The sequence below is a fragment of the Pseudophryne corroboree genome, chromosome 3 (genome assembly GCF_028390025.1).
Source record: "Pseudophryne corroboree isolate aPseCor3 chromosome 3, aPseCor3.hap2, whole genome shotgun sequence".
NCBI classification, from domain to species: Eukaryota; Metazoa; Chordata; class Amphibia; order Anura; family Myobatrachidae; genus Pseudophryne; species Pseudophryne corroboree.
In genome coordinates, this window is record NC_086446.1 from 706,198,428 (window position 1) to 706,486,785 (window position 288,358).

Here is a 288,358-nt window from a genome sequence, read left to right on the forward strand (position 1 = left end):
GAGAGACATTTGACAGGAGAATTTCCTTCCTAACAAATCCATACAACTGCACAGAGGAGTGACAAGTCACAGTTTCTTAGCCGCAAAGCAGGTAATTACACAACCCTGCTTGTTTGACAGGGAGACCCCTGTGCTGGAAGAACAAAAAAGGGCCGTGAGCAAGGCCATCACCGCAATCTTTGTTGACATTTACCAAGGAAGGAGGGGTTTGATCAGGGAGTTGTAGAGCCATAATAATGTTCTTTGATGACGCTAAAAGCCTGAGAGGCCCAAGCTACATTTCTATGTGAAATTAAGTATGAAACATAAATAACTGTATATGTAGAAACGCAGGGCTACTTGGTGCCAGGCCGCTGGAGGAACTCTTGCACTTGGCAGTTAATTTGTGTTATTAACCGTGAGTGCTGACATAACCAAAATCACGGGCAGTTGTCCTAGAATGAAGTTTCTGGGGGCAGGCTAGTTTGTGACACCTTATAATGCAGTAACTAATATATGCATTTACTTTATCACACAAAAAATCCACACACAAGATTACACTGTGTATTGTTTATTGAATGTTGCATTACAGGAAACAGAATCCTTTATCCTGGGTCCATGATGGAGTTATTTTCCTGTCTGCTACTTGTGGGTAGACTGTAAGTATTCGTTGTCACAGAGGACACAGTGTGTGATGTCTTCAGATAGATTCTTTATTAGTGAGATTCTTCTTTTTCAAATCCTGATACAGAAAGAGATAAATCAGAGTATTATGTTATAACTGCACAATGCTTTCACAACATTTAGACATGTAAGACCAGAAGTACAGTATAGTATAGAGTCTGTGGCTTTCCACATGGCCGCAACTAGTGGGTGGCTAAGGGAGCCATGTGCCCCGGGCACCAGATTTCAGGGGGGGGGGGGCAATTCTGCCCAGCAATCCTCTGCACAAGCTGAGTGCAAGATCTGGGCAGAGGGCGAGAGCAGTCATCGAGCTCCAGTGACATGAAAGGGAAGATTGCTCCATGCATGCCATCAGCTATTTCTCTCTTTAGAAGCAAAGCTCTCTCTGGAACAAACTGTCTACACACTTGGTAAGTGGAGAGTGATCTCTAGTGGGATGCTGCCACTTACATTGTCCACGCTCAGACTTTTCATTGAATTCCACACAGCTTATCTGCTCTCACTTTAATGGGACATAGGCCCTGGGATTAGGGGGTCTATGGAATAAGGGGGGCTCTAAAAGATATCCTGACACCTGCCTCAGTGTAGGTCCCTACTGTATAGAGTGACACTGTGCTGACCTTTTGGACATTAAAGACTTTAGAACAATCTGGATGGCACTGTGTCTGATACGCAGCTGTATTCCATAATAAAGAACAGCGTTTATTTTATTTAATTTTCACATTCTCTCATCTCTCTCTTCCCATCTCCTCTATCTCTCTCCCCTTTTCCTCTAGCCCTCTCCTCTCTCCCATCTCTCTCCCCCTCTCTCCCCTGTAGGTCGGAGTAATGTCAATGAGGGGTACTGTGCAGTGTAGTGAGAATAATGGCCCATACACACGGTGAGATTCGGGCTATCCCCCATTCTCACTATGCGACAGGGGCTAGGTCGGCACATAGTATCGCAAGCACACTCATTATGTGCTTGCGATACTGACTATGTGCGATTTTGTCTAAGTGTCAATTTTGACTATCTCTTCTATAGAGATAGTCAAAATTGACTTGCCTGCATAGTCTATCTATTCTTGCGATGCCAACCGAGTGGGACCGCGCATCGGCATCGAATCGGGATCACAAGGTGACTTTCACCTTGCAATCTGTACTTACTTTTCTTACAATTTTGACTATATAGTCAAAATTGTAAGAAAATATCTCACCGTGTGTACACACCATAAGGTTGCACTACTGTGGCATAGTTTTGATTATTTTTTTTTATTTGTTTGTTTAATTTAATTTATTTATTTATTTATTTGTTTTTGTTTTTTTTTGTGCTAAATTACTGCCTTACCCCAGGTGCCCAAAATCTTAGTTTTGGCCCTGCTTTCCAGTTCTCCAGTTAGTAATGCAACTCAAATTCAAGCATACTATTTATTCTTCTTGATAATAATAATAATAATAATAATAACAATAATAATACTATTATTAATAATAATAACTAGCTGATGTGCCCGGTTTTCACCTTAGTCGAATTTCATAAAACCTCTACTTAGTGAGTGGCTGCATATAACTGTCACGGTTACCAGACCACCCAGCAAGTCACATGTTTTAGGTCACCCAGCAGGTGCACAGGGAGAGTTCACCAACTGTCACATTTTCTAGAGCACAATGTTTATGCATTGCAAATGGCAAACAGACATTTTGCAACATAACTCTGAAATGCAGCAACCAATTACAATGCCGATATAAATTTATTTCTGCAAATCTATGGACCAAGATCTTTAATTTGGTATAAGATGTGCCATGCTCAGACAACAGCATCATAGAAATAATTTGATCATGAAAGTTGTCCTTCCATTATTAATATATTATTATTATTAATAATAATAATAATAATAATAATAATAATTATTATTATAATAATAATAATAATAATAATAATAATAATAATAATAATACCAGAGAGAGAGCCCACAGAACTGTATAAGGAATATAGATACTAACAGTGAAACTTGAATACAGTAAATGTAAGGGAACATGTGGGGTCCCGCTATGCACTAGCAGTCACCCCGCTCTCCGTCCGTGCCGTACATGACAGTCCTCTGACTCCACCCACTTATCAGCAAACAGGTACACCGGTTCACAATGGGTAGACAGCGCTGGAGTACAGCAGTGACAAGTCCCTGCAATGCTCCGGTATCAGGGGACATGCTGATTGCCTGATGCTGCCTCCTGCTGTCTTTTCTTTCTTAGCAGAGTCCAGCTTTGAATACCAGCGTGCTCACCGGTGTTCACTGTAGCATCATCACATACACCTGGCAGCAGCAGAGGGTTTCAAAATCTGTGTCTGCACTGATCACTTATATTATTCTGAATCACTTATGTTTCAAGTTCTCTCATTGGATCCATCTCCTCTTTTTATTCCTGCGCTGTCAGCATTACTGGTGTCAGTTAGGAATTTGCTCATTGCTGTGCAAATATTTTTCTATATTGCTGTAACCATATGGGAATGGATCACGGATGTCACTGTTTTCTATTGAGCATATTACTATTAGATATACTCCACCATAATTGTTATTATTTTTATTCTTGTGAAACAAATTGGAACCTACTGACAGCCTTTTTCCTGGAGTCACATGACCCCATTGGTATCATTGTTGCGAATTAACTTTTCTGATTATACAGAATGAATATTTATTGTTCATAGATATTGTTGATACATACTAGAAACTTGCTACTATTTGAATGTATCCTTATCTATCTTACATGGTTTCAGAATTAAGGCAATTTTCTTTACAGGATAAATTTCAGTGAATACGCTTGATTAATTTAATATTACACACAGCATTCAGAGCACAGAGACTGTCAAGGGACGACATTCTGTTTTAATACATGATTATTACACATTGTCATTTCAGCCATATATTGGTGAATGAGATATTTTTCTTCATATCTTCACTGTGAGCGTTTATATCATACCCACATGTTTTCCTTATTGTGGGTTTTCATATGTGAAAAACCTATAAAAAAGTTTTCCTCTACAATTAATTTTTTAAATGAATCTATTAAAAGTTATATTTTAAAACAGGTAGTGTGCCCCAAACAGAGTCTCCCCCCCCCCCCCCTTGTCTACTTCAGTAAATGTAACTCGACAATAAATTGCTCCAAACAGAGGCTTAGCAATGAAATAACAGATTATAAATTATAGACAGATATATGCACAGACACCTGTGGTTTTTTTTCTTAATCATCATGTTTTGGTTTTGCAAACCATTACTTAGTGGTTTGGATCTGGTTTTCTCTAAAAATTTATAAAAGTCAGTAGGAATAAGTACCCAGATACCCAAGGCACAAAAACACTTATGCAACTACCTGAAAAACAAGGGCCACCTTACCATTATAAACAGACCAATAAAACAATGATTCAACAGGTATAAGCGCTCAGTGTGGTTCACACATATATAGGGTTAAGTGTCATTATAGTCCAATAATACTTATATGTCCGATTGGTGGTATTTGGTTGTCGATTCTGATGTCTTCAGTTAGATGGTCAAATGGATCTCGCAAAGTCAATGCAGATAAAAACAAGAACAATAAACCATCATTCTATAGTATAACTATAATCACCAGAAATAGACACCACCAAGAAGAGCTCAGATATTGTCTCTATTTGTGAGAATAAAACACTGCGTACCCCACTCACAGTATTATGCAGGAAGGTCTACACATAAAGGTACCTTTAAACTATTCTCTCTCTCCAGACAGATGAGGTTCAGAAAATCAGCAATTCACCCACATTGATTATTCCAGGAGAAAGAAGTGTATCATACTCATTCTGCACACAGCTTTAATCCTCATATCTGGGTTTCTTTGGGAAGTGAGTCCTCTTTGGGAAGTTCAGTCTCACAGGATCATCTATTTTTACATTATGAAATACACAATATGCAATTGGTCGATGGCTATTTTACAAGGACCCTTTGGTTAGTTTCTATGTGTGACCACATGAGAGGGGTACGCAGTGTTCTATTCTTACAAATATAGACAATGGGGAATATTTACTAAGGTGTGAGTTTTTAGAAGTGGAGATGTTGCCCATAGCACCCAATCAGATTCAACTTAACATTTATCTAGCTGCTTCTAGAAGATAATAGAATCTAGTTGCGATGGGCAACATCTCCACTTCTAAAAAAAACCTCACACCTTAGTAAATATACCCCAATATCTGAGGACTTCTTGGTAGTGTCCATTTCTGGTGATGCACTATACCATGATGATTTTTTTGTTCTTGTTTTTATCTGCATTGACTTTGCGAGATCCATATGACCATCCAACTGACGTCAGAATTGACAATCAGTTGCCACCAACCAGACATATAAGTATTATTGGACTATAATAACACTTGTCCCTATATATGTGTGAACTACACTCAGCACTTATACCTGTTGAATCATTGTTTTATTGGATGTGTTTTTGTTCTTCTAGTATTAATAAAATTAAAACATTAATTCCCAGTCATTTCAGTGAAGTATTACCACCTCACCATACACTCTCCTGTGTGAAAGATCACCTATAATAGTGACAGACTTACATGCGATTCATACCTCATGATTCAGTTTTTAAATCCAAGTTCCAAACTCCAGGGAAGACCTAATTCAGGACTCAGTTCACTTGGCTATCCAAAAGTGATCCGAGCCAGGACTTGGTTCTGCCCAGATCCCCTAAGTTTTATTTGTAAAAACCAAACTGCCCATTCCTGATAGTAATGAAATATGTCAACCAGAGGAGCAGAAGATTAGGATTTTGGGACAGGGATGATAACAATGTCTTATATAACTTATAGACAAACCTTGGAAGAAACACCACTTGGACTGAGTAATACTGGAATCGTAGCAGCAGCCTTTCTGCTCACACTCCTCCTTGGTAATACCTGGATGCCCACAATCTGTCCTCTGGGAGACACCAACTTCGCAGTGACCTTTCACTGGGAGAGATACATGGGTGTCATTGCTAATACTGTATAAAAGCCTTGGAACTTCACAGATACTATTCACAAGTTATAGATTCAGTTTAAATAATGTACACAAAGGGGCCGATTTATCATTCAATAGTTGCAGCATATACCTGGAAAAAAATATTTTTGGGTGAATACCAGCTAATATCAAATATTACCTCATATGTATGAAGGAGGAATTGCAGCAGAAATATATGTACAGTCCCTCCATTTCCGAGAGCAGGGGACTGCAAAGCTGTTACCAGTTTGGCACGGCAGCTAACACCATCTGAAGATGGCATTATCCTCTGTAGCCTATGGTCTACATTCTACAAATATTGCTGGGTGAGGGCTCCTCCAAATCCCCCTCTCCATGGCCTCTGCACATGTATGGTCAGTAGATCATGCATACACAGTAGTGCTGTGGGGGGGGGGGGGGGGCAGGGTAGAGTCATCACTTAGCAAGGCATAGATGTCGGAGATTAAGCCCTTAGTGTTGGAATGTTTCTAGCTTATATATTCAAAATAGGATAGAGTTCTATTAAGGAGAGTTGAGGTGATTGTGGAGTGGAAGTGTCTAATTTGCAGGTAGCAAAAGAAATCAGTGGTTGGAATTACCATTCCATCATGAAAATCTGCGAACTGCGGAAAGGAAGCATCAGGAGTAATATTGTTAATAAAGGATATTTTGCCCAAGCGCCAGTTAGTAAAAGAGGACCTACACATACCAGGGGGGGAAGGCCGGGTTATGAAATAATGTAATCAGGAGAGACGGATGTGGGGCCAAATCAAACTGTCTATTTGCCAAGTCCCATATAGCTAGCGGGCAGGACACCACGGGATGAGAGAGGATTGCACGAGGGCGCTGACTCCTATATATATAAAGAGGACCCCAATGCTACGTGTTTCATGGAACCTCAGGATCGAATGAAGTGGACCCAATTCCATGAAACTTTGATTGGGAATCACAGTATTTTATGTAAGATACTTTTACACTACTGTATTTTGTTGTTATGCTTAAAAAATAAAAAATAAAACACTTGTCAAACTTACCGGATACACATCTATTTTATTCTCATTGCTACCGAAGCTTTAAGGTGCATACACATGGTGCGATTCTGCCTAAAGGACGATTTTGACTTTGCGTTTTCCCTTGACTCCCCAGAGCCCAGATCAACCAATATTGCATGTACACACGGTACAATTTTGGCTATGTACAATTTTGACTATGCTAGAAGCTACTGTAGATTGTACACTTTCTAGTCAAAATTGCAATGTCTGCACATTCTATTTTTTCTTGTGATACTAACCCAGTGGGAGTGTGCATCGGTATTGCAAACTGTATACACACTGTGCTTATGATTTTGACTATATATATATATATATATATATATATATATACAGTGCAAACTGCAAGCAAATTTAAACAGCAAATTAGCATGTGTGTTTATTATGTAGCTGGGTTCAAACCCAACACATTGGTAATCTTCAGCGGCCAAACATCGACAGTGACACACTATTACACCCCATAATCACAGTATAATAAATCAAGCATTCTGGGAATCAAAATCACTGACAAATTTTGTTTCAAATTGCACCCAATTATATTCCCCCAAATCTTCTTCAGTACAGGTAATATCACTAAATTGACACATTCAAAGAGTTTCCTTACTTGCATTACAAGGAGAGTTATATTCTTCTACATCATGTACATCTATAACAGAAAAAAGGCATTATAAGTTTGATAAATGGAGAAATTTGTTATAGGTAGAATTCACCTTGGTATAAATTCATAATATTGACATTCACAAACTCGACATAGACAGAATGCTGACATCCACAAGCCATCAGGACGATATCGTGAATGTCGACAATAGAATTTCAACAGCCATCTATTAAAATTATTTTAGAGTTAGGTTTAGAGATGGGGATAGGATTAGAGTTAGGTTTAGGGTAGGATAGAATTAGGATTAGGGTTAGGGATAGGATTAGAGATAGGTTTAGAGTTAGGATAGAATTAGAGTTCGGTTTAGAGTTAGGGTTAGAGATAGGATTAGAATTAGGTTTAGGATAGGAGTTTGAGTTAGCGTTAGGGTAAGGTTTAGGTATAGGTTTAGGGTTAGGTTTAGGATAGGAGTTAGGGTTAGCATTAGGGTAAGGTTTAGGGTTAGGTTTAGGATAGGAGTTAGGGTTAGCATTAGGGTAAGGTTTAGGGATAAGATTAGAGTGAGGTTTAGGGATAGGGTTAATGTTAAGAATAGAATTAGGGGTAGGTTTACAGTTAGGATTAGGGTTAGGGAGAGGTTTAAGACTAGGATTAGAGTTAGGTTTATGGTTAAGAATATGATTAGGCACAGTTGCCTCTTGAATGGACAGCCACATGCCGTACATGCGGTCTGTTGAAATTCATAATGTCGACATTATTTTAATGTCAACATTTTGTCAATGTCGACATTGGAAGGTCAACATGTAACATGTCATCCTCACATCCATGTCAACATTCTGAATGTCAACGAATTCTATCACACACCTTCACTTTTGTATGATATAGATTACTGCTTGTGAATTTTAGAGAAAAACAAAGTAATTAAATATAAATAGGTTTTGAGAACTAACTTCATCAAGATAAACATGCAACAAGCCATCTTATTACTAGAGCACACACTTCTGGTAAGTGACAAGTCAGACTTCGGAAACTAGACTTTGTCCATGATTTAAGCAATAAATACATGTACGATAATGTGCGTATTTCTACCCACCTGGAACATAATAATCATAAACTGCGACATTTGCAGGGTGCAGATTTGTCACATGCGTTTCTTGATTCAGCACAAAAACAAAGTGTTCATCTTTGTGAGTGAGCTGTGGATGAACAGAGCATGTCATTAAGGGCAATCTGGAAACCAGAAAAAGTGCAAATGTCGTTTCATAATGTCAAGCCATGTTCCTGGTTATAAGTAGGCAGATATCAGCAATGGGCAGAGAAGGTAATTAAATGTGTGCCTCATGTTGGTGTGGCATATGTAGACACAGCAAGTTGAAGGTCGTTACTGGTGGTGTAACTAAACAGTGGAATGCAACAATGCCTGGGTGGAACTACATGGCTATAACGTGTAGAGTCATACCTTTCTATGGACTAGAGTTTCCAGTGTTTTGGCAGGGCCGTAACTACCTACGGGCCAGCGGTGCCTGGCACACAGCGCAAAAGATGCCGCTAGCTGCAGCTCCCCGCCCCCTCCCAGCTCTCCCTCTTCAGCCGTATCACTGTCAGGTGGTTTCCATAGTCCCGCCCTCTCACAGCAGCAGGCAGAAAGGATATGTGTGCTTCTCATGCGCTCTTCCCCCTCCTTCCCGGCGCTTCCAGTCTTACAGTGTCTGGAGAGGGACTTTGTAAGTATAATACTTTTTCTGTCTCTTTGTCTCTCTTTCAGACTCTGCCTGTCTGATGTGTAAAATGGGAGACTGTGCCTGCCTCATGTGTAAAAAGGAGGACTGTGCCCACAGGCGTGCGCAGAGACTGACTGGCGGGTGCCGCTCCGGACTTCCCCCCCTCCACGGCATTATAGTGTTCTCTCACCTCCCCTGTCCTGGATATAGACTGCTCACCTGGTCCGCTCACCTGGGCCGCCCAGGTGAGCAGTTTATATCCAGGACAGGGGAGGTGAGAGAACATTATAATGCCGTGGAGGGGGGGAAGTCCGGAGCGGCACCCGCCAGTCAGTCTCTGCGCACGCCTGTGACTGTGCCTAATGTGTAAAACGGGGGACTGTGCCTGCCTCATGTGTAAAAAGGGGGGCTGTGCCTAATGGGGAAAAAGGGGGACTGTGCCTGCCTCATATGTAAAAAGGGAGACTGTGCCTGCCTAATATGTAAAAAGGGAGACTGTGCCTGCCTAATGTGTAAAAAGGGGGACTGTGCCTGCCTCATGTGTAAAAAGGGGGACTGTGCCTAATGTGTAAAAAGGGGACTCTGTCTGCCTAATGTGTAAAAAGGGAGACTGTGCCTGCTTAATGGGGAAAAAGGGAGACTGTGCCTGCCTAATGGGGAAAAAGGGGGCTGTGCCTAATGTGTAAACAGGGGGACTCTCTCTTTCTAATGTGTAAAAAAGGCGACTGTCTTAATGTGTAAACAAGGAATCTCTGTCTGCCTAATGTGTAAAAAGGGGGGCTGTTCCTGCCTAATGTGTGAAAAGGGAGACTGTGCCTGCCTAATGTGTGAAAAGGGGGACTGCGCCATCTTCTAATGTGTAAAAAGGGGGACTGTGTGCCTGCCTAATATGTAAAAAGGGGGACTCTGTCTGTCTAATGTGTAAAAAGGGGGACTTTATCTAATGTGTAAAAAGGGGGACTCTGTCTGCCTAATGTGTAAAAAGGGGGACTCTGTCTGCCTAATGTGTAAAAAGGGGGACTCTGCCTAATGTGTAAAAAGGGGGACTCTGCCTGCCTAATGTGTAAAAAGGGGGACTTTGCCTGCTGTAATGTGTAAAAAGGGGAATCTACTTGCTGTAATGTGTAAAAGGGATCTCTGCCTGCTGTAATGTGTACAAGGGAGCTCTGAGGCCACACCCCTACCCCATGAAGCAATGCCACTATATGTTTGGCACGCACTGGCCCTATTTTATATATGGGGGGGGGACGACACACCGATGCTGTTTCTTGCACACAGCGCTAAAATATCTAGTTACAGCACTGTGTTTAGGTTCTTGAGTCACAAGGGTGCCATTAGCTCAGAGTACCCAGAGGGGTTCCATGGAACATGACCATATATTGGGTATATATAAGAGACACTACCACAAAGAGATAGATTGTATAGAGAATATGGAACCATGTGTAGATTGGTTTCTTGTTGGGAACAGCTTCAGTTTGCTTGCTGATAAGGGATGGGGAACTCCAAAGCTCAGTCATCAAGAACATCTGTATTTATTTGGCAAATATGCTACAGTACTCTTCTCCTTGATGTTAATTCCACACAACATACTGTATCTATGAAACTGGTTGGATGGCAGAATGGTTGGCAAATGTATGCACGCGTATGGATCAGATCCAGTGGTAGACTTCATACATTATTATTGTCTATCACCTAACCCACCATATCACAATTTAGTATATTTCATGGATAAGACATGTTTATGTTTTTGCGACAAATGGACACATTCTTTCCTCCATAGGATGGAATTATGCTACATAATGAAAGAAAGTGATTTGACCAGAAAATGATTAAGAGGCTACAGGTTACTCTTACAGTATATTTTATGGATTTGCAGTTGATTTGTTTCCATGGAAACCGATTGCTTGATGTGTAAATACAGCCATGTTTTTGAATAGATTGATACATTCCTTACCTTGTCCAAGTAAATGGTGACATTACTTGCCGAGATCTCTGTTCTTTTCACTATAGGATTTTCCTCTAACTGTAGGAAATAAAAGTATTACAGCAATGAGTTTCTCATGATGGAAGTAAAACAACGACGGGGATATTCAAACGGTTTGCAACTTGAGTAGGCCATATATATATATATATATATATATACACACACACACACACACACACACACACACACACTATATATATATATATATATATATATATATATATATATATAAAACCCAAAGGTGAAGTCTACACTCACCTATCCATTTGGGCTGGTGCTGGGGTGTCACCACCAAAAAAAGAATTAAATCCTTCCCAATGCAGGAAAACAGAACCAGGGGTGCACTTACCAGTCTTCATAAAGCAGCTTTTATTCAATCTATCAGGACAGGGCAATAAAAAGCATCAACATTTCGGTCCTACATCTGGACATCTGACAAAGGTCCATATGTAGTACCAAAAAAACATTGATTTATTACCCTGATGGATTGAATAAAAGCTGCATTCTGAATACTGGTGAGTGCACCCCTGGTTCTGTTTTCCTGCATTGGGAAGGATTTAATTCTTTTTTTGGTGGTGACATATATACACACGTGTGTTTTTACCCGCACTCGGCGTCTTTCAAACAGCAAGGTAATGTGTATTACATGTGAATCATCAAAGTTTCGGGGACCCCCATCCTGAAGAAGGGGACGGGGTCCCCGAAACATTGATGAACCACTTGTAATACACGTTACGTTGTTGTTTGAAAGACGCTGAGTGCAGCCTCTTATTTTACCCACTATATATATATATATATATATATATATATATATATGAAAACACAAATTCCCAAGTGCGCTAAAGTGAAATGTAACTACAAAATTTTTCCAGCATTAATTTCATAGGAATGTAGACTGGAGGATGTTTAAGTCCTCCAGTTTTCATTCCTGCGAAATTAACGCTGGAAGTATTTTGTAGTTACGTTTCACTTTAGCGCACTTGGGAATTTGTGTTTTTCTTGTATGCTTTTGAGGTCTCCCAATAAAGATCTCTCCCATTGTGCAGCTTCCAGGTTGGCGCGAGATAAAGAAACTACTGTGTTTCTCTCTCTCTCTCTCTATATATATATATATATATATTCAGTATGATATCCCGGTGGATGGGATGCAGGCGGTCAGAATACCGACAGCGGCATCCCGACCATCAGAATCCCGACCATCAGAATCCCAACAGCCACTTGTACAGTACCCTAACCCTCCCCTGCCCCCCACCCTAACCCTTCCCGGTGGTGCCTAACCCTAACCCTCCCGGGTGGTGCCTAGCCCTAACCCTCCCTTCCCTGCTGCCTAAACCTAACCCCCCCCCCCGCTTGGTGCCTAACCTAACCTCCCCTTCTAAGTACCTAACCATACCTTTTTTTTTCTTTTTACATTGTCTATTCTTTATTGAAAATTTTCAATATGGAAAAAGAAAAAAACAGACTTTAAACAGTAACAATTACATTATGTCATCCACCACTTGGTTATACGACCATACTAGCCCCATACATTAGTGACTAGAACAACCTTTCATTAGCATTCGTATAATAAGAAATATACATACAGCACTTGTCCATTTGACACTGAATAATCGGTGCATGTTACCATATACCAGTAGACCTATGTGCATATATATACAGACATTCCACTGCGAAGGAATATAGTAAACCAAAAGAGGAGAAAAGAAAAAAGGAAAGATGCTTGAAATAAAAAAAGGGATATCAGAATCAATATTGATATGTCACAACGTGCCCCATGTGATACAAGTATACACATAATTACGCTGTTGCTGCAGCTCCTGTCCCTCTTCCCAACCCCGAGTCACACCATCTATCCCATTTAACATGGAATTTATGCATAGCATTCCGTTTTTTAAACATATGTTTTTCATGCCTGACTACGTTATCCACCAAAGCCCTCGATTTATATATCACCGGGGAATATTTGAACACCATACTCGTGCTATTATGACCTTGGCTAATGTAGTGAGACAAAGGACATACTGGTAGAGCACTAAGGAATGTGTCTCCTCAAGATCTAAACCAAACATTCTTGTATTAAAACTAGGCAAAGAGGGAGCCGTCTGCAAGACATCTCTCCATACTTCCTCCCAAAAGGAGAGTACTATGGGGCATTCCCACAATAAATGCCAAAATCCAGCATTTTCCAATCGGCATCTAGGCCAGAAGGAATTATCTCGAAGACTGGCCCTTGACATAGACACAGGTGTATGATATACTCTATGTAAAATATAGAAATATACTTGCTGATAACGGACACAAGGAGTAGTATACCTAAGGGATCCTAAAATCTGAATCCATGGCTCGTTTGATAACGGGCCTATATCAGTTTTCCATTTCAATTTCAGAGGATCATTCCGGTTCGGAAACAAATTATCGTTAATCTGGGCATAGATACTAGAAACATGACCTCTCGAACCCAAACTCACTAATATTGATTTAACGGGTGAGGGTATCAGCACAGGGTCAGTGCGTATAAACTAAGATTGGATCGCACGTCTTAAGGCCCGTACACACTGGCCGATATATGAGCCATTCTCTTGAACGGCCGATATATCGCAGGACCGTCGGCCAGTGTGTACAGCCGATACGTCTATGAAGTCCGTCGTTCACAGACGTATCGCGTCGTCCCCACAGCACAGCCGACGGCCAATATATCAAATGATATATTGGTGCGTCGCTGTGTGTGTACGGCGGTCGGCCGACCGCCCGTACACATGCTGCGGCGGCCGGCGGTGATTGACAGCTGAACTGGGTGGGTGTGTGTACACGCCCTCCCAGTTCATGACGTCAGTCCCCGACGGATCGGGCAGTGTGTATGCTCAACACACTGCCCGATCCGTCCATAGATATATCTGCAGATCAATTGATCTGCAGATATATCTATTAGTGTGTACCCACCTTTAGTTGTACATAACGAAAAAATGCATTATTAGGAAAACTAAACTCACTGTAGCTGATGAAATGATTTAAACGTTCCTTCACTTTATAATTGACCTAAAGTATTAACGCCCTTCAACAACCATACATTGTCTGTAGAAATTTTAAGCAGTTTGGAATATGAAGTATTGTGCCACAGGGGGGAATCCGCATCATAACCAAACTACTCAAAAAAGTATGAGCATATCGCCAAATTAATAGAGCTTGCTGAAGCAAAGGAGGCAGACCAGAGACAGACATTCCAGAAAGTAGAAAAAGTAAAGGAGAGAAGAAGGGCCCCACCTGCTCACCCAGAGAGCCCACCAAAGTCAAATCAGCAGTGTCCTTTACCCAATTAACTAAATGCGCCAGTTGAGCCGCAATATAATAGACCCTAAGATTGGGAAGACCAAGTCCTCCAGATGTTTTGGATTTGTATTAAGTTTTAATAGAGATTCTTGCCAGCCTATTTCCCCATACGAATGATGATAAATATACAGTACTCTCAATAGTAGAGAATACTGTTTTGGGAATATATACTGGAGAGTGCTGCAGAACGTATAAAAATTGATACGGCCTAAGACAGATAGTGGCAGTTTTTTTCACACATGACATTTCATCTTAAAACCCGCTGTTATGGGAGCAATATTTGGAGACACAAAGGGGGTCATTAACGAGCTAGCAGTTTTTAGCAGCCGTGCAAACGCTATGCCGCCACCCACTGGGAGTGTATTTTAGCTTAGCAGAAGTGCAAACATTTTTATCGCAGAGCGGCTGCAAAATTTTTTTGTGTCATTTCAGAGTAGCTCAAAACCTACTCAGCGCTTGCGATCACTTCAGACTATTCAGTTCCGGATTTGACATCACACATCCGCCCAGCGTTCGCCCAGCCATGCCTGTGTTTTCCCTGGCACGCCTGTGTTTCTCCAAACACTCCCTGAAAACGGTCAGTTGCCACCCAGAAACGGCCACTTCATGTCAGAATCAGAATCAGAATTGAAGTAAATGACTAAATTTAATCTGAGTGCTATAATTTTAGCCAATACTTTGATATCCGTGGTCAAAAGTGAAATAGGCCGATATGACTCCGGCAGAGTGGGGTCCTTTCCCGTCTTAACTAACACAACAATAATTGCTTCACACATAGAAGGAGAATTTGGTCCTTGCTCATATAAGGAGTTAAACATATCTAACAAATAAGGAACAAAAAAGTCCTTATATTTTCTGTACACTTCCACGGGAATTCCATTGCATCCAGGACCTTTAGAGGCTGGAAACAAGGAAATTGCTGCCGCAACCTCCTCCAATGTAAATGGAGCATCGACAATATATACAGCTTCTTGAGGCAAATGTGGCAATGCAATTTGGTCCAAATAATTCTGAAGTTGCTCGTTCATATATGCAACCTGGGAAGTGTACAGACAAGAGTAGTAACTATGAAACACCTCTGAAATCTCCTCCCAGAATAACACAACCGTCCTTGGGAATTTTGCATGCTCTGGACTATATTAGCAGTAGACTATTCCCTTGCCAGATAAGCTAAGTAACTGCCTCCTACTTCAGCCTGGAAATATTGCTCATGTTTAGAAAATAGCAACCTATGTCTGGATTTTTCAAAAAGTTTTTCTGTCCACTCACTCTGCACATCCAGCTACAGTCCCCTATCAATACATGAATGAGAGAGGAGATACTGAGCCTCCAATTGCTGACATAATCTTTCAAGACGAGATTCCTCCTTCCTATTAAACAATTTAATATCAGAAATACGTTTAATGAAGGCACCCCTAATATAGGCCTTAAAAGCGTCATGTCTAATTAAAAGGTCTGGATGCGAAGAGTTATCAGACTGAAACCTCTTCCAATCAGCAATTAAGTCTGAGCGAGTAGGCATTAAGGTCAACCAGAAAGAATTAAGTTTCCAAAATCTTGTTCCCTTGGCCTGGAGCGTTTGTAACGTAAGAAGCATAGGAGAGTGATCTGAAATTCCTCTAGACAAATAGGCAACCTCCACTATATCCGAAAACAATTCTGGCAAAATTAAAACCAAATCTATCCATGACATAGTATGTAAAGAAGTGGAATAACATGAATATTGAGCAACAGAGGGATTATGATATCTCTATTTAATGGAGTTGGAGAGGGAGTATGAGAAACAGACATAACAGTACCCACATAACCATACATTTCCCATCCCTACACCCTATCCCCCCTTCTAATGCCTAAACTTAACCCCCTCCCCCCTTCCCGCAGCAGGACACAAGGGATTCCGGCTGTTGGTACTTTGACGCCGGGATCCTGAGCTCCATCTGTATTTTGATGCTGGTACAATATCCCCGGTCAGGATTCTGTCATTGGTATTTCGACCGCCGGGACCCCGTCCGACGGCATTGTAACTACATTCCATAAACTATATATATATATATATATATATATATATATATCTATCTTCATAATAACCTTCTTGTACAATTAAAATTGGATCATAACTCTATCAGAAATACTAATAGCTTGGTATTAAATTTATGTTGAGTGATGTTAGTTATAATAAGGATAAGTCTACAATTTAGCAGTACAATTGATAGGGTATAGATTTAGTACTTTTTAAAGCACTATATATATTTAAAACCAATTTAATGACAGCACTGGGTTAAAGTTAAATACAAATGTATGGAAGCTCTGTATGGAGGGCAAACAATTGTCCACATACCTATAGTGGTTGGTGCTAACTTTTGCACTGGTATCAATGAATTATAAAATTCAAAAACCTGTAGTATACTCGATATACTGTATAAATCAATGTTGATTAGATATTTGGATAATGTAGGGTACTCATTCCGATAAAAGGTTCAAGTAATAAAAAAATAAACAGAGATCAACAGGTTTTCCTATTGCATGGAGTGCTTCCTTTTTTGCTGGGGCACTAACAGAACAGAAATTGTAGGTGGTTGTCATTATGACAGTGGGACCAATGGCGTCACTATGGTTGGTGTCATCCAGTGCAAATCAGGACTCTTAGCATGTACACGTGAAAAGGGGGCATGGCTTCACGGAGAAGAGGGCATGACTTCGTGAAATGCCCCATCTTCAACACTCAGAGATGCTACACTGACCCCAGAAAATCTCCCCGCGCTGAGACCTTGGCAGGGGTGTTTTAACAGAGGATGGAGCTCGTGTGCATCCTCTGGGTGGACCCCCTCCTCTGTACATCACAGTAGTCACTGGCATTGTGCCGGAGTCTACTGGGCATGCGCAGGTCACTGGAAACATGGTGCCCACCATGTTCCGGAGACCAAATTGGCTACTGCGCATGCGTGGTGGCCATTTTGGCTGTGATTTTTGCCGTGACTGCAGCACCCAATGATGTACTCTGGAAAGGTAATTATTAAAATGGGTGCAGTGTGCACGGCGTGGGCCCCTCCTGGACCAAGGGGCCCGTGTACACTGCACCCATTAAAGAAATGCCTATGGACTTTGGATGGTGTCACCCAGTGCAGACTGCACTCCCCTAGTTACACCAACGAGTACATATTTCTCTGTTACAGAGTCTCCAGTCCAGACTGTCATAGCCTAGTGCTATAAGTTTCTTTTTGGGGAGAGTGCACTGCATTTTTGCCCCTACCCGCTTGTATTTTGCAGTTACCAGCCTAGGCTAGTGGTGGTAGTACTTTGGAGAGGGGTTTTTTTTGCAATAAAATGCCAGTCATAATCAAGCTATATAAATAGTTGATTGAATTATGTTTCCTACCTTTTTAATACTCTTTTTATCAGGAACAAATCCTGACAGAAACTCCACCACAACCATTGCCATGTTAGTCTCAGGTCGCTTTCCAGTGTATCTACAACAGAATGGAAGATAAAAATGAGTGAGCACTAGGTTCAGGAGCATAATGTACCAAACATGGTCAATCATCAATAGTGGACATTAAGAAAGGAACACAGATTAGACGTAATTTCCTGCTTGGACTATTGTAACCGCCTTCTCTCTGGTTTTCCTCAGTTGCACCTCTCCCCACTTAAATAATCCTGCTGCTCATCTCATTTTACTAACCTGGGGCATGGTGTCTCAAAGCCGTGTCCCGGCTATCTCAGCTATCCAGCTATAGCCGGGACACGGCTATCTCAGCTATCCAGCTATAGCCGGGACACTGCTCTACTGTGCACCTGTGGTCAACCATCAAGCTGTGCCCCAGCTGTCTCAGCTATCCAGCTCTGCTGTACACCTGTGGTCAAGCATCAAGCCATGTCCCGGCTGCCTCATCTATCTAGCTGTCCTGCTTTGCTGTGCACCAGTGCTCAAGTATCAAGCCTGTCCCGGCTATCTCAGCTATTCAGCTACCCAGCTATACTGCAAATCTGTGTTCAAGCATTAAGCCGTGTTCCGGCTATCTAGCTTTTCAGCCACATACCTGTGGTCAAGAAATCTTTTAAGACTATTATTTGTGATTCTTCTATCATATCCTGTAAGTTACAGTAAACCTCCTTGCTTTACTCCAAGGCTTCTGCATCCATTTCCTGGTACAAACCCTAGTTCGGGTTCAACAGATTCTCAAAGTCTGACACTCAGACTCCAGTTAAATGTAACCCTTACATACAAAGCCTTAAACCACTCCTCCCCTACCTTCATCTCTCACCACATCTATGTCCATACTCCTTCCTGCCCATGAAGCTCTTCCATCATCTTTTCTCCAACCTGGCTCTTCTCTTCATGCTTACCTCCAAGATTTTGCTCAAAATACCCCCATACTAAGAAACACACTACTTCAGCCAGTCAAACTAGTTATTATTAAAGCATACCAGCCCTCTTGATAACTCGTCATTGTTCTCCTCTACCACTCCATCATGTATCCTTCCCAGTTTACTTTGCAACTGTTTACCCTTCCCTTTAGTACATAAGCCTTTTACAGGCAAGGCCCTCTACCCTCATGTTCCCTCTTTGCACTATCCATGACACCAATTTTTCCAGTTCCTTTTGTGTTTATCTGCTGTACTGAAAAGACTGAAAATGCACGTTGTTTAGGTAATACTATAAGAAAACACACAGAAGAAAGAGGTGGTTGTGAGCACGCAGTTTGAGCTACAGTATCTGGCCATTCAACGTAAGGGAAGGAAACATATTATACACTTAATAATTATGAGGCTAATTTTTTATCTAATGGAAGGATGAATAAGTCTGATGGCACATAAGCGGTCAGGTTGTCGGGTATGGCATAGATTGGGTATCTATTGGTTTGGGTTATGGACTTGCTGTTTGATGGACATATAGAGTTCTAGAGAAGGGTTTCCTTATTATATGTGAGAGGTTAAAGTTTTTTACTTAGTCTATTAGTTTACATAAACTAGCTGCGGGATCTTCCTTTTTGCAGATTAAAGTTCCTGCTCTCTGCCAGGCTAAGTAGATAATTTACTTGTTTCTTATTTGCCCATTTTTTCTTTTTGTTTTCCTCCTGTAGCTCACTTCTTCTTCCTTTGATTGTAACGTTGTTTTCCATCTTTCCCTGCTCTGTCTTCTGTTCCCACTTTTCTCTTTTTTCTATCCCCCTTTTAAAAATTTCCTGCACCTCCCTTTTTAGTTTACGCTCCCTGTCCTAGTATGACTCTGCCAAAAGGGTTTGTGCCTCTTCCCTGGCACCTGTCACGATCCGGGTATCTGGACGCCATTTCTTACCCATCAGATGCCTCCTAAGGCTGGCTCAGCGCTCCAGGACCGGATCCCATCTGTTATCCTGATGTGTACATTCCTGTATCCTCTCCTGTCACTCTGGGACGCTGTCACAGTAAACGCCATATTACACCTGGCATTGTGTCTCCCGCGGCCTCCGCCGCCGTCCCTGAACTTCTGCATGCAGAGTGTCTGAGTGGCGATTACGTCAGCCGCGGCCTCCGCTGTGTCCGCGTGGTTGGATGTGCATCTGTCAGCCTGGCGCCTCCTGTCTCCGGTGGCCGGCGCCGCCATTACTGTTTTCATTACCACATGGATTACAAACCAAACTTCCTTCCAAGTGTCTGCATGGGCGCAGCCATCTTGGATTCTGTCAGCTGATCATTTCCACCAATCTGTTCTCAGTATTGATAATCTGCATAATTGCCTAGCCAATCCCTTCCTTGCTGCAGGTATAAATACACTGTGCCTGAGCAAGGAAGGCGTCAGTGCTTTGGTTGTCAAACCTAGTTCCTGTTTGTCTCTCTCCTGTGACTGTCTTCCAGGTTCCAGCTCCTGTCTCAAGACTTCCACCATAGAGACCCGCACCAGCATTCCACCTGCGGTGTAGCCTGACTCTCCAATCCATTGTGGATTCATCTGTTTCCAGCTACAACATTACCTGCTTCCAGCTCAGCTTCCAGCAGAGTACAGCTTCTCTTAAAGGGCCGGTGTCCTTTCTACACTTTACCACTCTCCACCGGTATTATTATTTCTCCGCTCTCAAGTTCTACATTTCAGTTCATATTTCATCGCTCCCAAGTTCATTTATTATTTAACTGGTTCCAGCCAGTATCCACTCCGTGCTAACAACAGTCTGGTTCCAGCCAGTATCCACAGCAGCCGTTTTATCTTCAGCAACCCAGCTTTTCCTGGAACACCAGCTGTCACAATCCTGGGTTATCTCCATTGCTACAGTCGGGCCTGGTAAGGACTTTCCATCTAGAAGATTATAAGAACTATCTCACACTACCAGTGCCCTGTGGCTCCTGCCATCCTGTAGTTCCCAGGAACTGTATTTATTCTTTGCTGACTTTTACGTTTTCTTTTACTGCTGCTGTGTTGCGGAGTTGTCATAATAAACATCATTGACTTTTATCCAAGTTGTCGTGGTCACGCCTTCGGGCAGTTATTATTCATGTTACTTACATGTCCAGGGGTCTGATACAACCTCCCAGGTTCCGGTACATCTCAGCCCCTACAACTGAGGCTGCCTCCCGTCAGCTCAGGCCCTCAGTTGTGACAGCACCTCACTAACCACTCATGCCCCCCACTCTTCTTTGGGCATCTCTCATTTAAAGCTGAGTCAGGGGTTGCAGCCTGCTCCAACTAAAGATCCCATAGCCAGAGATTTGTCAGAGGTCCCTGCTCCCTGCAATCAGTTTTGGGCCTTCAGAAATGCTCTCCATTTCTCTATTTCATAATAGTTGGTGCATGAACCCACAGCACTGAACATACTTCCAGTTGGATTCAATGGAGCAATACTAGTCCCCAACCAAAAAGGCTCTCTGAGCATTCTTTTGGCAACCCTGTCCTGCACTTCTGACTTCCAGCACTGGCTCCTATTGCTCAATAATGGCCATTAAACTCATTATGCAGAGGTGGGCTGTGGCCAACAAACTAGCCACATCTGTGGAGCAGGTTTCTGACAGCACCCTCCTGCCACTGCCCCCTCTCCTGGACCTTTACAGTTTTTGATCCTTCCAATGCATTTTGTAGCCAGAGCTTTTTCCCACTGGACCCCTCTGCTAGCCACCATTGAGGATTGCTGAGGTTTCTAGCACATATGATACTAGTGAGCATCAGCTTTTTTTAGGGCATGAGTTTGGGCTCACTTTCTGGTGCAAGCAACAAAGGAACCAAACCACCAAATTAGCCAAACAGACTTATGCAGGTAAATATGGGGAGTCCCCAGAGTAAACTTGGTGATGTTGACTGGGATCACTTCTAACAGATATGGTTCACTGTGCCAAAACTGTGACTACTGTTGCGTGAGGGACATGATTAATATGCTACATGGACATAATTACATTCATGGAGAATACCTAAAAATGCTTTGAAGCAGCTAAGAGGTGCGGGCGAATCGGAAAAGATTAATTTCTCTGAGCACCACAGTGTCATCAAGTACATGCATTTAACTCATGGCATGTATAACAAGTCCAGGTGGAACAGATGTGCCCACATACAGTACATATAGCCTTAATATACTGTACCATGTGGCATGACATCACGATTGCAATCTATTAAATACTTTAGTAAGATCAACCACTTCAGAAAAAAATGTTCAGTGCTGTAATACACTGTACAGTACATTACTGGGTTGGGAAATACTAAAGAAAATATAATTTCTGGCACTGTACTTTAGTTTGAAGACAATAGCTCACATTCAATCACATATTGTTATAATGTCAATAAATTGTCTCTGAGATTTATTTCTCAGGGGATTGCCCAATACAGTATATTGAAGTAAAAGTAGATGTGACAATGGATTGGGCTTTACAATGTTATTCTTACCTCACATCCACATGGAGTTCAAAGTTTGTCTGTGCTTCATGGGTGCAGACGGCTGGTTGGGTGCTGACATTGACGGAAAAGTGGTCATCCGAATGGTCAGGAAGACTGTTATAATGCAGATGTGACTGCAAGCAAATAAATATTGTATCAACAACAATCTAGCCATTAATTCATTTCACATTCAGTTATTGATCAGCATTTTTTAGTTTATTTTGAAAATGAGCTAATTTTTATTTTAATTTTTACAACAAAGTTTGTTATTTTTATAAATGAAGTTCATTTTATTCTTGTTACTAAAAAAAAAAAGATATGTCCAATACTTATAGTCTTTCACAATTAACATCTATCTATCTATCTATCTATCTATCTATCTATCTATCTATCTATCTATCTATCTATCTATCTATCTATCTATCTATATTAAATAAAACATTTTTAAAATGATAATACATATTTCACATAATGTTATGAAAAGTAGTGATATATACAATAATATCTTTAAAAATGCAATTTTATAATTATTCTGTATTAATGATAAAACTATTCTACAGTATATAAAGATACCATAAAAAATGAAAATAAATAATTAAATTATATTATTAATAATGATATACTCAATATTTTAACAACGCAAACTACAATATATGTATATCAATTATTATTCTAAAATTGTGAGAGACTGAATGAAGGAGTATATTAAAAACGTTTAGCCACAGATATGGATTCCTGGTCAATTAGATAAATAAGAATCTTTTACAGAGTAGGGTGCAAAACATTAAATTCTATTTGTTTTACAGGGAACTTAAAGATTTTAAGCTATGTAACCAGTACTGTACAGTATGTATTATTGTTATTTGTAATATGGCTATTTTTATTATTATAATTTATTTACATGGCGACACAAGAGTTTAAGATAATATTCTAAATTGTTTTCTTACAACAAAAAACAATTTAGGTTATTATCTTAAACAAAAGTCCCGGCTCGGACCTCCATGCCATTTTCGAAATCCAAAACAAGTCTGAACGTCAGATTCTCCCAGGACTTGGTTTCCATAAATGGTGCAGCTGCTTGGACTCAGTGCCATTTCCGTCTAGTGCACGCTAACGTTAGCTGCGCTGTACTCTGCTGTAGGGGTCGTCTGGCTGTGTGTGTTTGAGAGTATCACGGTGCTCCATTTCTCAAGTGCTATCTGTGCATAAATTACTGCTGCTACCGTGAATCACTATTGTCTGCTGCACACTGTGTTGTGTCTAGGCTGGGCTGTGTATAGTCACTGTATATAGGGGAACATGGCTGTATGTTGCACTGGACTCTGATATATACTGTGATGTGCCCAGGTTCACAAAGAGCTGTGTATAGTCATTGTTTGAACTGGGCTGCAAGTTCAAAAGCAAAAAAATAAAATATATATATTTCTATTGTTTTGTTTGCAATGTTTTGTGCGCTTTACCCTATTACGCTCTGTTCAAGTACATCTATAAGCCCTGTGATTCCATGCAGTTTAAATCAGGCTACAAGTTCAAAAGCAGAAAAAAAAAATATAGTTCTATTGTATTGTTTGCACTGTTTGTTGCGCTTTACCCTATTACATTGTGTTCACATGCATCTATAAGCCCTGCGATTCCACACAGTTTTAACCAGGCTGCAAGTAATATATATATATTTATTTTTTCAATTGTTTTGTTTGCACTGTTTGGTGCACTTTACCCTAGTGCACTTTGTTCAAAGCCCTGTGACTCCACACAGTGATCTGCAAATTGAAAAAATGGATAACGACCAGTTTACAGAAGAGGAACCAAGTACTGTCACAGCAGCTGCTGCTACCAGTCATGATGATGACACTAGTCATTAAATGTCATCTACTAAATTCGATGCTCATGGGAAGACAACAATATACAGTTGTAAAGAAAAAAACACATGTAATAAAGGGTAATGACCAATGACCAATACAGTCTTGTTTGCTCAGAAAAGACAATATTTTACTTACTTGTAAATAGACACAACCTTTTCCAGTGGCAGTTACTGTATATTCACCAGGGAATTCTGGCAGGACTACTGTCTGCAGAAGAACACTATTTTCTTTGTCCACATGAATTTCTTTGTGGAACCCAGACTTTGACTCAACTGTCACCGTTGCGGCTCCCTTCTTGTGGTGAGTGGCCTTGGCATATTTAGCAAGAGCTTGAATACCTACTGTAGAGTCCTACAAAATCAAATTGATATGTTTTTAATGATAAAGAGGCCTATCTGAAATTAACTATGCTTTTGTGAATTTAATATTTGATAATTACTTTGACAATAACAGGAGATGCATTGGCCTTAGGCTTATTAGACTAATACTCTAAATACATTGTCACCATATGCTTTAAATTTGAATTTTGATCTTGGTTAATTTTACAATTTTAAGTATGTTACCTTCTGAAAGCATTTGCCTTTAACAATGTTTTCCTTTTATTACCTTTTATTAGATAGTTTATATAGATATTTTAATGTTGCTGTACTTATTTTTACTTGGCATATAAATTACAATAGTATAATCTAAGAACCATAAATAAGTATATTAGGACTGTTTTAACATGAATTAATGTTATTTTTTAATGTTACATTTTATCACAATTCATCTGAAATGTTAAGCACAGTCTTAAGGCCCCCAAACATCTGCAGTGTATTGTTGCAATACCCCAATATCACCTGCCCCTGGGTCGGGAGATTGGGAATTTTAAACAAGTAGCATTTTCCTGATTGCCAAATGCAACCAAAAATGACTGGGATTGTCAATCGAGAATCAATATGTAGAATGTCCTCGATTTCCAATGGATCATCGATTGATGGCCACTGATAGGCTTTTTTGATCAGTGAATCGGGTCAGTTTGGAGAACAGGGAAGTGACCATCTGATGTATGAAGCCCTTTATTTTAAAGTGAAAGCTATTGTACAGTAAGTCAAATTCTCATCATGATTGAGAGAGTGCATGCAAAACACAGGCTGAAATGCATGTTACCCTACAAATTAAGTCTCCTCATTAGAATGTATGTTGTATAGCACAATGATACAGGAGCCTACAGTTACTAAGATTGCCTGGGAAAGGCTGCTTCTCAACTCTACTGCATATGTCACACTCTAGAAATCAGCCAATCATAGCGTGAGTAACTAAAACTGTATGCTGTGCACTTAAATGTCTACCATAGGCGTCAGAATGGGGGGGCAAGGGGGCAGCTCCCCCCTAAACAAGATGGAGGCGAGGATGAGTGCTTACCCCCGGATCCCCGCAGGGGACTCCTCCTGTAAAATCAATTTGCTGCCGCTGCCTGTTATGCCCCATGTCCTCCTAGCCGGCTCTTCATTGATGAATTACTGGGAGGGAGGCATGGCCATGCTGAGTCTGCTGGGACAACCCCGCCTCCTCCCAGTAATACATATGTGATGAGCCGGGCGAGCTAGGAGGACATGGGGCATAGCAGGCAGCTGCAGCACACTGATTTTACAGCATGAGTCGCAAGTAGGTAAGCGCCGCTCACCCGCACTGGGGGAGTGGGGAGGTTTGGCGGGGAGCGCCAAAATGTAATTTTTACTATGTCCCCCCAACCTCAAAACATTCCAGCGCCCCTGATGTCTACTAATTTCTCATTTTGCTTTTTTATTGTGTTGTTTTGATTTGCAATAGTTTTGTTTAATAAACTGCATTAGAATACATAAGGAATTTATTTTAGAAAATATTGACCAGCACTGTAAAGGTGGATACACACTGATAGATACATCTGCAGATCAATTGATCAGCAGATATATCTATGGACGGATCGGGCAGTGTGCTGTGCATACACACTACCCGATCCGTCGGGGACTGACGTCATGAACTGGACGGGCGTGTACACACGCCCGCCCATTTTAGAAGTCAATCAGTGGCGGCCACCGCAGCATGTGTACGAGCGGCTGGCTGGTCACTCGTACACACACAGCGATGCACCAATATATCGGTAGATATACTGGCCGTCAGCTGTGCTGCGGGGCCAACGCAATATGTCTGTGAACGACTGAGTTCACAGACATATCGCCCGTACACACTGGCCGACGGACCCGCGATATATCGGCCGTTTAATAGAACAGCAAATATATCGGCCAGTGTGTACCCACCTTTAGTTATTCTATTTCTTTACCGTAATATTGTGTATAAGATACACCCTTCTTTATAGTAGTATAAGTTCTCTCCTTTTTCACTATTTAACAACATTTATAGAGGCAGCACAGAAAATTCAGTGTAAAACATGGAGACTGATGTGTGCCACCACCAGTATAAGATATTTTGGCATTTATTGTATCTAAGATGTGTAACCTGAGATGAGTAGAATCCTCCCCATGGATTTTGCAGTGTTAGAATATAACGGACGATGTCTGCGCTCTCTTCAACATCTTTCTGTGCAGTTGTTTTTTCAGAAAGCAAAGCCAGAATTACATAGGCAGATGTCTCAACGTCTACTTGCTTGTATACCGTTGTTTCCCAATGCTTAAATGCTTCTATGGAGATTCACAATGAAAATAAGAATAATGGGAGAAATCAATGCTCATTTGATTTATGGATAATAATGGAAAATAATTATTTAACATTAAGGGGGGTATTCAATTAGCCTCATGGTTTATCCCGCGACTCAATGTCATCAAACATCCCCAATGCTTTTAAACTACTTAGCCTTTTTTCCCAGCACCTAAAAATCAGGATTCATGTGCGGAAACCCACTGATTCTACGGAATCAATGTTTTTTCCCTGCATGTAAAACCCGGTTTTGTCTTTTTTCCGCTGAATTTACCTCACAGTTCATGGAGCTGCAAGGTTCAGTATGACTGCGGGAACTTGCGCATGGGGTAACCCTCGGTAATTGAATTTACCTTGGCACGGCAGCCGCCGGTGATTGATTGAGCAGGGTTTAATTGAATACCCCCTTAAGATTGTCAAGTTCTAGAACTACTGAATTGAAAGATGTTCACGGATAACATAAATGCACTGAATGCACTTGTTATTTATACAAGTAATGTGAGTTTGGGATACACTGTTCTTCAATAACTACTTTCTCATGGTTGTATAGTAATTTTATGCCCATATATTATTATTCTGAAGCTGCCCATAAAAGATAACAGATTACCTATGCTCATTTTTGCTGCAACATGGCTTGCTGCATGGCATGCCAGGCTAAACCTATTCGCAGCTGGTGATCGCTCCATTCACTCCTAATACAATAAATGGAGCAATCACCGCCTTCGATTAGTCATGGACTGGCCCGCCATATAGCATGGTTACATCTGTACACTGGCATTGTCATTATCAGTCCCATTTGTGGCCACCATTCACAACTTTTAATTTCTCAGGGGGACATTTACTAAGCAGTGATAAGAGCGGAGAAGTGAGCCAGTGGAGAAGTTGCCCATGGAACCCAATCACCACTGAAATAACATCTATAATTTGCATACTATAAAATTATACAGAGCTGCTGATTGGTTGATGGGGCAACTTCTCCACTGGCTCACTTCTCCGCTCTTATCACTGCTTAGTAAATGTCCTCCTCAGTCTCTCTGCAACTTCCTTCTCCATCAACAACACACGCAAACACATGCACGCATGCACACACAGACACACACAGACACACACACACACACACACACACACACACACACACACACACACACACACACACACACAACATTCCTTTGCCAAAACTGAGCCACAGCTAATAACAAATGATTTATTGGCTTGTTCATCTTAAATACTCTGTTACTCCTCGCACCTTTCTTTATGGCAGTCTTGTCTAAATGCTTCAGCGCCTCCTGTCTTAGTTCACTGTCTCCTGCCAGAGTGAAGGCATAGGCCAGAAGAGCCTGGGTATAGGGAGACGTAATGCTGTGTGCTTCTTTCCTTAAACATTTCAATGCATTCTCCACAATGCTTCCCTAAACAGAGAACATTGTCATTAGGGGCAAAGTGGGGAAAGGAAGAGATCACTGGTTAAAAAGCTTTCCCCAGAAACAGACAGCAGAAAGGTTAATTATTTACTGCAGTGGTTTCTAATACTAACAGAATGGGGGGAATTCAAATGTTTGAAAAGTCGGTTGGGTGTCTGTTTTTTCCTGTCTATTAGATAGGAAAAAAACAGACACCCAACTGACTTTTCAAACAACTGAATATCCCCCAATGTCTCATGTTTTTATATCGTAGAGTGAGAATCATATTTTACAAAGAATTGCATTCCTATTGTTCACCATGCAGCTGGACATATAATTGTCAGCCATTTCAGCCATTTATCGTGTAAAGCAGGACATTGTGATCTGCACTCACTCACTGTACAGAGTCATCCATCACCGACAATGCTCACAGCAAATTTTATATGTGTGTCATACTGTAGTTCTTTTCTCCAGTCTTCCACTCCATAACTCAGCCCATATTGCCCTGCGCTCAGCCCATAACCTAACTCCTGATACCCTATTCATGCCAGCAGTCACTTTCAACATCCGGTTCCCTCCCCAGTGGAAAGTAACTTTGGGGTCTATTCATGAAGCAGTGAAAAGAGTAGAGAAGTGTGCCAATGGAGAAGTTGCCCATGGCAACCAAATCAGTGTTGAGGTAACATTTATCAAGAGCACTCTATAAAATTATACAGAGCAGCTGATTGTTTGACATGGGCAACTTCTCCACTGGCTCACTTCTCCATACTTTTCATTGCTTTGTGAATAGACCCCTCTGTTAATAGCCTACACCTGATCAGTTGATGCATCTCGCCTGTGTTCATAGTACCTCGATTGTTACTCTTGCTTCATGTTCTCCACCTACACAACATACAGTACTCACACAAAGGCTGGGATGTAATGAAGTCCGAGTTCAGCGGCCGAGCTCAGACGTTTTTTTAAAGGGGCAATCATGTACAAGGCATGCTTTAGACATAAAAAAAGGGTCTATTCATGATGCAATGGAAAGAGTGGAGAAGTGAGCCTGTGGAGAAGTTGCCCATGGCAACCAATCAGCTGCTCCATACAATGGGATAGTATGCAAATGATAAATGTTACTTCAATGCTGCTTGGGGTTCTGTCTGCGCTGTTCTGTGCTCCCGTGTCTGCAAGCTCATTTGCACAAGTCTAAGGGAGGGAAGGGGGGGTGCACAGTGGCGACTGTACATGGAGGACACAGTGCCTGCTGTATGGAATAGGGCTCACTTGAACAAGCCAAAGGGGGAGGAGAGAAGGTGCACAGTGCCTGCTGTTCGGTACAGGGTTTGGGTTGGGAAGGAGGGGGTTGCATGGTACTGTCTGCAGCCAGCACACAAATATCTGCATCAGGATCAGCATCACCTCGGCATCTTGTCCTCCCAGCACCGCTGCTCTTGACTGGTGGTGCCTGGGCCAGGATGCAGTGAGGCCACAGCAGTGTTAGAACTGGCTCTCCGAGGGGCCTTCCTGTGTTGGGGATCAGGTATGCTGGAAGGAGGTGACTGTCACAAAACTAGATGGAATCTAGAAAACTAGACTTATCGATCACGGGGGGAAATTGCGTGATTTTTTCAAACTAGTCGGACAGACCGGTTTTGGCAGTTTTTCGGCATGTGGGAGCAAATGGTTGATTATCGTTTGCTCCCACACACTAGCCGATTATCTTTCCAACCAGCCAACTAGTTGACTGGTTAGAACAAACTGGTTCTGGTGCATGGCCAGCAAAACTGTCAAGTTACAGGCTGTGCAAGAGGCTGATTGGTTACTATAAGCAACTTCTCTACTTTCTCCAACATTCTATATAAAAAGGGGTTGTTATTCATGTAGGTGCAAATTGGAGGATTATTCCCTATCGTTATACAAACAGAAACATGGAAGGGCGAGATGTGATGAAATCCATGCGGGATGCCGGCTGAACTCAGACTTTTTTTAAAGGGGCAATCCTGTACAAGGCACGGTTTAGCCTTGTACATAGGGGGTAATTCAGAGTTGATTGCAGCAGCAAGTTTGTTAGCAATTGGGCAAAACCATGTGCACTGCAGGGGGGGGGGGGCAGATGTAACATTTGCAGAGAGAGTTAGATCTGGGTGGGTTATTTTGTTTCTGTGCAGGGTAAATACAGGCTGCTTTATTTTTACACTGCAATTTAGATTTCAGTTTGAACACACCCCACCCAAATCTAACTCTCTCTGCACATGTTACATCTGCCCCCCCTGCAGTGCACATGGTTTTGCCCAACTGCTAACATTACATCCCGGCCAAAGAATTTGATTGCAGATTAGAACCACTTGACCCATCTGGGTACAGTCATCACAACGTGGTCTTACAAACGCATTAGTAATATCTAATTTCTTAGATATATCCTAAATATATTAAATATTAACAAATGGCAACCTTTTACATAGGCACAAGTCTCAGCATGTTCAGGGATATTCTTTTGCTATATCTAAACAAGGGGAACAGACACATATTTCACATTTCGCTACCAGTCATGGGAAGTTAGTGTAATATCAATCACTTGGTTGATATATTTCCATTTTCTGTTCAGCTGTCTTTTGCTTTTCTAATACAAGGAGCTGCATCAATAAAATGCTATGAAATAAGATCACTTACATTACAGACCACGTGATGCTCCAGCAGTGAGATAACGACATAAGCAGTATTTGCAACTATATTTTCTGCCTATAAAGAAATGGAAAAAGCAGACTGATCTCTGACTGATATTCAAATAATAACTTTGTATCAAATAATAACTGTATGTTATAATGGTATGTGGCCTAATCTCAACTGGAGGGCACTGTAATGTGGAATACTCTGACCTGTTCATTTTAATGCAATATAATATGAACCATCGAAAAGGCACTACTGTTTAATGCTACATAATCTAAACTGGAGGGCACTATAATGTGACATATTTTAACCAGCTATTTGTAATGTGATGTAATATAAACTGGAAGGCACTATAAAGTTACATAATATGAACTGGGAGAACTGAAGGCATGACAGTGTGGCATAATATGATCAGGGAACACTGAAATGTGGCATAATATGAACTGGGGACACTGTATACCATAATGTAAATGGGGCGCATGTTATATAATCTGTACTAGCAGCGTAACAATGTGACATAAGGTAAACTAGGGAACTATTATGGTTCATAAAATAAACTAGGTCACAACTATGAGGCAAAACATTAATTAGGGCACTACTGTGGTTCTGAAAGAACTAGGGCACTATTATGGGGCAAAACAATTAGCAACTCATAATGGAGTCTCTCTAGAAGCACTGGGACAGGGCCATCTACAAAATGTTGCTACACCCAGGGATGTGCGGTGAGGTAAATGGCTGAGGAAGCTTCCAGAGCCGGATTTACAAACAATATATGAGCCCAAGGATCCATGTGGACATTATACACAGGAGCAGCAGTATATACTGCTGGAAATGTGGTGAGTTTTGATCAGATATGTGCGGACAAGGTAGGCAGGAGAGGCACTGCCTAACCTGCCATAGACATTTTACTCCAGGGTATGACCCTATTACAATAATACAAAGAAGATATTTTAATATATTCTCTGTATTTTTCTTCTTCTTTATATAGTCAAAACTCTGGCATATAAATTAGTATGACAGTAAAGGATCCGCCTCACCAGCCTCATTTCACCGCACATCACTGGCTACGCCCCTGACTATAATAGCATAAAATCTAAATATGGCTATAGGTCACTCTAGTTTCTTTTGTTACACTGTTTGTAAATAAGAACATACCATGTATATATATTTTAAGTCTTTCTAACGCATTTGAAATAGTGTGCTTATGATTTAATATTCTTTTTTTCTTATTACAATGGGCATCATTATACATTACCTAGTTCTTTAATAGAGCCAACTGCCAGTAATAAAATTGACATCAGAACATTGTGAATTGTGCTCATGTTTTCATGCAATCAGAATCCCAGTGAAACATGTAATAGATCTGTACATACCTCTAGATCATTATTAAAGTAATGAACCGATTCGTTAAAACAACCATTTGGTAACTGTTTATTCTGTAGCCATGTCACAGCTTGCTGGATGATGGTCTGATCTATGGGGATGAAGTCCTGAGCATTGCTAAGAGTCTTTAATACTAATGCTGTGATCCTGCAACAGGGTTAAAAATACTGGTTAGTAGCAGTCAAATAAATCCATCATGAATCATAATATCATAAACAGGTGATAGATCAAGAGTAAACTTGTAATATATTTTGAAATTAAAAAATCTCTGTAATATATGTAATATGTATAGCTGCTATGTAGAAGGAAGAGTAAAAGTAGATAATAGTTTTGATGCACATGAAAAGGTTTTAATTGTTTTCTATGGGCGGGATGTATCAAGCATCCCATTTTGAATATGATATATCCCGCCTCTTACTGCATGCATAGAAGTGCATGCGCACAGCGTCTATTCACCGCTGCTCTGCAAGGTGAATTAATCAGATAAGAACCCACAAATGAAGATGAAGTACATCACTCTTCTCATCCTGCTTCTCTACTACCTCTCCTCTTGATCCTTTACCTTCACAAATAAGTAAAGCTCTGTCTCCGGTGGTCATCCCTACCTTAACTAACATCTGTAATCTCTCTCTCTCTCTACTGGTATTTTCCTTCACTCTTCAAGCATGCAGTGATTACTCCCATTTAAAAAAAAACAAAATTCTGACCCTAATGCTCTCTCAAACTACCGCCCTATCTCTCAGCTCCCTTGTCTCTCTAAGCTACTTGAGAGACTTGCCTACACTCTACTCACACACTTTCTTAACTCATACACTTTGTTGGACCCACTTCAGTCAGGCTTCCGTTCCCAACATTCCACAGAGACAGCACTGACTAAAGTGGTTAATGATTTGGTCACTACGAAGTCTAAAGGCCACTACTCACTACTTATTCTTCTAGATCTATCTGCTGCATTTGACACTGTAGACCACTCTCTTCTCATACAGACATTACAATCCCTAGGTCTTAAAGACACAGCCCTTTCTTGGTTTCTATCGTACCTATCTAATTGCTCCTTCAGTGTTCGCTTCTCTGAATCTACTTCCTCTTCGCTACCTCTTTCAGTTGGAGTACCACAAGGCTCAGTCTTGGGTCTTGGGTCCTCTGCTTTTCTCTATCTATACCTCATCTCTTGGTAAACTAATCAGCTCTTTTGGTTTTCAGTATCATCTGTATGCAGATGATACTCAAATCTACCTATCCTCCCCTGATTTGTCCCTATCTGTACTGGACCGTGTCACTGAATGCCTTTCTGCCATTTCATCCTGGATGACATCTCACCACCTCAAACTGAATATTTCAAAGACAGAGTTAATTATATTTCCACCGGCCAATAGTAGGTACCAACCTGATATCTCTATCACTGTTGAAAACTCGACTATCTACCCTACCCCACAAGCTCGCTGCCTAGGTGTCATCCTTGATTCTGATCTGTCCTTTGTTCCCCACATTCAATCTGTCTTAAGATCATGTTACATGCATCTAAAAAACATATCCAAAATACGACCATACCTTACACAAGACACTGCTAAAACTCTAATCCACGCTCTCATTATCTCCCGCATTGATTACTGCAATAGTCTCCTAACTGGTCTTCCCAAAACGAGACTCTCACCACTACAATCCATTCTGAATGCAGCAGCGAGGCTTATCTTCCTCGCTAGACGTTCATCGTCTGCAGATCCACTCTGTCAGTCCCTCTATGACTGTTTGTTATCACCCAGTTTGTTATTGTTATTTCAAATTGTAAAGCGCAACGGAATTTGCTGCGCTATATAAGAAACTGTTAATAAGTAAATAAATAATAAATAAATAAGAAGTTAGTGATGGTTGTGTGCTAGTTGAGTGGTGGAAGCTGATTACAATTCATCACTTTTCCCTCTTATTCATCTGCAATTTGTTTAAAGCCCAGGTGTTCCTGAAATTTTATTTAAAGTTTACAAACTTAGAGATTTGTTAAAGTCCAAGCCACACATCAAATCTCATTATATTAACATGCCATATTTGAAACTGTACTCTCAATATTAAAAATTTACAGCTGGAGACCACTTTCACTATTTGAGATAGTGGTATGTCAGTTCAGCCCATTTCTTTTTATTACATAGGGCCTAATTCAGACCTGATCACAGCATCAAATTTGTTAATGGATGGGGGGCGTGGCTTAACTGCTGAGCTGAGCAGACGTGCAGCACTGGAGTTCCTGCACACTAACTCCTTCAAAACCACTTATATGTCCCCTATTGTCATCCCTTCCCACCCTATATACACCCCCAATACCCTCCAGCTTGATTAGGGTACATTGGGAAGGAGCTGCGGAATCGGGTAGTGACTTTATGCACTCCTGCGGGTTGCGGCCCTATCCCTAGACTGAAGCCGGGGACTAAGGTAGGCGCTGGGCTCCTGGAGCCGCGCCGGACTGACCACGACATCTTGGACCACCCTATAGTGCACCCGGGCCCTGCGGAGATGCTCCTGGACTCCTACCTCCGCCTGACCTATAACGCTGGCGTCCGGAGCTCCGTGTACCAGAGACCCGTGAGAGTGCGGCCGCCATCTTGAAGGTACGTGGCTTGCCGCGGCTTCCCCTGGGGCCTGAGCCGAGCGGAACAGCGCGTCTGTTCGTGGCTCCCTGCATCTAGAGCCGGCTCTCTCCCCGTAGCTGCAACACCCGGCTGACGGGGTGTACACAGCGCTTCTTCAAGTGAGGGGACGCGGGAGCTGGCCTTTGGTCCTGGACCTGTGAGGGTGACCCTGTCTTACAACACATCATCACGGCCCACTGACTGCCCTGCAGCTCCCATTTATATCAGAGTACTCTCCTCACAGCCTCTGTGGCCCTTACTGACCCCAGTGATAGCGGTACTGATACCCTAGGGCATACTCTGTGACCCCCCCTCCAGGGGATAAAGGTGAATACTCCGGCCCCCAGCCTGATACCTCACGGAAGGGGCGCAGGAGAAAAGGAGGACTCTCCTCTCCCCCCCTGCTTGCTCTATTACTGCCGCACGGGCACCCGGGTGGGACGCGGACTGTTAGTGCTTGGGGCCTGCCGACGCTGCTGCGAGCCGCTAGCTGGCCCATGGTGGCCCCTGCTGAAGGCCCCCAGCGGCCATTTTGTACCTATCTTATGCTCTTGGACCGCCCGTGCCCCGAACTACCAAGACACCCCACTACGTTTCACTGTGATTCTCTACTAATGATTGCCCGTGTTCTAGGTGGCGCTTCATGGCGCTCCCGATGTCTGTTTTAGACTAGCCTATCCTGCGGTCACCTGGCGCTAGGGGCTCAGCTGCCGCCCTGGCCGAGGCCTCGCTTGAGATTTCCTATGCGAAGCCGATACTCTTGATCCTTACGTCTTTGCTTTTCCTGCTCTATTATGTCGCAAAAAAAATGCAAATCGAACGCTGCTAATAAACTCAGCATCCTCCGTGCGTGGGAGAAAGCAGGATCTACGTCTCGTAACTCATCAATGGCTGAGCGGATGTCTGATTCGGAGGATGCTCCATCGCCAAGAGCTCACCTTACCACCCAAGACGTTGTCTCTATTGTCACCAAAACTATCCAGACCGAGATGAGATCAGCGCTAGCGGAATTCAGAAAAGATCTGACCGACTTGGGCACACGTACTGATTCGTTGGAACGTAAGGTGGATGAGGTATGCCAATACCAGGCTGTGCTTGAACAGGAATTACTTGACCTTCACACTGATGTCAACGTGCATGAGGACCACCTGGAGGATTTGGACAACCGGAATAGGAGAAATAATGTCAGGATCCGCAATATCCCTGAGAGTGTTACCTTAGAAGCCCTCCCAGGTTTCCTAGAAGGCCTGTTTCTTAACTTACTCCCCGATACTCCGAAAGACCTGTTCTTGCTCGATAGAGCACATAGAGCACTCCGTCCTCGACCTCCTCCGACTCAACCGCCCCGAGATGTCATTCTCCGATGTCGTTCTTCGGAGACTGCTCGGGTTGCTCTACGAACTGTGTGATTTGTGGGATTTTTTGAGGTAATGGTTCTATCTAGACCCATGTGGATGATGTTTACTGTGCCTTGAACTGGTAAGGCTAATATTGTACTTATTAACATGGGGATGCCTCAGACTTTCTATTCACTATTGCTGCTCCTCCTAACATACTACAGTCATTTTTTGAATGTTATTATGAGACATTGCTTGTTCTCCCACAGATATATATATATATATATATATATATAAATATATATACATATGTTTTTTTTTTTTTCTTCCCTCTCTCCTCTCCATATCTCGTAGTTATCACTAAAGTCATTTAGTTATATATTTGCCAAGTTCTGTCAGTATGTCAAAGTTCTCTTGTTATGCCTTGACCTGTCTTTCTATTTTCTGTTTTCTTATATTATCGCTACCCCCCACACCGAAGGGGCTGCCTGATTGGTACCACCCCATCCTCTGTTAGGCCCTACCCGCTTTTAGGAATGGGCCTGTTCTTTGAGTTCCCTCTTGCTCATGTTCTTTTCTATTTCTCTTTGTCCTTTCGCTCTTTTTATGTTTGGCCACGTCAATGGTTGTTCACAGTACTGCGCTCGGGTGATTACTACCCTCCATGACCTTGAAATTGCTATCCATAAATGTCAATGGTCTTAATTCTCCGACTAAGCGATCCATGGCGTTCCATTTTTTTGCTCGGCACAAGCCAGATATAGTATTTCTTCAAGAAACCCATTTTAAAGACTCCCACCCTTCCTTACACAGTAAAAAATACCCTCATACCTTTCACTCTACTATGGCAGCCAAGCGCAGAGGTACTGCTATAATGATCCACCGGGATCTCCCCATAGTCATTCATGATTCTATTCATGACGACAATGGTAGATTTGTAATCCTCTCAGGTACCCTCAATCAACACCCTATCACCTTGGCGTCCATATATGCCCCAAACATGCAGCAGGGTTCTTTCTTTCGGACCTTCTCTGACCAGATCTCTAAGTTTACGAATTCCAAAATTATAATTGCGGGAGATTGTAATATTACCCTAGACCCTCATTTTGATAGATCACACCCGAGCACGGGGACGTCCTCTCACACAAAGCTGTCTAAGCTTTTGCGAAACTGTATCTCCTCTCACAACTTGTATGATATGATAGCTGGAGGACTTTGTATCCTTCCGCTCGAGGCTACACGCATTTTTCTCCCCCACACGACCTTTACACCCGCATCGACTACGTCTTTGTTGACCGCGACTCCACTCAGAGCCTCAGAGGGGCGCAAATAATCCCCACTACTTGGTCGGACCATTATGCCCTTATGTTGGATATTGCTATCCCTCATTCACATTCGGCCCCTCAGACATGGCGTTTAAATGAGTCTCTTCTCCTTAAACCCGCTAACATTATTGAAATTAACGCCATGATTCGCACATACTTTACTGATAATAACACTTCTGATGTTTCTCCTGCGGTGTTATGGGAGGCTCACAAAGCCACGTTGCGTGGCCTCCTCATTAATCTTGCTTCAACCCACAAAAAGATTGAGACCAAACGTATTATTGATTTGGAAACAGAATTAGCTTCTCTAACCCTTCTCCATCAGCGCTTTCCGAAAAAACGACTTTACACGAAGATCCTTTCACTTAAGGGACAGTTGTCGCAAATCCTCACAAAAAAAACAGTTAACTCACTTTTATGGATCCGCCAGAAATTTTATGAAAAATCAGATAAGGCTGACACTATGTTAGCTCGCCGCATCCGGGCAAAAAGGACGCAAAACCGCATACTTGCCCTGAAATGCTCTGACGGATCCGTGACTTGTGACCCCAAGGTTATGGCCTCACAATTTCACAATTATTATGACTCACTCTACAACTTACCCCCACCTGCTAAAGCAGATCCCCTCCACGTCACCAACACCCAATACTACCTCGCCTCTTGTCGCCTACCAAAACTCTCATCCTCGGATCTAGAAATACTTAATGCCCCCATCTCCAACGAGGAAATTCTGGTCACGATAGCTCAGTTGCGCCGCTCAGCGGCCCGACGGCTATACTGCTATCTATTACAAAAAATTTGCGCAATCTCTTCTTCCCATGCTTCACTCACTGTTCAACTCTCTACTGGAGCTGGGCTCGCTAGACGCGGCCACCACCAGGGCTAACATTATCGTTATACCCAAGCCTGAACGCGACCCGCTTGAAATGAAAAATTATAGACCCATCTCCTTGTTAAATACAGACCTCAAGTTGTTCGCTAAAATTCTGGTGAACAGGTTGGCCCCATTCCTGCCGATTTTGGTCCATCCGGATCAAGTCGGTTTTATTCCTAACCGACAAGCAGCAGACAACACTCGCCGACTTATTAATCTTATCCATCTCTCCCTTCCGACCCTGGTGGTGGCTTTGGATGCGGAGAAGGCCTTTTATAGAGTAGCATGGCCCTTTATTCAACAACCCTTGAGAAATATAGGCCTACACGGTGCTTTTTATAATGCCGTTACTTCACTTTATCACAACCCATCTGCCTCCATCCTCGTCAATGGTCTCTCCTCTCCGTCTCTTTCTATTAGAAACGGCACCCGACAGGGCTGCCCACTCTCCCCATTGCTTTTCGCTCTGGTGATGGAGCCTCTGGCGGCCAAAATCAGACTAAACACTAAAATCTCGGGCATTGCAGTTGGAAACCATGAATTCAAGATAGCGCTGTACGCTGACGACGTCATTTTAACTTTAACTGACCCATTTATATCTCTACGATATCTGTTTGAGGAGATTCAAACTTATAGTCTTCTGTCTAACTACAAACTTAACGCTGATAAAACGGAGATCTTAGATATACACGTGTCTCCCCAGGATTTACGCCTTCTACAGTCTTCCTACCCGTTTAAATGGCAACACTCTAAACTCAAGTACCTCGGTATATACTTAACTAAATCTCACGCGTCATTATATGCAGCCAATTTTCCACGTCTCTTTGCATCTATACGTACTGATCTGGTTGGATGGAACAAACTCTTTATCTCTTGGTTTGGGTGTATTGCTGCTACCAAAATGAACATACTTCCGCTTTTACTATATCTTTGGCAGACCCTCCCAATCCGCATACCGACTAAAATATTGAAGAATCTTCAAAGGGATTTGTCTATCTTCATCTGGGCTGGAAAGAAACCCAGAGTCAAGATACGATTACTCCAACAACATCGTACCTCAGGGGGCCTTGGTATGCCGGATCTGATTAATTATTACCGAGCTACACACTTAGCCTCCTGTGTCCTCTGGCACTCGCCTCCTGAACAGAGATTGTGGACGCTTTTGGAAGCTAATGCAATGAATATGTATTCACCCTCAACCCTGTTATGGTGCGCGCCTCGCTCCCGCCCTGCCTCGTCTCTCTTATTGCCGACGATGCATTTCACATTATCGATCTGGTATCAGTGCACCCGCTATTATCATCTTCGTTCCTATACTCCGTTACTGACTCCTCTTTGGGACAATGTTGAGTTCCCTCCAGGTACTAACCATCTTGCGTTTAAATATTGGACTTCACATAACGTCCTCTTCTTGTTTGATCTGGCCCCTCTTTCTTCATTTCCCTTGTTTACGGACCTAAAATCCCGCTTCTCCCTTCCCCATTCGACTTTCTATCAATTTCTGCAAATCCGCCACTTCTATACTACTCTTTGTAAAACTGCTCGTCCCCCAATCAAAACTGCATTTGAATCATTATGTTGTGGTCAACGCTCTACCAAGGGTTTATTATCCACTATTTACCAAATCTTGCTCTCACACAATACCCCTGAGAAAGAGGCCCATGAATTGGCGTGGGAACGAGATATAGGGGAAACGTTAACTGTCGAGGAGTGGGCTGACATCAGACAGGAAATTGTTAAGAGCTCCTTGTCAGTTCGTATCAAGGAAAACTCTTGTAAAATCTATTACCGATGGTACCTAGTACCGTCTAGACTTCAGGCTATCTACCCTTCCTGCTCTGATAGATGTTGGAGACTTTGTGGGCAGAGGGGAACCATGCTGCATGTTTGGTGGTCCTGTGGGATCGTCCGCCGCTATTGGCGTCAGATCCATAAACTAATTCTGGAAATCACCAGTGTGGTTGTTCCGAGTTCACCATTTTACTCTCTACTTTTGCGCCCTATACCAGATACTTCGAACCATCTACTAAGACTAATTAAGCACATTTTGAATACGGCCAAATGCCAAATAGCGGCGAATTGGAAATCCTCCTCTCCCCCTACTCTTCCCGCTACTATTAATGCTATATGGACCACATACAAACTGGAACGCATCACCGCTGCCCTTCATGATACATCAGTCACCTTTATACGTACTTGGACGCCATGGACAATGCACTATAATGCTGAACCGCCATTGGCAACCATCTGATCCGCTATTTATGGAGATGATAGTACTCATGGTTGTGACCAGCCTTGACTGGCTGACGTTCTCGCTCCCCCTCCCCCCACTCTTTCTTGTTCTTGCTTCTTCTCTCTTTCCTTGATTCGTTCTCTCTATATCTGTATTGCTGTCTCAATACTTTCTCTTTGATGTTTGATGTATAGGATCAATATGGGCCATGCTGTGGCTATATCTTACTGATACCTCAGTTTTATGCACCTTCTGTATTGACCCATATGTATTGTTTACTGTTTATGCATCTGTTTTTCTTATTACAAAACCCAATAAAACTTATTTTAAAAAAAATAAAAAAAAATTGTTAATAGACAAAAAACCATGTGCACTGCAAGGGGGGCAGATATAACATGTGCAGAGAGAGTTAGATTTGGGTGGGTTTTGTTCAAACTGAAATCTAATTTGCAGTGTAAAAATAAATAGGAAGTTTGGGAAAATGGGGAAAGGGGAAAAAATATTCTGCACTAGTACAAATGCTTTATAATTGGTTATGGAGTCCCATTTGGTAGTATGGACAAATAGTCATTCAGTACAGGTGGGGATGCTGCCCTAGACACCTTATATTGTAAGATACTATAGGATAAGAAAGAAAAAAGAGTTGACTTTTTTGTTGGCGCACTCGAAGATAAAAAAATACAAAAATAACTTTTATTGTTTACTATTAAAAGTCAACTGGTAAGTGATATAACAGACATACAGATAATGACATATAACAGATAACAGATGTGAAAAAATAATAACATTAACGTGAAATGCTAAATGCAATTATAGAATTATACATTTCTTCTACATATTATATTACACATGGAATATTAAGGATTTCAATCAATGGATGAGATGACTGAGTGATTAATAGAAACCTATAACGGTATAATCAGAGAACAACACCGGCCCATGGATACTGCGATATATAATCTGCACATCAGATGTGATTTATAACAGCTGAGTGACGGTGAAGTCTCTATAGCTGATGATGAGATAGTTTCATATTAAATAGCCATCCATCCATTCCAACCGTGTGTATGCTATGTCATATTGAAATTGTAAAATACCTGAGAGGAGTATCATTCTCACTTAGTACAAAACATCGAAATTTATTGTTACTCAATTTGTGTGGTGTGTTTTATATGCACTATAGCAGCCCGGATTGCATGTGTAAAGAAGGATTAAAACACAATTGAGACACAGGAACTGGATACTGAAATCCATTACACTGTTAGCAGTCTGGATTGTATTCGCAAAGAAGGATCAATACAAAATTGAGACACAGGAACTGGATATTGTAATTTATTGTGTTACATTGGAACATACAACAATATAATATCTGTAGAACGGGTGGTCTTCTGTTTGCCGGCGGTCGGGCTCCCGGCGCTCAGTATACCGGCGCCGGGAGCCCGACAGCCGGAATACCGACAATTATTTTCCCTCGTGGGGGTCCACGACCCCCATAGAGGGAGAATAAAATAGCGTGGCGCGCGTAGCGCGCCACCGTGCCCGTAGCGTGGCGAGCGCAGCGAGCCCGCAAGGGGCTCATTTGCGCTCGCCAAGCTGTCGGTAAGCCGGCGGTCGGGCTCCCGGCGCCGGGATGCTGGTCGCCGGGAGCCCGATCGCCGGCCAGCCGTAGTGAACCCCTGTAGAACCTCTGAAGATACAGAAACAGGACAACATAGCACGTTTTTAAATTTCGCTTTAATGTTATTATTTTTTCACATTATCACTTGTATGTCTGTTATATCACTTACCAGTTGACTTTTAATAGTAAACAATAAAAGTTATTTTTTCAATTTTTTAACTTCTAGTGTGCCAACAAAAAAGACAAATCTTTTCTTTCTTATCCTTTAGTGTAAAAATAAATAAGCCAGTATTTACCCTGCACAGAAACGAAATATCCCACCCAAATCTAACTCTCTCTGCAAATGTTATATCTGCCCCCCCCCCTGCAGTGCACATGGTTTTGCCCATTAACTAACAAATTTGCTGCTGCGATCAGATCTGAATTAGGCCCTTAGTGCATTTGCCATAAGCCCAGTGACCTGACTATACTACACCATTCTTTCTGGGATATGCAATTTGCCCTGAAGAGACATTGAGAGTAAAAAACCCCGATGTTTCTTCGGGTGTTGCAGTTGGGCTATTTGATTAGCTCAGCCATTAAAATGGTGAAACCTGTGTGTTAATGGGTGAAATAGCCCCATTTTCTGATGAAAACGGGGCTGTTATTGGGGATATGTCTTCGCCTGCCGGAGGCAGGTGAAACAAAATCCCTGATAAGCCTCGGCATGCGCCGGCTTATCGGGGCCAATTAGATAGCCCCCCCCCCCCCGGCGAGGCTTATCACTCGACAGTGATGGGGCCAATTGAATATCCCAGTTTGTGTCTATTCATTTGTGGTGTTTATTTTTAGAGATGTTCCCTCTATACTTCTCTGGGAACATGGGATTGGAGAAAATTGTGTAAAAGCAACAATAAAGAGTTTTTTATTTGACCTGGACAATTTTCAATTTTGACAGGTAAATTTATTTCAACTAATCAGAAATTGGATCCAAACCACCAAGATACTTTCATATATTGTATAGATGTATTGTGTGCAGAGTGTGCATCCAAATTGCTCACTGTCAGACTATATAGATGAACTCATATACTGTAAATGTTTTCTACATACCAGAAATTTCCAGGACCATCTGGAAACCCTCCATATGAGCCATTTTCATTTTTAAATGTCAGTTGTCTCTGGTAGTCTGCAAGATAAAGACATGTCAGTAATAAATCTCTTTAGGTTCCTCTTTTACCAGCTATTTCTTTCTGTTAGAATTTGAAAAATATTATAATTGACCTCATTGCACTTTTTAAAAGTGAGAGATTATCGAATGACTGCACATGCGTACGGATCATAATGCGCACACTCTAGGCCAAACTGTGAAAGATCAGCGTTTTTTTATTGCTAGACGTACGCAGGGTGATTGTCAGGAAGTGGACATTTGGGGGTGGTAACTGTCCATTTTCTGGGAGTGTCAGGAAAAACGCAGGCGTTCCCAAGTGTTTTCAGGGAGGGTGTGTGACGTTAGCTCCGGCCCGATCAGCCTGTTCTTTCGCTCTGTAGGAGTAAGTCCTGGGCTAAGCACAGACTGCACAGACTGGAATAAACATATGATGCTGAGTGAGTTGCGAACGTATTTGCCACTGATCAGCATTTGCAAAGCTTTTTGCACGGCGTACGCAGACTTGCACGGGGCGGATGTTCACTCTGTCTGGGCGGCGACTATCTGATCGCAAACCTCTGCAAATTTGCAGAGGAGCGATCAGGTCTGAATTAGGGCCTAAAGACATAAGCAATGAAAGGTTAAATAAACAGTCCATTCAGATTGCATGGAAATAGAAAAATATTTGTTCTGTATAACTAAATTCCTGTATAAACAAAACCACCTATGAACAAGGTGATGGAGAAAACAATAGTAACCCTGTTTTGTAAATGCATACTAATAATATTATCTCCAGTGTCTGCATTTCGTATAATTTTGCCCCTGTATATTTCTTGGACAAAATGGGAATCACTTCTTCATATCACACTTAGGGCTTAGGGCAGGCTTTTTCAACCAGTGTGCCGTGGCACACTAGTGTGCCGCGACCAGTTGCAAGGTGTGCCGCGGAGCCAGAGCAGCTTCCTGCACCTTCAGAGTGAACTGTTGGCCTGGGCTCTTCTTATAGGATCAGTCGTGCTCTGCCTGTGACCTATGCCTTGAAGACGCGGCGGTGTTATATCGTAGGTCACGGCCGCCGCTTCTCACCACCCAGCCAGCCCACCCGCCTGCATACACATCTTCCAGTTCCTGTTTGCATCCACAGCTTTCCTTGCCCACCCACTTCCACACCTGCCCACCCACCCGCTGCTCAGTATTTGCAGCACTCCACTATGAACCACCCCCGCCACTGAGGGATCGGGAGGAGGACAGCTGACTGGTATGGGCTAATATTTGTTATTTTATTTCTCCTGTGGGGAGCAATAGGATTTATGTAGGGGAGAATAAGGATTTATGGGGGGGGGGGGAAACAATGTGAATAATTCATGTGGGGAGCAACAGGATTTATGTAGGGAGCAATGGGATTGTTTTTTCTGTGTAGGCCAATGTATGTGTGGATTTTTTTTTTACTGTGAGGGCCAATGTGTGTGTTTTGTGTATTTCTGTGGGGAACTGATGGTGTGCCTTGGCAATTTTAAAATATTGTTTGGTGTGCCGCGAGTAAAAAAAGGTTGAAAATCACTGGCTTAGGGGGTAAATCAGACCTGATCGCAGCAGCCGGGAGGCTGAGGAGGATTCTGACATGCTTCAGAGCGGTAAGAGGGCTTCAGAGCGGTAAGATGGTTATTAGCGCAGCGTAACATCTTAGTACATCCCACCCTTAGTGCTCCTTGAGGACTGAGTTTGGGAACCACTGTTATATATGGATTGAATATGGTAGGACTGTTTTAGGCATAGCACACACAGGGTAAACAATGCCAACTTTCTAAAGAGGAGCCCTTTTCTTGATTTCTATTCTTCTAGGTTGTAATCCCTGCAGTAGCATGATTCAGTCCTTTACTGCTCTCATATACTTCACCATCAATACATATTGGCAATATTGTTCAGTTTGTATGTATTATGTATGTATTCATTAAGATATTTTGCAATTTTCTCTCCGTGTTCCATAACATCTTCTCCAATTAGCCTTAACATGTGACTACCACAGTGATGATACATTGCTATGAGGAGGTAATACTGAGACCATTCATTTATACTCTACTGGAATATTACAGTCAAAGACAGAGCATCTAAATACTTCTGATCTTATTTGTATCAAACACCTTCCACATGAACTAATCATAACTCATCAATGCCATATTTATGGATTGGAAATATCAGTAACATCTATGACATCTGTGACACTATGCAATTTACTACAGTACGTGGTCTTATTTATAAAATGTAGTATTTATTTGTATTATAAAAGGTAAGTGTTTTAGTAGGCCACTCTAATTACACTTCCTAAAACTTAGAAACACGCATCTAGACTTTTCTATATCTACAAACAGCTCTTTAATCAGTTTCTTGTGGACATGTACATGAAAATAGAGACAGAAAGGCTTTTATTCACCCATACTAATCAGACCAAATTCAGAGCAGAAGACTATGGGGGGTATTCAATTATGTCCAGACATAGCTATTCAATCCAGGCCATTTTCGACCACTTTTCCGACAAATGCAGATTTGACTTAAGAAATATTTGACTTGTTAACAAGTCAAATCTACATCCACGGAAAATAGTTGAAAACAGCCGCGGTTTTGTCAAAAACACGTGGAACGTCAGTCGAAAAACACGTGGATCATCAGTCGAAAAATCGTCAGTTTGATTGAATAGATCGAATGTAAATTAGACCTAAAAATGGGCAAAAAGTGCAGATTTTCCGACTGTTGGAAAATTCGGCACTAATTGTATGCACCCCTATGAACATTTAACATTATACATTATACATTTAGCCCATAATGAGGGCATTTAAAATTTGTACTTGTTAGTTATTCTGCCATCTAGCTTTACAGGCAGCCCTCGCTACATGCATGATACCTTTTGCTATGTCTGCAAGTATTCATGCTCTGACTTATTCATCACTTTTACAACCAATGCAAAATGGGAAGAAATTAAAAAAGAGAACTTCTACCAGGTCAATTGTCTCATGTTCTTCATGATTTAGTGGCCAGGATATTTCACTTGGAACTAAAAAAACAACTCATGGACCTTTTGATAAAGGGTAAGATATTTGGATCCTCAGTGTGCTATAAGTATAGTGTACAATGTCAGAATTACATAATTGCTTGTTTTCTAAAATTTCTCCACTTTATCTCTTTCCAGGGCTTGATACATCTTCCCATTTTGATACAAATATATCAGAATAGACCTTAGCTCAGTATAGGTACAAAATAAAATAAAAAAAATATCTGTATCAATGGAATGAGTGAAATACATGTAGGAACAAGGAAATCAGAATATTAAAGCAACAGAATATGTTTTTAGCACAGACTATAATTTAAACCCAAATAAGGCACAATATTGGGTTGTAACAGGTATATTCAGACTGAAAGGAAGAGCTAAGTCTTGTTTTTTTTTTTAACTTTCTTTGCTCCTGCTCCTCTTCAACAATAACACTCCTCTGTATTTTTTTAGATATGTGCGCGGACCCTCATGGTTTGGTTTTGGTTTTGCCAAAACCACCCTCAGTGTTTTTGTTTTGTTTTTAGGTTTTGGCAAGTGTTTTGTTTCGGACTTCAGATTTAAAATCCGAAGTTCAAGTTTTGTATTTAAAAAATAGGTCTAAATTACATAATATTAGCTGTATTTATCAATTTTCAAGAAATCTAAAACCCAAAATTCGGATTTAAAATCTGAATTCTGTTATGGGAATAGATCTGGAATGGGACTGGATTCAGATCCTTCCAGGGGATACAAACTGTAACTCTGTTCAGTTCTGAACCACAAAATTCAGGTGGGTTTGTATTGCTGAAGAACCGAACAGCACATCTTTAATATTTATTAAGATACACATCTCACATAACGTACTTTCAGTCATGGTTTTCACTCCCTTTTCCTTGAGTTCTGGAGTTAGTTCTTTGGTACTCTGTAGATACTGCATTGTGTACACATATCTAGATAGCTTTGCTATGTTCTGCTCCCCACATCCATCAGCCATATATACAACGTTGTCCAAGTTAATGACAATATTGCCCATGAGATCACCTGCAAAGCAAGTTATAATAGTTAGTTAGTTATAATGCAATAGCGCTAACATTAATGTACTTGTAGATCAAAATAATATTATCCAATCTCAATGAGGTTCTTCCTCAGCAGACTCCTCACCCAAAACAATCATGTGTGTACGGGCGGAGCCTGGCACAAATCTCTCTGGTACATGGAAGGAAACGTGGATTTTCTCACTGGTATCTGGCAAGAAAACATAAAATTCAATTGGGAGAGCAAATTTGTTAACTTTAAAAAATACCAACTGGAAGAAATGTTCCACAACAGGTTCAGCAGAGGGGATATTAATTCAAAGGAGATTAAATCAAAATTAAATAATATTTTAACACCCTTGGCTTGATAACTCATGCCTTTTTAATCAATATGTCCAAATAGTTAATCTCTCTATTTAGGTAAAGTAACTAATCTGTACAAAATCAATATAGTTATAACTTTGCATAACCTGACATTTCCTAAATATATCCGCAAGAGCCACAATATTGCATCTATTTTGTTAAGAACTACTTTTCTGTATAATGTTAATAATATAATATCTATAGTAACTCTAAAACTTTAATGAATGAATGAATGAATGAATTATTTATTTATATAATAAAAAGTAGAACTGGATGCTGAGCCCAAACTTTCATAGCAATAAGTAGAGATGAGCAGTCCGGATAACAGCTCCTAACTTCGGTGATCCAAGTCCACCCAAGCTGTGTCTTGGGTATTCTCGCAAGACTCGGATCCCGCATTGAGATCATATGTCATCCTCCCGGCGTAGGATTCTTGCGGGACTTGGATTCTATACAAGGCACCATGGCTGGGACTCGGTGCCATTTCACAATAACGCTTGCTGCTGTATGCTGCTCCATACTCTGCTTTATTGTCTGTGCCGTATCCAGACTCCCAAGTGGTTGTGTTCTATAGTGACTGTGTATGGGGGCACACTGCACACTGCTGTGCTATACTCTGCTGTTTTGGCTGTGCTGTGTCCAGATTCACAAGTGACTGTGCTCTGTATAATGACTGTTTAGGGGTATGCTGTACGGTGCTGTCTGCTGCAGCTGTACTCTGCTGTATTTGCTGTGCTGTATTGGTGTGGCTGTGCTGCATTGTATTGTTGTGCTGTATTATCATGAGACTTCAGACTCAAAAGTGGCTGTGCTCTGTATAGTGACTGTGTATAGGGGCACGCTGCTGTATGCTGCGCTGTACTCTGCTGTAAATTGTACTGTTTGGTGTGGTTTACCCTAGGGCGCATTGTTCACTTGCATCTATAAGCCCTGTGACTCCATGCAGTTTCAACTGCTCTGAGTGTTCAAAAAATAAAAATATATACATAGATCTATGGTTTGTACTGTTCTGTGCACTGTACCTCAGTACGCTGTGGCAAAATTGTATACTGTAGATGTGCTATAAACTGCCGCTGCTCTACTGCTTAGTAACCAGCCAGCTCTCTGCAGCCTTTGACCAATATTGAAGAAAACAATATTATGAGATGTGCAGTGCTCAAAACTGACTGGAATTGACTGGAAATTAATGTTATTGAGGTTAATAATACTCTAGGAACAAAAAAAGCTCAAATTATGTGATTTTAGCTTTCTTTGATAATGTTTGAAAAAAATGCAAATGTGGTTTGGCAAATCCAAATCCAAAACCGGACAACGACGAATCATGGCCAAATCCAAATCCAGCAAAAATGATCCGGTGCACATCTCTAGCAATAAGTAACATTTCCCCAAGGTAGTAAGATAATTGTGATTTGCAGCAAAACGTAACTTTTTATTGATGAGATCCTAGCACTTTTAATCATAATAATGATAATCAGAGTCCAAAGTGATCGGGTTATCTGATCTAAAGATGAGTCTCAACTAACATATTGTAGAATGTATTGTGCTAGACTTTAATTATTATGTCCAACTGTAATAATTAAACTGTATCCTTTGAACTATGGCCCTCATTCCGAGTTGTTCGCTCGGTATTTTTCATCGCATCGCAGTGAAAATCCGCTTCGTACGCATGCGCAATGTTCGCACTGCGACTGCGCCAAGTAACTTTACTATGAAGAAAGTAATTTTACTCACGGCTTTTTCTTCGCTCCGGCGATCGTAATGTGATTGACAGGAAATGGGTGTTACTGGGCGGAAACACGGCGTTTCAGGGGCGTGTGGCTGAAAACGCTACCGTTTCCGGAAAAAACGCAGGAGTGGCCGGGGAAACGGTGGGAGTGCCTGGGCGAACGCTGGGTGTGTTTGTGACGTCAACCAGGAACGACAAGCACTGAAATGATCGCACAGGCAGAGTAAGTCTGGAGCTACTCAGAAACTGCTAAGTAGTTAGTAATCGCAATATTGCGAATACATCGGTCGCAATTTTAAGAAGCTAAGATTCACTCCCAGTAGGCGGCGGCTTAGCGTGTGTAACTCTGCTAAATTCGCCTTGCGACCGATCAACTCGGAATGAGGGCCCATATCCATTGTAAGGTTCAAAAAGGGTTGAGATTACCTAAAGGATAAAAAAAGGGGCAGACTAGATGGGCCAAGTGGTTCTTATCTGCCGACAAATTCTATGTTTCTATGCATCCTTCACTCACCTGCTGGGTACAGAAGGAAGGTCTCTGTCTTCTGCTCTTCATGGCCTCTAGCCTAAAATAAGCATAAAAGTTATGATGTCATTAATGGTGTAGTAGAAGATACCAGAGGAGAATACAATAAGTTTAATAATTTTGACCATGAAACATAGGTTGTGTACATTGAACCATCAGAATGCAAAGGTGATCTCAGTTCTGCTCAAAAAATGTTGGATTTTGGAAAATTTTGGATTTCAGAATTTTGAATATGGGAGACTCCTGCAGCAGCGATAAGTATGTGAGTGTGTGTGACTGTGTGTGTCTGAGTGTATGACCTCCGGTGTGTGTGGCTATCTTGTGTGTATGTGACCCCCTGAACAGCAGCTGGGAGAACTACATCTCCCAGTATTCACCTCCTCGCCAAGCAGCCCGCTCACCACCCAGCAGCTACAGTAACTTGCTTCCCAGCAGCCCCCTCGCCAGTGAGAAGACAAAAGAGAGACCACCAGGAGACGTGGAGACCACAGTAGAGATAAGAATTATTATTATTTTTATGTAATTACTCTCGCTAGGTCTGCTAGTGTTTTTTTTTTCCAGTGAAAACCTTGCACCCAATTGAATTCTCCCTTAGAGAAGGTAACAATAACAATGAAAATGGTAATTATTTGTGAGAAAGGGAACATTTTCTGTTAACTTACATCAAGTCTCTGTCAGGAAGTGCCCAGTGGAGACTGAGGGAGAGATGTATCAAGCCTTGGAGAGTAATAAAGTGGAGAAGTTGCCTAAAGCAACCAATCAGTTTGTAAATGTCATTTCAAAGACTGTGATAGATAAATGACAGCTAGAGGCTAATTGTTTGCTTTGGGTAACTTCCCCACTTTATCACTCCCCAATTCTTGATATCTCTCCACCACTAAGAAGGGAGACACACAACAACAGATTGAGGATCTCACACTGATGAAGTAAGAGAACAGATGCATCCACTCTACACTCTTTATTTCTTATTTCTGCATTTAATTGTGTCCATATGAGCACACATGCTTCCTGGTGGGACACGTGGAAGTACCTGAACAGTATGTGGTGGGGAATGATCAGAGTATTAGTTATATTTAGGGGGCAAGAGCAGTGGAGTCACAAGGGGGGTGACACCAAAGTGCCAACTCCTGCTCAGTGACAGGAGCTACAGTAGGTGCTGCACTGTAACATTACAGTGCAGCAACCTGGCACCTGTCACTGTGTAAGAGGGGGCACTGAAGTAGGAGCACTTCCTGGGGGCAGCCTGCTCCTTCCAAACCCCCAGCATCATAAAAAAAGGGATCGGGAAGGCAATTCATGCCCCCGTCCCGTGAGTCCACGCACCCATCCCACAAAGCAATTCCCTCTTTTGAGCCCATCGCACTGGGTGTCTATAGGCTTAGTGATGCCTCTAGGCAAGAGTAGGGAGGTCTCGCCAAGCTCAGAAATATAGGGCAGGCTGTAATAGAGTTCGAGATCGGCTGACATCCCGCTCATCCGGCGATCTTGGACCCTATTACATCCCTCCCATAGTGTGGGATATGTGGCAAGTTTTGTCTGTCCATTATAGTTCGCAATGAGAGACGTAAGATGTGCCCTTGTAGGGCCCTAAGCTGTGGTACTATGTTTTAACTCTTACCTTGACCACAACAGTTTTCTCAATAGAGTCTTCTCTATGATCCTTTCCCAACAAAAGTGAATCTTCAGTACATTCTCCTTCCAACTGCAGAGAACCGCTGCTCACATGGATCTTTAAGTTCTCTATAAAGTGAAGATAGGACAATGATATTCAGTAAGTAGGCTAGCGGTATCCTGATGATAGATCAACCATGTCTAGGTAGACAGTCAATAGGTCAACACCATATGGTCAACATGAATTAGGTTAACAGGTACAAAACGTTGACAGATGAAAGGTTGGCAGTGCTTAAGGTTGACTGGTACAAAAGGTCAACATGTTTAGAATATCAACATGCCAATTGGTGACATACAAATGGTCGACACGTTTCTTGGGGGGCGGTTTCGCATTTCCCAACATTTGTTTGATTTACTATCCATGTGGACATTGATTGGGAATAGTAAGATTACCTAAAAAGTGGTGAGTGAAGAGTGCCCGCGAGGTTACATGTTTGTCCTGATGATGGTGACATATGATGAAATATACAAGATTTGACAAAAAAGTGTGTCGACTATTTGTGTCGTCCATTGTCATGTTGACCTTTTAACCTTGTCGACCTTTTGTACTTGTCAATCTAATGCATGTCAACCATTCAGTGTTGACCTATTGACTGATAGCCTACACAGTGTTGAATTTTATACCACACCCAGACCAGCTATCACATTTTTAAATTTCTTGTATTGCTACCATTTTATTATGTGTACAAACTTTATATATTATTATTATTTAGTAAAAGTTGCACTTTTACATTGTTTCACAATGATTTTCAAGTGGAACCCATGTCTCTGAGCACAGCTCTCCAGAACTTAGCATTCACCCATTAAGGGAGTAGGTGTCCAATACAGAATGTATTCTCAATTCCAGTCTTTAGGTATCTTGCTTTTAAGATGATATTAGTCATGTCCAGGTGAATGTAGGGTAGGGCAGTAATTCTTTCATTTTTACCCACAGGGAAATCTAGTTGGCTAGAATTTGGAACCTAAATTGCAGTTGACACCACCAATATAACCCCAGGCTACTCTTATAAACTCCATCTCTTTGGAATTTTAACTCCATGATAAATACTATTAATCATAATTAGCATCACTAATTTACACGTGACTTTGCATAGAGTAAATTATATATTTTTCATAGACAAAACTGTATATGGACAAAAGTATTCGGACACCTGACCATTACACCAACAGGGCCTGTAACTTCATTGTATTCAAATACATATACTTTAATATGGAGTTGGTCCCCCTTTTGCAGATATAACAGCTTCCACTCTTCTTGGAAGGCTTTCCAAAAGATTGTGTTTTGGGGGGAATTTGTGCCCATTCATTTGTAGTGCATTTATAAGGTCAAGCACTGATGTTGGACGAGAAGGCCTGGCTCGCAAGCTCCATTCCAGTTCATCCGAAAAGTGCTCGATAGGGTTGAGATCAGAGTTCTGTTCGGGCCAGTCATGTTCTTCCGCACCAAACTCATCAAACCATGTCCTTTCTCTTTGTGCACTGAGGCACAGTCATGTTGGAATAGAAAAGGTCCTTACCCAAACTGTTCCCACAAAGTTGGAATCATAGCATTGTCCAAATAATCTTGGTATGCTGAAGCATAAAGATTGTCCTTCACTGGAGATAAAGGGCCTAGCTAAAACCCTGAAAAACAGCCCCATACCATTATCCCTACTCCTCCAAACTTCACGGTTGGCATAATGCAGTCAGACAGGTAACGTTCTCCTGGCATCTGCCAAACGCAGACTCGCCCATCTGACTGCCAAACAGAGAAGCGTGATTCATCACTACATAGAATACATTTCCACTGCTCCACAGTCCAGTGTCGGTCTGCTATATATCACTCCATCCGACACTTGGCATTGGACGTGGTTATGTGAGGCTTGCATGCAGCTGCTCGCAATGGAAATCCATTTAATTAAGCTCCCGCCGCATAGTTTTTGTGCTTACATTAATGCCAGTGGAAGTTTGGAACTCTTCAGCTATGGAATCAGCAGAGTGTTGGCGACTTTTACGCACGATGCGCCTTAGCAGTTGCTGACCACGCTCTGTGATGTTACATGGCTGAGTTGCTGTCGTTCCTAAATGCTTCCACTTTCTAATAATTTCACTTACAGTTGACCATGGAATATACAGGAGGTATGAAATTTCACGAACCTTATTGCAAAGGTGGCATCCTATCACAGAACCATGCTTGCAGTCACTGAGCTCTTCAGAATGACCCATTTTGTAACAAATGTTTACAAATGGAGACTGCATGGCTAGGTGCTTCATTTTATACACCTGTGGCAAAGGGTCTGATTGAAACACCTAAAGTCAATAATTAACAGGTGTTGCCAAATACGTTTGTCCATATAGTGTATCTCTAGTATATGTGTAAAGTAGCAGAGGTTCATAGGTTCTACTGTATAAACTAATATGTGTGAAGCAGCAGAGGTTCATAGGTTCTACTGTATAAACTAAAAACAAACCATCTCTGTATTTTGTGGCTCAGTCACATTGTTTGGTGGTACATACAATCAATACCGTTTGATCATGCTAGTTTTATGGGTTAATGTATTGAAACAAGCAGTGCAAAGTGTTATAAAGTGGACCAGTGGAGAAGTTGCCCATATCAACCAATCAACTACGAGGTAGTACATTCTATAAAATGATAAGTAGAAGCTTATTTGTTGCTATGGGGACCTCTCTACCGGTCCATGCCTCCAGTCTTTTCATTGCTTGATACATCAATCCCATAGTCACTATCAGGTTTTACATCTTTAGAAACTGAACTTGTTGGGAGGTATGTATAGTAAGAAGGATAATGGTGAACATGGTGCTATTGCTATACCTTAAGTACAGTATACATTTTAATATCTTTAAACCCGATCATTTCAAATTTATCACAAAGCTATACAGTACTTATGTGTATGGCTGTGGCTTCCCAGGTAAAGTGTGTTGATTGGCCTTCACAGATACATCTGGCCTGCTCCTTCTTTTGGACAGTTAAGAAATCCTCTGAATCAGATAGTGATACCACCACCTGCAATAATGACACAGTAAAAGCAACAAATACGTGAACTATGCTTATAAACTATTGTATTAGGAGACAATAATGTGATTTTTTTTAAAGTAAAAAAAAGATGTGCTGCTTGTAAGAAAACTGTATAAGAGGACCAAAACATTTGTTTTATAGGTTTTACAAGCTACAGTAAATAGAAAATGTTTGAAACAGTTTTGTGTAGAAGTTATACCCCTTTCAAAACATGTTTACCTGGTGACTCATATATACAAGATTTGGCATCTTAGACTGGCTTTTGGCTCGCTACCACTGACAACTCATTGCTACTGGAAAATATGGTGTTGGTACAGTAGTAGCTAGAAAAATCCACAGTCACACTTGAGTTGTTGGTGGATCCGCTGAAGCTTATGTATGCAGGACACCATGTTAGTATACTGTTTGACATGGGTTATTAATTCTGCCACAAATATTCAGTATAAGCTGGAAGTATTAATTCATATTTAGAATATAGCAATTGGATTTTGTAAACCCATCAAACAGTCCTAACATGGGTCAGATAACGGATCAATGATAAATCTCAAAAATGTAACAGAATTAAAAGACTAGATTGATATGATTTTAAATTGTAATGACTACTGTTCAAGTGAAACCAATATATGAATAATTATCGATGACAAGCTTATATTGAAAACAACATAATTAAAACTGCAAATACTGTACAGTATAGTATCATCATTTATAGTTTTAGAAACTTAAATAATGGAAAAAAATAAGAAAAAATTAAATAATTAATCAATAATTACTTTCTACATCTATTACTTGTGATGTTTGTTTAAATATAGATGTGGCGGGGTGTAATGCAGTCTGAGATCACCGGAGGTGCGGGTTGCCGGCCGATCTCTGAGGTTTTTTTAAAGGGACAATCACTTACAAGGCATGGTTTTGCCTTGTAAGTAATTGTCTCTTTAAAAAAACATCAGAGAATGGTTATTAAGATGATTATTAATGTGATAACGTGGTAGGTAATGCCGTTTTGATTAAGTATATATGTGGGGAAATGTAATAGGGTCCCGAATTTCAGCCAAGACTGCCCGTATTTTTAAACCGGCAATAATTTACAAGGAAAAACCTAAGGGCATATACAGGGGTATGGTGCATAGTCATGCATTATAGTTACTATAAATAGGGATAAAATGCAACGGCTGACAGCAGCATCAGTCAGAAATTTTAGTCAAATCATCATGCATAGGAGACCACAAATAGGTTGAACTTGATGGACAATTGTCTTTTTTCAACCTCAGATACTATGTTACTATGTTACTATGTTACATTGAGAAGATCTTTTGATCATCTCTTTCTAAGTATTCAACTTACTGGTGTCCTGCCATACGAGGGGGGTATAACATGCCAAAGGGAAATAGTAATATCTGTCCAGCAGGATAATTTACCACTCAGGGATATCTTGTGAGTGGAGTGGGTCTGTGTGCAGCCTCTGAGCCTGCCTGTACCCTCTCATTGCTGCATGCGTACTGTAGCCTCTGACACTGTGTCAGAACTTACTGTGCATCCACATATCTCTGGAAAATGGCGCCTTCACTATTTCCAGGGGTAATCATATCTCCACTATAGATGTGTGCAGATCCTGGTGTTTTGTTTCTAAATCATTGATAAAAACAGCTAAAATCATGTAAATTGGATGCTAGTATGTAGTACAGAAGCATGAACTACAGCCCACACCATCTAGACACACTCTCCTGTGTGACATGGCACCTAATATCATCTTGCACTGTGCATTTCATGTTTTGTATTCACCCACTGTAACCACTAAAGTTACACCCATGATGGATCTTTGAAAAGGGCACAGTTGGCTCTGTGGTATGGTAGGCTGACATCTACAGTTGGCAAACTTAATGGAACATTCTCCTATTGTTTTATAACTGTACTTACCAGCACACAGCTCTTCACATAGTTAAAGACCAGGGCTTGGATTGTAAATGTCTCTCCTTGTACCACAGAATAGGGTAATATCAGGTCGATGAAGTATGGTTGGAAGGTGGTCAGCCCAACGTCCTTTATTTCACCAATTCCAGAATTTCCCAGACAGACGGCATCAGTTACCCACTTGGTGATACTATCAGGGGTAGTCAGGTTCAGCTCTGTGTGTCCCTCTGGGCTGTAAAACAAGATTAGTGCTGGGTTCAAATGAATAGCGTTTAATTATAATACTACTACTAATAATAATAATAATAATAATAATTAATAATTTAACAAAAATGAAGTTTGAAGTTAATGCAGTTTTAAGGTTTACAACTACAACAATACAACTGCAAACAATACTACCAATGTACTGTATCTACTGTAGTTAACTGACACATACAGTTCCTTAAAAATGCTGCTACTATTTCAACATGACACAGTGGAATTTTAGTTCATCCAACTCCTACGGTAAATTTTAAGGCATGTTTTAAGTGGGTTGTGTTAGGATAATTCACTCATTAATTACAGGGATTGTCTGATCAAACGTGACTTTCGTTCTACTGCCATTGAGAGAGATTTCTATTTAAAGGATTTAAACCATCTACGGAAACTGAGAGACCAGTCGCGTGAAGGTCTTGACCCAGTCTGCTTTACATGCTGTAGTTGCCCAAATCTAGTCAAATTACATCCAGCCTCATTACTGTAAAAACAGGTTCTCTTTTCAATACACTTGCTGAGTACTGGTTACAGAAACCAGAGGATCCCTCAAAACCTGGCAGCGATATCACCTCTCCAGGGTCCCTGTATAGCATACATGAGGTCCATGTCACATTACACAGCAGCCATTGCAATAGCATACAGTACTTGGGCCAACCAACTACATCGGTTCCTACATCATAGGGTCTAGACCATGGGCTACTCAGTGCTTAGCTGATTATTTTTAGTAGATGAGTGATCAAACAAAAGAGGATCGCCCCTCTCTCTGTTAGTGTAAACAAGCTACAAGCTGCACACTCTGTTCATAGCCAAACTAGTAATTCGTTATCACTTATCTAGAACATTCTATAAAACAATAGCTGGGATCTGATTGTCTGCTTCACTTTTTCCCTTTACAATGTTTAATAACCTTGGCATCAAAAGTATTTTGGTATAAATAATTTTTGTTCTGTGTCTTTAAGTGCATGTTTTGTTTTTTCTTAATTTTCATTTTGCCATTTATTTTATATATATGTTTATTTCCTATGTTTAAGCCACATGTGGTAATAAAATTCAAGTCTAGATTCAGTTAGTGATATTTTGCTCCAGTGTGTTCCAAACCCCAGTGCTGCTCACAGCATCTTAGGAGTCTTTAAAAGTCATCATTATATATTCCAAGGACATTTAATTACTGTACATTAATAGTGGAAAATGGGCTATCATTATGATACAGTGATTAACTATATTGCTGCTTAAAGAAGGAACATTTGAGCAGTGCATTTTTACTTTGAGGAATCTTGCACACTATACTGCACCCTACTCATTCACCGTGCCAACCGCACCCGGTGAGCACATGGTGTCATGCCGAAGCGGGCGGGGCTGCCAGCACTGGGAAGGATAGCACTGCCTGGGGCATCCTCAGGATGCTTTGGGTGGCTGTACTTGCTGCAGTGTGCATATCTACAGTGTATACAGATTACAGAACACGCCAGGTGGCACTGCAGCAGCGATACTGGCTACAGGGTGCTGCTCAAGGCACACAGCTAGCCAGATGCAGGGACCATGAGACTGCAATGGTGCCAACAACAGAGCCCTGATGGCGGTGCTGAAAGTAGGGTGGTATGGAGTACCATTAAGACACATGGTGGTGGTACACAGTAGCACCAGCCCACCGCTAGGGCATAATTTATAAGGGGCATTTTTATAAAATGGTGTCAGTGGTATAATTGTGTGTGGCATAATATGTAATATTCATTAGCGTGTGTGGTATAATATGTAATGAGCATTATGATGTGTGGCATAATGTGTAATGGGAGTTATGGTGTCTGGCATAATGTGTAATTGGCATTACGGTGTGTGGCATAATCTATTAAGAGGCGGGTGACCAAACTAATCAAGGGCATGGAGATGCTGGATACGAGGAAAGGCTTGCAAGGCTAGTCATGTTTACATTGGAAAAGAGGAGACTAAGAGGGGACATGATCAACATCTACACAGAGCTTGGGAGGGACCTGTTTTCTAGAAGATCAGCACAGAGGACACGTGGTCACTCGCTTAGGTTAGAGGAGAAGAGATTCCGCACATTGAGGCAAAAAGGTTTTTTCACAGTAAGGACAATACGTGTTTGGAATTCCCTGCCTGAGAGAGTAGTAATGGCGGACTCAGTCAAAACCTTTAAGAATGGGTAAGATAAATTCCTATTGGATAAAGATATTCAGGGTTATGGTGCGTAGGCACACATTATAGTTAATATAACTAGTCCTAACATAAAAATAACTAGTTCTATAATAAGACTGCATAGGAGATCACTTATAGGTTGAACTCGATGGACAATTGTCTTTTTCAACCTTAGTTGCTATGTTACTATGTAATAAGCATTACGGTGTGTGGCATAATGTGTAATAAGCATTATGGTGTGTGGCATAATGTGTAATGGGCATTACAGTGTTTGGTATAATGTGTAAGGGGCATTACGATGTGTGGCATAATGTGCCCATGCCCCTATTGTCATGTAGCCACTCCCCTAGTTTCGTGTGACCATACCCCATCATGACATGTGACTACACCCATTTTTACTATCAGTACCACTAAGAAATTTTTTTTACTTTCACCACTGCCTGGGGGTAAATGTAATAAGGTGCAAGAAGCCAGAGGTCAAGGATTTCAACCAAGAATGGCTGTAATTTAAAAGTACCAGTCATTTACAAAGTAAAACCAGGATGGTTTTGCCTTTGTTAATGATTACCACTTTAAAAATATGGCCATTCTTGGTCAACATCCTGGACCTCCAGCTACTTGCACCCTATTCCATTTACCCCCTGCTCTTTGTGCACCAGCACTGCTTGCCCACTCCTAGTTATGGCCCTGGCAAAATGCATTCAAGTTACTATTTGGCGCACACGAGCAGAAGAAAAAAAGCACAAATTGCTGTAATGAGCCCCATAGTTTGCATCTCATGTTGCTTAGACAATTGTAGGTTAACAAAATGTACAACAACAACTACAGTAAGAAGGCTAGACATTGTATGATAGCTGGAACAGAGTAATACATACCCCACAGAAACTAAATCAAACAACCAGGTGTCTGGGAAGTATCCTCTTGTGTGAGGCTTCTTCAGCTCTTGATCTTTTTCTTGGAAAATGAAATAAATATTAGTGAGAGATAAAAGTGAGAAGGAATTTGTGTGTTCCATAATCTTAGCTGAAGGTTTTCTAGGAATAGGCTAAAAAGGTGGCTTATACATGCTGATTTTTTCCCATTTAACTACATTCCAATTAAGTAGAGTAATTTACAAATATCTGGGCTCCCTAGGCATTTTGGCGTCTGATTATTGCACTTTTGTTTAGAATTTGCTCAGTGACTTGAGCAGTGGCATCAGGATTTCCCACTGACTTCATTGAAGAGTTAGTTAATCAGTGCACAAAAGTCACATGAGAGGGGTCATTTGTAGGGCTAGATGTTTTGGGAAACCCAGGACTTTAAGTTGCTCACCACTTTGGGGGCATTAAGGGTTTTTCAGTTGTTTCAAGAAAAACAAAATCATTTTTGCATCATGTGGTGCACAAAGAAGATACAATAAAATGTAACCTTTAAATTCACTTATTTAAAATTATGGTATTTAAAAGTTGCAAAATAACAAAATATTTTTGTGAAAGTAAAAAAAGAAGAGTCAATAAAAATTCTCTCTGTGTGCAGGGATGCAGCTGTGAAAACCACTTTACTTAATTTTAATCTGTTAGGAAGTCCTGATTTGAACTACAAATTCAACAGGTAGTGTACTCAATCATACAGTGTAGAAAAATCTGTAATAATAACAACAACAATGATGCTAAATATCCAACAAAGTCTTCTTAATATATGGCAAAGAGCCTTAAAGGATAGAATACTATGTATCAATAATTCCAGTAATATAATGACTCATGTAATATAAAAGGAATAATGATAACAACAAAGTTGCTGAATATCCAAGGGAGTCCTCTTATTATATGGTAAAAAGCCTTGAAGGATGACGTATTACATATTAGTAATTCCCATTATTTCATTAATTACCTTTCAAATATATTAAAAGTTTTAACAAGGTACAGGAAGGAGACATTTTTCAAAGGAAGAGAAGCAATAGAACACAAGGACATGCTCTGAGACTGTTGGGAAGTAGATTCAGGGGAAACTTGAGAAAAAATGACTTAACAGAAAGGGTAGTGGACAAGTGGAGTAGCCTCCCAGCAGAGATGGCAGAGGCTAAGACAGTAGAGCAATTTAAACATGTATGGGATAGACATGATGATATCCTTGCAAAGAATAAAGGTTCAAATAGATAACAACTAGATGGGACAAGTGGTTCCTATCTGCCGTCAAATTCTGTGTTTCTATGTAATGTGGCTATACCCCAATTTTTGGTTAGTATGGGAAGTTGAGTAATACCCGCAGATCTACAAGTACAAGATGTTGAAAGCTTGTCAGGCTAATGGAGACCATTCAACTGAGGATGGACTGGTTTTGTTTATTGAGGGTCTCTTTTCCATCTTATGATTGGGTTCTATAAGGTCATTTTTGGGCTGTGGGCCACAGCTCTTTGAACCTGGCTTTGAAGGGAAGCAGTGCTCTTCTGTGGCCACTTTTGGAACAAGGGTGCTTCCCTTTTGATATCGGAAACTTTGTCTCTTCCTCAAGGGAGGACCTGATTGCAATCTTATGGATGGACAAGTACTAGGACAGTGAAGGGATTGTTACTCTACAATCCTAGTTGTGCCAGACTGGGTGCTGCATCAATTTAATTGCCCCTTTTGGCTTATGCTGAAGTTGTTGCCACCCTGCCTGATTCAAATATATTTAATACAATTCTTTGGACTGTAACCTCTTTTTCTCCAATCATTGTGTCCGGTATTTCTTATCATTTTACAGTTTAGAATGAAATAGTAAAATCACTAATTGACAACATTTTTTATCACATTTAAATGATCAAAATAATATGTATTTATATAGTAACAAATTTCCCTTTGACTGGTCCAATTAGTATAAATGATGTTTAGTACATACTATGTAATTACCTTTAGTGCTTTTCTCCTTTTTTCGATGCACTGAAGAGCGGCCAGCGAATCCAATTGGAACACAGGTCGGAGGTTTACTTACGCGAGTGTTGGTAAACATTTTTAGATTGTGTAACTTTATAAGAAAAAAATGTTAATATTGAAATGAAATATAGTAAATAATTTTTAAAAGCCACATAAATTGTATTTCTCTTACGTCCTAGAGGATGCTGGGGTCCATATTAGTTCCATGGGGTATAGATGGGTCCACCAGGAGCCATTGGCACTTTAAGAGTTTAACAGTGTGGGCTGGCTCCTCCCTCTATGCCCCTCCTACCAGACTCAGTTTAGAAAATGTGACCGGAGGAGCCAGTCACAGCTAGGGGAGCTCTACAGAGCTTCTTTAGAAAAGTTTATTTTAGAGTTTGTTTTTTACAGGGAGGCTTCTGGCAACAGCCTCCCTGCATCGAGGGACTGAGGGGGGAGCAGTGTCTGAGCCACTGTCTCTGCTGACTGGACACTGAGCTCCAGAGGGGATAGATCGCTCCCCGCCACAGGGGAATGCTCACCCCAGCAGCATGCCGCCACCCCCTTACAGAGCTGAAGTGTGGCGAGTGAGTCATCGGCTCCCTAACAAGCAGGGAGCCAATGTGAAGATGGCGGCTACAGGGTAGCCGGGGAGCTCAGCAGTACTTAGGTGTATTTTTACCTACTTAGGTGTATTTTTACCTAACATACAGGATTCTGCTGGGTTCCTGGTAGAATCCATGAAGGATCTTTGTTCCATGGCTGCGGGGATCTCCTCCATGTCCGTCACGGCTCGAACGGGTCTCTGGCTGCGCCAATGGTCTGCGGACGCCGAATCCAGGAAAAGTGTGGCAAGCCTATCCTATACAGATCTGTCTCTGTTTGGGGAGGCACTGGATGCGTGGATTGCCACGGCTACAGCGGAGAAGTCTCCTTTTCTCCCCTCAGCTGCACCGGCTACAAAGAAGCCTTTTACTCCCAACATGTCACAGTCATTTCGGCCCACTAGGCCTATAAAGAACAAGCCCTCTCACACCTTCTTTAGAGGTGGTCGTGCCAAATCCGAAAAGCCTGCTCCGGTAGGTTCCCAGGACCAGAAACCTGCTTCTGGTATCTCAAAGTCCTCAGCATGACGGTGGACCGCAAAGCCTGGAGGAAGGTCAGGTGGGAGCAAGACTCCGGCATTTCAGCCACGTCTGGGTGTCGTCTGGCCTGGAGCCCTGGATACAGGATATTGTGTCCCGGGGGTACAGGCTGGAGTTTCAAACTCTACCACCTCACAGATTATTCAAATCAGGCTTGTCGGCTTTGCCGGCAGACAGAGCTGTTCTACTGGACGCTATCCAAAAATTGATAGTGTCCGAGGTCATTGTTCCAGTTCCACCTCATCAGTTGACCAAAGGTTACTATTTGAACCTTTTTGTGGTTCCGAAGCCAGATGGTTCAGTAAGGCCAATTCTGAACTTGAAATCTTTGAACCCTTATCTCAGGGACTTCAAATTCAAGATGGAGTCTCTGAGGGCAATTATCTCATGACTGATGGAGGGGGAGTTCCTGGTGTCCCTGGACATTAAGGATGCGTACCTTCACATTCTCATTTGGTTGCCGCATCAGGCTTATCTCAGGTTTGCACTGTTAGACGATCACTATCAGTTTCAGGCACTGTCATTCGGTCTCTCCACGGCACAGAGGGTCTTCACCAAGGTGATGGCAGAGATGATGGTTCTCCTCCGCAAGCATGGGGTGTACATAATTCCGTATCTGGACGATCTGCTGATCAAGGCATCGTCCAAGGAGAAGTTAAGATCCATTGCTCTCACGACGCTTCCGCTCAAGGAGCACTGTTGGATTCTGAACCTTCCAAAGTCTCATCTGGAGCCGACAAGGAGGCTGTCTTTCCTGGGGATGATCCTCGACACGGAGGTGGAGAGGGTGTTTCAACCGGTGGAGAAAGCGTTGGTGATTCAAACCATGGTTCGGGATGTCTTGAAGCCTGTAAAGGTGTCGGTTAATCAGTGCATCCGCCTTCTGGGGAAGATGGTTGCCTCCTACGAGGCGCTGTAGTACGGAAGGTTTCATGCTTGCTCCTTTCAACTGGATCTCTTGGACCAGTGGTCGGGATTTCACCTACACATGCACCAGAGGATACGTCTGTCTCCAAAAGCCAGGATTTTGCTCCTCTGGTGGCTACAACTACCACACCGTCTGGAGGTCCGAAGGTTTGGATTTCAGGACTGAATCCTTCTAACCACGGATGCAAGTCTAAGAGGTTGGGGAACAGCCGCTCAAGAGGGAACTTTCCAAGGAAGGTGGTCCCTTCTTCTGATAAACATCCTGGAGATAAAAACCGTATACAACAGCCTTCTTCAAGCAGCACACCTTCTACAGGATCGGGCTGTTCAGGTGCAGTTGGACAATGTGACCACAGTGGCCTACATAAATCGACAAGGCGGAACGAAGAGCAGGGCTGCAATGTTGGAGGTGACAAAAATCCTCCTCTGGGCAGAAAGACATGCTGTAGTGATGTCAGAAATCTTCATTCCGGGAGTAGACAACTGGGAAGAGGACTTCCTCAGCAGACACGATCTCCATCCAGGAGAGTGGGGCCTCCACCTGGAGGTGTTCGATGAGGTAACCAGTTGGTGGGGGGTTCCTCACATAGACATGATGGCCTCCCACCTCAACAAGAAGCTGCGGAGGTACTGTTCCAGGTCGAGGGACCCACAGGCAGTGGTGGTGGAAGCACTAGTAACACCACTGGTTGTTCACGTCAGTGTATGTATTCCCCCCACTTCCTCTAATTCCAAGAGTTCTACAACTTGTAAAAAGAACAAGAGTTCTGGCAATCCTCATTCTCCAAACTGGACAAGGAGGGCTTGGTACGCGGATCTGCTGGATCTACTGCTGGAAGATACAAGGCCCCTACCACTTCGAGAGGATCTTCTACTGCAGGGGCCGTTCGCTTATCAAGACTTACCGGGGCTACGTTTGACGGCATGGCGGTTGAGCGCCAGATCTTAGCTCGGAAGGGTATTCCGAGCGAGGTTATTCCTACCCTGATACAGGCAAGGAAGGGGTAACGTCTAAACATTACCATCAAAATTGGAAAAAATATGTGTCTTGGTGTGAATCCAAGAAATTTCCTGTGGTGGAGTTTCAACTTGGATGTTTCTCCTTTTCCTGCAAGCAGGTGTGGATATGGACATGAGACTGGGCTCAATCAAGGTCCAGATTTCAGCTTTGTCCATTTTCTTCCAGAAACAATTGCCTGTCCTCCCTGAGGTTCAGACCTTTTTGAAAGGGGTTCTGCACATCCAGCCTCCCTTTGTGATGCCAACGGCACCATGGGATCTTGATGTGGTGTTGCAGTTCCTGCAATCGGATTGGTTTGAGCCTCTGCAGGAGGCTGAAATCAAGTTTCTCACGTGGAAGGCTGTCACTTTGTTGGCCTTGGCTTCTGCTCGACGTGTGTCGGAATTGGGGGCTTTGTCCTGTAAAAGTCCCTGTCTGGTCTTCCATGAAGATAGGGCGGAACTAAGGACTCGTCCACAGTTTCTTCCTAAGGTTGTGTCGGCCTTTCATATCAACCAACCTATTGTGGTGCCAGTGTCTACTGACTCCTCAATTGCTTCAAAGGCCTTGGATGTTGGGAGGACTTTGAAGATTTATGTGAAGAGGATTGCTTGTCTCAGGAAATTTGACTCTCTGTTTGTCCTCCATGATCACAAGAAAATTGGGTGTCCTGCTTCTAAGCAGTCGATTTCTCTCTGGATCAGGTTCACCATCCAGCATGCCTATTCCAAGGCAGGATTGCCGTGTCCAAAATCGGTTAAGGCCCACTCTACTCGTAAATTGGGTTCTTCCTGGGCAGCTGCCCGGGGTGTCTCGGCCTTACAGGTTTGCCAAGCAGCTACTTGGTCTGGTTCGAACACATTTGCCAAGTTTTACAAGTTCGATACTTTGGCTTCTGATGACCTCAAGTTTGGTCAAGCAGTTCTGCAGGACCCTGCGCGCTCTCCCTCCCATTCTGGGAGCTTTGGTACATCCCCATGGTACTAATATGAACCCCAGCATCCTCTAGGACGTAAGAGGAAATATGATTTTAATTACCTACCAGTAAATTCTTTTCTCGTAGTCCCGAGAGGATGCTGGGCAGCCGCCCAGCGCTTCTTTATCCTGCAGTGGTTATTTGGTTCAGTACTACCTGGTTCCTAGGTAAGTTCTGTGTTCGTTCCTGTTTCAGTACTGTTTCAGCTGTTGCCGAGTTCTCCGAACTGTTGGCCGGATTTGCCTTGTTGTGTGAGCTGGTATGAATCTTGCCACTATCTGTGTATTTCCTTCTCTCGAAGTATGTTGTCTCCTCAGGCACAGTTTCTAGACTGAGTCTGGTAGGAGGGGCATAGAGGGAGGAGCCAGCCCACACTCTCAAACTCTTAAAGTGCCAATGGCTCCTGGTGGACCCGTCTATACCCCATGGTACTAATATGGACCCCAGCATCCTCTATGGACTACGAGAAAAGGATTTACCAGTAGGTAATTAAAATCTTATTTTACCACAGCAACCAAGAAAGTAAAGTACAGTATTAATCGTGAATTGTCTAAGTTTTTTTTTTATACAACACAGTATTTTGTTCAGTAAACAATAACATACAGTTTTTTTTCTAAATTAATTGTGTTGTCCCAGCTTTAAAGGTCCAGGAATAAACAAATATGTTACTAAGGCTCCTTACATATATAATATACTAAGACAGTCAGACTGGGACATGAAGGGCCCACTAGAGAAAGGCAATGGCAGCGTTGCAAGTAAGAAATTCCCAGCCGGTACGCCGTACCGCCAGGCCGTCCACCATACCTGCATTCTGCTGGCTGGTGTGTGAGGGAAGGATAGCGCAGCCAGCGCCTATTCTGCCCCTCAATTCTCTGTGATGTCCGCGGTCTCCGGCGGCTGCAGCAGCGGGCTGAATATCAATAAGGCACCGGTTTGCTAGCCAATCAGAGCTCGCTGACTGGCAGTCGCAGCTCCTGATTGGCTGCCGGTCCGCGAGCTCTGATTGGCTAACGAACCGACGCTTCATTTGAGATACCCGCCAACGGAGAGGAGACCAGACTTCACGAGCATTGAGGGGTAGGGGAGGCGCTGCGCTCCCCTCCTCTCACACAGCACACGCAGACTGAGGCAGCGGTGAGTAGGGAGTGGCACACTGGGGCAATGTATATCTGGCACTGTGGGGGCATTTGTGTATCTGGCACTGTAGGGGCATTTGTGTATCTGGCACTGTGGGGCAATGTATATCTGGCACTGGGGCAAAGTATATCTGGCACTGTGGGGTAATTTGTGTATCTGGCACTGTGGCGGCAAAGTATATCTGGCACTGTGGGGGCATTTGTGTATCTGGCACTGTGGGGGCATTTTTGTATCTGGCACTGTTGGGGCATTTGTGTATCTGACACTGCGGGGGCATTCGTGTATCTGGTACTGTGGGGGCAAAGTATATCTGACACTGTGGGGGCATTTGTGTATCTGGCACTGTGGGGGCAAAGTATATCTGGCACTGTGGGGGCATTTGTGTATCTGGCACTGTGGGGGCATTTTTGTATCTGGCACTGTGGGGGCATTTGTGTATCTGACACTGCGGGGGCATTCGTGTATCTGGCACTGCAGGGGCATTTGTGTATCTGGCACTGTGGGGCAATGTATATCTGTCACTGTGTGGCAACAAATATCTGGCACTATTGGGGTCATATGTGCATCTGGCCCCCCCATATGTGTATCACGCCCCCATTTTCATTGACCACAACCCATGTGGCATTTGGCCACATCCATTTTTTGGTGCGTGCGCGCACAGTACCTATAAGACATTTTTTCTGCTTGCACCACTGGCAACAAGGGTCTATGTACTATGATTTGGGGAGAGATAAAGTTGACAGAGATAAAGTGCCAGTCAGCTCCTAACTGCCATGTTGCAGGCTGTGTTTAAAACTCTTTCATCTCTGTGATGCATACAAAGGCCAATTTCTAAGAATTTGGTACTAGTTACAAATAAAGCAGCAAATAATAACAGACATACATGATACATACAAGGAACACAATATAGTTTTGACTTACCTCAAACATAATGAAAGCATCTAATTGTAAATCAATAACATTATGTATAGCAGTCTCATTTTCTGGGCATTGGTGCGTTATACGGTCCCTTTCAGACATTGGATGATAATAACCAGGTGTTCTTGAACCAATTAATTCAGTGATATCCCTAGACTGCGCAGAAGATGATAACAGAAATACATTTGTGTAATGTTCTGTAATGTTAATTCCTTCTGAACTGGCAACTAGTTATACAGAGCTCCTCTTTAGTAAAATATTCAGAAGCCGATTCATGATTATCAGATTTTCTCTCATTTTTACTCTCTCCGTATGAATATATATATAAAAAAAATACCATGCAATAAAGGTAGGGCCGGTCTTACTATAAAGGCTAGTACACATTAGCTGATCCCCGCCGACACCAGCATTGCTGGCAGTGGGGACCCGTCGGGGGGGGCGCATCGGCAAATGCATAAACACTTGCCGATGCAGCCGGGACAGGCAGCAATGACAGGAGAGGGGTGGGGGGGGGGGGGGGGGCTGCAGGAGGAGCGATGAGGATGTCAAAGAGGACCTCCCTCGTCTGTACATGTTCAGATGAGGGAGGGGGTCATTAACGATGTGTGGGAGCACGCATCATTACATGTACATACTGGATGAGATTGTGAAAGATCCACTCAGGTCGGCCCTTCTGAGCGAGATCTTTCACTTTCTCCTCTAGTGTGTATGGGGCATAAGGCAGGCTTAGGCAGCTGCCAAGGGGCATCACTGAGTCCACAAAAACAAATTAAAATGATGGCTATCTCTTTCATTCATACCTCCCAATGTGACCTATTCGAGAAGGCATAGGTGTTTCTATAATGGGTGCAGTGCACACAGGCTCCTGGGTCCAGGGGGGCCACACCGCACACCCTGCACCCATATATTATGCTTACCCCTCCGGAGTCCCGCGGCTGGCGGCCCTGCAGTGTGGACACAAATCACTTGGAAAATGGCCACCGCTGTAATTTTGGAGTGATTTGTTAATGCGCACTGGAGATGTTCCCAGGAACAAGGCACAGGTGCTATGTTCCCAGAGACCTGCACATGCGCAGTAGACTCTGGCGTTATGTAGAGTAGGTGTGACTCCGCACCAGCAGAAATAGAGAAGAGTCAGAGAATGACCAAATTAGAAAAATAGACCAGCATTCGTAAAATGTAGTGGCTAGCTGTCTACATTGACACTGCTGGCGGTGCACCATAAAGTCAATAAGTAACCTAGTGTACATACAAGAGAAAAGAGAGGAATTTCTTGTTTGGCGCACTCTTAGGAAAAAATATTTTATATTCATGTGAATTAGTAATTTTGAAGAATATAAAACATAACTTTTAATGAATCAATTAAAATATATAATCTCCTAGAAAAATGTTTAAAAATGGACTGATGAATATCAGTGTATGGGTTTATGCGGCAGGAATAGCTGTGCTAATAGTACTAGGATTATGGTCCAGAATTGGATTCAATTCGGCGTGCCTCTATGAATGTGGTCCTGGATTGGGCTTACGTTTTGGCGTACCTGTATACCTAGGTTGTTATTGGGGGTCCAACACAGAGCCGTTTCTTGCGGCGGGCGAGGCGTCATTACACGAAACTCCGACCCATGAACAGAGTAGTAATGATGGGGAGGAGGGGGGAGCCAGGACACGGGCGGGCGGGTAAGAAAGCCAGGAGAAAGGAGATGCGGGCCGGCGCGGGTCAAGAGAGCCGCAGTGCAGAGTGGGAAACGGGATGAAGAGGACAGCTGGCTGGTGGATGCCGCTGCAAACGTTAGTATAACACTCTGTCTCTCTCTGTCTCTCCCCCCCCCCCCTCCTTCTCTTTGTGGAAGGGGACATCTGCTGTAATATGTAAAATGGGGACTCTTGCCTGCCGTCATGTGTAAAATGGGGACTCTTGCCTGTCGTCATGTGTAAAACGGGGACTCTTGCCTGCCGTCATGTGTAAAATGGGGACTCTTCCCTGCCATAATGTGTAAAATGGGGACTCTTGCCTGCCGTCATGTGTAAAACTGGGACTCTTGCCTGCCGTAATGTGTAAAATGGGGACTCTTGCCTGCCGTCATGTGTAAAATGGGGACACTTGCCTGCCGTCATGTGTAAAAGGGGGACTCTTGCATGCCGTCATGTGTAAAATGGGGACTCTTGCCTGCCATCATGTGCAAAATGGGGACTCTTGCCTGCCGTCATGTTTAAAATGGGGACACTTGCCTGCCGTCTTGTGTAAAATGGGGACTCTTGCCTGCCGTCATGTGTAAAATGGGGACACTTGCCTGCCGTCATGTGTAAAATGGGGACTCTTGCCTGCCGTCATGTGTAAAATGGGGACTCTTGCCTGCCGTCATGTGTAAAATGGGGACTCTTGCCTGCCATCATGTGTAAAATGGGGACTCTTGCCTGCCGTCATGTGTAAAATGGGGACACTTGCCTGCTGTCATGTGAATAATGGGGATTCTTGCCTGCCGTCATGTGTAAAATGGGGACTCTTGCCTGCCGTCATATGTAAAATGGGTACTCTTGCCTGCCATCATGTGCAAAATGGGGACTCTTGCCTGCTGTCATGTGTAAAATGAGGACTCTTGCCTGCCATCATGTGTAAAATGGGGACTCTTGCTGCCGTCGTGTGTAAAATGTGGTCACTTGCCTGCCGTTATGTGTAAAATAGGGACTCTTGCCTGCCGTCATGTGTAAAATGGGGACTCTTGCCTGCCGTTATGTGTAAAATGGGGACTCTTCCCTGCCGTCATGTGTAAAATGGGGACTCTTGCTGCCGTCATGTGTAAAATGTGGTCACTTGCCTGTCGTTATGTGTAAAATAGGGACTCTTGCCTGCCGTCATGTGAAAAATGGGGACTCTTGCCTGCCGTTATGTGTAAAATGGGGACTCTTGCCTGCCGTCATGTGTATACTGGGGACACTTGCCTGCCGTCATGTGTAAAATGGGGACTCTTGCCTGCCGTCATGTGTAAAATGGGGACTCTTGCCTGCCATCATGTGTAAAATGGGGACTCTTGCCTGCCGTCATGTGTAAAATGGGGACTCTTGCTTGCCGTAATGTGTAAAATGGGGACACTTGTCTTCCGTAATGTGTAAAATGGGGATTTAGTGTATCAAGGGCATTGCGGTGTATGGCATAATATAATGTTTTTTATTTTTTTCCTGTGGTCGCCATGATCGGTCGGTGCAAGGTCAAAAACTGGGGTGTAAGGTAGTCTTTTCAGACAAGGCCACGTCCATTTTAACAAGATAACGCCCACTTTATTGAGGCCACGCCCCCTTGCCGGGAGCGCGCGCGCTTGCGGCGAGTGCATACTTTTTCATTTTATATCTATATAGGGGTGGGTGGGCGCATTTTGAAATCTCACACTGGGAGCCAAATTGGCTAGAAACAGCCCTGGTCCAACGTTATGTAGCTTTTTCTATAGACTAAAGTTGAGACTGCAGTACTTACACTATGGGGGTCATTCCGAGTTGATCGCTCGCTAGTAGTTTTTAGCAGCCATGCAAACGCATTGTCGCAGCCCACTGGGGAGTGTATTTTTGATTTGCAGAAGTGCGAACGCCTGTGCAGCAGAGCGCCTGCAAAATCTTTTTGTGCATAACAAGACCAGCCCTGTCGTTACTCTTCGTGTGCATGGATTATAACGTTGGTGGGTTGGCTTTTGACGTCACACTCCCGCCCCACAAACTCCCAGCCACGCCTGTGTTTTCCCAGACACGCCTGCGTTTTCCCAGACACGCCTGCGTTTTTGCTAAGCACTCCCTGAAAACGGTCAGTTGACACCTAGAAACGCCCTCATTCTGTCAATCATCTTGCGGCCGTCGGTGCGATGGGAATCATTGCTAGAACCAGTGCAAAACCACAATGGACTTTGTACCCGTATGACGCGCGTGAGCATTGCGGTGCACAGATTAGCCATTTTTTACACTGATTGCTGCACAACGAACAACGGCAGCTAGCGATCAACTCAGAATGACCCCCTATATACATTACAGGGGTATATTTTGAGGGTTAAATATAACCTGTCTGAGTCAATATCCACCGGGCTTCCACTCAGATAAGTGTGGTTTCTGTGCTACCACCAAATAGTCACTTTTTCCATTGGTGACTTATTTGGCTCTAGAAAATTGTTCTCTGCAACCTATGTAGTTTTCGTGACCAATGCAAAGTTTAAAAAAATGCGTAAACACTACATATCTTGCTGGTTCAATAGAAGATAAATGTCTCACATTGCTGGGTCATGGCTAGTATCACTCTCTATGGGTGGAGATAAGGTGGTAAGACACTGTTTGCCCCAAACTGGCTGGAGGTGCAAAAAGAATAAATAAAGATGACTCTGCTGTCAATGTTAGACCAGAGTGTCCCCAATGCTCTGATATACTCAACCGGGTATTCCCAGGTGGTCTCCCACCTGGTACTGGCTTGGCCCTATACTGTATAGCTTCCAAGATCGTACGAGATTGGGCATATGCAGTATGGAATGATAGTAGGTCCTAAATAAATCACGAAGTGAACAAGCCCGGACGGCACGGGCCAAACGCGTCTTCCCAGCTCCCGGTCAGCGGCAATGATAGTGGCAGCGTGACCTCCACAGGCGAACCTCCAGGCTGCCGTGCAGTTTCACGGCTCCTGGACAGTGGCAGTGCCAGCGGCAATGTGACCACTACAAGCACAACTCTCGGCCAGCAGTGTAAAATCTCCTATACTGGGACTGGTAACTCTTTGCTACACGGAGCAGCGGGAGCAGTGTCTGGCTATAGAACAGACGACTGCATCACCCGCGACCAATCACCATCATTTCTGAATGTCATTACAGTACATGTTAATTCGTCTGCACAATTTTCACCAGGCACTGATGTATTGACTCCTGTGTGGTCTCTGCTGGCAGTAAAACACAATTTCCTACATTAGTATAGGTGTCAGCAGAACATTACCTGAACACTGTTATCTGAATATCTGATTGCATTATTTGCCACACAGACAGTGCTGATGGTCTTATATGTGTGATGTGGTTAACACACTAGAATGTTTTTTCTCTGCATGACAGCTCCTTCCCTGCCAGTATAGGTTTGGGACACATAAATTATTTTTCTGCCTGCCATATGGGTCTTTATAAATGATTTGAAAGGAGATAACTAATGTGATGTACTCACACTATTAACCCATTCTGCTTAGACGTCATCTACACTTGTGAACATTATTTATATTTTATTTGATTAACACCCTTGATATGTCATTACTGTATAACTTTTGTTCATAGATATCAGCAGTTATCTGCATCACTAACCAAAGGGTCATCTGCTTCACTTTTTCACTTTTTTTCCCTATGATTCTGGGACTCTCATTGGTGACCCAGTGTAATAATTTCACCTACGGCAGTTTTTAAACTGGTTGGTCCACATCCATTGCCTAACACCAATATCAGATCCCATCTTTATTACTTGTCACCTGACCATTTACACTCACTTTCATGAACTCCCATCAATGAATCTTGAGAAAATGTTAAAGGGACTCCAGTGACCTACTATCATTCCCTACTGCATATGCCCAATCTCGTCTGATCTTGGAAGCTATACAGTATAGGTCCAAGCCAGTACCAGGTGGGAGACCACCTGGGAATACCTGGTTGAGTAGGTCGGAGCATTGGGGACACTCTGGGCTAACATTGACAGCAGAGTCATCTTTAATTATTCTCTCTGCACCTCCAGCCAGTTTGTGGTAACTCGTGTCTTACCACCTTGTCTCCACCCATAGAGAGAGATACTAGCCATGACCCAGTAATGTGAGACATTAATTTTCTATTGAACCAGCAAGATATGTAGTGTTTACGCATTTTTTCAAACTTTGCATTGGTCATGTCAACTACATAGGTTGCAGAGAACAATTTTCTAGAGCCAATCAGTCACTTTTTCCATCCGTGACTTGGTTGTTGGTAGCACATGGACCACACTTATCTGGGTGGAAGCCGGTGGATATTGACTCAGACAGGTTATATTTAACCTTCAAAATATACCCCTGTAATGTATATAGTGTAAGTACTGCAGTCTCAAGTTTATTCTGTAGAAAGAGCTACTTAACGTTGGACACCCAATATCGACCTACAGTAAGTATACAGCTGCGCCAAAACGTAAACCCAATCCAAGACCACATTCATAGAGGCACGCTGAATTGAGTCCAATTCTGGACCACAATCCTAGTACTATTAGCACAGCTATTCCTGCCGCATAAACCCATACACTGATATTCATCAGTCCATTTTTAAACATTTTTCTAGGAGATTATATATTTTAATTGATTCATTAAAAGTTATGTTTTATATTCTTCAAAATTACTAATTCACACGAATATATGATATTTTTTCCTAAGAGTGCGCCAAACAAGAAAGTCCTCTCTTTTCTCTTGTTGCATGGACCCTGGCATTATGCCTGAGTCTACTTGCCGCTTGAGAGGAGGGGGCCCACAACAGAGGCTGCATGCGGGTCCCCTCCTCTCTTAAAATGCCCCTGCCAGAAGGAACAAAATACTCTGCTCCTGGACTTCCCTTTCAATTTATGATTGCCATCACCTGTGCGGAAACCCCTTTCTTATCAATTGACTAGTTCAACACAGGTGATGGCAATAATAAATTAAGAGGGAAGTCCAGGAACAGAGAATTTTGTCCCTCCTGGAATGGGTCATGTTGGGAGGTATGCTTTCAGTCTTAGCCTGGACTACTGATGACCAGTGCTGAAGCTACCACGGTGTCAAGCCTCCATAACTCTCCCAGCCCCCGGCACTGCTCTCTCACCTGTCAGTGTGACAGAGTCAGCAGCAGTGGTGGCCGCCCCTTCCCTCTCCTCCAGTCCTCTCCTTTCCTCCTGATGCCAATGTCTCACTGGTGACACCCACAAAAGAAGTTCTGCTCCCTAGACAACACAAGTAGCTGCTGGCCTGCTGCCGCTGAATGGAGCCCGGTAAGGTATGTCTCTTGAGAGGGTGGCTTGTGTGTGTGTGTGTGTGTGTGTGTGTGTGTGTGTGTGTGTGTGTGTGGGTAATGAGTGCTGACAGTGTGTGTGTGTGTGTGTGTATGTGATTGTGCATGCATGAATGGGGGTTAATGAGTTGTGACAGGGTTAGTGTGTGTGTAGGGAGGGTTTAAGGAATGCCTGTAGGATGAGTGTGTGTGTGTGTGTGTGTGTGTGTGTGTGTGTGTGTGTGTGTGTGTGTGTGTGTGGGGGGGGGTATGGGTTAATAAGTGCTGTGTGTTTTGGGGCATTTCTACATAGTAAATTATAAGTTTGGGACACTGCTGTATGGCCTATAATAAATTAGGGACACTGATACATGGCATATTATAAATTGGGGGCACTGATGCATGTCACATGTCATATTATGAATTGGAAGGAGCAGGGCTGTGGGTAAAATGCTGCCTAGGGTGCCAAGTAATCTTGCACCGGCCCTGGATAAAGGCATGTCCCAGCGAGGAGAAAACGAGGCTGCTGTGACTTTTGCTATTACATATAAAATACAGCCACATGGAGGCGTTTTAAGAGAAGAGGGGGTCAGTGTGCACACTCTGTGGGGGCCCCCTCCTCTCCGGCAGAGCAGTAGACTCTACTGCACATGTGCAGGTTTCCAGGAACATGGCTCTCGCCACAATGGTGAACCCAGCGCATTCGCAGAGCGGGTCCTAACGGAGAAAGCAGGTAGAAAAATATCTCTTCCCGCTTTCTGCAGTGACCGGAGACATAACGCATTCCAGAGATGGCGCTGTGTATTGGAGACAACCATTGCTTCTCTCAGCTATATAAATAGCGTTAATGAAACCTATGGGATGCGCACAAACAAAAAGGCAATGAAATCACTGGTGTTCTCTATATTTAATATAGAGAAACAATATTTCAGGCTTCTCCAGCTAAAATACTGGAGAAAAGCCTTTTATACAGCTACTAAATAGACCCCATACTATATCAGCACTGACTTTATTAACGGAGAACTATTTGCACTTTAAAACTGATATGGAATAAATGTGGATAAAAATATTTTGATATCAAATCTGATAGACATGCAAAATCAGAAAAATATAAGTCACAGCCCTTATCTGCTCCAAACTATGTTATATAAACCCACCCAATATATAACTGTATAACTATATATATATATAACTATATATATATATATATTACAGATGGAGCCGTGCTCATCTGAGGCAGCTCCATCGTAAACGAGCACTCCCGGCGTGATTAGGCGATCCGTCCGTCTAGTCACGCTGGGAGTGCACAGAGACGCTCCCATTCAGAGTGCCTTTGTCCGGGTGCGTGAACGGGGACGCTCTCCATTCAAGTGAATAGGGCGCATCACTGTCACGGGCACGCGCCCAGTCGGAGACGGAGATGCCGTGTCCTAACGTGGCTCCATCTGTGTGTATATATATATATATATATATATATATATACATACACATACCACCACATTTGACATCCTTGTTTTGTGATTATCCCACTTAGAACAGCTCTCTCTGCACGTTATATCTGCCCCACCTGTAGTGTTACATGGTTTTGGCCATTACAGAAAGATTTTGCTTTTGCGATCAGGTCTGAATTAGACCCATAGTACTGTAGGCATGAATATATAGGGAAACTTTATCAATGGGGTATTGTAAGATATCACACCAAAAATAAATATCCACTAGATTTAATAAGGGAGTCTGCAGCTGGTACTGTATGTTCTAGGAGTGGGATCCCCGGTAATCTCCACTAGCAAATAGTCAGCAGATCAATGCATGAGCCATAGCATGACCATGATCCTGGTCCAAACCAGGAAGTAAAGAGATCGCACGGACCAGCGCCTATTGGAGCCCCTGTCTCTGCATGTGATTTTGGGAACATTTAGCAATACTCCAGTCAATCAGCTCCTATCTGTCATACTGTATACCCAGCTTCTAACTGTCATTGTTTTAAAAATGTCAGTTGGGAGCACATTGGCTGGAGCACCATTTATCATACGCAATGAGTTATAGCCTTCACAACGAGTTTTATCACACGTTGATAAATGGGCCCCATAATTTATTTTTGAGATGATATGCCGTGATAAGAGATTTCAAAATTACAAATTTCAGGACCAATTCCCGATAAATGGTAAATACTATATGCCCCATAAGTGGCACTTTTTCCAATAAGTGCATTTCCAGCTGGACCTGCATTCTCACTAAATTAAGTGTTGGAGGAGCCCAGCCCAGGTCAGCCGCTAAGTGGAATATTGTCCCCTATGCAGCAGCCATCGGCAGTGTCGGACTGGGCATAAAAGGCCCACCAGGGGAATGCAGTGGTAGGGGCCCATACTTAGGGGTGTGGTCTGTTTCTAGAGGGGTGTGGCCAGTCACCACAGATGCTTGTCTAATCATTGGAGAGTATATAGTCTAAGCCCCTTGACAAATATACATAGTAAATACTGCTAGTGCATGCATGATAATGTACCAGATTAGTAACAGCAATGTACTGTAGAGAATGCACCATATTCCTGTGCAGTATAAGGTAACATATTTATAATGTATAATTTTTGCAGTCTAGAACCAGATCCCTAGAGGATGAGGTGGGCCTCCAGGCAGTGGGGCCCACCAGTGGTTTCCCCTGTACCACTGTGGGCCAGTCCAAGCCTGGCCACCGGTGCCCCATGTACAGCAGTGGGGAGGAGGGACATGACAGCTGTCTGTTCATACTGAAACATTGGATATGATCTCATGACTCAGCTCCATCCTAATACCAAATTCATTACCAGGTCTGTGCTTCATCCCCTATTCATCTGGAATTGAGACTTATCAACTTTATCTTTCCACAGCTATTCCAGCTTTAGAACTTGAAATCCAGAAATCATGTGAATCATTGTCTCATATTTTCTCCAATAATTTTGGTTTAAAGAAATAAAAGTATTACCAGAAGATCACAATGGGTAATGAATATCTTGGAAAAGGAAGGAGAAGCCATAATATTTGTTTTTAACCATAGTATAAGAATAAATCCAAACTTACTAAAACATCTGATAAGGAGTCTTCATGAGGTGCATGAAGTAAGAAACCTTTATCCACAGATCGCACGGAGCACCAGGATCCAGAGTCTGCTGTTACCTTAAGATTCACATTTTCTCCAGGATGGACCTGAGCTTCAGAGAAACTGAGATGGACCTGTGAAATATCAAGAATATCAAAGAAGATTTTAAAGTAAAATAAATCAGTAGTCACATAAACTTGTATACTGTACTGTAGCTTTCGTTTCCATTTTGATTCTTGTGTATTTTGATCCAATAAAATCTGTACTCCTTGTAGCTAGGATTATAACCGAGTTGTGGATGGGTTTTTTCAGTGTCATAACTTTTCTGGAAATCTTGCCTCTCACAGTAGCCTGGAGAATTGTGTAATTAAACAGTGCTCAAGAATTTCAGCTGTGTTGACAACATTCTACTAAGGGAATGCTATCAGGATACCGGTGCTCAAAATCATGGCACCGTAATCCCGACACGCAGCCAAAATGCTGGCGCCGGAACTCCAACATCACTTGGAATGCCAACGACGGAATCCTGAAGAGGGGGGAGACGGTACTCTTATCCCGCCCCCCCCCATCCATCTGTCTACCCAGCTCATTGCCGTGTGAGAGAAGGCTGACTGCTGTCAAAGAAGCAACCTCTCTCCCCAACAGAACACACCCTGCTGTGTGCTGACTGTGGAGAGAGACAGCTGCAGAGGAAGTCAATCCTCTCTCCCTGTTGGATGTGCAGGGGAAGGGGGTCGATTTCACCCACACATCAGCGATTGCCCTCACTGGTGCCTCCTGTGCAGTCCTTGCGGCCGATTCACTTTTACCTATTTTCAAATGAATGGTTGTGGCCACACCCTCCGCATTGGCCGTGCCCCCTCTCATTAGCAAGGCCCGACAAAGCTGTCGGTGCCACAGAGGGAGAAATTAGGTTTAGGCTGCGGGCAAAGGGTTAGGTTGCAGGAAAAGGAGGGTTAGAGGTAGGCTGCGAGGAGGGGTGTATGTTTAGGCACCCCTTGGGAGGGTTAGGGTAAGGCTGTGGGGAGGGATGGATAGGTTTAGGCTGTGTGAAGGTGGGGTTTGGTTTGGGTACCGCCAGGGAGGGTTAGGTTAGGCTGCGGGATGGGAGGGTGAGGTTAGGTTTAGGCTACGGGAAGGGAGGGTTTGAGTTAGGGTTAATTGGGAGAAGGCAAGTATACTTACCTAGCACCTGTTGGGATTCTCACCATCAGGATGCCGCAGTCCGTCTTCTGAACCACCACGACTGCTGGCATATCATACTCAACTACTACTAAGCAGTGTTTACTTTTAAGGTTATACCCACTATTATGCCATTAGAAGTATTAATATTCTATACAAAGAGGAGCCATGAGGCCCAAACTAATTTTTCTGAGGTAACGGGATTTCCACCTCAGTCTGATCATGCACAGACAAAATCAGAATGGGTGTGGATCATTAGATCGACAGTGTCTAGGTCGACAATGTTTGGGTCTACCACTGTAGGTCGACAGGGTTTGAAGGTCGACAGGGTTTCTAGGTCGACATGGTCTAGGTCGACAGGTCAAAAGGTCGACATGAGTTTTTCATGTTTTTTGGTGTTGTTTTCTCCGTACACTGACCGGGAAGCCCAATTAGTGCACCATGTCCCCTCGCATAGCGAGCGAACTCCGGGCAAGGTTACTATTCACAATCGTAGTCCGTGTGGATCGTTAAGTATGAAAAAGTTCAAAATAGTGGAATATCAGGATTATGAGAGAGGTGAAATACACAACTTCAATAGGAAACAAAACAACAGTAAGGTCTTTCAGTTAGGGTATGGGAGAAATAGGAAGCCCAGTTACCAGAAGGAACGGGGACGCTTCTCTGATAGAGAGGAACAATATACAGTAGATTCCAAACCCATAGATCCCCCCCATTCAGAAACAGAGTTAGGCCACACACAGGACAACAAAGTAATGTTGATTTTAGACAAAGAAATACATTTGAAGTATTGGATCGTTATGATTCACCACGATCTGGCCCTTATCAACATTTTCAAAAATTAAGTCAGTATGGACAATCTGAGACTGAGGATGACTTAGATTTTTCACCACATGGGGGAGGATTTTTTGAGATCCATCTGTACAGTGGAGGGGAGGAGCAAAAAGATTAAGAGAAAACGGACCAGAGGATGTAGGGGATGCAGAAAACAACCCCACAAAAAGTATTTTCAAAATATAAAGCCCACCGCAAGGGCATCTTTAATCTTTCCTCAAAAAATCTCAGTGAACATGACTTTGCTAGAAAAGGGCCTCAATTTTGCTTCTGTAATGAAGCTGAATTTATTTAACCATTTTGTGGACCTTAATAGATATGTAAGAACACTTAGTCGCAAACTATATTTTGCTTTGAAAACTATAAAGAGAAAACAAATCACATGCACTCCAATCTCATGGGACACGAACGATATAGAAGTATTACAGATGTTAGAGGATTTGGAAATGGAGAGTAATCAGGAGAATAGTGAAATACCATTCTTTGATATTAAGAAAAACTGTACCTTTAAAAATAAATCAGACTTTTATCCACTTAAGTATAGAGGGCCATATACAGTATAGAACGTTTCTACAGTAGCACATTAGAGCAATTTAAAAAGGTGTGCCAACAGGAAGAGCATAAGAAGAGGAACAATCTTAATATGGGTGAGAGAAAGGCCATTAAAGTTTTATGTGCAGACAAGTCCATCACAAAAAAATAGCTGACGAGGGGGGGGGGGGGGGGGATTGTGATACTGAATACAACAGAATATGTTTATGAAGCCAATTGTCAGTTGAGAATACTAAATTCTATAAAAAAAATTGGATCACAATCCCACTTCTAAATATCTGCGTGAGCTCCAAATTTTGCTTAATAAAGCAGTAGAAGAGGGAACCATCTCCAAGGAAACATATCACTTTTTGTTTAATTTACACCCTGTAGTACCAATTATTTTGGATGTTGGGTCCCTTACCTGTAATCTTTCTACATTTGTGGATTTATATTTACAGGATCACGTAAAGAACTTATGTTCATATATTAAAGACACTAAACATTTTTTGAATTTGATTCAAACTATTACTTGAAAAAAAAAAGCTATATTTTAATGACATGTAACGTAGAGTCTTTGTACTCTAATATCCCACATGCTTTGGGCATAATGGCCACTAAATACTATCTTATGGAAGATCAAAACATAACAGTAGCTTTGCGTGATCTTATATTGGATTCCATTAAGTTTATTTTACAACACATCTATTTTTTGTTTAATGCACAGGTTTTTTTACAGACACAGGTGCTGCTGTGGGGGCTGGATTCGCTCCGAGTCTCGCTAATCTATACATGGGGAGGTTTGAGGAGGAACATGTGTGGAAAGAGGAATATGGAGCAAATCTATCCCTATATGGCAGATTTATAGATGATTTCTGTTTCATTTTGGCATGGGGATATTATGTCAGCACAGGCTTTTGTTGATAATCTTAATTGTAATGCATTTGGATTAAAATTTACTTCCGCTATTAGTACAACTCAGATCAGTTTCTTGGATATTGCGCCCTCAGTAGAACAAGATGTACTTGTCACACAGACTTTTATTAAACCAGTGGATCAGAACCATTATCTAAACTTTAATAGCTCTCATAGAAAAATATGAAAGACAAAGGACTGTTTACGAGACTTAAACGCAACTGTACCACTGAACAAGCTTTTAGATCACAAGCTGATAAACTATACCAAGCCTTTTTAGAACAGGGTTACCCTGGGTAGGTACTACAGAAGGTGCTAGAAGAGGTGGAAAAACAGATAGGACCACATTACGACCACATTACTACAAATGGAGCCACGCTAGTCGAGAGTCCCAGTCTGCCTGGGAGCGCGCGCACTCAGACAGAGACGCTCTGACAGAGCGCGGCTCCTTCTGTATGTACTACTAGGGATAAGAATGAGAGTGGTGAAAATATTTTAGACATCAGGGGGGATAGATCTGCATTAATTTCTACACAGTCTAATAACTGTGCACATAAAATCAAATATATTGTTAAGAAAAATTCAGCATTTCTAAGGCTTGATAAAATATTGGAAGAACATGTTGATCTTAATGGTACAGTTATCTTTAGAAAATCTCAAAACTTACAATCTTGGTTAAAAGTAATTTCCAACAACAAAAAAAGGATGACAGTCACACATGGATTCCAAGGAGATTAGAGGGTGTGGAATCATGTGGGAAATCGACGTGTAATACTTGTGTATATGCAATGAAGAAAACTATTGAATTTGTATCATTTACGACTGGAGACATTTTTAGAATAAAGGATTTTCTTAATTGTAGGTCCACTTTTATCATTTACATGATAGAGTGTGGGTGTGGACAACTGTACATTGGAAGGACAACACACACACTCCATGTATGATTTATGAGCACCTACGTAATATTAAAAAGGGCATCAAGACACATCCTCTCTCAAGTGATGTTTATCAGTGTCAAGAAACAGATTTGAATAGAAAAATGATTGTTAAAGCAGTAGAACAAATGTACTAATAGGGGTGGCGATAGGTTTAACGTATAATACTCAAGTGCCTCACGGTTTAAATGATACCATTGAGTTAAATAATGTATAAATGCCTCCTACGCTTTCCTGATGGAATTATTCTACCTCCCCTCCTGTGACTCATGCTATGTATGGGGGATACAAAACTAGCTGTTCACCCTTTTGTAGCAAAATACTATATATTTTCTGTATTATTTTATATGTGTGAATTTTATTCAGTGTGTGTTTACTGAAATGAGGATCTATCCTATTAAGATACACTATGTGCAAAAGTAAGCTTTATGGGAACTTATTTTGTATATTATAAGCCTACTTGTGGGGTGTGAACTTCCATCAAATACTTACCTTCCATTAAAAGCTTATTTGTGGGCTGTAAAACTCTATTTAACATGTACCTTATATAACTACATTTATTCAATGTGGTTTAAACAAACTACCTCTATACTGTAATGAGGATCTTTGATTAGCCACACAATGGGTTAAATTGATGTGGAATAGACAAATATAATCTGGTTATATTATTGCTGAAGGCATATTAGTAATCTTTCTTACAATGAGCCTTTTTTTAGTTATATCCATTCCTTCTCTAGAGAATGTGGAACAAGCTTGAACTTAATTGAATAAATGAGTGGTTCAATATGGTGCAAATATATCTGTGCAGACTTGTGACACCTGGGAATCACATGAAGTAGGGGATGTATCAAGCTTGATGCACATATAATGTTTTGTAGCTATCTGTGTGGTCAATATATGTGGATAATGTTATATATTTATTACACTGTGATGAAATGATAATGAGCTATTAAAAAGTCTATGGGGAACATCTAGCAAGCTCTCCCTGTGGGATTCACACAGCTGAAACAGAACTTTTGATTACATGCTAATTGTGCATCCAATCCTAAGAGAAAAAAAGTGACTGAAAAACTCAAAGCTGAGTGGATCTGAGGAAGCCGCTGATATTGTAGGCGGGGAAACGTATCATCTGGACACCTGGAACAGAGAGCTGGTCAGTGTATATACTGCAGGCGGCCGCGCCACATGCCAAGGGACAAATTTAGTGCATGAGATTTTTAGAACATGCATCCAATATTGTATTCCAATCCTCTGTGAATTTTTATCCCCACTAAATGTTGAGGTTTTTTAAATCCTCAGGCCCCTGGGGATCAGGTCACCATCCAGATATTTCTGCAATGTGACCTGGTAACCACCGGTGCATCATTTCAGCTGAGCATAGGTTCTCCGTTTTATTGAATAACCTATGCATATTCAGAGTGTCTTTACTAGTATCCTCCATTACACTCGGTATATTACCCTTAAGGTATCCATTCCTTCTCAATATATGTGGATAATTTTATGTATTTATTACACTGTGATGAATTGATTGTGAGCTGTTAAAAGTCTATGGGGAAGATCTAGCAAGCTCTCCCTGTGGGATACACACAGCTGAAACAGAACTTTTGATTACATGCTAATTGCGCATCCAGTCCTGAGAGAATAAAAGGGACTGAAAGACTCAAAGCTGAGTGGATCTGAGAAAGCTGCTGACATTGTAGGCAGGGAAACGTGTCATCTGGACACCTGGAGCAGAGAGCTGGTCAGTGTATGCACTGCAGGCGGCCGTGGTACATGCCAAGGGACAAATTTAGTGTAAATAAGTGCTACACAGCGCACTACACAGCATCACCTTTGGAGCGTAGAGTTTTATCTGAGCGCACCCGGAGGTGGGACGAGCTCTGTATGGCGGCTGTGATTACCGACTACATGCTGTGTACTGAGTGCTGGTGGACATCCTTATAAAATCAGAGGAAAGCCCCTAAGTGCAACTTGTCTCCTTCCAGATAAGGCCTTCACTTTGCTTAGTAACACCAGTGGCCGGGGAAAATCAGATTTGGAGCGACTCCTGGTGAAAGGGTAATATACAATAGTCCGTTAAAGCTGTTTGCTGCCAATTACACTAACTGACTGCTTGATGAACTTTATACAAGTCTCTATACTTATTTCATGTTACTAATCACTTAATCGTGGCCATGATATATATGGAGGATTAACAATAGAATGATTTGAACCTTATGGCCAAACTAACCGCTTTTTTCACTATAACCTCAGGCTATAAATTATTATTGAAGTAAGAGACACATTGTTTCAGCTGATACTTGGAATCAAGTGCTATTGTGTATCCCTGGAATAGAGACCTACTTAAAGAATAATTGTACTGAATTGTGTTATAGGTATCATTGGCCGGTGATCTTTATTATTACATGTATATTTTTTAATGTAATATATGTGTTGTCATAACAGTGAGTTTTAATAAAACAAAAGGATTTGCATCTAATATCATTGTCTTACTAAATACTAGCACATTTCACAACCACTCTTTCTTGATTTTCTTACGGGTTGGGTATACCCGTTCAAAGGCGGCAGGTATTTTGTTACTAATAGGCGCTTGTCTATATCTATTTTGTTTTTTCTAGTACAGCATAGCTGCTATTGCATTCTGTATGCACGTTGCGTAGTACCACGAGAGCTGCTGGGAGTTGTAGTCTAGCTCCGTGATTTGCGTACTGTTGTTTGTTTGTTTTTCTTTTTTCTCTTCCACCCCACTGTGTGCTTTTCCTGTAATGTTTACCTCCACTGATTGCACACCCTGCCATTGTGCCCTAAATACAGGGTACATCATACTACTACATAAGTGTCAGTTTTCCCATGTATGCACTGGGCCCTTGTATGGCTCAACTCCTACAGTGTAACCATCAAGGCTGCCTCATCTGGTATGCTTGTAGATGTGATGGAAAATACACGGACCTGGTGGTTTTGTTGGAACCCTACTCTGAACTTTAGGGCTCTGAAATCATCCCCATTTTGTGTCATCTCTTCTAGGGGTAGACTATTCCACCCTGGGTAATCCTTCACAGTGCGCCCAAAATGGTTGCCGCACCTGGTACCTTGTGAGGGTGGAATACACAACCCTTGGAAGTTATTACCCAAAATGCCTACACCAATCATGCATTATGTTTTCTGTGTGCTTAAGTTTTTCTTTTGTGTCTGTGTGGCTGATCTATTGTTGTATTACTCAAATCTTCTGTATTATGTGTATTGTTTTTGATGTCTGTAAAGCGCCTTGAGTCCTGTTGGAGAAAGAGCGCTATATAAATAAAATTATTATTATGTTATTATTATTGTAAATAGCGTGAAACGTATATCCGTTTTGAAACTACGATTCCAGAATCGGGAATTGTAGTTTAAAATTAATGCACATTTCACGCTATTTACAGAGTGCAAATCACAAAGCTAGACTACAACTCCCTGCAACTTCTGAAACAATGTTGTCCAATTATTGCGGGTTGCAAAGGGGCCCCCATAACAGTTCAAGCTTCAAGGTCCCAAAAATGTAGGCCCGAAACTGGGTGTACTACTTTTACCTATAGTATAACTATTTTCTCTATTTTATACTTCTTATAACATTTTATGTGATCATTTCTGTGACAATTTAATTCATTTAATATATATATATATATATATATATATATCTTTCTGCTATTTTATGTGATATTTATGTGACTAATGGGGGGTATCCAATAAGCCACAGTAATTTACAGCAGCTAATTGGTTTGCCAGGGGTTACATAGGTTGAAAATACATAGGTCCACGGCTTTTCGCAGACACTATGTATTTTGGCGTAAAAACAGGGGTTTTACGTGAGAAATAATAGGTCGGCGGGGATAAACAAATTGTGAAAAAAAAAATCTGCATTTTCAAGGCTAATTGGATACCTCACTATGTATATCTGTTTTAAATACCAAAAAAATTAAACTCTTTTAAGTGCCATTGAGAACTTAAGAGTATATTTCCGTAAAGTCATTTTTCATCAATTGTTATTGAATTTGAATTGACTAAAATCGATCTAAATCAGTTTTTCTGTTTCCTGTGCTAAAAATTACTAACATTTAAAATTTAATATAAAACAAATCATCTGTTAGTAAATGTGTGTTTTATCAGCTGAAACACAACTTTGGTTCAGATCAACTGTAATTTGAAATTGATAAAAATCTAAGTAAATAGTTTCAACTCTTTTATGTCAAACAGCTCATCCTACTCAGAATTGAAACTACCAATCAAATGCTGACTAACATTGTTCTCTTATTGGTAACTCACATCACTGATCATGGGTGTTTTTGCATTCTAGAGCTTATGGATCTGTAAGATTCAGCATACACATGGACAGAAATGCTTACTTGTATTAATACGTTTATATTGCCTTTAGTAAATCATACAGTTCACAAACCAGCAGTTTGCTGAAAAAGCAGTTAAATAAATGTAGACCTTAATTTAATGTCTGTTTCCCCCTTAATGCATTCCAGCTCTCCGCTTAACCCTCTGCTCTATAGGGGGTTATTCAGAGTTGTTAGTGAACCAAAAAAGCACACTAACGAAAAAAAAAAATGTGTGGCACTGCAGGTGGGGCAGATGTAAAATGTGCAGAGAGATTAGATTAGGGTGAGGTGTGTTAAAACTGGAATCTAAATTGCAGTGTAAAAATAAAGCAGCCAGTGTTTATCCTGTGCAGAAACAATATAACCCACCAAAATCTAACTCTCTCTGCACATGTTATATCTGCCCCACCTGCAGTGCAACATGATTTTGCCTAATTGCTTACTTTTTTGGTTTGCTAGCAACTCTGAATAACCCCCTTTGTTCCTTGCTTACAGTCTACCTTCTGTGTCACCCCTGTCTGTTTCCTTAGATTGTTATCATGAGCAGGATCCTCTTCCCTCATGTGATTTTCCTCTCCTCGCTTCTTCCAGCATCTTCTCTTAAATACCAACAATGGCACTGACCCGTGGCTTTTTTTGTGGGTATTTTGACTCCATATGCACCAATGGTTATATACAGTACAGTAGCTTGCTCCCCATTTTATACAATATGTCATACTGTACTGAAAGTCTTTTACACTTATTTTCTTGTTTTGTTTACACTACAGTACTTCCCTTTATGTACTATGTAAGGCACTTGTGGCTGGTGGCGTGTGGTAAGGTGAGGCAGAGTCTTTCCTGTCATACTAATGTTTGCGCCAGAGTTTTGACTGTATAAAGTATATAAAAAATACAAAGAATATGTTAGAAATATCTTCATTATTCTAATCCTTTTTATAGTCAAAACTGTGGAGTAAAAGTCAATGGCAGATGTCAGATCTTTTCCGCACATCTCTAATCAAACCTCACCAAAATCCAGGAGTTTAATCTGCTGCATTTTTACATAATGCCCATATGAACCCTTTGGCATATATACAGTATTGTGTTTATATTAGGCTCTGGTACTAGCCAGTGCCTCCTGAGCCATTTACCTCACCGCACGTCCCTGCTTGTGGCCACATATAAATAAAGCATAATAGTAACAACTTTTCTCTTCCATACACGTGTACCACCTCTATAATGCATTCTGGTATTCTCTATGTTTATGTACTCACCTTGTTCTTGGAACAGTCTGAAACTTTGTATTCTGCTCTACCTACAACAGTTTCTCCTTTGGGCAATATAGTGAAAATGAAGATTGCGAAAATAGGGGCCAAACTTTTATCTACATGGATATTTAAAGCAAATGATCCGTGTATTCCTGTAAACAAAGTAAAAAACATAAATCAGAAATAATCCTGCATTGCTGACCATATAGTAATCACCTCAGGCAGAAATGGTGCTGTATATGTAACACATATAGATGGGGCAGCTTTATGTGTAATGAATGGGTGTGAACAGGCGTATACTAATTGAATAAAATGCAACTACAGGCATGTATGGCAAGCCTTTGCAGCATCTTATGGACTAAATTTACTAAGCGGTGGTTTTGGTGCCATTTAAAAACCGCCATCTATGTTTATTTATAGCATTTACTAAGTGGCTGTTTTGGTATAATTAACACCCCTTTCACATCGCACAAATAACCCCGTATTGACTCGGCATATTGCTGGGTCGACACGGGTCAGTGTGCAGTGAGAAAGCGCCAAGTCCGAATTCCCGGGTTTCCTGACCCAGTAATTCAACCCGGGTTATAAGCAGTGTTATTCCTGGGTTGAATACTGGGTCAGTGGCTGCGTAAACAGATTCCCGGGTCGATGCGACCCGGGACCCGTTTACTAGATTGGGAGAGGCGGTGCAGAGATAAGCTAATCTCCCAGCTCTGCCTCCGCCCCCACACCGCCGGCTCCGCCCCCCGTCGATATGGCAACCAACCCGGCATATTGCCAGGTCGGACAGCCAGTGAAAGGGGTAGGAGAGTCTCAAATGCCGGATCCCACCCGGGAAGGACCCGTTTCCAATTCCCAGGTGGGATCCGACATTGGAGATCTGAAAGGGGTATTAGAAACCACTGACATGTAACAGTGTTTTTATTTTAATTGATAGCATTTACTAAGCAGTGGTTTTGGTTTCTAAATGACAATCTGCCATGTGGTGCAGGGCAGCACGGATGGTGCCTCACAGCATTGAGGACATGGGTTGGATTCCCACCAAGGCTCTAAATCTGTGGAGTTTGTATTTTCTCTCTGTGCTTTCATGGGTTTCCGATGGGTGTTCTGGTTTCCTCCCACAATCCAAAAATATACTGGTAGGTTAATTGGCTCCTTACAAAAAAATGAATCCTAAGTGTGTGCGTGTACATGGGCAAACTAGATGGGCCAAGTAGTTCTTATCTGCTGCTGTCAAATTCTATGTTTCTATATCACCGGTTACTACAAGTTTTGGTAAATAACTGCAGAATCCTGATTAGCAGGAATTGTTCATTACTGTATAACAGAAGACTTTCTCAGAAGGATGTAGTTTCTTGCATGCACATACTGTATATATCCTGCACAGTTAAGAGTCTCTGATGGTGGATGTATGTTCTTATTCACAAACCTTGTTGAAACTAAGACCTACAGTACCTCATGTACTGAAATCACTAATGGTGGTTGAACTGCTGTTACTTGAAGCATAATAGTTGACCTACTGTAATTTGAATTTATACACATGGGAATGATACACTCTCTCCAACACGTCTATTCTCCCAGTCTTTTTGTTTGTTAATATTTATGGGCACACAATCTCACTCACTCTTTGAATTAGTTACAAGCAGAAGTGTATGAGTCTTCAAGTTGAGGTATATCTTAGAGTTATGATTTGCTCTAACCAGGAACCTTCATAATCAGTCAGTCATGGACTACTCAATTAAATTCAGCATTACAAATTTCTTTGCGCTGGTAATAAAGACATAGAGAAGTGAACTCTTACATAATGTACTATACAGTACAATATACTACACTGCAATATTTATGTTGGGATCCGGTCTGAAGATCGACAGTGTCTAGGTCGACAATGTTTAGGTCGACCACCATAGGTCGACAGTCACTAGGTTGACATGGATGGAAGGTCGACAGGGTTTCTAGGTCGACATGTGCTAGGTCGATAGGTCTAAAGGTCGACATGAGTTTTTCACATTTTTTATTTTTTATTTTTTCATACTTAACGATCCACGTGGACTACGATTGGAACGGTAAAGTGTGCCGAGCGAAGCGAAGGCACCATGCCCGAAGCATGGCGAGCGAAGCGAGCCATGCGAGGGGACGCGGTGCACTAATTTGGGATCCCGGTCACTTTACGAAGAAAACTACACCGAAAAAAAAAATCCTCATGTCGACCTTTAGACCTGTCGATCTAGCACATGTCAACCTAGAAACCCTGTCGACCTTCCATCCATGTCGACATGTGACTGTTGACTTATAGTGGTCGACCTAAACATTGTCGACCTAGATACTGTCGATAAAACGAACCACACCCATTTATGTTATGTATATATTGTACTCACTTGGGTCTTTTACGTGCTCTTTAAGGTCTAATTTATGTTCCTTGTAAGAATTGATTCCATCTTTAGACAGCAGCTGTGTAAAGAGAGATAATTATATAGTACATTCATAATACAAAACTAATGTAATATAATAGTAGACAAGTGGAAGTTAAATACACTGATGAGCCAAAACACCTGTATAAATTGCTGCTGATGTAAGGAATTAACTCTACAAGACCTCTGAATGTGTCCTGTGTCATCTGCTACCTGGATGTGATCAGCAGATCCTTTAACTCCTGTACAGTAGGTTGTGAGGTGATGCTGCCAAAGATAAGTTTTGTTGTTGCAACACATACTACAGATGCTCTACTGGGATTAGATCTGGTGAATTTGGATGCCAGCGTGACAGCTTGAACTCTTCATTGTGTTTGTCTAACAATTTCTGAACAATCCTTGCAGCGTGACATTATACTGCTGAAAGAGGCCACTTCTATCGAAAGAAAATCATTGCCATTAAAGGTCTGCAGTTGTGCTTAGGTGGTACGCATCAAATTAACATCCATATGGCCTAGAATATCAAGATCCCTCCACTGGCTTGTTTCCTTCTCGCTATACATCCTGGTGGCATCATTCCCCTAGTTAAACAATGCAATCGGTTATGGGTCGTTGGGCCGACTCAACTTAGGTCGACAGTCATTAGGTCGACCACTGAAGGTTAACATGAGCATTAGGTCGACATGTGCATTAGGTCGACATGTACTAGGTCGACAGGTGAAAAGGTCGACATGAGTTTTTGGACTTTTTTGGTGTTGTTATCTTTGTAAAGTGATGGGGAACCCCAATTAGTGCACCATGGCCCCTCACATGGCTTGCTTCGCTCGACATGCTTCGGGCAAGGTGCCTCACTCCGCTTCCGCTTTGCTTGGCACAGGTTACCATTCAAATCGTAGTCCACGTGGATTGTCAAGTATGGAAAAATAAAAAAAAAATTAAACAAAAATGTGAAAAACTCATGTCGACCTTTTGACCTGTCGACCTAGTACATGTCAACCTAGTGCACATGTCGACCTAGTACATGTCAACCTAATGCTCATGTCGACCTTCAGTGTTCGACCTAATGACAGTCTACCTAAGTTGAGTCACCCTAACGACCGTATCCCATGCAAACATACCTAATAGTCCACATTATTACAAAAGAAAATGGGATTCATCAGACCAGGCAACCTTCTTCTTTGATCCATGGTACAGATCTGATGGCCACCTGCCCATTGTAAGCACTTTCAGTGGTGGACAGGGGTTATCAATCATGGGCACTCTAATTGGTCTTTGGCTACAAATCCCCACATACAGCAGAGTTTAAAATGTGCAGAGCGACTTAGATGTGAGAAGTGCTTGTCAGAACTCAAATCTAAGTGCAAAAGTAATGCTGTCCAGCTTTTATGGGTCACATATAGAAGCAGCCAGTGTTTACCCTGCATGCAAAGAAAATAAAATTGTATGTGCACACCTTGCATTGCAACATGGGGGGTAATTCCAAGTTGATCGCAACAGGAATTTTTTTTAGCAGTTGGGCAAAACCATGTGCACTGCAGGGGGGGCAGATATAACATTTGCAGAGAGAATTAGATTTGGGTGGGTTATTTTGTTTCTGTGCAGGGTAAATACTGGCTGCTTTATTTTTACACTGCAGTTTAGATTGCAGATTGAACTCACCACACCCAAATCTATCTCTCTCTGCACATGTTATATCTGCCCCCCTGCAGTGCATATGGTTTAGCCCAACTGCTAAAAAATTTCCTGCTGCGATCAACTTGGAATTACCCCCATGGTTTGTTCCAGGTGCAATGTCACTTGCTTTTTTTTTTTTACTTTGTACCCAATTCAGAATCTCCCTTAGACTCATTGGGTCTGGGACTCAGGGTCATTCAAACCCGATCGCACGCCGCCTTTTTTCGCAGCCATGCGATCGGGTCTGAACAACGCATGCGCATGCACCGCAATGCACAGACGCGTCAGCCTCCGGCGACGGGGATTGCCAGGCAGCGACAGAAGGAGGATTCCTGATGTCAGCATCAGCCCGGATTGTCGCAGCAGCTGAATAAGTCCTGGGCTGTGCAGAAACTGCACAAACTTTTGTTTGTGCAGCTCACTACACAGCCGACTGTACCTCTGCACAGCGATTACCCCCTCCCTTGTAGGTGGCGACTACCTGGTCGCAGCAGTGCAAAAAACCGCCTGCGTGCAACCAGGTCTGAATGACCCCCCCATCATGTCCCAAAGAGCTGAAGCTCCAATTTCAAAATTTAAAATATACACAATAAAAAATAAAAAAAGAGTCTTCTGGCATTAAGAAATATAAACTGTATAACAAATATGTGCTACAGTATATAATTGTTAGTATTTCATTTTAAGAGTTGATTACTTCCCAGATGCAGCAGTGCTCTGGGGCAGACTAGGCATGGCATAGGATACAGTAGGTTAGGATAGGCTACGCAGACTATTTACACTTGGTGAAAGAACTGCTTATTAAAGATTGAAGTGATTCTACATAATAATAATAATAATAATAATAATAATAATAATAATAATAACGAATCATGGAGCCTTTGTTCCAACACAGGGACACCGCATAATACTTGCTTGCTTGTTCCCAAAAAGATAGTGACTCTTCTGGCTGCTTTATGGAATGGTAACTAGCAGGGCTATCATCAGACAATATGTGGGCGTGGCCCAGGACTGATAAAATAGGCAGAGCCCCCAAGAGGCAAAAATAAACTGTAATGTCTCCCATCTCCACTCCAACAATGCATGCACAGTAGCACTGCTAGGGAGGCAAAGGAGTTAATAATGTGCCAGAAATCCTGCCACTTGAGAATAATCTCCAGCCACTTTCCCCCAGTTTCTTCAGCCTCACCCCTGTGTTTCTGACGCTCCAGCCCTGCAGTGTCTCTCCAGCTCTAGCCAGCCCCTTTCTGTCTCTCCAGCCACCCAATGTATCTCCAGCTCCATCCAGAACCCCTTTCTGTCTCTCCAGTCAGAGGCCAACAACCTTTTCTGTCTCTCCAGTTAGCTCCCCTTCTGTTTCTCCAGCCAGCAACCGCTTCTGTCTCTCCAGCCAGCACCCCCTTCTGTCTCTCCAGCCAGCACCCCTTTCTGCTATTGTTGTTCATTAGACCATCTGCTATTGAAAGAATATTATTTTCAAAGTTTGCTGTTATGTTTGTTCTAGGATCAATTTTATTATTACCATGAAAATAATACATTGAAATCAATAGCTGAGAGGGTCCTAATATCTAGGCATGTTATTTGGGGGTCTATTTATCGATAATTATTTTTGGATATCCTCCAAAAACACCCAGTTTTGGGGCGTACCTGCAAATAATAAGTATCCTGGAATGTATATATAGGGCAGATCAGTGCTTAAAGTGGTCCTAGAGAGGTGGTGGAACGCCCCCCTCCGCCCCCACGCCTGTGAAATAAAGGGATTGCGCGCACCTCAAAAAGAAAGGGACGTGATCACCCAATAGTATCTCCAATTCAAATTATGCCGCACAGTAGCACAATCTTATTAACATTACACCACACAGTAGTGTCCATTAATCTTGTTATGACACACATTAGTGCCCCTTATACACAAAGCCCACAGTAGTAGCACCCCAAATACACATAATGCCCACAGCAATAGTGCCCCTTATACAATGCCCCCAGTAGTAATGCCCCTTATGTCCCCAGGAGTGATGCCCCTTATAAAGTGTCCCTATGCAATGTGGTAATGCCCCATGTAGTGTTGCCCCCAATAGTAATGCCCCCATAGTTATGACCCCAGTCAGTAGTTTTGCCTCCAGTAGCTATGCCCCCTGTAGCTATGCCCCCTGTAGCTATGCCCCCAGTAGATTTGCCCCCTGTCAGTAGTTATGCCCCCAGTCAGATATGCCCCTAGTAGCTTTGCCCCTTGTAGTTATGCCCCCAGTAGATATGCCCCCTGTAGTTGTGCCCACGTAGGTCTGCCCCCAGTAAACATGCCCCCAGTAGATGTGCCCGTCAGTAGTTATGCCCCAGTAGTTATGCCCCCAGTAGTTATGCCCCCAGTCAGTAGTTATGTCCCCAGTCAGATATGCCCCTAGTAGTTATGCCCCCAGTAGATATGCCCCCAGTCAGACGTTATGCCTCCAGTAGTTATGCCCCCCGTAGTTGAGCCCCAGTAGGCCTGCCGCAGTAGATGTGTCCCCAGTATACATGACCCAGTAGTTGTGCCCCCAGTAGATGTATCCCCAGCAGTTGTGCCCCCAGCAGTTGTGCCTCCAGTAGATGTGCCCCCAGTAGATGTATCCCCAGCAGTTGTGCCCCCAGCAGTTGTGCCTCCAGTAGATGTGCCCCCAGTAATTGTGCCTCTAGTAAATATGCTTCCTGTAGTTATGCCCCCAGTAGATGTGCCCTTAGTAGATGTGCCCCCAACCATTGTGCCCCAGCAGATGTGCCCCCAGCCATTGTGTCCTCAGTAGATGTGCCCCTAGCCATTGTGCCCTCAGCAGATGTGTTCTCAGCCATTGTGCCCTCAGTAGATGTGCCCCCAGCCATTGTGCCCTCAGTAGATGTGCCCATAGTCATTGTGCCCCCTAGTAGCACTGCTTACACATATACACAAACCCCCCCCCCCAAAAAAAAAAAAAAACACAATACTCACCAGCCCCGCTTCTGCTTCCGGACCGCTGCTGCCTTCTGCCTGCTCTTCTGATCTATGGGAGAGACATCATGACGTGTCTCCCATAGTGCCACACAGCGCACACTGCCTGAGCCGGAAGCCGGAGCTCAGCAGTGAGCTCCGGCCTTCGGCGGCCACTGAGAGGAAGAAGCTGGCGCACGCTGGTTACAAGATCTCAGCGGGTGCCCGACTTCGTCCTGGGTTAGGTGAGCCGGAGGAGGCGGAACTGTGTTCCAGCTCCAAATGGAACTGACTCACTTTAACCTCTGGAGTAGATATCTCTGATATCTGCTGCAGTCTCTAATTTTCACAAAGGCAGCCACTATAGGTTTCTACAGGCGGGGGCGCTGAGAAAGGGGGTGTACAGTTTACCTGGGACCAGGCTTGTTGGAAGTGCCGGGCAGGGGCCTGGGACCAGTGGCGGCACTGGGGTGGGTAACACCTGGTGCCTATGGTGAGCTTGCCTGAAAATGAGCTGTGTCCTGTAGATAGTGGTGTGGTCTAGCAGGCATCCCCTGCTGACATCACTAGGGGGTGTGACCTAATGGGAAGCCCTACCGGCTACATCACTCCGGGGAGGGGGTGTGTGCTCAGCATCTCTGGAGATGCTGGGCTGCCTCGGAGACATTTGCCTGCAGTGCCAGCTCCTTCCTGGGAAAGGAAGTAGAAGTATATGAATATGCAGCAGACAAACAATACACTTATATTTGAATATATTGCCATCTGCCGTTCCTCCAAGGTAAGTACATGAATTTGAATAAACCCATAGTCCATTGTACATATTTCAACACCCCTTCTAAACAGACTAGGTTTCTTTAATTGAACCCATATTGAACCCATATTTGATGTAAGTATCAAATGTCTCTCCAGGCTTAGGCAGGATATCAGCTGTCATATCTTCTGTTGGACAACGGTTCAGCTCTATAAGACCTTGTTCTTGTAGATCCCTCTGAACAGGGGCGCAACTAGGGGGTGCTAGGGGGGCACGTGCCCCTGGCGCCGGATTTGAGAGGGCGATGAGACGGCGCACTCCTTCATTCCACCCGCCGTGGCTTTCACCCACTTTGACCGCCGCGGCTTCCGCCCGGCTCCCTTTCACCCACCGCGACTTCCGCCCGGCTCCCTTCCACCCGCTGCGGCGTCCGCCTGGCTCCCTTCCACCCACTGCGGCTTCCGCCAGTTTCCTTCCACCGGCCGTGGCTTCTACCAGCTGCTCCCCCTTTCTGACGCTGGACTCGGGGTCCGACCTCTGAACGGGATGTGTGGGTCTCCCCTTGGCAGGCTCCTCTGACATGGGAACTTTTGCGGCAGTCTCCAGCAGCCCTGAACAGTGCACACAGCCCTCCCCCATGCCTGGGAACAGGGGGAGGGACATAGTGCAGCAGCGTTGACTCTGAACGAGGGGGAGCTGTGACAGAGAGAAGAGATTTACGAGGTATGTTTCTCTGCCTGGCAGACAGCTCCCCCTCTGCAACGTGTGTGTGTGTGTGTGTCAGTGTGCATCTGGTCCCTATACAGTGTATCTGTGTGTGTGTGTGTGTGTGTGTGTGTGTGTGTGTATGCATCTGGTCCCTATACAGTGTGCATCTGGTCCCTATACAGTGTGTGTGTGTATTTGTCAGTGTGCATCTGGTCCATATACAGTGTGTGTGTGTGTGTGTGTGTGTGTGTGTGTGTGTGTGTCAATGTGCATCTGGTCCCTATACCGTGTGTGTGTCAAAGTGTTCATATACAATCTGTTTTTGTGTCAGTGTGCTCCTGGTCTGTGTGTGGGTGACAGTGTTCCCCTGGGACCTGCACCATATGTGTGTCAGTGTGCCCCCTATACAATCTATGTAATGTGGATACGCGGCTTCTCTGTGCTGTAATGTGCTTAAGTGTCTCCTCTGCGGTGTAATGTGTATAAGCTGTTGTACTGTGGTGTAACATTTATAAGCGGCTGTACTGTGGTGTAACATGTACAAGTAGATCCTCTGTGGTGTACCGTGTGGGATTATATATAATTGTATTTTAAGTAGAATTATTTTCTTGTGTGTTTTTTTTTTTTTTGGGGGGGGGGCGCGCAAATTTGCTGTCTTGCCCCGGGTGAGAGCAATCCTAGTTTCGGCCCTGCTCTGAAAATGATGCTCGTCATCAATATGCTTGGTTCTTGGATTTACTCTTTCTGTTTGTGCTAATGCAAGGCATCCTTGATTATCCTGATATATCTTGATAGGTTCTTCTTGATGCATTCAAGTCTGATAGTAGTTGCCATACCAATTCTTGACTGGCGTGAGCTGCCGCGATATATTCAGTCTCTGTAGATGACAGTGCTACGGAAGACTTTCTTGCTTGTCCAGTTGATTAATCCTTCTCCGATTGAGAATAACTATCCACTTGTGGATTTTCTGTCATTTGTGTCTCCAGCCCAGTTTGAGTCAACATGTCCTGTTAACTTATGACTTGTGCTTGCTGAAAGTTTAAGCTTCTTGTTAATCGTTCCCTTTAAGCAATGAATTAAACTCTTAACTGCATACCAGTCCATCTGTGTTGGTTTGGAAACCTTTCTGCTTAGGATCCCAACTGCTGTGGAAATGTCTGGCCAGGTGACAGTTGCAATGTATAGCAATTTACCTATAGTTTCTCTTTATTGATGATTATCTTGTAACAGTTCACTCTGATCATTTAATTCCTTTACATAACTTGTCTCCATCGGAGTGCTTGCTATCTTTGCTTTTTGCATATCAAACTCCTCAAAGGTTTCCTGAATCTTGTATTTCTGACTTAATGTGAACGTTCCAAGAACATAGCTACCATAGGTGCCGGTAGTGCAGCTGCTATGGGGCCCAGAGCTGAGAGGGGCCCACCTTCCTTGTCAAAGTTACATGTGTTATATGCATTTTTCACCATTGGGTGGTAAGTAAAGGTTCTTTCAAACTTTTTCCTTGGGGCCTGCAATATATATATAAGTATGCCCCTGGACCTGCTCATTGTAGTGTCGTATAAAATGAACTGTAGGGCATTTTAATGTTATATAATATGAACCGGGATACTGTAATGATGTACATTATGAACGGGGAGCACTATATATCATAATGTAAATTGGGGGATCTGTGCGGCATAATGTGTACTGACAGCTCTGAAATGTGACATAGGGTGAACTTAAGCACTACTACGATTCATAAAAGAAACTAGGGCACTACTATGGGGCATAACATTAAATAAGGCTCTACTATGGTTCAGAAAATGAATTAGGGTACTATTATAGGGCATAAAATTAACAACTGCTGTAGAGAAGTGCCTCTCTAGAAGCATTGGGACGGGGGCCCCTTCAAAATGTTGCTATGGGGCCAACAAAGTTCTGGCTACGCCTCCGGAACGTTCCATCATCTTCTGTTGAGATTTGCATTCCCAAGTGATGCGTTACATGACCTAGGTCTTTTGTTTCAAACTGACTGTTTAGTTCTTATATTATTTCAATTTTGTCCCCTTCTTGTTCGAAACAAACTAGCTAATCGTCAACATAAATTAATACATATATCCATCTTTCTTCTATTAACTTTGTATAAAGACAGGGGTCTACTTAACTTCTGATGATCCCCTTCTCCATCAAGACTTCATTTATGTTTGTATTTCCTGCTCTTGCTGCTTGCTTTAGACCATATATTCCTTTGTTAAGCTTACATGTATGATCTGGTTCTTGAAATTTCACAAAACCAGGTGGTTGTTCCATGCAGTGGTGCCAAGAGAGGGGGGGGGGGGTACTAATTACCCGGGCCCAGGTCTGATGGAGGGCCCAGGTCTGATGGAGGGGCCCAGTGGGGGCCCAGGTTCCCCCACCCACACCTGGCAACATCAGCTGCAGCTTTTCTCCTCAGCACAGCATGCTGCTGTGTGCTTGGCTACAGTGTGGCCAGGGAGGCATTAGAATAGATTTTTTTCTATATTTTTATCTAAGGGTGCATGACCACACCTCCTGTGATTAGGCCACACACCCTAAAAAGTACCCGGGCCCAGCCAGGCTCTCTACTGCCCTGGTTCCATGTATATGTCTTCTTTCAGTTCACCATGTAGGAAAGCCATCTTCACATCAAAATGTTTCACCTGCATACCTTTTATGGCTGCTGTTAGAAGTAAGGTTCTAATGGTGGTGTGCTTCACGACTGGAGAAAATGTTTCACCATAATCTTCTGAAAATGTCTGATTATCTTTTAGCAACTAATCTTGCCTTGTATGTTTCTACTTTTCCTTAAGTATCATACTTGACCTTAAAAGTCCATTTACATCCTATGACCTTTTTATCTTCTGGTAGTTTCATCAATGGCCATGTCTGGTTGTCTTTCATTGATTCCATTTCTTCCTTTGTGGCTGTTAGCCATTTCTGTGCTTCTCTTTCTGGAAAGTTAGCAATTTCTTCCCATGATGTAGGTTCTCGTATGTTAACAGCTGTTGCTTTGTAAGATAAACGTATGGGGTTTTTTCCTTTATTTTCTCTTGAAGAGCGTCTCACTTCTACTGTTATACTTTCCTGAGTGTCGCTGGTATCTGTCTTGTGTTGTACCTCGAATTCTTGAGTGATCTCTACTTCATCTGTTACTTTGGATTCTGTTTTTTCCTCTTCAATTGAGTTTGCTGGAATTATGACATTATCTCTTGCTTCTTCCATGAATGTCACACTGTTACTTAGAACTATTTTTCCGATTTTTCTATTTAAAATTCTGTAGCCTTTTGAATGTTCACTGTAACCGACTAGAACACCCTCTAGTGCTTGGTTCTGTAACTTGCTCTGTTTTTCTGTGGGAATGTAGGCGAAGGCTTTGCATCCAAAGACTATAGTCTGGGCCCATAACCTGTTGGCATGTGGTGATGGAATACCATAGGTGTGCAGTGGGACGTCTCATACATAAAAGATCATCACGGGAGTTACCGTGCAATCAGACAGGAGTCTTGTAAAGTTATAACTTCTTTATATAGTACTGGGTGACAGGATCATACCTCCCAACATGACCCACTCTAGGAGGGACACCATGCTCTGCTTCTGGACTTTTCTCTTAACTTCTGATTGCCGGCACCTGTTTTGAGCAGGTTAATGAGTAAGATAGGTGTTTCAGCACAGGTGATGGCAATCATAAATGAAGATGTGAGTGGTGCCCCGCTGTGATAGGGTTTTTATTTACATTTTTTATAGGGAGGGGCTTGGACACCCCTCACTCATTTTTGCTGAGCCCCCAGTACCCAGGCCTGTCCTCGCTCTTGACAGCCATATCTAGGGGCTGCTTTTTTTAGAATGTACCAAGTTCCGTAATGTGATGCATTATGTAGCTCTGCCCTGGTAGCTAATGCCATCTATACTAAAGGCTACTTTCTGCAAGTGTTACTGGGAGAGGGGTCCTTAGGAAGAAAGGGGATACAGTCATTAGCTCGACAGGTCACTAGGTTGACATGGTCATTAGGTCGACATATAATAGGTCGACATGGAAAAAGGTTGACATGAGTTTTTCACATTTATTTCATTTTTTGAACTTTTTCATATTTTATGATTCACGTGGACTACGATTGGAAATAGCAACCTGTGCCAAGCGCAGTGGTAGCAGAGCGAGGCACCTTGCCTGAAGCATGGTGAGCAAAGCGAGCCATGCGAGGGGACACGGTGCACTAATCGGGGTTCCCCGTCACTTTACAAAGAAAACGACCCCCAAAAAAAGAAAAAAAAACTCATGCCGACCTTTTTCCATGTCGACCTAGTACATGTCGACCTAATGACCATGTGACCCTGTCGAACTACTCCATGTCGACCAACAGTGGTCAACCTAATGACTGTCGACCTAAGTGTGGTCGAACTAATGACGCATACCCGGAAGAAAGACAGTGGCTCCCCGGAACCTACAGATAGGTTTATCTATATAGCCACTGCCTGTGAAGCTGCAATGAACAGCAGAGTGCAGGCAGAGGTTACAGATGGATTTATCTGTGGGGCCTGGTGCAACTGTGCCGCCCCCACTCCCCCCCTTCCCCCTTCCCCCTTCCCTTACTGTGCTTGCTCATCGGTGCTTATCTGACAGATGGCACCCAGAGACCAATGCCTCCATCACCTCTGGGAGTTCTACCACTGGCCACAAAAAGCCACACAACCAGGGGCTGGCTGGGCAGGGTGCCATCTGCCCCCCAGGCCAGTGCAATTTAAGTGTTCCAGGGCGATTTTTGCATTGCATTCCCTGTGAAAAGCTGGGTCACTTGCTTGAGTATGCTTGAGACTGAAAGTTGCCAGCCAGCCCCTGCACACAACGGGGTTCATCTGGACAGAGGCCAATCCAGCTACTAGTGTGGTGGTGTCACTGTAGAGGCAAACAAGCATAAAATAAGGAGAACAAGGATTCATTCTACCATTTACTCCCCAGTTAGCATACACATTAGAGTTATCTAAGAATACTTACAAAGTAGAAGAAAGTGAGATGATCATCTTTAGGATCCAGGCCATTGATATCATATTCCACAGTAACAGGCAAATCAGAGTCACAGGGAATTTTCTCAGATTTGCTTTGTGGACTCACAAAACTGTGACTCTCAGAGTAAAAGCTGACCACAAATGTTTCTGCCCAGTGACGCCTATAATCCTCCTCCTCACCATCATCTGATGAAATCTTTGCCTGGGGACAAAGCATATAAAAGGAGTTAAACCTCCTGTAAATGTGTGAGGTAAGTTAGATGTACTATAATATAAAAATGTTTTGCTTACAGTAATCAGCTACTTTACGGGACAACATGCTGGGGGCAATAATACCCGGGTGTGGTTCATCAAATCGGCACCATCTAGGTCGACAATGTTTGAGTCGACCACTGAAGGTTGACAGGCACTAGGTCGACAGGGATGGAAGGTCGACATGGTTCATATGTCTACATGCTATGTAGACATGTCACAAGGTCGACATGAGTTTTTAAATTTTTTGTGTCTTTTACTCCGTACAGGGACCGGGAAGCCGAATTAGTGCACCGTGTCCCCTTGCGTTCAGGCATGGTGCCTCGCTCTGCTGCCGCTGCGTTCAGCACTGGTCACTATTCCCAATCATAGACCACGTGAATCGTTACGTATGAAAAAGTTCAAAAAATGAAGAAAAATTTTAAAAACTCGTGTCGACCTTGTGACCTTTCGACATAGAACATTTCGACTTAGGAACCATGTAGACTATCCATCACTGTCAACCGAGTGCCTGTCGACATATAGTGGTCGACCAAAACATTGTCGACCGAGGCAGTGTCGACTTTCAGACCGGATGCCATTATACCCATGGCCAGCGGGACAAAACCTCCCTATACTGTAGCTTCATTTTTCCAAAAATAATCTAATTTTCAGTGTCACCACAAACTGCTGGCGATTTGTTCATTCATCCAGCATGTGCCCTCATGTCTGTGCCATGGACTGAGGTGTCACCCATTTCATGTGCATTGTAGTGATGATGTGATTTGTCTGTGACTGTAGGCAGTGTAACATGTAAATTCTATTCGGGCACAAGCGGAATGTTTGTCACAAGAGAACAAGGGCCATTCTATTATCATACTGCATATCATCCTTATGTTGGTAACTGAGCTCACTATGCACAGCTGTATACTGTATATTAGATACATCTGAAGCAACAGATATTTGTATGAATAATCCTGCCAACACTTATGCTGGGCATACACGTGCAGATAGATAAATGCCCTGTGGTCTGACAGGCATTTCTGACAGAATCAGACCCTGCAGATATTAAGAACTTCCCTGTTCCTTCCTATGTGAAGGAACAGGGGAAGTGTCCTGGGGTCGGCTCTGGTCGGGCATACACTGCCCAATGCGGCCAAATTTCAAATGTGAAAATATAGCATCGGACGGACATACTGGACGATTTGGCATGGCTGATCACTCGATGTTTTTGAGCTTGTTACCCACATATACTCTACCATTTTATAAGCAATCTGCCAATATTGGGCCGATCAGCCAGATAATTAAAGCATGTATGTCTAGCATAAGCTTTATCGAAGTTTGGGGAGAGATAAAGGGGAGTGAGGTAAAGTACTAACCAATCAGCTTCTAACTGTCATTTTACAAGCTGTGTTTGAAAAATGACAGGAGGTTATTGGTTAGTACTTTATCCCTCTCCAAGCTTTGATAAATCTCCCCCTTTATCTGTTTCCAAGTTATGTCTCTCCAAGCTTTGATAAATCACCTCCTACATGTAAGCACAAAATTATGAACATCCGCCAAAACATTTTAGTTGAAATTAGAGATGAGGAGGTTCGGTTCTCAGAAAACTGAACTGTACCGATCTTCACCATTCGAGTACGGTTCCGAGCCAGGCTCGGGTTTTCCCGCCTGACTCGGAAACCCGAACGATGCAAACCGTCATCATCCCGCTGTCAGATTCTCGCGGGATTTGGATTACATATAAAGAGCCGCGCGTCGCTGCCATTTTCACTCCAGTCTCGGAGAGTGTATTGAGAGGACGTGTCCTCAGTGTCTGTGTGGGTGGGAAAGTGGGGTGGGGAGTCTTGTGCTGTGTTGTGCTGATCAGTCCAGTCCAGTGTAGTCAGTGTATTGTGCTGCATCAGTCCAGCCAGTCACAGTGTTGGTGTCCTCTGCTGCTATATGTCCTCAGTGCTGCTGGCTGCTGTATAAGTCCCTTGCATTTTTGCTGTATTCTCTTGCATCAGACCAGGGGTAGTGTCTCTCTTGTGCAGCATCAGTCCAGTGACCAGTCACAGTGGTGGTGTCCTCTGCAGCCATATATCCAGTGTAGCTGTATAAGTCCCTTTCAGTGAGGCAGGGTTGTCCTGTATTAGACCAGGGGAAGTCTCTTGTGCATCAGTCCAGTGACCAGTCACAGTGGTGGTGTCCTCTGCTGCCATATATCCAGTGTAGCTGTATAAGTTCCTTTTAGTGGTGCTGTGTTGTCCTGCATCAAACCAGTGGTAGTGTCCTGGCCATCAGTCATTCCAGTGACGAGGCAGTCACAGTGGTATACGCTGCTGCTATATGTCCACTGCTGTCGTATAATAATAATAATAACAACAACAACAACAACAACAAGTCACTTACAGTATTGTTGTGTTGTGCAGCATGAGACCAGTGGTAGTATCCTGGCCATCAGTCATTCCAGTGACCAGGCAGTCACAGTGGTATACGCTGCTGCTATATGTCCACTGCTGCCGTATAATAACAATAGCAACAAGTCCCTTACAGTGTTGTTGTGTTGTGCTGCATCAGACCAGTGGTAGTGTCCTGGCCATCAGTCATTCCAGTCATTCCTGTGCCACATATATGTCTTATATAACTCCCAAAAAATAATGGAGAACAAAAAATTTGGAGGATAAAATAGGGAAAGATCAAGAACCACTTCCGCCTAGTGCTGAAGCTGCTGCCACTACCCATGACATAGATGATGAAATGCCATCAACGTCGTCTGCCAAGGCTGATGCCTAATGTGATAGTAGAGGGCATGTAAAATCCAAAAAGCCAAAGTTCAGTAAAACGACCCAAAAAAAGAAATTGAAATGGTCTGAGGAGAAACATAAACTTGCCAATATGCCATTTACGACATGGAGTGGCAAGGAATGGTTGAGGCCCAGGCCTATGTTCATGACTAGAGGTTCAGCTTCACATGATGATGGAAGCCCTCATAACTGAGGCCTTGAAACTTATGTTGGTGTTAGACGTGCGTCCGGTATCCGCCATTAGTGCAGTGGGATTTAGTCAATTGATGGAGGTATTGTGTACCCAATCCCATCTAGATTCAACTTCACTAGGCAGGCGATAGTGAGATTTTGCCATTTAATTCCTGTGATTTGGACGTATAATTACTAATTACAGTGATCTTGCCAATTAATTCCAGTGATTTGGACGTATAATTATTAATTACAGTGATCTTGCTAATAGTGATGAGCGGGTTCGGTTTCCGAGAAACCGAACCCACCCGAGCTTTACCTTTTTTTACACGGGTCCGAGCAGATTCGGATCCTCCCGCCTTGCTCGGCTAACCCGAGCGCGCCCGAACGTCATCATCCCGCTGTCGGATTCTCGCGAGATTCGGATTCTATATAAGCAGCCGCGCGTCGCCGCCATTTTCACACGTGCATTGAGATTGATAGGGAGAGGACGTGTCTGGCGTCCTCTCCGTTTATATACGAGAGGAGACAGTTGATCAGATTGCTTTTTTGCTTGTTTATTTTACTATTGTGGGGAGGATTGGGGAGCAGCAGTTAGGAGGAGTACACTACAGTGCAGAGTTTTGCTGATAGTGACCACCAGTTTTTTATCCGTTCTCTTCTCTGCCTGAAAAAAAACGCTCCATACCATATCTGTGCTCAGTGTGCTGCATGATATATCTGTGCTGAGTGCACTGCTCACACTGCTCAATTGTGGGGACTGGGGAGCAGCTATAGCAGGAGTACAGTGCAGAGTTTTGCTGACAGTGACCACCAGTATACGTTTGTCTGCCTGAAAAACACTCCTGTGGCTTTTTTTTTTATACTAGTAGTTTTTTAGCAGTTTGCTGACAGTGTCCACCAGGTCCATTATACTGTATATAGCAGTACGGTAGGCCACTGCTGTACCTACCTTTGTGTCGTCACTCGTCATCCATTAAGTATCCTATCCATCCATCTACATTGTATACCTGTGGTGTTTTTTTTTTATACTAGTAGTTTAGCAGTCTGCTGACAGTGTCCACCAGGTCCATTATACTGTATATAGCAGTACGGTAGGCCACTGCTGTACCTACCTCTGTGTCCTCACTCGTCATCCATTAAGTATACTATCCATCCATCTACATTGTATACCTGTGGTGGCTTTTTTTTTTATACTAGTAGTTTAGCAGTCTGCTGACAGTGTCCACCAGGTCCATTATACTGTATATAGCAGTACGGTAGGCCACTGCTGTACTTACCTCTGTGTCATCACTCATCATCCATTAAGTATACTATCCATCCATCTACATTGTATACCTGTGGTGGCTTTTTTTTATACTAGTAGTTTAGCAGTCTGCTGACAGTGTCCACCAGGTCCATTATACTGTATATAGCAGTACGGTAGGCCACTGCTGTACCTACCTCTGTGTCGTCACTCGTCATCCATAAAGTATACTATCCATCCATCTACATTGTATACCTGTGGTGGCTTTTTTTTTTATACTAGTAGTTTAGCAGTCTGCTGACAGTGTCCACCAGGTCCATTATACTGTATATAGCAGTACGATAGGCCACTGCTGTACCTACCTCTGTGTCGTCACTCGTCATCCATTAAGTATACTATCCATCCATCTACATTGTATACCCGTGGTGGCTTTTTTATGTACTAGTAGTTTAGCAGTCTGCTGACAGTGTCCACCAGGTCCATTATACTTTATATAGCAGTACGGTAGGCCACTGCTGTACTTACCTCTGTGTCATCACTCATCATCCATTAAGTATACTATCCATCCATCTACATTGTATACCTGTGGTGGCTTTTTTTATACTAGTAGTTTAGCAGTCTGCTGACAGTGTCCACCAGGTCCATTATACTGTATATAGCAGTACGGTAGGCCACTGCTGTACCTACCTCTGTGTCCTCACTCGTCATCCATTAAGTATACTATCCATCCATCTACATTGTATACCTGTGGTGGCTTTTTTTTATACTAGTAGTTTAGCAGTCTGCTGACAGTGTCCACCAGGTCCATTATACTGTATATAGCAGTACGGTAGGCCACTGCTGTACTTACCTCTGTGTCATCACTCATCATCCATTAAGTATACTATCCATCCATCTACATAGTATACCTGTGGTGGCTTTTTTTTATACTAGTAGTTTAGCAGTCTGCTGACAGTGTCCACCAGGTCCATTATACTGTATATAGCAGTACGGTAGGCCACTGCTGTACCTACCTCTGTGTCGTCACTCGTCATCCATAAAGTATACTATCCATCCATCTACATTGTATACCTGTGGTGGCTTTTTTTTTTTATACTAGTAGTTTAGCAGTCTGCTGACAGTGTCCACCAGGTCCATTATACTGTATATAGCAGTACGATAGGCCACTGCTGTACCTACCTCTGTGTCGTCACTCGTCATCCATTAAGTATACTATCCATCCATCTACATTGTATACCTGTGGTGGCTTTTTTATGTACTAGTAGTTTAGCAGTCTGCTGACAGTGTCCACCAGGTCCATTATACTTTATATAGCAGTACGGTAGGCCACTGCTGTACCTACCTCTGTGTCGTCACTCGTCATACATTAAGTATACTATCAATCCATCTACATTGTATACCTGTGGTGGCTTTTTTTTTTATACTAGTAGTTTAGCAGTCTGCTGACAGTGTCCACCAGGTCCATTATACTGTATATAGCAGTACGGTAGGCCACTGCTGTACCTACCTCTGTGTCGTCACTCGTCATCCATTAAGTATACTATCCATCCATCTACATTGTATACCTGTGGTGGCTTTTTTTTTTACTAGTAGTTTAGCAGTCTGCTGACAGTGTCCACCAGGTCCATTATACTGTATATAGCAGTACGGTAGGCCACTGCTATACCTACCTGTGTGTCGTCACTCGTCATCCATTAAGTATACTATCCATCCATCTACATTGTATACCTGTGGTGGCTTTTTACTTTATACTAGTAGTTTAGCAGTCTGCTGACAGTGTCCACCAGGTCCATTATACTGTATATAGCAGTACGGTATGCCACTGCTGTACCTACCTCTGTGTCGTCACTCGTCATCCATTAAGTATACTATCCATCCATCTACATTGTATACCTGTGGTGGCTTTTTTTTATACTAGTAGTTTAGCAGTCTGCTGACAGTGTCCACCAGGTCCATTATACTGTATATAGCAGTACGGTAGGCCACTGCTGTACCTACCTCTGTGTCGTCACTCGTCATCCATTAAGTATACTATCCATCCATCTACATTGTATACCTGTGGTGGCTTTTTTTTATACTAGTAGTTTAGCAGTCTGCTGACAGTGTCCACCAGGTCCATTATACTGTATATAGCAGTACGGTAGGCCACTGCTGTACCTACCTCTGTGTCGTCACTCGTCATCCATTAAGTATACTATCCATCCATCTACATTGTATACCTGTGGTGGCTTTTTTTTTATACTAGTAGTTTAGCAGTCTGCTGACAGTGTCCACCAGGTCCATTATACTGTATATAGCAGTACGGTAGGCCACTGCTGTACCTACCTCTGTGTCGTCACTCGTCATCCATTTAGTATACTATCCATCCATATACATTGTATACCTGTGGTGGCTTTTTTTTATACTAGTAGTTTAGCAGTCTGCTGACAGTGTCCACCATGTCCATTATACTGTATATAGCAGTACGGTAGGCCACTGCTGTACCTACCTCTGTGTCGTCACTCGTCATCCATTAAGTATACTATCCATCCATCTACATTGTATACCTGTGGTGGCTTTTTTTTTATACTAGTAGTTTAGCAGTCTGCTGACAGTGTCCACCAGGTCCATTATACTGTATATAGCAGTACGGTAGGCCACTGCTATACCTACCTGTGTGTCGTCACTCGTCATCCATTAAGTATACTATCCATCCATCTACATTGTATACCTGTGGTGGCTTTTTACTTTATACTAGTAGTTTAGCAGTCTGCTGACAGTGTCCACCAGGTCCATTATACTGTATATAGCAGTACGGTATGCCACTGCTGTACCTACCTCTGTGTCGTCACTCGTCATCCATTAAGTATACTATCCATCCATCTACATTGTATACCTGTGGTGGCTTTTTTTTATACTAGTAGTTTAGCAGTCTGCTGACAGTGTCCACCAGGTCCATTATACTGTATATAGCAGTACGGTAGGCCACTGCTGTACCTACCTCTGTGTTGTCACTCGTCATCCATTAAGTATACTATCCATCCATCTACATTGTATACCTGTGGTGGCTTTTTTTTTATACTAGTAGTTTAGCAGTCTGCTGACAGTGTCCACCAGGTCCATTATACTGTATATAGCAGTACGGTAGGCCACTGCTGTACCTACCTCTGTGTCGTCACTCGTCATCCATTAAGTATACTATCCATCCATCTACATTGTATACCTGTGGTGGCTTTTTTTATACTAGTAGTTTAGCAGTCTGCTGACAGTGTCCACCAGGTCCATTATACTGTATATAGCAGTACGGTAGGCCACTGCTGTACCTACCTCTGTGTCGTCACTCGTCATCCATTAAGTATACTATCCATCCATATACATTGTATACCTGTGGTGGCTTTTTTTTTATACTAGTAGTTTAGCAGTCTGCTGACAGTGTCCACCATGTCCATTATACTGTATATAGCAGTACCGGTAGGCCACTGCTGTACCTACCTCTGTGTCGTCACTCGTCATCCATAAAGTATACTATCCATCCATCTACATTGTATACCTGTGGTGGCTTTTTTTTTATACTAGTAGTTTAGCAGTCTGCTGACAGTGTCCACCAGGTCCATTATACTGTATATAGCAGTACGGTAGGCCACTGCTGTACCTACCTCTGTGTCGTCACTCGTCATCCATTAAGTATACTATCCATCCATCTACATTGTATACCTGTGGTGGCTTTTTTTTTATACTAGTAGTTTAGCAGTCTGCTGACAGTGTCCACCAGGTCCATTATACTGTATATAGCAGTACGGTAGGCCACTGCTGTACCTACCTCTGTGTCGTCACTCGTCATCCATTAAGTATACTATCCATCCATCTACATTGTATACCTGTGGTGGCTTTTTTTTTTATACTAGTAGTTTAGCAGTCTGGGGACAGTGTCCACCAGGTCCATTATACTGTATATAGCAGTACGGTAGGCCACTGCTGTACCTACCTCTGTGTCGTCACTCGTCATCCATTAAGTATACTATCCATCCATCTACATTGTATACCTGTGGTGGCATTTTTTTTATACTAGTAGTTTAGCAGTCTGCTGACAGTGTCCACCAGGTCCATTATACTGTATATAGCAGTATGGTAGGCCACTGCTGTACCTACCTCTGTGTCGTCACTCGTCATCCATTAAGTATACTAATATCCATCCATCTACATTGTATACCTGTGGTGCCTTTTAGTTGTGCGCAGTAAATATAGTAGTAGGCCATTGCTATTGATACTGGCATATAATTCCACACATTAAAAAATGGAGAACAAAAATGTGCAGGTTAAAGGGAAAGATCAAGATCCACTTCCACCTCGTGCTGAAGCTGCTGCCATTAATCATGGCCGAGACGATGAAATGCCATCAACGTCGTCTGGCAAGGCCGATGCCCAATATCATAGTAGAGAGCATTTATAATTGAAAAATAGTTAAAAAAACATGCGCAAATTAATTCACGGATGCAGCTAAAAATTATATCTCAGAGTGTATATCCCTTTACACTTAACAGACAGATTGAGGAGAAAAGGAGAGATACAAACTTAAAGCGCTCCCATAAAAACCAGGTTTACAAACATACACCCAGTGGATAATTAAAATCAATTTATCACATACTCTGGTAGTTCAGGAAATGAGTAAAAATCCAACGTTGATTATAGGCAGATGGATCTAATTCTCATAAAAATATAAGACAAAAAAGAAAGTGCAATAGTGCAATTATCCTTGTTTAAAGTGCATGAATTTATTTTAATGTTGCACTTACACCAAACAGATGAGGTGAGTAGCATATAGAATAAATCCTCTTTGGCAGTACAGCAACAAAGGGCTGAATGGTAACAGTCCTTATACTATCCAACGCTGATATCAAGTAAATGCAGCTGGACCTCATAGAAAGCAAAAGAAAGTGCAATAGTGCAATTATCTTTTTTTAAAACAAGGGTTTATTTTTAAAACAGTGCACTTACATCCAGGGCCGGTTCGAATGCCCTCGGCGCCCCGGGCAGGGAATGGGGGCGTGGCTTGCTACAGGGGGCGTGGTCAGTCACGCCCCCTGTACAGCAGAAGCGCCGCTTAAATGCTGAGCGGTGCGCGATGACGTCATCGCGCACCGCACAGCAAAAGGTCCTCTCCGCGAAGGGAAACTAGACGCGTAGTGTCTAGTTCCCTTCGCGGATAGGACCTTTGCTGTGCGGTGCGTGATGACGTCATCGCGCACCGCTCAGTAATGGTCCTCTTTGCGAAGGGAAACTAGACGCTACGCGTCTAGTTCCCTTCACGGGACCAGAGCCGCAGGAGCCGGGGGGACACTGCGGGCAGCGGAGGGCACAGCAGTGGCGGATCTTGCCATGGTGCGGCGCCCTCCGGACGGCGCCAGCGCCCTCCGGAAGGCGGCGCCCCGGGCAAAAGTACTGCTTGCCAGTGGCAAGATCCGCTACTGCTTACATCAAATAGATCAAATAAAGGCATATAAATAAATCCCCAAAGAGGAGTACAGCCACAGGAAGCAAGGTCTGGAAGAGGCCAGATGGATAAAACACCTTAAGGAAGATGGCTCCGGAAACCAGGATCCAACACAGTCCCTCAGTGTCCAGTGCAGATGGTAAAGCTCAAACGGGGTCACAAGTAAAGCGGGAGAGTACACGCTTAACGCGTTTCAAACTTTCATAGTTCTTCTTCAGAAGCGTATATTGCTCTCCCTTCAGTCTCCCTAAATACCCTAAACTAATACAAAAACAGCTGATCTCAATTGCCGCTAATCGGCGTACACACCCGGCCGCGCGTGCGCATACCGGATCCACATGACCGGAAGCAAGATGGCCGTGCGTTCCACCGCACCCGGAAGTCCCGTATACTGACAACGGCTTGCGTTCCAGTTCTTCACAAAGTCCGGTCCCGGAAGTTTGCAGCGGTAATACGTTCCACTTTATAGGTGGTCCTTCATTGTTAGGCTGCTGTACAGGGAAGCCACAATCTGCTCCAAAAATATTTGAAGAGTTCTCCACAAATGTCCAACCATTAATTAAATGTATAAACATAATTAAATGGACAGAAACAGCACCTCAAATAGAAAATTTTTTAATTAATATGCAGACAATAGCAGCAATATATATATATAAAGGAATAAATATATAAAAAAAAAAAATATATATATATATATATATAAAAGGAGATTGAGATAGAAAAGGTGAGCCAAGAATCAAAGAGTGCAAATAATCAACTAAGTTAAAAAACACTTCAACTCAAAATCACCATTAAGTCCATTAAGGGCAAGTGTATCCAGATGCTGTATCCATCTCATTTCCGATTGGGACAATCTTTTATCTATATATTTTGATCGCCAATTAGGTTGTATCTGTTGTAGACCATAAAAACTTTTTATTTTGCATTCATTTGATTCATGGCACACCTTAAAATGTGAGGAGACAGTATGCGTGATTAACCCTTTACGAATATTATAAATATGTTCTGCGGCTCTTACTTTTAAGCATCTGGTGGTTTTGCCCACATAGTAAAAGCCGCAAGCACATTCCAAGATATAAATAATATTCTTGGAATGGCAAGTAATGAATTCCTTGATTTCTACAGATTTTCCTTTTATAATTAAATTCGTAATTTTTTTGTCCCTACATTTAACTGTCTTGCACATCAGGCAATCACCACAACGGTGAAAGCCCTTTGTGCATATACTTTGACGGGGATTATTCTCAACATGGCTCCTCACCAAATGACTCTTTAAAGATGGTGCCCTTTTATAAATAAAGAGGGGTCTATCAGGAAGTACACTTCCTAATAGGGGATCCTGTTTTAGTAATTTCCAATTACTTTTAAAGATTCGTTCAATCTCCTTATGTCTTGAGTTATATTGACTAACGAAAGCCCATTGAAAATTCTGATCTTTTATAACATCACTAGCTTCTCTCTTTTTGAGAAGATCCACCCGGTTAATGGTATCTACTTTATCTCTTGTTTTTTTTAAAAGAATCCCTAGAATAACCCTTTGCAATGAACCTTTCAGATAAATCGTTTTGTTGTTCATTGCATATCTCACTATCGGTACAGTTCCTTTTGATGCGAATGTATTGACCGAAGGGGATTGATTCTAACCAGTTTAGGTGATGTTGACTCGTGATGTCAATAAAGCTGTTTGAATCAGTGGCTTTACGAAAAGTTTTTGTCTTTAATTGTCCCATATCTACATAAATATTCAGATCTAAAAATGAAATTTCCACAGTACTAGTATTAAAAGTGAGTCTGATAGACATGGCATTAGAATTTAATAAAGTGCAAAAGTTTTCTAATCCACATTGATCGCCTCTCCATATAAAGAGTACGTCATCTATAAAACGCTGCCAGAGCACCAGGTTCGCCCCCAAGTAGGCACCATCGAATACCGTTAATTCTTCCCAATGGGCCATAAATAGATTTGCGTAACTGGGGGCGAACCTGGTGCCCATGGCAGTACCAGTCATTTGCATATAAAACGTCCCATCAAATATAAAATAATTATTAACTAAAATCAATGAAATATTTTCCAAGATAAAGTTTTTTACATCTTCCTCTAAAGTGCTTAAATTTAAAAAGTACGACACTGCTGCTAGGCCCTTTTCTTTCTCAATGATTGTATAAAGTGTGCTTACGTCAGCACTACATAAATAATCACCTTCACACCAATCATAATCAGAGAGTTTGCGTATCACATCACCAGTATCTTTTAGATAGGCTTTTGTGTTCTGCACTAAAGGTTGTAGATAATGGTCAACTAAAGCAGATAAATTGCTTGTGACACTATTACATCCTGAAACAATTGGACGTCCCGGGGGGTGGAGGAGGTCCTTATGGACTTTTGGGAGGACATATATTGAGGGTACAGAAGGATCTTTTATATTAAGGAAATCAAACTCAGCCTGTGTTATTACCTTCTGTTTGAGAGCCGTTGTGGTTAATTCCTTAAGTTCCTTCATAATCTTCAATGTAGGGTCACCCTTTAATTTTTTATATGTCTTAGTATTACCTAGTTGTTTGGTGATTTCTGCCATATATGCCTCCTTGTCCATAAGGACCACCCCCACCCTTATCCGCCGTTTTAATGATTTATGACTTGTCCTCTTTCAAAGATTTCAGAGCAGCGAATTCCTTTTTACTTAAATTAAGTTTGGTTCTCTTCTTAATTTTAATTGTTTCCACAATTTCTTTTGAAACAACTTTATTAAACGCATCAACGCAACTACCCTTGCAATGAGTAGGGTAGAACGTTGAAGGATCTCTGAAACCTGTATTAGACTGTTCCACTTCTGGTTGAGTCAGGGATTCTTCTTTTTCTTTATTGAGAAAGAAGCGTTTGACTGTCAATTTCCGTGTAAATTTCTGCACGTCAAGAAACAAGTCAAATGATTTGGGCTGACAGGTGGGTGTGAACTTTAACCCTTTCTGTAGTACCTGCATTTCATGAGTGGTCAATTCTTTTTTAGTTAAATTGAACACTTTTGTTTCTAATAAGGATTTATCAGTTACAATTGCCTCTGCTATCCCTATTTTCTTAACATTTTTCTTATTTCTTTTCTTCTTTTTTCCTGCTCTTTTACCTCTAACATGTTTAGACTTCATAGTTACAGTCTTCTCCTTCTCCTCTGGGTTTTGTGTTCCCAGTCTAAAAAAGATTGATTCAAATCACACACTGATCCAGGGTCATCAAACTCCAAGGCGTCATTCATATCTATTAGACACTCTCAGGTCATGATTAATACCAGGACTTCTATTTCTTCCCCTATCCGAGTTATAGGGATAATTTCCTTGTTGTTTCCTATATGGATATACAAAATCCCTAGGAGCAACATTTTTAACCCTACTATTCTGATAGGGTCTTACCTGATTGTCAAAAGAATCACGATAAGGAGGGGCATTCCTATATTTTCTATTCTTATTCCTCCAAATTGGGACTTTCCTCTTTAGGGTGGTGTTAATTGGGATGTTCGTGTTAGTAACTTCACTATTCGTAATTTCTGTTTCCTTTATAGATATAATATCCCTTAAATACTTTTTGTTTTTCTTTTCTCTTAATTCCTTTGTATTTTTGATTATTTTGTACAGAAGCTCTTTTTCACAAATCCTAAAATCATCAAGTTCTTTATACGGGTGTACCAAACTCTGCAATTCATTAATCTCATTATTTAATTGCTTAAGGGTGTTACTTCTTTCCTTAACTATTAAATTCATTAGTGAAATGGAGCAGGCATGAAGTATGGTATTCCACTCTTTTACAAAATCTCCATCCGGAGATTCAAATGAAGGAGGTTTAATAACGCAAAGATTTGGTTAAAAATATGTTTAAGCAAACTAATGACCCCACTGATTTATGTGATGAAGATCTCCATTCTATTTTTCATAAACTAGAAAATGTAATGCTTAAAGAAAATAGAATTTGGTGGGAGGTGACCACATTAGAAAAGTACTTGGAAACCAATATGGCACCAAAGGGTTTGAAAATTATCAAACCTCCTTCATTTGAATCTCCGGATGGAGATTTTGTAAAAGAGTGGAATACCATACTTCATGCCTGCTCCATTTCACTAATGAATTTAATAGTTAAGGAAAGAAGTAACACCCTTAAGCAATTAAATAATGAGATTAATGAATTGCAGAGTTTGGTACACCCGTATAAAGAACTTGAGGATTTTAGGATTTGTGAAAAAGAGCTTCTGTACAAAATAATCAAAAATACAAAGGAATTAAGAGAAAAGAAAAACAAAAAGTATTTAAGGGATATTATATCTATAAAGGAAACAGAAATTATTAATAGAGAAGTTACTAACACGACCATCCCAATTAACACCACCCTAAAGAGGAAAGTCCCAATTTGGAGGAATAAGAATAGAAAAGATAGGAATGCCCCTCCTTATCGTGATTCTTTTGACAATCAGGTAAGACCCTATCATAATAGTAGGGTTAAAAATGTTGCTCCTAGGGATTTTGTATATCCATATAGGAAACAACAAGGAAATTATCCCTATAACTCGGATAGGGGAAGAAATAGAAGTCCTGGTATTAATCATGACCTGAGAGTGTCTAATAGATATGACGCCTTGGAGTTTGATGACCCTGGATCAGTGGGTGATTTGAATCAATCTTTTTTAGACTGGGAACACAAAACCCAGAGGAGAAGGAGAAGACTGTAACTATGAAGTCTAAACATGTTAGAGGTAAAAGAGCAGGAAAAAAGAAGAAAAGAAATAAGAAAAATGTTAAGAAAATAGGGATAGCAGAGGCAATTGTAACTGATAAATCCTTATTAGAAACAAAAGTGTCCAATTTAACTAAAAAAGAATTGACCACTCATGAAATGCAGGTACTACAGAAAGGGTTAAAGTTCGCACCCACCTGTCAGCCCAAATCATTTGACTTGTTTCTTGACGTGCAGAAATTTACACGGAAATTGACAGTCAAACGCTTCTTTCTCAATAAAGAAAAAGAAGAAACCGTGACTCAACCAGAAGTGGAACAGTCTAATACAGGTTTCAGAGCTCCTTCAACGTTCTACCCTACTCATTGCAAGGGTAGTTGCGTTGATGCGTTTAATAAAGTTGTTTCAAAAGAAATTGTGGAAACAATTAAAATTAAGAAGAGAACCAAACTTAATTTAAGTAAAAAGGAATTCGCTGCTCTGAAATCTTTGAAAGAGGACAAGTCATTAATCATTAAACCAGTGGATAAGGGTAGGGGGGTGGTCCTTATGGTCAAGGAGGCATATATGGCATAAATCACCAAACAACTAGGTGATACTAAGACATATAAAAAATGAAAGGGTGACCCTACATTGAAGATTATGAAGGAACTTAAGGAATTAACCACAAAGGCACTCAAACAGAAGGTAATAACACAGGCTGAGTTTGATTTCCTTAATATAAAAGATCCTTCTGTACCCTCAATATATGTCCTCCCAAAAGTCCATAAGGACCCCCTCCACCCCCGGGACGTCCAATTGTTTCAGGATGTAATAGTGTCACAAGCAATTTATCTGCTTTAGTTGACCATTATCTACAACCTTTAGTGCAGAACACAAAAGCCTATCTAAAAGATACTGGTGATGTGATACGCAAACTCTCTGATTATGATTGGTGTGAAGGTGATTATTTATGTCGTGCGGACGTAAGCACACTTTATACAATCATTGAGAAAGAAAAGGGCCTAGCAGCAGTGTCGTACTTTTTAAATTTAAGCACTTTAGAGGAAGATGTAAAAAACTTTATCTTGAAAAGTATTTCATTGATTTTAGTTAATAATTATTTCATATTTGATGGGACGTTTTATATGCAAATGACTGGTACTGCCATGGGCACCAGGTTCGCCCCCAGTTACGCAAATCTATTTATGGCCCATTGGGAAGAATTAACGGTATTCGATGGTGCCTACTTGGGGGCGAACCTGGTGCTCTGGCAGCATTTTATAGATGACGTACTCTTTATATGGAGAGGCGATCAATGTGGATTAGAAAACTTTTGCACTTTATTAAATTCTAATGCCATGTCTATCAGACTCACTTTTAATACTAGTACTGTGGAAATTTCATTTTTAGATCTGAATATTTATGTAGATATGGGACAATTAAAGACAAAAACTTTTCGTAAAGCCAATGATTCAAACAGCTTTATTGACATCACGAGTCAACATCACCTAAACTGGTTAGAATCAATCCCTTTCGGTCAATACATTCGCATCAAAAGGAACTGTACCGATAGTGAGATATGCAATGAACAACAAAACGATTTATCTGAAAGGTTCATTGCAAAGGGTTATTCTAGGGATTCTTTAAAAAAAACAAGAGATAAAGTAGATACCATTAACCGGGTGGATCTTCTCAAAAAGAGAGAAGCTAGTGATGTTATAAAAGATCAGAATTTTCAATGGGCTTTCGTTAGTCAATATAACTCAAGACATAAGGAGATTGAACGAATCTTTAAAAGTAATTGGAAATTACTAAAACAGGATCCCCTATTAGGAAGTGTACTTCCTGATAGACCCCTCTTTATTTATAAAAGGGCACCATCTTTAAAGAGTCATTTGGTGAGGAGCCATGTTGAGAATAATCCCCGTCAAAGTATACGCACAAAGGGCTTTCACCGTTGTGGTGATTGCCTGATGTGCAAGACAGTTAAATGTAGGGACAAAAAAATTACGAATTTAATTATAAAAGGAAAATCTGTAGAAATCAAGGAATTCATTACTTGCCATTCCAAGAATATTATTTATATCTTGGAATGTGCTTGCGGCTTTTACTATGTGGGCAAAACCACCAGATGCTTAAAAGTAAGAGCCGCAGAACATATTTATAATATTCGTAAAGGGTTAATCACGCATACTGTCTCCTCACATTTTAAGGTGTGCCATGAATCAAATGAATGCAAAATAAAACGTTTTTATGGTCTACAACAGATACAACCTAATTGGCGATCAAAAGATATAGATAAAAGATTGTCCCAATCGGAAATTAGATGGATACACCATCTGGATACACTTGCCCCTAATGGACTTAATGGTGATTTTGAGTTGAAGTGTTTTTAACTTAGTTGATTATTTGCACTCTTTGATTCTTGGCTCACCTTTTCTATCTTAATCTCCTTTTATATATATATATTTTTTTATATATTTATTCCTTTATATATATATTGCTGCTATTGTCTGCATATTAATTAAATTTTTTTCTATTTGAGGTGCTGTTTCTGTCTATTTAATTATGTTTATACATTTAATTAATGGTTGGACATTTGTGGAGAACTCTTCAAATATTTTTGGAGCAGATTGTGGCTTCCCTGTACAGCAGCCTAACAATGAAGGACCACCTATAAAGTGGAACGTATTACCGCTGCAAACTTCCGGGACCGGACTTTGTGAAGAACTGGAACGCAAGCCGTTGTCAGTATACGGGACTTCCGGGTGCGGTGGAACGCACGGCCATCTTGCTTCCGGTCATGTGGATCCGGTATGCGCACGCGCGGCCGGGTGTGTACGCCAATTAGCGGCAATTGAGATCAGCTGTTTTTGTATTAGTTTAGGGTATTTAGGGAGACTGAAGGGAGAGCAATATACGCTTCTGAAGAAGAACTATGAAAGTTTGAAACGCGTTAAGCGTGTACTCTCCCGCTTTACTTGTGACCCCGTTTGAGCTTTACCATCTGCCCTGGACGCTGAGGGACTGTGTTGGATCCTGGTTTCCGGAGCCATCTTCCTTAAGGTGTTTTATCCATCTGGCCTCTTCCAGACCTTGCTTCCTGTGGCTGTACTCCTCTTTGGGGATTTATTTATATGCCTTTATTTGATCTATTTGATGTAAGTGCACTGTTTTAAAAATAAACCCTTGTTTTAAAAAAGGATAATTGCACTATTGCACTTTCTTTTGCTTTCTATGTTGTCCAGCTGCATTTACTTGATATCAGCGTTGGATAGTATAAGGACTGTTACCATTCAGCCCTTTGTTGCTGTACTGCCAAAGAGGATTTATTCTATATGCTACTGACCTCATCTGTTTGGTGTAAGTGCAACATTAAAATAAATTCAGGCACTTTAAACAAGGATAATTGCACTATTGCACTTTCTTTTTTGTCTTATATTTTTATGAGAATTAGATCCATCTGCCTATAATCAACGTTGGATTTTTACTCATTTCCTGAACTACCAGTGTACGTGATAAATTGATTTTAATTATCCACTGGGTGTATGTTTGTAAACCTGGTTTTTATGGTAGCGCTTTAAGTTTGTATCTCTCCTTTTCTCCTCATAGTAGAGAGCATGTAAAATCCAAAACACAAAAGTTCAGTAAAATGACCCAAAAATCTAAATTAAAAGCGTCTGAGGAGAAGCGTAAACTTGCCAATATGCCATTTACGACACGGAGTGGCAAGGAACGGCTGAGGCCCTGGCCTATGTTCATGGCTAGTGGTTCAGCTTCAAATGAGGATGGAAGCACTCATCCTCTCGCTAGAAAAAAGAAAAGACTTAAGCTGGCAAAAGCACAGCAAAGAACTGTGCGTTCTTCAAAATCACAAATCCCCAAGGAGAGTCCAATTGTGTCGGTTGAGATGCCTGACCTTCCCGACACTGGACGGGAAGAGCTTGCGCCTTCCACCATTTGCACGCCCCCTGCAAGTGTTGGAAGGAGCACCCGCAGTCCAGTTCCTGATAGTCAAATTGAAGATGTCACTGTTGAAGTACACCAGGATGAGGATATGGGTGTTGCTGGCGCTGGGGAGGAAATTGACAAGGAGGATTCTGATGGTGAGGTGGTTTGTTTAAGTCAGGCACCCGGGGAGACACCTGTTGTCCGTGGGAGGAATATGGCCCTTGACATGCCTGGTCAAAATACAAAAAAAATCAGCTCTTCGGTGTGGAATTATTTCAACACAAATGCGGACAACAGATGTCAAGCCGTGTGTAGCCTTTGTCAAGCTGTAATAAGTAGGGGTAAGGACGTTAACCACCTCGGAACATCCTCCCTTATACGTCACCTGCAGCGCATTCATCATAAGTCAGTGACAAGTTCAAAAACTTTGGGTGACAGCGGAAGCAGTCAACTGACCACTAAATCCCTTCCTCTTGTAACCAAGCTCCTGCAAACCACACCACCAACTCCCTCAGTGTCAATTTCCTCCTTACCCAGGAAAGCCAATAGTCCTGCAGGCCATGTCACTGGCAAGTCTGACGAGTCCTATCCTGCCTGGGATTCCTCCGATGCATCCTTGAGTGTAACGCCTACTGCTGCTGGCGCTGCTGTTGTTGCTGCTGGGAGTCGATCGTCATCCCAGAGGGGAAGTCGGAAGACCACTTGTACTACTTCCAGTAAGCAATTGACTGTCCAACAGTCCTTTGCGAGGAAGATGAAATATCACAGCAGTCATCCTGCTGCAAAGCGGATAACTGAGGCCTTGGCAGCCTGGGCTGTGAGAAACGTGGTTCCGGTATCCATCATTAATTCAGAGCCAACTATAGACTTGATTGAGGTACTGTGTCCCCGGTACCAAATACCATCTAGGTTCCATTTCTCTAGGCAGGCGATACCGAAAATGTACACAGACCTCAGAAAAAGACTCACCAGTGTCCTGAAAAATGCAGTTGTACCCAATGTTCACTTAACCACGGACATGTGGACAAGTGGAGCAGGGCAGACTCAGGACTATATGACTGTGACAGCCCACTGGGTAGATGTATTGCCTCCCGCAGCAAGAACAGCAGCGGCGGCACCAGTAGCAGCATCTCGCAAACGCCAACTCGTTCCTAGGCAGGCTACGCTTTGTATCACCGCTTTCCAGAATACGCACACAGCTGAAAACCTCTTACGGCAACTGAGGAAGATCATCGCAGAATGGCTTACCCCAATTGGACTCTCCTGGGGATTTGTGACATCGGACAACGCCAGCAATATTGTGCGTGCATCACATCTGGGCAAATTCCAGCACGTCCCATGTTTTGCACATACCTTGAATTTGGTGGTGCAGAATTATTTAAAAAACGACAGGGGCGTGCAAGAGATGCTGTCGGTGGCCCGAAGAATTGCGGCCACTTTCGGCGTTCAGGCACCGCGTACAGAAGACTGGAGCACCACCAAAAATACCTGAACCTGCCCTGCCATCATCTGAAGCAAGAGGTGGTAACGAGGTGGAATTCAACCCTCTATATGCTTCAGAGGATGGAGGAGCAGCAAAAGGCCATTCAAGCCTATACATCTGGCCACGATATAGGCAAAGGAGGTGGAATGCACCTGTCTCAAGCGCAGTGGAGAATGATTTCAACGTTGTGCAAGGTTCTGCAACCCTTTGAACTTGCCACACGTGAAGTCAGTTCAGACACTGCCAGCCTGAGTCAGGTCATTCCCCTCATCAGGCTTTTGCAGAAGAAGCTGGAGACATTGAAGGAGGAGCTAAAACAGAGCGATTCCGCTAGGCATGTGGGACTTGTGGATGGAGCCCTTCATTCGCTTAACCAGGATTCACGGGTGGTCAATCTGTTGAAATCAGAGCACTACATTTTGGCCACCGTGCTCGATCCTAGATTTAAAACCTACGTTGTATCTCTCTTTCCGACAGACACAAGTCTGCAGGGGTTCAAAGACCTGCTGGTGAGAAAATTGTCAAGTCAAGCGGAACGTGACCAGTCAACAGCTCCTCCTTCACATTCTCCCGTAACTGGGGGTGCAGGGAATAGGCTAAGAATTGCGAGCACACCCGTTGGCGGTGATGCAGGGCAGTCTGGAGCGAGTGCTGACATCTGGTCCGGACTGAAGGACCTGCCAACGATTACTGACATGTCGTCTACTGTCACTGCATATGATTCTCTCACCATTGAAAGAATGGTGGAGGATTATATGAGTGACCGCATCCAAGTAGGCACGTCAGACAGTCCGTACGTATACTGGCAGGAAAAAGAGGCAATTTGGAGGCCCTTGCAGAAACTGGCTTTATTCTACCTAAGTTGCCCTCCCTCCAGTGTGTACTCCGAAAGAGTGTTTAGTGCACCGCTCACCTTGTCAGCAATCGGCGTACGAGGTTACTTCCAGAAAATGTGGAGAAGATGATGTTCATTAAAATTAATTATAATCAATTCCTCCGTGGAGACATTCACCAGCAGCAATTGCCTCCAGAAAGTACACGGGGACCTGAGATGGTCGATTCCAGTGGGGATGAATTAATAATCTGTGAGGAGGGGGATGTACACAGTGAAAGGGGTGATGAATCGGACGATGATGATGAGGTGGACATCTTGCCTCTGTAGAGCCAGTTTGTGCAAGGAGAGATTGATTGCTTCTTTTTTGGTGGGGGCCCAAACCAACCAGTCATTTCAGTCACAGTCGTGTGGCAGACCCTGTCGCTGAAATAATGGGTTCGTTAAAGTGTGCATGTCCTGTTTATACAACATAAGGGTGGGTGGGAGGGCCCAAGGACAATTCCATCTTGCACCTCTTTTTTCTTTCATTTTTCTTTGCATCATGTGCTGTTTGGGGACTATTTTTTTCAAGTGCCATCCTGTCTGACACTGCAGTGCCACTCCTAGATGGGCCAGGTGTTTGTGTCGGCCACTAGGGTCGCTTAGCTTAGTCACACAGCTACCTCATTGCGCCTCTTTTTTTCTTTGCATCATGTGCTGTTTGGGGACTATTTTTTTCAAGTGCCATCCTGTCTGACACTGCAGTGCCACTCCTAGATGGGCCAGGTGTTTGTGTCGGCCACTAGGGTCGCTTAACTTTGTCACACAGCTACCTCATTGCGCCTCTTTTTTTCTTTGCATCATGTGCTGTTTGGGGACTATTTTTTTCAAGTGCCATCCTGTCTGACACTGCATTGCCACTCCTAGATGGGCCAGGTGTTTGTGTCGGCCACTTGGGTCGCTGAGCTTAGTCACACAGCTACCTCATTGCGCCTCTTTTTTTCTTTGCATCATGTGCTGTTTGGGGACTATTTTTTTCAATTGCCATCCTGTCTGACACTGCAGTGCCACTCCTAGATGGGCCAGGTGTTTGTGTCGGCCACTTGGGTCGCTGAGCTTAGTCACACAGCTACCTCATTGCGCCTCTTTTTTTCTTTGCATCATGTGGTGTTTGGGGACTATTTTTTTCAAGTGCCATCCTGTCTGACACTGCAGTGCCACTCCTAGATGGGCCAGGTGTTTGTGTCGGCCACTAGGGTCGCTTAGCTTAGTCACACAGCTACCTCATTGCGCTTCTTTTTTTTTTTTTGCATCATGTGCTGTTTGGGGACTATTTTTTTCAAGTGCCATCCTGTCTGACACTGCAGTGCCACTCCTAGATGGGCCAGGTGTTTGTGTCGGCCACTAGGGTCGCTTAGCTTAGTCACACAGCAACCTCATTGCGCCTCTTTTTTTCTTTGCATCATGTGCTGTTTGGGGACTATTTTTTTCAAGTGCCATCCTGTCTGACACTGCAGTGCCACTCCTAGATGGGCCAGGTGTTTGTGTCGGCCACTTGGGTCGCTGAGCTTAGTCACACAGCTACCTCATTGCGCCTCTTTTTTTCTTTGCATCATGTGCTGTCTGGGGACTATTTTTTTCAAGTGCCATCCTGTCTGACACTGCAGTGCCACTCCTAGATGGGCCAGGTGTTTGTGTCGGCCACTTGGGTCGCTGAGCTTAGTCACACAGCAACCTCATTGCGCCTCTTTTTTTCTTTGCATCATGTGCTGTTTGGGGACTATTTTTTTCAATTGCCATCCTGTCTGACACTGCAGTGCCACTCCTAGATGGGCCAGGTGTTTGTGTCGGCCACTTGGGTCGCTGAGCTTAGTCACACAGCAACCTCATTGCGCCTCTTTTTTTCTTTGCATCATGTGCTGTTTGGGGACTATTTTTTTCAATTGCCATCCTGTCTGACACTGCAGTGCCACTCCTAGATGGGCCAGGTGTTTGTGTCGGCCACTTGGGTCGCTGAGCTTAGTCACACAGCAACCTCATTGCGCCTCTTTTTTTCTTTGCATCATGTGCTGTTTGGGGACTATTTTTTTCAAGTGCCATCCTGCCTGACACTGCAGTGCCACTCCTAGATGGGCCAGGTGTTTGTGTCGGCCACTTGTGTCGCTTAGCTTAGCCATCCAGCAACCTCGGTGCAAATTTTAGGACTAAAAATAATATTGTGAGGTGTGAGGTGTTCAGAATAGACTGAAAATGAGTGGAAATTATGGTTATTGAGGTTAATAATACTATGGGATCAAAATGACCCCCAAATTCTATGATTTAAGCTGTTTTTTAGTGTTTTTTGAAAAAAAAAACACCCGAATCCAAAACACACCCGAATCCGACAAAAAATTTCCGGTGAGGTTTTGCCAAAACGCATCCGAACCCAAAACACGGCCGCGGAACCGAACCCAAAACCAAAACACAAAACCCGAAAAATTTGCGGTACACATCACTACTTGCTAATTAATTCCAGTGATTTGGAAGTATAATTACAGTGATCTTGCCAGTTAATTCCAGTGATTTGTAAATATAATTACAGTGATCTTGCCAATTAATTACAGTGATTTGGACGTATAATTATTAATTACAGTGATCTTGCCAATTAATTCCAGTGATTTGGACGTATAATTCCAGTGATTTTGCCAATTAATTCCAGTGATTTGGACGTATAATTCCAGTGATTTGGATGTATAGTTCCAGTTGGAATTGTTTGTGTCGCTTGGCTTAGTCATACAGCTACCTCATTGCACCTCTTCGACATCTTTGTATGAGGTACTATTTGGGGCCTAGTTTTTGAAAAGTGCCATCCTGTGTGACACTGCCATATGAGTCCAGGGGTACTGCTGTATTAGTCCTGGGGTACTGCCGTATAAGTCCACCAATTGCAGATTTTTTTTAAAAGTGACTGGAGTGTGCTGGAGATGCTGTCAGTGGACCGAACAATTGCGGCCCACTCTTGACATTCAGCCCTGCGTGACACTACTAGATGGGCCAGGTGGTTGTGTCGCTTGGCTTAGTCATACAACTACCTCATTGCAATTCTTTTCCTTCTTTGTATGAAGTGCTGTTTGGGGCCTTTTTTTGATATCTGCCCTCCTGTCTGCCACTGCAGTGTCACGCCTAGATGGGCCAGGTGTTTGTGTTGTCCACTTGTGTCATTTAGCTTAGTCATCCAGCAACCTTGGTGCAACCTTTTGGCCTAAAAACAATATTGTGAGGTGTGAGGTGTTCAGAATAGATTGGAAATGAGTGGAAATTAATGTTATTGAGGTTAATAATACCGTAGGAGCAAAATTACCCCCAAATTCTGTGATTTTAGCTGTTCTTATGTTTTTTTCAAAAATGATCCAGATCCAAAACCAAAACCAAAACACGAAAGGGTAGTTTTGGCAAAGCCAAGCCAAAACCAAAACACGAAAGTGGAATTAGAACCAAAACCAAAACACAAAACACAAAAAGTGCCAGCCGCACATCTCTAGCTGAAATAAACCCATTCTCTAAGCAATATAAAAGTATGCTGAAGTTTGAAAAAGAAGAACTGCTCAAAGCAGCCCTTGAAGGCCAGGCATATAATTAAATTTGGTGAAAAAAAAGGTGGTAAACCTAGTGGTGCGGTGCGCACAAGTTGCTGCTGGGATTGTGGACACACTACCAGTATACACTTGGCAATAAATGGTTCAACAAGAGGAGGTAAATGTCCCTGTGCAAACCTTGTCCATCCCAGTTGTATGAGATAAAAAGGAAGGAAATGAGCCAATGGTTAACATTTCTTAGTAGTTTATTTGATGGAGTGCATAACAAGAAATTATATTAAATGAATAAAAATGATTCCAGACCTATAAGTGAATAGATCAGTCTATACATAAGTGTGACCTAGTACTGGTAATCATGGAACACTGATGCACTGCAGTGGTACTATAAAATACAGGCGATTTCAGCCTTAAAAATTAACGATAACGACATAAATGTCATTATCATTTATTTTTAGGCAGAAATCGTCCAGTGTGTATGGGGTAATATTGGTAACTGATGAACAAGGCACGTTCCCGCACGCCGTTCAGCGATCACCAATATTGAGCTGACATGAAATTATCGTTGAATGAGTACGCACTATATCATTGAACGCCATACCGTTCAACAATATAGTCATCCATCGCCGGCAATCCCAAATCGCGTAGTGTGTACCAGCCTTAATACTTAGTATTTGGTATACTACATGTAACCCTGATTAAGGGTTTAAACACTAAAATGAAGTATAAGCATATATATTATTCATATTAAAGTAAATGGATGTTTTTATATGCATGTCCTGAGGTTAATAATATAGTTCACATATATGTAATTCTATGTACATTGATGTAAATGTAGTGGTAAATACAATGAAAGCTTATTTTATGGTTTCACAGTCCATCTAAAGGGTTAATGTCCTTGTGCTCCTAACTGTCAATCACCTAGTGGGGTGGTTGTCAGTGGGTGGGGCATCACCTCAGAGTGGGTCATGTGACTACTAGAGAGGGGTTGATAGGTGCTGTCAGTGTAGCTGACAGAGTAGGGATGGCCATCGGTGGGTTATCCATCGATGGTACCATTGATGGATAACCTCGATGGTGTAAAACCATCTGGAAGGAATCCATCGATGGTTTACCCATTGATGGTCACCCCTGCATTTCTGTATAATGAAATGCGGGCCTATCAGAGCCCGGGGGCGTGGCTTAGCGGGTGTTAGGGGAAGGCTAAGCTCCGTGCCCTGACACTGAGATTTAAAAAAAACCAAAACTATTCAGTAGCACTGAACCATCTGGTTCTCCCCATCGATGGTAAAAGTATTCGACATCAGTCATCGACCATCGATTTCGAATCATCGATGGTCGATGGCCATCCCTATGACAGAGAGACTGCAGATCCTCTGGTGAGAGCTAACCTCTTTGCAGCTCCGGCTGTCGCCCACATTAGAGCTGAGCGGTATACATTGCAGCGGCCAGAGGGGCTTAGTGTGTGAAGCCAGAGCAGAGCTTCCTGGCTGTAAAGGTGGAGACAGCGGCATTGAGGCTCAGCACTGTTCACAGAACCCGGCATCAGCGCTATTCAACTCAACCAGCAGTATTGGAAGTGCACGTCTGTGACAGGGAGGCGGAGAGGGTTCCTTCCTGTGCCCCGAGTTATGGTAGCACTACCTATTACAGGTACAGACTCTGACAGCCACAACACAGAAGCCGCAGCATCAGAGGCTCCATTCTGTGTGGCTGTAAGTGTAAGGGAGAAGTTGGGGGAGTGTCGGCAGGAGGCGGCGATTGAGAAGCAGCGAGGTATTTGTAAGTTAATCCTATGCTTACCCCAGCTACACCAACGCAAAGTGACATCCCCTGCCCTGCAGCTAATGTTGCTTGTAACTTGTAACTTCAAAGGCATAAATATCTTAGACTAATACTTTATAGCTATCATAGCAGCTAAGTGACAGTTAATCCAAGTAGATAAAGTACAGTATACAGTAGCTACATGAAATATAATTGATCTCATCTACGGAGGTTCATAAACATTGTAGAGGTAGCGACATTACTGAGCTCACATAATAAGCAGCACCATCTGTGACATTGCTACCTATTGCATTAACTCCATAACAGTTGCAGAGTGAAGAGTAGCTGACAGAACTACACAAAAGTGTGGCAGCATGTGTGACTCCATATAGTAAATGAGAGGTTCGTAACTAAGATCTGACTGAGACAGATGAAGAGAAATATGCTGCCTTTCTGGATTTTAACCAGACGTAGCTACTAATATTTAAAGCAAAGTTAAGAACTGGAAAGGAAATATTTATCTGGTGGTTACAGTTGAGTTTTACGGAGGAGTGAATTAAATATTAAGGGACCAAACTCTTTCCTGAAGGGGATTAAACTCAGCTATATTGAGTAGGTGAATTGTAATTTTCTGCGTGAATCAGTAACATTTCTACATTCGACTAAAGAGTTTGTTAAACAGAGAAATATAACTTCAAACTCAGTTTAGGCTTACAAGGAGAAGCAACAATGGGGGTCATTCCGAGTTGATCGCCCACTAGCTACTTTTTGCAGCGCTGCGATCAGATAGTCGCCGCCTATAGGGGAGTGTATTTTAGCTTTGCAAGTGTGCAAACGCATGTGCAGCCGAGCGGTACCAAAAAATGTTGTGCAGTTTCTGAGTTGCCGAGGACTTACTCAGCCGCTGCGATCATTTCAGCCTGTTTGTGTCCAGAAGTGACGTCAGACACCCGCCCAGCAAATCCTTGGACACACCTGCATTTTTCCAACCACTCCCAGAAAACAGTCAGTTGACACCCATTAATGACCTCCTCCTGTCAATCTCCTTGCGATCCACTGTGCGAATGGATTCTTTGTTAAATCAATCGGCCAGCAACGATCCACTTTGTACCCGTACGACGTGCCTGCGCATTGTGGTGCATATGCATGCGCAGTTTTGCAGAGTTTTGACCTGATCGCAGAGCTGCAAAAAATAGCTAGCGTGCGATCAGGTCGGAATGACCCCCAATATACAGTAAATATAGTCCTGACTAATCCTTCACTGTGGAACTAGTGAAATACTTTAAGATATCTCACAGCCAACTAAACTTCAGATCTTCCTTAAAGAGCCCCAACATAAGTGCACCGACGTTACTGCAGTACACAGTGAGACAAATTTGAAATCGGGTTTATAGTTATGATTTTTGTTTTGTTTTGTTGTCCCCACCTTAATGTATTGCATGCATTGGATATTTGTATTTCATAGGGCATATCTGTGTGTTCTACAACTACATACGGTGCAACTACTAGATAAATGTTAATGTTGGCAATGTTATTATACCTATGCGCTTACATTAAAACCTATGTACTTGTCTGTTGAATAACATTCTAGTGTAATATACTTTGTGAAAGCAGACAAAGAATACAGGTATTCTTTAGAGATGAGCGGGTTAGGTTCACCGAGAACCAAACCCCCCCCGAACTTCGCGTGGTTTACACGGGTCCGAGGCAGCCTCGGTTCTTCCCGCCTTACTCGAAAAACCCGAACGGGGGAAAACGTCATCATTCCGCTGTCGGATTCTCGCAAGATTCGGATTCCATATAAAGAGCCGCGCGTCGCCGCCATTTTAACTCGTGCATTGTAGATTGAGCGGAAAGCACGTGGCTACGTTCTCTGCCTGAAGAGCCCGTTATCAACTAATATCAGCTCAATATCTGTGCTCAGTATCAGTGCTGCATTGTGGTGACCAGTATACTGCAGTACAATAGTCCATTGCTGTATCTTGCTGCTACGTGTCAGTTCTAGTATCCTCAACAGTGCTCAATATCTGTGCACACTATCAGTGCTGCATTGTGGTGACCAGTATATAATACTGCAGTACAATAGTCCATTGCTGTATCTTGCTGCTCCATGTCAGTTCTAGTATCCTCAACAGTGCTCAATATCTGTGCTCGGTATCAGTGCTGCATTGTGGTGACCAGTATATAATACTGCAGTACAATTGTCCATTGCTGTATCTTGCTGCTCCGTGTCAGTTCTGTTATCCTCAACAGTGCTCAATATCTGTGCTCAGTATCAGTGCTGCATTGTGGTGACCAGTATATAATACTGCAGTACAATAGTCCATTGCTGTATCTTGCTGCTCCGTGTCAGTTCTATTATCCTCAACAGTGCTCAATATCTGTGCTCAGTATCAGTGCTGCATTGTGGTGACCAGTTTATAATACTGCAGTACAATAGTCCATTGCTGTATCTTGCTGCTCCGTGTCAGTTCTGTTATCCTCAACAGTGCTCAATATCTGTGCTCAGTATCAGTGCTGCATTGTGGTGACCAGTATATAATACTGCAGTACAATAGTCCATTGCTGTATCTTGCTGCTCCGTGTCAGTTCTAGTATCCTCAACAGTGCTCAATATCTGTGCTCAGTATCAGTGCTGCATTGTGGTGACCAGTATATAATACTGCAGTACAATAGTCCATTGCTGTATCTTGCTGCTCCGTGTCAGTTCTGAGACCCTCAACAGTGCTCAATATCTGTGCTCAGTATCAGTGCTGCATTGTGGTGACCAGTATATAATACTGCAGTACAATAGTCCATTGCTGTATCTAGCTGCTCCGTGTCAGTTCTATTATTCTCAACAGTGCTCAATACCTGTGCTCAGTATCAGTGCTGCATTGTGGTGACCAGTATATAATACTGCAGTACAATAGTCCATTGCTGTATCTTGCTGCTCCGTGTCAGTTCTGTTATCCTCAACAGTACTCAATATCTGTGCTCAGTATCAGTGCTGCATTGTGGTGACCAGTATATAATACTGCAGTACAATAGTCCATTGCTGTATCTTGCTGCTCCGTGTCAGTTCTATTATTCTCAACAGTGCTCAATATCTGTGCTCAGTATCAGTGCTGCATTGTGGTGACCAGTTTATAATACTGCAGTACAATAGTCCATTGCTGTATCTTGCTGCTCCGTGTCAGTACTGTTATCCTCAACAGTGCTCAATATCTGTGCTCAGTATCAGTGCTGCATTGTGGTGACCAGTATATAATACTGCAGTACAATAGTCCATTGCTGTATCTTGCTGCTCCGTGTCAGTTCTATTATCCTCAGCAGTGCTCAATATCTGTGCTCAGTATCAGTGCTGCATTGTGGTGACCAGTATATAATACTGCAGTACAATAGTCCATTGCTGTATCTTGCTGCTCCGTGTTAGCTCTATTATCCTCAACAGTGCTCAATATCTGTGCTCAGTATCCGTGCTGCATTGTGGTGACCAGTATATAATACTGCAGTACAATAGTCCATTGCTGTATCTTGCTACTCCGTGTCAGTTCTGTTATCCTCAACAGTGCTCAATATCTGTGCTCAGTATCAGTGCTCCATTGTGGTGACCAGTATATAGAACTGCAGTACAATAGTCCATTGCTGTATCTTGCTGCTCCGTGTCAGTTCTGTTATCCTCAACAGTGCTCAATATCTGTGCTCAGTATCAGTGCTGCATTGTGGTGACCAGTATATAATACTGCAGTACAATAGTCCATTGCTGTATCTTGCTGCTCCGTGTCAGTTCTATTATTCTCAACAGTGCTCAATACCTGTGCTCAGTATCAGTGCTGCATTGTGGTGACCAGTATATAATACTGCAGTACAATAGTCCATTGCTGTATCTTGCTGCTCCGTGTCAGTTCTGTTATCCTCAATAGTGCTCAATATCTGTGCTCAGTATCAGCGCTGCATTGTGGTGACCAGTATATAATACTGCAGTACAATAGTCCATTGCTGTATCTTGCTGCTCCGTGTCAGTTCTGTTATCCTCAACAGTGCTCAATATCTGTGCTCCGTATCAGTGCTGCATTGTGGTGACCAGTATAGTACTGCAGTACAATAGTCCATTGCTGTATCTTGCTGCTCCGTGTCAGTTCTATTATTCTCAACAGTGCTCAATACCTGTGCTCAGTATCAGTGCTGCATTGTGGCGACCAGTATATAATACTGCAGTACAATAGTCCATTGCTGTAGCTTGCTGCTCCGTGTCAGTTCTGTTATCCTCAACAGTGCTCAATATCTGTGCTCAGTATCAGTGCTGCATTGTGGTGACCAGTTTATAATACTGCAGTACAATAGTCCATTGCTGTATCTTGCTGCTCTGTGTCAGTTCTGTTATCCTCAACAGTGCTCAATATCTGTGCTCAGTATCAGTGCTGCATTGTGGTGACCAGTTTATAATACTGCAGTACAATAGTCCATTGCTGTATCTTGCTGCTCCGTGTCAGTTCTGTTATCCTCAACAGTGCTCAATATCTGTGCTCAGTATCAGTGCTGCATTGTGGTGACCAGTATATAATACTGCAGTACAATAGTCCATTGCTGTATCTTGCTGCTCCGTGTCAGTTCTAGTATCCTCAACAGTGCTCAATATCTGTGCTCAGTATCAGTGCTGCATTGTGGTGACCAGTATATAATACTGCAGTACAATAGTCCATTGCTGTATCTTGCTGCTCCGTGTCAGTTCTGTTATCCTCAACAGTGCTCAATATCTGTGCTCAGTATCAGTGCTGCATTGTGGTGACCAGTATATAATACTGCAGTACAATAGTCCATTGCTGTATCTTGCTGCTCCGTGTCAGTTCTATTATTCTCAACAGTGCTCAATACCTGTGCTCAGTATCAGTGCTGCATTGTGGTGACCAGTATATAATACTGCAGTACAATAGTCCATTGCTGTATCTTGCTGCTCCGTGTCAGTTCTGTTATCCTCAACAGTGCTCAATATCTGTGCTCAGTATCAGTGCTGCATTGTGGTGACCAGTATATAATACTGCAGTACAATAGTCCATTGCTGTATCTTGCTGCTCCGTGTCAGTTCTATTATTCTCAACAGTGCTCAATATCTGTGCTCAGTATCAGTGCTGCATTGTGGTGACCAGTTTATAATACTGCAGTACAATAGTCCATTGCTGTATCTTGCTACTCCGTGTCAGTTCTGTTATCCTCAACAGTGCTCAATATCTGTGCTCAGTATCAGTGCTCCATTGTGGTGACCAGTATATAGTACTGCAGTACAATAGTCCATTGCTGTATCTTGCTGCTCCGTGTCAGTTCTGTTATCCTCAACAGTGCTCAATATCTGTGCTCAGTATCAGTGCTGCATTGTGGTGACCAGTATATAATACTGCAGTACAATAGTCCATTGCTGTATCTTGCTGCTCCGTGTCAGTTCTATTATTCTCAACAGTGCTCAATACCTGTGCTCAGTATCAGTGCTGCATTGTGGTGACCAGTATATAATACTGCAGTACAATAGTCCATTGCTGTATCTTGCTGCTCCGTGTCAGTTCTGTTATCCTCAATAGTGCTCAATATCTGTGCTCAGTATCAGCGCTGCATTGTGGTGACCAGTATATAATACTGCAGTACAATAGTCCATTGCTGTATCTTGCTGCTCCGTGTCAGTTCTGTTATCCTCAACAGTGCTCAATATCTGTGCTCCGTATCAGTGCTGCATTGTGGTGACCAGTATAGTACTGCAGTACAATAGTCCATTGCTGTATCTTGCTGCTCCGTGTCAGTTCTATTATTCTCAACAGTGCTCAATACCTGTGCTCAGTATCAGTGCTGCATTGTGGCGACCAGTATATAATACTGCAGTACAATAGTCCATTGCTGTAGCTTGCTGCTCCGTGTCAGTTCTGTTATCCTCAACAGTGCTCAATATCTGTGCTCAGTATCAGTGCTGCATTGTGGTGACCAGTTTATAATACTGCAGTACAATAGTCCATTGCTGTATCTTGCTGCTCTGTGTCAGTTCTGTTATCCTCAACAGTGCTCAATATCTGTGCTCAGTATCAGTGCTGCATTGTGGTGACCAGTTTATAATACTGCAGTACAATAGTCCATTGCTGTATCTTGCTGCTCCGTGTCAGTTCTGTTATCCTCAACAGTGCTCAATATCTGTGCTCAGTATCAGTGCTGCATTGTGGTGACCAGTATATAATACTGCAGTACAATAGTCCATTGCTGTATCTTGCTGCTCCGTGTCAGTTCTAGTATCCTCAACAGTGCTCAATATCTGTGCTCAGTATCAGTGCTGCATTGTGGTGACCAGTATATAATACTGCAGTACAATAGTCCATTGCTGTATCTTGCTGCTCCGTGTCAGTTCTGTTATCCTCAACAGTGCTCAATATCTGTGCTCAGTATCAGTGCTGCATTGTGGTGACCAGTATATAATACTGCAGTACAATAGTCCATTGCTGTATCTTGCTGCTCCGTGTCAGTTCTATTATTCTCAACAGTGCTCAATACCTGTGCTCAGTATCAGTGCTGCATTGTGGTGACCAGTATATAATACTGCAGTACAATAGTCCATTGCTGTATCTTGCTGCTCCGTGTCAGTTCTGTTATCCTCAACAGTGCTCAATATCTGTGCTCAGTATCAGTGCTGCATTGTGGTGACCAGTATATAATACTGCAGTACAATAGTCCATTGCTGTATCTTGCTGCTCCGTGTCAGTTCTATTATTCTCAACAGTGCTCAATATCTGTGCTCAGTATCAGTGCTGCATTGTGGTGACCAGTTTATAATACTGCAGTACAATAGTCCATTGCTGTATCTTGCTGCTCCGTGTCAGTACTGTTATCCTCAACAGTGCTCAATATCTGTGCTCAGTATCAGTGCTGCATTGTGGTGACCAGTATATAATACTGCAGTACAATAGTCCATTGCTGTATCTTGCTGCTCCGTGTCAGTTCTATTATCCTCAACAGTGCTCAATATCTGTGCTCAGTATCAGTGCTGCATTGTGGTGACCAGTATATAATACTGCAGTACAATAGTCCATTGCTGTATCTTGCTGCTCCGTGTTAGCTCTATTATCCTCAACAGTGCTCAATATCTGTGCTCAGTATCCGTGCTGCATTGTGGTGACCAGTATATAATACTGCAGTACAATAGTCCATTGCTGTATCTTGTTACTCCGTGTCAGTTCTGTTATCCTCAACAGTGCTCAATATCTGTGCTCAGTATCAGTGCTCCATTGTGGTGACCAGTATATAGTACTGTAGTACAATAGTCCATTGCTGTATCTTGCTGCTCCGTGTCAGTTCTGTTATCCTCAACAGTGCTCAATATCTGTGCTCAGTATCAGTGCTGCATTGTGGTGACCAGTATATAATACTGCAGTACAATAGTCCATTGCTGTATCTTGCTGCTCCGTGTCAGTTCTATTATTCTCAACAGTGCTCAATACCTGTGCTCAGTATCAGTGCTGCATTGTGGTGACCAGTATATAATACTGCAGTACAATAGTCCATTGCTGTATCTTGCTGCTCCGTGTCAGTTCTGTTATCCTCAATAGTGCTCAATATCTGTGCTCAGTATCAGTGCTGCATTGTGGTGACCAGTATACTACTCAGTTCTGGACGTGTCTGGACGTGTCTGCAGGAGCTCCTGGGCTCCATCTGGTTACCTGTTGGATCCCGCCCCCTCTCCCAGCTGTGGGAGCTGGGGAGTGGGCAGCTGCAGCAGGAGAATCCCCTGCCTGGGGCCTGTATTCCTGAAAATTTGAGGGTGCCTGGAAGAGCCCTATTACCAGGATGAAGAAGCGGGGGGTTCTGCCGGCCTCCCCAGCTAAAGTAAAAAAGAAAGAGGATGTCAGAACATCTGCCCATGTTGCAGCAGCTGCAGCTGCTGCAAAGGAAGAAAAAGGAAAGTTGCAGGATCCAAGAACAGATTGCCCGGGACCGGTGAAAGTAAGAGGAAGGCAAAGCACCCCCTCCGTGCAAAGGGGGGGTACCTCAAATCAAGCAGCGGTGGGAACAGAGAATCCTGGAGCCAAGAAAGGTCCGCCCGTAGAAGGGAAAGTGGAGTCTGCGGGTCCGTCCGGAGAAGGGGTGCTGCGAACGGCACAGCAAGAAGGTAAATCCCGAGAAGGGTCTCCTGTCCAGGACAGCCCCCCTTCCTGTGCTAGCAGCAGGTGTCCCTGGGGGTAGTGTAGCTCCTGGGGATAATGCTGCAAAGGCCGGGGGTCCCCATGAGGGGATTTGGGGGAAGCTGCAGGACAGAGGGGAGCGGCTGGTGCCGTTAGTGGAAAAAGCAATTATTAAAGTTCAAGAGCCATTGTCATGGTATGATGCATCCTCTGAGGGTCCCGAGCCCCCTGAGTTAGTAGAGAGTACCTTTGGGGGAAAGACAGCTCCTGGGGGGAAATCTGCAGAAACCAGGGGGTTAGGGGTTAATCAAGAAGAGTACAGTTTGGAGGAAGAGTCAGAATTGTCAGAGAAGTCAGTATCTGAAGATACATCTGACACTGAGGAAATATTAGCGAAGATGTCCTTACAAGAACTGATAATGGAATCAAAGAAAATAAGCAATCGTATTGTGACAGCAAAGAAAAGAAGGAATAAAAGTCAAGTGTGGGAGAGGCAGCGGTATGTAAATCAAATTGAGGACTTAACTATATACCATGCTCGTATTAAAGGAAAAATGGTAGCTGCCAGAGAAAAAAGTAATAAAAAGGACAGTACTGAAAACTTGCCGGCGCTACAGGGGTTAATGACAGTACCATCTACAAAGGATTTCCCTGTAGAGCAGCTGGAGACAGCGGTGCAAGAGGAGCGGCCTCAGGGAGGATTTCCATGCGTCGTCAGTGTGGAGGGGGTGCCGGGAGCAGTGGACCAATGCGGAAGTCGAGGGAACCCTGGTGACGTGGCCACTGACGTGGAAGAAATCCTGGTTGCTATGGAGATGGAGGGAAAGCCGGGGTCCAAGGACAAAGGTGAGCCAGCGGTGATGCAGAGGCAGCAGGAAGATCAAGCAGTGGCGGCCAGAGCGGTAGAGGCAGAAAAGACCCGTGCGGGGATCCCGGCTGGAAGACAAGTGACATCAGCGGGAGTCCCGTCCAGTGTGAAGCCCTGCAAAGCGGCTGAGAGCAGCAGACAAGAGGTGTGTGTCCCAGACAGCGGAGGAAAGGAAAAAGCAAAGGGGGCTCCAGAATCTTGTTTGGGTGGTGGGGGCCCAGTTGGGCTTTGCAGGGGGGTGGAGGGACAAAGTGGGGAAAATTAAGATGAAATTGCAAATGGGGAGATAAATAAAAAACGTGGAAATGAAGGAAAATCCGATGAAGTTCAAGGCCAGATAAGGCTGGATAAAAGCTCGCTTTCTAAAGCAGAGTTAGAAGTGGTGAATACAGTTTATGGGGAACTACAGGTACCAGAAAGAATGCGAGCTGCGGCAAAGCTCATAAGTACTGAAATGCTTAAACACAAGGATAAAAGCAAGAATGTGGTTCCAGGGAAACAGGTGAAGCCTGCAGTTGTCCCTATTTCAGCCCCTGGCCCTGTGTTTTTCCCTGTTCCCATTGTCCCTGTTGCAGGTAAAGGTGGAACATCAAAGGAAGGAGTCGCGTCTTATGCAAAGGTACTGTGCGAACCACCGTCTGTGAGACAAGGTGAAGATGTTTGGGGGGAGGGAGGAGATGCGGGAGGTTTTGGGAAGAGAAAGGTGATACATTTTAAATGGAATGGTAAGGGGGATGCTCCTTCAAAAGTTGATTTTTTGAAAGAATTTTTTGCATTGGGGTTTACAGCCAGGCAACTGTACTCCTGCATTCACCCTGTGAACTCAAAAGAGTTTGACGTGGCCTTTATGGCAAACAGGGTGATGCAGGAGTGCTTCTTAAAATTAACTGATCAAGTAGAAGGAGGCTACTTTAGTCAATTTTCCTTTTTAATGAGGGGGAGGATTGAAAGTGTTAAAGTATCTATATTAGTAAGAAACGAGACAATACCGGAAAATGACATTAAATTCTGGTTAAGCAGACAATGTGAAAAAATGTTGAGTTTAGAGAAAGCTGATTATACACTGGGAGTGTGGGGAGGAACATGGTCAGCAAATGTGCACTTGGTGCGAAATGGAGAAGGAGTGAAACATCTGCCGTCCGCCGCATACATTGGCCGCGATCGCATTCAGGTGTTCTACCAGGGTCAGCCAAAGACCTGCTTTAAGTGTGGTGACCCTGGGCACTTGAGCAATGAGTGTGACGCGGTCAAATGCAACTTATGCGGCGGACTGGGCCATACATCAAAGGTTTGCAACATAATTCGATGCAATTTATGTGGGGGTGAAGGTCATCCATATAGTAGGTGCCCGGAGGCTGTAAAAATGAAGGAATGGGGGAGAAGGAGGGAAAGTATGGAGGAATTAGCAACGCAGAGAAGGGAAAGAGAGATGGAAGAAAGAGAAAAAAATGTGCAAGTAGGGTCAGCGAAGGTACAGGAAGGAAAGGTGGAATGGAAGTTGGTAGGAGGAAAGGGGAAAGGAAAGGAGGGAAAGGAAGAGAAGGATGAGGGATTCCAGCTAGTAATTAAGGGAGGAAAAATGCAGTCAGAAAGAATTAAAGAAAACTTGTTGCTTTTCAATAGGTTTGAGGGGGTGCCTACGGAGGATGAAGAAGGGGAAATAGTGACAGAAAAAGGAGAGTTAGTGCTTAAGCAAAGGAAAGTAAGGAAGAGAAGGAAGAGAGAGAAAGGGAGTGGGGAAGGAGGGAGAAAGAAGAAGGAAAGAAAAGGAAGTTTGACGGAAGTTTCAGGGAAAGAATCAGAAAGTGAGCTGGAGTGGGACCCGGTAGGATCTACATTAGTGGGGAAATACAGGGAGGAGGGTGAAAATGTAGAGTCAAACATGGAAGGAATTGGGGAGGGGGTGCAGGAATCCCTAATAGAGAAGGATCCACCTTCAATGGATCCTGCCCGGAAACCCCCAGATCCTGGTTCAGGCGTGGAGGGAGCCGGGATGAAAGAAGGAGAGGCTGTAGTAAGAATGGAATGTGGTGTTGGTGGTGGTGATGGTGAAGGAGGTGGTGGGGAGAAGTGAATAAGGAAAATGGGTAGTGAAACTCAATCACCAAAGAAACATGGATCTCCACCCTATACAATGTGCCACGATTAATGTGGCTTCCGTTCTTTCCGATAAGGCTCGGTTTATGGCTTTTGAATTTTTTAACAACCAGGATTTTGATATTTTGTTTTTGCAGGAGACCCGGGTTAGCAGGTTGGCAGCTCTTCATAAAGCCAAAAGCGAGTGGAGAGGTGGGCCCTCCTATTGGTCTCTTGCAGCTGAGCCTTATGGTGGGGTGGCGGTACTTTTTGCCGGCATAGTAACTGTGCACAAGGTTATTGAGTTACAAATTGGAAGGTGTATGATCTTAGATGTCACCTTGAGAGGGCATGACCTAAGGCTGATCAACATCTATGGGCCCCAAACAGCCTGGGATAGGAAATGCCTTTTCAAGAGGATCAAGCCATTTCTTTTTACAGCCCAGCAGGTTGTTTTTGGTGGCGATTTCAACGCCGTAGTTAGGCCAAAAGACAGGGGAGGTGCCAAAAAAAACATGGGCTATGATTCAAATTATTTAGTGTCAATGGTTAGGCAAGCTGGGTTGGTTGATGTCCATATTCGGCATCATCCAGACCTTACGGGGTACACTTACTTTAGTGGTCAGAGTAGGACTAGAATAGATAGGTTTTTCGTTAAAGAAACTTCCAAGACTTTGCCTTCACAGGTAAGGTTGGTGGAATTTTCGGATCACGGGTTCTTGACTTTTTCTTTGAATGCCTCACAGTCCATTTCGAAAGGAAGGGGCCTATGGAGGCTGAACTCAGAGCTCCTAAAGGAAGAGAAGGTAAGACAATCCTTTAGGGAATTCTTCCAAGCACAGGAAACACTGTTGGAGGCAGGATGGAGTAGATCGGAGTGGTGGGAGGAGGTCAAAGAGAGGACCCGAGGGTTTTTCAAGTGGCTGGTAGCAAAGAAAAACTTGGTAAAGAAAAGTGCCTACTATGCTCTGAGGAGGAAATTAGACTTCCTGATCTCTGAAAGAGGAGATGATGGGGAAATCTCCCGGGTGAAATCTCGGATGCAGCAGTTGCAGTATAGTCGACTTTCGTCTTTGATTCGGGAGAGGGATTATGGCAAGTACCACTCCCCGGATCCCTACCAGAATTGTAGGCGAAAGATCGAGTTAAAGGAAATCAGAGGTCTGATTGATGGAAAGGGTGTCATGCAGGAGGGGAGAGAGGGCATCCTGGAAGTCATTAGAACCTATTACACTGATCTGCTGTCCGAGAAGGCACTTAGCAGAGAAAAGATGGAGGAATTTCTGGGGAGGGTACCAGGGCTTGTGGAACCGGATGCCTCAATTGATTGCTTAGAGAGTGAGATATCTGTGGAGGAGGTCAGAGAAGCGATTGGCGGTTTAACATCAAAAAAGACACCTGGGCCAGATGGTTTGACAGCTGAATTCTATAAAGAATTCTCAGACGTCCTGGCACCTCGTCTCGTGGAGGTTGTTAATAGTGGCCTGGCAGAGGGTAAACTCCCTCCCTCCATGAGGCTTTCTGCACTTATCTTACTCTCTAAAGGAAAGGACCCGGTCCGTATTGAGAACTGGCGCCCCATAGCACTCCTCAATACGGATAGGAAGGTGTTGGCAAAAATCATATTTAATAGGCTGATGGAATTTTCCGGGCAGTTGCTCTCTACTTCTCAGCATTGTACTGTGAAAGGTCGAAGCACATTTAGTGCTGTCCTTGGTGTCCGGGAGGCCATAGAGCGGTGCAGGGTTGAGAAGTGGGGGAAGTACTTACTGGCATTGGATCAGTCCAAAGCTTTTGACCGAGTCAACCATGAGTACCTCTGGACTTTGCTGGAAAGGTATGGCATTCCAGTTAAATTAGTCAATTGGCTACGCATATTGTACAGCAGGGCCGAGAGCTTCCCGCTTGTTAATGGTTGGGTAGGGCCTGCCTTTGTGGTGAATTCTGGGGTCCGTCAGGGTTGCCCCCTGAGCCCTCTCCTTTACGTGTTTGCGATCGATCCTTTTATTCGGAGGATTGAGGACAGCATGGTGGGAGGGGTGCAGCTGGGCCGGGGTGAATCACTAAAGGTAACTGCCTATGCTGATGATGTCACAGTGGTTCTGTCATCAAAGACAGAGGCCTGTGATGTGGACCAACTGATAGGCGAATATTCTGGAGCCTCGGGCTCCATGATAAATCAGGACAAGTGTGAAGTTTTCTGGATGGGGGACGAAGGTAGAGAATTCGACCTTCCGGACAGCCTCCCTGTGGCCAACCACCAAATTAAGATTCTAGGAATACGATTCGACCAGGGCGATTATGCCACAGCAAATTGGGAAAGGATACTGGAAGAGGCGACCCGGAAAGTAAGAAGTTGGAGAGGATGGAAATTCTCCCTGAGGGAAAGGGTTGACTTGTGTAAAACCTATCTGATTCCATTGTTTTTATATGTCAGTTATGTATGTTTTTTGCCACAACCACTGTGGTCTAAAATTGGCTCTTTGTTTTTCCTGCTGTTGTGGGGAAACAAAATGAATATAGTCAAGAGAGGCATTGCGTGCAAACCGAGGACCAAGGGGGGGCTAGATATGGTCAACCCAGTGGTATTTTTTTATAACAGCTTTTTTTAAAATGAATTTCGGGGGTCTGTTTTCAGAGACCCCTCCTCGGTGGGCAGACGGTTTTAGGGAATGGATATCCCCCTTCCTCACAGTGTGGATAGAAGGAGGTCACTTGAGAAACTCTCAGCCTAGAAGAGGCCACCTCCCGATCTACGTGATCCAGTGCTTGAGAGTGATTGGGCGATGGGGCTTGGGAGTGGGGGAGTTAAGAGATCTCAGTAGGAAGGAGTTGGGGAAGAGGGTCTTGCAAACTCACTTCCATGTCCCATTGGCCCTGAAGGATTTCCCAGAAACTGTATGTTCAGAAGGGATTTCTCTGATAAATTCTCAGAGGATCCCGTTGAAATTTAGGGACATCGCCTGGTTCTCATTCCAAGGGAAGCTCTATGTTAGGGGGAACCTGAAGTTTAGAAGATCCAATGATCGTGATTGTCCACGGGAGGAGTGTCAAGGTCAGGAGGAGAGTATGGACCATTTCTTGCTTCAGTGTCCTTTTAATATAAACATTTGCAAAAGAGTGTCAAGCGCTCTAGGAATACCTTGTCTTTCTGGTTTGGATTACCGGGGATGGGCATATGGGGCACTCAAAGGGTATGCGGAATTTGATTTATGCACAATTTTTATGATAAGTTTAGCTGTCAGGTATCACTTATGGAATGCACGGTGTCAGGTTTCATTGAGAAACAAAATCCTTCCCTGCGAGGTGGTGGAAGGCTTAATACTACACGAGGTGAAGCGGATGATGGAAATGGAGGAGGAGAAGAGATTGGATGTCACCAGTTGGTCCCACTTGTGGAGCCGGCTGAAGCCCCCTTAGTGGGTGATGGAAAATTTTCAGCCTCCAGGTGCTGGTAGAAACTTTTCTATAACTATCTCACTTTTTAGTTGAAATAGAATTTTGAGATTTGGTTTGATTTTAAATGGCTGCGTACACTGGAAGAGCTACCTAGTTTTGTTATTGACTCCTCATTAAATGTTGGATTGTCCTTGGAGAAAGTAGAGTGTATGGGGTGGTAGGTGAGAGGGTGAGTGGGTTGAGAGTGGAGTGAAAGATGGTGGTGGGGAATGAAAGGAAGTGTGAGAGTGGTATGCATGGGCTCAAGAACAGGTGAGGGGGGGGGGGTAAGGAGGAAGAGGAGGAGGCTAGTCTCAGGACAAGAAGGTTCTTAAGGAAGTTGTTAGACTTAAGGGGAAAATTGAAGGGAAAGATGGAATTTGGAAATATGTCAAGAAGTGGTAGGAAAAAATGGTTAAATTTGTTTGAGATTGTTGTTCTTTTTTATTATTTATTTATTGTAAATTTGTAAATGTGTAAATAAAATGTAAGAAGGTTGCAATATTTCAAATAAAAACATTACCAGTATATAATACTGCAGTACAATAGTCCATTGCTGTATCTTGCTGCTCCGTGTCAGTTCTGTTATCCTCAACAGTGCTCAATATCTGTGCTCCGTATCAGTGCTGCATTGTGGTGACCAGTATATAATACTGCAGTACAATAGTCCATTGCTGTATCTTGCTGCTCCGTGTCAGTTCTATTATTCTCAACAGTGCTCAATACCTGTGCTCAATATCAGTGCTGCATTGTGGCGACCAGTATATAATACTGCAGTACAATAGTCCATTGCTGTAGCTTGCTGCTCCATGTCAGTTCTGTTATCCTCAACAGTGCTCAATATCTGTGCTCAGTATCAGTGCTGCATTGTGGTGACCAGTTTATAATACTGCAGTACAATAGTCCATTGCTGTATCTTGCTGCTCTGTGTCAGTTCTGTTATCCTCAACAGTGCTCAATATCTGTGCTCAGTATCAGTGCTGCATTGTGGTGACCAGTATATAATACTGCAGTACAATAGTCCATTGCTGTATCTTGCTGCTCCGTGTCAGTTCTATTATCCTCAACAGTTCTCAATATCTGTGCTCAGTATCAGTGCTGCATTGTGGTGACCAGTATATAATACTGCAGTACAATAGTCCATTGCTGTATCTTGCTGCTCCGTGTTAGCTCTATTATCCTCAACAGTGCTCAAAATCTGTGCTCAGTATCCGTGCTGCATTGTGGTGACCAGTATATAATACTGCAGTACAATAGTTCATTGCTGTATCTTGCTACTCCGTGTCAGTTCTGTTATTCTCAACAGTGCTCAATATCTGTGCTCAGTATCAGTGCTCCATTGTGGTGACCAGTATATAGTACTGCAGTACAATAGTCCATTGCTGTGTCTTGCTGCTCCGTGTCAGTTCTGTTATCCTCAACAGTGCTCAATATCTGTGCTCAGTATCAGTGCTGCATTGTGGTGACCAGTACATAATACTGCAGTACAATAGTCCAGTGCTGTTCTCGCTGCCCAGTGTCAATTCTAGTATCCTCATCGGTGCTCAGTATCACTACTCATTGTCTTGTGCTGCTTTGTGGTGACTAAAAGTCCAGTGTCTTGTGCTGCATCTTGCTGCTGTAGGGTGCTGTGGTAGTGTCCTGTCACTGTGCATAGGTCATCATCATTCCAGTCACAGTGGTATCTGGTATCTATCTAGTGGTATCTAATTCCAGACATTACTACAGATATATTACTGGCATATAATTCCACACATTAAAAAATGGAGAACAAAAATGTGGAGGGTAAAATAGGGAAAGATCAAGATCCACTTCCACCTAGTGCTGAAGCTGCTGCCACTAGTCATGGCAGAGACGATGAAATGCCATCAATGTCGTCTGCCAAGGCCGATGCCCAATGTCATAGTAGAGAGCATGTAAAATCCAAAAAACAAAAGTACCGTAAAATGACCCAAAAATCTAAATTAAAAGCATCTGAGGAGAAGCATAAACTTGACAATATGCCATTTACGACACGGAGTGGCAAGGAACCTGGCCTATGTTCATGGCTAATGGTTTAGCTTCACATGAGGATGGAAGCACTCATCCTCCCGCTAGAAAAATGAAAAGAGTTAAGGTGGCAAAAGCACAGCAAAGAACTGTGCGTTCTTCTAAATCACAAATCCCCAAGGAGAGTCCAATTGTGTCGGTTGCGATGCCTGACCTTCCCAACACTGGCCGGGAAGAGATGGCTCCTTCCACCATTTGCACGCCCCCTGCAAGTGCTGGAAGGAGCACCCACAGTCCAGTTCCTGATAGTCAAATTGAAGATGTCACTGTTGAAGTACACCAGGATGAGGATATGGGTGTTGCTGGCGCTGAGGAGGAAATTGACAAGGAGGATTCTGATGGTGAGGTGGTTTGTTTAAGTCAGGCACCCGGGGAGACACCTGTTGTCCGTGGGATGAATAAGGCCATTGACATGCCTGGTCAAAATACAAAAAAAAAATCACCTCTTCGGTGTGGAATTATTTCAACAGAAATGCGGACAACTGGTGTCAAGCCGTGTGTTGCCTTTGTCAAGCTGTAATAAGTAGGGGTAAGGATGTTATCCACCTAGGAACATCCTCCCTTATACGTCACCTGGAGCGCATTCACCAGAAGTCATTGACAAGTTCAAAAACTTTGGGTGACAGCGGAAGCAGTCAACTGACAACTAAATCCCTTCTTCCTCTTGTAATCAAGCTCCTGCAAACCACCCCACCAACTCCCTCAGTGTCAATTTCCTCCTTAGACAGGAACGCCAATAGTCCTGCAGGCCATGTCACTGGCAAGTCTGACGAGTCCTCTCCTAACTGGGATTCCTCCGATGGATCCTTGAGTGTAACGCCTACTGCTGCTGGCGCTGCTGTTGTTGCTGCTGGAAGTCGATTGTCATTCCAGAGGGGAAGTCGGAAGACCACTTGTACTACTTCCAGTAAGCAACTGACTTTCCAACAGTCCTTTGCGAGGCAGATGAAATATCACAGCAGTCATCCTGTTGCAAAGCGGATAACTCAGGCCACGACAACTATGTTGGTGTTAGACGTGCGTCCAGTATCCACCGTTAGTTCACAGGGACTTAGAGAATTGCTTGAGGTAGTGTGTCACCGGTACCAAATACCATCTAGGTTCCACTTCTCTAGGCAGGCGATACTGAGAATGTACACAGACGTCAGAAAAAGAGTCACCAGTGTCCTAAAAAATGCAGCTGTACCCACTGTCCACTTAACCACGGACATGTGGACAAGTGGAGCAGGGCAGACTCAGGACTATATGATTGTGACAGCCCACTGGGTAGATGTATTGCCTCCCGCAGCAACAACAGCAGAGGTGGCACCAGTAGCAGCATCTCGCAAATGCCAACTCGTTCCTAGGCCGGCTGTGCTTTGTATCACCGCTTTCCATAAGAGACACACAGCTGACAACCTCTTACGGAAACTGAGGAACATCATCGCAGATTGGCTTACCCCAATTGGACTCTCCTGGGGATTTGTGACATCGGACAAAGCCACCAATATTGTGCGTGCATTACATGTGGGCAAATTCCAGCACGTCCCATGTTTTGCACATAAAATGAATTTGTTGGTGCAGAATTTTTTTTAAAATTACAGGGGCGTGCAAGAGATGCTGTCGGCATTCAGCCACTGTGTGCCGAAGACTGGAGCACCAGCAAACACTCCTGAACATGCCCTGCTATCAGCTGAAGCAAGAGATGGTAACGAGGATTCAACCCTCTATATGCTTCAGAGGATGGAGGAGCAGCAAAAGGCCATTCAAGCCTATACATCTGCCTACGATATAGGCAAAGGAGGGGGAATGCACCTGACTTAAGTACAGTGGAGAATGATTTCAACATTGTGCAAGGTTCTCCAACCCTTTGAACTTGCCACACGTGAAGTCAGTTCAGGCACTGCCAGCCTGAGTCAGGTCATTCCCCTCATCAGGCTTTTGCAGAAGCAGCTGGAGAGATTGAAGGAGGAGCTAAAACGTAGCGATTCCTCTAGGCATGTGGGACTTGTGGATGGAGCCCTTCATTCGCTTAACCAGGATTCACGGGTGGTCAATCTGTTGAGATCAGAGCACTACATTTTGGCCACCATGCTCGACCCTAGGTTTAAAGACTACGTTGTATCTCTCTTTCCGGCAGACACAAGTCTGCAGATGGTCAAAGAACTGCTGGTGAGACAATTGTCAAGTCAAGCGGAACGTGACCAACAGCTCCTCCTTCATTTTCTCCCGCCAGTGGAGCTGCCAGGAAAAGGATAACATTTCCAAAACCACCCACTGGCGGTGATGCAGGGCAGTCAGAAGTGATAGCTGACATCTGGTCCGGACTGAAGGACCTGCCAACGATTACTGACATGTCGTCCACTGTCACTGCATATGATTCTGTCACCATTGAAAGAATGGTGGAGGATTATATGAGTGACAGCATCACTGTAGGCATGTCAGACAGTCCGTACGTATACTGGCAGGAAAAAGAGGCAATTTGGAGGCCCTTGCACAAACTGGCTTTATTTTGCCTAAGTTGCCCCCCCCCCCCCCCCCAGTGTGTACTCCGAAAGAGTGTTTAGTGCAGCCGGTAACCTTGTCAGCGATCGGCGTAGGAGGTTATTTCCAGAAAACGTGGAGTAGATGATGTTCATCAAAATGAATTATAATCAATTCCTCCGTGGAGACATTTACCAGCAATTGCCTCCAGAAAGTACACAGGGACCTGTGATGGTGGATTACAATGGGGATGAATTAATACTCTGTGAGGAGGGGTATGTACACAGTGAAAGGGGTGAGGAATCGGACGATGAGGAGGAGGTGGACATCCTGCCTCTGTAGAGCCAGTTTGTGCAAGGAGAGATTGATTGCTTCTTTTTTGGTGGGGGCCCAAACCAACCAGTCATTTCAGCCACAGTCGAGTGGCAGACCCTGTTGCTGAAATGATGGGTTTGTTAAAGTGTGCATGTCCTGTTTATACAACATAAGGGTGGGTGGGAGGGCCCAAGGACAATTCCATTTTGCACCTCTTTTTTGCATATGTCCTAGAGGATGCTGGGATCCACTTCATGACCATGGGGTATAGACGGGATCCGCAGGAGACATGGGCACTCTAATGACTGTTAATTGGGTGTGAACTGGCTCCTCCCTCTAAGCCCCTCCTCCAGACCTCAGTTGTAGAATGTGCCCAGGTCAACTGGATGCACTCTGAGGAGCTCTACTGAGTTTCTCTGAAAAGACTTAGGTTTTTTATTTTCAGGGAGATCTGCAGGCATCAGACTCCCTGCTTCGTGGGACTGAGGGGGCAGAAGTAGGAACCAACTTCCTAAAGAGTTTCATGGCTCTGCTTCTAGCTGACAGGACACCATTAGCTCCTGAAGGGAACTGAACACTAGCTGTGCCTAGATGCTCACTCCCACAGCACGCCATCACCCCCCTCACAGAGCCAGTAGTCAGAAGACAGGTGAGTGTTAGAAGACAGATCTTCAATCAAGAAAGTGACGGCTAAAGGTATCGCGCGGCTGGCGGGAGCGCAGCGCGCCATGTTGCCCACACATACACAGGCACTGCAGGGTGCAGGGCACGGGGGGGGGGGCGCCCTGGGCAGCATGAAACCTATGGAAACTGGCATAAATAAGGGGCATAAGTTGCTGAGGCACAGTCCTACCCCCGCCAGTATAAAAATATTACCTCATAAAAGCTGAGGAGAAACATACCATTGAAGAGTGGAGCTTCCTCCTCAGTCAGCCAGCACACTGCTCAGCACCATTTACTCTCTCTCCTCAGGCTGCAGAGACAACGCTCCTCCTCCTCCACTACTGACAGGGGGGGCCACAGTGAATTTGGTGCTATATAATTGTGTGATTAACATTATAAAAGTGCTGAATGTCAGTGGGCATTTTGTGGTCCCAGACATTGTGTTACTGGCGCTGGGTTGTGAACTGGCAAATCCCATCTGTGTCCCTCTGACAGATTTTACTGTGGGTCTGTCACCTATAAATCCCGGAGTGTCTGTGGTGTGGTCCTGCACGTGTGTGACATGTCTGTGGCAGGGAACTCTGTGGAGACATGTTAGGGACACAGAGGTGTAATATGACACCAAGAGCCTGACTGGGTGAAAGGTTACATGAGAGTGTGAATCATATCAGTAAGAGGCTGGACTGAATCTCATACAGAAAATTAAAATAATCTGTTGAAGATGTGATTTTTAATAGTTCTGCCTTTCATCCACAGGGACCTTTCTGAGTCACATACAAATTTGCACAAGTAGTACAAACTGATACCGACACGTACTTTGATTCCTGTGTTGACACTAGTGATTCCAGGGGAATAGGTCCTAAGTTAGCAAAAAAAAAAACATTTAAAACATGTTTTAGCTATAAAGGAGGTGTTAGAAGTTACGAAGCCCCCTCTTTTACCACAAGGAGAGGGTTCACTTTAGTAAAGAAGTAATGTAATTTTCCCTCCACCTCATGTCTGATTTAACCTGAAAAGAAATTTCAGATTCCCAAAAGGAATTCAGGCAGCTTACCTTTTTCCAAAAAAGGTGGGAGTCACCCCGCATTTTAGACAGGGCCCTGTCATAAAAGAGAGAAGGTGTTTCCCCCTGCGCCTGTAATGGCTTCATTTAAGGAGCCGACAGACAGCAAGTGAGTGAGGTGATTTATTGATGTGGCCAATGGGACACTACTCAGGCCTACCATTGTCTGTGAGTGGGTGAGTAGTGCTATTGAAAAGTGGTCAGAAAACTTGTCATTAGACATTGACACAATAGATGGAGACGAGATACTCCTAACGTTAGGTCATATCAAAGACGCTGCTGCATACGTACTAGAATCCATGAAATATATTGGTGTCTTGGGATCAAGAACCGCTACCATGGCAGTATCGGCTCAGAGGGCATTGTGGATTCGCCAGTGTAATGCTGATGTAGATTCCAAAATAAAATATGGAGGCTCTCCCGTATAAAGGTGAGGCCTTGTTTGGTGATGGGCTGGATGTGTTAGTCTCGGCGGCTACTGCAGGTAAGTCAACATCTTGCCTTATGCTCCTACACTGGTGAAAACATCACTCTCACATACAGTCCTTTCGGCCCAACAAATACAAAAAGGCCAAAGGTCTCCCCTTTTTTTTGCAGGTAAGGGAAGGGGAAAAGGAAAGAAATCCGCAGCGTCTCCCGGATCGCAGGAGCAGAAGTCCACCCCTGCTTCTGCCAAATCTACAGCATAACGCTGGGGCTCCCTTGCTGGAGTCCGCTCGGGTGGGAGCATGTCTGAAACTTTTCAGCAAAATCTGGATCCAATCTGGCCTGGACCCATGGGTCTTACAAATAGTGTCCCATGGGTACAAACTAGAGTTTCAAGACGTCCCCCCCATGGTGATTTTTCAAATCGACCTTGCCAGCTTCTCTTCCGGGAAGAGAGGCAGTAACAACGGCAATTCAAAAATTATGTCAGGATCAGGTCATTGTCCTGGTACCCTTGGCACAGTAAGGAGAAGGTTTTTTTATTCAAGCCTCTTCGTAGTTCTGAAGCCGGACGGCTCGGCCAGACCGATTTTAAACCTGAAAAATCTGAATCTCTACCTGAAAAGGTTCAAGTTCAAGATGGAATCCCTGAGGGTAGTGATATCCAGTCTGGAAGAGGGGGACTTCATGGTGTCAGTAGACATAAAAGATGCTTACTGGCATGTTCCCATTTTTTCTCCTCACCAAGCTTATCTGAGATTCGCAGTACAGGATTGCCATTACCAGTTTCAGACGTTGCCGTTCGGACTCTCCGAAGGGTATTCACCAAGTTGATGGCGGAGATGATGGTCCTCCTTCGTTAAAAAGGAGTCAATATAATTCCTTATCTGGACGATCTCCTGATAAAAGCGAGATCCAGGGAACAGTTGGTGCAGAACATCGCATACTCCAACAACACGGTTGGATCATTAATTTTCCAAAGTCGCAGTTGGAACCGACGACAAGATTGTCCTTTTTAGGGATGATTCTGGACACAGAAGTACGGAGAGTATTTCTTCCAGTGGAAAAGGCTCTGGAAATCCAGAAAATGGTCAAACAAATATTGAAACCAACAAGCGTGTCGATCCATCAATTCATTCGGTTGTTGGGGAAAATGGTAGCGGCCTACGAGGCCATACAGTTTGGCCGATTTCATGCCAGAGTATTCCAGTGGGACCTGTTGGACAAGTGGTCCGGATGCCACCTACAAATACACCGGAAAATAATCCTGTCCCCCAAAGCCAGGATTTCGCTCCTGTGGTGGCTACACAGTTCTCACCTACTAGAGGGATGCAGGTTTGGGATTCACGACTGGGTCCTAATAACCACGGTTGCAAGTCTCCGAGGCTGGAAAGCTGTCACACAGGGGGAAAGCTTCCAAGGAAAATGGTCAAGTCAGGAAGTCTGCCTTTACATAAACGTTCTGAAATTGGGAGCCATTTACAACGGCCTTCTACAAGCGGTACGTCTTCTTCAAGATCCCGTGCAGATCCAGTCGGACAATGTAACAGCAGTCGCGTACATAAACAGGCAAGGCAGAACGAAAAGCAGAGCGGCAATTCTCCTCTGGCAGAAAGACATGTTAGAGCTCTGTCAGCAATTTTCATTCCAGGAGTGGACAACTGGGAAGAAGACTTCCTCAGCAGACACGATCTCCATCCAGGAGAGTGGGGCCTCCACCAAGAGGTGACGAGTTTTTGGGGAGTTCCTCAAGTAGACATGATGGCATCTCGTCTAAACAAGAAGCTTCAGAGATATTGTTCCAGGTCGAGAGACCCTCAAGCAATAGCAGTGGATACACTGGTGACCCAGTTGGTGTTTCGGTCGGTATATGTTTTCCTTCCACTTCCACTGATTCCAAAAGTTCTCAAAATAATAATAAGAACAAGAGTTTGAGCAATCTTCATTGCCCCAGACTGGCCAAGGAGGGCTTGGTATCCAGATCTTCAGGAGTTGCTCATAGAAGATCCTCGGCCTCTTCCTCCTCGAGAGGACCTACTACAGCAGGTGCCGTGTGTGTATCAAGACTTACCGCGGCTACGTTTGACGGCATGGCTGTTGAGCGTCGGATCCTTGCCCGAAAGGGAATTCCTAAGGAAGTCATCCCCACTCTTATTCAGGCCAGGAAAGGAGTAACGTCTAAACATTACCAACGTATTTGGAGAAAATATGTGTCTTGGTGTGAATCCAAGAAGGCTCCTACGGAAGAGTTTGAGTTGGGACATTTTCTCCATTTTCTGCAGGCTGGTGTGGATGCGAGCCTTAGATCGGGGTCAATCAAGGTCCAGATTTCGGCCTTATAAGTTTTCTTTCAAAAACAATTGGCTTCCTTTCCAGAAGCTCAGATGTTCGTGAAAGGGGTTCTGCATATCCAGCCTCCATTTGTGCCTCCAGTGGCACCATGAGACCTTAATGTGGTGTTGCCATTCCTTCAATCAGGTTGGTTTGAGCCTCTACAAGAAATAGAGTTGAAGTTTCTCACTTGGAAAGTGGTGATGCTTTTGACGTTGGCATCCGTAAGGCGGGTGTCTGAATTGGGGGCCTTGTCCCACAAGAGCCCTTACCAGATCTTCCATGAAGATAGGGCAGAGTTGAGAAATCGTCAACATTTTCTTCCAAAGGTGGTTTCCTCTTTCCACATAAACCAACCTATTGTGGTGCCAGTTGCTACTGACACGTTCGCTGAGTCAAAGTCTCTAGATGTGTTTAGAGCTTTGAAGATTTATGTCGCTAGAACAGCTAGAATACGGGAAACAGAGGTTTTGTTTGTCCTGTATGCTCCCAACAAGATTGGGTGTCCTGCTTCCAAGCAGACTATTGCACGCTGGATCAGAGGTACGATTCAGCAAGCTCATTCTAAGGCTGGATTGCCATTACTGATGTCGGGAAGGCCCATTCTACTAGGAAGGTGTGCTCCTCCTGGGCGGCTGCCCGGGGGGGTCTCGGCATTACAAATTTGCCGAGCAGCTACTTGGTCAGGGTCAAACAAATTTGCTAAATTTTACAAGTTTGACACCTTGGCCGATGAGGACCTCAAGTTCGGTCAATCGGTGCTGCAGGGTCATCCGCACTCTCCTGCCCGTACTGGAGCACTGGTATAAACCCCATGGTCATGAAGTGGACCCCAGCATCCTCTAGGACGTATGAGAAAATAGGATTTTGATAACCTACCGATAAATCCTTTTCTCCTAGGGAGTAATTCTGAGTTGATCGCAGCAGGATTTTTGCTAGCATTTGGGCAAAACCATGTGCACTGCAGGGAAGGCAAATATAACATGTGCAGAGAGAGTTAGATTTGGGTGGGTTATTTTGTTTCTGTGCAGGGTAAATACTGGCTGCTTTATTTTTACACTGCAATTTAAATTGCAGATTGAACACACCACACTCAAATCTAACTCTCTCTGCACATGTTATATCTGCCTCCCCTGCAGTGCACATGGTTTTGCCCAACTGCTAACAAAAATCCTGCTGCGATCAACTCAGAATTACCCCCCTAGTCCATAGAGGATGCTGGGCGCCCGCCCCAGTGCGTACTTTACCTGCAGTTTAGTTATTACAGTTACACAAGTTGTGTTATCTTGGTTCAGCATGTTGCTGCAATTAGTTCATGCCTGTTGGTGTGTTTTATGTTGAATGCCATGTGTGCGGCATGGTTGAGGGTGTGAGTTGGTAGATATCTCACCACTAGTTAAGTAATTCCTTTCCTCGAAATGTCAGTCTCCCTGGGCACAGTTCCTACAACTGAGGTCTGGAGGAGGGGCATAGAGGGAGGAGCTAGTTCACACCCAATGAGAAGTCTTTAGAGTGCCCATGTCTCCTGCGGATCCTGTCTATACCCCATGGTCATGAAGTGGACCCAAGTATCCTCTACGGACTAGGAGAAAAGGATTTACCGGTAGGTTATCAAAATCCTATTTTATTTATTTATCTTTGCATTATGTGCTGTTTGGGGACTATTTTTTTAAGTGCCATCCTGTCTGGCACTGCAGTGCTACTCCTAGATGTGCCAGGTGTTTGTGCCGCCCACTTGGCTCGCTTAGCTTAGTCATCCAGTGACCTCTGTGCAAATTTTAGGACTAGAAATAATATTGTGAGGTGTGAGGTTAATAATACTATAGGATCAAAATTACCCCCAAATTCTATGATTTAAGCTGTTTTTGAAAAAAACAAACCCGAATCCGACAAAAATTCTTAAGGGAGGTTTTGCCAAAACACGTCCGAATCCAAAACGCGACCGCAGAACCGAATCCAAAACCAAAACACAAAACCCGAAAAATGCCCGCTGCACATCTCTAGTATTCTTATACAGCAACAATCTCAGGTGTAAATGTCATGGTATTGTTTAAAATAGTACAATTGTAATCTCACATGCCTACACGTAGGACACAGATTGCCTACCTATCAGGCTTACCCAAACAAGCCACACCTTGGGGGTCATTCCGAGTTGTTCGCTCGTTATTTTTTTCTCGCAACGGAGCGATTAGTCGCTAATGCGCAATGTCCGCAGTGCGACTGCACCAAGTAAATTTGCTATGCAGTTAGGTATTTTACTCACGGCATTACGAGGTTTTTTCTTCGTTCTGGTGATCGGAGTGTGATTGACAGGAAGTGGGTGTTTCTGGGCGGAAACTGGACGTTTTATGGGTGTGTGTGAAAAAACGCTACCGTTTCTGGGAAAAACGTGGGAGTGGCTGGAGAAACGGAGGAGTGTCTGGGCGAACGCTGGGTGTGTTTGTGACGTCAAACCAGGAACGACACTGACTGAACTGATCGCAGATGCCGAGTAAGTCTGGAGCTACTCAGAAACTGCTAAGAAGTGTCTATTCGCAATTCTGCTAATCTTTCGTTCGCAATTTTGATAAGCTAAGATTCACTCCCAGTAGGCGGCGGCTTAGCGTGTGCAAAGCTGCTAAAATCAGCTTGCGAGCGAACAACTCGGAATGACCCCCATAATCTAGCGTGGGTGGAGGCACGTATGTGTTAATTACCCCTGGTTGGTGAGAGAGGGGTTACATACACACTTAGGACCTGCATATTATACCAGTAGGGGGAGTAAAACATTTATATGTATTCTCCTGCTGTAACAGACAATTGAGGATTAACAGAGGAACTTCATCATTATATAATTGGAGTGAAGTTGACACTCAGTGTCTTGGATTTCTTTATGTTATATGTTGTATGTCTATGGGGGTGATTCAGATCTGATCGTAGATGTGCTAAATTTAGCACATCTCCGATCAGTTACACAGACATGTGGGGGGATGCCCAGCACAGGGCTAGTCCGCTCTGCATGTCAGACCCTGCCCCCCTGCACGGGTGCAAAAGCATCACACGGCGGCGATTCTTTTGCACCCGCCGAGTAGGTCCCTGCCTGCGTAGCCTAGCTGCGCTGGCAGACGGCTACCTGCCACACCCCGGGTCGCAGCAGCTGCATGTAACATCATGCGCCCACCGTGGCCCGCCCCCGCAGCGGCCCGGCCTAATTCAGACCTGATTGCAGCAACAACATTTTTCTCTAACGAGCAAAACCATGTGCAGTGCAGGTGGGGCAGATATAACATGTGCCGAGAGAATTAGATTTGGGTGGGGTTTGTTCAAACTGAAATCTAAATTGCAGTGTAAAAATAAAGCAGCCAGTATTTACCCTGCACAGAAACAACATAACCCACCCAAATCTAACTCTCTCTGCAAATGTTACATCTCCCCCAACTGCAGTGCACATGGTTTTGCCTATGTGCAGAGATACAGTACTTGCTCTTTTCTGCTTTACTCCCAACTCAGAATCAGGCCAAGGGCTTCACCACAGGCCTGGGGTATCTACAGGAGGGGTGATATTTTTGGTCTCCCCACTTCCAGAGTAATTCCGGGCCTAGGGTGACCAGTTTGGGGCAGTGTAATATGATGGCAGGGGGACCCAGTTATGTGTGTCTTCAGCCATAACATTACCAGATGGTTGAGGCCAGTACTAGATACTGGAAAAATGGGGGAGGGGTTGGCACACCCTCGGCCATTTTATAAAAATGTTCCACCATTTTTTCACTTTTTACACTAAAGATGCCTACGCAGATCATAGTGATCATAATGATCTGTGCAGTGCTTATCCCATCACATTGTATAAATCTGACCAGACACTTTCATTAGAAGGTACAAAATGTTGCATCACTGTAGATGATAAATCTAATAATTCATACATACAAAACAGAATATGCATTGATGGCCCAAATTATTACAGGTTCATAATTTATCTTTTCATTTACTTTTGTCACTTACCTTATGTACATGCATAAAATAGGAAAACGTAATAGCCCCACTCAGTGGCAGAGAAACTTACCGTTAGTGACATATAGCTGTCCCATTCAGAAGTGTTGAGTGTACAATGAGCAATTCCATTGCTGTCAGTCACCAGACCTGCAATCTTTTCCCTTTTTCCATCCTGATATATGGATACGGTTGTATTAGCCATGGGCTGTTTTTTCTCATCAACAACACGCACCTGAGGATGAGAAATAAAAACTGCAAATCAAAACCTTCATATAATTACTGTGCATATTCAGTAATAGAATGATCTGCATACACCACATGGTCCCTATCAGAAGATATATGTAGTGCAGCTCTATAGATCCAATAATCACGATCACTAAATGACTCATCTACTATTTATACATATCCTCCAGGAAAAGTCGGGGGCATTGCAACTTGATTTATAGTTTTGGAGCCCCCACATTGCCATGATTCATGCCACTGTGCAGCAGGGTACGGAACCATGATAATGTTATTCATTACAAAATGCATCACCAAGCCACCTGACTGCCCATTTCAGTAGGTAAGTGGATGAGCTACTGTAGGCGATGGCCTACTTCTCTAGGACTCCAGTAGTACTCCTTAAAAATCTGGAGTCTCCTGGCCATCAATTAGAGTAGACACATATGATTGTATGAAGTATTTGGTGAGTTTACTTCAATTTAAATAGAAGTAAACACCAACATTGAAGAATAAATAGTCTTTACACTGGATGCCGGTGGTCAGGTGACCGACGCCTGAATCCCAACACAACTCGGAATCCTGGCGCCAGAACCAGCCGGCATCCTGAAGGTAAATATTGCAGAAATGGGTAGGGGTTAAGCACCACTGGGGGGAATTAGCCATAGCCTCCATCTCCCCTCCCAGTCTTAGCCCTAGCCTCCACCCCCTGTGATTAGCTGCCAGCCCCACTATCTTTGCCCTAGCTGACACCCCAGGTGAGTTAGGGTAGAGGTAAGGGGAGGGTTAAAATAATTACCCCATCCCTTGACTATTTTCTAAAAGTTGGGATGCCACGGTTGGTCATGTGACTGCCAAGATTTCATATCACACCCACACATAGTCTCAGCAACTAAAGAGCTTCCAAAATCTTTAGGAGAGCATCCTACTGGGACCTGGTACCAGTGAATGAGCCATGACTACATGTACTTGAGCTTTGTGAAATCACTGGCCCATGTCTGCAGACCTGTGAGCCACTGGAAGTCTTTTACAAAACACACGTGAAGAGCACTGCTAAATACTTTGCCAAACACCAAGGTACATGAGACCAACCTACAACCTTTTCAGTATTGCCCCTTTCATTAAAAAGAAACAGTTTAAAAAGAAACAGGGGTGAGGTATCTGAGGATGAGGTCGACATATTGCCTCTGTAGATCCAGTTTGTGCAAGGAGAGACTGATTGCTTCTTTTTTGGTGGGGGCCCAAATAAACCAGTCATTTCAGCCACAGTCGTGTGGCAGACCCTGTTGCTGAAATGATGGGTTTGTTAAAGTGTGCATGTCCTGTTTATACAACATAAGGGTGGGTGGGAGGGCCCAAGGACAATTCCATCTTGCACCTCTTTTTCTTCTTTGCATCATGAGCTGTTTGGGGACTAGTTTTTTTAAGTGCCATCCTGTCTGTAACTGCAGTGCCATTCCTAGATGCCTCACACTTGTGTCACTTAGCTTCACCGTCCAGCTACCTAATCGCACTTTTTTTTCCTTTGCATCACAAGCTGTTTGGGGACTAGTTTTTGAATAGTGCCATCTTGTCTGCAACTGCAGTGCCACTCCTAGATGGGCCAGGTGTTTGTGCCGCACACTTGTGTCGCTTAGCTTAGTCATATAGCCACCTCAGTGCAACATTTAGGCCTAAAAACAATATTGTGAGGTGTGAGGTGTTCAGAATAGACTGAAAATGAGTGGAAATTAATGTTATTGAGGTTAATAATACCGTAGGAGCAAAATGACCCCCAAATTCTGTGTTTTTAGCTATTTTTATGTTTTTTTCAAAAATCATCCAGATCCAAAACCAACACCAAAACACGAAAGTGGAATTAGAGCCAAAACCAAAACACAAAAAACGAAAAGTGCCAGCCGCATATCTCTAGTAGACATATGCCCCAAAAATGGTTGTGTTTTTACTGCCACTCTCCACTACCTCCTCCACACAGTCCCTTCACATTTATCACTTTGCAATTAAATCCTCAGTTTGAGCGGAATCACAAAGGTAACTTGTTGTGTGCACAGTGTGATCGTGGCACAGTTGCGAAAACGTTGGCATTGCATACAAATTACCACACATTGTCCATGGAGCAGCGGCTGCAGAGTCCATAGAGAGTAGCAGCCACACACACCGTCCACAGAGCAGCAGCCAAGGTAGGACCAGTGCAGGAGCACTATACTCAAACGCATCTGGCCCACTGTCTCGCGGGATTTCCCCTCACCAACCCACAACACTTGCTGAACACTGACAGCCTCCACTGTGGTGGCACAACTCAGCCACCGGAGGAGTAAAACTCTACTTAAACACTGCTGTGTAGGGGGGCCCCGGGATGACCACCCCTGTCACCACTGCCTTAATCCAGCCCTGACAGAAGAGTAGTGCTGGATTTTGTGTTCAATATAGATACAGTATATATAACTTTACTTGCAAAGATTCACCAAGGATTTTTAAGTTTTTGAGATCGTTGATAATTTTTTGTGGAGGATTGGAAAATCAGTTATTTACAGAAATTATCTGTAAATTTCCCTTGACTCATCATTGAAAATGAACCTGTAAATCACAAAAATATTTGATTTTGCTTTATTACTATTTTTTTCAAATTAAAATGAAATAGATGACCCATATAAACTGTATGTGTTTCTATCTTATTTATTTAGTGCCAAAAAAGACAAGGTTTCATCCACAGGTCTCTGAAAATGTAATTACCTTGGCATGGAATGGAGCACCTGCAGTGTAATAGTATACTGGATCCATAAATGTAATTGATTTGAATTTATTAAAATAGGCTTCAGCTGAGGCTGTCTCAATGTGACCTATATGAAGACAAATACAGTTTAAGTACACATTTACTGACATCATGGAGACAGAGTTTACACAATCATTTCCTAAAATGACACCCAGCAAGAAGCTTTTTTCACATTTTACACTTCATCGACTTCATTTTATGCCATATGCTGGCCATACATACTGTATATGATGATCCGATCCAGCGATTGGCAATCCAATCCTCCAATACTGTAGGTGGACTCTGATGATCAGCGATTTGTCTGCCAATTGGCAAAATTCAGCATGTTAGGAATCCCCATCTCGCCAATTCCAATCATTTTTGGGTCAAATTGGCAAATCAAGGATTTCCAATATGCTGTATTTTGCTGATGACCTGACCCAGTCATCGAGAAAAGGGGGAATTTGCCAAATTTATTGGAGATGTATGGGCTTCATAACCCTAGTGAATTGTAGCCTGTATTTGGGGGAATATATAGCTTCCTACAGTCCTACTTCCTTAATATACAGAAAAGAAGTGGATACATATTTTTTTAAAGTCACTTTTGAATTCATCTTATATTTGCTGTTGCCAGTGGCAGAATAACACTGCAGGGATTTCAATAGATATGGGGCCCTGAGGAAAAGGATGACTAGTGATTCTGATTCTCTTGCTCCTGAGGCCTCAACACTCATTATGGGACACAACCAGGGAGACACACACATTCTAAAGGGCAGTCTAAAGGGGGGTACTCACGGAGCGATCGCTGTGCTGAGCGGCGAGAGAGATGTGTGCTGAGCGGTTCGCTCAGCACACATCTCTCTCACATCGGCCAGTGAGTACTGGCCTTAATGCCATTGACCAACTGAAAGATTACAAGTACTGTAGCACACAGTGGGGCAGATGTATTAACCTGGAGAAGGCATAACGAAGTGATAAACCAGTGATATGTGTAAGGTGATAAAGGCACCAGCCAATCAGCTCCAATATGTAAATTAACAGTTAGGATCTGATTGGCTGGTGTGTTTATCACCTTGCACATATCACTGGTTTGTCACTTCCTTATGCCTTCTCCAGGTTAATACATCTGCCACAGTGTCACATCCTCCTGTGGCAGCCATTTTGTCAATTTATTACTAATAAAAAGCTGAATATACAGTATAAGGGGCAGTAGCTCTGGAACTAGTGTGCAGTTACAAAGCTCAACAGTATGTCATATGGCTTGATAGGAGGCCTCCTGTCCAGCTCCATGTAAGAAGTAACTAAAGGTATATCAGAAAGTATAGAAGACTCAATGGACTTGTGTAAGTGCATTTTCATGTGGAATTGTAATATGCATGAAAAAGATATTAATAAATGAACCATACAGATGGAGGAGAAATTAGAGCACATATTTAAGAAGTGGATCATTAAGGAGATTCCAATAGACTGTTGTCAGTAGACTAGGTTAAGAAAATGGTAGTAAAGTCCATATGCTTGTCTCCTCATGCTCTAGTAATGTAATTCCATCCTAACTGACATTAGTACAGATCACAAAGTAACTTCCACAACCTCAACAGTAAAGAAATGTCAGGGGAATTAGGAATTTTATTTCTGGTGATGCCTGATTCACTTATACATTATCAGCAGGGGTGTATCTAGGGGTGTGGGCGCCCCTGGCAAAGTAAGGGACTGGCGCCCCCCTTATTTGAAATAGGGAAGGTACATGTGCAAAAAGGGACATGATCTTGTGGGAAAGGGGCATGGCCATACAATAGTTCCCCAATTCAAATTACGCTACACAGTAGTAACCCTTATACACATCATGCCCACACAGTAGCAGTTCCCTTTACACATTATGCCCACACAGTAATTCTTATAACACTGAGGAGACAGCAGTGCCTGGCCTGGCTGAGGATGCAATGCCACCCAAGGCCAAGTAGTATAATCAAATAGTAGTGCAAAGAAGTGCAGCACAGCGAACTACCCAGTGGTGCAAGTAGAAAAAAAATCTTAGTGGTACTTTGTGCACATGCCGAAAACCAAAAAATGGGTGTGCCACATGGGGCGTGGCCAATGAAAATGGGGGTGTGATACACATATGACCCCAATAGTGCAGTGCCAGATACACATATGCCCCCAATAGTGCCAGATACACATATGTCCCCACAGTGCCAGATACACACATGCCTCACAGTGCCAGATACACATATTGCCCCCACAGTGCGATACACATATGCCCCCACAGTGCCAGATATACCCCCACATTGCCAGTTACACATGCCCCCACAGTGCTAGATATGCCCCCACAGTGACAGATACACATATTCCCCATGTTGCCAGATATGTCCCCATGTTGCCAGATATGCCCCCACATTGCCAGATACACGTGCCCCCACAGTGCCAGATATGCCCTCATAGTGCCAGATATGCCCCCACAGTGCTAGATATGCCCCCAGCAGTGCAACTCACTATTGTTGTTGATGCTTCTGCTGCTGCCTGGGGCCGGCACTGTCTGCTGCTACTGTTGGGGAGAGGAGAGTGCAGCACGCGCCTCTCCTGCCCTCAGTCCAGTCCCCTTTTGCTCCGGCGGCGTCCTGTAGCTCAGATTTTGTGCTAGTCCATAAGCCAATCAGAGCTCATGGTCCGGCAGCGGCGGCTCCTGATTGGCTGCCGGCCTGCGATCTCTGACTGCCTCGCAAACCGGCGTTTGAGTATATGCCGCCACAGCCGCTGGACTCAAAGAGGGGAGAAACCACCAGTCTACAGACTGAAGGGGGCTGGAGACTGGTGCACTCTCCTCTCTCCACGCTGTCTGCAAGGTGGCGGTCCGGCGGTACTGCGTACCGGCTGGGAATTTCTTACCAGTACGCAGTACCACCATACTTGCAGCACGGCACTACCTAACTCTCCTATTCAAATGTACATAGCTGTAGTCCCCCCTCAGAACATAGCCATAGCCCTCAACAGAACACAGCTCATAGCTATTTCCCCCTCTCAGCACAGTCATAGTCCCCATCCCCCTCCCAGCACATAGCCATAGTCCCCTCCCAGTAAATAGCCATAGCCTCCCCACCTCTCCAAGCAATAGCCGTAGTCCCCCCAGCACATAACCGTAGTCTCCACCTCTCCCAACACAGTCATACAGTAGTCCCCACCCCCCTCCAATCACATAACAATAGTTCCTGCCAGCATAGATAGCCATAGTCCCCCCCCTGCACATAGCCCCTCACCTCCCCAAGCAAATAGCCATAGTCCCCATCCCCCTCCCAGCACATAGCTGTAGTCCGCCATTAGCACATACTGTAGCAGTAGTCTCCCCCACTCCCAGCATATACCTAGCCTCCCCACACAGCACATAGCCCTACCCCATAACATCCCACCAGATAGCCGTAGTGTCTGGTAATACCTGCTGTGCCGAGCTGCCTGGGATGGAGGGTGGAGGATCGCTCTGCAGGCAGGAGCTGGCGCCGGTGTCCGGCACCGCACCAAACTACGTGAAGAAACTGAAAGTAAACTACAGCTCCCAGCAGCCCTTACCGCCGGGAGCTCCCGACAGCAAGGACTGCTGGGAGTTGTAGTTTATTTTCAGTTTCTTCCCTGTAGTGCATTGCGGTGCCGAACACCGGCGCCAGCTCCTGCCTGCTGAGCAATCCTCCGCCCTCCATTCCAGGCAGCTTGGCACAGCAGGTATTGCCAGACACTACGGCTTAAGAGATTCCCCCCCATTGGCCGACAGTGGCACCGTTGGACGGCGCCCCCTGCTCGGCTGGCGCCCCTGGCAAGTGCCATCCTGGCCAATGGGTAGATACACCCCTGATTATCAGTACAACATTAAGGAACACAATAATAACTGATGTCAGATGATACGTGATTACATGAATTCTGGACACCATTGGGGGTATATTTACTAAATAGCATTATTTCAGAGCTGCCTTTTCTGACTGGCTTTGAGCACTGGACTTAAAAGGACAATAGGAATGCATGCAAAGTCAGGCTTGTTTTACATGTACAGTATTACTATTGACCATTTACATGCAGTAATTAAAGCCGTTGAAAATAAGCAACTTGGAAAAAATTATGTTTAGCAAATATATGTCATGGTCTCCAATGATGGAAGAAAAATTCTGGCCTTACACAGTAGACATTTGTAGAGGAGAGAGAAGGTTCTATGGGGGTCATTCCGAGTTGTTCGCTCTTTGCCGATTTTCGCTATATTGCGATTAGTCGCTTACTGCGCATGCGCAAGGTTCGCAGGGCGCATGCGCTTAGTTATTGTACACAAAAGTTAGGTATTTTACTCACGGCATAACAAAGTTTTTTCATCGTTCTGGGGATCGTACTGTGATTGACAGGAAGTGGGTGTTTCTGGGCGTAAACTTGCCGTTTTCTGGGCGGGTGCGAAAAAACGCTGGCGTTTCTGGGAAAAACGCGGGAGTGTCTGAAGAAACGGGGGACTGTCTGGGCGAACGCTGGGTGTGTTTGTGACGTCAAACCAGGAACGAAACTGACTGAACTGATCGCAATGGCTGAGTAAGTCTCGAGCTACTCAGAAATTGCTAAGAAATTTCTATTCGCAATTCTGCTAATCTTTCGTTCGCAATTCTGCTATGCTAAGATACACTCCCAGAGGGCAGCGGCTTAGCGTGTGCAATGCTGCTAAAAGCAGCTAGCGAGCGAACAACTCAGAATGAGGGCCTATATTTTACCATTTTTCTCCTGGATCTGTCCGATCAAAAGCAATACTCAAGATCTGCATTCTTATATCATTCTTAACACAATGTAAACGCAAGGGTCAGGATCAATTGACCTTGTGGTTTTCCCCACAAACCACAAGGTCAATTGATGCTGACCGATGCGGTTACATCAATTAAGCATCACACAGCCTAGTAATGAATGGAGCATAGCGTCTCCATTCATTACCCTGGGGAAGCCGCTATTGGCTGTTCCCAAGCAATATAGAGCCAGTCATGAAGCTGATGCTGCGGCAGTGGCCCCTGATTGGCTGGCGGGTCACTCTGTTGATATTACTATCGGTAGAGGGTCCTCATTCGCGTAGTAGAAGTGTATGTTTACACATACACTTCTACATGTTCGTTGGTTTGGGTGAATGCGTTTTGTTATTTTAACCCCTGTGATGCCTACATGGATCGAAGAGGACAGATCTTAAGTGGATTTTATAGTATATATTTTTTTAAAACCAGGTACCCTAATGGATTCTACTTGGACAAGGGGACGTCAATGGCGGCGTGGGATGTAGGTAAGTATGGGTGAGTGTGTAAAAAAACTTTTACTTTCAAGGTGTGTGTCTTGTCTTTTTTGGGGTACAGTATTTCTTTTGTTGTGGAACTACAGGTACCAGTGGTCCCTTTAATTCCCCACATGCTGGTACTTGTGGTTCTCCAATTACCAGCATGCGGGGGAGGCTTGATGGGACTTGTAGTTCCACAGCAAAAGACAATATTCTTTTTAACACTTTCACGGCTATCAGCCCTCCATCCACAGCCCACGGATGGAGGGGACAGCCCCAGGCTTCATCATTGGCCATTGGATGCCTGGGGGGACCCCTTTTTTTAAAGGGTCCCTACTCCCCCAGGGAACCCCGGCCAGGGGTGACTAGTTGGGGGGTTTGTGATGCTTTGGCCACAGGGACTCTACCTCCATTGGACCACACACGTCGGTGTGCACTAGAGCTAGCAGTGTCTCTGCTCTACTAACCGACTTTGGAAATGGGTTGCGAGTTTGCTTGCCTTTTATACAACTCTCACATATGGGTCTTTAAGCGTTGCTCACAGTGATCCCTGTTACCATTCCATCTAGCAGTTTCTGGACGTTGTTATAACCTAGATGACCAAAGCGTTTGTGCCACAGCTCCATTGACTGGTTTTCATCAGTAGCCATCATTGCAGTACATTCATCAGTGTCCAGGACATACAATTGGTTGCATTGTGTTGCTGAAGCAATAACAGTCCCTCATTTATTTTGCACCATACACTTGCCCTTCTGAAATTGGACTTTGTAGCCTTTTTTCTCTAAGACGCAGATAGCAATGAGATTACTTCCTAAATCAGGCATGTACAACACATCTTGGATATCTGTAACAACTGTTTCTCCTCCAGTTCTTAAACGTACTGTTATTGTCCCAGCTTGTAATGCAGTAAGGACTTTATTTCCAATCTCTGTTACTTTAGTGGGTACACACGGTGCTAAAGAATTGAACCAATACTTATTTCAACTGAAATGCCTAGTTATCCCCGAGTCCATATACCAGCAATCCTTCTTGTGACTGTCTGCTACATTCAGTGCTGACTTGTTTGGCTTGTCACGCTGCTACTGCGCACCACTGGAATTTCCCATCCTGAAATCTGAAGCTTCATGTCCTATCTTGTGACATACAAAACATTTGAACTTGTGCTTTTTAGACTCTGTGCCCTTTGTGATCAAGGCAGAACCCTCAGCTATTGTCTCAACAGGAATACATTCTTGGACCTGTAGTAGCTTGGCCCTTACAATCTTTGTTGTCAGCTTAGTGTCACTTGACTCTAAAGCAACCACCAAAAAATCAAATTCTGGCATCAGATTCTGCAACATTGCCACTTCCTCCTCATCCACCTGTGCCCCCACAAATGCCAAGTGCTGAGCTATCGACAATAACTTATCAATTTAATCCTTCATGTCCTTGCAGGCACTCAGTGTCGCTCCATACAGAATGTGTCTCAAACTTATCCTTCTGATTAGACCTTTGTCTTCATACGCACTTTTCAGGGCTGTCCACATGTCCTTAGCTGATACTTTCCCACTGACTATTGAATAGACATGCTGCTCCACAGCTGTCCTATCATCCCGATGGCTCTGTCTACGTCATCTGGGTTTGGACCTGCTCCTGGGTCTATTTTGACCTTCCACAACTTTTCCAGCTTAAGCTGCATCTCCATGGCAAACTTCCATGTAGCATAGTTCTCTGAACCTTTCAGCTTCGCAAAGTATTTACTGTGCCCTGTGTGATACATCTTCTCTGCACTTGTATAAAATGTCACCTTTAAACTTTGTGTGTTCTTTTATACTGTGTTATTACTCAAAACACTCAGGGGTTAATCTTCAAGCATGTGGGTCTGGGCCCATAACCTATTGGCAGAGTATTGCGGTGCCTGGTGCAGTGACATTAGTCCACACACTTAATGAGTTTAAACAGCAATGCAGGTTTACTCAGTAAACACACAGGTGACTTTGATGTATTATTATAACAGGCAATTGGCCCCTTATATCAGACAAGGTAACACAGCAATGGTAGAGGTACTTATCAGTCTGTTCGTGTGGCTGCGGCATATCAGCAGGGGATGTCTCTGGTGGTAAGAGACGGAGGACTGCACCGCTATGCAGTCTGACTCCTGCTGTGAAGGGAACGCGCCGTCCGGCTCTGAGATAGCTCTGGAGGCACGGTACATGTAGGAACTCTGCAAGTCTCTCACTCTGGTCACACACTGTGCTCTGCTCCTGGTCTCAGCTCTACAAGCACTGTCACTATGATGGAGGATCAGAGCATGCAGTAAACTCTGCCTCTGAGAGATACTGGCACTAGGGGAAAAACACTAGGGGATCCACCCATAGGATCCTATTGTAGAAGGAGACAGGCACAGAGCGTACCATCTACTAACAATAACAAGATTTTTTGGCCCCCTCTGCTAAAAGCAAACAATCCCTTGCTTAGGGCTATTGGTAACACAGCTGAGGAAGGCGACTTGTTGCTTGTTTTCCAAAAATCTCAAACATTTATTTTTTCAACTTTGGATCAGTTTAAGGTACAATTTAAATCCTCAGCTTTACCTTTTTCTAACATAACACATTGATGCCGTAACATGACATTAAACATTATTTCAAGGACATGAATACTCTAACAGTAAGTCCACTGGCAGCTACACAAACTTAGCAACATTTAGGGCTATTTACTAACAATGTTCAAAGGTACATATCTAAACAAAACCATAGCAACCAATCAAAAATGTACATTCACATTGGGCCTGATTCAGGTCTCGACGGTCTTCCTACACGTCGCAAAGTCACGATGTTCAGAACTTTGCGCATGTTGAGGACCCATACTGCACATGTGCGGAAATCAGAACAGCTGCAAAGCTCATGTGATTGAAAGTCTGCAGCCATTTGGGGGCAGAGAGGGGTCAGCAATAGCCTCCGTTTCCTAAAATATAGACTTATTGCTTACATTTTGGGGGTGTGCCGAGTCCAGGATCTACGTAGGAAGACAGAGATTGTCTGGCTTTTTGGTCAGAGCTGCAGCCGCCAGCTTGCATGTCATCATGGGTCACACAGCCAGCAGATGGTGTCACAAGTGATTCGATGCTGCATCCTAGGATGCAGAACCTGGTCACAAATGCATGCAGGAGGCCTCTAATGATATCAAATGCCCCTGCTGCGTTAACATATTAGTGCATCACTGCAGCTTCCAAGTAAGCAGCAGCAATGCTCGCTCCATCCACATTTAAATTAGGCCCAATGCTACCAATTGTCCCTACTTTTTAGTATATTTTACTGGGATTTAAGGAGTTGTACAAGGCAATATCCCAAGTTTTCATACAAAGTATGATTTAGCTTATTTTTATACTTTCCTTTTTACATTTTAACCATTAAATACTGTTCTCACCATCTATTATTATTCTCTGTTATGTAAATTTGCTGGTTAATATACAGTATATTGATTAGGAATATTTAATGTACCAAGAATACCTTCACTACAATCATGTTCAATGAACATGACATCATTTGAATTGTATTGTACTAGAAAACTCCTGTGACTAAGGCGTCTATTTACTAAGCCTTGCATGGAGATAAAGGGGACAGAGATAAAGTACCAGCCAATCAGGTACTAACTGCCATGTCACAGGCTGTGTTTGAAAAATAATAATTAGGAGCTGATTGGCTGGTACTTTATCTCCATCCACTTTACCTCCATCAAAGGTTTAGTAAATAGACCCCTTATGTGCTAATCTGCTCCTATCATGCAGAAAAGTATTCCTGATTTCTTTTTAATGTCTGACTTCCCCTAGATATAGAAAATATAAAGGCAGATAAGTTGGTCACTGTAGATCTGTACCTTAAGCAACATCATTGTTTCCTTACTAAGTCTCACCTGTTCCATCTTCTGTCAGAGAGGATGACATTTTTAAATACTCTGAAGTTTCTCTGGAAAGTTTAAAAAAGCTAAGGTCAATCTCCTTGGACAGACATCCTTTGCTGTCAGTCTGTAAAAGATAAAAAAAAAGTATGAATAATGCATACTAAGGTTAAGTGAGGAAACAAGACATAGGCCCTCATTCCGAGTTGTTCACTCGCTAGCTGCTTTTAGCAGCATTGCTCACGCTAAGCCGCCGCCCTCTGGGAGTGAATCTTAGCATAGCAGAATTGCGAACGAAAGATTTGCATAATTGCGAATAGAAATTTCTTTGCAGTTTCTGAGTAGCTCTGGACTTACTCTGCCACTGCGATCAGTTCAGTCAGTTTTCGTTCCTGGTTTGACGTCACAAACACACCCAGCGTTCGCCCAGACACTCCCCCGTTTCTCCAGCCACTCCCGCGTTTTTCCCAGAAACGGCAGCGTTTTTCCGCACACACCCATAAAACGGCCAGTTTCCGCCCAGAAACACCCACTTCCTGTCAATCACACTCCGATCACCAGAACGATGAAAAATCTGCGTTATGCCGTGAGTAAAATACCTAACTTTTGAGTAAAATAACTACCCGCGTACGCTCTGCGAACCTTGCACATGCGCAGTAAGCGACTAATCGCAATATAGCGAAGCTCGGCAATGAGCAAACAACTCGGAATGAGGGCCATACTGTATGTAGAGATTATTTCCATAGGATAGATGTTTAGCAACTTAAAGATCCATACTGTTAAGGGGGGTACTCACGGAGCGATCGCTGCTTAAAATCTAACAATCTGACCAGATTGCTTAGATTTTAAGCAGGATCGCTCCGTGTGTAGCCCCCACAGCGATAGCGATGCGCAGCCCCGCGCATCGCTATCGCTGGTGCTAGACTGCCTGCCGTGCAGGCCAATCTAGCAGGTCGCTCACTTCACCTGCTGGGTGAAATGAGCGCCCCCCCATCTCCCCCCGCACGCTCAGCACACATCGCGCTGTGCTGAGCGGCAGGAGAGATGTGTGCTGAGCGGTTCGCTCAGCAACCATCTCTCCCGCATCGGCTGGTGAGTACAACCCTTTAATCACAAGGCCAAAACAAACAAAACCCAATAGTACAAACAAGATTAAAACATGTGTTAAAGTAGAAAGTTTAATAAGGGTCACAAATATAGACTAGTAAAGTAGAGGGATTGTCAGATGACAAAGTGATCTAATTGACAAAGGCAGCAGAGAGATCCAGTAGGATGTGTAAGGAGAAATTACCCTTAGATTTGAGAGTGAGATGATCATGAAGGAATTTGGAAACGTCTGTTAATGCCGAGGGTAGGAATATTGAAGTGGGTTAAGGAGAAAGTTGGAGAAGTAGATGGTGTTGGGGAAGTTTTTGATAATCCACTGGAGAACTATGGAGACAAAGGTTAGGAAAGAGCTATGGTAGAGAGAGTAGTCGATGTAAGTTTATTTGAGAATGGATGAGCCCTGGGCATTCCTGAAGGAGAAGGATATAGTTCCAGAAGAGAGTACTGGGTAGAAGAGGCAAGCAAAATGTCAAAAGTAAAAGGAATCAGCAGAGTGACTTCAGTGAAAGTATGAGGGTATAAGGTCTAGATGAAGGAGAAAGGAAGAAAAAACAATGACATTATCTCTTGCCCAGTGATGGCTGAGATGCAGGAGAGGGTGAGAAGGCTGGATAGGAAAGTAAAGTGTTTAAGAAGAGGAGCATGATGGGATAGGTTTTGGAAGCCCAACCAATAATTAAAGAAATTTTGGGGGGAGGGGGGGGACGACGACAAGAAACTAAGGTAGGCAAACAATACTATTAAAATAAGCATGCAAAGGAGCTAAAAGGAGAAGAAAAGATTGTATGCCACAATGGATTAATCAGAATGTATTAAAGTCAGAAAATATGAGGGCCAAAATCTGGACATCATGTCAACCAGGATAGATATCAGTAAGAGTAGATTAGGGAAAAAGGGGAATGGAGATCTTCTGCACTAGACTTATAATGAATTAATACAGTAGGTGTTGGATATACGATGCGGATCCCCAATATATATATTATAAACCAATATGTGATAATATGTAGGGGGTGCTGCCATAGACAATAAAGATGAAGGAAAACACTGGAAAGAAATGGATTTTCCCTTTGTTGGCGCACTTTAGGATGAAGGTAAGTATAATTAAAATGTAACTTTTAATGTCATATAATTAAAATTACCTAACAATGTGAAAAATTGCAAGACAACAATTATAAACAATACACAATAAATAAAAACTGATATCAATAAAAGTGGATTCACTTGTGTGTCACTCTTTATTAAATTTGTATGTTCTTATGTGTGTGCGGAAGCTTCAACAAGCCAACCTCAAATTGGTGGTTGACTGCTAAGTATGTACCCTTATTTTAGGACTACAAATAATATTGTGAGGTGTGAGGTGTTCAGAATAGACTGGAAATGAGTGGAAATGATGGTTATTGAGGTTAATAATACCATAGGATCAAAATTACCCCTAAATTCAATGATTTAAGCTGTTTTTGAGTTTAAAAAAACCCAAAACACTCGAATCCAAAACGCATCCGAATCCGACAAAAATCCGAAAGGGTGGTTTTGCCAAAATGCGTCCAAATCCAAAACACGACTGCAGAACCGAATCCAAAACCAAAACACAAAACACGAAAAATGCCCGCTGCACATCTCTAATAGTAAACACTAGAATAGCTGAGACCGACCCCCATGATACACTATAGGTAGTCGAGAATAAATGACTACACTGCTCTGCTGTCATCCCAGTGTCTAGGAGAACAAAATACCTGAGAACAAGACATCTATTATATATTATAACTATTATATTATGTCAAATAATATGAAATTATCCCTTCATAAATCTGGACACTTCCTTTATGAATGCTATAAGTTATACCACATACTGTAGATGATCCTGCTTCTCAACAAATGTATCAGATGGCAAAGAATAAAATAATTTCTGTACAAACCAGAATGACTACTTAGGTTTTTTAGTTTCTGCAAATCACTCTGCACTAATCCTGAGCCGGCATTTCTCACCTTAACATCCTGTAGTTTTATGCATTTTTCTGAGTGTCCACCATCTTCTTCACTGCTGCTGTCAGTTTGCCAAGCATGGTCAGCAGTGACAAGACAGACTGTAAGGTTAACAGAGCCATGTACTGGTTTTCCATAGGTGTAGCTAGAAAGTGGAGAGATGAGATAAAGGTGGCGATTCTATCTCATAATTTATATAATTATAATTTCGTTTGATCAGAGTTATAACTGCATGATGACAAAAAATATTAGTATTTATATACAGAAGCAGCACTCATTTAAATCCAATATAGAGTGCAGGGTCCATAAAACAACAGTGATCAAAATACCATGCTCTCTATATTATATATATATATATATATATATATATATATATATATATATAAGAAGAAAAGTGAAGAATAGCACCTAGGACAATCCTAATTAAGACACACTGATAAAATATTATAGGATCAATTAAGATATTAAAACACACCCCATCAATCAATGGGTGGCAGCTCGTGCCCAGTACGGGGGGAATAAATAAAAAATAGAGTGCAAGAGAGTGCCTAATAGTGTTATATATTAAGATATAGGCCCTCATTCCGAGTTGATCGGTCGCAAGGCGAATTTAGCAGAGTTACACACGCTAAGCCGCCGCCTACTGGGAGTGAATCTTAGCTTCTTAAAATTGCGACCGATGTATTCGCAATATTGCGATTACTAACTACTTAGCAGTTTCAGAGTAGCTCCAGACTTACTCTGCCTGTGCGATCAGTTCAGTGCTTGTCGTTCCTGGTTGACGTCACAAACACACCCAGTGTTCGCCCAGGCACTCCCACCGTTTCTCCGGCCACTCCTGCGTTTTTTCCGGAAACGGTAGCGTTTTCAGCCACACGCCCCTGAAACGCCGTGTTTCCGCCCAGTAACACCCATTTCCTGTCAATCACATTACGATCGCCGGAGCGAAGAAAAAGCCGTGAGTAAAAATACTTTCTTCATAGTAAAGTTACTTGGCGCAGTCGCAGTGCGAACATTGCGCATGCGTACTAAGCGGATTTTCACTGCGATGCGATGAAAAATACCGAGCGAACAACTCGGAATGACCACCATTATTGTATAGCCAGTTCACCCTGTGAGGTGTGCAATGTGCAAAGTTTAAAAAAGAACAACTTAGCTCCTTGAGGACAGCTTCGATCGGATGACACTTTAGGACATGTAAATTAGAAAACAAAAGGCAAACATAGTGTGTACTGTTTTCACAAAATTAAAATCCGCATAAAACTCTGAAATTAGGAACCTTGAAGAAGTCCTCTGCCAAACGCGTTGGAATTGGGATTTGCTGCTTACCCGATACTTCTAACAGTGGACAGATAAGCCGTTTTTATGTTTTTATCTTGTACGTATGCTACCTGCATTTACTTCAGGATTTTAAATTGAACATCTGGTTATGGAACTGGGATTTGCTGTTCACACGACATTTCCAATTGTGGATAGATAAGCTATCTAATTGTTTTTATCTTGTACGTTTGCTACCTGCATTTGCGTCAGGATTTTTTGTATTAAACTTTGTTTATATTTATAATTTGATAAGCTTCTGTATGGTTACTGGGACCAGCAAGGAGTTTTCCAGTGTTACATTACCATCTTGATGCGATGAGTATATGCCTTTGTCGTTTTATGCTGATGTCGATGTGACTATTCTATGATTGAAGTACAGTTTGGAGTAAAACTTGTCTTGAAAACTACGCAGAGTGCTGGTTCTGTCTTAAACCTCACCCCGAGGGTTTGGCATGTGACTCTATTATTCATTATTCAACCGGACACCTGCTTTTTATTAATGGAGAGTGTCAGTGCGGCTTCCCGGGACTTTGTTCTGTGATTTTGCTATATATATATATATATATATATATTCTTAAAATATAATAAAAGATGAAAACTGAGCCACACACCCCAGCATGCCCTGACACAGCTTTAGCATTCCCTGACAGCAAAACTGTGTCGGGGCATGCTGGGATATGTAGTTTCACAACAGCTGGAGGGCCGCAGTTTGGACAAGCCTGCACTACAGTATTGCTCATACCAAATATAGCAGCACTGTGGACTCAATACCACATGACATTAAATATACAGAACCACACTATGGCAATCTCCACCATTTCCTCCATGCTCAGTGGACTCTTGACCGGACCGTGCCATCAGCCGGACCGCCAGTCACAGCATGCCAGGACACCGAGTACTTGTACACCAGAGCGGGAGAGCAGTGGTAGTTTCATCACCAAGCCACGGTCATACGCGTTTTGTCAAGGACTTCGTCAGAGGGCTGGCTTGTGTGATGTATTGGAGACCTTTTAGACCCCCTAGCAACCAATCGGCTGCATATACATTCCGGACATATATCCAAGCTAAACAATCCTATCTTTAATAGCGGTAATATCTGATAAAGTGTTCATAACATAAAATCTATATAAAGAAACTCCTAAAACACTTATATATGGAATTATACCGCATATAATGTCAAAATTATAACCCTTACAATGTCTATAAAAATTAACAAAGTAAATGCTAGCAACGGGAATCACTAGAAATAATAATAAACCATGGAGACCTTTTATTATTCTCAAGCACAGTCCTTCGGTATTAGACCTCAAATGGAATTGGCATTAGTTCCATGTATAATTATCTATCATATTATGTGTTAGGAAACATTAGGAGCTGGAGAGATCCATCCCCTCTAATACTGCTAACAGCGAGTAGCTCAGTGAAGCTGATTTTGATTCTTATTATCCATTACATTTCATACTCATCACTGGAAAATCAACTGCTGGGAGATTTTCCAATATATTAATATATACAGTAGCTAGCCCATTAAATGGTAAACAATAGAATCTAATATGGAGCGCCTTCATCAGGGGCTATTAGAGTAAACATCTAGATACATGCACACTAAAGGAAAACTCCTGACCAGATTTTGATTCATTAACTTGGATGCATTTTACATCACATGTCTTACACATCTGTTCCACAAAGAATTTAGTATACAACTGCTTAGTATTTAGATTATTTGTTGCCAATAATTTTACTGTTTAATTGGCTAGGTATATATTAATATATTGGAATATCACCCAGAAGGGTGATGAGTATGAAATGTAATGGATAATGAGAACCAAAATCAGCTTTACGGAGCTACTCACAGTTATCAGTATTAGAGGGGATGGATATCTTCAACTCCAATTATATGCGGTATAATTCCATATATATGTGTTTTAGAAGTTTCTTTATATAGATTTTATGTTATGAACACTTTATCAGACAATACCGCTATTAAAGATAGGATTGTTTAGCTTGGATATATGTCCGGAATGTATATGCAGCTGATTGAATGCTAGTGGGTCTAAAAGGTCTCCATCACACAAGTCAGCACTCTGATGAAGTCCTTGTCGAAACGCGTAGAGACATGGCTTGGTGTCAAAACTATCCTGGTGCTCCTGCTCTTGTGCTAGAGTACTCATTGTCCTGGCGTGCTGTGACTTGAGGTCCAACCGATGACACAGTGTGGTCCTGATTCCAGTGAGCATGGAGGAAGTGGTGGAGATTGCCGTAGTGTGGTACTATATATATTGTCATGTGGTATTGAGTACACAGTTCTGCTATATCTGGTACAAGCAATACTCTAGTGGCTCAATTTTGAGAATAAACTTATTTGCACTATGGAGCGATCCTTCTATTAATCACTTTTAAGATCCATCTATCCCGAAGGATCCTGAGACATTTTTACAGTCGGGAGCTGCAGTCTAATTAGAACAGAAAAGACCAAGTGCTGCCAATTGTCTGAAAATTAAGGAGTTGGATTGAGAGACTGCTTCTTGGATAAAGTATAGTCAATTTTACCGATGGGCCCAGATGGTTTCTAGCATACATATATTTTGTCTACACACACACACACACACACACACACACACACACACACACACACACACACACACACACACACACAGTCACAGCCTCCCATGTCATACCTTTGTCATACTCCTGAGCGTTGACATAAAAACAACTAGAATAAAACAAAGAAGATATTGATCATTTATAAACATTTTCTTTGTCCATTGTAATCATTTTTATAGCTGACGCTCACCAGCTTTGTGGAGATCCCTGGAACTGCAGGGAGACGAGAAATGAGGCAGCAGCAGCTCTGCCTAGTTTCTACAATCAGATACTGCTTTACAGAGTGGGGGCGGAGCCACACCATGGCCAGTATTGCTGCATAGAAAGTGAGCTAATAGTGGCATGCCTATGAGAGTGGGGGTGGGCCTATGACACCTTCAATGCACTGATGGACACCTTCACCTTCACTAGGAAGTGCAATGCAGTGTAAAGAGAGCGGAGCTCAGCCCACAGCAGCAGCAACAGGGAAAGAAGACACAGGGATGCAAGTAGGAGAATCAATGGACACTGAGTTAGTGTAGTGAGGGGAGAGTTACAAAAGTAAGGGGTGAGGCAGGCTACCAGCACTCAGACCTAACAACATGTGTGCCTCCCCAGCCATTCAGCTCACTGCACATCACTGATATATATATATATATATATATATATATACAGGGCCGAAACTAGGGGGGGGGCTAGGGGGGCAGGCGACCTGGGCGCCGGATTGGAGGGGGCGCCGAGACCCCCTAACACCCTCTCCCTATGCGCCAGTGCAGCGCCGCGGCACTTCTTTGTACTTTGAAACCCCCTTCTCCCTCCTCCCGAGTGCCCAGCTCGGGGAGGGCGGGGTTTCGCGGAATGACGCGATTGCGTTGTGACGTCACGACGCAAACGCGTCATTCCACGGAACCCCGCCCCCCGAGCTGGGCACTCGTGAGGAGGGAGAAGGGGGAGCCGCGCAGACGAGGAGGGAGAGGCGGCTGAAGAGCGGCGAGAACCGCTTCAAATGTAAGTCAGCCCCTCTCCCTCCCTCCCTCTCTCTCTCTCTCCCTCCCTCTCCCCACCACCTGCCGGAATGTGTAAAATGGGGACCTTTCTGCCGCAATGTGTAAGATGGGGACACTTTTTCCTGCCGCAATGTGTAAAATGGGGACACTTTTTCCTGCCGCAATGTGTAAAATGGGGACACTTTTTCCTTCCGCAATGTGTAAAATGGGGACACCTGTCTGCCGCAATGTGTAAAATGGGGACACTTGCCTGTCGTACTGTGTAAAATGGGGACACGTGTCTGCCGCAATGTGTAAAATGGGGACACTTGCCAGCGTAATGTGTAAAATGGGAACACGTGCCTGCCGCAATGTGTAAAATGGGGACACTTTTTCCTGCCACAATGTGTAAAATGGGGGCACCAGTCTGCCGCAATGTGTAAAATGGGGTCACCTGTCTGCCGCAATGTGTAAAATGGGGACACTTGCCTGTCGTACTGTGTAAAATGGGGACACTTTTTCCTGGATATGAAATTTATGTTAGAAAAGGCAATTTTTCAGGTAAAAAAGTTCTGAAAGAGATATATATATATAATATTTTTATTCATTTATTTATTTATTTTAAAATGTTTAGTTTTTTTATTTTTTTATTTATTTATTGTAAAAAAAATATATATTTTTTTTTTTGGGGGGGGGGGGGGTGTCAAATGACTACCTTGCCCCGGGTGACAAAAATCCTAGTTTCTGCCCTGATATATATATGAATTCAAAAGCCCTCACTCACTCACTGACTGACTCATCACTACAAATTCTCTTACTTCCCAATATGTTAGGAAGCTGAATTTTACAGAGGTATTCTTCAGGTGGGAAATAGGAAAATTACGTAATTAGAATTTTAATAAACCTCCCCTAATGAGATGAATAGAGGTTGACACAATGACGTCATTACCGATGCGTAGCTTGCGTTGCATGAATGATAACGCCCAAATGGACAATCAAATCAAAATTTGGACTGCACCGCCAATGTGTAGAATTTAATAAACTACAAAAATGGTCCTGTCACTTTTTGCCGTATCTGCAACGGGTTCTCCTCGGGTAATGCCAATAACTATGGATTAATATTTACTTATATTAAGACGTCTCAAATTTGCATCTCTATAGATTTACCAAATTATTAATACTCATTTATATTTACAACCTTGAAAATCAGAAACTTCTGTGTGAAGAACGAACGGGTAGAACAGCTAATATATATATGATGATATATATATGATGATAACAATGTTATCATCATAATTAGACCTCTGCGTCTCACAACCGCCTTTCTAGCTACATTTTCAACAACTTCCGGTCAGTGACGCACAAACAAACCGTGTCACTTCCGGTCGGTGGAACGCAAATCATTGCGCCACTTTCGGTATCGGAGCCGCACTTCCTGAACTATCACGAACTTCACAGTAACCCACGGTTATAGTTGAGTCTATGTTCCACTCTTATTCATCACAAGTCTCTTTTCCACCTATAGAGATCTTTTGCTACACCGATTATGACTATATGCATGTTTAATCCAGCCATCCATATCGACATGTCACTTCCGGTAATGTACTTCCGGTCCGGGTCACTTCCGGTCGCCCGGCCGGACGTTTTTAGCGGTTTTTCACCTAAATCTGCACCCTCTGCTCATCATAGAGCACTAATATAGATATATTTCACCATCAGTAATCTGGTTTTACTAAAAAGGATCCTTTTGAACTACTTCTGGCTCAAGTGACCTATGACCCGGAACCAACCTTACACCATCCTTAAAATCCATTTCTGGAGACATGGAACACCATCAAGCCCTGAGGAAGAGATTACAGATCTCGAAACGCGTTGGTATTGGATCCATCAAGAACTCAAACCTTTCATTCATTGGACATCGACCTGGTGGTTAGCTTGGGAGCCAGAGCAGGGTGAAGTCTGGACCACCCTGCTTGCTACAACACCTGCGGCTCCATAGCTACCTCTACGGTATGCTTTCCAACATTTTTTGAATTGCGATTTGAGCTGTTTAAAATATCGACCATCACCTATCCAGGGGTAAGCGACCCATCAGTAAGCCTAGGAGCCAGAGCAGGGTGTATCTTTGACCACCCTGCCTCATTTAACACCTGTTGCTCCTAGCTTACCTCTATGGTATGCTTTTAGTTATTGTATGTGAATTTTTATTGTATTAAATACATATGATTTTTACCGAAACTCATTGGAATTGGTATCAGCATATATATATTGCATTCAGTATTTTGACCATTGATTTAGTCTTTCCACACGACCACGGAAAGAGGGCGCCCCGGTTACACCATCTCACACTTTCATTTTTGTCTTATACACAGTGTCTTTAAACGCAGGATCACTCGTATTCCTTCTCCTCTTAGACTCGTCCCGGCATTGGTGTAGAGTTTATACGTGGATGTGTAAAAAATATATATATATATACACACACGTTTCAGTAACTTTGCTCTTAAAAGTGATTAAGTGCCAATAAGTGCAATATTTGCAATAAAGTGGCTCTGTGCAGTATAAAGTGCTATGGTGCTAGATAAATAAGGGCATTAGAGAGACTTGTGCTTTTGTGCTGACCCACTATAGGTAAAGTGCTTTTTTACCAATTTATGGGGGTGCAACACCGGTCTTTAGTGGGCAAAAATTAAAGTAAGTTGAAAAACAGCACTCACATTAATACTGCACTCAGTTGGGTAATTCCCACGTTCAATCAGCAATATTAGGATGCCTTGAAAATAAAAACAAAGCTCCCATATGGGAAAGAGAGAATCTCTGATAGTGTAGTATTGTTTAAAAAAGGATTTTTAATAAAGAATGCATAAATGACAAGAAAAATAGATGGACTCGTACAATTTCTATATAAACATTGTGCTTATCTGTTGTTTCTCATATAGAGAGCGGGGAGCCGGTCAGTGTCCGGTGGGTGCCCAACGCATTTTGTCCCTTTTTCCGTTATGGGACTTCCTCAGGGGTCATCCTGATGGCGAGGAAATAAAGCCTCTAGATGTTGATATTATCTGCTGAGGTCCGTGTCTGAATTCTAATCCCGTGAGCCACTTTCAAGTATACTGTATATGGACCCCTAAATCGGGTACCTAAGAGGGCACCGGGTAATGTGTTGACTGAGACTGGCAGTGCTGCCCGTATATGATATATACCTGTATATATATATATATATACACCTTATATTGTAGATCTTGTGTGAGATTATCATTTTATAACAGTTATAAACAGTTCACTGTGCCTTATGCAGATACATGCAATAACGTACAATTTATATGCTAACGTTGGGGAGGTGCCATAGTAAAATGACGCCTCTGCCATCTGAGAGCTGCATACAAGATGCAGCACTAGATCACTGTGATGGCCGCAGCCAGGGCCGAAACTAGGATTCCTATCACCCAGGTAAGGCAATAATTTGGCACCCCACCACCCCAGTGGCCACAATCCCTGGCAGCAGAGTAAGGAGGGGCAGATTGGCCATAGGGCTCACCAGGAAGATTCCCGGTAAACCGACATGGCTACATGGTATGTTATACCTCTTGTGCTTCCCATGTCGGGCCACTTCCACAAAAGTTTACAGGACCCGTGATGTGGGCTGCAAGCTTAAATGCATTGTAAAATTCATGAAGGCTGGGTGAAAGCAGTGACTGGACTTCCCTGCCTACAGCCTTGAGAGGTGCTGCGGAGCCCGATCACCTAGGCTGCAGGGGGAGGAAGTGCGTGCAATAGCTGCCTCGGAGGAGGTAGAAGATGATGCTGCCTGCCTAATCAGTACAGGCTGTCAGCTGCTGACAGTCAGATAAGTGCAGCCAGAAATGCTTAAAGTGTACTGGCCTGCCACTAGGCCTCCTATTCATTCTCTGGTTGGCCGACACAGCAAAGTCCCAGCGCCCCCTTTAAGCAGGCACTCAGTTCACATGCCCCCTACCCCCCACCCCCCAGTTGTGGGCGTGCCACAGAGCTCGGCTGGAGCTTACTCAGTCTAGCCATCGGAACTCCTCTCCTTGGGCCAGGAAATCTGCCTCCAAACACACAGACCTAGGGCTGGGATACCTGCACAATGAGGTCAATATACCCCCATTTTGTAAATTGGGCACTGTTGCAGCATGTGATGTTGTCGCACTTGATGCCAACTTGTGTGCAGCTATGAATCTGTCCCGACTGTATATATTTTATGTGGTTAAATCTGTGTAAATGATTTTGGCACTATTGTGCAATGCTAGGTACACACTGTGCAATTATCAGACCCATCTCACAGCTTATTGTGCAGTGTGCAGACAGCACTTGGGGCAGACGTTCACTCATACATGTAACAGATTGGCTCCCGACATCCGGAGTGCTGCACAATGTTCGTCAGTCCCAATAAGCTCATGTTGTGTGGTAAATGCAGTGTGTACAGAGATCTGCCTAACAGCATGTAAAATACATCACACCAAGAAAATCATTGTTCATATAGGAACAATATTTGTGTAGTGTGTATTCAGGAAATTGAATGTTTTCAGGATTGTCTCATCTGTCAGAAACAAATTGTGGATCATTCATCTTTCAGATGTGTGCCTAGCTGAAATAGCTGGAGATTTAGTAATAATAAAAGGGGAGGGTATGAGTTTGAGGAGTCACACTATAGAAATACTGTTCTTACCTGCCACAAGTCTCCAGGTGAAAGGATTTATCTATCACTGCTATAGAGGATGGTACATTCAAATGCAATTCAAATCTCTTCAGTTCTGAAAGAAATAGAAAGAGAAATTAAAATTATATACTGTAGAGGATTATGGGCACAAATGACAGTAGAGATATGGATAATATTATGACATATTGCGAGTTACATTTTTCTTATGTCATTAGGTTATAAGTCTGCCCCACACAGATCAATATGATGTAAAATGTTTAGTGTAGTTCATTAGAATGTATTTCTCTGAGGACATACTATGACCAGAAGACACAAATAACTGAACAGGGATTCATAAATAATGCCTTTTGTATGTGGCTGTTTATTAATTACATCAAGCTGAACACAGCAGTGGTAAGCAGGATTAAACACTTAGGTGTCTAACTAAAGGGTGTATTCAGACTGCAAACAGATCTCATAGGCCAAACAATATGCTATCTATTTTGACTGAAATTGTGTATTTCTACACTTTCGAGGAGCTTTAGAAATCCTAAAATACATGACATTAGTGTGTTGGTTAGGTACAATTTGGGAATCACTAGCATGTATAGGTTGAATGAAACGAGCACTCTGACCAATCACACCTCCCAGCTATGTTATATTTAAACTCATATTACAGCCTAAATAATGGAAATTAATGTGAACATACCATATTTCAGATAGTTATTACACAGGGGACATTATGTACAATTTTTTGTACTTGAGTAAAAAATTATGTGGGCATTCCTAGGATGAACTGGTCAGGAAGTCATCAGAGATTTGGTCATTACACCATCTATGGAGTAGAGGGATAGGTGATAATATTTGTGGAAGTTTGTTGATCTGTGTCAAACTAGGAGGTCAATTTGAAGGTGATAAGTTTTTACCTGCAGTTTCTGATGCTCCCCCTCAGCCAGAGAAAGCTGCATGTTATATTCTGTAACTTTTTTCCTTTTTATTTGAAATTGCAACACGTTTGTCTATGTAATCGGTTACTCTTCATATACTGTAATGTCTATAATCAAGCATTGTACTTCTTTTGTAAATAAAGTATTCCTTTATTAGTCACTTTTATAAATTGTCCAGAACCCAATTTTTGAGGAAGCTATTTGATCACTAAGGTTATACTATAACTTATTAGCTAGCTGTGTGGCAGTCTGTGTCGTCGAGTCTGCACAGTTGTGATAGAGTGTAATGGGTGAGGGCAGTAAATAGGTGTACGGTACAAAAGGCAGAGAGACAGACTATCCATTGTGAGTATTATATTCAGCTCTTCCTGCGTTATATCAGGACATGGGAATCTGCGGGATTGGTCAAGGTTATTCATTCATTTTCACTATGACTATAGTCAGTGAAAATTCAGAGATACCTACTGGGGTCCCTGACAACGACCAACTTAGACTCTTTCCATTCACTTCATTTCTCTATTAGATGGACAAAGTGGTTCTTATCTGCTGTTAATTGCTATGTTTCTATGTTTAACTAGGAATAATAAGATTTTAAACCTACCAGTAAATCTTTTTCTCCTAGTCCATAGAGGATGCTGGGGACTCCGTAAGGACCATGGGGATAGACGGGCTCCGCAGGAGACATGGGCACTAAAAAAGAATTTTAGGAATGGGTGTGCACTGGCTCCTCCCTCTATGCCCCTTCTCCAGACCTTAGTTAAAGAAACTGTGCCCAGAGGAGATGGACAGTACGAGGAAAGGATTTTTGTTAATCCAAGGGTAAGATTCATACCAGCCCACACCATTCACACCGTATAACTTGGGTTATATGAACCAGTTAACAGCATGAAACACAGCATCAGTCAGAGACTGAACAACACTGTAACATGACCCTTATGTAAGCAATAACTATATACAAGTCTTGCAAAAGTAGTCCGCACTGGGACGGGCGCCCAGCATCCTCTACGGACTAGGAGAAAAAGATTTACCGGTAGGTTTAAAATCTTAATTTCTCTTACATCCTAGAGGATGCTGGGGACTCCGTAAGGACCATGGGGATTATACCAAAGCTCCGAAATGGGCGGGAGAGTGCGGATGACTCTGCAGCACCAATTGAGCAAACATGCGGTCCTCCTCAGCCAGGGTATCAAACTTGTAAAACTTTGCAAAGGTGTTTGAACCCGACCAAGTAGCAGCTCGGCACAGCTGTAATGCCGAGACCCCTCGGGCAGCCGCCCAAGAAGAGCCCACCTTCCTAGTGGAATGGGCCTTAACCGATTTTGGTAACAGCAATCCAGCCGTAGAATCAGCCTGCTGAATTGTGTTACAGATCCAGCGAGCAATAGTCTGCTTAGAAGCAGGAGCGCCAACCTTGTTGGCTGCATACAGGACAAACAGTGCCTCTGTTTTCCTGACCCAAGCCGTTCTGGCCACGTACATTTTCAAAGCCCTGACTACATCAAGGGACTCGGAATCCTCCAAGTCTCCCGTAGCCACAGGCACCACAATAGGTTGGTTCATATGAAAAGATGAAACCACCTTGGGCAGTGGCGTCATAATGGGGGGTGCGGGGGGTGCGGCCGCACCCAGTTGTCACCCTTCAATGGGGTGACACCAAAAAGAGCTGTACACCCGCCTGGCCTGACTATTTTCACCGCCGCAGCGCCGCCGGGTCTGTACTGCCGCAATCTATAGATGCCGGGTGCAGTACGTCACTCCCGGTGACGTCATCACGCACGCCGGCACTGCAGGGCAGGCCATTCTGGGATGGTAGATGTATCCTGGGAGGGAGAATGGGAGTCGAGTGCATGGTGCCCACATGGGGTGCGCCCGGCTCCCGTCTTTGTAGCTAGCAGGGTACCCGTCTCTCATCCCTGCCTGCCACCGCCGGAGCACCGCCGGGCGTGCACAGAAGATGCACCTGGATCTCGTCCCTGCTGCTGAAGCAGCACCGCCGGGCGCGCACAGGAGATGCGCCTGGATCTCGTCCCTGCCACTGAAGGAGCACCGCCGGGCGCTTGGTTCCTGTACCTGCCGCCGCTGGAGCTGGTAGACTTTAAAATTAAATGATAGTCTCCAGTATGTTTCTCTCCAACCCAGTGTCCCCAGTCTGTCCCTCTCCCACTCTGCACCCTCTCCCACCCAGTGTCCCAATCTCTAGTATGTCCCCCTCCCACTCTGCATCCTCTCCCACCCAGTGTCCCAATCCCTAGTCTGTCCCCCTCCCACTCTGCATCCTCTCCCACCCAGAGTCCCAGTCCCCAGTATGTCCTTCTCCCACCCTGCATCCCCCTCTCACCCAATGCCCCCGTCCTCCTCAGTCCCTTCCTCCACCTTGTGTCCTCCCTCTCACCCAGTGCCTCTTAAGGACACCCCCTTTCTGATTGGCCACACACCTTTTTTCCCGGCATCTGCCACAGTACCCCAATCGAGTGGACACTACCCCTTTCAATTTTCCATACCCCCACTTCAAAATTCCCTCTTTGATCTCTGTGTGTGTGTGTATGTGTATATATATATATATATATATATATATATATATAAAAGTATGTGTATATATATGTATATATATATATATATATATATATATATATATATACATACATACATACATAGCAAAGTAGAAGAATGCGGCACTCAAAGGACTTCATTGAAGACAGCAAGCTGGTTTCATTTATTAACTAAATTTCGTCAGGACAAGATGTCCTGACGAAATTTAGTTAATAAATGAAACGTTGACCTACAAGGCTGCGCTGTCAGCTTATTTCCTGAACCAGCTTGCTGTCTTCAATGAAGTCCTTTGAGTGCCGCATTCTTCTACTTTGCTATTAACCACTACATTCGGCACCTGGGCATCTTTACTGCTTTTACCTGGATCATAAGGAGTGCCAGTCTCTGCATAGCTATATATATATACATACATACATACATACATACATACATACATACACACACACACACACACACACACGAGGAGGTCCATGGGGGGGGACACCATGAGTTACCACACCGGGTCACACCAACCCTAGTGACGCCTCTGACCTTGGGCAAGAATTGAGGATGAGTCCGCAATTTTGCTCTATCCACATGGAACACCAGATAGGGGCTTTTGTGAGACAAAGCCGCCAACTCCGACACTCGCCTAGCCGAAGCCAAGGCTAACAACATAACCACTTTCCAAGTGAGATATTTTAATTCCATCGTTTTAAGTGGTTCAAACCAGTGGGATTTAAGGAAACTCAACACCACGTTAAGGCCCTAAGGCGCCACCGGAGGCACAAAAGGAGGCTAAATATGCAGCACTCCCTTCACAAAAGCCTACTTCCGGGAGAGAAGCTAATTCCTTCTGAAAGAAAATGGATAGGGCCGAAATCTGAACCTTAATGGAGCCTAATTCTAGGCCCAAATTCACTCCAGTTTGTAGGAAGTGAAGGAAACGGCCCAGATGGAATTCTTCCGTAGGAGCATTCCTGGCCTCACACCAAGAAACATACTTCCGCCATATACGGTGATAATGTTTAGCTGTCACGTCCTTCCTAGCCTTTATCAGAGTAGTAATGACCTCATCCGGAATGCTCTTTTCCGCTAGGATCCGGCGTTCAACCGCCATGCCGTCAAACGCAGCCGCGGTAAGTCTTGAAACAGACAGGGCCCCTGTTGCAACAGGTCCTGTCTTAAAGGAAGAGGCCACGGATCTTCTGTGAGCATTTCCTGCAGATCCGTATACCAGGCCCTTCACGGCCAATCTGGAACAATGAGAATTGTCTGTACTCCTCGTTTTCTTATTATTCTCAACACCTTGGGGATGAGAGGAAGAGGAGGAAACACATAGACCGACTGGATCACCCACGGTGTCACCAGGGCGTCCACTGCCACCGCCTGAGGGTCTCTTGACATGGCGCAATACCTCTGTAGTTTTTTGTTGAGGCGGGACGCCATCATGTCTATTTGGGGCAGTCCCCACTGACTTGCAATCTGTGCGAAGACTTCCTGATGAAGTCCCCACTCTCCTGGATGTAGATCATGTCTGCTGAGGAAGTCTGCTTCCCAGTTGTCCACCCCCGAAATGAACACTGCTGACAGTGCGCTTACATGATTTTCCGCCCAGCGAAGAATCCTGGTGGCTTCCGTCATTGCCACTCTGCTCCTTGTGCCGCCTTGGCGGTTTACATGAGCCACTGCGGTGATGTTGTCTGACTGAATCAGAACCGGTCGATCGCGAAGCAAATTCTCCGCTTGACGAAGGCCGTTGTATATGGCCCTCAGCTCCAGGACGTTGATGTGAAGACAAGTCTCCTGGCTTGACCAAAGATCTTGGAAGTTTCTTCCCTGTGTGACTGCTCCCCAACCTCGGAGGCTCGCGTCCGTGGTTACCAGAATCCAATCCTGAATGCCGAACCTGCGACCCTCTAGAAGGTGAGCACTCTGCAGCCACCACAGGAGAGATACCCTGGCCCTGGGGGACAGGGTGATCAACTGATGAATCTGTAGATGTGACCCGGACCACTTGTCCAGTAGGTCCCATTGGAAAGTCCTCTCATGGAACCTGCCGAAGGGAATGGCCTCGTAAGACGCCACCATCTTTCCCAGGACTCGAGTGCAGTGATGCACTGACACCTGTTTTGGCTTCAATAGGTCCCTGACCAGAGTCATGAGTTCCTGGGCCTTTTCTATCGGCAGATAAACCCTTTTCTGGTCCGTATCCAGAATCATGCCTAAGAAGGTCAAACGAGTCGTAGGAACCAACTGTGACTTTGGGATATTGAGAATCCAGCCGTGTTGCTGCAACACCTTCAGCGAAAGTGACACGCTGTTCAACAACTGCTCTCGTGATCTCGCTTTTATGAGGCAATCGTCCAAGTATGGGATAATTGTGACACCCTGCTTGAGCAGGAGCACCATCATCTCCGCCATTACCTTGGTGAAAATCCTCGGGGCCGTGGAAAGCCCAAACGGCAACGTCTGAAATTGGTAATGACACTCCTGTACCACAAATTTCAGGTACGCCTGATGAGGTGGATAAATGGGAACATGAAGGTATGCATCCTTTATGTCCAGGGATACCATAAAATCCTCCCCTTCTAGGCTGGCTATGACCGCTCTGAGCGATTCCATCTTGAACTTGAACCTTTTCAAGTATAGGTTCAAGGATTTTAAATTTAAAATGGGTCTGACCGAACCGTCCGGTTTCGGGACTACAAACAGGGTTCAGTAATACCCCTTCTCTTGCTGAAGCAGGGGAACTTTGACCACCACCTGTTGAAGACACAATTTGTGAATCGCAGTTAAAACTATCTCCCTTTCTGGGGGAGAAGCTGCCAGGGCCGATTTGAAAAACCGGCGAGGAGGCACCTCTTCGAATTCCAGCTTGTACCCCTGGGAAACAATTTCTATTTCCCAGGGATCCACCTGTGAGTGAACCTAGATGTGGCTGAAAAGTCGAAGACTTGCCCCCACTGGGGCAGACTCCCTCAGCGGAGCCCCAGCGTCATGCGGTGGATTTTGTAGAGGCCGGGGAGGACTTCTGCTCCTGGGAACTAGCTGTGGTAGGCAGCTTTTTCCCTCTGCCCTTACCTCTGGCAAGAAAGGACGATCCTCGTACTCTCTTGTTTCTATTTGACCAAAAGGACTGCATCTGATAATGTGGCGCTTTCTTAGGCTGTGAGAGAATATAGGGCAAAAAATTTGATTTACCTGCAGTAGCTGTGGAAACCAGGTCCGAGAGACCTTCCCCAAACAATTCCTCACCCCTGTAAGGTAAAACCTCCATATGCCTCTTTGAGTCGGCATCACCTGTCCATTGCCATAGGACTCGTCTAGCAGAAATCGCCATAGCGTTGACTCTAGAACCCAGTAGGCCAATGTCCCTTTGAGCATCTCTCATATATATGACAGCATCTTTAATACGACCCCGGGTCAATAAAATGGTATCCTTATCCAGGGTATCAAGTTCCGCCGATAATGGTATCCTTATCCAAGGTATCTGTCCACGCTATCACAGCGCTACAAACCCAAGCCGACGCTATCGCCGGTCTGAGTAAGGTACCAGAATATGTGTAAATGGACTTCAAGGTAGCCTCCTGCTTGCAATCAGCAGGATCCCTGATGGTAGCCGTATCTTGGGATGTCAGCGCCACCTTTTTGGATAAGCGTGTCATTGCTTTGTCCACCCTTGGGGAGGATTCCCACCGTATCCTGTCCTTATTCGGGAAAGGATGCGCCATAAGAATCCTTTTGGGAATCTGCAGTTTTTTGTCTGGAGATTCCCAAGCCTTTTCAAATAACTCGTTCAGCTCATGAGACGGGGGAAAGGTTACCTCAGGTTTCTTTTCCTTATACATGTGTACCCTTGTGTCAGGAACAGGGGGGTCCTCTGTGATATGCAAAACATCTTTTATTGCAATAATCATATATTGAATACTTTTAGCCAATTTTGGCTGTAACTTTGCATCATCGTAGTCGACACTGGAGTCAGAATCTGTATCGGTATCAGTGTCTACTATTTGGGATAGTGGGCGCTTTTGAGACCCCGAAGGTCCCTGTGACATAGGGGCAGGCAGGGCTTGACACCCTGTACATTCCCTGGACTCAGCTTTGTCCAACCTTTTGTGCAATAAATTCACATTAGCACTTAAACATTCCACATATCCAGCCAGTCAGGTGTCGGCATTGCCAACGGAGACCCCACAGTAATTCACTCCACCTCCTCCCTAGGAGAGCCTTCTACCTCAGACATGCCGACACACGCGTACCGACACACCACACACTTAGGGAATCCTCTTATCTGAAGACAGTTCCCCCCTAAGGCCCTTTGGAGAGACAGAGAGAGAGTATGCCAGCACACACCCAGCGCTAATGACCCAGGGAAAAAGAACACAATATGTTTACTTAGATAGCGCTGTTTATCTGTATCTGCGCCAAATTATGTGCCCCCCCCATCTTTAAAACCCTCTTTCACTGTGTAAGCAGGGGAGAGTCCGGGGAGCTTCCTCTCAGCGGTGTGCTGTGGGGAAAAATGGCGCCGGTGAGTGCTGAGGAACAAGCTCCGCCCCCTCAGCGGCGGGCTTCGGTCCCGCTAAAAATTTTCAAAACTGTTGGGGGATCTCTTATATACAGTGCCCAGCCTGTATATATCATTTTAAGCAAGATATGGAGGTTCTTATTGCTGCCCAGGGCGCCCCCCCTGCGCCCTGCACCGTTACAGTGCCTGCCGTGTGTTTGTTGTGTGGGCGTTACCACAATGAAGATCTGAAGTCTTCTGCCGCCACTGAAGTCTTCTTTTTTCACATACTCACCCGGCTTCTATCTTCCGGCTCTGCGAGGAGGACGGCGGTGTGGCTCCGGGACGAACGGCAAGGGTGAGACCTGGGTTCCATTCCCTCTGGAGCTAATGGTGTCCAGTAGCCTAAGAAACAGAGCCTAACGTAAAGTAGGTCTGTTTCTCTCCCCTCAGTCCCTCTATGCAGGGAGTCTGTTGCCAGCAGGCTCCCTGAAAATAAAAAACCTAACAAAATACTTTCTTTTCAGGAAACTCAGGAGAGCTCCCGGTAATGCACCCAGTCTCCTCTGGGCACAGTAGTAAACTGAGGTCTGGAGGAGGAGCATAGAGGGAGGAGCCAGTGCACACCCATTCCTAAAGTTCTTTTTTAGTGCCCATGTCTCCTGCGGAGCCCGTCTATCCCTATCGTCCTTACGGAGTCCCCCGCATCCTCTAGAACAGAGGTTCTCAAACTCGGTCCTCGGGGGCACACACAGTGCATGTTTTGCAGGTAACCCAGCAGGTGCACAGGTGTATTAATTACTCACTGACACATTTTAAAAGGTCCACAGGTGGAGCTAATTATTTCACTTGCGATTCTGTGAGGAGACCTGCAAAACATGCACTGTGTGTGCCCCCGAGGACCGAGTTTGAGAACCTCTGCTCTAGGACATAAGAGAAATGTTATTTTTCTGTACAAATCATAACTCCACTCTGTGTATTTCCTGCACTGTAAACTCTACTTGAAGTTATATTATCTGTTAAGCAAATTAATGTGAATCAACATACAGTATCTGCACAGGTTTTAAAATATGTCATTTAAAAGTATTCTAGTCAATAATTGTTCGAGATCACTTTTAGATTTGGATCATAATCATCCCTTGCTATGTACAGTTGCTGCAGATTTCTATGTTGAATTATGTGGATAAATGTAATATCCTCCGAGTTCCAGAGGTGCGGGAATTTTGTGCGAGTCTGCCGCTTTTTTTAAAGAGGCAATCATTTACAAGGCAAAACCAGGTTGGTTTTGCCTTGCAAATAATAGTTTCTTTAAAAAAAGGGACAGACTCGCACAAAATTCCTACAAAACTGGAACTCGGAGGTTATAACATTTAGCAAAGAAGTTTATGACCATGTCTAGTATTGAGGTCATGATGGGTTGGCAATATGTTTTTATGGTTGTACAGAATGTATCAATAACATCAGTGGTGGAACTGTGGTCCTTACACATGGACACAAGATTATACCTACCTCCAAATGACAAGGTCATCCAACTCCACTCGTGCAATTAACAGGCTCACTTGTCTCACTTTCAAAGAGATGTGCAGACTGTGGTGCAGCTTCATTCAAGGTGTTGTTATTTCTTCTTACTGCACCAGGGACTTGTAGTCAAGGTAGGCAGGAGAGGCAGAGCCTACCCTATCCTCCCTGTCATACTCCAGACACTTGGTATAAAAATTATTATAATAATACAAAGAAGATATTTATAACTTATAAACATCTTCTTTGTTTATTGCAATCCTTAAAACTTACCAGTTTTGTTGAGATCCCTGGAGCTGCAGGGAGACAAGAGATGAGGCAGCAACATCTCTGCCTCGGTTCTACAGTCAGGCACTGCTTTGCAAAGCTGGGGGCGGGGTCACACTACGGGCATTAACGCTGCACAGAAAGGTAGAAAATAGAGGCATGCCCCTGAGCGTGGGGGTGGGCCTTGTGCTCTGATGAACACTTGGATGTGTTATGTGACCAGGAAGTGCACTGTAGTCAGAACTTAGTCAGCAGCAGCAAGAGATGCAATGGACACTGAAGCTTAGTGTAGTGAGAAGAGAGTTACAGTGAGTAGGGGGTGAGACAGGCTACCAGCATTCTAATGGTTACAGCAGAAAGATATTGCACATAGATAGATGCAATTTTGGTGGGCTTTTGTGGGTGGTAAAAGAGGGTCATGGGTGTATCGTGGTCAGCAACTGCAGCTACATACACTCTCAGTGGGGTGACCATCTGCCGTGAAATTAACATAAAGACACAGTTATGCTGCTGTAGAAGACACAGTCTGGCTATCAGACTATGAAGATGGAATACATTCAGCCAAACATCGTGCCATTATGACAGTGGTACTAATCGCATATGCAATAACATATGCGATTAGTACTGCAAAGGATAATTCTTATGATAAAAGCTGTCCTTTGCTATGTGCTCCCGTCACTGGACTTCCAGATATTGGCCCATGGAATCCAGTGACGTGCGGTGAGGTCACTGGTTGGGGAGGCACTGGCAGCTATCAAGCCCACCCCCCCCCACCCCGAAAAAAAAAAAGTGTGGTCCCCCGACACATCAGTTGAACCAGCACTAGGCAGAACCAGCCAGGGGGAGTAATGCCATAGCAGGGGAGACACTCAGTGTGGGGTCCCCTGCCATAACATTAATCATCCCCCCGAGCCAGTCAGCCCAGGGTTGGAACTCCTCGGAAAGTGGGAACCCCAAAAAATAAAAATGGGGTCCCCCCTCCCGAGCAATAACCAGCACTGGGCTGATAGCACAGTGCTATGATCCGCACCCCTGGTGGCGGTGGGTGCGGGGTTCATTGTATGTTAATATTGTTCTTTCCAGGTGGCCTACAGGTCCCAGCATGCTGGCACTTGGAGAACCACAAGTGCCAGCATGCCCGGACATAAAGGGCCCGCTGGCACCTGTAGTCCACCTGTAAAGAAAATATTAAAATAAAACACCACACTTCTTAAAAATAAGTTTTATTAAACTGGATCTTCACCTGGGGGCGGCGGCCTTTAAGCTCTTTTGCGTGGCTGTCGCCTTCCCAGGGCTTCCTGCGTCTTCACCTGGGGGGCGCCACATCCCCAGGGCTTCCAGCGTCTTCACCTGGTGGGCGGCGGCTGCTAAGCTCTTTTGCATAGCCGCCGCCCATCCAGGACTTCCGGCGTCTTCTTTCTTCAGGAGCTCTTCACAGCTCCTCCTCCGCCGTCGGACTGACGCTCCTCTGCCTCGCGCTGACTTATATAAGTCAGCCGTAGGGGGCGGGGTGATGACGCGGCGAGCCGTGATTGGCTCGCGGCGACCATCTTGAATTTAAAAAATTACGCTGAGGCGCCATTTTTTAAACTGGTACTGCTCCGCTGCCAAACTCTGCAGGCTAAAGGTAAACTTCCGCCGCCCGCACCGCCGCCGCAACCCGCTGCCTGCACCACCGCCGCCCGCACCACCGCCGCATCCAGCCGCCCGCACCTCCTCCGCCAGCGTCGCCCACACAGTGATTGACAGCGGATCCAGTGACGGATCCGCTGGCCAATCACTGTGGCCTCACTGACAGGGACGTGCTTTCATAGGTTGAAAGCACGTCCCTGTATGAAAGCGGCACCTCTAATGGTGCCGCTTTCCCATATATTTTCAATGGGCTTTTACTGCCCATGGCTAGTCCCCGCCCGTGCCCGCCCCCCTGCTCCCATACCTTTCCCCAGAGACAACGGGAAGCACCACGATCGGTGCCTCCCAAACGCATAAAGAGAGGAGCAATGATAAGAATATTAAGAGGATACATATGACACAGAATATATGTCATATGCATCTTCTTTGTATTATCTTAATCATTAATGACAGGGGAGGCACTGCCTCCCCTGACTGCACGTCCCTGCTGGAGTCCATCAACACATGCGCAGAGTGACACGGCACACATGGGGCATGCTGGGAGGGATCCCTCTGACAGCACAGTGCGGAAAGAAGCCCATAGGCTTTTATAGGGTAATGGCAGCAAAAGTTGGTGTTACTCTCCGCACAGAAGCCCCGGCATGTGGGGCTTAGAGAATATGCAAATGTGGTAAAAACCACCGAAGATGGGTTTTTTACCGCATTTTATTTAGTGCATACCACTGTACATCTGCATCTACGTCACCAGTGTCCCATGTCTGCACAGAATATAATACAATTATGATTATGTCTAGAACTAGTCAGGGTTGGACAGACCCACAGAGGGATAGGGGATCTCCCCAGTGGGCCCCACTTCCTATGGCAGTGATGGCTAACCTTGACACTCCAGCTGTTGTTGAACTACACATCCCAGCAATGCCCTGCATCAGTTTTAGCATGGCCAAATAACAAAACTGTAGCAGGGCATGCTGGGATATGTAGTTCAACAACAGCTAAAGTGTCAAGGTTAGCCATCACTCTTTTAACGGGACCTTTTCCTCTATTATGATTCAGGTTCCAGACCATGCACTGAAGTAATACATTGTTACTTTATTAGTGGGTCATTTACTTGGCACAGCAGGACCACGGACTGGTGAATGACATGGATCCTTATCACTGCATCCTACCCCTGTGGGCCCATTGTGCCCCAGTCCAACACTGGTTCTAGATGTACAGATGGAGCCTCCGTTATCTTTGCTGGCTGAGGCGCACACATGCACTCCTGGCGTGACTAGGCGATCCATCTGCCTAGTCACTCCGGGAGTGCACAGAACCGCTTCCCATTGTAAACATCTCTGTCTGGGCCCACGCGCCCAGCCGGACAAACACGCTCTCCTTTCCAGTGAATGGGGAGCATCTCCGTCCGGGCGCGCGTCCCCATCCAGACGGAGACACTCACAGTGACTAGGTGCACCCAGGTGGGCTCGCCTAGTCACAGATAGAGCCACGACTAGCGTGTCTCCATCTGTACATAATGTGGTCTATACAAAGTATACAGATTCCCTGGCATAATAAATTATTTCAAATATTAGAAATGGCAAATTGTGAAGAGTTGGACTAGACATCATTTACATGGGTCATGTTTGCTGTATACACTGTGCTATATGCACTTATACAGGTTATATACATAGACCTAGGGACATCAATAGGGATTACAGAACTCTGTGACAATAGTAGTAAAGTTCCTCAGGATATAAACTATGAAATAGTAACAAATACAGTATGTTATACTTTATGATACACAATTTATGTTCTGCAAATCATAAACTTGCAGATGTTGGCAAAGCATAGACTTATTTATACACATTGTTGTGCAATTTTACTATTGTAAATTTCATTATAACCATATGTTAGCATATTTATTTTTTATATGTAAATCTATTACTACGCTTTGGTTTATTTGCAACTTACCATATTCAGACACAGTAAAGTGTTTTGTACATTCAGAAGGTATGGCAATATTATATACTCCAAAAGATAGTTCATTTGACAAAGGGAAAGTGAAATCAGCAATCCCATGGTTAACAGGTGCATTCAGCCATTGTCCAATGCGGTTCTGGTTTGGATCCTGTGAGCAAACAGAGTAAAGATAGATCTGTTGTAATCCATTGTGGCAGAGGCATTACTTGTGGGATGTAGGGGGTGTGGATAGTGCCGGATTACCAAATAGGCAGAGTAGGCACCAGTCTTTGGGCTCAGCACCTTTTATGGGCCCCCAACCACAGATCAATATAATATTAATTTGATTTTGAAAACAATTACAATTAAGCTTTCTTAAATTGTTTCCAAAAAATGAATCAACTCAGAGAAGCTAAAACCTTACATCAAAGACTCTATAGAGAAAATACTGTATTAATGTAATGTACCCATTAACAACTTAAAGTACATAAATTATAGACCTCAGATTCACATTACAGTTTCCAGATTGTAGACTGTTAGTTGGTAAATCTAAACGTATTAGGAGGTAATTTGCGAGGGAGCCCCGACATTTAGACTGACTAGGGGCCTCCACAGGGTTTAATCCGGCACTGTGTGAGGACGGCACCCGGGTGTCAACCTTCTAGGGGGTGACACCAAACTGCTGACTCCTCCTCAGTGAATGGGAGATATTATCGTGCAGCGCCCAGCTCGTGTCACTGTAGAGGAGCCAGCAGTGCAAGCGGAGTGTCTGGGGGGCAGCCCAGCATTACGGGGAGCACTGGGTACACCCCCAGAGTGATGTAAACATTTGATAAGTTTAAGATTTTGTAATAGTTTTCCTGGTAACATCAGCAGTAACATTTAGTAGATACAATCCAAAATACAGGAGCACATAACATAATAAACAGAAAATAATAAAAGCAAAAATGACTGTGGTCTAGATGCATAATCGCTTAGAGAGAGATAAAGTGGAGAGAGATAAAGTACCAGCCAATCAGCTCCTAACTGCCATGTTACAGGCTGTGTTTGAAAAATGACAGTTATGAGCTGATTGGCTGGTACTTTTTCTCTGTCCATTTTATCACTCTCTAAGCGATAGTGTATGACTTGGGGGTCTATTCATGAAGCAGTGAAAAGAGTAGAGAAGTGAGCCAGTGGAGAAGTTGCCCATGGCAACCAAACAGCTGCTCTGTATAATTTTATAATATGCAAATTATACATTTTACTTCAATGCTGATTGGTTCTTCTCCACTGGCTGACTTCTCCACAGTTTTCACTGCTTCATTAATAGACCCCTTGATATGATGGACCTTTTAATGTAAAAGAAATTTTTGTCTTGTTCTTCGACCCACATAAGTGGTTAAATTAAAACATAATCAGATCAAATTGATAATGTAAAACATACCTTTAGCTCAATCACAGGAAACTGATGACAAAGAAAAAGAAAACAGCACAGTGAAAATAAATTCTTAATGACTTCATAACTATGTATTAGATACATGCAGTCAGGCAAACAGTATACAGCAGTATCATTGCTTCATCTCACATAACACTGGGGGTAAAAGCACTAATCTGTATTCTCAAGAATTTTACAGCCTCATTACGGGTTTAGCAATCAGAAACAGATGAGCTGTATACAATACATACAGCAGGGTATGACTATGAGTCATACTTCCCTACTTGTCCCTCTCAATGAGGGAGAAAATGCTCTGTTCCTGGACTTTCCTGGTAATTGGGTGCAGACAGGAAGGGTCTGAAGTGTTAAGTGCTAAAAGTGCCTTAGTGCAAAGGTGGCTCGAAACTCCAGTGCATTTTCGGCACTCCTGTCCCTTCCAGTTCCAGGGGCACAAAACACCTCGAGCTTCTAGCTGCTCCCGACCTCTCAGCCAGACCAAGCTTCATACCCACTCTGTGCCAGGGTCAACCCCTAGTACGAGAGAAGATACTAGACCGGGCCGTTCTCCACTCCACGCAAGGGGCCCTATTTCATCCCCTTAGAAGGACGGTGGATACTAAGCCCAGTTTTTCTCCCCTCTCGACCAGAGGCATTGCCACACTCCAGCATGGTACTCCACAAGGTGTTTCTCCATTCCACATCTAGGAACCTCTCACGCTCCTAGTGTAAGAACAGGTACTCCACCAAGTGTTTCCCTCGAGCAGGTACTACACTTGATCTTAGCCAAAAGGCTAGTTAAGTGATAAGAAAGGTGTTTCACCACAGGTGATGGCAATCATACATTACCAGGAATGTCCAGGAACAGAGCATTTTCTCCCTCATGGAGAGGGTCAGGTAGGCAAGTATGCTATGAGTGTCAAACGCAATGTTAATGTCAGATAAAGTTGATTGAATGTTTTCTCCTGCGCACGCCTCTATATCGTTGGGTGGTGACTGGGAGGTGACAGGGAAGTGGCTATGTGGACACATGGAGATGGTCCATCTTATGGGTGCATCATGTCAGTGTCATGGGCCTGGTGCTTAAGTGGCTCTGTGCTCAGACGATTAATCACTCACATTGGAAGCCATACTGTGATGGACAATATGCACCTCGCATGTGGCTGATGCAAATTGAGACTTTAAGAATAATGGTTGCATTTAAAGATGCCCCAAGCAGGATTTTGCCATCTAAAGATGCACAAAGTGGGCATCTTAGTCCTTGCACATGCAGACACATGCTTGCACATCAGGGAGGGGCTTGTACACCAGGGAGGAGCTTGTACACTAGATTAGGGCTTGTACACCAGGGAAGGGCTTATACACCAGGAAAAGGCTTTACACCAAGGAGGAGCTTGTACACCAGGGAGGAGCTTGTAAACCAGGGAGGGGCTTGTACATCAGGAAAAGGCTTGTACACCAGGGATGGGCTTGTACACCAGAAAAGGGCTAGTATCAGTATTTGCATAAAGTCGCCTACGCAAGACTGGCAAAGGATCCAAATACATATACTGCAGCATCCAACTCAGGTCCATATTCTTTATACTTTTGGTGGCTGACAAGTCAAATTGTTGCCTCAACAAATAATTTAACAAAAATACATAAAGGGGAAAATTTAACAGGGTGTTAAAATCACACAGTTAGAGATTTTGTGAGAGTTCTCCTGTTGTTTTTTTTAAAAAGTGGTAATCATGTACAGTATATGGCAAAACCAGGTAGATTTTGTCATATAAATGACCGCCACTTCAAAAAAAACAGGAGAACTCTCACAAAATAGCTCACTTTCTGATTCTCACACCCTATTACATTCCCCCCTATGAATGACATGGGATATATAGGGTGACATGTTTTCCTTTGATTTGCACTATACTTAGAAGAGTCAAAACATTTACATGAACAGAAATGAGTGTAGTAATGCACTTGGCTTACTGCATTTCCCAATGTTATGTTTTATCTATTTCCATTGCAGAATTATTCAGATTAGAGATGAGAAGATTCGGATTTACTCGGTTCTTCACGCCAGAATTATCGCCATTTCTTATTTTCTGGATTTTTCTTAATGGCTATCCAAAACACGTGACGCCTGATAGCCAGTAAGGAGATTTGGGTAAATCCGAGTAAAAGCAAACCCACTCATCTCTAGTTCAGACATGTTTGTCTAAATTGCCACCAGAGTGATGTGTTCTCTTCTGGCTATATTCTTCTTAGTAATGTGGACATATGGTGCGACTACACAATGTTCTTAATGATCAAGGCTCAGGTTATTTATTTATTATCAGTTATTTATATAGCTCACACATATTCCGCAGTGCTGTACAGAGAATATTTTGCCCATTCACATCAGTCCCTGCCCCAGTGGATCTTCCAATCTACATTCCCTATCACATGTACACACACACACATTCAAGCTAGGGTTAATTTTTGTTGGGATCCAATTAACCTACCAGTATATTTTGGGATTGTGGGAGGAAACCGGAGTACCCAGAGGAAACCCACGCAAGTACTGGGAGAATATACAAACTCCACACAGTTAGGGCCATGGTGGGAATCGAACCTATTACCTCAGTGCTGTGAGGCAGTAATGCTAACCATTACACCATCCATACTGCATGATATAAATATAACTGGACCTGGAAGTTCTACATTTTAGTTAAACATGTAAAACTTCTAGAAGCTGTTGCAACGTATTTATGACATTTGATTTCAATTTAGTTTAAAACCAAATTAACACCAAAATATTTTTTAAATTTGGCCCTCCTCTACTTTTCGCCCAGCCCAGCTCAAACCCCATCTGGTGATTGGTCTTCCTGCTTACATCATATCTCGTCTCTATATAAAATCGGTTAAAAAAAAAGTGCGTGATTACCCTGACTACTGATTCTGGCATTTCATGTAGTTTTTGTCTGCAACTCAGCCAGGGCCGGCTCCAGGCATGTTCGACTAGAGCGGCCGCGCGGGGCGCCACTCTTACAGGGCGCCGCACGCTGCGGCCGCCATTTTCCTGCCTGGAGCCAGCCTCTGTGTGTCCGACTCCGACTCCCGGCCGCTTGTGTGCGCGCTATGCAGCGCGCTGTGCGGCGCCGGCGTCTGACGTTGGACGCCGGCGCCGCGCAGCGTGCATAGCGCGCACACAGTTTTGTTCCTCCGTCCGCGGCCCGCCCACAGCAGTATTCCCGGCTCTCAGCAGCACCGCAGTGTCAGTGACAGACAGGTAAGTTAAAATCTGTCTGGCACTGTGTGGGGCCGTTTATTTTTCTGGCACTGTGGGGGCATTATTTTTCTGGCACTGTGGGGGCATATCTGCACTGTGGGGGCATTATTTTTCTGGCACTGTGGGGGCATTATTTTTCTGGCACTGTGGGGGCATATCTGCACTGTGGGGGCATTATTTTTCTGGCACTGTGGGGGCATTGTTTTTCTGGCACTGTGGGGGCATATCTGCACTGTGGGGGCATTATTTTTCTGGCACTGTGGGGGCATATCTGCACTGTGGGGGCATTATTTTTCTGGCACTGTGGGGGCATATCTGCACTGTGGGGGCATTATGTTTCTGGCACTGTGGGGGCATTATTTTTCTGGCACTGTGGGGGCATATCTGCACTGTGGGGGCATTATTTTTCTGGCACTGTGGGGGCATTATTTTTCTGGCACTGTGGGGGCATATCTGCACTGTGGGCATTATTTTTCTGGCACTGTGGGGGCATATCTGCACTGTGGGGGCATTATTTTTCTGGCACTGTGGGGGCATATCTGCACTGTGGGGGCATTATTTTTCTGGCACTGTGGGGGCATATCTGCACTGTGGGGGCATTATTTTTCTGGCACTGTGGGGGCATATCTGCACTGTGGGGGCATTATTTTTCTGGCACTGTGGGGGCATATCTGCACTGTGGGGGCATTTATGTTTCTGGCACTGGGGGCATTTATGTATCTGGCACTGTGGGGGCATATCTGCACTGTGGGGGCTTTTATGTTTTGTGGCACGGCGGGCATTTATTTATCTGGCACTGTGGGGGCATTTATGTTTTGTGGCACTGGGGGCATTTATGTATCTGGCACTTATGTATCTGGCACTGTGGGGTCATTGATGCATCTGGCACTGTGGGGGCACTTATGTATCTGGCATTGTGTGGTCATTTATGTATCTGGCATTGTGGGGGCATTTATGTATCTGGCACTGGGGGCATATCTGCACTGTGTGGCCATTTATGTATCTGGCACTGCTGGGGGGCATGTCACGTGTAGCTGGCACTGCTGGGGGGTATGTCACGTGTAGCTGGCATTGCTGGGGGGCATGTCACGTGTAGCTGGCACTGCTGGGGGGCATATCATGTAGTGTATCTACTAGGCGTCTGTGGCTAGGCAGTGTGTCTATCGTGCGCTGCCTGGCGCAAAGTGTCTATCGTGCGCTGCCTGGCGCAAAGTGTCTATCGTGCTCTGCCTGGCGCAAAGTGTCTATCGTGCTCTGCCTGGCGCAAAGTGTCTAACGTGCTCTGCCTGGCGCAAAGTGTATAGGAGGTTCTACCTGGTGCAATGTGTATTAGCTGCACTACTATGTGGTGTAATGCGAATTGCCACTACTCTGTGGTCATGCACCTTCCCCACGAAGCAACGGCCCTAAATTTTTGCTGCGCGCCTTCGGCGCGCACTGTCCCTGCTTCAGCATGTGGGTGAAGGAGCACCAAGCATTACAGTATGTACATCATTTTGCCCTCCTTACTTAAAAATGTGCCCTCCTTGTGATCAGCACCCTGCCCTAAAACGTGAACACTATCATGTGTAGCTGGCACTGCTGGGGGTCTATTGTGTGTAGCTGGCACTGTTGAGGGGCATGTCATGTGTAGCTGGCACTGCTGCGGGGCATGTCATGTGTAGCTGGCACTGCTGCGGGGCATGTCATGTGTAGCTGGCACTGCTGCGGGGCATGTCATGTGTAGCTGGCACTGCTGCGGGGCATGTCATGTGTAGCTGGCACCAGTGTCGGACTGGGGCATGAAGGGCCCACCGGGGAAATGCAGTTATAGGGGCCCATACTTAGGGGTGTGGCCAGTGTACAAAGGGGGTGTGGCCAGCCTCCACGGAGGCTTGAAATACACAATAGTTTAGTGCAGTGTAATGCAATATATCTACCATGTATAATACAAGTGCACATTCTGGAACCTGACCCCTAGAGGAAGGAGTGGGCCCTCATGCAGTGAGGCCTACCGGTGGTTTCCCTGGTACCCCTGTGGGCCAGTCCGACCCTGGCTGGCACTACACTGGAGACATTGTGTGTAAGGAACACTACTGTGGCTGTTCTGCATAAGGCTGCTAATTGTGTGCATAGAGGGGGTGTGAAAAAATATATTTATTTATAGTTTAATAATATGAAGTTACGAGGCCACACCCACTTTCCCAGGAGGCCACGCCCACTTTCCCCGTATCGATGCGCGCCTTCTGCGCGCGCATAGGGGTTGGGGGGCGCTTTTACATTTTCTCGCACAGGGTGCTAGTAGGCCTGGAGCCGGCCCTGAACTCAGCTGGGTAAAAGGGCAAAAGACAGAGGTTCAATTCAAGTGACACTTGTCATGCCTTAGAATTGCTACAGTAGGTGTACAAGGTCACTTCTGTACCTTGTAGCAATGTTAGGAGTGTTTGCTATACAGATGAACCTTACTTTTGTAAGAAAGCTTCTATGTTTTAGCACTAATAATTAAATTGTATGAAGCAGAAAATTTTTAACATTGTACAGTATCATATTATATTCTAATTATCTGATCTGTAGAATATTGCAAACACAAGGAATGATCCAATATCAGAATATATTTGTTATATTTTCTACTTTATTTCTCACTTTATACTGATCAGTTTGGTGTCTCTGTGACAGCATTATTCTCAGTATCTCTTTATTTAATTCAAATGTATCTAATATATAACTCTTATAAAGTGTTAAAGCTTTTAATACTATACCAACTAGTACATTGTCACATTTCATTTAAGAAAAAAAATGTTATCTAGTAGCGGTGCATTTAAAACCTTTAATGAATTAATGAATTAACTAATTAATTTGCTGTATTAATTTTAATCTTCCTGACACTGCAAGACACTGTTGACATAGTTGAATGCTGACATTCAGAATGCTGACACTGGCATAATATTGACATTACCAGAAAGTTGACATTGTGAATGTCGGCAGTCGGCAAGTCGATATAGCAATTTCCCATTTACCTTTAGTGTTAGACTAACCCCTAACCACAACCTAAAGGGCCCTACACATTGGCCAATTGGCCACCAAGGTGCCTGATACAACCAACGGACGACATGGCGGCAGGGAGGTCATGACGGGGAAAGTGACGTTTCTTCACTCCCCCGTCACCCGGCCCCATAGCCCTGCATACTAATATGGACGAGATTGTCCATATTGGCTTGCCGGCATAAACGAGCCGGCACCAACGATGAACGACCACAGGGCCACGCATTTGTTCATCGTTGGTGCCTACACACTGAAAGATATGAACGATATCTCATTCATTAATGAACAAGATCGTTCATATCTTTCAGTGTAATCGGTAAATGTGTAGGGCCCATTACCCTATCCCTAAATCTAAAATCCTCTGCGACATTCTGGCTGATCACATTGACAATCTTAAATTGCAAAAAGAAAAAGTTTTTCAGCACCAGAATGTAAATGATTATTTCAATGGAATGTTGGACTTGATAATTGGAACAATTAAGTCTCCATCTTTTATGATACTGTCCGTATTGGGTGCCACCCACCAATACAGAGATATACTAGATAAAAAGAAGAAAAAAGGAATTGTGTTTAACTGGGTGCACTCCATCCCCGGATTGATTTATTATTAAAATCCACTATATTAATGTTAATTTAAAAACAGGTATAGACACAAATACTCAGTTCAGCAGCCTGTGCGGCTTGTAAATTTTAATATATATTTGTTTTTAACCGATAATAGGTAAGTTTTGAGCGAAGTAGAGATATTTAGAAAAAAGTTGTGAAAGAAATATAAGAATTGTGAATAAAGATTAGAAATGTATACTGAGTGTCACGTCTCTTATTTGGCTATTGTATATGAGTTCCCATACGTATGCTACCAATCAATTGTGAGCACAGAATAAATATACTGTATGTGCTGCTATATATATAGCAATATATGCTATTTACTCCACTAACAGGAGAATAGGTGCCAATTTATAGTATACTATGGCCCTCAGTGGCTCTATAATACATGGAACCTGTAATTTAATATTAATGATAACTAGAGTTTCCTGGGTAGTGACCTCTTAGGTACAGCAACTAGTGAATGTGGTATTTACAAAGGGTTAATGATTAATAATATCCCTGCAGCCATACAGTAATAGTAATGGTGATTTAACATGCAGACTCCCGTGATTATAGCAAGTGTTAATTCGGACCTAATTCAATAATTATAACCCTTTATTTTTACACAATACAGGCTGAGTTATAGGTAGTTTCAATTCACATTCATAGGTGGTATTAGTAACTTTATATCAATGGTTAATAATATATCCTGCGTTGCAGCTCTTGTGTCAAACAGTTGGAGAGTGTGATATCTCATACAGGTTTATAAATGACCTGTGATCATGTGATATTCATATATATAAATTCAAGTCTTTGCGCTGGGGATTTATAATTCCCAGTAGCGAATCACATAGTTGTCATTGCTATGGTACCTTTGTGGTTATTTTATAACAATAATAATATTATTAATAAGTCTCTGCAGCTATTAATGATAGTCATGTTGCATGCAGACTCCTATCTTTTTAGCCAGGCTTTCTTGTTTATGGCTGTACCTAATATTCCACTTATAACACTAGTATCAGATTTCTATTTGTGGCTGTACCTAATATTCCACTTATTACACCAGTATCAGGTTTCTATTGATGGTAAAGCATATTGTTACATTGATGTTTGGTGCATAAAACTTTCAGCGGGTGTCCCTGCTGCATGGGGCCGTTATGATTGAACCTCCTATGCACCGCTCAAGTTTCTTACAGCTACCACTGCTGCTATCTTAATAAAGACCGCAGCGGGATGCATTTACAGTGACAATGGGATAGTATAGTTGTATGTTAGATAGTAGACGTGACACCCTGTCCACCAATGCGCATTTTGCTCCGGTTTCGGGCTTCGTCAGGGCAGTAGTACTACTAGACTACTGCCCTGACGAAGCCCGAAACCGGAGCAAAATGCGCATTGGTGGACAGGGTGTCACGTCTAATATCCAATATACAACTATACTATCCCATTGTCACTGTAAATGCATCCCGCTGCGGTCTTTATTAAGATAGCAGCAGTGGTAGCTGTTAGAAACTTGAGCGGTGCATAGGAGGTTCAATCATAACGGCCCCATGCAGCAGGGACGCCCGCTGAAAGTTTTATGCACCAAACATCAATGTAACAATATGCTTTACCGTCAATAGAAACCTGATACTAGTGTAATAAGTGGAATATTAGGTACAGCCACAAATAGAAATCTAATACTAGTGTTATAAGTGGAATATTAGGTACAGCCATAAACAAGAAAGCCTGGCTAAAAAGATAGGAGTCTGCATGCAACATGACTATCATTAATTAATAGCTGCAGTGACTTAATAATATTATTATTGTTATAAAATAACCACAAAGGTACCATAGCAATGACAACTATGTGGTTCGCTGCTGGGAATTATAAATCCCCAGCGCAAAGACTTGAATTTATATATATGAATATCACATGATCACAGGTCATTTATAAACCTGTATGAGATATCACACTCTCCAACTGTTTGACATAAGAGCTGCAACGCAGGATATATTATTAACCATTGATATAAAGTTACTAATACCACCTATGAATGTGAATTGAAACTACCTATAACTCAGCCTGTATTGTGTAAAAATAAAGGGTTATAATTATTGAATTAGGTCCGAATTAACACTTGCTATAATCACGGGAGTCTGCATGTTAAATCACCATTACTATTACTGTATGGCTGCAGGGATATTATTAATCATTAACCCTTTGTAAATACCACATTCACTAGTTGCTGTACCTAAGAGGTCACTACCCAGGAAACTCTAGTTATCATTGATATTAAATTACAGGTTCCATGTATTATAGAGCCACTGAGGGCCATAGTATACTATAAATTGGCACCTATTCTCCTGTTAGTGGAGCAAATAGCATATATTGCTATATATATATATATATATATATAAAACAGCACATACAGTATATTTATTCTGTGCTCACAATTGATCGGTAGCATACGTATGGGAACTCATATACAATAGCCAAATAAGAGACGTGACACTCAGTATACATTTTTAATCTTTATTCACAATTCTTATATTTCTTTCACAACTTTTTTCTAAATTTCTCTATTTTGCTCAAAACTTACCTATTATCGGTTAAAAACAAATATATATTAAAATTTACAAGCCGCACAGGCTGCTGAACTGAGTATTTGTGTCTATACCTGTTTTTAAATTAAAATTAATAAAGTGGATTTTAATAATAAATCAATCCAGGGGACGGAGTGCACCCAGTTGAACCCAATTCCTTTTTTCTTCTTTTGATCCCACATTGACAATCTTGTTATGTCAGTGTCTACATTGTGAATGAAGACATTTAGTCCATATTCTGGCGTCAACATTCTGAATATCTATACTCTGACAGCATGCTGTGTCAGGTGACTCTGTTATGTTGTGATCCAGGTAGGATATTTTATCTGATTCCTAATCCACCCCCTTCCACCCCAGAAAGGCATCTACAGATGGCTCCTGTTTTATCGCTTCCACCATGTGCTAGCACATGCACATGCACATGCATCATGGTAGCGACTACACATGAGCATGTGCGAATAGTCCCATACGCACAACACATTCCCCATGGATCGCGGGTGCGATTATTCGCACGAGTCCGTGAACGGAGCACACTAGACGCAGCAGGCTGACCACGGGTGCGACTATTCACACCCACAATGAGACTGGACATATCTATAAATAAAATTAAAGTGAAATAAAGGCCTTATATGCAAATATTATCTGTGTTAAATCTGTATTGCTCATTTGTTAACAATTCCAGGTGTAATTCTCTAGGATTAATCATAAAGCTATTTACAGTAAACTTACTTACTGCATCTTAAGTTACAGTACAGGCAAGTGACTGTAGAGCTTTGTCTTGGATAACACATTATAATGTAATTATACCACTGCATTCATCCTTTGCAGCTTGACAACAGGCTTAAACATATCTCTGTAAGTGGAATCTGCTTATTAAAGCTGTGCTGAGTGTGATGTGGTATAAATGGTAACAGTACAGAAGTAGCCAGGGCTGCCATCAGTAATTATTGGGCCCGGAACTAGAAAAATAGGCAGCCCCCCACCCCTGTCCCGTACATCTAGTACCTACCCCTCAACCCAAGCTACCATTCTGTCACATATATCTAGTACCTACCTCTCTACTCAAATTTCTACTCTGCCCCATATATCTAGTACCTACCCCTCTACCCAAATTACTACTCTGCCCAATATATCTAGTACCTACCCCTCTACCCAAATTACTACTCTGCCCCATATATCTAGTACCTTCCCCTCTACCCAAACTACTACTCTGTCCTATATATCTAGTACCTACCACTCATCCCCAGCTACTGTACTACTCTGTCCCATATATCTAACACCTACCCCTCTACCCAAACTACTTCTCTGTCCCCATATATCTAATAGCTACCCCTTTACCCAAACTACTACTCTGTCATGTATATCTAGTACACCCCCCTTTCCTACATTACTGCTCAGTCCTTAATATCTAAACCCCTCCCCTTACCACCCTCTATTCTGCCATTACAAAAGGTGCTGCTGCAGGTATGTGACATAACATGTTAGGGCACCTACGTACAGCACAGCACACAGAGAACATTCACCTGGGATGTTCCTCTTCATGCTTCTGTACCCCCTACTGCACTCAGTCTAGCTGGTTTGGCTCCTCCCATGGTGGCTACATCATGTGCAGGGCCCCTAGTGTTGCAGAGCCCATCACTGCCCATGCCAGGCTCTGAGGACCCAATGGGTTGTGGCGAACTGGCCAACCAAATCAGTCCCAGCGGCCACACTGCACTCTCTATGGGATGGCGGTTGTTCCCCTGTTTGGCCGCTCTGCTAGATCAGGCCGGGAGCTGGTTACAGGCAGCAGCATATAGACTGACAGTGCCGTTGGCACTTTGAATTTGGCATCGACCATGAGCCAATCGGATCTGATGGACCGGCAGTCCATCAGGAGTTTGACTGGCATGTGGCCAGTGCCGAATTTGAAATGCTGTCGGCATTGTCAGTCTCTATGCTGCTGCCATTCGCCAGCGGTAACCAGCTCCAGGCCCCAACATCGATCTACACCATTACCACTCGGGCCTGCTTTCTGTCCAGGACTTGGGGGGGTCATTCAGATCTGATCGCTCGCTAGCAGTTTTTTGCAGCGCTGCAATTAGATACTCATTGCCTACAGGGGAGTGTATTTTAGCTGTGCATGTGTGCAAACGCATATGTAGCCGAGCAGTACAAAAAGATCTTTTGCAGTTTCTGAGTAGCCAAGGACTTACTCAGCCGCTGCGATCACTTCAGCCTGTCCAGGATCGGAATTTATGTCAGACACCTGCCCTGCAAACGATTGGACACGCCTGCGTTTTCCCTACCACTCCCAGAAAACGGTCAGTTGACACCCATATACGCCTTCTTTCTGTCTATCTTCTTGCGATAGGCTGTACGAATGGATTCTTTGTAAAACCCATCACACAGCAACGATCCGCTTTGTACCCGAGTGACGCGCCTGCGCATTGTGGTGCATACGCATGTGCAGTTCTGAGCTGATCGCAACACTGCAAAAAATGCTAGCAAGCGATCAGATCTGAATTACCCCCTAGGACTAACGTCTCGGCAGTCTCCCATCCTGATGGTGGCCCTGGCCCGGTAATGCAGGGGGAATGGTCTAATCACTGAAGTGGGACCACGCCCACTTAAAAAAATAATTTGAATTTATTACTTTGGGATATATTTACTAAAGGACGATGTTAAAAAATTTAAATCAATCAAAATCAATGTTGTACTTCCAGATCTAAAACAAACATTTACTAACATTTAAAAATGAATATCAAAAATCATCTTTTAGTAATACCCCTTTTCCACCTGAGTACCGAGTCCGATCCAGGATGTTTAACCCGGCTACAACCCATGTCAGCCCTGCCGTTTCCACTGCATTTTGACATGGGTTATTCCCAGGTCGGATCTGTTTCCACTAAACCTGGGTAAGCTCTGTAAAAGCTATTGATGTCACTTACTTGAGTCTGAAAACACAGGTAATGACCATTTCCACTGCACAATTTCCCGGGTCATTACTGTGTTACCGTGTTCAATCCAGGTAGCTACTTGGGTAGGATTCCAGGGTCACTCAACCTGTGTTGAGCCATTTCCACTTAACTAAAAAACCTGTGTTGATGCGCTCCCCCGTGTTAAAACACAGTATAAATGTATGTTTCAGCCCCTGAAGCTCAACATTGATTGAGATCGATTTTCATCAATTTGAAATCGATGAAAATTGACCTTCAGTAAATAACTCCCTTTATCTCTCTCCACTGTATTTCTCTCCAAGCTTTGATAAATCTCTCCTTCTAATTCATGTAGTGTAATCTGTTTGATGATCAGTTGTCACTGGTTGTTACTGATACAGGACCTCATTCAGTAAGTATTACAAAATCTGCAAATCGCAATCGGGCCGATTATCAATCTACTGCACGAGTAAAAATAGCGACAGATAATTCATACACATTGTGATCGCAATGCAGCTGCTGTTTGAGTGACAGAAAGCCAGTGTTTCTGGGCGGAAGCCTGCCATTTTCTGGGCGTGTTTGAAAAACGCAGGCGTGCCTAGGTGTTTTTAAGGAGGGCCTCTGACGTCAGCAATGACCACTTCCAGCCTCTTGTGTTGCAAGAATTGTGGACGACCTTGCCTTGTGCAAATAGGAAAAATCTTTGATGTTCCAGTAGTTGCGTATGGTTCTGCGAACAGCTGCATAAAGCGATGCATTTGCAATATCTACGATGGGCATATGTTCTCAATTTGTGGATGGCAACTATTTGATCGCAGCAACTACTACTTAGCAGAATTTGCAATCCTTACTGAATAGGGTCCACTGTACAGTATTTCCCCATTTCAAAAAAAGTCTATTTCAGGTTTATGTACTTTCTGACTGCTATATTCTGCCTTATTCCCATGTTAGGAAAAAAACTGTGTTCCCTAATGCACACCGAGTGAATAATATTTCTACATAATAAGGTCGGCACACCCTAACACTTTATTAACACTTATTATTTTTCCTATCACTTTGTATACATTATTTTAATCACACCACTTACATAGCACTTCTGTGCTTCTTATTAATAGAGATGAGCGCCGGAAATTTTTCGGGTTTTGTGTTTTGGTTTTGGGTTCGGTTCCGCGGCCGTGTTTTGGGTTCGACCGCGTTTTGGCAAAACCTCACCGAATTTTTTTTGTCGGATTCGGGTGTGTTTTGGATTCGGGTGTTTTTTTAAAAAAACCCTAAAAAACAGCTTAAATCATAGAATTTGGGGGTAATTTTGATCCCAAAGTATTATTAACCTCAAAAAACATAATTTACACTCATTTTCAGCCTATTCTGAACACATCACACCTCACAATATTATTTTTAGTCCTAAAATTTGCACCGAGGTCGCTGTGTGAGTAAGATAAGCGACCCTAGTGGCCGACACAAACACCGGGCCCATCTAGGAGTGGCACTGCAGTGTCACGCAGGATGGCCCTTCCAAAAAACCCTCCCCAAACAGCACATGACGCAAAGAAAAAAAGAGGCGCAATGAGGTAGCTGACTGTGTGAGTAAGATTAGCGACCCTAGTGGCCGACACAAACACCGGGCACATCTAGGAGTGGCACTGCAGTGGCACGCAGGATGTCCCTTCCAAAAAACCCTCCCCAAACAGCACATGACGCAAAGAAAAAAAGAGGCGCAATGAGGTAGCTGTGTGAGTAAGATTAGCGACCCTAGTGGCCGACACAAACACCGGGCCCATCTAGGAGTGGCACTGCAGTGTCACGCAGGATGTCCCTTCCAAAAAACCCTCCCCAATCAGCACATGATGCAAAGAAAAAGAAAAGAAAAAAGAGGTGCAAGATGGAATTATCCTTGGGCCCTCCCACCCACCCTTATGTTGTATAAACAAAACAGGACATGCACACTTTAACCAACCCATCATTTCAGTGACAGGGTCTGCCACACGACTGTGACTGATATGACGGGTTGGTTTGGACCCCCCCCAAAAAAGAAGCAATTAATCTCTCCTTGCACAAACTGGCTCTACAGAGGCAAGATGTCCACCTCATCTTCACCCTCCGATATATCACCGTGTACATCCCCCTCCTCACAGATTATCAATTCGTCCCCACTGGAATCCACCATCTCAGCTCCCTGTGTACTTTGTGGAGGCAATTGCTGCTGGTCAATGTCTCCGCGGAGGAATTGATTATAATTCATTTTAATGAACATCATCTTCTCCACATTTTCTGGATGTAACCTCGTACGCCGATTGCTGACAAGGTGAGCGGCGGCACTAAACACTCTTTCGGAGTACACACTTGTGGGAGGGCAACTTAGGTAGAATAAAGCCAGTTTGTGCAAGGGCCTCCAAATTGCCTCTTTTTCCTGCCAGTATAAGTACGGACTGTGTGACGTGCCTACTTGGATGCGGTCACTCATATAATCCTCCACCATTCTATCAATGTTGAGAGAATCATATGCAGTGACAGTAGACGACATGTCCGTAATCGTTGTCAGGTCCTTCAGTCCGGACCAGATGTCAGCATCAGCAGTCGCTCCAGACTGCCCTGCATCACCGCCAGCGGGTGGGCTCGGAATTCTGAGCCTTTTCCTCGCACCCCCAGTTGCGGGAGAATGTGAAGGAGGAGATGTTGACAGGTCGCGTTCCGCTTGACTTGACAATTTTGTCACCAGCAGGTCTTTCAACCCCAGCAGACCTGTGTCTGCCGGAAAGAGAGATCCAAGGTAGGCTTTAAATCTAGGATCGAGCACGGTGGCCAAAATGTAGTGCTCTGATTTCAACAGATTGACCACCCGTGAATCCTTGTTAAGCGAATTAAGGGCTGCATCCACAAGTCCCACATGCCTAGCGGAATCGCTCCGTGTTAGCTCCTCCTTCAATGCCTCCAGCTTCTTCTGCAAAAGCCTGATGAGGGGAATGACCTGACTCAGGCTGGCAGTGTCTGAACTGACTTCACGTGTGGCAAGTTCAAAAGGTTGCAGAACCTTGCACAACGTTGAAATCATTCTCCACTGCGCTTGAGACAGGTGCATTCCACCTACTATATCGTGCTCAATTGTATAGGCTTGAATGGCCTTTTGCTGCTCCTCCAACCTCTGAAGCATATAGAGGGTTGAATTCCACCTCGTTACCACTTCTTGCTTCAGATGATGGCAGGGCAGGTTCAGTAGTTTTTGGTGGTGCTCCAGTTTTCTGTACGTGGTGCCTGTACGCCGAAAGTGTCCCGCAATTCTTCTGGCCACCGACAGCATCTCTTGCACGCCCCTGTCGTTTTTTAAAAAATTCTGCACCACCAAATTCAAGGTATGTGCAAAACATGGGACGTGCTGGAATTGGCCCAGATTTAATGCACACACAATATTGCTGGCGTTGTCCGATGCCACAAATCCACAGGAGAGTCCAATTGGGGTAAGCCATTCCGCGATGATCTTCCTCAGTTGCCGTAAGAGGTTTTCAGCTGTGTGCGTATTCTGGAAAGCGGTGATACAAAGCGTAGCCTGCCTAGGAAAGAGTTGGCGTTTGCGAGATGCTGCTACTGGTGCCGCCGCTGCTGTTCTTGCGGCGGGAGTCCATACATCTACCCAGTGGGCTGTCACAGTCATATAGTCCTGACCCTGCCCTGCTCCACTTGTCCACATGTCCGTGGTTAAGTGAACATTGGGTACAGCTGCATTTTTTAGGACACTGGTGACTCTTTTTCTGAGGTCTGTGTACATTTTCGGTATCGCCTGCCTAGAGAAATGGAACCTAGATGGTATTTGGTACCGGGGACACAGTACCTCCAACAAGTCTCTAGTTGGCTCTGCAGTAATGATGGATACCGGAACCACGTTTCTCACCACCCAGGATGCCAAGGCCTCAGTTATCCGCTTTGCAGTAGGATGACTGCTGTGATATTTCATCTTCCTCGCAAAGGACTGTTGAACAGTCAATTGCTTACTGGAAGTAGTACAAGTGGGCTTACGACTTCCCCTCTGGGATGACCATCGACTCCCAGCGGCAACAACAGCAGCGCCAGCAGCAGTAGGCGTTACACGCAAGGATGCATCGGAGGAATCCCAGGCAGGAGAGGACTCGTCAGACTTGCCAGTGACATGGCCTGCAGGACTATTGGCATTCCTGGGGAAGGAGGAAATTGACACTGAGGGAGTTGGTGGGGTGGTTTGCGTGAGCTTGGTTACAAGAGGAAGGGATTTACTGGTCAGTGGACTGCTTCCGCTGTCACCCAAAGTTTTTGAACTTGTCACTGACTTATTATGAATGCGCTGCAGGTGACGTATAAGGGAGGATGTTCCGAGGTGGTTAACGTCCTTACCCCTACTTATTACAGCTTGACAAAGGGAACACACGGCTTGACACCTGTTGTCCGCATTTCTGGTGAAATACCTCCACACCGAAGAGCTGATTTTTTTGGTATTTTCACCTGGCATGTCAACGGCCATATTCCTCCCACGGACAACAGGTGTCTCCCCGGGTGCCTGACTTAAACAAACCACCTCACCATCAGAATCCTCCTGGTCAATTTCCTCCCCAGCGCCAGCAACACCCATATCCTCCTCATCCTGGTGTACTTCAACACTGACATCTTCAATCTGACTATCAGGAACTGGACTGCGGGTGCTCCTTCCAGCACTTGCAGGGGGCGTGCAAATGGTGGAAGGCGCATGCTCTTCACGTCCAGTGTTGGGAAGGTCAGGCATCGCAACCGACACAATTGGACTCTCCTTGTGGATTTGGGATTTCAAAGAACGCACAGTTCTTTGCGGTGCTTTTGCCAGCTTGAGTCTTTTCAGTTTTCTAGCGAGAGGCTGAGTGCTTCCATCCTCATGTGAAGCTGAACCACTAGCCATGAACATAGGCCAGGGCCTCAGCCGTTCCTTGCCACTCCGTGTGGTAAATGGCATATTGGCAAGTTTACGCTTCTCCTCCGACAATTTTATTTTAGGTTTTGGAGTCCTTTTTTTTCTGATATTTGGTGTTTTGGATTTGACATGCTCTGTACTATGACATTGGGCATCGGCCTTGGCAGACGACGTTGCTGGCATTTCATCGTCTCGGCCATGACTAGTGGCAGCAGCTTCAGCACGAGGTGGAAGTGGATCTTGATCTTTCCCTAATTTTGGAACCTCAACTTTTTTGTTCTCCATATTTTATAGGCAGAACTAAAAGGCACCTCAGGTAAACAATGGAGATGGATGGATTGGATACTAGTATACAATTATGGACGGACTGCCACGGTTAGGTGGTATAAAAAAACCACGGTTAGGTGGTATATATTATAATAATAATACAATTATGGATGGACGGACTGCCTGCCGACTGCCGACACAGAGGTAGCCACAGCCGTGAACTACCGCACTGTACACTGGTTGATAAAGAGATAGTAGTATACTCGTAACAACTAGTATGACACTATGACGACGGTATAAAGAATGAAAAAAAAACCACGGTTAGGTGGTATATATTATAATAATAATACAATTATGGATGGACGGACTGCCTGCCGACTGCCGACACAGAGGTAGCCACAGCCGTGAACTACCGCACTGTACACTGGTTGATAAAGAGATAGTAGTATACTCGTAACAACTAGTATGACACTATGACGACGGTATAAAGAATGAAAAAAAAACCACGGTTAGGTGGTATATATTATAATAATAATACAATTATGGATGGACGGACTGCCTGCCGACTGCCGACACAGAGGTAGCCACAGCCGTGAACTACCGCACTGTACACTGGTTGATAAAGAGATAGTAGTATACTCGTAACAACTAGTATGACACTATGACGACGGTATAAAGAATGAAAAAAAAACCACGGTTAGGTGGTATATATTATAATAATAATACAATTATGGATGGACGGACTGCCTGCCGACTGCCGACACAGAGGTAGCCACAGCCGTGAACTACCGCACTGTACACTGGTTGATAAAGAGATAGTAGTATACTCGTAACAACTAGTATGACACTATGACGACGGTATAAAGAATGAAAAAAAAACCACGGTTAGGTGGTATATATTATAATAATAATACAATTATGGATGGACGGACTGCCTGCCGACTGCCGACACAGAGGTAGCCACAGCCGTGAACTACCGCACTGTACACTGGTTGATAAAGAGATAGTAGTATACTCGTAACAACTAGTATGACACTATGACGACGGTATAAAGAATGAAAAAAAAACCACGGTTAGGTGGTATATATTATAATAATAATACAATTATGGATGGACGGACTGCCTGCCGACTGCCGACACAGAGGTAGCCACAGCCGTGAACTACCGCACTGTACACTGGTTGATAAAGAGATAGTAGTATACTCGTAACAATTAGGATGACACTATGACGGTATAAAGAATGAAAAAAAAACCACGGTTAGGTGGTAGGTATATAATAATAAATAATACAATTCTGGTCGGACGGACTGCCTGCCGTGTGCCGACACAGAGGTAGCCACAGCCGTGAACTACCGCACTGTACACTGGTTGATAAAGAGATAGTAGTATACTCGTAACAACTAGTATGACACTATGACGGTATAAAGAATGAAAAAAAAACCACGGTTAGGTGGTATATATTATAATAATAATACAATTATGGATGGACGGACTGCCTGCCGACTGCCGACACAGAGGTAGCCACAGCCGTGAACTACCGCACTGTACACTGGTTGATAAAGAGATAGTAGTATACTCGTAACAATTAGGATGACACTATGACGGTATAAAGAATGAAAAAAAAAACACGGTTAGGTGGTAGGTATATAATAATAAATAATACAATTCTGGTCGGACGGACTGCCTGCCGTGTGCCGACACAGAGGTAGCCACAGCCGTGAACTACCGCACTGTACACTGGTTGATAAAGAGATAGTAGTATACTCGTAACAATTAGGATGACACTATGACGGTATAAAGAATGAAAAAAAAACCACGGTTAGGTGGTAGGTATATAATAATAAATAATACAATTCTGGTCGGACGGACTGCCTGCCGTGTGCCGACACAGAGGTAGCCACAGCCGTGAACTACCGCACTGTACACTGGTTGATAAAGAGATAGTAGTATACTCGTAACAATTAGGATGACACTATGACGGTATAAAGAATGAAAAAAAAACCACGGTTAGGTGGTAGGTATATAATAATAAATAATACAATTCTGGTCGGACGGACTGCCTGCCGTGTGCCGACACAGAGGTAGCCACAGCCGTGAACTACCGCACTGTACTGTGTCTGCTGCTAATATAGACTGGTTGATATTTAAAGAGATATTAGTAGTATACAACAATACTATACTGGTGGTCAGGCACTGGTCACCACTCCTGCAGCAAAAGTGTGCACTGTTAATTAATATAATTGTACTCCTGGCTCCTGCTAACAACCTGCAGTGCTCCCCAGTCTCCCCCACAATTAATTATAAGCTTTTAATTTATACATTGATGACTGTGCAGCACACTGGGCTGAGCTGAGTGCACACAGACTGAGTCACACTGTGTGACTGACTGTGCTGTGTATCGTTTTTTTTTTCAGGCAGAGAACGGATATAGCAGAGAGAAGTGAACGGATATATTATATTAAATAAAAGTTAACTAGCAACTGCACTGGTCACTGACTGTGGTAAACTAACTCTGTCTGCGACTCTGCACAATCTCTCTCTATCTAATCTATCTATCTCTATTCTAATGGAGAGGACGCCAGACACGTCCTCTCCCTATCAATCTCAATGCACGAGTGAAAATGGCGGCGACGCGCGGCTCCTTATATAGAATCCGAGTCTCGCGATAGAATCCGAGCCTCGCGAGAATCCGACAGCGTCATGATGACGTTCGGGCGCGCTCGGGTTAACCGAGCAAGGCGGGAAGATCCGAGTCGCTCGGACCCGTGGAAAAAAAAGTGAAGTTCGTGCGGGTTCGGATTCAAAGAAACCGAACCCGCTCATCTCTACTTATTAACCCTTATTAATTCTCACCTGTGTGCTGACCTGGGGTGGCCGACCTGTGCCGACATCGTGGGGTCCTGCACCCCCGGCCCATACCTAGTATTAGGGACCCCCAGTGACGGAGAAGCCTTGTCGATCGGCCTGGGGGCTTAACCCTATATCTGCAGATATACGCAACTAAGATCTCCGTATTATCTGACTATTATTATGTAGAAATATTATTCACTCGGTGTGCATTAGGGAACACAGTTTTTTTTCCTACACAGAATTACCCCTCCCCTTTTAGCACCTGAGTGACATTACAATCTGATTGAGCAGCTTTCCACTTTGTGTATTATTCCCATGTTACCAAGTTGTTATTTGCAATTTAATGGGATGCAAAAAATATAAATCTCACCGTTTTTGGTGCAGGATGGAAATCCGCGTCCACAGATATCACCCGAAACCTCACTAAAATCATCAAATAATTAATATCAGGTAAAGTGTCTATACTTACAGTATTTTAGTCAAGAAAATAATCATGTAAATGAACACAATTCTTCATCCATAACACATTAAGGGTTGTACAATACAATTTTAATCCAGAACAGTTTTTGGTACTTTTCTAGTGGTAGTACAGTAACTGAGATACTGTATATGAATGTGGCACATTACCTGCAATTGTCTATACAGCAGTGAGGTGCAGTGAGGTCAATGGCTGGGGAGGCACTGGCTAGAATCAGAGCCTGAGTTACACACACACACACACACACACATACAGTATATAATTTGGTGGTGAGTTTTGAGTAATAGAAAGATAAGAAAAATTTATAAAAAAGATATAATAAGTTAAAAATATCTTCATTAAATTATTCTAATAATTTTTACAGGGAAAACTATGGAGTTTATGGGAGTATGACAGGTGAAGTTCTGCCTCTCCTGCTACCCTGACTGCACGTCACGGCTATACAACAATACAAAAGCAACATAGTGATGAAGAGGAAAGGATGCACCTGTTTTTACTAGTAAAAGGCCTCGGGAGATGGCTTACAAGAGATATAAGACATTTGCACACAGCAAAAGAAACAAAGTACCTGTGTCAGCAAATGAGCACTGAGGTCACACTGACATCTACAGTATGGTGGTAACTCTGATTAGTAGAATTGAAAGTCAGAGTTAGAGATGCTCTTTGGTACAATATTGGTCTTTTATTTCAAGGCCAAATACTACAATAAAGGACAATGAGTTCCAAAATCTCAAAATATAGTTAAGTACATTGTTTGTCTATTTCATTTCCCAACTGTTTAATATTAGCTGCTGTGTGATTCCATGCTGTTTAGTCCTACCTGTATCACCCGGCTTGTATGTGGCTTTATCAGTCTGGATGTAACACGCATCATGTCCTTTGATTATTACAATCGTCTTGGTCTCATTGACATTAAGGTGTTCCCCATGCACAACTGCGTGGAGAGACCAGACCGAGAAGTCTTCTGCTGCTGCAGGAACCTGGTGAGAAGTAAGGGATCATTCTAAGTCATCACTGTTTGGACAATTGGGGCTTTTTGCATGTCTGGGAGATCTGAATAGTTTGGATTTTAAGTAATGTAGCTCACTTTACTGACTACTGAGTTGTGTATACTTTAAATTAAGTATAGTTATTTGTAATGTACTAAAGTATTATTCATTTTTGTGGATTAATAGTTTAACATCCTCCTTACCCACTTACAGTGGTGGGCTGGGCAGGAGGGTAGAGTACCACTAGGAGGAAGTGGTTCTTGATCTTTCCCTATTTTATCCTCCAAAGTTTTGTTCTCGATTATTTTTCTGGAGTTATATAACACAATATGTGGCACAGGAATGACTGATGGCTGATGCACAGAACACTACCACTGGTCTGATGCAGCACAACACAGCACACTGTAAGGGACTTCTTGTTATTATAATTTATTATTATACGGCAGCAGTGGACATATGGCTGCAGAGTATACCACTGTGACTGCCTGGTCACTGGAATGACTGATGGCTGGTGCACAGGACACTACCACTGGTCTGATGCAGGACAACACAGCAACACTGTAAGGGACTTGTTGTTGTTATTATTATTATTATTATTATTATTATTATACGGCAGCAGTGGACATATGGCTGCAGAGTATACCACTGTGACTGCCTGGTCACTGGAATGACTGATGGCTGATGTACAGGACACTACCACTGGACTGATGCAGCACAATACACCACCACTGAACTGATGCAGCACAACTCAGCAGCAATGGACATATGGCGGCAAGAGGACACAACCACTGTGACTGTCTGGTCACTGGAATCACTGATGGCTGATGTACAGGACACTACCAGTGGACTGATGCAGCACAATACACCACCACTGATGCAGCACAACACAGCAGCAATGGACATATGGCAGCAAGAGGACACAACCACTGTGACTGGACAAATACAGCACAAGACACGGACACTGAGAGAATGGAGACACGTTCTTTTTGTACATTCTCCAATGCCGGAGCGAAAATGGCGGCGACGCGCAGCTCCTTATATGGAATCAAAACCCCACGAGATTCCGACAGTGGGATTATGACGTTTTGCCTCGTTCTGGTTTCCGAGTCAGGCAGGACAACCCAAGCCTGGCTTGGAACCGGACTCGAATGGTGCAGTTTGGTAGGGTTCGGTTCTCTGAGAACAAAACCCGCTCATCTCTAGTAAAATGTTGACATTCTGCATGGACTGGAGGGATAGGCTGCAACAGTGAAAGGACAGGGTTAGGTACAGGCTGATTTGCTCTGTGATCACATGGCAGCCACACACTTGCCACCCAGAAATGCCCATTTTATGAAAGACAGATCCATCAATAGATGGATCGAGCTGTTCACTCTTTTGGGGGGGGGATATGAGGGGGTATTCAATTGTTTGAAAAGTTAGTTGGATGTCTGTTTTTTTCTTTCTAATAGAAAGGAAAAAACTGACACTCAACCGACTTTTCAAACAATTGAATATCCCGTTTGTATCACTGCCCACATTTGTATGATGGGTATGCTGTTATCAGATATCTGCGAGATCCTTCCACATCTGACTCTGAATCTGGACCATATACTGTACAGTACATTTTTGTATGCATTATTTTTAAAATATTTTTCTTTCTAGTGCATCGATAGCGCACCGAGTCATTTTAGTAATATACCACAAGTTTCACATATATCCTCTGTAGGAACAAATAGTGTCCCTTTTTATTCAATATAATAAGTGTAAGAGAAATAGCAACAGTGCAATAGCAAATTATAGTACATCAGGTATAAATAAGGGGATGAAAAGAAAGGGGATGATGGAGAATGTCAGGGGTACAGAGGCTTTGAGCAGAAACAGGGGACAGTGACAGTTGTGAATGTTATTAGTTCAAAAACATAAGGGGATTTAATGAAGGCAATCACAATGTGTTGTTCAATTTGAAAATTATTATGTATTATTTATTTTAAAGGTACAATATTAATTGTTAATTGGTTTTAAAATATATATATACATATTTATGATGGGTAACAATTACTATTTTATGGCTCTATAAATGGTGTCTACATCATAAAATAATAAATGTGACCCTTCAAACCCCCCCCATGTAAGAAATAATCGTAATTGTCTCTTTTATTTAATTAATTCATACTATTGCTCCCTTAATCGAAATATATATATATTTGTGTACCCAATTGAATTAAAAGAATATTATTACCTCTATTGGAGTATTTTAAATGTTATTCACTCCTTGAAAGATACATACAGTAATTGACTTAATTAAAAGTGTATTGGAAGTCCTCTCTGCTTGATTGCCAAACAATTGCACCAGCTTTGCAGCAGTATTTCGGTGGGTTTTACAGCGGTTTGGAGCAAAATACTGGTTGTTTGACCAAATTGCTGGCGGATTTGTCATGTTAAATCCCCCGCACAACACCAGCAGATTTAAAATGACCATCCAATCTGAAGATTAGTAAATTTAACGGTATAAAGGGTAAAAATCGTCATCGATGGACGACATGTTGAAAATGCCGCCAAGCCCATCCTTAAGTAAATCTACACCCAGGTCTTCTTGAAGCTATCATGGGTATTATGGGTGTTTGCTGAGATTTTTTCTGTATCATATATAGACTGTATAACCTGCAGCAGTATATCTGGGAGAGTTAGGCATCTTCCATTTGGAAGCTACTGTAGCTGGCACTTAGTTGAGTATCGTTTCCCTTTTTTATTACTAATATCTCCTGCGTTCCTGTGTGCTTATTTGCATTACTCAGTCATAATGTTCATGATAAGTTAAGAATTTCACAATAACATTCTGGAGGAATTTTAGTTGACAAACACATTAAATGCTAGAAATGTGCTCTCACCTGGAAGGGGAAACAGTGAGAGTAATCCGGGGTGTCTACTTTGTGCTCAGCAATGACATGAGTGTGTTCATCTTTATGCAGGTCCAGTTTGAAGTCAACCGGCCCATCCAGACCAAGGAAGGTCACACAGACTTTCTGGGTGGATCCCTCCACTGAATGTGAAGGAGCTGTGATCACATAGTGCCTACATGAGCGCAATACACAGAAAGAACAAGGAAAATAATGAGACACTGCAGACAACAATGAAATGGGGAACACAGCTAAAGCAATTTATGAAGATAAAAAAAAAAAAATCCAAAAATACATGGGTGTGGTTTCACGGGGAAAGGGTGTGGCTTCCTGGGAAGGGGCTTGCAACATCCTCCCCCCCGTGGCCACATTAAAGAGCAACGTCCCGGTCAAACGACCCCCACAACCACACAGCTAAGGGGATACCCACAGGCAACCACCCCAACACAGCCCACCCTTCCCAGGGAAAACAATCCCCGCCACCCTATGGCCACATCACTACCCCTCCAAAGCTGCATAGACCCTCTTATCAGACAGCAGCCAGAGTTTGGAGACAGTCAGGCTAGGAGAGACAGTCACAACAGCCTGGTGCAGGGGGGAACTGCACAGCAGTGTGTCTGCGGAGGGCTGGATTGCTTGGGGATACCTCCTTAATTGTGTGGCCGCGGGACTGGTTTGCCTGGGGGGTGGGGACAAGCTGCCCAGTAATGTGGCAGGATGATTTTGCCTAGTAAATTATTGCTGCTTTAAAAATACGACCATTCTCTGCTGACATCCCGCACCCCAGCAAACTCGGACCCTATTACATATACCCCCATATGATGCACTGCTCTATAACACTCACATTTATATATTGTAATTCAGCTTTAGATGCCATATGCAAGTACCTTATTTTTCTGATTGCCTGTTAATATCCTGTTATGCACAGCTGACAATCAAGCTGGCACTATGGGGAAGATTTATCAAACTTGGAGAGAGATAAAGTGGAAAGAGATAAAGTACCAACCAATCAGCTCCTTTCATTTTATAGGCAGTGTATAAAAAATGTCAGTTCAGGTCTGATTGGCTGGTACTTTAGCTCTCTCCACTTTATCTCTCTCCAAGCTGTAATAAATCTCCCCCTATGTGCGCAATACCAGTGTTATTTACCCTCTCTTAAGGTTCTTGTAATAAGGAGGACACATCTGAGCACAAGGGGGCTTATTAAGATATGGATGGAGTAGCTTTATCTGTTGCTCTAATGTGGTAATGTAGCAAGAGGCATCATGCCTCCTGCTACATTACTGATCTGTACTGTGTCCTGGGATGCAGTGTTGGATCTTCCTCGGCACCATCGGCCATGGCGTGACTCATGGATTTCAGAAAGTCAACCCTCATAATACCTACCAAGAGACAAGGAAATCTCCATCCCTTGATGGAGCTCCTGACCTCCCCCTCCCCCTAAATGGCAGCAATATCCTTCCATTTGTAGAAACAGAAGCCATCAACCCCCCCACCCCGCTCCCAAGTTGCATCAGACCGTCAGTCACTGACAGTGTAATGCCAGAATGCTCCCGACGTTGCAGAACCCATTCTCGCATGCGCAAAGCAACTCCAACCACATCTGAATTACCCCCAAAGTAACAACTAAGAATTTTACATTGTCTGTTACTAATACCCCTTTCTGACATACTGTACATCAAAACCCAGTACCAGATTATGTTTGAAAGGGTCTACCCGGGTTGAGAGTTCCGGGTCCTGTTAACATTCAGTCGACCAGAGTTATTCCCAAATTAGCAACCCCGGTCAGTGCCACGGCTCCTGTCTGAAAGGTATGACATGGGTCTTGGGGTCCTGGGTCATGTCTAAAAGAAGCTGATTGGCGGGGAACAATAGCATTTGGAGATGACATCATCTTCAAGCACCCACTGTAAGCCGGAAGACCCAGATCCCTGGTAGACCCGTGCCCGCTGTGAAGGGGGACGACCTGGGAATAACCCGGGTCATCACCCATGTATGAACTGGGATTTTGTCAGAAAGCCCCGGCTTCAGCCCATGCTCAGTGTCCCAGGACCGAGCCAGGTTGAAGCCTGGGTTTTACAGTATGTCAGAAAGGGGTATAACTATAACAGACAATTCCATTTATCAGTATTGTTTTAAACTCAGTTACCTAAGCAGCTGTAAATGGAAATACTCCATAGTTCTTATTATGAACATTTATAGAGCAAGAATTATACTCTGATTGATAGTTCATTAATTAGAAGATAAACTGTTATAAGTGAATATAATGAACAACATTGATCTTTACTACTATTCTTCTAGAATTAATGTTTATTATAGCGTTACAATTATTTAAACTCTCAAGTAAAGTAGCCATACTGAGGGACCCTTATTTAACACATTTATATTGGTCACAGAACAATATAAGTTATTCTGTACAGTGTCAATTACATGAATAGAGAGTAAAAAACAATAGTACCAGTGGCGCATGCAGGGGGGGGTTTGAGTACCAAACCGCCACCCCCGATGTGCTCAGAAACTACTGTGCTGCTGGCTAGAGAGGAGGGGGCCCAGAGGGAGACTGCACACGAGCCCCCTCCTCTCTTAATACACCCCCGTGGCTCAAAGCACACAAATTTTGTTTAATGCACCTAGTTATTACAAATATGGTCTAACAGGCTAAGGGGGTCATCCCGAGTTGATCGTAGCTGTGCTAAATTTAGCACAGCTACGATCATGAACTCAGACATGCGGGGGTACGCCCAGCACAGGGCTATTTTGCCCCGCATGTCAGTGCCGCCCCCCCCCGCCCCCGCAGAAGTGCACTTTAAGAGTAGCTCCCGGCCAGCGCAGCTTTAGCATGCTGGCGAGGAGCTACTCATCGCTCCCTGGCCCGCAGCGGCTGCGTGTGACGTCACGCAGCCGCTGTGGGCCACTCCCTGCACAGTCCGGTCACGCCTGCGTTGGCCGGACCGCGCCCACGAAACGGCGGCCAAACACCGCCGTTTCGCCCCGTCCCGCCGGTGCACTGTGGCGCCTGCGCATGCGCGGTTCTGACCCGATCGCTACGCTGCGAAAAACTGCAGCGTGCGATCGGATCAGAATGACTCCCTATACGTATAAGCAGGAGCTGTTTAAGAGAGGAAGAGGCCGGTGTGCAGCCTCCTCTGTTCGGGCCCCCTCCTCTCAGCTGGAAATGCTGGAGAATCTGAGCACTAGAGGTCTCAGACTCTACTGCGCATGCGCAGAACACCGGGAAAATGGTGCAGCGCCCATTTTCCAAGTGATATCTCTACTGCGCATGTGCAGGACACTGTGAAAATGTCTGCTGTGCCATTTTCACGGTGATTACACAGTGCTGCTGACATCGGCGCAGGATTCCGGAGAGGCAAGTGTTAAAAAATGTGCGCAGCGTGTGTGGTGGGGGCCTCCTCTAAACTCAGGGGCCCATGTGCACCACACACACTGCACCCATTAAAGATACGCCAGTGTGTATAAGGTATATATACATGAAACCTAAATGTATTCTGTGTGTAGACTTGTGTCCTTTCCCCAAGAAATATCATTATGGTATGCAAATATTCCAAAATACAAAATAATCTAATATCCTACATACTTCTAGTCCCAAGCATTTTGGATATGGGAGACTTAACCTGTAATACATTCCCAAAAATAACTCTCTTACGGGTCTGATGCTGATGTAAGTGCTGAGCAGAATAAGGCCAGGCAGACGGACACCAGGAGAAGCTGCATGCTGGCCGGAAAGTCACCTCCACTGAAAATGTCCCTCTGTCATCCTATATATATATATATATTCTGCCACCCCCTCATCTGGAGGTGCCTGAGCACATTAAACTTATGGGTGGGGAGAGACGCTTGGCTGAATAGCCGCATTTCAACATATGACCTCTTATCTTGTATGCAGGCTGTGTTAATGAACTTAAACCAACATATACAGTACACAGAACAGATAATGCGTTGTAAGCAGGTTTCTAGATGATTTACTATGGACTAGTTTCAAACAAGGGTGGTCATTCCGAGTTGTTCGCTCGTTAAATTTTTTCGCATCGCAGCGATTTTCCGCTTAGTGCGCATGCGCAATGTTCGCACTGCGACTGCGCCAAGTAAATTTGCTATGCAGTTAGGTATTTTACTCACGTCTTTTTCTTCGTTCAGGCGATCGGAGTGTGATTGACAGGAAGTGGGTGTTTCTGGGCGGAAACAGGCCGTTTTATGGGAGTGTGTGAAAAAACGCTACCGTTTCTGGGAAAAACGCGGGAGTGGCTGGAGAAACGGGGGAGTGTCTGGGCGAACGCTGGGTGTGTTTGTGACGTCAAACCAGGAACGACAAGCACTGAACTGATCGCAGATGCCGAGTAAGTCTGGAGCTACTCAGAAACTGCTAAGAGGTGTGTAATCGCAATTTTGAGAATCTTTCCTTCGCAATTATAAGAAGCTAAGATTCACTTCCAGTAGGCGGCGACTTAGCTTGTGTAAAGCTGCTAAAAGCAGCTTGCGAGCGAACAACTCGGAATGAGGGCCAATGTTAAATAGTATCTGTCTGTACAACTGAATCATAAATCACCCATGACTTTATTCCGACGAACTTAACATTTATAACTAGCTAGCTTATCACTAAGAAATAAACACACGGACACCAACTGCTAGATTTAAAAGGTCAAACAGATATTTATTGTTTGGTGACCTGTCGTTTAAACTAAGAATATTGGAGGATGGCAAGAAAAAGGCGCTACCAACTCACCAGCACCAGTCAACTATAATAAACCATAACATAGGAGGGGCCTCACAACCGCCTCCTTAACATAACCTGCACTGCGCAGGATCACCCCCCTTACTTTAGCAGAGCCGTGGACGAACCCGCACGGGAACATCCGTAGTCCACCCGCAAGGGGAGGGCATACTCGCTGTTCATTCAAAAGGGGGTGCCCCACAGTGACCACTTATGTAACTATTTGACCGCTGGCAGGTAGCGACTTTCCGCCAATCTGGCTATCAAAGCCTGCTGAGAAATGGAATTAGAGGCCCGAAAAGCGAGCCTCAAGCAACCTTATAGGGAGGGTGGGAGGGCATCCAAGAAAAACTGGCAAGAGGAAGATGGCTGCCAAAACCCTGAACTATATACCCCTGTGCATACTCATCCTACCTGTCCCTAATAGGCACCCATCTGTCACCTGACCACCACTGTCAATCACTAAGGCTAGCCCTGCCTATCCTCAACACATGTCAGAAAAATTCAGGGAGTTTATGTGGCTTCGAGCCTATGCGGATCTCTGCCTGCTTAAAAATGACATACTGTAGCTGTAAGCACTACACATCTGAAACTGAGAGATATGTGTTGTGACTTACTTCATACCTCCAAACTTTGTCTATAGCTTAAGAGGGACAGACGCACGGCAAAGCTGCGCGCTCTCCCAAAAAGGGGGCGTGGTCTAAGAAAAAGGGGCATGGCTTCCCGGGAACGCCCGCGATTGCTAGCCACGACCCATTATCATCACTGTGGCGGCATGCCCCCTCTCCTCCTGTCGCCACTGAATAGACGCTGTTTCTGAGTACCTTTATTAAGAAAACTTTGTTATGGTCCCATGGCTGGCATTTAAAGCTCCTCCCCCTTACTTGCATGCTGGCCGAAAAGTCACCTCCATTGAAAATGTCCCTCTGTCATCCTATATATATTCTGCCACCCCCTCATCTGGAGGTGCCTGAGCACATTAAACTTATGGATGGGGAGAGACGCTTGGCTGAATAGCCGCATTTCAACATATGACCTCTTATCTTGTATGCAGGCTGTGTTAATGAACTTGGACCAATGTACAGTACACAGATAATGCTTTGTAGGCACAGTTCTAGATGATTTACTATGGACTCGTTTCAAACAATGTTAAATAGTGTCTGTCTGTACAACTGAATCCTAAAAATGACATACTATAGCTGTAAGCACTACACATCTGAAACTGCGAGATACGTGTTGTGACTTACTTCATACCTCCCAACTTTGTCTATAGCTTAAGAGGGACAGATGCACGGCAAAGCCGCGCGCGCTCCCAAAAAGGGGGCGTGGCCTAAGTATAAGGGGCATGGCTTCCCGGGAAGGCCCGTGATCGCTAGCCATGACCCATTTTCATCACTGAGGGGGCATGCCGCTGGCATGCCCTCTCTCCTCCTGTCGCCACTGAATAGACGCTGTTTCTGAGTACCTTTATTAAGAAAACTTTGTTATGGTCCCATGGCTGGCATTTAAAGCTCCTCCCCTTACAGCTGTATTCCGCGATTCGCTGGTTGGTGGTGAGGGGACGGAGCCAGTATGTCATGATTCTCATAGAATCACGTCATATTAGCATCACCCCCTCACCACTGAGCCATGAATCTCGGCATTATGTGTGTGGGTGGGTCAATGACTTCCTGCTGCGGCATCCTCTTCCCTGGCCCCAGAAGTCTGTGTAAGTGTGTGCTTGTGTGTATATGTATCCGTGTATGTGTTCTGTGTGTGTATATGAATGTGTGTATGTATTCTATGATTGTGTACTCTATATGTATGTATGTGTTCTATGTGTGTGTATAGACAGTGTTGCTGTGGGCTGCAGCAGGGGTGATATGGTCATTTGGTTTGTCGGCGTGTGCTGGGCTGGGGAGAGAGGGTCACCGACCCAGGCTCCCACCGGGCCCCTTCAACAAGCCTGGGTAATTATTAGCAGTCCCGTAACCAGGCATTTTAGCGCTGTGTGCAAGAAACGTCATTGGTGCCCTGCCCCTCCCCCCCTATGACAGATAGGGGCAGTGCATGCCATAAGCGTGCAAAAAAATATATAGGGGCGTGGCTTCATGGGAAGGGGTGTGGTCACAAAATAATACCAATTTATACTACAGTGCACAGTATTCTCCATTATTCAAATGACGCTGCAAAGTAGCGCTACTACACCAGGTAGAGCCCCCTTTTACACATTATGGCAGACAGTCCCCCTTTTTACACATTACAGCAGCCAGTCCCCCTTTTTACACATTACGGCAGACAGCATCCCCTTTTTACACATTACGTTAGACAGCAACTCCTTTTTACACATTATGGCAGACAGCGCCCCCTTTTTACACATTACAGCAGCCAGTCCCCCTTTTTACACATTACGGCAGACAGCGCCTCCTTTTTACACATTACGGCAGACAGCGTCCCCTTTTTACACATTACGGCAGACAGCGCCTCCTTTTTATACATTATGGCAGACAGCGTCCCCCTTTTTACACATTACGGCAGACAGTGTCCCCCTTTTTACACATTACGGCAGACAGCCCCGGAAAGAGCACACTGGAGGGAGACAAAATGCTCAGTTCCTGATCTTCCCTCTTAATTTATGATTGCCGTCACCTGTGTTGAACTAGTTAATGTATAAGAAAGGTGTTTCACCACAGGTGATGACAATCCATACTTACCTACTCTCCCGGGTTCTGCGGGTGACACCCGGATTTTCGAGTAGTCCCCCACAGCCCCGGAAGAGTGGGCACACCTCCCGCATTCTGCCCACTTCCTAGTGAAGTGGGCAGAATGTGGAGAAAGACACAGTAAAATTGCGGACTGGCAGAGGGGGCGGAGCCTAATGACGCGATTATATGCTAATCTCGTCATTTTAGCTCCGACCCTATGCAAATATTAACCAACTGGACTTTTCCTGGCGAATAGGCGGGGCTTAATTATGTCATTATCTCAGCCCCGCCCTCATCGCCGCCCACCTGCTTCTCCTCTCCGGGCATCTCCCGGAGAGGAGATTTGAAATGTCGGTAAGTATGTGGCAATCATTAATTAAGAGGAAAGTCAGGGAACAGAACATTTTTGTCCCTCTGGAGTGGGTGATGTTGGGAGATATGCGGGACTGGAGAGAGAGACACAGAGAGAGTCTTCCTGAGCCCTGTTTCAGTGTGTATGTCGTACAGAGGGGGTCATTCCGAGTTGATCGCTAGCTGAAAATGTTTGCTGCACAGCGATGAAGCAAAAAAAGGCACTTCTGCGCATGCGTATGCGGCGCAATGCACACGCGCGATGTACTTTCACAATGGCCGATGCAGTTTTACACAAGGTCTAGCGAAGCTTTTCAGTCGCACTGCTGGCCGCAGAGTGATTGACAGGAAAAGGGCATTTCTGGGTGTCAACTGACTGTTTTCAGGGAGTGTTCGAAAAAGCACAGGTGTGCCAGGAAAAATGCAGGCGTGGTTGGGAGAACGCAGGGCGTGTTTGTGACGTCAAATCTAGAACTGAACAGTCTGAAGTGATCGCAAGCTAGGAGTAGGTCTGGAGCTACTCTGAAACTACAAAAAAAATTTTTTGTAGCCACTCTGTGATCCTTTCGTTCGCACTTCTGCTAAGCTAAAATACACTCCCAGAGGGCGTCGGCTTAGCGTTTGCACGACTGTTAAAAACTGCAAGCGAGCGATCAACTCGGAATGACCCCCAGAGTCTGCTGCTATCCTTGCACATAACAAGGTAGATAATAGAATTTATTGTTCTATGTGTACCCAGGCTTTATTAAACAATTAGTTTAAATCTAATTTCTCATACGTCCTAGAGGATGCTGGGGACTCCTAAAGGACCATGGGGTATAGACAGGATCCGCAGGAGACATGGGCACTTTAAGACTTTAAATGGGTGTGAACTTGCCCCTCCCTCTATGCTCCTCCTCCAGACCTCACTTAGATTCTGTGCCCAGAGAGACTGGACACACAACAGGGGAGCTCTCCTGAGTTTCTCTCGAAAATACTTTATTTAGGTTTATTATTTTCAGGGAGCACTGCTGGCAACAGGCTCCCTGCTTCATGGGATTGAGGGGAGAGAAGCAGACTTACTTCTGCGAGTTAAAGGCTACTGGACATAATTAGCTTCAGAGGGTCTGATCACTTGGTATAGCCTAGCTGCTCGTTCCTGGAGCTGCGCCGTCGTCCCCCTCACAGAGCCAGAAGAAAGAAGCCGGGTGAGTAACCGAAGTACAGAAGACTTCAGTAAAGATGGCAGAAGACTTCAGTCTCAGAGGTAGCGCGCAGCGGTCGCGCTGCGCGCCATTGCTCCCACACACAAGCGGCACTACATGGGTTCAGGGCGCAGGGGGGGGCGCCCTGGGCAGCAATAAAACCTCAATTTCAGCCTGGCAAAAGTGATATGCATTGCATAGACACTGTATACAGACACCCGCCAGTATAAAAAAAAAAATACAGAGACATAAGCACGCCATTAAGGGGGCGGGGCTTGGTCCTCCCAGCTCTAATAAGCGCCATTTTCTCTTCACAGTGAGCTGCAAAGACGCTGGTCCTGGCCTCCTACACTTCTGTCACAAGTAACAGGGTGCTAAACAGGGGCGGGGGTACAGCAGATTTGGTGTTGAATTATTGTTTATAAAAAGCGCTGACAGGTCTGGGGCATTATATATACTTTCAGACCGGGATAGGCGCTGGGTGTAAGCTGGCAAACTCCCTCTGTGTTTCTCTAATAGACCTTATTGTGGGTCTGTCCCCTATAGCCCAGTGTGATAGTAGGTGTCGGTACGAGTGTGACTGAATGCTCTTCCCAGGAGGAGACTGGAGTGGGGACAGAACAGAGTGGGGGAGTGAATCTGTCGGCACTGCCGACTGCTGATTGGGTAAATATGTGGAGTGTCTTGAATGCAAATGTGGCTTTATTAAATAAGAGATTGGATAAATCTGAGGCTCAGAACCAAACATGGAGACAATCCATGGAAGATGCTTTATCCCAAACGCAGACTCCCTCAGGGTCACAGAAACGGCCGTTTACCCAAATAGCAGACATGGATACCGACAGGGATTCGGATTCCAGTGTCGACTATAGTGATGCCAGGTTGAATCCTAAACTGGCTAAGAGCATTCAGTACATGATTGTGGCAATAAAAGAAGTGTTACATATCACGGAAGACCCTGCTGTTCCTGAGACAAGGGTCTGTATGTATAAAGGAAAGAAACCTGTGGTAACGTTTCCTCCCTCTCATGAACTGAACACTCTTTTTGAAAAGGCTTGGGAAATTCCTGACAACAAGTTGCTGATTCCCAAGAAAATTATTATGGCATACCCTTTCACTCTGAGGATAGGGAAAAGTGGTAGTCAACCCCCAATGTGGACAAGGCTCTTATACGGCTGTCCAAGAAGGTGGCGCTTCCGTCCCCTGACACAGCAGCCCTAAAGGATCCTGCGGATCGTAAGTAGGAAACTACTTTGAAATCTATTTATGTCACTACCGGTACGCTGCTCAGACCTGCCGTGGCATCGGCATGGGTGAGTAGTGCAATTGAAAAGTGGGCAGATAACTTATCATCTGAATTGGACACCATGGATAGGGATAGCGTTCTCTTGACACTGGGTCATATCAGGGACGCTGCAGTCTATCTAAAGGAGGCTGCGAGAGATATTTGCCATGGCAATCTCGGCTAGGAGAGCATTATGGACTCATCAATGGAATGGTGATGCTGACTCTATGAAGGCTATGGAGTCTCTGCCGTATAAAGGTGGTGTTTTGTTTGGTGAGGGCCTCGTGGACCTGGTATCTACAGCTACCGCGGATAAGTCATCTTTTCTACCATATGTCCCAGCACAACAAAAGAAAATGCCTCTTTATCAGATGCAGTCCTTTCGGGCTAATAAATTCAAAAAAGGACGAGGATCCGCCTTCCTTGCTGCTAGAGGTAGGGGAAGTGGAAAAAGGTCGACGGCTGTGGCAAGCTCCCAAGAGCAGAAGTCCTCCCCGGCACCTACCAAATCCACCGCATGACGCTGGGGCTCCGGTGCTGGAGTCCGCACCGGTGGGGGCACGTCTTCAACTCTTCAGTCAGGTCTGGGCTCGTTCAGCCCTAGATCCTTGGGTGCTAGAAATAGTGGTCCAAGGGTACAAACTGGAGTTTCAAGACGTGCCCCCTCACCGATTTTTCAAATCGGCCTTACCAGCTTCTCTTCCGGAAAGGGAAGTAGTATGCGCTGCGATACAAAAACTGTGTCTGCAGCAAGTTATTGTCACGGTCCCCCTGTCACAATGGGGAGAAGGCTTTTATTCAAGCCTGTTCGTGGTCCCAAAGCCGGATGGCTCGGTCAGACCGATTCTGAACTTTATATCTGAAAAGATTCAAATTCAAGATGGAATCTCTCTGAGCAGTGATCTCCAGACATCAAAGATGCCTACTTACATGTCCCAATATATCCTCCACATCAAGCTTACCTGAGGTTTGCTGTTCAGGAATGTCATTACCAGTTTCAGACATTGCCGTTTGGTCTTTCCACAGCTCCGAGGATTTTCACCAAAGTAATGGCGGAAATGATGGTGCTCCTGCGCAAGCAGGGTGTCACAATTATCCCGTACTTGGACGATCTCCTGATAAAGGCGAGATCAAAGGAGCAGTTACTAAGAAACGTTGCGCTCTCCCTGACAGTCCTGCAACAACATGGTTGGATCCTAAATTTGCCAAAGTCACAGTTGGTTCTGACAACACGGCTGTCATTCTTGGGCATGATCCTGGACACGGAACTGCAGAGAATGTTTCTCCCAGGGGAAAAAGCTCTGGAAATCCAGAACATGGTCAAGGAGATTCTGAAACGGCAAGAGTGTCGATTCATCAATGCACTCGGGTGCTGGGGAAAATGGTGGCAGCCTACGAAGCCATTCCGTGGACAAGTGGTACGGGTCTCACCTGCACATGCACCGGAAAATAAGCCTATCTTCCAGAACCAGAGTATCTCTCCTGTGGTGGCTCCAAAGTTCTCACCTCCTAGAGGGATGCAGGTTCGGGATGCAGGATTGGGTCCTGGTGACCACGGATACAAGTCTCCGAGGCTGGGGGGGCAGTCACACAGGGGGAAAATTTCCAGGGAAAATGGTCAAGCCAATCCAGGAGAGTGGGGTCTTCATCAAGAAGTCTTTGCAGAAGTGACAAGTCATTGGGGAATTCCTCAAATAGACATGATGGCGTCTCGCCTCAACAAGAAGCTTCAGAGTTATTGTTCCAGGTCGAGGGACCCTCAAGCCAGTGCAGTGGACGCCCTGGTGACACCGTGGGTGTTTCAGTCGGTATATGTGTTCCCTCCACTTCCACTCATTCCAAAAGTGATAAGGATCATAAGAAGAACAAGGGTTCAGGCGATACTTATTGTTCCAGATTGGCCACGGAGGGCCTGGTATCCGGATCTTCAGGAATTACTCATAGGAGATCCCTGGCCTCTTCCTCTAAGAGAGGACCTGTTACAGCAAGGGCCATGCGTGTTCCAAGACTTACCGTGGTTGCGTTTGACGGCGTGGCGGTTGAATGCCAAATCCTAGCTCAAAAGGGTATTCCCGGTGAAGTCATCCCCACTCTACTTAAAGCTAGAAAGGAGGTAACGGCGAAGCATTATCACCGTGTTTGGAGAAAATATGTGTCTTGGTGTGAATCCCAGAAGGCTCCTACGGAAGAATTTCAGCTGGGTCGTTTTCTCCATTTTTTGCAAGCAGGTGTGGATGCAGGCCTAAAGTTAGGCTTCATTAAAGTGCAGATTTCAGCCTTATCAATTTTCTTTCAAAAAGAATTGGCCGCCTTTCCAGAGGTTCAGACTTTCGTGAAGGGAGTGCTGCACATCCAACCTCCATTTGTGACCCCAGTGGCACCATGGGACCTTAACGTGGTGTTGCAGTTTCTTATGTCACACTGGTTTGAACCTTTATGAAAGGTTGAGTTAAAATTTCTCACTTGGAAAGTGGTCATGCTTTTGGCCTTGGCGTCCGCAAGGCAGGTGTTGGAATTAGCGGCTTTGTCTCACAAGAGCCCCTATTTGATCTTCCATGTGGATAGAGCGGAATTTAGAACTCGTCAACAATTTCTGCCAAAGGTGGTTTCTTCGTTTCACATGAACCAACCTATTGTGGTGCCTGTGGCTACTGAAGCCTTGACTGATTCAAAGTCTCTCGATGTAGTCAGAGCTTTGAAAATGTATGTCGCCAGAATGGCTCAGATTAGGAAAACAGAAGCTCTGTTTATCCTGTATGCTCCCAACAAAATTGGGGCTCCTGCTTGTTAGCAGACTATTGCACGCTGGATCTGTAAAACAATTCGGCATGCTCATTCTACGGCTGGATTGCCATTACCAAAGTCGGTGAAGGCCCATTCTACCAGGAAGGTGGGCTCATCTTGGGCGGCTGCCTGAGGAGTCTCGGCGGTTCAACTTTGCCGAGCAGCTACTTGGTCGGGTTCAAACACTTTTGCTAAGTTATACAAGTTTGATACCCTGGCTGATGAGGACCTCATGTTTGCTCAATCGGTGCTGCAGAGTCATTCTCACTCTCCCACCCGGTCTGGAGCTTTGGTATAAACCCCATGGTCCTTTTGGAGTCCCCAGCATCTTCTAGGATGTATGAGAAAATAGGATTTTAATACCTACCGGTAAATCCTTTTCTCTTAGTCCGTAGAGGATGCTGGGCGCCCATCCCAGTGCGGACTCTGTCTGCAGTACTTGTTCATAGTTATTGCTTTTGTTACACAAAGGTTGTGTTTTGTTTATGATCAGCCTATTGCTGTTTTTGGTTCATGCTGTTAACTGGTATTTTCTTAAAAGCCATGTTGTACGGTGTGTTGTGGTGTGAGCTGGTATGTATCTCACCCTTAGTTTAACAAAAATCCTTTTCCTCGAAATGTCCGTCTCCCTGGGCACAGTTCCTATAACTGAGGTCTGGAGGAGGGGCATAGAGGGAGGAGCCAGTTCACACCCATTTCAAGTCTTAAAGGGCCCATGTCTCCTGTGGATCCCATCTATACCCCATGGTACTTTTGGAGTCCCCAGCATGCTAAACAGACTAAGAGAAAAGGATTAGCAGGTAGGTATTAAAATCCTATTATACACCATAGATTTAAATTGGATATGCAAAATCTAACACACACTGTGACACCGCCCCCCCCTCCCCCCCCCCTCCGTTGAGGTGGTGCTGTTAAGGGGCCTAATTTATAGTAATATGCAATCGCCAATGTTCTCGCAAGTGAGCGATTATCTGCAGACTGCACAAGCGCAGTTATCACACAGCCAAGGTATCTCTGCAATCGCGCTCGCACTGACATTTTTATCGTAGACTGATTGAAAGGAAGGGACCATTTGGGGGTGGTAACAGGTAGTGGCAGCAAAAACACAAGTGTGTCATGGCCATTTTCAGGGGGTGTATCTGCAGTTATCTGCAATCATGTACACAGAGAAACATGGCTCCTGCATCACTACTGCCGTGGCCAGTCTGCATGGCAGGGACGTGCTTCCTCACCCCACCACACGTCACTGCTGCATGGCCATAGGATTACCCTAGCAGTCGATGTTCCTCTATATTGCGTATGGGCTGCATCTGTGTGCGCAGTTGTGTATGAGTTTGCAATGGCTCCGGTGGCTGTATATCATCTTTTCTGGGCGGCAGCTTCACTTGCTAACATTAGCAGTTCAGAAGCCTTACAAATTGCAATTGCGTACAAACATGAATTAGGCCCATGGAGGGCTGGAGTAGGGCAAGTCCCTCAGTTTTAAATGCCCCAGGCCCCCGAAGGCTTAATCCAGCCCTTGTTCATCTTGCAATGAAGCCCTATATTCAGTAATACTGTAGCAGATAGTTTCAACTCATTCATTCATAGTTTTCATACTAAAACCTACTAACAGTTACAGTAATTTCACCTCCACACTGTAGTGTGGACAGGGTTCCTACCAGCTGGAGGATGAGTTGTCTTCACAGTGTGAAATGTCTTTACAGTAGAGAACTTGCATATCCTGAATGCTCGGCCAGAAACCCTCTACAAGCATTGTAGGGAATGGCTTCAAGTCAACCCACTCTAGCAGGCACACTGGGATAACCAAACCACATGGGCCAGAATATAATAAACAATGTTCTAGCTAGGATGATTAAATGTGGTTTATAGACTAAGATAATTTGATAATAGCTAGACTGAGATTACTCAGGTACTGTAATTACCTCCTGTGGATATATTAACAATATAGTGATTACAAAAAAGACCTTTCACTTGACCTGATAATCTATCAATGTATTGTTTCACAGCGTGCAAGTATATGCGCTGTAATGACTAAGATCCTAAAGACAGTTCTGAATTGCATGTGACTAAGGGGGTCATTCCGAGTTGATCGTAGCTGTGCTAAATTTAGCACAGCTACGATCATTCACACTGACATGTGGGGGGACGCGATGCCTTTGCACTTCAAGAGTAGCTCCCGACCAGCGCAGCTTTAGCGTGTTGGCCAGGAGCGTCTCGTCGCTTCCCGACCTGCACCGGCTGCGTGTGACGTCACGCAGCCACCGCAGCCCACCCCCCCAACGGTCCAGCCATGCCTGCATTGGCCGGACCGCTCCCCCTAAATGGCGGCTTAACGCCGTCGTCAAGCCCCCTCCCACCCAGCGACCGCCTCTGTCTCAGGCGGTGGGTGCGGGGTTCATTGTATGCTAATATTGTTCTTTACAGGTGACCTACAGGTCCCAGCAAGCCTGCCCCAGCATGCTAGCACTTAGAGAACCACAAGTGCCAGTATGCCCGGACATAAAGGGCCCACTGGCACCTGTAGTCCACCTGTAAAGAAAATATAAAAACAAAACACGGTCTTTAAAAAAGTTAAATTACACAGGGTCTTCACCTGGGGGCGGCGGCCTTTAAGCTCTTTTGCGTGGCCGCCGCCTTCCCAGGGCTTCCGGCGTCTTCACCTGGGGGGCGCCACCTCCCTAGGTCTTCTGGCGTCTTCCTCCTGCGTCTTCACCTGGGAGGCGGCTGTTAAGCTCTTTTGCATAGCCGCCGCCCATCCAGGACTTCCACTGCGTCTTCTCTCTTCTGGAGCTCTTCTCTGCTCCTCCTCCGCCGTCGGACTGACAGCCGCTGCCTCGTGCTGACTTATATAAGTCAGCGGGAGGGGCGATGACGCGGTGAGCCATGATTGGCTCGCAGTGGCCATCTTGAATTTCAAAAATTACGCTGAAATGGGTACCGCTCCGCTGCCAAACTCTGCAGAATGGCCCTGACTGCCGTGTAACGCCACCGCCCGCATCTCCGCCGCATCCCACCACCCGCACCTCCGCCGCCACTGACGCCCACACAGTGATTGACAGCGGATCCAGTGACGGATCCGCTGGCCAATCACTGTGGCCTCACTCACAGGGGCGTGCTTTCATGGGTTGAAAGCACGTCCCTGTATGAAACCTCACCTCTAATGGTGCCGCTTTCCCATGTAATTTCAATGGGCTTTTCCTGCCCATTGCTTGGCTCCGCCCGCGCCCGCCCCCAGCTCCCATATCTTTCCCCATTAAAAACGGGAGGCACCACGATCGGTGACTCCCAAACACACTTTACACCTTATAATGATGAGTAAAATAATAAAGGAGATACTTATGAAACAGAATATGTGTCATAAGTATCTTCTTTGTATTATTTTACTCATCAATGACAGGGGAGGCACTGCCTCCCCAGCGTCCCCTGACTGCACGTCCCTGCTATATACCTATCACCCCCCACAGGCACATACAGGGGGCACCGACATCTCTGCCGGGTCCAAGTAATGGGAGGGGGCGTGGTCAATGCAGGGAGGTAGGGCCAGCCTTTCTGAAGGCCGCATGCACTGGAAAGGGGGGGCACCATCATGGGGGAAGGCGGGCGGTGGCGTCACCACACATGGCAGGCAATCGATCACCACCCGCACATCAGGGAGAGAGAGGCGTGACTACTTCTGCAGCTGCCTCTCTCCCCAGTGCAGCACACAGCAGCGTGTGTGCTTGGCAGGGGAGAGAAGCTGCTGCTGCAGCAATCACTCCTCTCTTTCTCCAACCCAAGTAAAAGCTGTCTACAACAGGGAGGGGGAGTGTCATCGGGACACTGATTCCCCCTGGGCCCATTCAACAGACCCAGGCCCAGGTATAGAGTACCCACTCCCCCCCACCTCTCAGCACTACTGTACACACACACACACACACACACACACACACACACACACACACACACACATATATATTTGAAGCTCATGCAATCCTTGCCAGTATTATAAGGCAGCAGCCCAGTGCAGACTGACAGGCAGAAAAGTGCAGCCCCAAATTCTGTAAAGTGTACCGACCCGAGTGTGTGTGTGTGTGTGTGTGTGTGTGTGTGTGCGCGTGTGTGTGGGAAGGGGGTTTGGGGCAGATGTCACCCTGCCCACCCGGCTCAGCTTGCCACTGATTGTTAGACGTCATCTACAAAAAAAAATAATTTATATCCCCACTGCATGACCAACTGCAAAGCGGTATCCAATACAAATATTTCTGTGACCTGGATGGCACAGCCTTTATCAATACCAATCTTATATGGCTGTCTAGCTAAGCTCCAGGAGTGGGTCAGTGCAAGTTGGCGGGGACTCAGTCCTGATTAAACAGAGGTTCTTATGCTAGGTGCTCACCATCAGTGGACAAGACTACATCTTAGACAACCAACTGGAGCTGCAAAACACTAAACATGTTTTGGCGATGTCCTGCATGGTGCTGTTGTCCTGCATTTTTTTCCAGAGACGGAGAACCTTGTCTCTGTCTCTGCATTGGGCGCAGGCCACCTGCTGCCATTATTGGAGCTGCTGTCCTAGAGCAGCAGAGGCTGCAGCAGAGTTACGGAGGTTCCAGCCGAGAGCGGCAAGTGGGGGAGGGTTTTACAGCTGAGAGCGGGGGCAGGAGGGTTGCATATGCGAGTGGGAAGGAGGGTCCGTCCATGAGAGGAGAAGGAGAGTCGAATGAGTGAGGTTTGTTCATAAGAGGGGGAGGTAGTCATCCGCGAGTGGGGTCTGACATTGAGAGGTGGAGGGAGGCATCCACGAGTGGGAGAGGGGTGCAGCTATGAGCAGTGGCGCACCCAGGGGGGGTTTCCGAGTACCCAGAAACCCCCCTCCACTAAAAAAAAAAAAAAAAAAAAAATTTTTTTTTTTTTTTTTTTTTTTTAAGCTGCATGAGTATTATTAATGACTGTCTAGCGTCGTCTGCAGCCTGCTGTCTTCCTGGTGGCACTTGCAAGTGCAATAAAAGTACTTTATTTTAATTATAGTACATATATATCCATGTGCATACATATATACACATGTATATACACACACACACACACACACACACGATAGATATATATACATGTGTATATATATATATATGTGTACTGTATGTGTGTGTACATATATATATATATATATATATATATGCATGTTTAATATGCTATGTACATGTGTATATGGGTTCACAACGATCTCCCGGCGACTAGCATACCGGCACCGGGAGGGCGGCCGCTGGCTTACCGACAGTGTGGCGAGCACAAATGAGCCCCTTGCGGGCTCGCTGCGCTCGCCACGCTACGGGCACGCGCGCCTCACTATTCTATTCTCCCTCCAGGGGGGTCGTGGACCCCCACGAGGGAGAATAAGTGTCGGTATGCCGGCGGTCGGGCTCCCGGCGCTGGTATGCTGGTCGCCGGGAGCCCGACCGCCGGCATACTGAAGACCACCCGTGTATATGTATGTGTGTGTGTGTATGTATATATATATATATATATATATATATATGTGTGTGTGTAGATATATATATATATATATATATATATATATATATATATATGTGTGTGTAGATATATATATATATATATATGTATATATATTATAAGGGCACGGTCGTGCCCTTATATTAAGGCTGAATCGAACAAACGGAATTCTCCCATAGGGAACTTCTGAGATGGGGGCATGGTGTTTGAGGGGCTACACCTCAAAACTGATTGGACATACTGAGCTGAAATTTGGCATGGGCGCGTAGAATCGTCACCCGGTGCTGCATGCCAAATTTCAGGGTAAAATAATAAAAAATGAGGAATTGGGAGTAAGCTAAAGTTCCAACTGTCAGTTTTTTTCTGTGACTCCCTCAGTGGCTTTTTGACACCGTTTTCCTATAGAGTGAATGAGGAGTTTTTTTGGGAAGGCATAACTCAGGATAGAGGATGAATTAAGACTTCAGGTTTGTTTTACTAGATAGAGTATGGCCCAGGGTAGTGCCTTTTGGGGTTGTGGTCTTTCAGAAAGTTATAGGGTTTTTTTAAATAAGAGAAATATGCCCCATTATAGAGATAGGGCTTTTCAATTTGTTGCGGCTGCGCAGTGGCCGCCAGGAGAGCGAGAGTGAGGGAAGGGGTCTCGTGCAGGCTGAGGTTATAAAAGTAACTGCTGGTGGCGGGAGGAGAGCCAGTGTGTGCACCTGCGGTCCGTTACAGACTGCAGCGACCCATTAGGACTGTGGAGGAGCGGGGTAGCGGCATAGCAGCCGCAGGCATACCGAAAGTGCTCACTACTGAGCAATATGGTCCCCTTACCCGAAGTGGGAGCCGCAGCGGGAGGAAGAGCTGGAGCTGCACCGCAGGAGAAAGTCAGAAGACATCCGGAGAAGACATCCGGCGCAGCGCTGACTCCTCACTGACAGCGCTTGTCTACTGAGCGGTGTGGTACCCCCACACCTGAAGCGGGTGCGGGAGCGGCAGCCGGAGAAGACAGCTGTGCTGCACGGAAGAAGTCAGGCAGCAGCGGCAGCACCAGCGGGCTGAGGTGGGGAGGATTAGTATGGTCCCTTACGTGCGGCTCACATTCAGATCCATCCGGCTCCCTTCCCCTCCTCCCCTGCACCCTTAGCAGCCTGCCCCCACCATGTATTCCATCCTGGGGAGGAAGACTGGCAGCAGTGGCATCGGAGCGGTAGTTACCGGCAGCGGGACATGCGGCTCATGTTCAGATCCCTCCGGCTCCCTCCCCCTCCTTCCCTGCAACTTTAGCAGCCTGCCCCCACATCTCATTCGCCCACCGCCGCAGACTCCACCCCCACACGGTTATTATAATAAGCCCCCCCCCCAAACCTGCTGTGTGTCCAGCCCCCCCCCCTCACCTGCTGTGTGTCCAGCTACCCCCCCCCCTCACCTGCTGTGTGTCCAGCCACCCCCCCCCTCACCTGCTGCATATGCAGCGCCTAACACACGCACACACACAGCACCTGACACACACACACACACAGCACCTGACACTCACACACACACACACAGCACCTGACACTCACACGGACCTAACACACACGCACACACTCACACGCAGCACCTGACACACGCACACGCATATGCAGCACCTAACACACGCACACACGCAGCACCTGACACGCACACACACAGACGCAGTACCTGACATTCACACGGATCTGACACACACGCACACACTCACACACAGCGCCTGACACACACAGACACGCAGCGCCTGACACACACAGACACGCAGCGCCTGACACACACAGACACGCAGCGCCTGACACACACAGACACGCAGCGCCTGACACACACACACGCACAGGCAGCACCTGACACACACGCACAGGCAGCGCCTGACACACACGCAGTGCCTGACACACGCAGCGCCTGACACACACACGCACCTGACACTCACACGCACCTGACACACGCACTCACACGCAGCACCTGACATACTCACACGCAGCACCTGACACACACGCAGCATCTGACACACACACATGCAGACATGCAGCACCTGGCACACACGCAGCGCCTGACACACACGCAGACACGCAGCACCTGACACACACGCAGACACGCAGCACCTGACACACACGCGGACACGCAGCACCTGACACACACGCAGACACGCAGCACCTGACACACACGCAGACACGCAGCACCTGACTCACACACAGACGCGCAGCACCTGACTCACACGCAGACGCGCAGCACCTGACACACACGCAGACGCGCAACACCTGACACACACACAGACACGCGGCACCTGACACACACGCAGACACGCGGCACCTGACACACGCACGCAGCACCTGACACACACACACGCACGCAGCACCTGACACACACACACACGCAGCACCTGACACACACACACACACACGCAGCACCTGACACACACACAAGCAGCACCTGACACACACACACGCATCACCTGACACACACACACACGCAGCACCTGACACACACATGCAGCACCTGACACAGATATGCAGCGCCTGACACACACACGCAGACATGCAGCACCTGACACACCCACAGACATGCAGCACCTGACACAGCCACACACACATATAGACATGCAGTACCTGACACACACACACACACGCAGCACCTGACACACATATATACATGTGGCATTTAACGCACACACGCACAGCACCTGACACACAATCATATACACTCAGAGCACCTAACACACACATACACTCGCAGCACCTCACACACACTCGTATACACACGCAGCACCTGTCACTCACACATATATACACATGCAGCACCTGCCACTCCCACATACATGAACAGCACCTGACACACACATACACGCACAGCACCTGACAGTCACACACATACAGATGCGACAGCTGACACAAACACATACACGCTCAACACCTGACACCCACGTGGCAGCTGACGCATACAAATGCAGCACCTGAAATACACACATATACACGTGCAGCACCTGAGACACACACATACACGTACAGCACCTGAAACACACACACACACACGTATGTACACGCGCGGCTCCAGGCACACACATACGTACGTACACACGCGGCACTTGACACACACACGTACACGCGCGGCACCTGACACACACGCACGCACGCACGTACGTACGTACACGTGTGGCACCTGACACACACACGTATGCACACGCGTGGCTCCTGACACACAAGCGCGTTGCTCCTGACACACACACATGTACGTACACGCTCGGCTCCTGACACACACACGTATGTATGTATACGTGCGGCACCTGACACCTACACGTATGTACGTATACGCGTGGCTCCTGACACCCTCACGCATGTACACGCGCTGCTCCTGGCACACACACACATACACGCGCGGCACCTGACACATACACGCGTGTACGTACACACATGCACAGCACCTGACATACACACATGTAGGTACGCGCCACCTGACACACACACACGTACATGCACGACACCTGACACACACGTACGTACGCGCACGGCACCTGACACACACGTACATACTAGTGATGAGTGGGTTCGGTTCGTCGGAATCCGGACCCTCCGGACTTCACCCATTTTACATGGGTCCGAGGCAGGTTCGAACCTTCCCGCCTTGCTCGGCTAACCCGAGCGCGCCCGAACGTCATCACCCCGCTGTCTGATTCCGGCGAGAATCGGATGTCTGCATTCGTGGAAATGGGTCCCATGTGTAAACATGGGACCCCTTTCAGTCCGTCTGGTCCGGGTGTTCGGTTTGTTGTTTTGCCAAGTACGTGGATTTAATCTGGAACCTGGATCAGGTGAGTATAATTATCTTTTATTTTCAGGTACCCGTGGATTCTACTTGGAGAAGAGGACCGACTGCTTCGTGTCAACATAGGTAAGTATGTGTGTGTCGGCAGGTGTGAAATAAAGTTATACTTTCACGGTGTCTGTGTCCTGTTTTTATTTGGGTATTTTTTCCCCAGTAGAACTACAGGTACCAGCGGGCCCGTTTTTCTCCCGCATTCTGGTACTTGTGGTTCTCAAAGTACCAGCTTGCGGGGGAGGCTTGCTGGGACTTGTAGTGCTACTGGAAAAAACAATATTCTTTCAATTTTCTCAATGCTATCAGCCTCCCATCCGCAGCCCTTGGATGGGGGGGACAGCCTCGGGCTTCACCCCTGGCCCTTGGGTGGCTGGGGGGGGGGACCCCCTTGATTGAAGGGGTCCCCACTCCACCAGGGTACCCCGGCCAGGGGTGACTAGTTGGATATTTAATGCCACGGCCGCAGGGCACTGTATAAAAGTGACCCCCGGCTGTGGCATTATCTGTCCAGCTAGTGGAGCCCGATGCTGGTGTAAAAAATATGGGGGACCCTACTCTTTTTGTCCCCCGTATTTTTTGCACCAGCACCAGGCGCAGAGCCCGGCGCTGGTTTTAAAAATACGGGGGATCCCCTGTCCGTTTTTTCCCCGGATTTTTAGAACCAGGATCGGCTCAAAGAGCCCGAGGCTGGTTATGCTTTGGAGGGGGGACCCCACGCAATTTTTTTTTCCGGGTTTTTCACATTCCATTTTAAAAAAAAACACCAAATAATAATCTTTTAAAAAATATATAAATAATACTTGTGCCTCCAAAAAAGACAAACTAAGTACCTAATCCCTTCTAATATAAATAGATATGCTATTACCCCCCAAAAAACAGCAAAAAAACCATGTTTTAATTTTTTTTATTAGATTCCGCCTGCAAAGTGTGGCGGATTGAAAATGACGAATTTACTGTTTAAAAGCACTGTTGTCGAATTTACAAACTTCAATTGAATATACTTTTGTCGAATTGCCGCATTTGTACCATTGCAGAAAAGTCGAATTTGTCAAATGTCGAATTTTAAAAAGTCGAATTTTGAGAGCCTGTAAGAATAGGCCCCTCCCCCTTCTTCACATCAGCTGTCCTCTTCTACCCCTGTACCTTGCTCTCTCCTGTCTGTGCTCTCTCCCGTCTGTAGGACTAGGCCCCGCCCCCTTCTTACCCTCCAGTGACTGCTCTCTCCTGACAAGTGGACCAGGCCTGCCCCCTACACGCTGCTGGTGTCTTCATTGTTACTTGGTCTGGAGCTCCGTTGGGGAGAGAACTCACGTGAGCTCATTAAGAATGAGGAACTGGGATGTTTTAATTTTATTGTGAGTAGTGTAGTGTGGTGATGTAGTATGTTGTATGGGGGGTATAGTGTAACTATGAAGTGCAGCATATGGGAGGGCTATAGCATAGTGATGTAGTGTGGCATATGGGGGGTGGTAGCGCATAGGCGTGCGTACAGGGGGTGCCTGGTGCGCACAGGCACTCCCTAATGTCCAGCACCGCTGCACGCCACGCTTGCTGTAGCACAGTGATCGCTGAGTGTGTGATCAGTGGAGCCTAGCCTGCAGCTCATTTCTGTACCTCCCACCACCGCTGCACCCGACCCCCCCCCCCTCTGCCTGCTGCTAATACTATGCCGAGTGCATTCGTTGGCGGCCTCACTGGGGGGACTGGTGTCACCTTGCAATGTGACGTGGTGATGTCCGCCCATGCTCTCCTCCCGCCCACCCGTGCTTTCCTCCCGCTGCGGTCTCTCAGTCCTAGTGTGCCGCGGCTGCCACACCACTGGCAGTGTTCCTCTAGGGGGGACTGGGAGCCGCCGGCAGACACATTCTGCTGAGACTTACTTGTCAGTGCGGGTTCCGGACAGCAGGCGGCGGGTGGGAGGGCAGATGGGGAGCCGGTGTCACAAGGAGTGTGTGGGTAACTAATTCACAATACTTCCGCTCAACGTGGCACTGCTGGTCCTTCATCTCCCATGTCTCTTCACCAGGTGGCGGGCGGCCCAGAAATTAAGTGATGTGTTGTGCAGCAGTCAGTGTGAAGTGACTGTGAGTAACACTGGTGGTGCTGATGATGCTGCTGCAGAATCGGGAAGCAATTAATTCATAAATATAATGTACTCTATCAGTGTATTATACATACATAAACATGTACATAGTGTATTTGTGTATACATGTATATGCATGTATATACATGAGTGTGTGTGCATATATATATATACAGCCAGTTCCCAGGAACAAGAGTCCTCCCCCGCTTCCGCTAAGTCCACAGCATGACGCTGGGGCTCCACTGGTGGAGCCAGGTGCGGTGGGGGCCCGTCTCAAGTGCTTCAGCGGTCAGTGGGCTTGCTCACAGGTGGATCCCTGGATTCTACAAGTAGTGTCTCAGGGATACAAGCTGGAATTCGAGACGTCTCCCCCTCGCCGTTTCCTAAAATCTGCCTTGCCAACATCTCCCTTGGACAGGGAGGCTGTGATAGAGGCAAATTCACAAGCTGTATTCGCAGCAGGTGATAGTCAAGGTACCCCTCCTTCAACAAGGAAGGGGTTACTATTCCACAATGTTTGTGGTACCGAAACCGGACGGTTCGGTGAGACCCATTTTAAATTTAAAATCTTTGAACACGTATATAAAACGGTTCAAGTTCAAGATGGAATCGCTTAGGGCGGTTATCTCAAGCCTGGAGGAAGGAGATTACATGGTATCACTGGACATCAAGGATGCTTACCTGCATGTCCCCATTTACACTCCTCACCAGGAGTACCTCAGATTTGTGGTACAGGACTGTCATTACCAATTCCAGGCGCTGCCGTTTGGTCTGTCCACGGCACTGAGGGTGTTTACCAAGGTAATGGCCGAGATGATGATACTCCTGCGAAAAAAAAGTTATAATTATCCCGTACTTGGACAATCTCCTGATAAAGGCGAGGTCCAAGGAACAGTTGTTGATCGGAGTAGCACTTGCTCTAGGCTGGTGCTACAACAGCACGGCTGGATCCTGAATATTCCAAAGTCGCAGCTGGTTCCTGCAACACGACTATTGTTCCTGGGGATGGTTCTGGACACAGAACAGAAAAGGGTGTTTCTCCCGGAGGAGAAGGCCAAGGAGTTGTCATCGCTAGTCAGAGACCTCCTAAGACCAAAACAGGTGTCGGTGCACCACTGCATGCGAGTCCTGGGAAAGATGGTAGCTTCTTACGAAGCAATTCCGTTCGGAAGGTTCCATGCACGGATCTTTCAGTGGGATCTGTTGGACAAGTGGTCCGGATCGCATCTTCAGATGCATCAGAGGATAACCCTGTCTGCAAGGACCAGGGTGTCTATACTTTGGTGGCTGCAGAGTGCTCATCTTCTGGAGGGCCGCAGATTCGGCATACAGGAGTAGGTCCTGGTAACCACGGACGCCAGCCTTCGAGGCTGGGGAGCAGTCACACAGGGAAGAAATTTCCAGGGACTATGGTCAAGCCAGGAAATGTCCCTACACATAAATATTCTGGAACTAAGAGCCATTTACAATGCCCTAAGTAAGGCAAGACCCCTGCTTCAAAGTCAGCTAGTACTGATTCACTCAGACAACATCACGGCGGTCGCCCATGTAAACCGACAGGGCGGCACGAGAAGCAGGATGGCGATGGCAGAAGCCATGAAGATTCTCCGATGGGCGGAAAATCACGTGTTAGCACTGTCTTCAGTGTTTATTCCGGGAGTGGACAACTGGGAAGCAGACTTCCTCAGTAGACACGACCTCCACCCGGGAGAGTGGGGACTTCATCCAGAAGTCTTCCGGCTGATTACAAACCGATGGGAATGGCCACAGGTGGACATGATGGCGTCCCGCCTCAACAAAAAGCTAGAAAACTATTGCGCCAGGTCAAGGGACCCTCAGGCGATATCGGTGGATGCTCTAGTGACACCGTGGGTGTACCGGTCGGTTTATGTGTTTCCTCCTCTTCCCCTCATACCAAGGGTGCTGAGGATAATAAGAAGGAGAAGAGTAAGAACTATACTCATTGTTCCGGATTGGCCAAGAAGAGCTTGGTACCCAGAACTTCAAGAAATGATCTCAGAGGACCCATGGCCTCTACTGCTCAGACAAGACCTGCTGCAGCAGGGGCCTTCTCTGTTCCAAGACTTACCGCGGCTGCGTTTGACGGCATGGCGGTTGAACACCGGATCCTGAAGGAAAAGGGCATTCCGGAGGAAGTCATTCCTACGCTGATCAAATCCAGGAAGGACGTGACCGCAAAACATTATCACCGCATATGGCGAAAATATGTTGCTTGGTGTGAGGACAGGAAGGCCCCAATGAAGGAATTTCAACTGAGTTGATTCATGCACTTCCTATAGTCAGGGGTGCCTATGGGCCTCAAATTGGGGTCCATTAAGGTCCAGATTTCGGCTCTGTCGATTTTCTTCCAAAAAGAACTGGCTTCCCTGCCGGAAGTTCAGACTTTTGTTAAAGGAGTGCTACATATTCAGCCTCCTTTTGTGCCTCCAGTGGCACCTTGGGATCTCAACGTGGTGTTGGATTTCCTTAAATCACATTGGTTTGAGCCACTTAAAACCGTGGAGTTAAAATATCTCACGTGGAAAGTGGTCATGCTATTGGCCCTGGCTTCGGCCAGGCGTGTGTCAGAGTTGGCGGCTTTGTCATGTAAAATCCCTTTTTTCCATATGGATAGGGCGGAATTGAGGACTCGTCCCCAATTTCTGCCTAAGGTGGTTTCAGCGTTTCATTTGAACCAACCTATTGTGGTGCCTGCGGCTACTCGGAACTTGGAGGATTCCAAGTTGCTGGATGTAGTCAGGGCCCTGAAAATTTGCTTCCAGAATGGCTGGAGTCAGGAAAACTGACTCGCTGTTTATCCTCTACGCACCAAACAAGATGGGTACTCCTGCTTCAAAGCAGACTATTGCTCGCTGGATATGTAGCACAATTCAGCTTGCACATTCTGCGGTGGGACTTCCACATTCTAGATCAGTAAAAGCCCATTCCACGAGGAAGGTGGGCTCTTCTTGGGCGGCTGCCCGAGGGGTCTCTGCTTTACAACTTTGCCGAGCTGCTACTTGGTCGGGGTCAAACACATTTGCAAGATTTTACAAGTTTGACACCCTGACTGAGGAGGACCTGGAGTTCGCTCATTCGGTGCTGCAGAGTCATCCGCACTCTCCCGCCTGTTTGGGAGCTTTGATATAATCCCCATGGTCCTTACGGAGTCCCAGCATCCACTTAGGACGTCAGAGAAAATAAGATTTTACTCACCGGTAAATCTATTTCTCGTAGTCCGTAGTGGATGCTGGGCGCCCATCCCAAGTGCGGATTGTCTGCAATACTTGTACATAGTTATTGTTAACAAAAGGGTTATTGTTGAAAGCCATCTGTGCAGAGGCTCCGTTGTTGTCATACTGTTAACTGGGTATAATATCACGAGTTGTACGGTGTGATTGGTGTGGCTGGTATGAGTCTTACCCGGGATTCAAAATCCTTGCTTAGTGTCAGCTCTTCCGGGCACAGTATCCTAACTGAGGTCTGGAGGAGGGTCATAGGGGGAGGAGCCAGTGCACACCAGGTAGTCCTAAAGCTCTCTTTAGTTGTGCCCAGTCTCCTGCGGAGCCGCTATTCCCCATGGTCCTTACGGAGTCCCAGCATCCACTACGGACTACGAGAAATAGATTTACCGGTGAGTAAAATCTTATTATATATATATATATGTATATATATATATATATATATATATATATATATATATATATATAACTTGGGGTTTGTTTTATTAGATAGAGCATGTCCCTGTGAAGTGCCTTTTGGGGTTGTGGTTTTTCAGAAAGTTACAGGTTTTTTTTAATTAAGAGAAATATGCCCCATTATAGAGATCGGGCATTTCAATTTGTTGTGCCTGCGCAGTGGCCGCCAGCAGGGGGTGTACTAGAGTGCCTTCTCTTGAGAGCCGCAATATGGCCGCCTTCTCCCCGGTTATTCTGTAAATAGGAAAATAACCTCACAGGTTCACATAGGGTAGAGTTGCCACTACTAGTGCAGGGCTGTAACGTACAGTACTAAGGAAAAGCCATATACTAAAGCGGCGCGGTGACCTCACCCCTCTCAGAGACACCAGGGCGCAGCACACTGTACGGGGTACACTGGTACACACATCTGTTAGCTCAGGGCAGCACTATAGGACCCTCCTGTAATGCTGTGCTGGTGGCGTGTAGTGATCAGGGCACTGGGAGACTGGCAGGCTGGTCTCCGTCTCTGCTGCCTATAGAACTTCCACCTCTGTTATATATCAGGGCTGCTCTCCTGTTGTTATGATTCCAATACTCTGGTCTGGGGATATCTTATAGCAAGGACCTGAGTATTGGAACGTAATGCTGGGAAAGGGAGTGGGAACGGGAATAGCCCCTGGCGCCCTATCTCCGTTGTCTCGCCCGTGCTGTCAGAAATCTCTTGCGAGACTATGGTTGCTTGGACCCATGGCAGCCGCGTTTGAAGGGCGGATTACGTCTGCCCAACTCCGATGGCCCCTCAGGTCTTAATGGGAGACAAAGAGAAATCCGAGACAGGGTGATAACAAGGGGCCCTCTACTAAACAACAAAGCCAGGGGCTCAAAACTAAGTTTAAACTAGAGTATGTGCGGAAAACCGCCAGGGAAAAGGACAACTAAAATACCCACTTGTCCACTCTCCTACCTGGCACCGGCGAGTTCCGGAGAGGACTGTGGGAGCGGAAACCTCCGCAAATGCACCAACACAAAATACAAAATAAAGCGGCCTAGGCCGCAGCACGCGGCAGAGCCGCCACTCACGAAAACCACACGAGATCCTCTAGCGACTGTTGCGGGTAAATGAGGACTGGAAGACTCCTTGGGAAGAGATGACAACACCAAGATTCAGGAACTCTGAGGACAGGAATGACCGGACACAGCAGAACTGGAACAGACGTCGGCAAACCAAAGCAGCATGCAGGAAGCTATTACCGGCGTCTGTGTGAAGCACTGAGAAGGTATTTAGCAGGGAGTCCTCCAATTAGAAGTTCAGAGCCTGATTAACACAATGCCGTGCAGCTGCCTTGCTGCACGACCAGTAGACAAGTGTGTGTGTAGTTCACTTGATTGACCCTGCAACGGGGAGCGCAGTCCGTCCGTTGCGTCCCCATTGCTAGGGTCCAGGCGGCTCAGCGCGCCCGGCGTCCTAGCGTTGCTAGGGAGCCGGCGGCTAGCACGCTCGGCGTTGCTAGGCGCCGGGCCGCGAGGACATCGCGGACCACGGCGCCTAACACCTGTGTGTTCTCTTCCTCTCCTACCTCACACTGGAACTGGCTGCCCAGAGAACGAGAGGGCAGCGGCTGACATCAGAGAGGGTGCAGCAATCTGTGTGGGCAGAGCCCCTCACAGCAAGGTGTCCTTATGCTGTGCCCCGTGTAATCACTGTGATCCATACAGACTCGCACCCTGGTATGCTCTCTATTTATTATTGATTTTTTTACACTGCGGCATTCTCAAGGGAAGGGAGCAGGCAGTCCCCCACCCCACCGCCACTACTCATCTGCCAGCATGACTGCCGAGCCGGTCAGTGTTCCGGCGGCAATGAGCAGTAGGCAGCCACCAGCAACAACAGTCAGAAAGCTGTTACTCCCGGCAGCAGTAGCGTCAAGCTGCAATTCAGCCAGCGGCACGATGATCCGGGAGACAGTGGCAGCACAGGGAAGCAGTACCCCCTCCAATCGCAGCACCAACCAGGAGACTGAGGCAGCAACCTGCCCCCAGCAGCAGCACCACCCTGATGATATGTAAGATGCATTTTGGTGTCACAAGAAGGTGGCCGGAGTAGTGGCTGGCTGTGGTCACACCCCGGGGAAAAGTGATAGTGATTTCAGTGTTCCCTTGCGCGGGGATTTGATGTGTAGATGTATGGAGGCTATGTATGTATAGATGTGAGCGGCAGTATGCGGATATATGACAGCGGCAGTGTGCGCATGTATGAGAGCGGCAGAGTGCGGATGTATGAGAGCAGCAATGTACGGCTGTATAACTGCATCGGTGTGCGGCTGTATGAGTGCGATGGTGTGCGTCTGTAAGAGTGCGGCAGTGTGCATCTGTAAGAGTGCGGGTTGTACGGATGTATGAGAGCGGGGTTGTACGGATGTATGAGAGCGGCAGTGTATGGATATATGAGAGCAACAGTGTACAGTTGTGTGAGAGCGGCAGTGTGCGGATGTATGAGAGTGGCGGTGTACGGATATATGAGAGTGGCAGTGTATGGATGGCAGCGTCATAGGGAGGGATGTCGGAATGCTGTTATAGGGTTCCTAATACAAAATGGAATCCGTATAGTGGGTGGGGCTGGCACCATGGCACCACGTTGGGCTTGATGGGCAGGTAGTGCGGCAAGCACACCCAAATTGGCATCTGACGTCGCCCGCAGTCCACACTGTTGTGAGGAGTCAGAGTTAATTTTGACTGTGTAGTGTACTCACAGAGGACCTACCGCCCGTCCCCTCCTCGCATCTGAGCAGCAGGTCAGGCTCTTATTTTCTTTTTAATCAGGAGAGGCCGAGTGAACTGTGAGCAGGGGGGCAGAGCTAAATGGGACCCAGAGGGGCTGCTGTGCTGTCAGAGAGGGAGAGGAAGAGAGAGATGAAGCTACTGCAGATCCCCAGCTGATTGTGAGGTGCCGGGTTGAAGGGTGATGTGATCACCCTTCTCCCTCGCTGCCGCTGGGGACTGCATCTAGGCTTGCGGCCTCCATCGAGGGCATGCGGCGCAGCAGTGGGCAGCGTGTAATGAGTTTGTCTGACTCATTATACTGCTGCCTGTTGTGGACACCTCCGTCCGTACGGACTGGTGTACATGCCCAGCACAGAGGTGGAAGTGCTGCCCAGCTCTGACCCTGCAGGCCTCCCTGATCTGACTGCGGCCGCTGCTGCTGCTGCGGCCCGAAACCCCTGCCGGTCCCCTCCATAGACTTCTGCCTGTCCAGCGCTGAGGTAATAGGGGTAGCCCAGCTGCGGGAAGGGTATGTCTCTGTCTTTCTCTCCGGCAGGGGAAGGTGACAGCGGCGGAGGAAGTGCTGCCCACCTCAGACACTGCAGGCCTCCCCGATCCAGCTGCGGCCACAGCTGATGCTGCCAGAACCCCCTGCTGCATACTTGCCGATATTCTGGCTGCTCTCTGCGGGAGAGAACAGCCAGGTCGGCTCAGCAGGGGGGCAGGGGCAGGCTCTGACGTGGGGAGGAGGTGGACCGTAGGCGGGGCGGGCCAGGGGAGGAGTTACATGTCACATCGTTTAAGCCACGCCCCCGCTCTGTAATGCCGCGATCCCCGGCATTACACTGCAGGGGGCGTGGCTATGATGACGCGATTTAGCAAGAATCTTGTCTTCAACTGCCCGGACCACCCACTTTACACAGTAAGTGGGCGGACGGGCAGGGTGACAGCTCGTTCCGGGAGACTTGCCTGCTCTTCCGTGGGGCCGGGAGGGTCACCCGATTTTTGGGAGCCTCCCGGCCATTCCGGGAGAGTAGGCAAGTATGCCCTGCTGGTCTCCTTTGTTGACTGCCGCATGGCCAGTGCTGAAGTACTGGGGGTAGGCCAGCTACGGGAAGAGTGTCTCTGCCTCGGGCTCTCTCTCTCTGGCAGGGGAAGGAAGGGCTGATTCTCTGGCACATCAGGGAGGGCTAGGCTGCAGGAACACAGCACTGGAAGAAACAGAAGGCCGAACTCATGACCAAAAAGTGAGCAGTGCAGTGATCAGTCCCCTGGTCTTTCCCTCTCTCTGGGTGCAGAGCTGTATTCTACAGAGAGAGCTGGGATGGGAAGAAGGGGAACGGCACCTGACATACACATACACGCGCAACACCTGACACACACACATATACACGTGCGGCACCTGACACACACACGTAGCATCAGACACAATAAAATAAACATGCAGCACCTGACAAATGCATATACACGCAGCACCTGACACATGCATATACACGCAGCACCTGACACATACATATACACGCAGCACCTGACACGTGCATATACACGCAGCACCTGACACATACATATACACGCAGCACCTGACACATACATATACACGCACACCATCAGACACACACATACACACGCAGTACCTTACTCACACACACATAGACACGTGCAGCACCTGAGGCACACTCATGTACACATGCAGCACCTGACGCACTCATGTACACGCGCAGCACCTAATGCACACTCATGTACACACGCAGCACCTGACGCACACTCATGTACACGCGCGGCACCTAATGCACACTCATGTACACGCGCAGCACCTGACGCACACTCATGTACACGCACATCACCTGACACAGACATACGTATTCATGCACAGCACCAGACATACACTTGTACACACGCGGAGCACCTGATACTCACACACATATACACCCGCAACACCTGACACACACACACACGTGCGGCAGCTGACGCATACACACGCACCATCAGACACACTCATATATACACTCAGCACCTGACACACACATACACACAGGAGCTGACACACACATACACAGGCAGCAACTGACACACACACACATATACACACGCAGCACCTGACACCACGCACTCACACGTACAAGCAATGCATTTCACGCCTACCTCCAGCCTCAGTCACAGGCTGCTGCCGCCTGTGAGCGACATCGTCTAATGTTTCCCCTCCCGGGCCGGCCGGCGGCCGACTGTACACACTGAGCGATAATACCGCTCATATCGCTCAGTGACGTCACGCCCCCGCCAGCCCTGCATGAAGGTCGTGGACGACAGTCCACATCCTTCTTGCATGCACTACCGACAGCGACGATTGTTGCCGACCCGCGGGGCCGCAAATTGTTTGTCGCTGGCTGCATACACACTTAACGATAAAACGAGCGACGTCGCTCAAGGAGGGGGAAAATGAGCGACATCGCTCATTAAATCATTAAGTGTGTACGGACCTTAAACAATTTGGTTTGGTTAATAAAATTATTTTGCACAGAACAGTGATGTTATACGAACATTTTCATTAAACATTTAAAAAATCAAATGTTTAGTGAAATTTTACATTTCTGAATAAAAAAAATAAATTTAAAAAAAGCGATGAAATTCCATAGACAAAAAACCTTACGGTTTCACATGTCCCATTAAGGCTTCTTAGACATGATCGAAATTTCAGAAACCTGTTGTAACTCTTCCACTCAAACTCCAAAAAGCAATGAAATTCCGATCATTAAGGCTGACGCCTTAATGGACGTGTTCCTTGCACAATACAGATATGGTATGCCATCACAGCCTGTGGGTAAGTGCAGATTCAGCACTCTCACAGAGTGAGATTGCTGTCACTCACACAATGGTGGAGCTGCTAATTCACAGATTTGTGTGCTCATTGGAATACACACATGCAGTCTATGCAACTGAAGGTCTGAGCGGAAGACAAAGCTGCTCAGATGAGGTAAGAGTGTTGTTGATTGGAGGGAGGAAATCGGTGTGGATGGGGGAACAGAAGTGTGTGGATAGAGGGAACACTAAGCAGCACTAATGGGGGGGACAAAGAAACACGGGGTAATTCAGACCGCAGCAGCAGCGATTGCAGTCTGAATTAGTTTGTGAGGTGCGCACGTGCAATGGCCGCACTGCGCGTGCGTACCCCAGGAGCCCAGTGAGATGCTATCACCCTGCCTGACTGATAGGCAGAGGTGGTTGCGGGGAAGGAAGGGGGCGAGCAAACAGCGTTAGAATGCCATTGGCAGGGCATGGTCTGCACAACGGAGGCGTTTCCGGACCACTGGGGGGTGGGCTGTGGCGGTTATCCCCCTGCCAAGAGCGCAGGATCCACTAAATTTACCTTCAGGATGTCAGCTACATGAATGGGGTAAGAGTGGTGTGGATAGGGGGTAGATTAAGCAGCAAGTATGGGAAGGGAGACAGAGCGGTGTAGATGGGGGAAATGGTGCAGATGGGTTGAAAACACTGGCATGGATGGGTAGAAAACTGGTGCAGATGGGAGAGAAGACAGTGTGCTATGTATTGGAGGAGGCAGAGTGACGTTGAAGAAGGAAACACTGAGCAGCACAGAGAAAAGGAAACGGTGGTACAGACAAGGCACAGGTGGGAGAACACAGCAGTAGGGATTGGGGAAGACAGGGCAGCATGGGGGTGTATAGGGGAAGTAAGTGTAGATGCATAGTCCGTAGATGGGGTATTATAGTTTAGCAAATAACCAAGATGTTTGAGGGAGCTAAATGTGTATACTAAGTGAGATGGATGTATGGAGTGAGAAGGATGTTGTAACAAGGTGGCATTGTTGTGGTGACTGAATGGGATGGTTGTGGGCACTGTGTGGGATGGGAGCACCACAAAACTGCACAGACCTTCAGTTGCATAGACTGCATGTGTGTATTCCAATGAGCACACAAATCTGTGAATTAGCAGCTCCACCATTGTGTGAGTGACAGCAATCTCACTCTGTGAGAGTGCTGAATCTGCACTTACCCACAGGCTGTGATGGCATACCATATCTGTATTGCGCAAGGAACACGTCCATTAAGGCGTCAGCCTTAATGATCGGAATTTCATTGCTTTTTGGAGTTTGAGTGGAAGAGTTACAACAGGTTTCTGAAATTTCGATCATGTCTAAGAAGCCTTAATGGGACATGTGAAACCGTAAGGTTTTTTGTCTATGGAATATATATACACACACACACACACACACATAGACACACTAGTTTTACGGACCCAGCATATACTGGGTCACCTCAGTCCCCACCCCCGTGATTGGCTCCGCCCAGTTCTGGAAACCCCCCCATGCAAATCCTGCGTTTGCCACTGATGAGTGGGAGAGGAGGGGCAGCCCACCACTGCCGATCGGATCACAGTCTGACAGAGTAGCACACAGTGATTACCGCCTCTAAGCTCCTCAGCTGTGCGTGTCCTGTAGCCAGCCAATTATAATGTAGTGTCAGCATGTACAAGCTGCAGGGAAGAAAAGGGGCATGCGTAGCAGCATGTGTGGAGAGGCCTGAGCAAGCTACTGTATTGAATTTGTCACAACAGGGAGTCAACACTCTGTACATGAATCTGTAAGTAACTAGTAATACATAGTGTAGGATATTAGAAAAGAAGGTGGGTACACATAGTGTAAAATAAGGGGGCACAAGTTGGGTGTACATAGTGTAATATACAGTAGCTAACATAGTAACATAGTTATTGAGCTTGAAAAGAGGCAAAATGCCATCTGGGTTCAACCATGTTTTATGTCTAGTTAACCACTGTAAATCATGTTCCTTCCAGATTATCAATGTCCATATTTTAAATGCTATAATTTTGGATATCTTTTTCAGTCAGAAATACATCCAATCCGTTTTAAATGCATTTACAGAGTCCGTCATTACCACCTTCTCTGCCAGGGAATTCCAAATCCTTACTGCCCTAACGGTGAAGAACCCTTTCCTACGTTGTGTATGGAACTTTCTCTCCTCTAACCTCAACGAGTGACCTCGTGTCCTATACAGAGTTCTTTTAATAAACAATTCCTCTGATAAATCTTTGTAATGTCCCTTTACATATTTGAAGATATTAATAACGTCTCCTCTTAGATGCCTCTTTTCCAGTGTATACATATTCAACCTAGTAAGCCTTTCATCGTACTCCAGTCCCTCTAGCCAATACTGTTACCCCTAGATTTTCCCCATTTAATATGTAGGTTGTAAGTTTGTTTTTATCCCTGAAATACATAACTTTGCATTTTTCTATATTGAGCCTCATTCTCAATTTAGATGCCCAGATTTCAAGTTTAGATAAGTCATTCTGTAGAGACTCCACATCTATTTCCGAATTAATTACCCTACACAGCTTAGTATCATTGCAAAGATTGACACTGTGCTTTCCAGGCCTATTTCTAGTTCATTGATAAATATGTTGAACAGTAGTGGCCTGAGTACAGACCCTTGTGGTATTCTGCTGACTACTGGTGCCCAGCTGAAGGACATCCCATTGACCACTACTCGCTGTACCCTGTTATCCAGCCAATTACTTATCCGTGTACAAGTAGTTTTTCCTAGGTCAAGCTCCTTTAAATTGATCATTCTCCTGTGAGGCACTGTATTGAAGGCTTTTGCAAATTCTAAGTAGATCAAATCCACTGCTTTTCCCTGGTCGAGATTGTCGCTCACTTCCTCATAGAAGCTAACTAAGTTAGTTTGACATGATCTGTCTCTCACAAACCCATGCTAGTTCTTGCTAATAATCTTAGTGGTATGCAGATACTCCTGTATGCTATCCCTTAGAATTCATTCCAATATTTTTCCCACTATAGATGTCAAACTAACCAGTCTCTAGTTACTCGGATGATTTTTGGATCCCTTTTTAATTAATGGCATTACCTCAGCTATACAACAATCCTTGGGTACCATGCCAGATCTAATTGAACTATTGAAAATCAAGTATAGGGGTCTTGCTAGTTGTGACCTAAGATCCATAAGAACCCTCAAGTGAAATCCAGCCGGGCCAGGTGATTTATTAATCTTAATTTTGCTTAGTCTCTCCCGGACTATTAGTTCACTTAAACAAGTATCTAGCCACGAATCATTGCTGTCACTATCGTTATGCACTACTCCCACCATCTGTCCTTCTCTGGTGAACACTGATGAAAAAAATTTGTTCAGTATTTCCGCTTGTTTCGTCATCATTTATCAATACTCCAAATCCATCTTTTATTGGACCTATGTCCTCCTTTTTTAACCTTTTACTGTTTATGTATTTAAAAAACTTTTTAGGATTGGTTTTGCTCTCCATAGCAATTTGCTTTTAGTTATCAATTTTAGCTTCTTTTATTGCTTTTTTGCATCTTTTATTGCATTTCTTGTAGTACTGGAATGACTCCTCCTTTCCATTAGATTTAAATGCTTTGAAAGCACGCTTCTTTTTATCCATTTCTTCCTTGACCTTCTTATTAAGCCACATCGGTTTGAGTTTGGCACTCCTGCATTTGCTGTCCATGGGAATGAATTTATGAATATTGCATTCTAGCAACCCTTTTAAAGCATCCCACATTTCTGTATTGTTCTTACCATGAAACAAAACTTCCCAGTCAATGTCGTTTAGTGCACATCTCAGCATACTGAAGTTAGCCTTTCTAAAGTTAAATGTTTTTGTTGATCCCTTATAGCTATGTTTCTTGAAACTGATGTAGAATGTGATCATATAGTGATCACTGTTACCCAAAGTCTCCCCAACTTTAGTGTTTGATATACTGTAATGTCCACATTATTAGTAATTACTAGATCCATATTTGTTTTACCTCTAGTTGGGTCCTCGACTAGTTGGTGAACCTTTAACATATTTAAGAACCTGTATCCCCAAGCCTTAACACATGAATCGTTACTCCAGTTTACATCAGGATAATTAAAATCCCCAATCACTAAGATGTCCCTCAATCCCGCAGCCTTTTCAATTTGCTGCAAGAGTTGTTCTTCCTCATGTATGCTAATATCTGACTGTTTGTAGCACGTGCCTATGACTAGTTTTTTTGCATCAGTACCCCCACTTGAGATTTCTACCCATATTGACTCCACATTATCTCCAGTCCCCTCGTAAATAACCTCCTTTAAGTATGGTTTAAGAGATGGCTTAACATAAAGACATGCACCTCCTCCTCTTTTGTCAGCCCTGTCTCTTCTGAAAAAGAATACCCCTCCAAGTTTGCAACCCAGTCGTGAGAGTCATCCCACCATGTTTCCGTAATACCTATAATATCATACTGAGCCTTTGATGCTATCAATTCCAATTCCCCCATTTTACCTGCTAGGCTTCTTGCATTCGCAAGCATACATTTTAGTTTAGTGTTTCCCTTGTCCGTTTGTTTTTTTAAGGGTATCATATCATTGTTTACAAGTGCCTCCCTAGAGTTACTCTTACTGACAGTTCTTCCCCTCCCTCTCCACCTCTATGATACTTACTATTCTCATTGATCAACTCATTTAGTCCTTCTAAATTCTCCACCCTGACATAAGTATTTTCCCTTATACTACTTACATCATTTTCTATATGCTGTAATGAAGACCCACAATTGTTGTTAGTTAATGTTTTGCCAATACCTTTGGTAATACCCTTTTTAGTACCCATGTAAGTACTCTTGCCGGCTGCTCTTTCCCTCCCCCCTTTTCCACCCCCATTTAGTTCACTACCACCATCCTTACTTTTCTCACTGCATGACCCGTAGTTTCTAACTAAACCCTCCCCCAGGCTCCTAGTTTAAAAGCTCCTCCATCCTTCTAACCATCCTTCCCCCAGCACTGCAGCCCCTTCCTCATTCAGGTGCAATCCACCACGAGAAAAAAGATGGCGCCTGACTGAGAAGTCCACCCAGTGTTCCAGGAACACAAACCCCTCCTTCCTACTCCAGTCTCTAAGCCACACATTTACCTCCCTGATCTCCCTCTGCCTCCCTGGGCAAGAGTGTGGCACAGGTAGTATTTTGGAAAATTTTACCTTAGATGTCCTTTCCTTAAGTTTCTGGCTTAAGTCCCTATAATCTTTCTTAAGGACATCCCACCTACCACTAACTTTGTCGTTGGTGCCAACGTGCACCAAGAATGTCGGGTCATTGCCAGCCCCTCCCAACAATCTATCTACGCGGTCCGCATGTGCCGTACCCGAGCACCCGGGAGACAACAGACTGTGCAGAGATCACGATCTCGGTAGCAGATTGCCCTATCTGTCTTCCTTATGATAGAGTCCCCTACCACCACAATCTGCCTGGGTACCTCTCTCTCTTTCATCCCATCTGTGCCAGAGGGACCACTCCTCTGGTTGCTAGAAGGAACAGTCTCCGCTGGCTCATTTCCTCACTGTCATCCACCAAATCTTTGTCCAATCGGGCAAATTTGTTCAGGTTTGATAGTTCAGAGATGTTGTGCCTCCCCCTCTTTTTCTTCCTTCTAACAGTGACCCAGATAGCTACCTGATTTTCCACATCTACCGGTGTCCCCCCCCTGCAACTCCTCCACCGTTCTACTGTATCTAAACTTTGCTCGAGATTGTGAATACCCCTCACACGCATAACAGTTTGCTCTAGATCAGTTACCTGGGCTTCCAGGGCAACCGTTCGGGGATAAGGTGCATTACATAAGGTGGGGATAAGGTGTATTAGAGACACCTATGTACTGTGCACTTAATGAAACATGCTAATGCTCTGCACTGGAAATACCTGTGTGATGTACATGTGTGGAGAGGTGCCTGTGTTCTGTGCATGTGTGGAGACATCCTGGTGCTGTGTTTTGGTGATACCTGAGTGCTGTGCATTTGAGCTCCCTGCATGGCCACTGCAAGGAGTGGCCACTTTGCTTGTTTATGAGACTCCGTGACGCATGTCCCAAGTTTGGTGCAGTCCTGGTGGGTCTAGGACGTTTGTTGCCTCTGCCCTGATGGCTCTCAACCCCCGACGCTGGTCCCAAACCTCACCCTGGCCATAGCCCCTAGCCTGCTCCGCTGGGCCTACCCTGGTACCCTATACGTGGCGCCCTACCCCAAACCTCTACACTAACCCAAATACCCTTGTCCATGAACGAAACCGCTACACCAACCCTGGTGACCTGGCCAAATCCACTGAAGCAACCCTGGTACCCCGTCCCTAATGCCTTTGCCATTAACCCAAACACTTAATCTAGCCCTGGTACCCTGACCCAGGCTGCTGTACCAAGCCTAATACCCTATCCCTAATGCCCTCACCCAAACATCTAATTAGTTCTACTACCCAAACCACTAGCCTAGACCCCTATACTGGCCTTAATACCTTAATTCAAACCGCTACACCAACTCTAATACCCTAACTAGACAAAAAAAAAACAATGTGTAAGTATGTTTGCTGTGTATACCGTAAGTATGCTGTGTGTGTTTGTCTGCAGTGTGTATGTATGCTATGTGTGTGTATATATGCTGTGTGTGTATGCATGCATTGAGTGTGTGTGTTTGTGTGTGTGCTCACATGCATGCACGGAAACCCCCACATGAAAATCTTGTGTTTGCCCATGCACACAGCGGCCACTATCGGGAGAACTGGCCCTGCCCCAATCCCACCCTGCTGTCAGGAAGAGATGGTGCAGCTACGATGGGTGTCCAGCAGTAAAGGTGAGTATGAGGCTTCTGTGACCTCTGCATGCACTGCGCTCCCAGGCCACCACCAGAATGTCATGCCAGGCTGTGTAGGGAGGGAGGAAGCGAAGCGTCTGGGAGAAACTGCAGTCAGAGAGATCTCCATCATGTACCAGGCACTGAAACTTGCAGGACTTTTTTTCTTTTTAAATACTGTCATGCTGACTGCAGTGCCAGTGGCACATGGTGGAGATCAGGAGATAATGCAGGATTTTTACAGGATGGGGGGGTTCCAGATCTTATATATATATATATATATATATATATACACAGTATATATATATATATATATATATACCAAACAGAAAACCCAGCACTCTCCTAAGCAGCTTCATTCACCTTAATGCTTTAATATACATCTAAATAAACAATGGGGTTTTGGTTTATGAAATGTACAAATCATGTAAGCTTGCGGCCCACTCCACGGGACCCCATTTCACCGCAAGTCCTACTCTATCACAAACTTTCACATAGATTTTATAGAAACCTGGTTACTGCTGTCTCATAGGGGAAAATGTGCTTATCTGGTTTAAAGCTTACCTGCCACTCTTATGGCTTTTAAAAGGTAAGACAGTCACCAACACAAATAACACAACTACACAAGTGTGCTTACCTGGTTTACAGTTCACCTGCCAACAGACTACTGGCTTTCAAAGTGAGACAGTCACCAACACACCTAAATAGCAGCTGATCCAGGTTAAAGGTAAATGAGCTTAGGGGTGCATGAGAGAGAGAGATATGGTCACAAATGGGCCAATTAAAAATTAAGCCTGTTATACAAACAAACACGAGGAACCACTGCACTCGCCATTCCCAGGGGTTGGGGTGCGGTGGGCTGTGACCACCAAACTCAAATATACCAAACAGAAAACCCAGCACTCTCCTAAGCAGTTTCATTTACCTTAATGCTTTAATATACATCTAAATAAACAATGGGGTTTTGGTTTATGAATTGTACAAATCATGTAAGCTTGCGGCCCACTCCACGGGACCCCATTTCACCGCAAGTCCTACTCTATCACAAACTTTCACAGCCCACCGCACCCCAACCCCTGGGAATGGCGAGTGCAGTGGTTCCTCGTGTTTGTTTTTATATATATATATATATATATATATAATTATATATATATATTATACGTATATTAGATATTATATATCTACACGGTGAGAGAGATCTCTCTTCTCCTGATCTCTCTGCCCTCCCACTCTCTGCTACACCCCGACCCCTTCTCACACATTCCAACTCCCCATCTGCTCCTCACCCACTGCTCCCCCCTCCTCCACCTGTGGCATCCCCCCCATGTCACCCCTTCCCCCCACTAACAGCAATCCACCCTCCTCGATCCACGGCACCCCCCTTCCCCCACCCTGTAATGTGATGCCGCTGTGCCCTGTAATGTGAATAACGGATGTTGCTGTGCAGTTTAATGTAACAGACGCTGCTGTGCGTTATAATGTGAATTGGACCTATTCTGTGCGCCATGTCAATATTTTGGTTGTGTGGGGTGCAGCACCAAAGAAAACATTCACCCTGAAGCTGCAACATATGGGTTACAGGATAGGATATCCTATTCATTACAACACAGCGAATTACAGGTCAGAGGTGCAGAGGAAGAGTATTTTAGTATAAACTTAATAGGATTCTCCTTGTTTGCTTAGAGCAAATCACAAATGAGTACAAAATTTTAATTTCCTGCATAGGATCTTAGATTTTTATAACACATACATTTACAGTGCAGTGACGGTCTAGAGGAACATGGAAAAAAAGTTTCAATTCTAAGTACATCAAAGGCACAGTAACGGTGCTGCCTCTAGGCCCTTTCGTGACGATACTTGTACCCCATATTTATGGTCCTGTGTACCATACCTCCCAACTGTCCCGATTTTCGCGGGACAGTTCCGTGTTTTGGGGACTGTCCCGCTGTCCCACCCGCGGACATCAGTGTCCCGCGGTGGGGGGGACAGTTGGGAGGCTCTGTCTGTCGCTGCCCTGCTTAGCGTCTATCACACTGGAGTCAAAGGGAGAGGGGGCATGCCAGCGGCTCACAGAGCGCTGGGCAAGCCCCCTCTGTGACGAAAATGGGGGCGTGGCTCGCGATCGCGAGTCCTCTGCGAAGCCATGCCCCCTTTTTTGCAAGCCCCGTCCCTTTTTGTGTCCCGCTTGCAGCAAGTTCAAAGTTGGGAGGTATATGTGTACTGATCCCACATACTTTGGTGTTAGCTTTGCCTACCGTTTATTTGGAGTCGCCCACATGGGGCCACTTCAAGAAATTTTTCCAGGACCACTTTTAGTTCCCAATCCACCCCTGGACACATCCATCTGCCCAGTGACAGCTAGATCTGAGGCCATGGGGCAAGATGAATTTCCTCGTCCACATAGATGAGTTAGCACTTATCAAGTTTCCGTTCTCAGCAATCTTTAAGAAATGCGTAATGTCTCTTGGTTGGCGGGCAGAAAGATTTGGTACCCATTCATTTAGGATAGGCGCAGCCAGGACCGGTGCTAGGATGTTCGACCCCCTCCTGCAAACTATAAATTTGCGCCCTCCCATACTTTACAAAGGGACAGTGCACATAACGCCCGCTGTAGCAGTGATGCTTACACACGTAACACCGCCCTGTAGTAGTGACACACATGTAACGCCCCTGTACCAGTGACGCTTACACACATAATGCCCCCCTGTACCAGTGACACTTACACACGTAATGCCCCCTGTACCAGTGACGCTTACTCATATAACCCCCCCTGTACCAGTGACGCTTACACATATTATGCGGCAGTCACACACACACACACACACACACACACACACACACACACGTACATACTGTACATACATTACACCCATACACAGTCACACATACACATACACACACACATACTTTCACTCACTCACTCTCTTTCCATCCTCTTACCTAAGGAAGTCTGGCAGGCCAGAGCTGGAGCAGATCATTCTCCTGCTCAGCCTGGTGCCGTGTAGCTCCCCCCCTTCCCCAGTTCCTTGTAGCTCCACCCCCTTTTAGGTCTGCACACTGCACTGACACAGAGGAGGGGAGAGGAGGCTTCATGCTGCCAGCGCCGCTGCCTGTCAGAGTGTGACAGGCGCAGCAGCAGCCGGCAGCAACAGCAACAGGGGGACATCAGCTCAGCACAGGGATACAGCGCATGGAGAGCGCCTCTCCAGCCTGTCTCCTCCCGGAACTGCATCCCTTTGCTGAGCGGCTTGCGCAGGCTCTGGGCGCAGCAACACCAGCAGCTAGAGAAGGATGTTAGGTGGAGGATATTAATACTTTAGGCAGATGTAGGTCTTACAGTTACAAATCTTACATCAGACCTCTCACTGAAGGTACGGCATCTAATTAATTATCTCTTGCTCCCCCAATCCATAGGGAGCAAAATGGTGAGGAAGATGTATTGTCGTCATTCCTACATTCATTGGGCAGCACACAGGGTTGTATAGGCCATACAGGAGACAGCTGACACTGGCAAACAGTGATGGGAAAGTAACTTGGTTCTGGCAGAGGGGGATGAGGTGGCATGATCTAAGGGGGCTTTATTGTTTGCAGAAAAAGCAGCCGGCTGCCCAGAGGTGATAGTGCTGCATCTAGAGGTCAAGGACCTGGGGAAGCTAAAGTCCCTTGACCTAATCAGAGTTATAAGCGCAGATCTGGAATAGGTTAAAGAGCATTAACATGCACCAGAGGTTATAATGGTCCAACATCATTACCAAGCTATCTTGGTGTGGAGCCTGGAAAGGGGCCGGCATGGAGAAAGCCCAGAAGAGAGTGAATGCAGCAATAAGAAAGTATGTCTCTGCCATGGGGGGAGTGTCATACCCCAAAATGGGGAGTCACCAGATATCTCGGCTGTCGGGATCCCAGCGGTTTGCATAGACAACTATTCTCCCTCTTGAGGTGTCCACGATACCCCTGGAGGGAGAATAAATAGCATGGCATGCATAGCGTGCCACAATGCCCGCAGCATGGGAAGGGGCTCTTTTGCGCTCTCCCCACAGCCGGCATTCCGGTGGTCGGGATCCTGGCGCTGGAATGCTGAGCGCCGGGACCTAGAGCGCCAGTGATTCGTAGTACACCCCGCAAAAGGACATCAGACAGAAAATAGAGGGCATGTAGAGGAGGGGCGAGGTTTGTTAGCTATTGGCATGGACACATTTAAATAACATGCTGCAGGAGGAGCTGGAGAGCTGAGATGCAGGGTAGGTTTCAGGGTGGGGGCTTCAGTACTCAGGCTTGCCTGAGAACCTCATTAGGTGCGCAATGCATGCTGAATGGGGGGAGCCAGCAAAGGTTTGCATATTCACCCTTGGTGAATGGCCGCATGCCTGGCTCCAGCCTTGGATGGTTGGGCCCGTGGGCTGTGTGCCAGGGGAGCATGATATGCACCAGGGGGCTGGCTCCCTAAGGTCATGCCTGATTTTATTTGAAGTTAAGGAGCTGAGTAACGATGAGGGCGGTAGGTTGACCTCTCACTCTTATTGATTGTGAGTGTGTGATCCATATCAGTTGTTGCTTGCATCCTAATTACACCATGGTATTTAATACCACTCAGGCCAAGACATTTATTATATGGCTCAGAGGCAGCTGTGTGTTATTATACAACAAAATGGGTTAAGCAGGACAATCACATATCCGGACCTTGTGGACACCACTTATTCCATCCATGAACAGCCATCTGTGGATCGATTTCCAAACAATTTTGGAGGGTTACTTGGATACCAACTACTACTGCAAATCATTTATCATGACTAAAAGGCTTCATGGAGATGCCTCTTTTTGGGAATGAATAAAAAAACGGAATGGTCCAGAACACGGACACTGGACCAGATATCTGCAGCAATCTCAGTCACATTGGAGTTGGCGTGTCGCCATCCAGGGGTGTCCTGTCCCATGGGGTGTACAGTATGTGACAACAGTCACCTGAGAGACATGAAGGGAGAGATTACAGTCTTTCTGTATGATCCAGGGATATGGTAAAAAAAAGATGGGATATGCGAAGCTGTAATCTCTCTCCCTGTCTCCCTGGTTACTGATGACACATACACCCTCACAGACTGGACACCCCTTGGACTAGGACGGACAGGGATGTGCAGTACTATCCGGACAGTTCCTATTTTTACTAGAGATGAGCGGGTTCAGGTGTCAGAGAACCGAACCATACCGAACTTCATGCTCTGAACCCGGTTCCGAGCCCGGCTTGGGTTTTCCCACCTGACTCGGAAACCAGAACGAGGCAAAACATCATCATCCCGCTGTCGGATTCTCGCAGGATTAGCATCGTGGCCATTTTCACTCCAGTCTCGGAGAGTGTAGTGAGAGGACGTGTTTACGTCCTCAGTGTCTGTGTGGGGGCGGGAAAATGGGGTGGGGAGTCTTGTGCTGTGTTGTGCTGCTCAGTCCAGTCCAGTGTAGTCAATGTATTGTGCTGCATCAGTCCAGCCAGTCACAGTGTTGGTGTCCTCTGCTGCTATATGTCCCCAGTGCTGCTGGCTGCTGTATAAGTCCCTTGCATTTTTGCTGTGTTGTCTTGCATCAGACCAGGGGTAGTGTCTTGTGCAGCATCAGTCCAGTGACAAGTCACAGTGGTGGTGTCCTCTGCTGCTATATATCCAGTGTAGCTGTATAAGTCCCTTTCAGTGGTGCTGTGTTGTCATATATCAGACCAGTGGTAGTGTCCTGGCCATCAGTCATTCCAGTGACCAAGCAGTCACAGTGGTATATGCTGCTGCTATATGTCCACTGCTACAGTATTATTATAATAATAACAACAACAAGTCCCTCACAGTGTTGCTGTGTTGTCCTGCATTAGACCAGTGGTAGTGTCCTGGCCATCAGTCATTCCAGTGACCAGCCAGTCACAGTGGTATACGCTGCTGCTATATGTTCACTGCTACAGTATAATAATAATAATAATAATTATTATAATAACTCCTATGCCACATATTGTGTTAGAGCTGGTCCTGGTCCAGTGGATGAAAATTCTGATGCATTTCGCTGCGTATAGCTTGCAGCTTTATACCTTTGAAAAAGCTTATACCTTTGAAAAAGCTGCAAGCTATTCGCAGCAAAACGCATCAGGATTTTCATCCACCGGACCAGGACCAGCTCTACTTTGGATCCAAACCAGCCACTGCTATTTGCTAGCCAAACAAAGGAGTCTCAGAGAGGCATCATTCAAAACACTGTGCTGCATGAGGTACCCACCAATTATATGGGACTTATTCCACTACTTACTCCTCTAACGGTGCACGTAATCTACATATTGGACTCTCATCATATACAAGAGACTCTTGCTATTGAACTCTCATTAAAGGGCACTATTTGGAACGGATCCCCTCAAGTATACATTTATACATGTCCTGACCCAGTGCACAGGGTAAAATATTTATATTTTAAAACTACATGAATTCATGTTATATGTGATGTATTACACAGTATTGTGATTTTTATTAAATTGGTATTTTTACATTTATACTTGACTTAAGTATTACTCTTTCCTTGAGCGAAGCCTCTCTCTTTGTTTGTACATTCCCCTCATCAGGCTTGTGCAGAAGCAGCTGGAGAAATTGAAGGAGGAGCCAAGACGGAGCGATTCCGCAAAGTATGTCGGACTTGTGGATGGAGCCCTTCATTCGCTTTGCCGGGATTCAAGGGTGGTCAATCTACTGAAATCAGAGCACTACATTTTGGCCACCGTGCTCAATCCTAGGTTTAAAGCCTACATTATGGCCCTCATTCCGAGTCGTTCGCTCTGTAAATTTCATCGCATCGCAGTGATTTTTCGCTTAGTGCGCATGCGCAATGTCCGCACTGCGACTGCGCCAAGTAAATTTGCTGTGAAGTTAGGATTTTTACTCACGGCTTTTTCATCGCTCCGGCGATCGTAGTTTGATTGACAGGAAATGGGTGTTACTGGGCGGAAACAGGCCGTTTTATGGGCGTGTGGGAAAAAACGCTACCGTTTCCGGAAAAAACGCAGGAGTGGCCGGAGAAACGGGGGAGTGTCTGGGCGAACGCTGGGTGTGTTTATGACGTCAAACCAGGAACGACAAGCACTGAACTGATCGCAGATGCCGAGTAAGTGTGGAGCTACTCTGAAACTGCTAAGAAGTTTGTAATCGCAATATTGCGAATACATCGTTAGCAATTTTAAGATGCTAAGATACACTTCCAGTAGGCGTAGGCTTAGCGTGAGCAACTCTGCTAAAATCGCCTTGCGAGCAAACAACTCGGAATGAGGGCCTATATCTCTCTTTCCGGCAGACACAAGTCTGCAGAGGTGCAAAGACCTGCTGGTGAGTAAATTGTAAACTCAAGCAGAACGTGAACCATCAACAGCTCCTCCTTCAATTTCTCCCACCACTGGGGCTGCAAGGAAAAGGATAAGATTTCCTAGCCCACCCGCTGGTGGTGATGCAGGGCAGTCAGAGCAAAAGCTGAAATCTGGTCCGAACTGAAGGACCTGCCAACGATTACTGACATGTCGTCTACTTTTACTGCATATGATTCTGTCACCATTGAAAGAATGGTGGAGGATTATATGAGTGACAGCATCCAAGTAGACATGTCAGACAGTCCGTATGTATACTGGCAGGAAAAAGAGGCAATTTGTATGCCCTTGCACAAACTGGCTTTATTTTACCTAAGTTGCCCCTCCTCCAGCGTGTACTCCGAAAGAGGGTTTAGTGCAGCCGGTAACCTTGTCAGCGATCGGCGTAGGAGGTTACTTCCACAAAATGTGGAGAAGATGATGTTTATCAAAATAAATGATAAATTCCTCCGGGAAGACCTTTTCCAGCAATTGCCTCCAGACAGTATAGAGCAGGGCTGGCCAAACCGGTCCTCGAGATCTACCAACAGTTCACATTTTCCAGACTACCTAGCTGGTGCACAGGTGTAGTCATTACTAATTAAGATGTGCTGCATTCATTCCTAACTGACAATTCTACAGATCTCCAGGAGGCCTGGAAAACATGCACCGTTGGTAGATCTCGAGGACCGGTTTGGCCAGCCCTGATATAGAGGGACCTGTGATGGTGGAAGTGCCATCCTGTAAGACACTTCCGTATATGTCCAGTGGTACTGCCATTTAATTCCAGTGATTTGGACGTATAATTAAAGTGATTTTGCCATTTAATTCCAGTGATTTGGATGTAAATTCCAGTGATTTGGATGTATAATTCCAGTGATTTTATCATTTAATTCCAGTGATTTGGACGTATAATTCCAGTGATTTGGACGTATAATTCCAGTGGTAATTGTTTGTGTCACTTGGCTTAGTCATACAGCTACCTCATTGCACCTCTTCAACATCTTTGCATGGGGTGCTGTTTGGGGCCTAGTTTTTGAAAAGTGCCATCCTGCCTGACACTGCTGTATGAGTCCAGGGGTACTGCTGTATTAGTCCTGGGGTACTGCCGTACAAATCCACCAATTGCAGATTTTTTTTTAAATGACAGGGGCATGCTGGAGATGCTGTCAGTGGACTGAACAATTGCGTCCCACTCTAGACATTCAGCTGCTGCGTGACACTACTAGATGGGCCAGATGGTTGTGTCGCTTAGCTTAGTCATACAGCAACCTCGGTGCACCTTTTTTTATTCTTTGCATCATGTGCTGTTTGGGGACTAGTTTTTGAATAGTGCCATCTTGTCTGCAACTGCAGTGCCACTCCTAGATGGGCCAGGTGTTTGTATCGCACACTTGTGTTGCTTATCTTGGTCATACAGTCACCTCGGTGCTACTTTTAGGCCTAAAAACAATATTGTGAGGTCTGAGGTGTTCAGAATAGACTGGAAATAAGTTGAAATTAATGTTATTGAGGTTAATAATACCGTAGGAGCAAAATTACCCCCAAATTCTGTGTATTTAGCTGTTTTTATGTTTTTTCAAAAATCATTCAGATCCAAAACCAAAACACAAAAGGGTTGTTTTGGCAAAACCAAGCCAAAACCAAAACACGAAAGTGGAATTAGAACCAAAACCAAAACACAAAAAGTGCTAGCCGCACATCTCTAATTTTTACCAAATCCCCCTCTCTTTGGTATTGTAGTTTCCAAACTTCTACATATTGCTGAATAATCATAATGGATGGCAATTTGTCTACAACCTACAGTATTTGAGTGTATACATGACTGTCTACTAACTTTTTATACATCCTTGCTTTTTTCCTATCTCGGACTCCATTTGGACTATTGCCATGTGATGATCAGCCCCTTTATTTTATATTTTTGGTTCTCATTAACCTTTATTAATATAAAGTAAATGTTCAACTACTTTTTAAAAGACGTCTTTCTTTAAATGTTTATTTTATACCGATCTGCATTGGGAAATATATCTTATTATTTACGTATTTAAATAAAAGAAGGTGATACGTATTTTTCTGTAATTGTTGGTGTATATGTACTGTAGTAGATTGTATTTAGGGGGTCATTCCGAGTTGTTCGCTCGCTAGCAGATTTTAGCAGCATTGCACACGCTAGGCCGCCGCCCCCTGGGAGTGTATCTTAGCTTAGCAGAATAGCAAATGAAAGATTAGCAGAATTGCGAATAGAAAATTCTTAGCAGTTTCTGAGTAGCTCCAGACCTACTCACAGATTGCGATCAGCTCAGTCCGTTTCGTTCCTGGTTTGACGTCACAAACACGCCCTGCGTTCGGCCATCCACTCCCCCGTTTCTCCAGACACTCCCGCGTTTTTTCTTGGCACGCCTGCGTTTTTCCGCACACTCCCAGAAAACGGCCAGTTTCCGCCCAGAAACACCCACTTCCTTTCAATCACACTCCGATCACTTCAACAATGAAAATTCTTTGTTTGGACATGAGTAAATTTACTAAGTTTTGTGTTAAAATACTTAGCGCATGTGCACTGCGTACCATGCACAAATGCGCATTTTAGCCTTAATCGCTCCGTTGTGAAAATCGGCAATGAGCGATCAACTCGGAATGACCCCCCTAAGCTGAGAGTAAATGTACGTTTTCATGCTGTCAGTAATATTATTATTTTTTCCCATATAGAGTGGTAGTTTTCTATCTAACTGTACTGTACTAGTCATGCTGTTTGTTTCAATTTATCATGGTCCCTGTCACTGGTAGATTCAGGGTGGGTGGCACCAAGACATGTGCTGCTAGGAGGCATCCCCTGCATCAGTGCCTTGCAAGAGGCCCAAGTTTGAGAGTTCTGTATAGTCACTGCCAGGGGGGGGGGGAGCAGGTACAAATTACCCGGGCCCAGGCTGCTGGAGGGGCCCCGAGTCCACTACCCCTTCTCCCTGAGTATACCTGTGCTGGAATCCGGCCGACGGCGGCGCCATCTTCCCAGCCATCTTCCTACAGGAAGATGGCGCCGCACATATAAAGTACAGACTCTGGCACTATGCCAGAGTCTTTGATCTCTAGTGACCAGCGTCATCATCCCAAATATCACTGCGAAGATGGCGCTGGCCAGGGAGGAGGGACCCGCTTCCAGATCAAGCAAGGTAGGAAGCGGATGCCCTCTCCGGCGCCGCCCCTGTGTTAAAATGCCCCCCCCCCCAAGTGCGCGGGGCTGCAAATTATAATTTTTTTTTTATTTATTACAGGGCATACTAACGCCCACTTAAGACACGCCCCCCTTTACCGGGGCCCGGCGTGGCTCTCGACGGCCCTGGTCACCGCACGTACACCTGGTTTCTCACCCTGTGACTGTGTAAGAGCACTGTGTGGCACAGTATGCACCGAGCAACTTTATCCTGCCCTGTGCAGGGTATACAGAAACCTCCCCAGTCAGCGTGTGACTGTTTGTTCCCTACCCCTCCATAATCACAGGTCCCGCCAGTAATAATGTGTGTGTGCTGCAGTCACTGTCTACTCATTGGCACTAATGCTCACAGTAGTAGCACCCCTAATACACATAATGCCCACAGCAGTAGTGCTCCTTATACAATGCCCACAGTAGTAGTGTTCCTTATGCAATGTCCACTGTACTAGTACTGTCCACAGTGTTAGTGCCCCTTATATAGAGCCCATACTAGTGGTGCCCCTTATGCAATGCCCCCAGTAGTAGTGCCCCTTATGCCCCCAAGAGTGATGCCCCTTATGAAGTGCCCCCTTTACAATGCCCTCATTAGTAGTGCCCCCATTAGTAATGCCCTTAATAGTAATGCCCCTGTGTAGTATTGCCCCAGTAGTAATGTCGTCTGTAGTAATGACCACAGTCATTTAGCCCCAGTAGTTATGCCCCCCCGTAGTTTAGCCCCCAGTGGTAATGCCCCTACAGTTATGACCCCAGTAGTATACACCCCCTTTAGTTTAGCCTTCCAGTGGTAATGCCCCAAGTAGTTTAGCCCCTGTAGTTTAGCCCTCATGTAGTTTGTTCCATGTAGTTTAGCCCCCTCTGTAGTTTAGCCCCCAGTGGTAATGCCCCTTGTAGTTTAGCCCCTGCAGTTATGTCCACAGTAGTTTAGCCCCCCAGTAGTTTGCCCCCAGTAGTTAGCCCCCGTTAGTATTGCCCCCAGTAGTTTAGCCCCCAAGTAGTAATGCCCCCAGTAGTTTAGCCCCTGTAGTTATGCCCTCAGTAGTTTAGCTCCTGTAGTTATGTCCCTAGTAGTTTAGCCCTCCAGTAGTTTAGGCCCTTGTAGTTTTCCCCCTTGTAGTTTTCCCCCTTGTAGTTTAGCCCCTAGTAGTAATGACCCCCTGTAGTTTTCCCCCTTGTAGTTTAGCCCCCAAGTAGTAATGCCTCCAGTAGTTTAGCCACTGTAGTTATGTCCCCCTAGTTTAGTCCTGTAGTTATGCACCCAGTAGTTTAGCCCCCTTGTAGTTTGCCCCCTTGTAGTAATACCCCCAGTAGCAATGCCCCCCATGTAGTTTATCCCCCCTGTAGTTATGCCCCCAGTAGTTATGGCCCCAGTAGTTTATCCCCCCTGTAGTTTGCCCCCAAGTAGTAATGCCCCCAAGTGTCACGATCCATGCAGTTTCTCCTCCATGCCTAGGGTGGCACTCTCTGCTCTGGTGCTCAGCACTCTGCTCTGTATCTACAGCTTGATAATTAGCTGTTACCACAGCTGTGAGCAGCACCTGAACTCACTACTTAGGCCAGCCACACAGGCTCCCAGTTGCCAGTTCATCGTGTCAAGGTTGTCTCAGTTCCTGGTCCTGGTTATGCTGGTCTCTACTGCTGAAATCACCCATAGTACTGCCAGGCTCCAACAGCTATCCCGTGTAGCTATCCTGCTACAGTGCAATCCTTTTATCCTACTACGTTGTATGCTCCACTACAGTGTTATCCTGTGATCCTGCTACAGTATAATCCTGTTATCCTGATATGTTGCATACTCTTCCACAGTACTATCCTGTGATCCTGCTACAGTGCAATCCTGTTATCCTGCTATGTTGTATACTCTACTACAGTGCTATCCTGTGATCCTGCTACAGTGCAATCCCGTTATCTTGCTACATTGCATACTCTACTACAGTGCTATCCTGTGATCCTGCTACAGTGCAATCCTGTTATCCTGCTACGTTGCATACTCTACTACAGTGCTATCCTGTGATCCTGCTACAGTGCAATCCTGTTATTCTGCTACATTGCATACTCTACTACAGTGCTATTCTGAGAACCTTCTACAGTGCTATCCTGCAATGCTGCATCTCCGCTAAAGTGCATCCAGCTACGGTGCTAACCTTCTTCAGTGCAACCCTGCATTCTCTGTTCAAGTGCATCCTGCTACGGTGCTAACTTTCTACAGTGCAATCCTGCAACCCTGCATTCTCTGCTCAAGTGCATCCTGAGACGGTGCTAACCTGCTACAGTGCAATTCTGCAACCCTGCATTCTCTGCTCAAGTGCATCCTGCTACGGTGCTAACCTTCTACAGTGCAATCCTGCATTCTCTGCTCGAGTGCATCCTGCTACGGTGCTAACCTTCTACAGTGCAATCCTGCAACCCTGCATTCTCTGCTCAAGTGCATCCTGCTATGGTGCTAAATCTGCTACAGAACAATCCTATTACAAGTGCCTTCACAGTCCACAGTGTCTCAAGTGTTTCCACAGTCTACACCGTTTTCATATAATCACAGTCTTCAGTCGGTCCGTATACTCAGTCTCCTGGCGTCCCGTGTACTCACAGTCTCCTGGCATCCCGTGTCCCCTCAGTTCCCAGCATCACAAGTGAGTTTCCAATTCCAGTATCACAAGCGTGTTACAAGTATCCAGTACTGCCAAGTACTTCCCAGACTCCCAGCATTGCAAGTGCAATTCCAGTTCTTCCTTTCATTTTGTGCTCTCCAATCATTCCTGGTTTATACTTATTGTTTACAGTTGTACACTGCTTTCCCCTGTATAAATAAACTTGCTATTTGTACCGTGAACATCTGTCCCTGTGAATATGTTCCTACAGAGGGAATTCCAAATGTATTCTGACAGTATGAACTGGCCCAAAACAAACAGGGAAGATAATTGCAATCTGCCTGAGGGAGTTTTCTCACAGCTCGTTAACCCTGCAGCTCCCAAAACATCACCTTCTTTAGATTCCTTACGACTGGGGATTTTAAAGGAAAAGTTAGACCAGCTACAGACTTTAGTATCCAGTATTCTATGCATTCTACCTAAATTCCTAGGGAGACTGGTGGCCCCCAGTAAAATAGCTCCAGAAAAGGAGTTTTCTTCTGACCCCTGGACTAGGCATGCTAGGGGCACCTCTCCTCCACAGACAAGAGGCAGGTTCCAAAGTTTCCCTCGACCTAGTCTCTCAGAAACGGAACGCCAGCATCGCAGAGACCATAAACTTTGCCTGTATTGTGGGGGTCAAGGACATTTTATTCTAACTTGTCCCATTCGAAAACCAAGAAATGGGGGCAGAGTGCATCTCCAATCTTTAAATACCATCTGTCTCAAAACTGGTCTTCCACCTAAGGTTTCCAAGCCTGTTGCCCCAGGAGGAGATTCCAAGCCTGTTGCCCTAGGAGTGGTTTCCGAGCCTGTCGCCCCAGGAGGGGGTTCTTCAGAGTGTCCAGCCCCAGGAGGGGGTTCTTTAGAGTGACCAGCCCCAGGAGGGGGTTCTTCAGAGTGTCCAGCCCCAGGAGGGGGTTCTTCAGAGCGTCCAGCCCCAGTGAGGGGTTCAGAGCATCCAGCCCCAGTGAGGGGTTCAGAGCGTCCAGCCCCAGTGAGGGGTTCAGAGCGTCCAGCCCCAGGAGGGGGTTCTTCAGAGTGTCCAGCCCCAGTGAGGGGTTCAGAGCGTCCAGCCTCAGAGAGTCTTCAGAGTGCTACCCAGCCAGAGAGTCTACAGAGTGCTGCCCAGCCAGAGAGTCTACAGAGTGCTGCCCAGCCAGAGAGTCTTCAGAGTGCTGCCCAGCCAGAGATTCTACAGAGTGCTGCCCAGCCAGAGAGTCTACAGAGTGCTGCCCAGCCAGAGAGTCTACAGCAGGCTTTCCCAACCACGGTCCTCAAGGCACACCAACAGTGCAGGTTTTAGTGATATCCAGGCTTCAGCACAGGTGACTTAATTAGTAGCTCAGTTATTTTGATTTAACCATCTGTGCTTCAGCCTGGATATCACTAAAACCTGCACTGTTGGTGTGCCTCGAGGACCGCGGTTGGGAATGCCTGGTCTACAGAGTGCTGCCCAGCCAGAGAGTCTACAGAGTGCTGCCCAGCCAGAGAGTCTACAGAGTGCTGCCCAGCCAGAGATGTCCCATGAAAAGGGGGCTCTTGCCTTAGCCCAGCCCCGTGAAGAGGGGTCTCTTGTCTTAGCCCAGCCCCGTGAAGAGGGGGCTCTTGCCTCAGCCCAGCCCCATGAAGAGGGGGCTCTTGCCTCAGCCCAGCCCCGTGAAGAGGGGGCTCCTGCCTCAGCCCAGCCCTTTGAAGAGGGGGCTCCTGCCACAGCCCAGCCCCGTGAAGAGGGGGCTCCTGCCTCAGCCCAGCCTCGTGAAGAGGGGGCTTCTTAGTTCAGCCCCAGAAGGGGGCTTTGAGCATTATGCCAATCTCAGAAGAAGAGTCTAGCACTCTCGTTTCTCACAACACAGGCCAGATATCTAGGCATGTAGGCACTGCTGTAGTCCTGGGTTCCAATGCTACTATTAACTTGTTGGCTCACGATTTGGGTACAGCTCAGTCTCACAGGACTTCCAGGAAGGACCAAATCCAAAAAGTGCCATCCAAATCTCTAGTCAACATTCGGTCAGGGTCATCATATATTTCTGACCAATCTCCTGAAAGTCTGTCCCCTCCTCAGTGTCCTGATGCTCCATTTTTTATTCCATCTCCAGTGTTTCCAGAAAATCAAGCTTACACTTCACAGAATACATCCAACGCTCCATCTTTGGATTACTTTGATGGAGATTTAACGCAATACCTTGCACTAGTTAACCGATATCTTACCATGATGGAGACAGACCCTTCCATCGGAATTACTCCATCCAACATAGTTACATTTTTATTCCTGACCTTCAGAGGAGAAGCCTTGGAATGGGCTAGTCCACTAATTGAAACCAATGACCCAGTTCTTCTCAATCTTGTGGCCTTCAGTGAGGTGGTAATTAAGAAATTTGATTCATGCCCTTATCAGTCTTCAGTCTCAATTGAGGTTCCTGTCCAGCCGGGGCCATCTAAGGTTCCTATCTATCTTGGTTCATCCGAGAATCCTGTTGCCAGCTCAGAGACTCCAGCAATCAGCTTACCTGTTGAGTTTATTCAGCTTCAGTCTACTGTTCCTGCTGGGAAATCTACTAAAAGGAGAAAGAAGAAAAAAGGGAAAGTCTAAGTTGAAAGCCTCTGTGGGACTTCCTTGGCAGCATGAGGATACCCTGATATGCCCTCTACCTTTTGATTCAGACTCTGACATGTGCTGAGCGTCTGGAATCTGCTCCTTAGGGAGGGGGTACTGTCACGATCCATGCAGTTTCTCCTCCATGCCTAGGGTGGCGCTCTCTGCTCTGGTGCTCAGCACTCTGATCTGTATCTGCAGCTTGATAATTAGCTGTTACCACAGCTGTGAGCAGCACCTGAACTCACTACTTAGGCCAGCCACACAGGCTCCCAGTTGCCAGTTCATCGTGTCAAGGTTGTCTCAGTTCCTGGTCCTGGTTATGCTGGTCTCTACTGCTGAAATCACCCATAGTACTGCCACGCTCCAACAGCTATCCCGTGTAGCTATCCTGCTACAGTGCAATCCTTTTATCCTGCTACGTTGCATGCTCCACTGCAGTGTTATCCTGTGATCCTGCTACAGTGCAATCCTGTTATTCTGCTACGTTGCATACTCTACTACAGTGCTATTCTGTGAACCTTCTACAGTGCTATCCTGCAACCCTGCATTCTCTGCTCAAGTGCATCCTGCTTCGGTGCTAACCTTCTACAGTGCAATCCTGCAACCCTGCATTCTCTGCTCGAGTGCATCCTGCTACGGTGCTAACCTTCTACAGTGCAATCCTGCAACCCTGCATTCTCCGCTCAAGTGCATCCTGCTATGGTGCTAAATCTGCTACAGAACAATCCTATGACAAGTGCCTTCACAGTCCACAGTGTCTCAAGTGTTTCCACAGTCTACACCGTTTTCATGTAATCACAGTCTTCAGTGTGTCCGTGTACTCACAGTCTCCTGGCATCCCGTGTCCCCTCACTTCCCAGCATCACAAGTGAGTTTCCAAGTCCAGTATCACAAGCGTGTTCCCAAGTATCCAGTACTGCCAAGTACTTCCCAGACTCCCAGCATTGCAAGTGCAATTCCAGTTCTTCCTTTCATTTTGTGCTCTCCAATCATTCCTGGTTTATACTTATTGTTTACAGTTGTACACTGCTTTACCCTGTATAAATAAACTTGCTATTTGTACCGTGAACATCTGTTCCTGTGAATATGTTGCTATAGAGGGAATTCCAAACGGATTCTGACACCAAGTAGTTATGCCCCCAGTAGTAATGCCCCCCAGTAGTTTGCCCCCAATAGCTTGCCCCCTTGTAGTTTGCCCCTAGTAGTTTGACCCCAGTAGAAGCACTCACACTAAAAAAACAACACACCATACTCACCAAGCCCCGCTCCCGCGTCCAACCGCTGCAGTCCTTCCGATGTCCACCCCTTGGCACTATGGGAGAGAAATCATGACGTCTCTCCCATAGCGCACACTAACAGAGCCAGAAGCCGGAGCTCAATAGTGAGCTCCTGCCACCGGCATCCGCTGTGGAGAGAGAGCCAGGCGCCTGCTGGTAACACAATCTCAGTGGGCGCCTGGCATCTCCCTGCGGCTCCGGGCACACATCGGGTTAGGTGAGCCGGAGGTCCAAGTGGAACTGACAGAACGCAGTTCCGTCTGTTCCGGCTCACTTTAACCCCTGCTCCTAATCCCCCTCAGCAGGAAGTCCTCAGGGTTGAGTCTAAATCCAAGTGGACTAAAGGACCTTTGCCAAATCTAAACCTAACTTCCCCACTTGCAGCCTAACACTAACTGTCCCCCTTGATGACTAACAGTATACGTCCCCCTTGGTGCCTAACATCCCTCCTAAACCTAACCTCCCCTCCAGCAGTCTAACCCTAATCTCCCCACTAAACTTAACCTTCCCTCCTGCAGCCTAATGCTGGGTATACACTAGTGATGAGCGGGTTCGGTTCGTCGGAATCCGAACCCGCCCGAACTTCACTTTTTTTGCACGGGTCCGAGCAACTCGGATCCTCCCGCCTTGCTCGGTTAACCCGAGCGCGCCCGAACGTCATCATCCCGCTGTCGGTCTCTCGCGAGATTCGGATTCTATATAAGGAGCCGCGCGTCACCGCCATTTTTCACTCGTGCATTGGAAATTATCATGAGAGGACATGGCTGGCGTCCTCTCAGTTTCTATGTTCAGGGGGCTGCAAATATCTGTGCTCAGTGTGCTGCAAATATCTGTGCTCAGTGTGCTGCAAATATCTACGTTCTCTGCCTGAAAAATGCTCCATAACTGTGCTCAGTGTGCTACAAATATCTGTGCTCACACTGCTTTTTTGTGGGGACTGGGGACCACCAGTATTATATAGGAGGAGTACAGTGCAGAGTTTTGCTGACCAGTGACCACCAGTATTATACGTTCTCTGCCTGAAAAACGCTCCATATCTGTGCTCGGTGTGCTGCAAATATCTGTGCTCACACTGCTTTATTGTGGGGACTGGGGACCACCAGTATTATATAGGAGGAGTACAGTACAGAGTTTTGCTGATCAGTGACCACCAGTATTATACGTTATCTGCCTGAAAAATGCTCCATATCTATGCTCAGTGTGCTGCAAATATCTGTGCTCACACTGCTTTATTGTAGGGACTGGGAACCACCAGTATTATATAGGAGGAGTACAGTGCAGAGTTTTGCTGACCAGTGACCACCAGTATTATACGTTCTCTGAAAAATGCTCCATATCTGTGCTGGATTGTAGTTTATATACTTATATAGTAGGAGTACAGTGCATAATTTTGCTGACCACCAGTATATAATATATAGCAGTACGGTACAGAAGGCCACTGCTCTACCTACCTCTGTGTCGTCAAGTATACTATCCATCCATACCTGTGGTGCATTTCAGTTGTGCGCAGTATATATAGTAGTAGGCCATTGCTATTGATATATTACTGGCATATTATTCCACACATTAAAAAATGGAGAACAAAAATGTGGAGGGTAAAATAGGGAAAGATCAAGATCCACTTCCACCTCGTGCTGAAGCTGCTGCCACTAGTCATGGCCGAGACGATGAAATGCCATCAACGTCGTCTGCCAAGGCCAATGCCCAATGTCATAGTAGAGAGCATGTAAAATCCAAAAAAATAAAGTTCAGTAAAATGACCCAAAAATCTAAATCAAAATCGTCTGAGGAGAAGCGTAAACTTGCCAATGTGCCATTTACGACACGGATTGGCAAGGAACGGCAGAGGGCCTGGCCTATGTTCATGGCGAGTGGTTCAGCTTCACATGAGGATGGAAGCACTTATCCTCCTGCTAGATAACTTAAAAGAGTTAAGATGGCAAAAGCACAAAGAACTGTGCGTTCTTCTAAATCACAAATCCCCAAGGAGAGTCCAATTGTGTCTGCCACTTGGGTCGCTTAGCTTAGTCACACAGCTACCTCATTGCGCCTCTTTTTTTCTTTGCATCATGTGCTGTTTGGGGACTATTTTTTGGAAGTGCCATCCTGTCTGACGCTGCAGTGCCACTCCTAGATGGGCCAGGTGTTTGTGTCGGCCACTTGGGTCGCTTAGCTTAGTCATCCAGCGACCTTGGTGCAAATTTTAGGGCTAAAAATAATATTGTGAGGTGTGAGGTATTCAGAATAGACTGAAAATGAGTGTAAATTATGGTTATTGAGGTTAATAATACCATGGGATCAAAATGACCCCCAAATTCTATGATTTAAGCTATTTTTGAGGCTACTCAAAATATAAGTGGGATGTTCATTTCCTATAACATTTGGCACAACTTTAGTTGGACACTATGGGGGTAATTCAAAGTTGATTGCAGCAGCAAATTTGTTAGCAGTTGGCCCTCATTCCGAGTTGATCGCTCGCTAGCTGCTTTTAGCAGCATTGCACACGCTAAGCCGCCGCCCTCTGGGAGTGTATCTTAGCTTAGCAGAAGTGCGAACGAAAGGTTAGCAGAACTGCACAGGAAAAACTTCATGCCGTTTCTGAGTAGTTCCAGACCTACTCCTATCTTGCGATGAATGCAGTCTGTTTAGTTCCTGGTTTGACGTAACAAACACGCCCTGTGTTCGGCCAGCCACTCCTCCGTTTCCCCAGCCACTCCTGCGTTTTTGCCTGGCATGCCTGCGTTTTTTAGCACACTCCCTGAAAACGCAGAGTTGCCGCCCAGAAGCACCCACTTCCTGTCAATCATACTACGAACACTCAAGCGACTTAAAAACGTTGCTCGAGTAAAACTACAAAGTTTTGTGTGAAAGTACTTAGCGCATGAGCGCTGCGTACCATGCGCATGCACAGAATTGCCGCTTTTTCACTTGATCGCTGTGCTGCGAAAAATGGGCACTGCAGGTGTTGCAGATATAACATTTGGAGAGAGAGTTAGATTTGGTTGGTTTATATTGTTTCTGTACAAGGTAAATACTGGCTGTTTTATTTTTACACTGCAATTTAGATTTCCCCCCGCAGTGCACATGGTTTTGCCCAACTGCTAACAAATTTTATGCTGCGATCAACTCTGAATTACCCCCTATGTATTCACAACGGACATGGGGGTCCACATCCCCACTTGCATACCCGTGCAACCATGCTACCCCTAATCATAGTGCCCCCCTGTAATTCTTTTCTGGATCTGGCCCTGGTCCCTGTATTTTATATTAGTCACTGGACAGTTCCTATATTAGGAAACAAAATTTGACGGCAGATAAGAACCATTTGGCCCCTCTAGTCTGCCTCTTTTTTACCATATTTTTATCTCAAACCTTATTTGATCCTTATTTCTGGATATCCTTATGTCTATCCCATGCATGTTTAAATTGCTCTACTGTCTTAGCCTCTGCCACCTCTGATGGGAGGCTATTCCACTTGCCTACTACCCTTTCTGTGAAGTAATTTTTCCTCAAATTTCCTCTGAACCTACCTCCCTCCAGTCTCAGTACATGTCCTTGTGGTCTAAAACTTCTCTTCATTTGAAGAATGTTTTCCCCTTGCACCTTGTTAAAAGACTTGATATATTTGAAAGTTTCTATCATGTCCCCCCTTTCCATTCTCTGCTCCAAACTATACATATTGAGATTTTTTTGGTCTTTCTGGGTAAGTTTTGTGATATAACAGATAAAAGCTAGTGTATTGCGCTTGATGCACTGATTAAATAAATAAATAAATCACTACAATTGTGTGTCTGCTTTTCCTCAAATTAGCACACATGGAACTTACTTTCATAAAATCCAACATTTTTTATAACAACACACATATACTGTATATGACATAAACACCAAAATTAATTAAATGAGCTAAAACACACTGAGGAAATCACTTTAGCTATCTTAGACACTAATTGGTTAGGTAGTAATAGTGTCCTTGAGCAATATCAGATAGACGGCAACAAAGTATCTTGTGAAGTGCTAAACAGACATGCCTAGTGTGTTACATACAATGCATCTAAATTTGCAACAGTTACTAATGCCTGTAGGAACTGATATATAGTGTCTCCAATCCTACTGCAACTGGCATCCCAGTGCAGAGGAATGCTGCTTTAAATATATTTACCCGAACCAGCGGGATTGTCCAGATACACAGCGCAGATCTACAAGGAGATATCCTTATGACATGCAGCCACGGCGTCCGCCGCCGGCACTATTCGCGGTACAGTAAGAATCTCTGTCCTGGTGGGCGGGTGGGGACGCTTCAGGTGCCGCCGATCAGCGGAATTGTCCGGATAAACAGCGCAAATATGCAAGGAGATGTCCTTATGGCATGCAGCCACGGCGCCCGCCGCCTGCACTATTCGTGGTGCAGGAAGAATCTCTGTCCTGGCGGGGCGGGTAAAGACGCTTCAGGTGCCGCTGTCCTAACAGGCGAATATATGAACTCTGATTGCCTCTTCAGGGATAGACGCCGGCAACATACACAGATGATAGGCGCTGGCAATAGCGCTTGTAACGATGTAGACGTCAGTGTGTATATCAAAGCGGGGAGATGACGTCAACGCGTTTCGTCCCGTCACAACTCGGGACTTCCTCAAAACTATAGGGCTCACTCCATCTTAGCCCTTATATAGCTCCCCATAAGAACCGCCTTCATTATAATTAAAAAAATCAGTGTGCTGACGATCTAACACTAAATTCATTGCCAATACAATTCAAAGAGCAAGTTCCATATGCTTACTAAGCAGCTGATATCTCAGTAAATGTATATAGAAACATACCCATAATAAGATTATGTAATTAAAATTAAAATGTTCATTTTAATAATGCACAAATTAGTGCAATAATAATACTAAAGACCACAATAAATAAAAATTATGATAATCACAATATAATCATTATAACAGAATAGACATAATAGCATAGTGACCATATTAATACTCCCTATATGAACCCTTTACTACCATTAATCCCTATAGTCACTAATATAAACAGCTGTAATCAATAGCCTCATTGAGCGCCTTAGGACTCAGAGTGTCCAATTTAAAAATCCATGCGGACTTCCCAATACATAACTGTCAAAATCTATTCCCACCCCTCCTAGTATGACAGAACTGTTCAACCACCATTAGGGACAACCCTTTAGGGTCCCCATTATGATATCTAACAAAGTGTCTGGAGACACTGTGTTTAATAGATTTGTTAATAATGTTACACCTATGTTCTCTGAAACGACTTTTAATAGATCTAATAGTCCTGCAAACATACTGTAGTTGGCAGGGACACTGTAGAACATACACAGAGTATGTAGATTCACAGTTTAAGTATTGTTTAATAGGAAAGCTAACTCCACTGCTATTGGAGATGACTTTGGTTGTGTTAGGGTCTCCTGCCTTGTGCTGCCACGTCGTCATGGCAACCGGGAGACAAGTGCTAGCGGAGTAACCTGAGCGCAGCTGATACTCCGGTTCGGGTCTTTTGCTGTGTAGTGGTTACAGGCTTTGTGCACGGCAGGGGATCCGGTGCTGGTTTTTGTGCTCACAGTCTGTGAGGTCTGAGTGGGGCGTGGACAGCACCTGCTATATAAACCCTCTTCTCAGGTTAAGCAGATACTGCTGAATCTTTGTTGGTTAGTCAGTTCCTGAAAGTTAGCCAGTACTGTGTAACTTTGTATTTGTTTGTTGCTTACTGCAAATGGCCTGGGGATTTGGTACTACACTCTGCCAATCCAGACCTAGCAGTAAGACTGGAGTCAGTCGTTTAACTTGCTGGGGTTCTTTTGCTACTCTGTGAACTTAGCAAGTTTGCGGCTGTATTCTCACACTTGCCTGCCAAAATTCTTTCTCACTGTGCAAGGTGTTCAGGTGTCAGTTTAGTGGCAGTAAGCTGAACCAGTGCACTGCAAGTGAGGACTAGGATTGTGGAGACTCTCCATGTGTCTATTATTCCATCTCTGACCAAGGAGTTTACTGCCACACCCGTTGGTAACCCTTTAGGGTTTTGCTGTTGCCCTTAGCAACAGCATTTCGGGTTCTCTACGTATTAAAACACAACATCTCGCTTCTTTCCATCTGAGCATTCCTAATACTAGGGAGACACCCAGTTTCTTAGCCTCTCGGCTTCTCTGTTCACTTTGTGTTTATTTTGTTACCCTATCACCTTCTGTGTACGTAATGTCATATTCCCCAGTCTGTCTGTGAGTTCATTTGTTTTGCATCCCTCTCCGTTCAGACACCAGTACATTCCTGCAGGCACTGGTGTGCATAACATATTCAGCAGCCCAATACTCCTGTTGAAATTTTGTGGGAATATGGAGCATACCCCTCAAAATACTTTACAACAGGTGGTCGATCAGGTGCAGGTCTTGACTCGACAATTCAATTATTTGTCCTTTAAAATGCACACCTCCTAGGCCGCTGGCGGAGCTCCCACAGCAGCAGCACCTTCAGGGGTTAAGGAGCCGAAAGTAAATCTCCCGGATCGTTTTTCTGGAGATCGCTCGCAGTTCTTTTGTTTCAAGGAGAGCTGCAAGCTATATTTCCAGCTTAGGCCTCAGTCTTCTTGGTCGGAGATTCAGTGGGTGGGCATAGTGATTTCCTTGCTACAAGGAGACCCACAGGTCTGGGCATATGGGTTGCAGCCTGACTGTCCGTCGCTTAAAAGTGTTGATGCTTTTTTTACGGCACTGGGCATGTTGTATGATGACCCTGACAAGACGACCTCAGCCGAGGCTTAGATTTCGATCCTTAAGCAAGGGCGAAGGCCAGTTGAGGTTTACTGTACTGGAGTTTCGGAGGTTGGCCCATGATACCCAGTGGAATGACCCAGCCCTGAGACACCAGTACCGAAGAGGTCTTTCTAACCAGATAAAAGACCAACTGGTACAATATCCTTTGCCTGATAGCTTGGATCAGCTCATGCAGTTATCCATCCGGGTGGATAGACGGCTGAGAGAGCGTAGGCTTGAAAGGGAGACTGAGGTTTCCTTCTTTCCCAAGGGAACCTCAGACTCTGAGGAATTTTCCGAGGAGCCTATGCAGATTGGGGCAACCCGCCTCTCCTCGCGTGAAAAGACACGGAGGAGACAGCAGGGGTTGTGTTTGTACTGTGGAAATAAAGGTCATGTGGTAGTATCATGCCCAGAAAAGCCGGAAAACTTCCGGGCCTGAGGGTGATGGGAAATATCCTGTCAGGCCAGAAGTCAGAATTTCCCAAGAAGACTTTTATCATTCCGGTGACCTTGAAGATCCTCGGTCAAACTGTCAAGACTGAGGCATTTGTGGACAGTGGGGCCAACGGGGTTTTTATGGACCGCCAATTCGCCCTGAAACACTCTGTTCCCTTAGTACCCTTGGCATCGGAAATTGAGATCTGTGGGTTAAACGGGGAACCATTGTCCCAGGGTAAAATTACCTCTTGCACTAGCCAGATTTCTTTGTTTATTGGAGCCACACACTCTGAAAAATTTTCCTTTTATGTGACTGTCTGTACTTTTGCCCCATTGGTGTTGGGGTTACCCTGGTTAAGGGCCCACAATCCTCAATTTGACTGGGTCTCTGTGGAGATTCTTAGTTGGGGTACTGATTGTTTCAGGAGTTGCTTGAGCCTTCCAGTCAGGCTTTCGCAGCTAAATTTGCCAGGATTGCCAGGATGTTAAACAGATTTTGCGGACATGTTCTCCAAAAAAGTTGCAGAGGTACTACCTCCCCATCGCCCCTATGAATGTGCCATTGATTTGTTGCCGAATGCTAAGCTTCCCAAGAGCAGGTTCTAATCCCTGTCACGTGCTGAGACTCAGGCTATGGCAGAGTACATTCAGGAGAACTTGGCTAAGGGATTTATCAGACCTTCACAGTCTCCAGTTGGGTTGGGGTTCTTCTTCGTGGGTAAAAAGGACGGATCATTGCAACCCTGCATCGACTTCAGGGAATTAAACCGTATCATGATTAAAAACTCATACCCACTGCCTCTCATTTCGGTCATTTTTGACCAGCTTCGTACTGCCACCATTTTTTCTAAGATTGACCTACGCGGTGCATACAATCTAATCCGAATAAGAGAGGGGGATGAATGGAAGACTGCCTTTAATACCCACTCAGGGCATTATAAATATTTGGTGATGCCTTTTGGGCTCTGTAATGCCCCGGCAGTCTTCCAGGATTTCATGAACGATGTGCTCAGGGAATATTTGGATAGATTCTTAGTTGTATACTTAGATGACATCCTAATCTTCTCCCATTCCCTGGAGTAACATCGGAAGCATGTACGCTTAGTCCTCCAGAAACTCAGAGACCACCGGCTTGGGGCGAAGCTGGAGAAGTGCGAATATGAAGTTCAGCAAATCACATTTCTAGGATATATTATCTCCGCAGAAGGTTTCCAAATGGAGGGTTCCAAGGTACAGGCAGTCCTGGATTGGGTGCAGCCCACTAGTTTGAAGGCGCTTCAGCGTTTCCTGGGCTTTGCGAATTTTTGTAGACGATTTATCACTGGATTTTCGTCTATAGTGGTGCCCTTGGTGGCACTCACTATGAAAGGGGCGGATGTTACTCACTGGTCTTGTGAGGCCAAAGCGGCTTTTGCCCGTCTCAAAAGGGCATTTGTCTCAGCCATGGTGCTGCGACACCCAGATCCAGAGCGTCCTTTTGTGGTGGAGGTGGATGCCTCTGAGATGGGTATTGGGGCAGTGCTCTCTCAGATGGGAGTGTCTGATAATCGCCTTCATCCCTGTGCTTACTTTTCCCGTAAATTTTCGCCTGCCGAGATGAATTATGACGTGGGTAACCAGGAATTGTTGGCTATTAAGGATGCACTCGAGGAGTGGAGACACTGGCTTGAGGGGGCTAAGTTTGTGGTCTCAATTCTCACCGACCATAAGTATCTGTCATATTTAGAGTCAGCGAAGCATCTCAATGCCAGGCAGGCACGATGGGCTTTGTTTTTTGCTCGCTTTAATTTTTTGATAACATATCACCCTGGGTCAAAAAACATCAAGGCTGATGCGCTCTCGCTGAGTTTTGCTCCAATCCAGGAGACCACCGAGGAGCCATTGCCCATTGTGTCCCCATCATGTATTAAAGTGGGCATTACCCAGGACCTCTTGTCATTAGTCCTTAGAGCACAGTAGCAGGCTCCTCCAGACCTTCCGGTAGGTCTTTTGTTTGTGCCTCCTAGGTTAAGACAGCGAGTGTTCCTGGAATTCCATGCCAAGAAGTCGGCAGGTCACCCGGGTATTGCCAGAACTCGGGAGTTGCTATCTAGGGTGGTGTGGTGGCCCTCGGTGGCTAAGGATGTGGATCAGTGAGTTCGGGCATGTGACATCTGTGCCCGAAATAAGACTCCTAGAGGGGTTCCTGTTGGCCCATTACATCCACTCTCTATTCCATCTAAGCCATGGACCCACATTTCAATGCATTTTGTGGTGAACTTGCCCAAATCCTCGGGGATGACAGCCATCTGGGTTGTCGTTGACAGGTTTTCGAAGATGGCGCACTTCGTTCCACTGGTTGGGCTGCCATCGGCCAGACGCCTGACTGAATTATTTATGCTGCATGTTGTGCACCTCCACGGGTTGCCACTTGATGTGGTCTCTGACCGCGGATCCCAGTTTGTGGCCAAATTCTGGAGGGCATTTTGTTCCGATCTCCAGATTTCTGTCAGCTTGTCGTCAGGCTACCATCCGCAGTCTAATGGGCAGACTGAAAGGGTGAACCAGTCCTTGGAGCAGTTCCTCAGGTGTTATGTCTCCAAGTGTCAGACTGACTGGGTTGCTCATCTGTCCATGGCGGAGTTTGCCTATAACAACGCGGCTCACTCTGCTACAGGGATCTCTCCCTTCCTTTGTGTGTATGGGCATCATCCTAAGGCCAATTTTTTTGACCCCCTGGACTCCACGCCTGGTGGTTCCTCTGTGGTTTCGGTCCTTAGGGGTATTTGGAGGAAAGTGAAGAAAGCCCTTGTGTCTGTGTCATTAGTGACCAAAAGGGTTTTTGATAAGTGGAAAAGACACTGCAGCTTCAAATTAGGAGACTTCGTCTGGTTTTCTACCAAGAATTTGAAGTTGAGACAGCCATCTCATAAGTTAGGCCCCCGGTTCATCGGCCCTTATAAGATCACTAGGGTTATCAATCTGGTGGCATTTCAGTTAGATCTGCCCCGTTCTTTGGGTATCAATAAAACATTTCATTGTTCCCTTTTAAAACGGGCGATTAGTAATCCTTCTTCCAGTGGAAGACCTTTTCCTCTTCTGATACGTGGCCAGAGGGAGTTTGTTGTTGAAAGGATTCTTGACTCCAAGATGGTTCGGAGTCGGCTGTCATTTTTGGTGCACTGGAAGGGGTATGGCCAGGAGGAGCGGTCGTGGGTGCGCAGTTGTGATCTTCATGCCCCCAGACTGATACGCTCTTTCTTCTTGCAGTTCCCCGATAAACCCGGTGGTAGGGGTTCTTTGACACCTCGTCAGAGTGGGGTACTGTTAGGGTCTCCTGCCCTGTGCTGCCACGTCGTCATGGCAACCGGGAGACAAGTGCTAGCGGAGTAACCTGAGCGCAGCTGATAATCCGGTTCGGGTCTTTTGCTGTGTAGTGGTTACAGGCTTTGTGCACGGCAGGGGATCTGGTGCTGGTTTTTGTGCTCACAGTCTGTGAGGTCTGAGTGGGGCGTGGACAGCACCTGCTATATAAACCCTCTTCTCAGGTTAAGCAGATGCTGCTGAATCTTTGTTGGTTAGTAAGTTCCTGAAAGTTAGCCAGTACTGTGTAACTTTGTATTTGTTTGTTGCTTACTGCAAATAGGCCTTGGTATTTGGTACTACACTCTGCCAATCCAGACATAGCAGTAAGACTGGAGTCAGTTGTTTAACTTGCTGGGGTTCTTTTGCTACTCTGTGAACTTAGCAAGTTTGCGGCTGTATTCTCAGACTTGCCTGCCAAAATCCTTTCTCACTGTGCAAGGTGTTCAGGTGTCAGTTTAGTGGCAGTAAGCTGAACCAGTGCACTGCAAGTGAGGACTAGGATTGTGGAGACTCTCCATGTGTCTATCATTCCATCTCTGACCAAGGAGTTTACTGCCACACCCATTGGTAACCCTTTTAGGGTTTTGCTATT

At 44.6% G+C, this 288,358-nt stretch overlaps 1 protein-coding gene and 1 pseudogene across 1 annotated transcript; one reads left to right on the forward strand and one right to left on the reverse strand.

Annotated features, from left to right (window-relative positions):
• Positions 1-534: 534 nt before the first annotated feature.
• Positions 535-223,420, reverse strand: LOC135056654 (alpha-2-macroglobulin-like). Its single transcript, XM_063962100.1, has 37 exons — positions 223,338-223,420; positions 219,665-219,848; positions 216,626-216,785; positions 215,698-215,750; positions 194,951-194,971; positions 193,537-193,693; positions 180,214-180,298; positions 170,641-170,782; positions 167,563-167,674; positions 158,384-158,490; positions 155,502-155,663; positions 101,438-101,650; positions 90,344-90,416; positions 87,975-88,120; positions 77,948-78,100; positions 67,926-68,078; positions 61,814-61,928; positions 59,819-59,897; positions 56,541-56,766; positions 54,494-54,614; positions 51,558-51,679; positions 49,928-49,979; positions 47,452-47,535; positions 47,155-47,331; positions 43,229-43,304; positions 32,122-32,278; positions 30,752-30,820; positions 27,946-28,108; positions 26,502-26,683; positions 24,159-24,374; positions 22,171-22,295; positions 17,704-17,794; positions 10,971-11,039; positions 8,389-8,491; positions 7,302-7,343; positions 5,486-5,620; positions 535-721 (listed from the first exon to the last, which is right to left on the reverse strand). Exons 1-37 carry the CDS (start codon positions 223,403-223,405, stop codon positions 696-698), a joined length of 4,419 nt encoding a protein of 1,472 aa, XP_063818170.1. The 5' UTR covers positions 223,406-223,420; the 3' UTR covers positions 535-695.
• LOC134898205 (5S ribosomal RNA) lies at positions 73,461-73,578 on the forward strand (annotated as a pseudogene).
• Positions 223,421-288,358: the final 64,938 nt, after the last annotated feature.

What these genes read in the sequence shown, in the direction of transcription:
- LOC135056654 (XM_063962100.1), bottom strand. Translation starts at nt 223,405, where the DNA reads ATGCAGCTTCTCCTGGTGTCCGTCTGCCTGGCCTTATTCTGCTCAGCA. An exon ending in CTTTACTGTGTCTGAATATG is followed by an intron (nt 180,299 to 193,536) that starts GTAAGTTGCAAA and finishes TATTTCTTTCAG; the next exon opens with AACTGAAGAGATTTGAATTG. An exon ending in CACCTGGAGACTTGTGGCAG is followed by an intron (nt 170,783 to 180,213) that starts GTAAGAACAGTA and finishes TCCACTTTCTAG; the next exon opens with CTACACCTATGGAAAACCAG.